Genomic DNA, 208568 nt, shown 5'->3' with positions numbered 1-208568 from the left:
GGAGGCTGTCCCCAGCTGGGATTTTGGGAGGGGCTTTTTCACACTTCTGTTTTAAGTTCATGTAGAAGCATAAGGCAAAAACAAAGGAGCCTCCTCCATATACATTCTGCGGATATTTACATCAGAAATCCCAAAAATAAAGCAGACCAGAAGCAAAGCTGTATAGCACAGTTTTTGGTAAAAACAGGGACAAATAACTTTGTGCTAAGGCTATACTTGGTCTTCAACCAACATGCTGGGAGATGTACTCTTTTTTTCGGAGTAGATAAGGTCAGGACAAAAGCTAAAATTTATTTTATTTCATTTCCATATAAAGTTAATACAAATCTAACTTTTTTTACCACCCTCTACTCATGCATTTTTTCCTGTTAATCATAATAAATATGCTATATAATAACTTTTGGATGCTACATGTTACATTCAATCTTAGGGTTTCTGATTTCATGAGAGCTAGGTTTCATTAAACAAAATAATTTTTCTTTGCTTAGCAATCTTTTTTTTCCTTGTATCTTCAGTATACAAAGTCAGACATTAATACACAGGAAAAAACAATGTCAAATGTTTTTAAAATAAGCTTCTTGGTTATTTTAGCTGCATTTAAACCTTTAACCCATAACTCTGAAGTGACATTTGCTACAATCATTAGAAAAATTCCTATTACTGCTATTGGGTGTAAGTCTCAGTAAAGTTAAGTCAGAATTAAGAAAGTCTTCCTGGAGAAGCCTGGTCCCAGTGACTTCATGGACACAACCATATTTTTATTTTGGCATCGATATAGAAATGGTTTACCATTTTTCTACTTGTTTGTTTACTTCTCTAGTCTAGCACTGTGGGATTTTCTGATGGCTTCCCATCCAGATGCTAAGTCGGTGTGATCCAGCTTAACATTTTGAGATCCGCCATCTGCTGGAGGTCTTTGCTGGGCTTATTTTGAACTAAGGAATAGTTATAATCAATCGGTAAGGGTGTGAAGTGGAAAATCCACAGGAATATTACACACCTTCTAATGTGAACACACCTAGAACTGTCAGCAAGCAGGTTGGTTTGGATTTGTACTCTGTTGCTCGCCCTGTGAGTACATAGTCATCTTTTTTTTCCCTTCAGTGAAAATAGATGTGACTCAACAATAGTTGAGATACCTTCCCTAGAATACAATGTGCACAGGAGAAATAGATGGTGTACAATTCCTTGAAGGGTTATTCAGTTGGCTGACTTCTCTTAGGAGGAATTTTCTTTCTTTCTTTGGGTAGTGCTGTTTTGTTTTCAAGGCACACAATCTAAAAAACATTAATGTTATTTTTGGAATTCACCCAGAGCTGGTGCATTAAAGTAATTTGTTTTCCAGAAATGTACCATTTCTTCCCACATGTATGGTTGTGAATGAAAGAAAATATTTGGTTCCAAAGCAGTTGGGTTTCCACTTCCCTGTCCCTTGCTCTATTAATGAAAAACCAGAATGATTGGTTTCTTATTGAGAATGAATTACGATGTTCATTTTGCATGGAAGATTTGTGGTAAAATGGTGGGGATTCTCACTGCTTGCTTTCTCAGTATGCAGATCTCCACCTTATCTCCTGCAAAGAGCTTATTTCTAGATTTTGGAGTTGATCATGTGCCTACGTAGTTCTTGCTCTGATTTCTACCTGTTCTTATGCTCTCTTAGTAAGATCCTTTGCATTTTGTGTCAATATTTCCTTATCCAAAAGTTCTGCTCACACTGTACTTAAGTGGAATTATTTGTGTGCATGTACACCTTTAATGGATCTTTATATGAGAAAGAAGAGCAAGGGCTGAGTGAGGCATCAAGCAGGCTTGATTCTGGAGATCCAAGCCTAAGCACAGAGTGGAATCAACACAACTCCAGATTCTACAACCTGACATTCTGGCAAATGATCTAACTACCAAACTTGTAAGAACATCGTTCCTGCCATACAACAGCAAAAAGGGATAGGAGTATCAGTTTGTTTGGAAGAGCATTTTAGAATTAGTGGTTGACTTAGGGGTATTGCTTCTGAGTGGTCCTGTTCCTGAAACTAGGTAAAATGAGCAGCCAGTTTGGTGGTGTGGTTAAGGCATTAGGCTAGAAACCAGGAAACTGTGAGTTCTAGTGCCAACTTGGGCATGAAGCCAGCTGGGTGACCTTGGGCCAGTGTGATGGACTGGAATGGTGGGAGGGTGTGAACTGACTGAGCCTGGGAACTGGTTTTCATTCTGGGAAGATTCTTGTAAATGGGTTGTAGCTAATAAACCTAGCTGGATTGATTCTGTATGGTCTCCTGGAGTTCCTTGGGCTAGGCCTTACATCAATCTTCCCAGAATCAAAACCAGTTCCCAGGCTCAGTCAGTTCACACCGATGGAATTTCTTAGGGAGGTGCCAGTCTCCTCCGCTTATCTCTTCCTCACCCCTCTGGAGATGAGAGCACATTCTTTACTCCCCTCCCACCATTCCAGTCCATCACATCCAGTCTCTCTCAGCCAAGAAAACTGTAGGGACATGTCCAGGCAGTTGCCAGGAGTCAAGATTGACTTGAAGGCACACACACATACAAAAAGAAAGCAAATAAAAACAAACCAAAAACCTCCTGGAATAGTTAGATCTTGTATTGGCTGTATTTGTGCCTCCCAGACTTACCTGAGTATCTGGAAATCTCCCTTATTTTTGCCTGGGCTGGATGATGGCTCCTCGTTCTTCATTAATATTGTGATTGCCAGCATTGTGAACTTTGAACCCTGCACTGGGCAATGATTACATCATGGTCTAATGATCCTGCGTCCCTCTTGTAAGATTGAACATGGTCTGCTTGCCTTCCCTGCAAACTCTTGGGAAGAGATAGTGTGTATGGAATAGAAAGGTGGCATGCTACAAACTCTTTGGCTGCAGTTAGCTGTCATACCCCATTTCTGTTCAACTGAGAGTAAAATGAGAACTTGGGGAAATGAGATGAAGGTGTCTGCACAATTAATCCAGATTACTAAAAGCTCAGCAGGCATGTCACTGTGGTTATGAAAAAGGATTCCCTGGCTGGTTTCCCTTTAGGCTCCTTCTTTGAACTAAGCTAGATAATCTGGACCCTTTGCTAGTTGCTCTGTGTATCTAGAAAGCCCACAGATCCATATCTCAAACTCTGTGACCTAAGAGGTATCTATTCAACATCCACAATACACTGGAGATCTTTCTGACATTGAAGCTGCTTGGGTTCTCATGAAGTAGTTGTTTTATTGTTCATGTGCAATATACAGCAATAAAATACAGCAGCAAATTGATATAATCACATATTAAAACCAATTTAAGATCACATCCAATTGCTGCAATGGTTAATTTTAAAAAGGTTCTTGTCTACCTTGAAGTTTACAAAGGATTTATAGGCCTTTGCCTGCCTCCAAGCACATTTTCTAGGGAAGAATAAACCCTAGCCAGGTATTTCTGGTTGATGTTTGTCCCACTGCAGCAAAATTCCCAAATAGTTTTTAATATTTTTATGCTTTAACAATTTATATATAAAATGTATTTCAGAGCTGTATATAACCTGAAGATGACAGGCAATATAAAAACTTCTTAAACCAATGTATTACGTTCACCGTGGCTGAACTGACTATAATTCCAATATTAAATTTCATGCTTTTCCAAGCCCAGGATCTAAACTTCTAAAAGTTCTGGGAGACTAGCATCATTTTTTAAAAAACCTGGGAAGAAAAGACCAGGACAAGACATCACAGCAGTATTTTAGTCCATTGACTAGTGATACAGCAATATATAGGATCACCTTAGATTGGAACTTGGCTGTCATCTGGCCTTGATTTTAAGAACATAAGACATGCCCTGCTAGGCTACACCAAAGGCCCATCTAGTCTATCATTCAGTTTCTTTCTTGGCCAACCTGATGCTTATGAGAACCAATAAGTAGGACACAACTTCCTGCTGCAGTTATTTCAAAGCAAAGCTGCAGGTATTCAAAGGCCTGCTATCTCTGAGCCAGGAGCAAGTATTTAGGCATCATGCTGACCCTTGAGATACCTACAGTGATGTGCTGATAAATTCGTAATAACTGGCTCTGCCAGATCGTTACTGTGCTGTTCCATGAACCAGCAAACAGCTGATTAGCGTGTTAGGAGTCATGGCTCAGCTGTGCTCCCAACTGGCTCTCAAAGTTCCAGAAAATTCAACAATTGGCTCTTATGAGCTGCTACCAGCCAGCTCCAGCATCCACTGGATTCCTTTGTGTACCTTCTTGCTGCTGTAGCTAATTAAGCCTCATTACCTACTGCTCTGCCCTTTCTGTTGCACGGCAGATCCCCAAGGGCTTAGATTTGAGCAGGTGAACTTCTGTACCTAGGATGCTGCCTTAAGAGCTGCTACACATGCTACATTGATCACATCAGCTCTACCAGTCTTCAGCTCCTAAACAGAATGCTTCTCCTTCCCTTGTTTGGTCTCTTATTTGCTACCAAGGCAAATCTGCACATTCTGCTTGGCCCATCACTAGCATGGGTCATTCACCCCTTCCCAAGTGCAGGCACAGATGACATCATCCATCTCCCACTCCCATCTCATTGCAGATGCACCCTCCCACCCGTGTGTTCCAGCTTCAGTTCAAACCTGCTGTTTTCTGGCCTGAGGTGTCTTAAGACCTTTGGAGCAGTTAGTCTCCAGCGTTTTGTTCCACTCTAATAGCAGCCCAGCTCTGAGTGGGTGCAGTGCTGGCAAGCCCTTCATCTGCAGAGGCTGGTCGCTGCCCTGGGCTCCCACTTCATCCTGGGTGCTATGTTCTCTGTTTTTCCGCACTTGTTTTTTGTAATCTTGGGGTTAATCCAACTATGAATTAACCACAAGATTAATGGGACTATTAAATCAGTGAACCATCTTCAAGGCTAGTAACTCATGCTCCATTCAACCTTTACATCTCCCAGTGGGCACCCTTTCAGTTTCTTCTCAGGCTGGGTGAAGCATGTTCCTCTTGCTGTCTTACCTCCTGCCTTCAGTACTGCGAAGCTTCCTTTCCTTTTCCTTCAATTTTTAAAACATCTTTAAATTGCAGTGTAGGAACGCTATTGCTTTGTTTCTATGAAGCTGAACTATCAGTTCTTCACTGCTACCTAGATTTTCACGGACCTACAGAAAAAAACAGGACTGAAAGAATAACTTATTCCCTATGGCTTTGACTATTGTAGCATCAGAGCGATGATGCTACAATAAAGGGAAAAAAGAAAGGATCTGCTTTTGTATCAAAGGAAATAACATGGGGAGAGGATCTGGTGGCATATATCTCGGAAAGCAAAGGAAAGTTATGGGAGTCAGTAAGAATGGAACAATCCCTAAAAGGAAAAGACAGGCTTGGTTAGACCAGTTCACACAGGAGCTAGCAAATGAGATTTATCTTCCCTGCTTAGATGGGAAGGGCAAGAAGCAAGGGAACAACCAATGGTCCTGAGTATAAGAATCTGCCAAATTCAAATCCCAATAAAAGAAATTCCCAGTTGAACCATGTGCTGGTTTCAAAACAGAAGAATTCTTTATTAAGAGCAGTCTACAGTTCTAAGTCATTGCCAAGACTAAAAGTCTGCGTGCACCAAAACCCTTTTTCTTTCCCCTTTCTCCAACCCCCCTTTTCCTCCCAGTCCATCCCTTTCTTGTTGATGATCTCAGCTCTTCCTGGGTCTCAAGCTGGTACGAGCTTGGTTGTCTCTGAGAACCCGATAACAGTCCACCTGCACTTAACGGTCCTCTCCCTCTCCCCCTTTTCCATAATGCCAGAAACGAAGCAAACAAGCCAATTAACTATTTAATTGATTGCAAGGCTTCTGACATTGAGGTGGCTATAGTCTGGACTGGGCCCTCTCCCCCGCAAGCCTTGTTACTAGCCCGCTGCAATCTAGGCTGGAATTTCTGAAGTTGGCTTAAGAAACAGCTAGGAGCAGCAACTTAGCCTGCAGTGTAAAACTGCCCCAAGACAATCTGTAAGTTACAATATTGCTATTGCCCTATTTCCAATCCCACCATGAACCTAGAGAAGAAGGGTATGAAGTTAGATTTTCCATGAATAAAAACCGCCTGCATAAATTTTTGCTGATACAGAACCCAACTGATTTAAAACCACAATTTAAAGGTGCTGGTGGACAGAATCACTGCTACCAGGAAACAGTTTGAAATGGTGTACTTTAACTGTAAAGAGTGTAACTTAAACCTGTGCAGTTTTTTATTCAAATCTCATCCCAAACAGTAATTCTTATTCCTCTGCCTTATTTGAATGGCGCTTCCTTCCCACACATAAAATCAACCACCATGGCTCAAACTCATATATCCCACTTAATAAAGTCTAATACTAATGCTGGTCTATAGTCATGCTAAGAATGCAGTTTTAGAATTTATTTGTTAGTTAGGGTCAGGTTAAAAAATAAGCTTCCATATTCAATACATTTAGAAATTTTGGTTTCTAGGTCTGTAGCAAAAACAGAAGTGGCTGAAACCCTGGAAAAAAAGTGAAGCTGGGAAATAACGGATATATGATCAATTAAACTAAAAAAAAAAAGTAGAATAATGACATAAGCATGTGTCATCGTGACTGTATATGACTGCTCAATTATTGTGATAGAACATAGCTATTCTGTGAGCTGTCTGGATCTGATCTCTGTGTAACATTCTGTGAATGAGTCAAAGTACCTGTGCAATAAATGCCTTATCTGGAAAGTTTCATTTCTCAGCCCTTCAACTTTCCCCAACTCCAACACCCTGATTTTACAACCTGTCCGGCTGTCCACAACCTGGCTCTGAGTAGAAAGAGATTATCAGCTATGAAAATGTCCTGTTGTTTAGCCAAACCCTCTCACGCATAGGGCCTTTCCCACTGCTGAGTTAATGTGCAATCCACCCATCCCTGAGTCAGCTAAAACTTAGAGGGCTTCCCACATTGCCAGTACCTATCCTGCCTCCCTTGTGGTTTGTTCCAAGTGACTACTGAACATTTCTATACTGATTTGGAGTCTATAATGGCAAAGCAATGTGTTGAGTCCTCCAGTTTGGCTGCCGTCTCTCTTTGTGGCATCACCAGCTGGTGGGAAAAGATCCACCCATCTTGGTACTGCAGCAAGAATGGGGTGGGATGGACAGCAGGAGTTTGTCCATTATCTCTAAGTTCCTTCCTGTGGCCTCATCTTGTTCTGTTATAACCCCAACACCACTTCTTCTTTTAAAAAAAAAAGCAGAAAGAGCAGAATCACAAAGTGTGCTGAGTCACAAGTTACTTAAGACCTCTCACTCTCTCCTTTTCATTTTCTTTCTTGATATAAGTGACAAATACTGACTTCCAGATTCCACCATGTTCTTTTTGGGAAGCAGTGGGGTGCACATCCCAACATTCCAGTGTCATACCATTTCACACTGTTGTGCTATTTCTTTGTTATATTATTTCACTGTTTCATGTTTTCAGTTTTGTGCTAAAGCAATAAGGATAAGTGAGTAGGGGAATCTCTGTGTTCAAAAGTAGCATGTAATGGACAGAAGACCCATGGTGAAGGACAAGGGAAGCCCAAATGATAAAAGCAGCATCACATCACACTGCTGTAGTGCAAACTCTGCTCCATTTGTACATAAGTATGTTGTGACCCTGCATGTGTGTTCAAAAGAGCCAAACCTTGTGTAACATTTTGATGAGAGCTTTTGATCCTGTAGAAGTGTCTAGTAATGGAAACAGCATCAGAAGAGAGCTATCCATTACAGATTGTTAGAAGTGGAAAGGATCAAGGCAGGCATCTAGTCTAGGCTGGTCCATGGAACACCTGCAATTCAAGGGTATTGAAAGCCTGGCAGATGGCAACACAGTTTCTACTAAAACACCAATGCTCACTCAGTGGACAAATACTTTTATTCTACAGCCAAACAGTTCCTACAATTGAAACCTGCTTACCTGAAATACCCACTTATTAGGTCTCCTCTAACACGATAGGAGACAAGTTTGCTCGATTTTCTGAATAAGAACCCTTCAAATAAATGAAACACACTATCATGTCTCCTCTTAGTAGTCTTTTCTCCAGGCTAAGGTGAAGATTAATGAGCTGAACTCCTGGTAGGTACACAGAAACATCCATGTAGTTTTGTAGGCAGCAGTGCCAAGTGGTCTGCTATTGCTTTCTATTCAAGGAGTAGGCCTAGCTATCAAACAAATTATGTGGATCATATGACACACTATGTCAATAAGATTGGTTACTGGAACAGTATGCCAAGTGGCTCTTTGATAGATGGCTTTACTGTGGTGAAATGTACTGTCCAAATTTTGAGTGGCCATAATTTCTGGTAAGCATGAAGCAGCACTTGAAAATATCAGCTTGCTAACTAGACATGGTGGCCCTTCTGGATTTGTATGGCATACTGAGCTCTAAGAAAGCACAGATTGTGGTTAAAGAAAGCCATGTGGGAAGGGATACAATGGTAGCCTGGGTCATCTCACTGTGTATCCCAGTTGCCTTAATATGTCATATGAACACTTAATACGTCACATGTGTTGAGAACACATGCTCAAAATCATAGCTTTCTAGAGGGCAGGGAAAATGATGAAATAGGTTGCAATGTAAATTTTGCCCCTTGCAGTAGGTACTTCTGGGCAATGTTGCAATTCGGAGGGCAGAGCTTGCATGTTTTTTCACTTTGGCATTATCATGGTTAGCCTATGATCAGAACTGTAATAGCAAATAAGTTAAGAACTGGGTCTTAAAGGGATACATTTGAGGCCGAACCTTGCAGTCTGTATTCTGGTTCCAGGAACTGTCTTTAGGTGCCACAAACTGTTCCTATAGGCACAGTTGGGACCAAATCGAATTAAGCTTAAATTATCCTTATCTTTCCTTGGGGAAATTCAGAAAATAGATTAAAGGAATAAATTCCAGCCTTGTGTTCAGAGTTTATGAGATCCAGCTACAGTGATTTATGAACCACCATCAGAAGAAAGAAAACACTATCATCATCTTTAGTTTGCATAGATAAATAAAATACTTTGGAACTCTTCTTGCATGTTTCTATTCTTGCTACAGTAATACCGTCTAGAGTTCTGATAGACGTAAAAACACACTGCACACCTATTTAATTTCTGCCGATGAACACTAGAATGTGAATTTAAATTTCCTGAACCAAGGAAGAGGTCAGCCTGAAAAGAAGAAAGCCTTGTTACATTTTTTCGTTGGCCTGCTGATGTCCTAGACGACTCCTGAACTGGTCCAGGAACTTGCAATGAAGTTGACAGCTGGTATGCAATCCATCCAGGATTGCTCACAGCCAGCTTGACTGTTAGTCTAAAATAATTTTCCTACCACTGCCCAGAATCCAAAGCATGACACCTCCCCGATTGTGTAACAATAGCTTCAGGAATGACAGTTGCACACTCTATGGACACGTTCACATGAAACTTCAGTTTAGCAGTTGGTTCTGTTGTTCATAGTTTCTTCGGTTTTTAAAGTTTGGGTTTTTTTTTTTAATCATATCTTGTATATAGTTATTCTGAGGTACCTCTGCAGTTATGGTAGCATCACAAATTTCATCTGTGATTATGTCTGTTTTAAGAACTATTTAATATCTATTTTGTGCTTTTTTAAAAAAGAACACACCACAGATCTCATTCATGTTGGTCCTTGTAGACGGCCACCATTTGTAGGAAGTGCCCAACATATATTTAGTTGCTGTTAGAATTAGAAGTGTTTATTCCTTCAAAAAACAGTCTAATCACTATCTGCTTTTATTCATTTCCTCCAACTTTGCCATCTGTTCTATGGCTCCCCGCTGGAAAACAGGATAAGAACCAGGCCAAGTTGATGAGTCATTGTTTTGTGCACTACTGCAAAGATCTTTACACCTTCATTAGCTCATGAACCACATTTCTGGATTTCCCATTTATAAGTGCAAGAGCAATATATGTGAAAAATATATGTACCTTGGCCATGGTGATTGGGAATTCTGAGAGTAGTAGTTCTGGAAATACCAGTTTGGGAAAAGTTGCTATAGTCTTCCAACGTAAGAGAAATCATGTTAGTCCAATGGAAATCATGACCTCTGGCTCAAAGAATGATACGGGCAAAGATAGTAGGTCCTACCTGGACATATGCAAAGCTTCTTCATTCCCTAATTGTAAACAAAGTATAGTTGGAAGGGAAACAATGTGCAGAGCTTCGTCCTGTTGGCCCAGGTCCTGGCAATTTAAAAATAGCTTGACACACAGAAACTGAACAGATGAGAAGATGAGATTACTATCTCAGGCACAAAGCCGTGAGATAGAAGGTCCCTGGTTATATGCCTTAAACTGGGTAATTTAAAGGTTCAGCCTGTCTTGTAAAACCAGAAACTTAGTTGATTTGGGTTTGGAACCTGTGCTGACTAGGTTACTTACGCTAACCCAGCCAGCACAGGTTTTGTGAACCCAAAGGAAAACGTAACAATCCCTTCTAGCCTTTGGAAACAGAGACACCTAAGGGGAAAAATAAAGCAAAAAGATAGGAAGGGGTGGAGGGGCTAAACCTCTACCCTTGGGCAATGATCTACATGTAATGGGAGGCAAGAAAGTAACGCCTGTGCACTTGTGAATCCTTCTCAATGGCATAGCATAGCATGCAAACACATCTGGAACCTGGGTACATAGATCATGTTCAGCCATTGGTTAACCATGACCTGTTGAATCAATCATTATTATTTAGGTTCAGATCAGATGCTAAAATATAAAGTACATTTTAAAAACCACAAGTGGCTGGATCAACATAATATGCTAAGCCATATGATTGTATCATATGTATTAACATACCCTCACGTTTCTTGCAACTTTGTTGTTGTGTTGCCCTCTTGTGATTATTTTATGGCTATTTTTTAAAAAATAATATTTTATTGAAATTTTAAAGTTACAAAGTTAAAAGTTAGAAATGAAAAAGAAAATTGAAAATACAAATTATAAAGAAAACGAAAAGTGAGATAAAGTAAAAGAAAAAAGATATGAAAAATAGATAACTTCCAATCTATCTCTGGTCTTAGGAATAGTGAGACTATCATAAGTGCTAGTTTTTAATACATTAAGTAGGAGTAATTCTTTGTCAAAACATATCCCATTACATTTATAATCTAATCTTCAAATCCCCATGTAAGCTTCACCCCACCTGCATTTTGCAAATAGTCCATCAATGGTTTCCATTCTTTAAGGTAATAGTTATTTGAGCTTTCTTTTAATAAGCAAGTCAGTTTATCATTTTCTGCCATTTCCATCAATTTTAACAACCATTCTTGTATTGTTGGTAGTGTCTGGGTTTTCCAAAATTGTGCATGAAGAAGTCTTGCTGCGGTAATCATGTATTGAGTAATTCTAATAAGATGTTTTCCTATTTGAAAATCCATTATCCCCAACAGGAATAGTTCTGGTTTAAATGGAATCTGTATTTGTAGTATGCTCTGCATCAAGGTTTGTATTTGAATCGAGAATTTCTTTGCAATTTTACATGTCCACCACATATGGTAAAACGACCCTTCTTGTTGGTTACATTTCCAACAAACGTTGGAAATTGTCCCATACATCTTTGATAGTCTTTGGGGTGTCATATATCATTGATACAACATTTTATAAAAATTTTCTTTCAAATTATAACATAAAGTAAATTTTAATCCTTTAGACCACATATTTTCCCATTGCTGCATATGTATATTATGTCCAATATTTTTTGCCCATTTAATCATGCATTCTTTAACTTGTTCTTCAACCATTTCTTCTCTCAACAATAATTTATACATTTTTGCTATTAAGTGTTCATCTGTTTCACATAATTGAATTTCAAATTCCGATTTATTCTGTTCAAATCCAAATTCTTTTTTATCAATTTTAAAAAGTTCTTTATATTGCATATAAGAAAGCCATTGAAAAGTATATCCTTCTAAAACCAATTGCTCTTTTGATTTGATTTTATATTCTCCTTGTTCTTTTTCTAATAAGTCTTTGTATCTCATCCATTTATTTTTATCTCTTGTTTCAGTTCTATAAAAAGCTTCTTGTATAGAGGTCCACATCGGCATCTTAGGGCATAAAAGTGGTCTGCATTTAGTCCAAACTTTTAATAGAGATCTTCTGATATAGTGGTTTTTGAAGTCCACATTAACTTTAACTTTATCATACCACAAATATCCATGCCATCCAAATCTCAATTATAACCTTCTAAGTTTAATAATTTTTCATTTCTCAAGGTAATCCATTCTTTAAGCCATACTAAACAGCAAGCTACATAGTACAATTTCAAATCAGGAAGACCCAAACCACCTCTTTCTTTCACATCTTGTAAAACTTTATATTTTATTCTTGATTTTTTTCCCTTGCCATATAATCTTATAATCCAATAGCAAAGCTTTCTTCCAAGTTCTCTAACAACACAGCAGTTATAATCCCAGCTATAGAAAGCTGTCTCTTATTGTTCCCAAATATAGATAATAAAATATATAAGCAATTCTCAGTTCTCAAGCTTTTAAGTTCAACATGAAGAAAAGGGAAAACTCAGCTATAAAAATCCAACAGCAGATTCGTAGTCCAATATACGTTTATAAGCCAAAACAAAAAACAAAAAAAGGGAAAAAAAGAAAAAATTATAATTCCATAAAAAAGGCAAACCATTAACAATTTATAAAATCCTCTATTTAAAATCCATAAAACATTTCCATATCGTAGCAAAGTTCATTTGTCAGTTTCCACCCATTACATTCCATGACAGAGAATAAAAAAGTAACTCACCAGCATCTGAAAGTGTAGTCCAGAGATAGATCTTAGATATTAATAAAACAAAAAAAGAAAAAAAAAAGTAATCCAAAGAGGAGGAGAGTAGAGGAAAAAAACCCCCTTCCTCTTCTAAAGTGATCTAAGATACTGGACTGCAGCGCTGATGTCTCTCGTTCATGAGGCTCTCTGCATTTGTAAAGCACGATGTTTCCCAGCCACCTTCGCTGTTCTACTCACCAGCTTTCCCATGGTGGAGACCAGGAAAGTCAGGAGGAACAGCGTCCGGGTCTCTCGTGGTTAATCTTCCGGACTCCTCCTATCCAGGGGAGTATTTTGGTGGTCTTCTCTCCTCTAGACCCACCACTGATCAAATGCAGCTCGGGCGCCCCCGGAGCTCCGAGAAACGCATCAGTGCGCTGTCCTGTCTGGGTGGAAGTGATTTTGCGGCTATTTTTCTATTTGTTTTGATTTTTTTATATATATATTTTGCTGTTTTTATGTTATTCTATGGTGAACTACCAGAGTCAGCTGGAGTCGGGCAGCATCCAAATTGAAAGAAAGAAAGAAAGAAAGAAAGAAAGAAAGAAAGAAAGAAAGAAAGAAAGAAAGAAAGAAAGAAAGAAAGAAAGAAAGAAAGAAAAAATAAATAAAAGAAAAAGAACATTTATACTCTATCCTTTCTAATTCATTCTTTGAGGGATCCAGTAAAATTGGAATATAATCTTTTGATGAACTAATTTCAACCTCAAGTCCAAAGAAACAAATTTAACTTTTTTTGAAGACTTGCATGTTCCATTATTGGGTATTCCAACTCTTTATTCCGTATGTCATAAAGGTCAGTAATTTCAACTGTAAAGACATTTTAAATTTTCCAGTATAATTTCAAAGTGATTTAAAAGAAACAATTCCATAAAAAAATGATAGTATCTCAGGCATCTTTGAGGCATATAAAGTAATTTTTTAAAAAATATATTATTAAAAATAAAGTCAATTTTTGAGTAATCAAAGCATGCTTAAGTAGGAACTCTTAAGTAGGAGTTCATTAAGTAATGAACTTAGTCCGAGCCTACAAGGCTAGAGTTCTTGGCAGATATGGCAGGAAAAATATGGGAAAGATTTCGGTCAGTCTGAATAAGAGCATTAGGCATTCACCCTAGCAAAACAGTTCAAGATTATGTGGATGGCATTTAAAAAAAAACACTAATTTATGTTTACTTCTTGTGCTTACTTGCTTATTTGGTGAAATGATCTCAGAGTAGACAATTAGCACAATAACAGATGAAATTCAGCACTGATAAATCATAAATCATGTATCAGAAAAATAAATCCAAGGGGGTCTTCCTTTCATCCACTTAAGAAGCAGCTGAAGAAAAGTAGAAGCTGGGGTATTATGCTTTTAAAATTTGGTATAATATTTCTCTACTTTGAATCTACATAATCAATAGATGGTTTAAAGTGAATTGCTGTATTTTTCCGTCAATAAGACGCCCCCGTGTACAAGACAACCCCCACTTTTCCAACCCAAAATTAAGAAATCAATATTTTAAAGATAGTGCAGAACACATTTTTATTTAGTAATTAGTTAACATTTACCTGATACACTCGGTGGGAGGAGGTCCAAACCTTCTCCCTGCAGCTCTATTTCCAGGCTCTTTTGCATAACTGATTACATTCAATCACGAGTGAAACTGCCGATAGCTTGTCTCTGCAAACAGACTTCCTCTAATTGGTTTGTTCAGCAACAGCTGACATCAGTTACATAAGGCTCGTGATTGGAGGAAGTCTGTTTGCAGAGACAGTATGGGCAGTTTCACTCGTGATTGGAGGCTCGTGATTGGAGGAAGCCTGTTTGCAGAGACAATATGGGCAGTTTCACTCATGATTGGAGGAAGCCTGTTTGCAGAGTCAAGCTATTTCACTCATGATTGGAGGCTAGAAATAGGAGGAAGCCTGTTTGCAGAGACAAAGTATGGGCAGTTTTGCCACCGCGCGGTTCTCTCCTCAGCTGACTTCCTTGAATAAGACGCCCTTCAATTTTTAGCGTAAGGATTTTAGAAAAAAGTATCGTCTTATAGTCAGAAAAATACGGTACATCTTTTAAGAACATGTGTACATATATAAGATACTGCCCTTCCTACCACTAATCTCTTGAGGTAATAGGAACTGTAGTATAGGAACTGGATTTATACAAAAGAAAAGTTCCAGAAAAAAGGTGATAGGCCCCGTAACAGCATGTAGTCTTACATGGCCTCCATATCCTGAAAGCAAGGAGGGGATCGGTGGGGTAGAGGTGGAATTGAGAGGAAAATAGTACTGTACATTGCTTATTGGAACATTAAAAACTAGGATTTATTTAACAGAAAGAGGAAAAAGGAAATTAAAAAAAGAAAAAGAAAGTTCAGATTAAACTATTTAGGACCAGGCCCTAAGGAATGGAGTCCAATAATTTATTGATTCACAGGTCTTAGAGGTCTTATTTCTAGCTATAAAGTCCTGGATTTATAGGATGTTACTGTACGTTTTGTGGAATTATTTAGATATTGTAGTTCTAATTAAAGACACTTTGCCAGTGTAAATGGTTGCAAATTACATTTTAATCTATCTCATAGAGCAGTGTTGTCCAAACCTGGGCACCTAAAATGAGTGGACTTCAACTCCCAGAATTCCCCAGCCAGCATGGCTGGCTGGGGAATTCTGGGAGTTGAAGTCCACTCATCTTAAAGTGCCCAAGTTTGGACAACACTGTCATAGAGGCTATGTAAGTACACATTACTCAGAAGGGGCTACAATGCACAGGGGTACATTCTGCTCAAAACCAGCCCTCCCCCCCATCCTGATAAATTATCTTTCCAACTGCTGGTTATGCCAAATAAAAAATGCCAACATATTTAATTATAAAAATATCAAACTATATGCAACGGTGCACATGCAGATAAGAATCCATATGCTTTTGCACATTAAATTCAATTTTATATAACAAGGTCACTTTGCAAAACCTGGAAATCTTTGGTATTTTAATATAATTTTGGAATTGTTCTTTTAACCTGGACAGGAGAGCTGATCAAATTTACAACTCATTAAATCACGGATCCCTCTATCTTTTTTCTTTCTTCTCTAATTTCAGATAATTATAACTTTTTATATCACGCACAGGAGACAGATAAGGGTATATGTCGATGTGTATTGTATGTGTGTTTGTTCTGTAGATAATGCAGTGCAAACAGTAGTGAGAATATTGATATGTTGAAATCTACGAACAGCTAAGGGAATGGCGCTCTACAAATCATAATTATACATAGGTCTTTGCTATTATGGGCAGTCCAGGGATCCATACTTTCAGACTGAAATCTGAGGCCTATAATGCTGCAACAGATCTATATACATGTCGGGTGGGTCAACATTTTGCTAAAGAATTCACGTATATCACCGTAATGGGAAATAAAGGGGTTAATTAAAGAAATGGCATTAAAATAATTCCAGGTTGCAAAAAACTGGAGTTGCTTCAGAACATCTTATGGAGCAGACATAAACAGCGTCATATTCTGTTTTGTTTCTTTTTAAATTCCATAAAGAATTTGAATGACTTTGGGTACATGATAGCAAAATGCACAGTGTGCTGTGCTGCTTGATAACCTGTATGAAAAAGCTTTTGTTCCTTTAAAATATATACTAGATTAAAACATCTAAAAGAAAGAGAAACAGATGAAGAAATTCAAATATCTCCCTTCTATAAAGGGTCTCACCTCTGTGGCTCTTTCATTTTTGTATAAATCTATACCCTTTCAATTAATACCCCAGAACTGTACAAAAGTACAAAGAAACTTGCTTGAATCTAGTCCGGTGCTTTTATGAGTTCATTTCATTAATATGTTAACTGCCTTATTCCACCTGCTGTCCCTCTGCAAAGTTTTCCTAGACCAAGATTAACATATTTTAATACCACACTTAGTATTCTCGTGCAGCGTAAATCAAATGCTACTGCTATTTGCTTTTGCTATCAATCTCTCTCAAAGTATGACTATTTCTACAGCTTTTCAGAAGCAGATGGTAGTACCCCCTTCTCTTTGTATTGCTCTGCAAATACTCCTCTGCCAACTTATAATATTATTTGCTTGCGTCTCTGCAGTGATTGTTCTGGAAGAATAAAAATGAAGCAGAAGATGCACAGAATAGAGTACAGTATATTTCTTAAATCTTTCTCTCAGTATCATGAAGGTCAAACGCAAAACATCTCTATGAAACACACTTCCATGAGTAGTAGAAATTGATTTTAAAAACCTCAAATAAAAATAACAGGCGTGTAACCAATGAGCTTTAATTCATGCAGTTATAATTCGAACTAGTGGAATCATAGGAGGCAATACTTTGTGGATCATTAGCACCATTAAAAAACGCTGTAGATTGCCATTAATATTACTTGCAACAAATGACTCAACCAGTTCAAGTTCTTATGAATTTCTGGAAATCACAATCTTAACTGAATTCCTTCCCAATTCCATAACACAGACTTATATAATGGATTCTACAAAATAATAGAACATACTGGTAGTCCTTGACTTACGACCATTAGTTTAGCAACCATTCAAAGTTACGATGGCGCTGAAAAAAGTACCTTATGACCAGTCCTCACACGACTTTATCATCTTTTTTTTTTTTTGGTAAGCTTACAGTTTCCGAAGCCAAGAGCTGTATGTACCAGGGATTAGAGATCCATCTTCAGAGGAAGAAAATCAATGAATAGATCAGCCGCCATAACTGGATTAGCAAAAGTGGCCTTTGGAAATCCCCCAACAGAATTTGATAAAGTTTGAAGAGTCCTGGGGGACACTGAACAACCAAAGGAGACTCAATGTTTCTGGTCCCCTTTCACTCCTTGAGAGCTGAGTTAGATAGATTCCCCTCCACTGCAATGCAAAGGGATGGAAAAAGTTTAAGCAGCGAAGAAAAGAAAAAGCCAGCGATTCAGTTTTATCTCTGTTCACCTGTAAGCTTTTGCGTTGTTCTTTCTACCCTGCCAGTCTGCAACCAAGCAAGCCCTTAGGGCATATTGGAGAGCTCTGACTTTGGAGCCTTCCAACAGAGTGATAGGATTGCTCTGCCTGAACGTTTTCCCTGGCAAAGAGAAAAGACTTGACCTTCCCATCAAGGGCTCTTTTTTCAATAAGCATCACCTTCAGATCCTTCTGAAATTAATTGCCTGACTGCTATGCTAAAAAACAAGTGTTCTCTGGAAAATTGAGGGCATCCACGCAACTGAGAATAGTTGGTCCTTCTAGAATAATCTCATTCATTCATGCAGTCACTGAACTATACAAGGCAATTATGTTATATGTTTGAAAACCCACCTCTTGTTCCAATCGCTCCAAGCATTCTCAGTAAGCTGCTTACTCAGGGAAGCAGTTTGTTTAAAACATTGAAACTAAGCCTAGGTATACATATGCAAACCTTACCCTGAAACAGGGGATTGAACCCTGGGAAACACCACATATTTCTTCTGGCAGGAACAAATATAACTTTTCAGACTGAAAAAAATAAAAGACGGAAGGCACTTGAAAAACAAAAAAACAAAAAATTCTTTACCATTTATTTATTTATTTATTTACCTTCTCAGAAACAACCCAGTGGATCTACAAAAGATGTAACCAATCCCTAGAAAATGCCTAGTTACTGGGATAGCTACAGGAGAGTTTGAGGGTATAGACCAGTGTTGTCCAAACTTGGCCACTTTAAGATGAGTGGACTTCAACTCCCAGAATTCCCTAGCCAGCATGGCTGGCTGGGGAATTCTGGGAGTTGAAGTCCACTCATCTTAAAGTGGCCAAGTTTGGACAACACTGGTATAGACCATCTACAATCTGGCAGTTTAATGTCACTCTAGAATCAGGACTTCATGTGTACATGCGTATATTTTGTCATGTAACAACAGCAATAAGAACGTTGTGTTTCAGAATGGCTGTTTTTGTCTTCTGAGGCCTCTGTTGACTCTAAGCCTCATCATGAAGTTTGAATCACTCAATTACTATTTTTCAGCCTAAATTACTATTTTTCAGCCTAAAATATCTCTCAAGACTATTGTGGAAATGGAGGGGAGAGTGACAATGAAATGTCACCTTGAGCACCTTGAAGGAAATGGAGGATATCCATTTTTTTTTAAAAAAAAGGTTGTTCATCTGCTGGCTCTCAAAAATGGATTGTTTGCTTACAATGGCTTGATTTATACACTAAAAAAAACCTTTGTGTTAATGCCAGGTTGATGCACAACATTAAGCCATAAATCATGAACTGACAAAGAGCAATGGGTGGCAAATTTTTTGAGATGTGAATTACAGAATCAAAATATACCCACAACTGATATATAGACCTTTTTCTAATAAAGTAACTACAGAAAAGGGTTGGCTATTTCTCTGAGCAACGGCAAGGAAGGAAGCTGATGAAGGGTTTTCCCTTCTCTCTGGAACTTCCCCGAAAGCAACATCTGATAACGGAGAAGAAAAGAAAGCAATCCAACTCTCACCCCAAACTGCCAAAGTTGTGGGCTGAACAGCGATAACCATCATTAAGATTTGGTTCATTTGTGCATACTAAAGTCAGGCCTTGCCCAATTGGCTCCTAAGCTAAATATAAAATTAGGCAGCCTCAGCTACGGACTGGGGATGAGAGGAAGACTGTGTCATGAGAACCCGCTCTTAATAAGCAATTGCAATGCATCTTCAAGCTGCAACTTAGGAAGATGAGTGGATGGCCACTCAGTAATGGACCCACATCTTTAAAAATCTGTCCAGAGACCATTACAACAGCTCATAACAAAACACTCATACCAAATTTTGGTTTGAAGGGGTGACATTTCAACGGTATCTTTTAGAGAGCAAAGAGGCATGTTTAAAACTGAGGGTACTTTAAAATTCTATAGCACAAGTGCAGAGGAGCACAAAGCAACCGTGTTAAGATAAGTAGATCTAAAATTAGAGTTAATCATCTGTCAATTATGGGAGATGTAGATTTCCTTATAAGTCTACTGTATAGCTATATAATTTCTCCTCAAAGCCACTACAACTTTTCTTTTGCGAAGTGTGGTATTTAGAAAACAATAGTCACTAGTGGGAAGAATGCTTTTCGCTCTCCCCTCATCAGTTGCTTTTTCTTTTCAACTCCAAGGAACAATCTTTCGGATGAAATGATCGCATTGCCCCTGAGTTATAGGCATACGTTTCTGCTGCAAACACAGATATGGACCCTGAACTGATGGAAATGAAAGGGGGGATGCAGTGGGGATAGAAAGCTTTTAATTAGGTGCCCTTTTCCCATTTAATCATGCTAAGGCATGATCAGGTTTATTTGGTTTTGGCTTTGCATCATGGGTGAACCGCCTGATGTGATTTGTTTATAATTTGCTTGTACAAACCCAGCCAATTCTGGAGTATTCAATAAATTGTTATTTAAATGAACCTTGCTTGTTTTAGCACCATATGTAAACACAGCCTTCTCTCTGAAGAAACCTCTGCTCTGTTAGTTTTGTTTTGTAAAGGAGCTGTCCTGTTAGGCTTTGATGTTGCATACTGGAAGCACAACCGATACCTTCTAATCCAGTCTTGGCGTTTTTTCAGGGCCCAAAAAAAGTCACACCCTTCTCTTCCTCACTTGGCCTTGCTTGGCTCCCCCTCTCCTTCACTCTGAGCCCATCTGCACATCCTCCTAACTCTGGCGTAATGAAGGCCCGCTGTTCCCTGAGAGCAAGAACGCATGTCATATCATCCTTGACTTGCCCCAGCCCCCATGAAGGCAACCTCCACCCATTTTTACATGGCAGAAGTGGTGTTTTCTTCCTTCTGCTGGCATAGGCCGTGCTGTGTGGTCCATCTGCTGCACTTTACTTCATTGTTGGCAAGGTCTTGGCTCCAACTGGCTCATGCGCATTATGGTGGGAAGACACCCTCCCTTCCAGTGATTGGTTGCTACCTTTCATGGTGATTTCATTTTGGGCTCCTTGCCCTATTCTAAAGGGATCATCCCACAAGAAGCTAGCACCTTCCTTCCTTTTGGTGGAATGGTGGATCAGTGAACAGCTGGACCTTTGTTCTTTTCCTTTTTAACTGGTCCAATGGTGGAACACTGAACAGCTGGGCCTCCCTTCCCTTCCCTTCCCTTCCCTTCCCTTCCCTTCCCTTCCCTTCCCTTCCCTTCCCTTCCCTTCCCTTCCCTTCCCTTCCCTTCCCTTCCCTTCCCTCCCTCTCTCCCTCCCTCCCTTCCTTCCCTCTTTCTCTAGCATACCTTGAATTAATCAACCACTTCTAGGTTTATGTGAGAAAAATCTTCAAAATAATGGCAGCCATGTACATTGCAGGCATATCTCCCAGAAATCTGCTCCAGAAAATGAGCAAATGTCTTTTGCCAGCTTTAAAGCATGTTGCCTATGGCCAAAGATGGTTGATTCCAGAATTTTGCAAACTTGGTGTAAGAACAAGATTTATCCTATCCTAGCATGTGTTCTCAGAGCCAGCTATACAAATGCATTTTTTGTTAAGTAAACAGCAGTTGAGAGAAAATCTGGGCAACTTTGGCATCATACCAAATGGAAAAGATCTTTTTCTCTTCCTTCTGTGGTTCTGTTTCTGAAACTACTATATGCTTTGAAGGGAGGTTTCCACAGACATCAACAGGAACTTCCTTTGAAATGGATTTCAAACAGCAGCTTCAGACAGGAAAGCACTTCCTATCCCATCCTGCATGATTTCACAGGGTTTCACTTTGTTTTCATGTCATCAGATATACTTTTGCTTTCATTTCAACAATATTTAAATTCACATTTATTTTATTTCCGTCCAATGCCAGCAGAAAATAACATTTAAAACTGCACTATTATGAATTCTTCCCAACATAACACCGCCGTGTATACAAACAACAAGCTAAAAGATTAAATTGATAGCTTGGAACTCAGTGATATTTCATACACCCTGCCATTACTTATCTCTGTAGATTTTTTAAGAAGTGGAAAAATGGTATGGGAAGACAGACTATGCTGGGCCTCCATTCGACCTTGGAACTCTTCTAAAACCCCTGTCCAATGGTACGACACATAGCCTAAAACCTCAGGAGTATATGAGGCCCAGAAAATCTCAGCGCCCCTTCAGAAGTTGCCACTGAATTATAACATTTTGTTGGCCCAGCCCAACACTGGGTTCGTTTTCACCTGGCGCGATGAGCCAATAAATCACGCAGAGTTGAGGAAAGTGGATTCCAGCACGTTATTTCTGCTCAGAAGCAAAGAGGTACACTCGGGACCCAAGTCCAAATCAAGAGCCCTTCATGAATCCAAAACCATATTTTATACAGTTTAAACAAGGAAGTAATAAGCTGATTGGCACACGTCTTAGACATGCACACAAAAGCATGATAGTCCAGTGGGGGGGACGTTAGCATATGAGGTTTCCACCTCTGGGTGTGCTTTTTAGCATGCTAATGATAAACTTTTTTTCACCTCTGGACCCTTGCCCAAACACCTCTAACCGCAGCTAGAGCTGAACACCATGTCTCCTTTCTTTATTCCAGTAATGGGCTCACTTACAAAACTTCTTTAGCAAGGTGTCAGGGCAACAACCTGCCAGCTAGTCTATGTATAGAGTGTTTGCGGTCAGCCTATGAAGCCTTTGTGGTCAATGTTTTTAGCCTCTGCTAGCAAGTTAAGGAAGTGCTGATTCTTAACAACCAAAAGCCCAATCACAGTGATGACAGTGGAATAACTCTAGCTGAAGCTCATTCATGGCTTACAAAAGCCTCTAACAGTTTGTTAATAAATTGATTCAGGTGCTCCTCAATTTGATAGGACAGAAGAGGAAGACTATGAAATACATTGCAAGAGATCAAATGAATTTTATATAATTAATACAATTTGATTATGTGTAAATGAAATGAAATTAGATTCTGCCTTCCTCATCCACTGCTTTGGCTTCTTGGCCAGCTCCTCAAAGGCTGAATGTGGCTGCCAAAAGTTTTTAGGAAGCAACCAGACTTGACTGGCACTAGCATTATGTATGCTGCCATCCTGGGCAAGATTTTCTCATGGTTTTTCTATGTAGCCTTTTCAAATGTCTATCTTCCAAACACATCGGCACTGCAACTCTTCAAACGTTGGGGACTGAAGTCCAAACAATAAGGCTGGAGAAAGTTGCCACAGATGTCGTGTCCACTGTAACAGATAGGTTTCAAGTTACCCTTTAAAATTTATCATGGACAATGGCAAATACAATCAAGATAGGAGAAGGATGTTAAACAATATGGACTTTATGGGAAATTAACAGAATTGGATGAGATATTGATAGGGAAAGATGAGAAAATGATTAAAAATCTATATGACTATTTATTAACATTTAAGATGGCGGAAGAACAAGTTAAAGGAACTATGATTGCATGTGCAAAGAATTTTGGACACTCGATAGATTTGGAAAAATGGGAGAATTTATGGGAGAAAAACTATACTTTGACAATGTCAACAGCATACAAAGAGAATCTTTATAAAATGTTTTATAGATGGCATTTCCCCCCTTCAAGATTAGGAAAGATGTTTAAGAATAAATCTACTAAATGTTGGAAGTGTCATCAAGAATTAGGATCCTATTATCATATGTGGTGGACCTGCTCAGAAGCTGAAAAATATTGGATGAAAATACGTGAATGGCTAGAAATAATGACACTTCAATACATAGAAATGAAGCCAGAGATATTCCTTTTAGGAATGATACCAGAAAATTATAGTAAAGAAGATATACTGTATATTTGATCATCCATGTTTTGACTGCAGCTAGAATTGCATTTGCTCAGAATTGGAAAGGGGAAAAGATACCGAATGATGAAAATATAATGAAGATATTAGACTGTGCAGAAATGAATAGGTTGACACTGGAGATTAGAGATAAGGAAGATACTGAATACTATAAAATATGGCAGGTATTTTATGCCTGACTAGAGAATAAATATGAAAAAGAGTAATAGAAAAAGTTAAGGAGTTTAATTAGATAATATGTGATGTTTTACTTTTATTGATGATACATATGTATTTGGATATATTGGTAATATGATAATATGATTATGCACATTTGTATTTGTAATCCGTTTTGACTCGCTGCTCGATGTTTGATAAGATTGTTTTTAAGAATAAAAAAATTAATTAAAAAAAATTATCATGGAAACAGCCCTTCTTTCTCTTGTTATAGCGTGTTCCTCTTTTCTTCTTGGATATATCTCAATAGAACTAAATATCAACCTCTTGTTAGCTAAGGTGCATAGCTGCTATAACCTTTTTTTCCCATCTGCACAGCTACTGTGTAAATAGGAACTTGGGTGTTCCCACCAACTAAAAATCACCTGTTCTGTTCAGTTGCACAGTGTTACTAAGGATAATATGGCTGTACATCTTTGTCAATATCTATCAAGGAGCTCTTTGTATACATATATCCTGGAACGCAGTCAAGAGCTATTTCAATGAGAACTAGTCCATCTTCATGCTTCATGCTATAACTAAATACATAGTGCAGAAAGTAAAATGCAATTTTATTATGGTCAGAAGAATGATCTGTAAAATAGCTAATCTTGGTGTCCCATGTTTTGGTACAGGCGTAAGCCTTTACTTGTCAAAGTCAGGCTTGATCCGTTCCTCACAATCTACTTAGTAAAGTGAGTGGTTTGCTTACACAGGTGTTGCAGCGAGCCACAACATTTCCAAAGGAGGAAACTATAACTAGGGCTGCCAACCTTTGATTTCCAAAATCATGAATTTGGATAGAACTTACAGATGCATTTAGGATAGGCAGGTAAGCAGGCAGAATTTTAGTGGCACTGGAGCAAAGAGCAAAAGCTTTCTGTTTGCTGCTATGATGGGCATTCAACAGACAACTTGATACGGAGTGCTTATATTTCTGTGTTGATTGAAGAAGGGAAGTGGATATGAGAGCAACTCCCACAGTGCTGGAACAATTCTCACACTTACAGTTATTCACATTCCATACTGTTCTGTCATTATCTGGTCACTTGCCTCAACTACTGAATATGCAAAAAAATTACTCAGCCTTTCATGCCAGTAAGCAGAATATGAGATGGGAAATTTCCATTGAAATCAACAATGCAGTATCTCAGGAGATGGTTTCAAACATCCCGGCCAGTTCACACTTTACATAAAACCAAATACAAACAAAGAAACCACATGGGCCCTAGTGTTATATGTTTTCCCACATTATCCAGCCATACTTGATATCACTTCAGCAAACAGCTAGATCAGGGGTGTCTCCAGGATATGGTCAAAATTTGGACCTAAAGAACAAGTGGAACTTCATTTGCACCATCGTGGCTACCATCTTTTTTGACTACTCCATGTGGACACCTCTAGACTAGATGATACTATGAAGACAGTACAACCTACTGGTGGGGAAATAGCCTTAATGGTTGACAGCCATTCATACAAATTTGTTCATAGGACACACTTAAGCAATAGCTAAGTGCCAAACAAGATGATACAATAAAATATATCCGCTAATTTGTTGGTTCCCTATCTCCTTGAAGTGTGGCTTGTATCCCCATAGCACTTGTAGCAGTTGGCCACATGGCACTTCCTGTGCCGGGTGGGGAAGTCTCATGCTTTTCTATGTGTAGATGATGAAAAGTAAAAGTAGAGCAACAGTAAAAGTAGAGCGACAGAGACTTCTGTACCTTACTTCATTTTCCCAGAGGACTAAGGGCTATTTAATCAAAGCCGAGGTTCAACTGCAAAGTCATGATTCAAATTGTGTTTACAACTTTCCCTTTTAACTACAATTTCGTGTTTTTTGGGTTCAGATGTTACACTTAGCCCCACCACAATATATTTTAGGATGCTTTGCAAAAATTAGTATTTTTTGGATAACATACTACCAGCATGCTCATTAGATTGCCAGTGGGCTTCCGGGTGCAGTTCAAGGTGCTGATTATCACCCATAAAGCCCTTCATGGTCCTGGATATTTGTGGGGCCGTTTGTCTCCAGTTACTTCTGCCTATCTGGTAAGATATGACAGAGTTGGCATGCTCTTGAGCCTATCACTTAAGCATCACTCTCCTTGTGGGACCAAGGAGATATGCCTTCTCTGTCACCATGCTGCTCTTTGGAACATCATTCTCCCCAAGATCCAGAGAGGCCATGAAAACCTGGCTATTGCTCCAGGTACTGGGTCAGGAGGTAATGGGAATCCATTATAATTGTTTGAATGAATGGACACATTCATGGCACAATATGTTTTAATTTTTAAAAATTTATTATTGTTGTGGTTGATTGCAAATCATCCAGATGTTTAGACTAGATTGGGCATTTTTATCCACCTATCAAGTCCTTCCCAAGGACCTGGGATAGGCAGATGTTGTTGTTTGATGGTGCTAAAGGTATTGTAGGATATAAGCTGTTTCAAGTAAAGCTGCCTGTTGCAATTGACTGATGGTGATTTTATCAATGCCAATGGTCTTCAAGTGGTACTCCAGATGTTTTGGGATTGCACCCAAGGTGCTGCTGCTGCTGCTGCTGATGATTATTATTATTAATCATTTAACCACCCTGAGCTGCACAGTAAGTTGGCAGCTATATAAATGGATACACTGAACAAAAATAAATAAAATAAATCCACAAAAATGGCAACATCACAGTTAGTGTTTTGTTTCGTCTTTTTAAAAAACCCGAACAAATACTGTACATGAAGAGAGAAAATGACCAGAACCAGCAGCTGATTCCAACCATTTTGCCCAGCTGCAGATGAAGTCATGACTAAAGCAGGTAACCCTTCCCTAATTAATTTGCAACTTTCATTCTAAGCAGGAAAACTTTGAAACAGCCGCAAGCAGAATAAGATGGGGTTGTTTCCTCTTCACCATGAGCTTTGCCACAGGCTAATTCTTTGGTGCTAGAGGTTTTGGGTTTTTTCCGTGCCCCATGTTGTAGATTTGCTGCTTGCGCCAAGGGCATCATAGGCTTCTCTACAGGGGTTTGAAAGACTCTGTGGCAGGTACAACTATTAGAGCAGGGTTCCTCAACCTTGGCCACTTGAAGATGTGTGGACTTCAACTCCCAGAATTCCCTAGCCAGCCATGCTGGCTGGGGAATTCTGGGAGTTGAAGTCCACACATCTTCAAGTCACCAAGGTTGAGGAACCCTGTATTAGAGGATATGCCCCAACCAGAGAGTGAGGTTTTAAAGCTCTAGAGCCACTGGAACTATTTCAGACATGAACAAGATCACTCCAGGTTTTGAAAGAGGCCTGTTTGATGTTCTCGGATTCCATATCCTTCGGAGCCTCTCACTAAACACAGAGTTTATTCTAACATGCAGCTGGACACATTTTGTGCAGCTGTCATAAAACTGTGCAGTAGGAACTAGAGTTTTGTGCAGCTGAAAATATGGGGTTAGGCAAGGAATAGCTGTAGAAATATCTGAGGGAAAAAACCCTAAAGAAACAGAAAATTAGTATTGATTCTTTTCCATTTTTATGACTTTATCTTAATAATATATTATTGGGACCGGTCACTTGACAAGGCAAATTCATTTATTAACTGCTTGAATTGTATGAATGCACTAGATATATGACAATTATATAACAGTAAGGAAAATAGATCTCGATTATCGTCTCATGGGCCATGCTTTCTCTCGCATTATGTGGAACACTTCAAAATTTTCTTTGTTTCCAGATGGCTGGATCATTACTTTCTAGAAATAGGTGGGAGAAGCACTGGTGCATACAGTCCTCTGAGAAAGTTTCTTTAAACCACAACTGTCCCCTTGCTTTGCTGTTTCTTTGGTCCTGTGGTCTCCTTTAGTTATACACATGAGAACTAATACCCTAGGATTCCATTCAGTGAGTGGTGTCATACTGCAATAGTTATATACAGTGGTACCTCGGGTTATGAATTTAATCCGTTCCGTGACTCTGGTCGCAACCCGATTTGTTCGCAACCCGAAGCAAATTTTCCCATAAGGTTCAATGTAATTACCGTTAATCCGTTCCGGCGTCTGCGGACCACGCGTCAAGGGCGGAAAAACGGCCGCGGACCACGCGGCAGGGCAGAAAAACGGCCGCGGACTGCATGGCAGGGCGGAAAAACGGCCGCGGACCACACAGCAGGGCGGAAAAATGGCCGCGGACCATGTGGCACGGGCGGAAAATGGCCACGGACTACGTGGCACAGGCAGAAAAATGGCCACGGACCACGTGGCACAGGCGGAAAATGGCCACAGACCACGTGGCATGGTGGAAAATGGCCACGGATCCGGTTCGTACCCCAAGGCGGAGTTCGCAAACCGAGGTAAATTTTTGCGGCCGGAGCTGGTCGCAACCCAAAAAGTTCGTAAGCAGAGGCGTTCGTAACCCGAGGTACCACTGTACTGTAGATATTTATATTCTGACTCAGTTAGGATTCTGTTTCTCCTTATGGATTTAAACATGTTCCTTGGGCTAGTGAAATATTCAGTTTCAGTGCTATGAGCCTTAGATGCTAAGAGATGCACCAGGAGTGTTGACACATGTCTGTATTCATTTGATAGCAGAAAACAATGAACCCGATGAGAAGATGTTATCTTGCAAACTTCACTGATACTGTCAAGCTGAAGTTTCTCCTTATATTCCAGTGACAGTTCTGTGAGATGAATATCTGTTCCAAACACCTGGAGTACTTCTTCCTGATTTACTGAAGCGTGAGAAGTGGCAAAAGGATTTATAATCAGCAGCAGTATCAGCTTCAAAGGGCCAATTCAAGAACCAAACAAGAAAGTCAACAACTTCATTACAGACAATATCAACATCTCTCCTGTCAGATATACATTGGTGCTATTCTTTGGGTCAGTTCATTTACTTTTTGCTAACTGAGTTCCTTTCAGCATCACTATTCTACCTGGCTGGGTAACAGATTCATTTCTGAAAGTATTGATCGCTCACTGGGAAGGACTTCACATCACCATCCATGAAAAAAAAAGTCCCATAATGTTGAATGGCTTTCTAAGCATTCTATGCACAGACATTTGATGCAATAGTATATTGAGTGAACTGAGAGATGTGTATTCATGCTCTGGGTGTATAACATTTACAGAAGCTGTGGATGATGGAGAAGTGTCATAATGCAGTTTTTTAATATTGATCTGAAAACAGCTTTGCGGTGAGCAAAAGTCAAGCAATGAACAGTGCCAATGTGCAAATTATCTACAGTAGGTACTGCCTTTCACAATCCCTAGGACCTCTACCAGCTAATTATAAACTAGATCCATTAACATTGCATACAATTTATGGAGCATCTTTAATTACTAACAAGATAATGTTACAGAAATTAACGAATGCCCTTAGTTCGGTCAGGGCTTATTCGAAGCTTTTTCCAGAAATACATGTGAAGGTGGTGCTGTCCTTATTCCATATACAATCTGGAATAATGTTTCCTAATTGAAAAGAAAAAGAAAAGCATAACACAGAGAAGTTAAAAGAACATAAGGAGAAAAGGACAGAGACTGAAGAGAATAGAAAAGAAAGTTAGCAAATTTTAAGAAAAGGAAGTAAAAACAAGATGTCTTTTAAAGAATGAATCTCCTTCTCTAAATTAGATGTGAGGACTGAGAGTCCCTTTCAACAAAAAGCACAACTGAAGGGGTGGTTATAATTTATGCTCTTTAGAATATATTTATGTTGTATCACAAGGTGTATTCAGCAAAGTAAGTTCGTGGTTCTGGTTGGAATTATAGGTTCTAAGATGTCACCGAAATGAATATGAATGCTTCAGAAGCCACACCTTTTACTTAACCTAAAGGGAGAAAATGGTAGATAGGAGGCAGGGGAATACAAACAATTGAACAGACTTTATTGGAGGAATAAAATGGGTAAGATATACATTCTGCTGCCTAACAGATAATCATTGGCAATGCTCTCTGGAAATGTACAAACGATCAAATATATTCATTGAACCTTTACTGTGTCTTTGGTCCAATATTTCTGGAGGGCAGCATGTTGGAAAGTCTGTTTTAGGCTATTTAGAGATATATCATTGGCTGAGTTACTGTCAAACAGAGTCTCTGCCTGCTTTTGTATCTTATAATTATTTCAGATGGTCAGAGACTGATCTCTGACATTCTAATCTGATCCAAGGGCTAGGATTTGACTTAAATTAGATTGACCCAGTGCATGGTGGCTAGGTTGCAACTCAGAAATCCTACTTTTATTGGTTTTCCTTGATGATCTAGGAGAAGTGGCTCCCAGCCCTTCTACTTTTGAGGTCTCATCACTCAATCTTCTTGGAAATAGCACACGTTTACTTAAAATATTTAAATCCCAATCTCATGCTAGATACCTTGAATAGTCCTACAACCAAAGAATAAGAAAAAGAATAGAACTCTAATCTAGCAAACCATGGTAACTTTTCCATCTCTTATGGGAAAACATGAAATCTCAAAACAGCAATGCCAAATTCTCCAAAAGAAGATCTTTTCTCACTGAAGAAGGGCTAGCAATCAAAGAGCAGACTGAATTTCCTCCATGGAAGAAGATGATATTTTTCAGTGTTAAAATCATACGGTCCCAACCTCTTCCTTCACCTGGGAATTTAGAGGCGGTGCAGTCTAGTGGTGAAGGCATTGGACTTGGAGCAGGGAGACTCAGCTGTAGAAGCTCCCTGGTGACTTTGGAACAGTCCCTTTCTCTCTCAGCCCAACCTATCTCACAGGGTTGCTGTTGGGTTGAGCAGCAGGACGAGAAGGGACTACATACTGTATGTTGCCTTGAGCTCCTAAAGGAAAGATGGGATATACATCTAATAAATAAATAATTTTTAAAAACCCTGCAACCTAGATAATTAGCTGATACTGAGGGTAAAACTAGTTTCCACCTTATAATCATTTACTTGGAAACACTTTCATTTCCCCCATCTCCCCCCCCCCCTCCTATAGCGACAGTGAAAGAGCTTCCTGGTAGAAACAATCTGGTAGCTTGCCAAATGCCCGCTGGGTATGTTTGTATCATCTCCTTAGCTTTTATTCATACACACTCTGTTAGCAGATATGGAAACCTTGGAGCTGAAGAAGGCACTCTGCCTGATTCACCTGGCAGGTGTGGCATTCAGTTCCACCTTGTGTGAATCAACATGGATGTTGCAATTTTAACTGACAGAAGATCTGCTCTCTGTACAGAATGCTGGGAACTGCCAAGCCTTTGAAGAATGCGTAGACAAATATTTATTAGTAATTTGGCTAGCAACGAGCACATCAGCCAAGAAGAGGGAGGGCTTGTCTTAAATACAGTGTGTGCAAATAGTATGCAGGAGGAGGGAAGAAAACCAGCTGCTTATGGAATCATTATCTTTTCATACCAGTTCCACGCAGAGCAAAAATGACAAGCACAGCCATGTAGGTCATGAACATATAGCAGAGTTTACATAGCGCTTTGTTTGCGGGTAATTCTGTCATGAGCACATCATTTGTTTCAGGAGCTGAAGCTGAAAGGCATAAAAAGGGGAGGTGGCAGGGGGCAACGAACCCCTAATTCAAACATCTCATCCATAGCAATCAGACCCTGTAAGAAAAGGGCAAAGAGTTCCCCTTCTTCAGCTTTGCAGAATGAAACAGCTGGATCTCTTTTCTGACTTGGAGGGTTGGATGGGGACTGTTGATTGGGAAAAATCAAAATAACAAAACTATTTTACAGCAGAGATGGAGCACATAGAGTGCCTCCCTCTTCCACTCCCACATAAGGGCAACTTGGTACCAGAGGCAGAGAACCCTTTTTTTTTGTGAAGCTCCAGACTTGCTACTGTAAGTTGCATCCCTAATATCAGAATTGGCCCAAATTATATAATGTAAGTGTGAGAGGGTATTTAGACTTACAGGTGCTGTCAAATCTTATCATTGCTTTTCTAACAGGATCACAGAACGTCTTGTACTGGCCCAAATTTTGCACTATGACTGAGGAGGGCAACGTTCAAATCTCTGCTCAGCCATGGAGCTTACTGGGGGACTTTGGCTCGGTTGGTTTAGCCTGCTTCACAGGATTGTTGGGAAAAGAAGTTGTGTAGAAGACTGTGGCAAAAGGCCTCTGGAGGAAAAAAAAAGGATGACTTTTACCACCATATTCTAAATATCAAGACAAAACAAGTATTTTTTTATTTCCCCTATGTCTACCAGCTGGAACAATCTGCTCAGGTAGGAGCATGACCACTGTGGAACACAGCCCTTAGCCTCCAAACTTGCAGATGATCCAGAAGCTACCATAGTCAATAGAATTAAGCAACACTGAGAGATCCAATAGGATTAGGAAGGATACGTTCCTCTTATTTGAGTCTTGATGAAGGTCATCTACTAGAGCAACCCATGCTACTTCCATCTCACACCCATGCCTGGATCCCAACTACATAATCTATTTCTTCTAACATCCTTTGTAGCTGAATCCACACCACCCTCTCAATAACCTTCCCTAACTCTGGATTGACAGATGGCATCTTCAGAAGAAGGCACACTACCATCTCTGTCAAAGGCATTAATCCTTCCTCAAAGAGGCATTAACACTCTCCCAAATCCAGCTGCACATACCACCTAGTTGCTTGAAGGAGCAGGAGGGACATGAATCCAGGCCACAGGGGGCAAAGCTACAAACACTGTATCAACTTCTTTGGGTTCCACAAGTTCAAAAAATCCCCTAATCACAATGCAAGATATTGCTTCTTTAATTGGTTCTGCCCAAGTGGTGTCCAGACCTGAACAAATGTGAGGACTTTATCCACAAAGAAACCAACAAAAACATCTGCACTGCTTTTAGGCATTTTGTCCCATCTATCCTTTCTAAAAGGGCCTGGGTAAACAGGACCACTGGCCAGGAAACTGCAGACATGATAATGGTGCAGAATAGTCGTTTCACTGCTTTTATCACCCCTGGGTAAGCTGGGTAAAGATGGGCATGTACCAGTGCTGAGTTATATTCGCTTTTGCCTTTATGCCATTATCATTCCAGGCATATTTGCATTGCTTCATCTTCTATAGCTATCAGGGAGACAGGCAGGATCAGTGACTGAGAAGATGCCTTACAGGATCAATCTTGTTCATCTCTCGCCATCTCCGTATTCCAGAGACCAACCATGTACAAGCTGTCACACAAATCCTTAAGCATTCTCTGAAAATCCTTGGGATCCATGAGGCATGTGAGGCAGACCATCTTAATGAGTCCTCCACATTTATAGAGATCCATTCCTCTGTTCTGCAGCTTCATCTGAAAGTGATCCCGTTGCAGAAGACAGATGTTAACCCAGCCAACATCCATATTACATCTGCTCCAAAGCAGAAACCAGATCTAACATCTCAAGAATAACTCTTCTCTCTAATGGTAACAGAACTGAGAACTATATATAGTGATGATCTGGTCTCAAAAATTTCTTTTTTTTAATAAAAACAGTGGCACATACAGAGATATTTTCCCCAAATCTTTGAATAACTCTCATTAATGTATGTATAAGCATTCTTTTCCTATCTCTTTGTTTTGGCTTTTTTTTATGGTAAGTTTTACTTAATTAAAAAAAGATGTTAAAAAAAATCAAAAACTTACATATTCAGATTTACTGGACTCCATTTGCATTTATATAGGAAAGGCTTGAGTAAATGGTTATATTGTTGGAGATACAATGAAATTCATGCTTCATTTAAAGACATGTTTCTACAGTGTCCAACAATTGTTTCATTTGGGAAAGAAGTTATTACACGCATTAACTTGGCTCTGAGATTCAATATTTTCAGATGTTCACATTCTTTTGAAGTTTATTCCTATCACATGGATGTTGACAAAGAAAATGGATTTTCTATACCCTATTTACAGCTAAAAGGCTTATTGTTCAGCATTGGAAAAATAAATATATGGCCCCAAAGATTCAGAGGTCAGCAGAATTGTTGTTACCAGCAATTTACAAATTTATCAATATAGTTTAGCTATGGACAGTTAAAATGACTTATGCTTCCACTCATTTAAATGTTTATTATATAACTTTTATATATGTATGTGTATCTGTGATATATGCACTGTATATTTTTGTTCATTTTTTTAGCCTTATTTTTCTTTATAATGTTGTATTTTCCTTTTTTAAAAAAATTATATTTATTTATTGTTTTAATGTGTTGTGAGCCACCCAGAGTCCCCCATTGGGGGGAGATGGGCGGGGAACAAATTTCATAAATAAATAAATAAATACTCAGTTAATAAAATAAACAAGAGCAACAACAGCCAAACAGTGGCACATACGTGGAAGATGAAGGACAAATAAATCTTTTCTTCTGATTCTTGTCCAGAAACTCCTTTCAAGCTTCTAACACTTAAGCAGGCATGGGATACTGCCATCCAGCTGGGATCCGAGCTCCAGGTAGCAACTTTATAGTGCAGTCACATGCCTGATGAGGAGGTAAGGTAAGGAAAGTTTTCTCTTTCCCCAAAACATCAGCAACATCTGCATATTTTCCAGCAAGGAAGGAGGTTCAAGTAGCCATGTGGGCCAAAGAGAAGAAAAAGAGTCCAATGTCTGTAAATCGTGCTTTTGAGATTTTGTTTTCAGTGATTATCAGGGTTATGTGTCTGAAGCCAGTCTATCTCCAAGACAGTAGGGATGTACAAGGAAGCACTCAAGTACAGTTGCAGGAATTCTTTGTGGTCTTTATTCTCAGTTGCAGAGAGGTTGTAGCTTGCAGGATAGGACCTGACTTGAGCAGTCTACCATGAAACATCTCCACTCACGTAGGCAAGCCAACTGTCCCACAAAAGCCTCTGTGATGATATTAGTAGTCGCCCCAGAATAGATTGGATTTCCAACCCTGTGCAGGTGAGAAGATTAATTGGGATTATAAACTGCAGTTGCCTGGTGTCTATAGAGTTCATGGGAGTGGGGCCTGTAAAGTTTCCTGAAGTCAAGGCTTTGGAGCAAGTTGGGCATTTACTCATGAGCTAGCTTAAATTTCTATCAATGTGACATTTCCCAGCCAAATCAGGACAAGAAATAGGTAAGTGCCTAAGGATGTCTCAGTAAAAACACAATAATCTGAGGTATTGACTTCTTTGTTTCTCTGCTGCAGACAAAGATCTCTGCATTGCCCCTATTTGCATGGGCTCCACCCCATTAGTGTCCAATTGGAGAATGGGGAGAATTCTGTTATTCCCTTAATGCCTCAACATGTCCAGCCTGCCATCAATCACCATGCAATGTTGAACTAAGGTCTCTGGTAGATCCTATTCATCACTTCATTGGAAAGGTCTTCCCAAAAGTGGTTGAGCAGGGCAAAATCATTTCAGCACACATCCCTGGCATATAACTGAAAGTCTGCTATATATATGTACTTTGGACCCTCCTTGCCACAATTTACAAATTTCCCCATTAGTGGTCACTCTTCTTGTGAAATCACTGAAGGCTGCTCAAAAGGTCTGCATAAAATCTCCATAGTTCTGTAGGATGACATCATTGTTCTCAGTGAGTGGAACTGCCTGCCTGGCTACTCTTTTTTTCAAAAGGCTGAGAATGAACGCCACGTTGGTCTGATCCATAGGAATCTCGGCTAGCTTGTTCTTTATCAACAATTCACACTGGTAGTGAAGGTTAGGAATTGCATTTTCAAGGGGATTTGCACTGACCCAGATCAGATCATAACTATAACTTTGTAAATATCACATTAAACAAGAGTCATATGAAGTACACTTTTGTAAGGAAAGGACCTATTACTTGGGTATAATGGGAGGTAAGGCAATAATTGTCATCCTTATTGAGAAAAATGGTACTTAGGGCAGAGCTAATCCTTGATCCAGACCAAGATTTCAGAATGCCCCAGGGCAAAGAAAGGAAGGTATTGGCCAGAATTCTGAAGTGCTGTCATTTAAACCCTTTCCTTAACAATCTAATTAATCAGAACTCAGAGAGACTAGTTTCAGTGCTCATTCATTTCCAGTTTGGTTGGTTGAACAGAGTTCTGACAGTCGCTAACCAAATGACTGGTGAAGCAGAAGGGAAAAAAGAAGTACAATTTTAACACCAGAAAATACAACTTTAACACCTAGCACCATCTAACTCATCAGGTGATGACAACCTGAAGACAATATCATGGGGACATGGCTGAATAAAGCAGTTACTAGGGCATGTTTATACCATGTTTAGATGCAAGTGGGGAAAGGCTCTGTGACTGCATGGAAGGAAGACCTACAAATAAACTACATCTTCTAAACTTGGTGTGAATCCAGATTCTAACTTCCAAGGGTCCTAGACTTCTGAACTCAATATGCCAATCCTAATTCATTGTACAAATGCATTCCTTTGATCCTTTATCTGTACTTCACAAACAGTGGGAAACACGAACCCAGAGATTATGCTAAATCCTGATTTAGTTCACTGTGTCACTGGTCAGTCTTGGTACCAACTCCAGCTATGCCCATCAAATCTATTTGCACGAGACTAGCAAAGAATGAACATGGATGCCCAATGTGTTTTCCAGAAATTTGTGGCACTCAAGTATTACATCTTATTCTTGCAAAATGCAAATACATCCTTCTGTGGTCTCAATTCATCTTATATTAAATGTCAGTTATTTAAGCTCCAAGCTGATAATACCTGAACCAAATATAAACGGCCTTATCATTAGATTGGAATGTGTGCTCACAAAAATCAAATTTCCCAAACTTTATTTTTGTAACTAAAGCACATGCAATTATTACATGGAAATATTTAGATATTGATGCTAAGCTTATATTCCAGCTTGATGGACATTCTCACTTCTTCTAACAGTTTCAAATTGAAGATCCTGATACTCAAACATTTTCCACTGAACTAAAAATATTCTGTAGCATTGCAAACTTAATAGATATTTCCCACCTAGAATTTCACAGCAGAGGGCAGTTCAATGAACCCAAATTTTCTCCTGGCATATCTCCTAATTATCACCAGGGATTCTTTCCCAAGGACATGCTGTTCTGTTCTATTTTGATTTTTACACCAAAGCTGTCACCATGGTATCTCCACTTCCTGACGACTTATCTATCCTTCTTGGTAACAAGTTCTTCTTCTTCATCGCCAACAAGTAAAACAATGGGCCAGAACACATGGCCAAAGAACAGAGCCAAATGGAGAGAGCTACTCACAACACTCTTATCTACTTAAAATTGTTTTCGACCCCATTAAAGATCCAGTGTGCATCCATTGTGGCAAAGAGCCTCTGTGTGAGTGAGAGCCACTGTGGTGTAGCAGTTAAGGCATTGGGCTACAAGTGGAAAGACCCAGGTCCTAGGCTACTCTCAGCCTCAGCAGTCCCTGGATAACTATGGGCCAGTCACATTCGCTCTCAGCCCAGCATACCCCACAGTGTCGTGGTTCTGGAGAAAAATAGGAAGATGGAGGACTACATATGCCACTTTGAGCTTCTGTTACAGAAGGTGGGATATAAATCAAATAAATAAAAAGTCTTGATTAAGTGCCTGATTTGCCTAAATATTGGTTTTAAATCAGATGCTTCAGAAATGCATAGGGCTGATTGCTTTGAGCAGTGAAAAGCTGACATTATCTGGCCAGATAAGCTCTGTGTTGGATGCAGAGCTGTGAATACTTAGAATGAATGGGTTTTCAAAATTCTGTGGCTAATTTTGACATTAATATAAACTCAGGCTTGAGACTTTCTACTTCCTTTTCCCTCTCTAGCCTAGCAGCAAAGAAGAGGCATAAAATATTTCTATTTTTGATTAACCACAGGTCACTTTATACAAATTCAAAATAACCTTTGGTTAAACTGAACATCCCTATTCTGTAGTATCACTTCGAAAAATTTTTTTGAAGGAATTAATGAACTGTCGGCTGATGAACCTTTGGAAACATTATTATCCCATAAAGAAGGATTAGGAAAGTAGCAATTCAAATTTAGGGGAGTGTTGAGGATAGGGAGTGTAAATAGGCCAAGGGAGGTAAGGCACGCACACTGTGCTTGCTTAATGACTTGCTTAATGCATGTGTGCAATTTCATACATTAAAGTCACACCCATTATATAAGTCCAGAAAAAGCAAGATGCATCTCAAACTTACCTGAAACTTTATCTAAAGGAGATCCTAAGGAGAAATCTTATTCCTGAAGATGGACACCAATTCCTATAAGTTCATATATCTTTTTTTTCCCTGTAATTATTAGTTAATCCTATTACATCTGTATTTGCTCTCTTTGGGAGTGAAAGATCTCCCCCTCTTTATCCGAACAAGAATATCCTGAGAAATATTAAGCTGGGAGATAAGTAATTTTTAAAATGTTTTGAATAAATTAAAGGCTGAAGTACAAAGAACCTGAACTCCTGAGACCAGCTGCTCCTCCCTGACTTTGGCCTGCATGTAGTCCTGCGCGATGGACAGACTTCACTATGCCAGGAGAGGTGACTATATTAAATTCTAAATGAATCTGTTTTCAATAAATGAACGCAGGTAGGATTGATAAGCTACAGATGCTGCAATGTAGGAACAAATGTCTTTCCCACAAAATCTCTGGATATACAAGTCTGCAATGATTAGACCCTTGAAAAAGGGGAAACAGAGCTAATGAGGTCCCCAAAAGTAATTGCATCTGCAGCCCTAAAATACTTTATTTGTCTTGGTGGAATGGATTTATAGCAGTGATCACAAATTTACTCAAGAACTCAGGAAGATGATTATTTGTCTGTTTGTTTGTTTGTTTGTTTATTTAAAAGATTTGTATGGCTGCCCATCTTAAACACAATTCTGGGTGCCTCACAACAAGAAATGATAAGAAAAACATTGCTTTTTATGTTAAAGGTTATTAGGTCATTTTGCCAAGAAGGAGAAGAAGAGGAGGAGGAGAAAGAGGAGGAGGCTCTGACAACTTTAGAAATTAAACACTTCTGAAACTCCTGGCTGCAGAAATGCAGATTGTTCGGCACAAATGAGGGTGTGATGTCCAGCATAAGAGATATTGTGCCCTTGATAAAATAGATTTCCCCTTGGTTTTATGGCAGCTCGCTCCATAAGTAAAAAAGAAAGATTAACCAAAACCATCTCCCCCACCCATGTTATAGGCATCCTACCTGTAACCCCAGAGCATACTACATATGTAAAGGACATCCAATAGTAATGAGATGACTTCAGAGCAATAAAGCATGTTTGTATTGGAGCTAAAGCAACATTTTTCATAAATTTTCATGGATTAATCAACTATATCGGATAAATTACACCATAAATAAATGTGTAAGAAATTCTGACATAATAAGTATGTTAATCTTTAAAGTGCCAAATAGTGCATTATTATCTTCAGCATAAAAAAATATTCAGGTGAACCTATTAAAACATACTCAGTTCTAAACAAAAGGGAGCATAATATTTAAATGCTTGGAAATCCAGCCATTCTACATTTAGAGAATCTATCAACTCACCATTTGCCGGTTGGTTTTCAGTTAGGAGTACTGAACAGCCATCCCTTTGTAAACCAGGTTTCTTGTTAATGACTCGGGAACAATGAATGTTTTCTCCATGGGAACTAATGGATGGAAGATATCTGGTGATGTCTCTTTATGCCACAACCACCAGAGCTTAGAGAAGGTTACACCAGCCCTTCCTCCTAGTTCGTTAGAAGGAAGATATGTGCATATGAAAAAGCAAAATGGGGCCATGGAAGGGAGGCTGAGTAGAGAATCCAGACAGATTTGTTTGCAATTTCCACATCATAATAAATGTGATTTGGATGTGATTTGTTCGGCTCTGGCTTAGTACATTGTATTTACAAACCCTAGTGTGTGTGTGTGTGTGTGTAGGTCAGGGTGTACAATTTCAGGTCACAATCCCTAGAAGTTATGGATGCAATCAGAGGCATCTGCAGGAGGGGCAAGTGGGGGGGGGGGGCAGACTGACTAAAGCAGTGGTGTGCAGCATGATGTGAGTTCCTCCCTGTTGGTCCGAGTATCATAACAATACATGTATATATGAAAGTTAAACAGAGAGCCAGTTTGGACTAGTGGTTAAGGTTTCAGGCTAGAAACCAGGAAACCGTGAGTTCTAGTCCCACCTTAGGCATGAAAACCGGCCAGTTGTTCTCAACCCAACCCACCTCACAGGGTTGTTGTGGGGAAAATAGGAGGAGGAAAGAGTATTAGGTATGTTAGCCATCTTGAGTTATTTATAAAAATAATAAAGGTGGATAAAAAAATCAACCCAAACCTTGAAACACTCCAAAAATAGCCATAAAACTGTCATTTTTAAAGGGATAGAAGGGGGAAAAATTAACAACACAGAGAATAATCCCATAAATAGTACTGAATTTTAACTTGATGTATATAAAAATTGCACAAAATCAGGTTTCAATTTTTTCCACATCTCATTTTCTTCTTTGTCCAAGTCCCACTTTATTGGAGAATGTCCACTGTATTACTCAAAGGCCAAGTATGATCCTTAGCCTAAAAATAAGTTATGCTGCACTGGTTCAGTGTAAGGTGTGAACCCAGATATTTGCTATTTACAACAGATGTTGTCTTAACACAACATATAGTCCAGCCAAGGTGTGCTTATGTGCATGGCTTCAGGACTTGCTTGGCTGCATCTGGTGTAAACCACTGTGGGAAGCCACTTGTCCAGTAATCCAAGGTGAGAAGATCCTGAAAACCAAGGACACCCCGAGTTTGCAAGGAGGTCACCATCTGGACAGCAGCCAATCTCTTGAGTGATAGCTGTCCAGCTGTAACTTCCTGCCACTTTTTCACAGTTAAGAAATGTATCTCAGCGAGATTTGGAGCCAGACCTTCACCCCTTTTCTCTCTCTAGTTCACTCCCGTTGTGTATCTATGCATAATTTTTTATGAGGAAAACAGAAACAGTGTGTCTGGAACAGCCCCATTTACCCGTTGCTCTCATGTCTCTTTAAATTAACCCTCTCTTCTGGACTCAGACAAAACAGGATATAGTTAAGTTACCCAATAACAAGCTTGCATACTCATCTTTCTCACACTTAGCTCCACGTTCCAGCAAATGGGGAAGCAAACGGCCCATAAAAGCCCTGGCCAGATCTGCAGAATTTTTAGGCAACATAAGTTTTATTACAATTTCAAGGATGCAGCAGCTGAGCCCTTGAAGACTGCTGAGATGTCATGAGAACATAGTAATCCAGAGCTGATTTCAAACCAGCAAGAAGTCCTTTTGTGGGAACGCCTCCAAAATTTGAGGGCTTTGTTGAATGCAAGCAAAAATTAACTTTGTTCTGCCTCTTCCTCTGCCCTACAACATGGTGAAAGAGTTTTGTGATAACCTATTTGTTAGACTATTGCAAAATCAGGTAATTCGCTACAACGGTAACCACTGAAACAGAGGTCTATTTAATCATTTATGTTCTTTCAAAATTAAGTCTAATATTTCACAGCAAGCTACTATGTTAATTGGGCAGCCACTACCATCTTTTTTCCTTTTCACAGAATGCCTAGGAGGCCTAAGTGAGATCCAGAAACACTCTTGGAAATAAACAGGCTGATGGCCCGGCTTTGTTTCATAGCGGGCTAACTCATCCATGTCATTTTTTTATGTCTGATGGGACAAGGAGTCTGGTGGATGGCAAGAGAGAAGCTGTAAAAACAGCTCTGTTGGAGGGCACCAGATTACCTGCTTCTGAGCCAAAGCTTTTGCAGTATGAAGTTTTTAAATTCAAGCCTTGCTCAAAATCCCTTAATGAATCTGAAGTGGTACCTGTTTTACATATTCATGCATTTCTATATATTTATATGTAGATAAAAGGAAATAAAAAATAGACGAAGCAAATTTAACGAAAGTTAAAATACCTAAAAGTTAAAATACCTAAAAAGTAGAAAAAAGTAAAGAAAGTAATAATAATTTTAAAAAAGGGGGGAAAAAGATTGATTTCTATCTCCCCATTTTTATACAGTTGCTAATTTGCAATATTTGTTAGCATTCAGGTCCCCTTTAAAGCCAGATTGTAGGTTTTTATATTTGCCATGTTGTGTGATGTGTTGTAGGTATGGGAACCATTCTTGCTTAAATTTACAGTTAATTTTCTAGTGTGTGTATATGTGTGTGTACATGTACACACACACACACACACACATACTGTTAGTTTTGTCACCAGTGCATATTCTCCAAGTTTAAGGTCCCAATCAAATATTGTTGGGATTGTGATTTTCCTTCTAGTGTTGAGCAAAGTTAGTGAGTCACTCAGAGTTGTTTAAGATGGGCGGCTATATAAATCTTTTAAATAAATAAATAATGTTTATTCTTGATGCTGTAAGCATATGTATCTCATTAAATTATGATATTTCTTGTTAATTTTTTCTGAGATTATACCTAATAAGAACAGTTGTGGTTTCATTTCAAATTTAAATTCCAACATTTTCTGTATTATACTATGTATGTCTTTCCAATACTTCTGAGTTCTTTTACATGTCCACCACATGTGATAAAACGTTCCTTCTGCATCTTGGCATTTCCAGCATTTATTACTGTATGATTTGTCCATCTTAAATATTATTGATGGAGTTGTGTACCATCTATAAAACATTTTGTACCAATTTTCCTCTAAGTTACAACTTGGTGTAAATTTTATAGCTTTAGTCCATACGTCTTCCTGTTGTTGGATGGTAACTGTTTCTTTGAAATTTTGCATCCATTTTGCAATACAGTTTTTGGTTTGTTCTGCCTTTGTATCATATCTAAGTAAGAATACTCATGCACTTCTAAAATCCTGAGAATATAGACCAAGATGCCTACTGATATCCTATTCCTATCCCTACTTTATAGATTTTTTTAAAAAATGGTACATATTCAAAGACTTGAGAGATATATTGAGGAAAGACCTGTGATGACTAAAATGAGAGATGGGCTGCCAAATGTGTGTCTCACTGTCTATCATAAGAGTGTGGTTTCAGGGGCTGGTTCACTTCAAAGAGCCAGGCCTTGAGGTATGATTAAAGAAGGGGCCTGTCATCTGAGAGGCTCCATATTTTACTCCATTTTCCAGGTTCTTACGTGACCTCAAACGAGACCAACTTTCTATATTCTGCCTTTCCTGTGACGGGAACTTAATAGCAACATTCATCAAAACGCAGCATTTAATTAATTACCTGGTGATGGGAGAATTAGAAATATTAATAGATACCACTATTGGGGAAAAAATGAAAGACAACAGACATTGTTCCAAAATATTATATACCAGCCACCAAAATGAACAAACATTAGGGTACAGCAAGGATGAGCCAGTTTGGAGTAGTGGTTAAGGCACCAGGCTAGAAACCAGGAGGCTGTGAGTTCTAGTCCTGCCTTAGGCATGAAGCCAGCTGGATGACCTTGGGCCAGTCATTCTCTCTCAGCTCTAGGAAGGAGGCAGTGGCAAACCACTTCTGAAATCTTGTCAAGAAAACTGCAAGGACTTGTCCAAGCGGTCGTCAGGAGTCAACACTGACTTGAAGGCACCAAAAACAAAGAGAGAAAAGGAGATAGGCATATCACAGGTTACATGTGGTTCTCAAATCATATTTCTGCAGCCACCAGAGACTCCAAAATTTGCATTCCTGAAGTTCAGGGACAAAGAGCTAAACAATGGAGGTGCAACTGACTGTTTATTTTTACACAATGCCCCAATCTCCCCTTAAATGCATGAAAAAAACTAGGTCTTCTGACCCCACCCCACCTAGTGCAATCTCCCCCAAAGTGTGACCCCTGGCCACCAAAGAGTTGTGTGGTGCCTATCCCTTTGAGTCGAGATTGTGCAACCACACCTTACACTTGCACTCCTCCCAAATAGTTGCTTTTCATAGGAAAAAACCGCTTCAGAAGGAATAATCTGGTGTTGTACAGGAAAGATGCAGGGGAGAGGACGATATGTATGCATTACTTTGCCTGCCAAATGAATTTCACACTAGGTGGTTTCTGTTTGTTTGTTATTTATAATATATACCTTTATTCTTGCTTGTTTAAGAGGTCTGCAATTAGCAATAGGTACATTCAAGTTTTATTTTATTTTTTTAAATCCCTGTTACAATACAATGGGGAGGGGAGAGATAAGACCACATGCTACAGTTTCTAAAGTATGTACATTTTCCCTTTGTTAACAGAGGTATAGATGATAGATAGAGAGATAGAGATAGAGACAGACAGACAGACAGACAGATAGATAGATATTGGAGAATTGCTCAGTTTTACACAGGTTCCACCCAGGAGTTTCTGCGGGGACAGGGTAAGGGGGTACAGTGGTAAAAAAAAAAAAAAAAGTCAAAATGACAGCCAACCTTATGCAATTGAAGTCCTCTGCATACATCACTCCTGACCCCACCCCAACAGTAAAAACATACATTTGTATTACTTTGAGACCAGTAAAATATGTATATCTCAACCCAGCATGATACTTCATTAATCATGAAAAACATTAATACCCAATACTTCCTGATCATTCATTTATTCAACAAAGGCTATAGTAGTTTAATCTTATTTGCCTCCATATTAGAAGTTGTCTTGTCCTTTTATTGCTGGCACTAAATGCCTATGTTGGCTGTGTAACACAAGCTAATTCATAATGCGTATCACAATAAGAGAACACTAAAGCAGATTTGGACACTCATGTTTGTGGGCACCTCCATATGTCGTGCTTCTGTAGCTGTTCTCCCAATAATTCTGAAATATCATCCCTGTTTGGTATGTGAACTTATTTTCAGCTTATTTCCACGTTCCTTTTCTTATATGTCTCATTCCTGGAAACCCTTGCCTCACTCTGCCTCATGATTCGTGGGCTGGAATTGGGCTATTAGGTATCACAAAGTGATAGCCTTTCAGCATCCCTTTCCCCCAACGGTGGTGTTTTTGCTTTTTTTCATAGACAATCATATAAATAAACACCACATGAAATAAGTTAATCTGGACAAAAGCATTCTTAGAAATAAAAGTGACACTGCGAATGCCAATTTCCCATTTAATTTGTTCCTTTAAATAAAAGCATCATAAATAACTTTAAAGGATGAGACAGGGCATCTGCTGTGTTAGCACGGCTGGTGCCTAAACAACATATTCCCAATGCAAATACCAGCTTCCAGTGGTGCAACACTTTATTGCACAGAAGGATTGTGATCAAGTTTCTAGTTATGAATTTGGAGAGGGGAGATTGTACTACACAATTTAAAGAGAACGTGAACAACACAAACTTAAAAATAAATCTATCCGTGATGCTGGTTTATTGGGTTTATTACAAGCATTCTATCATGTGGATTGTGGGCTTGGCTATAAAGCATTTCTTCCACAATTCTGCTGATTATAGTTTTAGAAAGCCTTATTCAGCACTACCAAAAGCATTTCCAATTAGATTTTATTACAAAAAAGCAGGTCAGATGAAAAGACCTCTGTAAGCCCCCATTTCTTTCCTAAATATAGATTTGTTTAAAAATGAAGTAAGATAGCCTGGAACTCAAAAAATGAAGTACAAAGAGAAAAAAGGAATAAAAAAATATGAGAACAGCCTGATCTTAAAGATTTTTGTTCAGAAATAGTCTCTTTGAGTTCACAGAATCTACTCCCAACAAGCATGCCCAGGATTGCAGATTAAGAAAATAATCCTATATCAATTTATTTAGGGAAGTCTATCCAATCAAAGCATCTTCCAAACATGTAGAATTCCAGAATTCTTAGCAATTGCCATGTTGCCTGAGGAATTCTGTGACTTAAATTCCACACATCTGGAAGAGATCCAAGTTGGAGAAGGCTATATTAGGGATAACTTCCATACCAAAATTGTGGAGTTTACTTCTCACTAAATATAAAATTGAGCATTAACTAAAACTGAAAATAGACTAGTTGAGCTTCAGCAAATACAGTAGTTCCAAAGAAGAACTGGATCCGAAAATATCCCACACACTATCAGCGTGATAATTATTGATGCTTACTGTATTATTCATAAACACAATCAAAGATGGGAATTTGTGGCTCTCCAAAACTACAGCATACTTCACCATTGGCTAGTGTCTGAAACTACTAGAGGCTGTAGTACAACAAACTCCAGAGAGCCACAAGTTCTCCACTTTTGATATATGGAACATGATCATAATTGTTGAGCAGTAAATTCTACTGAATTCATCAAGACTTATTCTAAGTAGATAACTGTACTATCAGCCTTTTTCATTCATAACTAATAGAACATTCTACCATTTTTTAAAATAAAAAATTAATAAGGCAATCCAAGAAGGAAAATTAAATTAAATGACAATAGAGGACAGTTTAATTTTTAAGGGAAAATATGGTTATACATTTATTGAAAGCTGATAAATTATTCTAGCATATAATATGGTATATGTGTGTCTTTAAAATTGCATTAAGCATTGTAGAAGTACACTCAAAACTGAGTAAGCCACAACAGATTTCTACTAACTATTAAGTATTAATTCTCTTTGTAGTGTCCATAAGATCAATGCAACATCTCAGGAATTTCTTATAAAAATTAGCTGTTGCTAATAGTCAAATGATAACTTTAGTTTATGCCATGAACTACATATTGAATAAAAAGTTTTTCAAAATAGGCTGGACCCGAAGAAGAAGTGAAAAGGGAATGAACAATCAGCAATATTTGAGACTATTGTGTTATATTCATGTTCAGTAAAAGAAAGGAAACAAAAATATGTCTTGTTTATGAAGGATAGAATATTAAAAAGTGAAATAATGCATAAAATAAATCCCTAAAAAGTTGTCGGGCAAATAAACTGATGAGCCAAATAACAGCCACTGTAGATGTACATGCTTAAAAACAATTTCGAAATTGTGGAAACCTGAACACAGCACTTCTACTGTTGGTTGAACCAGCCAATATATTTGTGGCTGTTACATTAAATCAACGCCTATGTTTGAGTAAAGTCCAAGATTGACTCTTATGTTTGGATTGGCTTCTGTGGTGGCAACCTCTTTGATAATGACCTTGCTGCTCCAGGCCCAGGAAGTCAACAATCTTGGACAAAAAGCCTCTGTAGGAAACACACAGATGCCTGATTCTGCATGGAAACAGTTTTCCACTAGTAGAAAAGCAAATAAGCAAACCTTTTTCCATCTCTTTCACCACCTGCTTGGCCCAAGTGGTCATCTTCTCTTCTTCCACTCACTGGATCTGCAATCTTCAGCAGAACATCAAAATCACACACTTTCCCCCATTATTATTTTATTTGAATTAATTTGGAGGGCTACAGGAATCATTTGGTATGCCATTGGACACAGCAGGTATAAAAATATCTTATGATCTGAGAAAGTTAAAAGTGCAAGAAAGGGGGAAAAAAGGTAAAAGAAAAGTAGAAAAGAAAGAAAAAAGATACAAAGAAGTAGCTTCCAATCTTCTTTACAGCAGATATAAGTGCAATTATAATTTTACCTCTTACTCTATGGTTACAATATAACTCTCTTCTTTCCATAATCTATCCTGTCTATTCATCAGAACCATAAATCATAAGTTCATTTTTTTCTGTTTTATACAAAAAGTCTATAAGGGGTTTCCAGTCAGCAATAAATGTAGATATTGTTTTTTCTCTGATCAAAGAAGTCAATTTAGCCACCTAAGCAAGTTCCATCACCTTCACCAACCATTCCTCCTTTAGTGGATAGTGCTGAATCTCTCCATTTTTGGGCATACAATAATCTCGTTGCAGTTATCATTGTACAAAAACAAAGTTCCATGACTTTTTTACAATATGGCACATCTAACATAATGATTTTTAAAATCTGCATTAACCTTGACTTTATTGTACTGCAAATATCCATGCCACCCAAATCTCACATTGTGTCTTTCTAACTCCAAAAGCCTCCTATTTCTCAGCAACACCCACTCTTTTATCCATACCAAACAGCAAGCTGCAGAATACAATTTCAAATCAGGTAGACCCAATCCTCCTCTTTCCTTTGCATCTTCTAAACCTTATATTTAACTCTTGCTTTTTTCTCTTGCAATGTAAGTTTAGATATATCCTTCTGCTACTATTTAAATGGTGCATCAGTTGTCAAAACAGGTATTGTCTGAAACAAAAACATCATTCTAGGCAAGACATTAATTTTTCTCACAGAAATATCTCCCCAGCAATGACAGTTGTAATTTCTCCCATCTTAACCTATCTTTTTAAACTTCATTCCATGCTATTTTATTAAACATAGTTATTTTGAAAGAACATACAATTCATATTTGTCATAGTGATACCCAGATATTTTACCTTCTCCTCAATCTTAAAACGCTTTTATTCATTAATTCTGTTTGATCCTCTATTTTCATATTTTTTGTTAACATCTTCATCTTCTGTTTATTAATCTTGAAACCTGCTAATGTACCAAGTTCTTTTAATTTGCCTATTAATGTTTCAATTCCCTTTAAAGGATCTTCCAGGACCAACACCAAGTCATCTGCAAAAGCCTTTAATTTATAAGTTTCTTTTTAAATCTTTACTCCCACAATCTTCTCATCTCATTTGTCTCTATTTTATCTCTACTGAGTATTTTAAGAACTAAAATAAACCAGAGAGGAGACATTGGGCATCCCTGACTTGTTCCTTTTTGTATCTCACAGGGTTTTGTTAGATCTCCATTAACAATTTGTGCTTTCTCTGAACTATAGATCGATCTTACCCATATCATAAAGTTCTCTCCAAAATTCATATCTTTCAAAACCTTGAATTGTTGTTGTTGTTGTTTAGTCGTTAAGTCGTGTCCGACTCTTCGTGACCCCATGAACCATATTGCGCCAGGCCTTCCTGTCCTTCACTGCCTCCCTGAGTTTGCTCAGTTTCATGCTCAAAACCTTGAATAAGAAAGCCCAATTCAAATTAGCAAAGGCCTTCTCTGCATTTAAGAAGATCAATGCGGCTTGTTTTTCATTATGTTGCTCCAAATATTCCAAAATTTCCTACACATTTCTAACATTGTCCTTTAACTATCTTTTAGGTAAAAACCCACATTGATCCTCATGAATAAATTCTTTCAACATTATTTTCAGTCTATCAGTTAGAATGGTTGTGAACAACTTGTAGTCATTATTCAATAATGATATCAGCCTATAGTTTCTTGTTAAAGTCAGATCTTGTCCCTCTTTGGGTATTAATGCTATACTGGCCTCTTTCCAACTCTCTGGCAGCTTTCCTTTCAGTAGGATAGAGTTCACTGTGTTTTTTAAAGGTTGTAAAAGTTCATCCTCAAAATGCTTATAATAAGAACCTGATAATCCATCTGGTCTAGACACCTTTCCTAGTTTAATCTTTTTTATGGCTTCAGAAACTTTCCTTATTGTTATAGGTCCATTCATAATTTGTCTCTGTTCTTCTGTAATCCTTGGTAAATTTTGTTTCTTTAGATATTCATCTATTTTTTCTAGAGAGATATCACTTCCTTTATATAAATTGGAATAATATTGATGAAGTGCTTTTTGTATGGCCACATTGTCCATTAATATAATACAGGTAGTCCCCAGTTTAAGAATGAGTTCCGTTCCCAAGGTCTGTCCTTAAGTTGAATTTGTATGTAAGCCAGGACAGTATTATTGTATAATACTGTATAAGTAGTATTGTGTAATTAACTCAAAACATTGTGTATTTTACTCAAATCATTGTGTATTTATAATAATAAATGTGATGCATAAATAAATAAATTTAACTCGAATTTTGCTACAATGCTCTCTGTTCTTAACTATGGGTCATCCTTAAACTGGGCGTTCTTAACCTGGGGAGTACTTGTATCTCCCTCTTGTAATTTCAGTATCATTCTCTTTTCTTTTTCTTTTTGTAATTTATATGCTAGGCATTTCCCTGGTTTATTTGCAAACTCAAATTTTTTTTTGCTTTACATAATTCATTTTTATTTCCATTTCTCTTACTGTTAACATAGGTAATTGTCAAATTAACAACATTGCTAATTTGTTCAGAAATACTTATCTTCTCTGGACATTTCTTTAATTCTTCTTTTCTCTTTATTTCATCCAAAATAGCTTATTGGCTTTCTTTTCTTTTTTAAGTTCACTATTATGTTGTATAAAATAACCTCTAATAAAAGCTTTACTTGCATCCCAAACCATTCTTAAATCAGTACCTAAATTATTTTCAAACAATTCTTCTAATTTCTTTTTACCATCTTCCACTATTGTTTCTTTCTGTAGCAACATTTCATAGAACTGAATTATTCTTCAAGCATTATGGATTGGGACAGTAAAACTTGTTTTACCAGATTAATCCTTCAATATATTATTCTGAGATGCTTTGTAAGTACCATTATCTTTCCTATGTTATGATTGTAATACTGGTACAAAAGCCTTTAAGGCAGCTTTTGTTCAACTACTGTACCCAATGGAATAATATGAAATGTTGCATAAGAATATATTCTAGTGCATAAGCATTTATCATCTTAAAGCATCATAAGGGGTAAGTATGAATGACTCATTTTCAAGATTGTGTGTATGTGTGTACGGATATTCTCTATCTTTGGGCATATGGAACAGCTGTAATTTGTACATTGCACCTGCTTTGGGGTGCCCTTACTGTACTATTGATACCATGGGGACAGTTTAATACAAAGAATCTGATTTAACTATTTTTGGTTACCATATCTCCACTGAAGATATGCTGCCAATGGTCCTTTTCTCCAGGCCTCCCTCCCCCTCCCAAAATCAGCAAGCACATTAAGCCCATAATCCTGTACATATCGCACTGAATCTCACTGAACACAGTATGGTTTTTACCTTAATGCATATGAATAAGCTGGTGCTTGGGGCTTTCTGTGATTAGCAGTCCTTTTGGACAGATTGCTTGAACAAGGGAAGCTACGCCATATTTTGTAATTGGGCAGAGCAATTATTTTCTGGGGATTTTGGCAGCATAACTGGAGGGCACCCAAAGGCCACGATGTGGTCTGAGGGCCATGTGTAGTCTGGGGACTGCAGAATCCCCATTCCTGTAGCTTCACTGCAAGCTTTGGGGAAGTCAGTGAGACTTTCTTTAAGGAAACACATATTACAAGGCACTCTCAGAGTAACTTTGACTGCAATTCCAGTCACATTTACTGGGGGAAAAAATTGGTTGAGTTCACTGGCACAGTTATAAGTAAATATTTATAAGACTGCACTGTTAACTGTTTTTTTTTATTGCCTCCCTTCCTAAACTAGAATTACAGGAAAGAGAACAAAATAAGGGTGGAACTGAAGGATACTTCAATGCATCCCTTCCATTTCCTCACTGATGGTTCTGACCCACAATCTTACTCTTTTTAATGCTCCCATCAAGATCTGGCCAACCTTATTTGGGTTCAAAAGCTAAGCAGGATTAAGCCTGGTTAGTACTTGAATGGGAGGCTACCAGGCTGTAGGCTAGATTGGAAAGTCTACAAATATCCCAGAAGCATTTTCATCTCGTTGCCAGGAAAGCTGCAGGTCCGTGTTCAGGTCCATGAAGTCACCAGCAATCAAACTTGACTTGAAGGATAGTTTGTGTTTATCTCTAGGAAGAAGAATGTCAGAGCCATTACTATTAAAGGGCAAAACCCTAGGAAAAATTAATGCTGTCAGACAAGGATCGTAAACATGATCTATTGTTGCTGATGAAGAATAACTCACCCTCTTCACATACAGTGAATTGCTTTTAAAAATTATAATTTTATTGAATAATGCTGCCACAGCTGTTCTTACTCATCCCTTTTTGTTTTATCCTTTGTGTGTGACAGATTCCTTTTCTTAAAAATGCACGCATTTAAGACCATCTGTTGTGAGTAGACGGTATAGTGACTAGAGAAGGCTTGGATGCAGGCATATGCAGAAAGTGCCTAGAAAATAATAAATAGGAGAAGGGGTTGAAAATAAAGCTGTGATGGAGACTCCAAATGTAGGGGGCATACAAAACTATTGCAGGCGCCCTTTGTGGGCAAGGGGTTAGAGAAATTGAAAATATAACTATGACTCCTTTTGGTTACTAATTAGAATTTATTTTCATATACCCATGAGTGATGGTTGCGCTGGATCCAGATGACGGGGTAAATGTCACTCTGTGGCTAAAGAACCACATGTGATGGGGAGAATAAGATGCACAAGTACATTAAATGGATTTTTAGCTTAAGAGCTATAGGAGCACAGCCATTGTGGGTGGGTTTACTTATCACATTAGCATAATCAAGTTTGTTTGGCTGTAGCTTAGCATGTTGTTCAAATTCATCCCATTGTGGTTTATTCAGAGCACCATGGTTAAGCAAACCATAGGTTGGCATGATGTGTAGATCCAGTCCTACCCATCACATGGACCCCATCTTTGTAGCTCTTCTTTTAATAGCGGTCGATCTGCGGTGGTACGCTCTATGTCAAGGGTGAGCAAGTACCCTGCATCTGTAAAGCCACCCTTTCTTCCCTCTCGCGCCTCATCCCTATTTAAATCTTAATCAGTTTATCCACTCCATGCATCTGATGAACTAAGCTACATTTCACAAGAGCTTATGCCTTTCTATAAAAATTGTTAGTCTGAAAGGAGTAAGCCTGGAAATAAGCATATTATAGTTTTAAAATAGCAAGGACAACCTTCAAAACTCCCCCCAAATAACACTCTCGCTTTATCCACTGTGCAATCGTTTATTCCCCCCACCCCATATTAAGCGGGGCCCTTGGCTGTGAAAAAGTTGAAAAGCTTTAGCCAACCAATTCCCACATAGCAGACCTCTACAAAAGACAAACTGTGATAGCAGGCAGGATGAGGAAGCTTCTACAGACATGAAATGCCTCAAAGCTGTGATTCACAAACTTTCAAATCCCATCAATAATCACTCTGTCAAAGAACCTGAGTCCTGGTAGAAACAAATATCCCATTTATTCCAAGAACGTTTACATCTTCACAAGCATTTTGTTACTATATTTATCATTATGGTAAATTTTAAAGATTTACTGTGCTTCCCCAATAGGTAACTTCAGAGTCTCAATGTGGTCCCACCCTTACTCCATTTATAATATACATTTATAATATATTAACAAAGACAGGTAGTCCTCACTTAACAACCATTCGTTCAGCAACAGTTCAAAATTACGATGGCACTGAAAAAATGGACTTATGACCCGTGCCTGAAGATACGGCCATTCCAGTGCCCCTGCGGTCAAATGATCAACATTTGGGGGCTTGGCAGCCCGCCCACAGATGTAACATGACTAGGAGCAGGGCTGAAAATATTCAACCATTTTTTGAGTGGTTGAATGGTGTCAGAAGTTAAGATTCTATAAACTTTTATCATATCATATCATAAAAATAATTAAATATTGCCACACAGATCTATTTGGAAGATTCTTCTGCATCTGATTTCATGAAAGTCTGTCTGACAGCAAAAATAAATTGTCCAACGTTACAGCCATACTGGACTTCATAAAGAAGAAAACTATTGGCTTAATGTTAATATTGGCAATAGTTGTATTCTGCTATTTCCTAATTGCAAATTTGTTTTTAAAACCTTGCTATCATAATATTTAGGAAGCCATTAATGTAGGTCTTGCTATAGATGTTGGGGGAAAGGGGCTATTTTTAGCTCCCCTCTATTATAAGCATCTGCACCTGTATTTTTTTCAGTAGCAGGGACAGGTGGTCTCTTGGAGCCATATGCACCAGAGTGGAAACTGTTTATATTTAAACTAAGACTGTAAGTATTGTGCTGCAGAGCTGAATGCTTTATGGTCAGAAGCATCCAAGTATGGTGACAGAAGAAAAATGAATTATGACAAGCAAAATCAGCCTGGCCAGGAACAAATAAAAGAGGCCAACAGAGATGTCAGTTTGTTTTAGAGATAGGTCTAATGCATTATATAATGTTTAACGAAACTGACTAAGTATTGAGATACCAAACAGAGCAAACCTACTTGCCTTTTCAAAGAGTTCTGACATCTCTGAAGCTCTTGACTTGTGGAAGCTCTTTGCTGGACTGAGGCTGACCACCTGGAAGTGAGGGAGAACTGGTCTTTCTTTTCCTTTTTGTTTGCGTGTCTGTTATTAATGTTGAATGTGTTTCTTTCAATTTTCAACTGGTGGAAGGGAAATTACTTATCTATAAATCCCCCCCAATAACCATGTTGGAGATGTAATTGAGATCTAGGAGACTTGAACTTCCCCCATCCCTCCTGCCACGCTTCTCATCTTTTATTTCAGGCATCCGAAAATAGAACTTTCCATGCCCATGGGCTTGGAATGGAGGATCCAAAGCTCTGTTTCTTTAAAAAATAGAATCTTCTCTCAAAAATATTCTGTGGCCTTGAAATGCAATCCAGGGTCCATAGGTTTGCATCCAAAGTTGCAAGTTGAGCTAGGATCACACACTATTTATTTATTTATTTATTTATTAAAAAGACTTCTATGCTGTACTACTATACTACTGTAAGTGGCTTATGGCATAACATACAATATGTATAATGTAATAATAAGAGATAAAAAAGTAGCAAAATTATCAGAGATTATGCTAAGGAAGTCTTTGTTTAACCAACATTTATTGAATAAGCTACAATTGACTGGATATATATAACAACTGGGTATATATAACAAATTAAACCATAAAGTATGGCTTACAAGTCATAATGACTGGATTCATACAACATGCTGAAACAAAGCCAAACAGAACATCTGATTGCTTAGTGAATAATTCAGAACAAGTGGTGAATGATTGTCCTACCAAACATTAGTCATAGTATTCCTTGATTGTTTTGAGGTTTAGAGTACATCCTGCACTCAGCCACTCTGATCTGCAAATTATGCTATGTATTTTGATGTGGTGTGATGAAAAGGGAGATGCCAGGTGTGCAAGCTGGCTTTAGAAAAGGCCGAGAACAAAAGACATTATTGCTAATGCACGCTGGATAATTCAGAAAGTTTAAAAAATCCAAAAAGAAATTAATATGTACTTCATTGATTAGGGAAAAGCTTTTTATTGTGTCAACCATGTCAAGCTATGGAATGTTCTTAGAAAAATGGGAATTCCAGGACATCTCATTGTCCTCATATGAAACCTATACACAAGTCAGGAAGTATAATGAGATGTGAGAATGACCTTGGGAGATGCGGGGCGGGGGGGGGGGGGGAGAGGAGAGATGCTGCCTAGGGAATGATCAGATAAAAGGGGGAGGAGGCTGCAGCTGCATAATAGGCAGAGTAAGGAACTTAGAAAGGACCCGCCCTAACTGATCAGGCAGTAAATAGGGATGGGGGCAGATCTGTACTTTCAGACTTACAAGATTTTGTTAATGTAGTCTAATAATAAAGTAGAAGTAGCTCATCTGGTCATGTTTCCTGTCAGTTTCCCTGGAAGGGTTGACAGGAAGCCACAGGATGGACAGAACTTGGTGAGAAAGACTGGCAAAAGAGCGAATCAAGGCTGTATGCTTTCCCCTTATTTATTCAACCTATATGCTGAATATATGTGGTTGACAAGTGACATTGATAACACTCAATCAGTCAGTGCTGTGTGAACCCAACAAATTCTGATTTATTCAATAAATGATAGTTAAGGAAACTATCACTTAGCTGATTGTGAACCCAGCCAGTGTTTTACAGATTTTTTTTATAAGAAGAATTCAATAGCTTATAATAACATTAGCAATGACATTAAATAAAATGATTTAGTGGTGTACTATTTCCTGTTTATGGATTTTGAAAATTTTAGCAGCCTGCATTTTTGCTTTAATATAGATCAATTCTGTGTTAATTATTTTATAAAAATAAACACCCCGATACCCACTGGCTGCCAACCTAAAACAGTGGGGAAAACCTTCCATTTATAAAAAGCCATAAAATAGAAAATCCCCCTGTTGGCCAAGGACACTAGAAAATTGTGCTCTGAACCATAAATATATTCCACAAAATAGCCTTTTGCACATTGTCAGGCCAAGCCTGCTTTGGAGGAGGAGGAGGAAGAAGAGGAAGAGGAAGAGGAAGAAGAAATAACACACTGTGAAATAGCAAACAAGTGTCACCATATTTTTAGCATTCTTCTGATGTTTTTTCAAATAATATGTACAGTAAGAGCCTAAATATTAAAGCAAACCTACTTTCTTCTGTTTTCTTGCTGATTTCTAAATGAATCTCATGTTTGCAAGTCTTTATGCATTTTAGAAACAAGAGCAAGAGCATGTTGTGCGCGTGCACACACACACATATTGTTCATTACATGCTCCAATAGGAAACAATTGATAGAATTCTCATGCCTATTAATAATGTTTGGTTCAGCTATCTGCAGGTGGTGCATTGGAAGAAAATCTTTGCTATGACCATAGAACTTCCATTTTATTTTTGATCTGAAGTTTTTAGCATATGTTTTATTGCAAAGATTTTATCGGTTCCCAAGAATGCACTTAGCTTGTTTATATTTACATCTCACTTTTCTTGAACTTGCTGAATTTATCACAAAAGTATTCAAATAATATAATCATACCAATAGAACACAACCCTAAGATAATGTACCAGCCATCAGAGTTTTAAATTCTTATTGAAACAAAAAAATCTTTACTACATGCCAAATTAGATATGGAATTCAAATCTGGAATGAGAGATAAATATGTTTATAATACCATTGCTTATTTAATAAGCAAAAAGTTCCCTTTTTTAAACAGATACCATTGAGAGAAGAATATATAAACAGGAAGTTATGTATATGGAGCAACAGGAAAAGGAGTTACAAACTCAAAAGTGCTCTTTCTTGTCCTTTCAAAATAGTTTATACCTCATAATGAAGTCAGCTACAAATCTGGTCTTAGCTTCTTTTTGCAAAAATAAGCCTATGATTTTAAAGTAATATCTGGCTATGTTTTTCATTTCCCCCAAATAAATAGGCTTTGGATTAAAACATCCACAGCTGTCCAGAACCTGAACAATACTTTAATGAGCAGGACATTCTAGTCTTCACATATAATTGGGACCGATGATCAAAGGTAAGTGTGAAATACAGCAGTTAGCAAAATTAAGTAAATTGAATAGTGAATTGCCAGCTGACGAGAGGGAAGGAGGGAAGGAGGGAAGGAGGGAAGGAAGGAGACTTGACTTGCTCCTGTGTTTCAGCAGAGGACTTGATGGGCAAGACATTGGCTGTTTAGCCTGTTCATGATAACAGAGCAATTGCTATAGATATAATTACCATCAAAAGAACAGCACCTGATTCCATCAGTAAATGAGGCATCATACTCAGCCATTCGGTCGAACCAAGAACAGGAAATGTATGAACTCGTCCATATTTTTATGGGCTTAATCCATAACCCCATGAAGTAGGGAGTGGATGAACTCATCTGTATTTTCCCAAAGTTAAGTCTAAAAGCAATTTTTAGAATTTGAACCTGACGCTTCTAAGAAGAAACCCAGGTAATTCTGAGAACTGCAGCACTACAGCAACTAAAGGAATGGTGGGTGTTTCAACATGTTTGATGACTACAAAACGTTTTCTCTTTATTGTCCTCAGTTGGGTACTAATGGAAAGCTGTACAAAGTCCCCATTGTAATATCTCCCAACTGTTTTCTCACGGATGGAAATACAGAGGCTTGCACCTGCAAATCAGTTGTATTCTTTTACTTATTTGATTTATAGATGGACCTTCCCCAGGATTTGTTTTAGTCTCCCCCTTCAGTCATCCTAGAGGGCTGATTTTAAACAAAATCAACAGTATTACATTGTCCATGCAGTTAGGTATGGCTGAATGCATGCACTAGATTTTTTTAGAATGCAGCTTTTATCCCCATTTAAGCCACAGCTATTCTGTCATCATTAAAACATTTCCCAGGTTGTACTAAATAATTTTATGTAAGCTACTTTGTTGCTGACAGAAATCCTAAACTCACCTATTCCATGGCAAAATTTTGCTATTTAGTGACACAGATGTGCCATGAGAAGGTCACCATGACAAGACAGAATAACCACTTACAGGTCGCCTTGCTTACATTTGAACATTGTTGAATGCTTTATCAGGTTTTATTTATTGAACTGGATTTCTGGTCAATGGCCATATTATTGTTTTGCTTTGATTTGTCATTACAACTTCTCCCATCTGGGTGAATTACGGCCATCTGCAGAGGAATGGCAAAGCTTGCACGATGATATCATCACACAGACGCCACGGTTTTTGTACTTGCGTTGAATGCCAAGACGAGGACGCACACAAGGATGTGACAGCGGCATTTGCGTGATGCTGTCATCCAGGTTTGATGCCGAAGCTGCTGCATAGAACTTCGCATTTTCAGACCAGATCTGCGGGAGAGGTTTATTGAAATACTCTGGAGACTTCTCAGCCAACAACGGGCTTGCTTGTTTGCTGTTTCTTCTCATTTCAGTGTCGTCTTCAAAACGGGGGTCTCAGCTTTTTAATTTCTAGAATTAAACCCCCAGGATTCTTACACCTTTATTATGGTAATTGACAAAGGCGACCTCTCCTTCAGGAAAGTTAACATAGAATAAATCAGTGTTCCTCAACCTTGGCCATTTGGAGATGTGTGGACTTCAACTCCCAGAATTCCCCAGCCAGCATGGGGGAATCTCCAAATGGCCAAGGTTGAGGAACACTGGCTTAACAGCGAGAAGCCACACCCCCCGCAAACTCTTTAAGGAAAAGGGAAACCCTTCATGGAGGCGGGGAAAACGCTCCGGTAACGTCACACGCTGCGTTCGATGACAGGAGGAGGCGGGCCGGGCCCAGCGCGGGCGGAGTCAAGAGCTGGGCTCCGCATTTCGTCTTGCCCTGGGGGGGGCGGTACATTTCCTGGCTGCCTCCCCCGCGGCCGCGCGTTGGTCTCGCTCTCCCCGGAGAGCCCTGCGGAGGGAGGTACGCGCGACGTCCCGCGGGAGCCCCGGCAGGTAAGGCTAGAGGCGGGGCGGGGGGATTCCCAAGGACGGGAGAGTGGGGCAGTGGGCGGGCAGATGCCGACGGGAGCGGGCCGCGGCTTCCGCGGGGTTTGGAAGTCAGTGGGGGGATCTCTTCGCCCAGCTCCGGAGCTGAGTCGGAGCGCGGACAGCTGCCTTCTCCACCCCCCCCCCGCTTGCTATTCCCACTCTGGGGCGCGCAAGCCCCCAGGAGGCTCTTTCTGTATTCCCCCACGCGGTGCCAAGCTGGTTTGGGTCCTCCTTCTTTCCCAGCCGCGGTCCTGTTCCTGCTCCCGGTTGTTGTTTTCAAGCGCTTCGCCTTCCTTTGTAACTCTTCTGCAGCATGCACCTGTAAGCTTTTCCCCAACGGTGCCTCCTTTCATCCAGCGCACCCCCACCCCCACCAACCCTGGCAGGGCATGCCACTGTGCATGAACAGAGAGCAAACCCCATCCCATTGTAGCACTGAAGATGTTGCCTAGCTGGGTAACGAAACGTTTGCAAGAAAACAACCAAGCTCAGAGAACCCAAGGCCTCCACAGAGATCCTTTCGTCTCCTTTCCCAGCACTCTGGTGGGCGATGAATATAGGCTTAGGTGGAAGGCTTCTGGAGAATGCCCAGTATGAAGGTAGAATTAGCATGGGAAATAAACAGTTAATGTAGGGTAAACATTGCTCGGTTTACAAACAACTTGTATCCTGAATGTTAGAGAAATGCTTAAGGATGTGTAAAGTTAAGGGAGAGAGCCAGTTTGGGGTAGTGGTTAAGGCACCAGGCTAGAAACCAGGAGGCTGTGAGTTCTAATCCTGCCTTAGGCACAAATCCAGCTGGGTGACCTTGGGCCAGCCACTCCCACTCAGTCCTAGGAAGGAGGCAATGGCAAACCACTTCCAAAATCTTGCCAAGAAAACTGCAGGGACCTGTTCACGCAGTTGCCAGGAATCAGCACTGATTCGAAGGCACCAAATAAATAAAAAATAAAAGTTAAGTGTACATTCATTGTCTATCTATTTCAGAATAAAGATCTGTCGTCTTTGTAACACATCTCTGTCTACCTAGATCCATCACTATGATGTTCCTGGAAATTATAGAGAATGTATGGCATACTCCAGCAGAATACCTTTTAAAAATCCTACTGCTATTTTCTGCCAGTTGTACTAAACATTTGAAAGTTACGCAGTTTCTTAACAGTGGTTGCACTTGTTAAACTTCAGATATGTCTTTACCTAGAAGACAAAATTTTCTTGCTTCTTAATGGAGAGACAAAATGGCCTATAATTGCCTAGAACCCCTTAAAGGGATTTTCAGCAATCTTCTCATCTTCTCTGCTGTAAATATCTTGTACAAGCCAATCAGCTGTTCTTGTGGGATGCTTAAATTTAGAAAAATGCTTAAAATTAGAGACTAGTCTGATTCACTTTGTTTACTTGACAATAAACTCCACTAGTAAATTTAGGGGAACATAGTCCCTGGAACTAAGCAGAGCACTGCAAATGAATTATTTAGGATGTTGTACTTAATAAGCCTTATATATGCCTAAGTTTTTCCCCAAATAGTATTTTTTAATCTTTTTAACCTTAGAGCACTGTGTATTCCCAATTTCAAAAATGCTGCTTGGACACATTAATAATAACTGTAACTTTCTCAGTAAGAACTGTTAATTAATGATCATTCCTTTCCAAGATGGTGGTCCATTTAGTTTCAGTAATATGACAAAATTCCTGAAAGAGGGCTGAAAGGATGCTCTGTGCTTGCTTACTGAGAATTTCCAGCGGAATCATACATCATATGAATATCTCAGTAGAACTATTATAGATTCTGGCAAGATGACCTCTTCTGTGATTAACCCATCAACATTAAAGCATGGTGTGTGAAAATACAGTTTATTGATTAAATCTGCCTGCAGGACATGGAATGCTGTAACATAGTTTATTTAATTTTGGCTTAATGTGAATTTGTACTAAGATTTTATAGCTGAATGGTGAAACATTTAAATCCAAAATGGATAAACCTCCATTATAGTAGAGGAAAACCACTTTTTAATAATGTAATACTGTGAGCTCTAAAATTGTATGGTAAATATTCAAGAGCACAAATGCCGTATTTTATGGTATTAATATTTATAAGATAACATATTTTTAAAGAGCTTAGAGTAGCTTGCAAAGTTATCCTCACAATGATTTGTCAGATCCTTCTAGCAGCAGTCAGGAAGTGAACATCAGAAATAAGTGCAGCTCCAGTTAGTAAGTATTATTAGGAAAAACAAAATCGAGGTGACAGCACAAGAATTCTGACCAGGACTTTGCTTTCAAATGTGAACTCTAAATATAGGTACTTCAATGCTGTTAAGCTTCTTGTTCATTTGTTTTCTCCCGTATTTATGCTATGGGAGAAAGAAGCCTGTCTCTTTTGAGAAGATGGGCCAACATATGTCTAGATATTGTTTACATAACGGCTGCCACCCTCTTTCACACTTTCTGGCAAACTTTCTGATCTTGGTTTGCTCTGCTGTCTGAAGCTGGCCTGATTGGAAATAGTCCTAGATCCCTGTTTGCAGAGTGCTACAGGGCTCTCCCCTCTCCTTTTTAGCGTATATGTGAAGCTGCTGGGAGAGGTTATCTATTGGCACAGGGCATGGTATCAGTGTGTACATTTCTGCCCCTGGCCATTCAAGTAAAGTTGTTATTCTGTCCTAGTGCCTGGAGGCTGTGAGGGTCTGGATGGGGGAAAACAGGTTGGTCTCAACCATTCCAAGACCAAGTGCCTTTGGGGTTTGGGTCCTGAACTGGAGGGATTTCACCCTTGACTCTGAGTGGGGTTGCAGGGCCCTGCTTAGATTCACTGTGCAATTTCTGGGTCCTCCTGAGCAAACAGTAGTTGCCGGAAGAGCAACTGGCAACTGTGGTAAGGGAGGACTTGGCATAACTTCATGTTGTGTGCCATTTGTGTCTATTCCTGAACTGGGAGGCCCTGTTCAGGGTTACTCATGCCTTAATCACTTCACAATTGGATTAGAGGTAGTTCTCGATTAATGACCATTCGTTCAGCAACCGTTCAAAGTTATGGCTGTGCTGAATGAATAGTAGTTATTCCCAGCCCCGAAGTTATGGCCGTTGCAGCTGCCCGCAGTCACATGAACAAAATTCAGGCACTTGGCAGCCTACCTGCACTTCAGGGGCACTTCAGCTCCCCCCACCTGCCTATCCCCCCTGCACTCTGCCGCCTCTGCTGGCCCTACTGCCCTGTGCTCCACTGGCCGTGCTGCCTTGGGTTCCACTGGCCTTCCAAAGCCTTGCGAGAAAGCTGCATGTGATTTGGACGAGGGCACGTGAGATTTGGACAAAGGCGTGCACGCCCTTAGGAAGAAGGCCTGGCACAGCCAGCAGCTGCCTCACGAAAGGCCAGGCTGGGTGTGCCTTGTTAGCAGCAGGGGGAAGATGGTAAAGATCAGCTGGGGGCGACAGGGCCAGCAGGGTGGCACAGCCAGCAAAGTGTAGAGCAGCAGAGCTAGCAGAGGGAGGAGAGTACAGGGCAACCAAAAGGGCAGAGATGGAGAGAGAGATAGGCAGGTGGAAGAAGTCGAAGAGGAAGTAGTCCTTACCTTACCAAGGCTTGGGGTTGTGAGGGACCGAGCTGGGAATGGCTTGAATCAGGGTAGGTCCTCTACTAACAACCGGGTGGGATTCGGTTAACAATAGCAACCGGGACTGCCAGGATTGCTGTTACTAAGTGATACAGTCATGTGATGTTGCGCTTTATGACTGTATCATTTAGTGATGGAAATTCCGATCCCAATTACCATAGTTAACTGAGGACTACCTGCATTGCAATGCACTCTACATGGAGCTGCCCTTGAAGACCTTCTGGAAGCTTCAATTGGTCCAGAATGCAATGGTGCAGGTACTTATGGTTCTTTCTCCAGGCCTTTGGGTCAGGTTGAGTAGAGGCCCAGTTGGGTGAGTTGCAATATATCTTAGTCTGGTTGCAAGTTTATTATTTTAGTTGGGTTTTATGTGTTGTGTTGTTCTCTTTATGTTGCATTTGTTCTTGATGTTTTTTCTTGTACACTGCCCAGAGTCACACCATTTGAGTTGGGCAGCCAGATAAATGTTATAAATATATAAATGTTTTACTTATAGTTAATACCAGATGTGGCTGAGCATGTCATGAAAATACTCTCACTGATACAATTTATACATTTTGTTAAGCCATAATGTGGTTTGTTTTGGTTTGCTCAGTGTTTTGAGTGTCTTCAGCCAACTATGGGTTATTCAGTAAACTGCAGTTAAACCTTGACTTAGTACAGTATGGTTGCATCATAGAACTTTGCTGTGGATGTTAACCATGGATTTTATAGCATGTTCTAGGTGGAAAATGTAAGTTAGGTAAATGTGTTCCAGATTATGTGTTGATGTTTATATAGAAACAGTATAATTGCAGAAGAGCATTCTTCTTACATTGTGATGTTCTAACTCTGCATTGGACAGAGTCTGCATTGGTTGTACTGGTGCATAACCTGAGAGGGATGTGAATGGTGGTCCTCTTAAATCTCTCAGTGGCACATCAACTATGGTATCCTTTTGGGCCAGCAGGGGTTGGGAGATGAGGACACTGTTTTACAGTGGTTTCTTTCAGAGGATGGAAATGTTGTTGTTTAGTCGTTAAGTCGTGTCCGACTCTTCGTGACCCCATGAACCATATTGCGCCAGGCCTTCCTGTCCTTCACTGCCTCCCTGAGTTGGCTCAGTTTCATGCTCATTGCTTCAGTGATGCTATCTAACCATCTCATCCTCTGCCGTCCTCTTCTCCTTTTGCCTTCAATCTTTCCCAGCATCAGGGTTTTTTCCAAAGAGTCCTCTCTTCGCATTAGGTGACCAAAGTATCTGAGCTTGAGCTTCATTATCAATCCTTCCAATGAGCAGTCAGGGTTGAAGGATGGAAATGGATAGAAGCAAAGTCAGACATGCACCCATAGCTAACAAATACATGCAGTGCTTTTTGCTCATCCTCATCCCACACATCTTCAGCACATACTTAGAAATGCTAACAACTTCTTAACATGTTCTTGTGGGACATGGGGTAAAAAAGAATTAAGATGGCAGTCATGCTCATGCAATCAACGCCCTACTCCCTTTTTATTATGCACAACATGTAAAAAAGGGGCAAGGCTTCAGTTGTACATGTGGGATAGCCATTTTGACTTTCTCGATCCCCCTGTAGAAGTCCCTGATGCTTGGAGAAGTCAGTCATCAGTTTGGGGTGAGGTAGCATAGAGATCAGTTTGGATCATGCTAGTGATGCTGTAGAAATCCTAATCTGGTACCTGTAAGGATTTAGATGGGGAAAAAACAAACTGAAGTTGAATTGCAGCAAAACTGAGTTACTGTTTGTCCTGAAACCATCTGGCTCTCTCTGTGTTCCAGTGATAACTCTGCTTGGGAAGGAGCAGATCCCTGATTTAGTGGTCCTCTCAGACTGATGACTACTGCTAAATAAGAGGTGGAAGCTGTGGTTAGAGCAGCCTTTTGTCTGCTTTGACTGGTACATCAGTTGTCCCTATTCCTGGAGGAAGAGCTATGGCAACAGTGACTCATGCCCTTGTCTTTTCCCAGTTTGATTACTGCAATGAGGCTGCCTTTGAAAACTACTAAGAAGCTATAGTTGGTCCAAAATGCAACTTCTTACATAGCGGTGGGTGAGAGGTCCTGTTCTCATATAACGCCAATGCTTTGGGCATTGGCTCATAATAGACTTCCAGGTACAATTCAGAGTGCCGATTTTGACCTGTAAAGCTCTACGTTGCTTGTCTCCTGGATAGCTTAAAAGTGAATCCAGGTCTGTCTACTTCAACAGGATGCTCCCCATCTAGTGTGCAGATCTCATGTTGGGATCTTGATGTGTTCTCAATGTGAGATCTGGGGAAACCAAGATCACCTGGTTTCTCAGCATGGGATCTATCCTATGGAAAACATGACTCCATCACTTCTGATCTTTAGAAAAAAACTTAAAAACAGCTTTTTGGAACCACACGAAGTTAAGAACTGCCATCAGTATGCTTATTACTACCGTTATATTTTATCATAATTTATGAAAGGGTTTGCCATTTTTCAGGATTATTTTTGCTGTATTGCTGTTATATTTATTTTGATTTTTATTGTACAGTGCAATGAGCCCATGTGGAAGATGGTGGCATATGCAAGAAAAAGAAAAACTTATTCTTAACAACAACTTTATCAGTTTGTAAGGGATTAACTGAAATTAAATAAATCAATTTCAGGTTAACAAATACTACTTTTAAATTTTAGGTTTTCCTTTAAAGTGGGGAAATTCTGAGTACAGAAATTATTCTTTTTTATGTGTTTCATTAAAATAGTGGTTCTTAACTTTTTTTTTTTTTTTTTTGCTGATAGTACCCAAAGCTCCTATACCATATTCTGTGGCATCCTTGTACCATTTTCCACTAGTGTGGTTACTTTAGGAGTACATACAATGGAATCTATAAGGGCTCAAGGCTAAGGAAAGTGTTTGCTTTCAATAAACTGTGCTGCAAATAAATCAACGTCTTTTGTCATTAGTGAGTTTGTTGATGAGATTTACACAGACTTTTGATCTTAGGTGGTGTAATGGACAAACGCTCTTTCATTTCTTTGACCATTTGTAATCTATCCCTTTTTGCAATATTTATGTTCATAGCATCCTTGCTTGCACAGTTAAGATAGTGAAAACTACATGAGGATTGCCAGAGGCCCCCCCCTGCCCTTTTTAACAATCTGAGGGTATTCATTCTTCACCTATATCCAGGATTTTAAAAAGTCTCTTCCATATGCTTTAATTACAAATGTTGATTGTTGGGTAGGTCCACTAATTCCCTCTTTTCTGTGAGACTAAGCTGGGATTGATTTGATGTTGCTTCAAGAAAGGGGGTTTTCAACTAGTCATAGTTTTCAATGGATATATCTGGAACAAAGTAGTAACTATAATGCCATCTGGTTTTCACAAGATTGACAGCTCTTTTCCAGGCAGGCAATATACGCCTTCTTGTTTCAGGCAGGATCTTCCTGAGGAGAGATGCTTCATAACTTCTCCCTTTCCAGGTGGAAGAACTTTTCTTCTTTTGGAAACTGCGGGAGGTTCTTTAGCAGTTACAGATAAGATCTGGTTAGAAGGGTTTAATTTAAGGTAAAACTTTTGTGGCACCTCTGGGCAACCTTTTCACCACAGTACCCTGGTTGAGAATCACTGTGTTAAACCAAAGCAATAACAATAAAAAATGTTTGCTTGTTATTATTTGTTATAGTCAGATCAGACAGTAGCATAGAAGGGAGCAAAATGTATGTTAGAATGAAATTATATAGAATTAAAATGGCAAGAATTGTATCGGTTGACTGCAATTATTACAGTATGCACTGTCATATTCAAATCAGATACTATCGCCTTTTTATGCACTTTTTGTAGAATGTAAGCATATTATTGGGGATCCTATTATCCTGCTCTAATAAGAGAAAAACAATTGTTTGAATTTCCTTGCTGCTTCTTCCAGAACTTGGAAGAACGGTGGTTATTTGTGGGAGCGCCTCTCCCCAAGGTACCTACCCATCCCGCTAGGTCATATAGGATGGGTGCATTCCAGGTCCCCGCCCTTAAATGCTGTCATCTGATGGGACCTTGGAGGCACACCTTCCCCATTCTTTGCAGTAGCCTCCCACCTGTGATTCAAGGGGTTTTAGCCTTCTTGAAGGCCATGAAGACCTGACTCTTCCTCCAAGCATCCAGCTAGGATGGGGGTTGAGTCAAGAGGCTAATTGTGTGGTTGGTCAAGTGCCTGGTGGAAAGGTTTTGTTTTTATTCTTGTTTTTACTGGGTGTTGTGAGCACCTAGGATCATGATATGGGATAGGGGCCCATATAAGTTCAATGAATGAATGAATGAATGAATGAATGAATGAATGAATGAATGCAGGCATGCAGATATAAAGCCCATAACACTTTAAAGTAGCTTTATCTTTTCCTGGGCTCAACAGCCCTCTGCCATTGCTGTGTGGTCTCAGGAAAAAGGCTTTAAAGTATTGCAGACAGATGTGATGTTTGTGCTCCTGTGCGCCCCCCCCCCCCCACTTTTGGGGGACTGAATCAGAAACATTGAACAACCCTGTTATTTATCTCTTAAGAATTTCATTATACTGCAAACAGTGAAATAGTACCGTATAGTGGTCAATTTCACTTGACCACCAGAACAGAGGCATTTTAAGGCTGGAATATTGCAAAATCTGCGTTCCAATAATATTGATGGTAGGACATTGCAGTAGGCCAAAAAGAATAATAATAAATAAATAACCACTCTTCTTGATGCTTACTTTCTGTCTAAATAGCAGGTTGGGTTATAAGCTTTATTGATGCACAGAAGCATCAAAAATAGCTAAGCTCATACAATGCAAACCAAATTACCAAGATCTGTTTCATCTTTTGGTGTTACATAAATATCAACAAACCGTGTAGTCTGAATTAGCAATAAACATGATAATACTAATAATAATCACAAATAATAATTGGGAGTCCTAGGTTCTGAAATAAAGCTGAGTTCTAAAGTTAGCAAAGAAGTTGTTAGTTTAAAAGATAAAGATAAAAGACTAACTCTACCTAATAGGCACATTGCTAGCCACAGGATCTAGGACAGCGTTTCTCGACCTCAGCAACTTGAAGATGTGTGGCTGGGGAATTCTGGGAACCGAAGTCCACACATCTTCAAGTTGCTGAGGTCGAGAAACTCTGCTCTAGGAGGATACCAGTGGAAGGTAGGGGCCCATGTATGTATGTATTTGGGTAGATGTGAAGGCTCATATCAATATCATTTTGGTTTGCATGGTCATATGTATGGAAAAGGCTGCTATGGCTACCATTATCTTATTTTACCCAGAATGTTTTTGGAGGGCCCTTTTATGTCTCAGAGGCATTCTGAGAAATTAAGCATGGCTGCTACTGATTTTGCTTATAATATTCTGTCTAGTACTGAGGTGCCTGCAGCAGGTGTAAGCAATCATTTTTTTAATAAGTAGATTTACTGTCAGACTTTGATTTTATTATTTATCAGGTTTAGGCAGAAAATGGCATAATGGATTTGGTATATTAATTACTTTCCTTTCCCAATCAATAATTGGATTTTAAGCGTACTGGATTGGTCCACCTTCATGAAATTATAAATAAATGCTGAGCTGTTTGTATAAGAGGAGAATAAATAATGCGTAACGAATTCATCATTGTTTTTAAAGGTATATAAACCTCAAAATGTTCAACTTCAAGCAGAGATCTACTTGTTCAAACGTTTCTCTAGATATTTTACTCTTTCGTCTTATTGTTACAGCTTTACTCCTTTATAGTCTAATTGCATTTGTGCCAAACAGCTCCAAGTAATAGTAAGTTAGCTTTTTAAATACTGTAGTAGAATTTGTGGGAGGAATCTTTCTAATAAATAATGATCATGAATTAACTTCCTTTCTTTAGATACTGACAAGTTAGTTGCACTGGCAATGGTAACTTGATTCAGTTTTCCTCCATAGAAATACAGGTAGTTTTCATTTAGCAACTGCTTCATTTAGTGACCATTCTCAGTTACGATGGTGATAAAAAAGTAACTTTATGACCAATCCTTGCATTTACGACCTTCACAGGTCTGTAAAGCAAAGGAAAGCTGAAATAAGATCATAAGCACAGTCATGGTTTCACTTAGAGACCGTTTTGCTTAATGACCAAGTTGGTCCCAGTTGTGGTTGCTAAACGAGGACTATCTATACAGGATTTCAAGGGTTGATGTGGAATAAATTCTCTTTTGTGACTGACATTGAAATTGAAATGGAAAACAAAACTGGTTTTAAGGATGGGCCTCACTGAGAATTATTTTGTCTAAATAACATTTTTGTTGTTGTTGTTGGTAATGGGAACCTCTGTAGCTTGTTCCAAAATGGAAAAGTAAATCATGGGAAACATTTGGTGGACTGCAGCCAATACATTTCAGTTGAGGTCAGTTTATACAGTCAGCAGTGATGGTAATGCATTTTACGATAATATGATGAGCCTTGCCTTGTTACTGTTTCATGCACGTGACTTGAATGATGATACCTGCACCTGACAATTATATCACCTGAAGAAAAATAAAATATGGGGCATATGTAAGAGACCCAATTCCTTGTTTGATGACTGCAGTGTTTTAATTATAATATCCTGAATTATTGTTAGAATCTAGAGCTTGTTAATCATTTATAATTTTAGGTATTGTGTTTGGTACTTATCTTGTTCTTTTACAGAATGGATATTTATTGGAATTGGTGTCCTCTCAAAGCCATAACAGACACTAATCAGACTAAGATGATAAGCTCTTCTAGGTGAGAAGACAGTAAACATTTTGACTTCTGCTTAGTCCTGAGATGGTTGAATCTAGATGCTAAGTCTATGCCAGTCTTGCTCCCCTGAAGCTCTCAAAATCTGTTAACAAATCCCAGCATAATCCACATAGCCACTCTGTCAGAGGTAAGAGTGGTTTTCCAGCATAAGGAAAAGGTGCAAGACTTGGCAAGGCTGGTCTACTGACATACTGCCCAAGCCGATGTTGCCTGTGACAGCAGCGTGGGCCTTTATGGCAAGAGGTGAAGTTTTCTCTTTCAAACTAAGCCAGCTTGGCTTTTGTTCCCAGACAAATGGAATTCCCAGTAGGTTGGAATTCATATGATGGCATTTTAGCCTGAGTTTGGTTAAAGAAATTACCCATTTGCAAAATGTTATCTTCTTCCAGAAATCAAGTTCAGATTTATAGCACAAGTATGGTATTGACTTCCTTTGTTGAAAATTGACCTGTGTGGAAAGATTGTTGTATCACTGGCCAGGAATCTAAAAAGAGATTAGCATTTCTATGGATAGTGATGCCATTATTAAATTTAATGGGTAAACAAAAGTAAGGCTGTAGATTGTCCATAGGTTAAGAGATTAGTTACAGCTTTTGAGTGGTGGGAAGACCTCTGCCAGCTGTCTTCTTAAAACAACCCACTGTTAGTTGTGTCCGAAGAATTCTACACACTTTGGTCTTAAGCAAAAATGCATGGTCAGCAGAACTGTTTTTTAATCAGAAATCTGAAGTGTTATTCATAATGTTTACCCCAAGAATCCAATAAATTTGAGGCTTGCTTCTAAACTTGGAGCTGCAAGAAAGGTAGCATGAGGCTTCCCCATTCCTTGAGGCTTCAGTGAGCCTGATTTTTGTTTGGATGTGAGGCGAAGCATTGCTGTCTCCCCTCCCTATGAGCCCTTGGTCTGGCTCGAGTCCACTTGAGTGAGAACAAGGTATGGGTGGCTTGTCTTGTGCTTATGCTCTCTGGCTGCTCCAAATGTTTAGAACAGAAGAGACAAAACAACTCTCGCTTTCTGTTCCTGAACTGAGCTCGGAGCTAGATGAGGAAGCAAGAAATTGCAGAGATCCAAACTTGTAAGGGACACTTGAAGTAGAAAAGTGTGATCGCAAATCATCATCAGGCTATGCAACCATGGTGTTGCTCCAACAAAATCAGTTATGAGATGCTTCTAGTGTCCGAAGAAAGCGCTACCACCAGCTAGACCAGTGTTTCTCAACCTTGGCAACTTTAAGATGTGTGAACTTCAACTCCCAGAATTCCCCAGCCAACATGGGTGGCTGGGGAATTCTGAGAGTTGAAGTTCACACATCTTACAGCTGTTAAGGTTGAGAAACACTGAGCTAGACAATGCTGAGATGTTGAAGGAGGATACAGTACAAAGTAGTAAGATTAATACATCCTTCCCTACAACTGAATGACTAAGACCAGCACTGGCTACCGCTAATAACCATAACTAGCCTCCTTCCCTTTACATCTAAAAGGAGGGACATGAAGGACATGAAGTTCTCTGCATATGAAATGATTCCTGCATCTTTACTGTCTCAGGACACTGAATACAAAGATGCTCTCTTGTTCCCTCTACTTTCTCCAATGTCTAACAGCTCACTGGTGTCTATATGCACCAGCTTTGACCTTTGAAATTGCTGCTGGGAGATAGGGACTTCCGTATTTCCCATATGTTCTAAGAGAAAACTGTTGCAGAAGCTGCTTTGATCTTCTTCCACATTATATGTTTTTGATTGTGATCTCTGAGGTTGAACCAACCAAGTTCCTCGTAGAAAGTGCAGTACAGCAGCATGGGGTTTGCTACAAAATTGTTTAACAGCTACTAAGTGGGAATGAATCCCCTTTTGTTGTCTGTCTCTTTAGTAATTGGTGGTGCAGTCTTTCCTTTGCGTGTTTACTTTTAGAGGGACCTGTTTCGGTAATGGCCATAACTCACAGCGTCAGCATCAGTTCACAAACATGGGCTCTTCTCACCTGCTTTCCTCCTCGCCTTTTTCATTATCAATCTGGTTTTTGCTAGGATTGATAGATTTTACCATGGCCTGCTTTGAGTAATTTTACTAGTGCTAAGCTTTCATAATTTGGTAACCAGAATATATCCTTTTAGAGGGGCTGGCTTGCAATTAACTGTTCAGGGACTTCAGATGTAATACTCCAAGTGGCTTAACCATAGCTGAGAAATGAAGAATAAGATTCTTGATTGCAATCTTTCATTCGCAAGGCTTTCTTAATGAGTTGTGACAACTGTTACACAACAAAACATTTCCGGAGGTTGAGAATGCCATAAAGCTGAGCCTGTAATTGTCCAATTAAAATCTCGACGCTCTGATCTGAATGGAGAATGGTCTTTTTTTTGAGCTTGCATTCACACAGTTTGTCAGGGTGGACTTCAAAAGCAATATGGACTTCAGTATTATTGGAAGTCTTAGGAAATAATCTTATAAAGTGCAACACTGCTTGCCAAGTAGCTGTTCTAAAGAGGCCAGAAGTGCATGACAGATTGTCCGATCTCTGATGAAGCAGTAAAAATTGGAAAGCGGTAGAGGCTTATGGAAAAAATGCTGCCTATGAATAAAATGTTTTGAGTGAAACTGCTTTTAAAAATAGTTCATGACTGACTGACCAAGCTCATGCTTAAGAAACAGTAAAAAAACAAAAAACTGGTTCCTCCTTTACTGCAAAATAATACTTTTGAAACGTTGTTTTTAATCTATCATAAGCATCATCCCATATATGAATTTGTTTTTCAAGGCCCTGCTGCTTTGTATCCCTTCGATCAAGCTAGGGAAACTGAGAAGCTGGTGGACATGGAAGAAGAGAAATAGATGTTGAAAGCTGGTTCTGTTGCTTAACTTTTTCCTTCTCTGGTCTCTCATTTTGTTTCCTTCTGACAATTTTTGAAGTTTTGCCCAGTATTAAGTTTTTGAAGGGCATAGCTTTTTCTGCATCTCAGATATTCCCACTATTTCCGTTTCCTGACATTCCACAAATTCCTCTTCTTCTAACTATTGTAACCATTTCATCCATTGACCTGGGTCATACAGCATGCTAAGCTGGGCATAATATGGTTTCTTTGGTTTATAATAAATGCTTTATATTCAGTTGCCCATGAATTTAAAGAAAGCATGAATTTGCATAGTGTGTACATCCAGCTAGTATCAATTTCAATTTTAGTTGAAATATTTTACTTGGTCATAAGTCTTTCCTTTATTGCTTCCTTGATTTTCTGTTGTGGGCAATTGACTAGGGGTAGCATCCTATGATTGAGTTTTCTGATTTATATTAAGAAGTTCAAGCAGATTTGTTTAATTATACAGAGAGAGTGAATAATCTGTTAACTAGATCCAGGGAGACCCAGATTCAAGTCTAGGACTATGAGACAAGGAATACAAAAATCTGGATAACCACTAGACCACAGCAAAAAATTAGAGCTTTCTGTCTTTCTTTGCTGTCATCTAAAGTCATTTATTTATATATTTTATTTTGAAAAATTATATAGCCTCTCATCTTAAGTATATAACCCTGTTCATCTATATTTTTGCAGCCCAGGTCTATAGCCTAAATCATATTCATCCTCAACCATGGAAATTCACTGGATGACTTTGGGCCAGTCACTCTCTCAGCCTGACATACCTCATAGGATTGTTGTTGTAGAGAAAACTTAGAGGAGGGAATGCTTTATATCCTAGAAGAAGGGGGAAATAGAAATTCCACCATTTATTATTTTATTCATTAGATTTATATCAGGAACTTAATATTTTAAATGTACATGCTATGCTTAACTCACCATTAGATAAGAATTTGAGAATTCCTTATACAGGTAGTCCTTGATTTATGACCACAGTAGGGACCGGAAAATTCATCGTTAAGCGGTGCAGTCGTTAAGCAAGACATCATGTGACTGCACCCAATTTTATGACATTTTTGCAGCAGTCGTTAAGTGTATCACACAGTCGTTAAGTGAATCATGTGGTTCCCCGTTGATTTTGCTTGTCGGAAGCCAGCTGGGAAGATCACAAATGGCAATCACATAACCCTGGGACACTGCAACCGTGGTAAATATATGCCGGTTGCCAAGCGCCTGAACTTTGATCATGTGACTGCAGTGATTCTGCAATGGTCTAAAGTGCAAGGACTGGTTGTAAGTCACTTTTTTCAGCACCATCATAACTTCAAAGGGTTGTTAAATGAATGGTTGTAAGTCAAGGACTACCGGTAACCTTGCGTTCTCTCTTCCCATCCTCCTTAGACTAATTCCTTTCCCTATTTCATCTTTAACTGTAGTATAACAGTACATTTATAGCAAGATTGTAATTCATGGTCAGATTGAAAAATAATTTGGGATAAAGATGGAAGATTTTGGAAGCCCCAATTAACTTTAATTAGCCTACATTAGCTAATTAATACATCTAATTAATTATAATATTAGTCTGATTATTCCAACTGTGTTAATTATAGTTAACATTGAAAGGGTGTGTTGGGAATTGGGAATAGTGATTATGTATTGTGCAGTCCAACCTTACCTTCTGCTCTAACCCTAGTTATGTTTGCACTGATGGGTTGGGGTGATGGATTTATTTTCTTTTGGAAATGATGGCAAAACCTCTTGGGTTCTGTAAAAGGAGTCTTCATGCCACAAATCATTAAAGTTATTTTGCAGATTTCTGTACAAAAAGTTGTGGTGTTAGAGAGCTAGCACCTAAAGAACAAGATGGAACAAACAGCCTCAGCATAAATGCGCTCACATGTGGAAATCATTCTTATAGCAGTTGTTTCCATTTTTGCAGTTCCCACAGGTACCTCTGAAATAGATTGTTGTCTGTGCTTAGGGATGATGTTTCCATTTTAAAGAGTTCATGTTTAAATACCATTTAGATCAGTAGCCAGCTTTCCACTTTTCTTTCTCTAATAATCTGGCCAATAAACTGATTTTGTTGGCTTGGAAATAGGAGCTTTTATAAAAAGAACATCTTAATTACTGATGAATCCTCTACAGAATATTAGGCAAAGTTACTATTTTTACACTCTCTAGAGAGGACAACCAAACTAAACTGGCACTTTTCTTACTCCTACAAATTTTCTTACTTAAACCATTCAGTATATTTCCCTTTGTATACTATGCAAAACAAAATGTGCTTGGGGAGTCAATAGAAGCTTTTGGGTAGTGCTTGATAGCGTTACCTGTGTATCTCTAGGTCTCTTAATCTTGGACGAGAAGAATTCAGGGTAGTGTCCTATTTTGTTACTTTTGCTATTTGTAGATAGCCTGGTATCTAGACTATTATTTCCATAATCATTGGTCGCTGTCTATCTTCGTTAGGGTTTACACAAATTGTAGTCCTAGTCATCTGGAGGAGAGACTAGCCCTAACTTACGTGATTGTGGTAGTTGGGTTATGATGCAAAGGCTAGGTTGAGTTTGACTTTCTGATCCCATAACAGATGTTTCAGTGAGTACTTTCACAATATAAGCTAATGCAGCTTTCCATAATCTGGTGCCCTCTAGATATTTTGGACTGCAAATCTTTTTGATTGGATTAGTTTTATTGTTAGATTACATGGGGATCTCCCTTCGTTTTATTCCTCATACCAGCAACCCTTTTTTAAAGGAGAGTGCATGACCCAGAATCACCTGGTGAGTTCCTGTGGCTGAAAGTAGACTTGAAACAAGATCTGCTTCACCGCTATAGCTTCTCGGGATATTCTGGCTGGGACTGACTAGACGTGTGGTCTAAGATGTCTAGAGAGCATCAGGATGCATTTTAGGTTGCCGGGAACCAAACCAGAGTCTCCAAGACTGAGGTGATGCGTAGTCTTCCTTTTAAGCCCATTAGCGTAGGCCCAGCCTGGAATTTTGCGCAGTCAACCAGAAGAATCTCGCTTTTCTCCAGCTATCTCCCATTGGCCTGCTGGCACGTCGTCTTGTTCCTTTTCTCTCAGTTTATCATCTACCAAAGGGTGCTGTTCTGATGCTTTCGTTCTTATGGTTTTCTTTATGTTTCTTCCTCAGAATGTTGCGCTTCCGTCTCCTCCCTGCCCTGGCGGGCTTAGCAGCCACTTCCAGGTGCCATTTTGGCATGGCTCGTTATCCTCAAAGTCGGCGTAGGCTTATGATGGTAGCTTTCGTAGGGACAGCAGCTGTAACAACAAGTACTGGACTTCTTTGGAAAAGGTGAGTGCCTTGAAACTACCGTCATTGCCTTCCTTTGGTTTGTTAAAGCAAAACAGCAGACAGGTTAGGTAGATAAATAAATAAATACCCCAGAAATACTGTAATTTGCGGTAGGAAAAAAATGCAACAGCGCAATGGAGTTGACAGTTTTATAATCCCATTGGAGATTAAAGAGGCAGCTGACTGAATTTGGGCTATGTTCCTCATCCCTAGTGATTCGTCACTACCCAAGTTAGCTACTGTTTGCTGTTGAGAGGTAAAGCATTTTTCAGCATTATAGCTGTTTTATGAAGGGCAATCCAAGAGTTCTGTACTATATATAGTGTGGCACTGATGGTTGTGGTGACAAATTAGTCTACAGTGCTAGCGTAATATTGCTTCCTTGCATCTCATTTCTTTTTAAATAGGTTGGCAAACCTCCGAAAAATGCAGTGGATATATGTGGATCATTTTAATAGCATCTATATTGTCATATAGCATTTTAGAATCACTTGGCAGAAGCACACTGAACAGACCTGTGTTTTAAAGTCTCTTACTTGTCATGTGGACAAATGATTTATAGGCTGGGACCGCATAACATGCTTACCTTGGATACTGAAAACCCATTTTCTGGGGTTTGTAGAGTATATTGAATCATAAGATAATCCACGGACTAGGAATTCACAGCGCATTAAGACACGTAAAATGAACCAAAATTAAAATAAGATCTGCAATTGCTGTGTGTTTATATGACATGGTTAAATGTAAGTTTAAGATAATCTGGGCAAATATTAAATTAAAATTAAATAAAATTAAATAAAAATTAAGATATCTAGGCAAAAAAAGGGGGGACACGGTGGCGCAGCGGCTTAATGACGCTGAAAGTTGCTGGCCAGAAATGGTCGACACTTCATCGGTTCGAGTCCAGCTTTCGCATAGCAAAGTGAGCTCCTGTTTCCTCCCCAGCTCCTGTCAACCCAACAGATCGAAAACTTACGTGAGTAGATAAATGGGTACTCTCACCCCGGTGGGAGGAAAAATGCTGGCAGCGCTTGCACGGGAGACGGGAGCAGTTGCCGGTAACACAGAAGCCGCGCACGCCCAAAAAAGGCGCGAAGCAATGGAAACCCCGCCTCCTGCGCTCGCCAGCTCGGCTCTGCTCTAGGAAGGAGGCTCTGGCAAACCACTTCCGAAACACCTTGCCTTGAAAACTGCAGGGACTCGTCCAGGCAGTTGCCGCAGAATCAGTCATGATTGAGTGCAGATTAAAAAAAAAAAAAAAAAAAGGCAAATTCAACCATTACATTGTTTTGATCTATTTATAAAGGAACCCTTCCAGAACATGGCTGGACAAGAACATGTTTTTTAATTACTTTTTTGTTATTATTATTGCCTTGTTGTGCTTTGCTTTGCCCTTGTTTACCTTGAACTGTGGCTGTTATTCTGCTACATGTCTACTCAGAAATAAGTCTTGTTGAATTCAGTGGGATTTAATCCTAAATAAGAATGCTTAGGGTTGCCTCTTCAAGTGATTTGGGGCTTGGGTTCTAGAGGAAGGGAATTCTGTAGATTGACAGCCAGTCCAAGTACCTACCGTATTTTTCCGTCAATAAGACACCCCCATGTACAAGACGCCCCCCACTTTTCCAACCCAAAATTAAGAAACAATATTTTAAAGATAATGCAGAATACATTTTTATTTAGTAATTAGGTAACATTTACCTGATACACTCAGTGGGAGGAGGTCCAAACCGTCTCTCTGCAGCTCTATTTCCATGCTCTTTTGCATAACTGATGACATTCAGTCACGAGTGAAACTGCCAATAGCTTGAAACTGTCTCTGCAAACAGACTTCCTCCAATCACGAGCCTTATGTAACTGACATCAGCTGATGCTGAACAAACCAATTAGAGGAAGTCTGTTTGCAGAGACAATATGGGCAGTTTCACTCGTGATTGGAGGCTCGTGATTGGAGGAAGCCTGTTTGCAGAGTCAAGCTATTTCACTTGTGATTGGAGGCTAGTAATAGGAGGAAGCCTCTTTGCAGAGACAAAGTATGGGCAGTTTTGCAACTGCACGGTTCTCTCCTTGGCTTACTTCCTTGAATAAGACGCCCTTCAATTTTTAGCGCAAGGATTTTAGAAAAAAGTATCGTCTTATAGTCGGAAAAATATGGTACTTGTCCCACTTTAGCATGCAAGAAGAAACACGGGTCAATCATGAAAGTCATGATGGAACACAGAGACTGAAGTTCACTTCAAAAGCACTGGACTTTTTTAAAAAACAGAATTCATAAGTATTTATTTATATACTTGAAGGTAAAATCAGAAATATCTCTAGGTTATTAAACTTCCAGGGAGGAGCCTTTTAATGGGAAACACTAGCCAAGTGGAATTTTGTATAAATAATCTAACAGGGATTATTGACCCGCTACAAACATGATATAACACAATGCTTGGTAGTTCCCCTCCCCCCCCATTAATTAGGCAAATACACTTTCATGGGTTTATGAATGCTTGCTGTGCTGCAGAGCTACAATTGTGTGGGGGCAGCAAGATAGTTCTTCTTTGAAGCTTTTCTTGCATCATACTGTGCCTTTGATATGTGACACTAATAAAGAGTGTGTGGTTTCCAGTATTCTGTCTAACCTTATATAGTCTATTTCTAGAGCCGTTCCTCTTAATGAAGAGTTCAGTGAGAAGCACCATTATAGTAAATTTGATCATCCCTCTGTTTATGCCCAAAGATGAATGGGATTTGTGCTGCAGTTCAAATAGCTTCTTAAGGAAAATGCTCCTAAGTGCACTCAGAGTATTTACACCTAAGTTGCTCCCTCAGAATATTTGTGCCTTGTGTCATGGGTCTTTGAATGGCATACTGAAAGATATTCCCCCAAAAGTAGTGGGTAGGGCGATGTCCAATTGTTCTTCAATTTTATTTCCATTAAAATTTAATATATTTAATGTGATTCCTTGCCAGTAATATATTGAATAATTTCCCCCATCTATCATATTAAAGAGTACAACTTGGTAATAATTTTGCTCTAACCTGAAGGCAAAGGATAATGTATTAAAACTAGCTTTCCTCAGCCTAATGTCCTAATGCGTTGGGCTCTTCTGTTAGCATGACCAGGCTATGGAAGGATGGTATGAAAAGTCACTTAGGGCAAAATTGCTGCACCTATTTCAAATGCTTCTCTGGCTAGCAGGAAGACCATTCTCCACTATTAACCTGACAGAAATATGTTGATTATATCTCTGTGCTTAGCCAATTTAGACAGAAGATTTCTAATTCATACTGGCTGAAATGGAAATTGTCTTTTCTTAACGAAAAATGCATCTTCTGGGAGAGAACCTCACAGGGTGCCCTTGGGCATTCACAGTGGCAATAGAAGTAATTGATTTTTAGGAGAATGAAATAAATCCAAGCCTGCTATTATCTCCATAATAAGAGAGTGAGATGGGAACAATTACAATTTCAGCTGAGAGCAAATGTTTGTAAATGTGAGTTGGGGCTCCTGAACATGTATGAATGATAAGAGATCAGCCTTGCATCTATCTTCTTTATTTCTACAGCGTATTTATCTTTGCCTCTAGAGTCCAATACTGATCTTGTTTGCCAGTCTTTCCCCATCTCTTCCATTACTGGGTAGGAACACATGAAAGAAGAGAACTCACCAAAGCTGAGGTTTAGCTGGTTTTCAAGCAATGGCCAAGTTACGCTCACTCTCAGTTACGTGACCTAGTTCTTCTGCAGCTGTAATACTATGGCTGGATTTCATGTTAAACTGGAAATCCACAATGTGAGTGAACAAGCTGCTTACATTTCTCCTTTTTCACCAAGGAAACAACCCGGGAGGGATAATTCTGCATTAGTTTGAACCCTGGATTAGAGGATTAAGTATTTGTAAACAAGTCAGAACTCATACACCAGTTTGAAGTCACCCTCCTGTGTCCAGACATAATGCAGAATTCTCCTTTCCTGGGTGGTTTATTCAGTGTTAACAAAGTGAAAAATCATCTGGTTGCTCTTATGGTGGTTTATGAAATCAAGATTCCTGGTTTAACATAATACCCAAATGTTAGTTTTTACTTCTCTAGGCTCCCCATTAAAGGTAATGAGCATATTGCTTGGCAGAGTAACATTCTTCTTGCCTGTTGTATATGTCTTATGTAACAACATTTTCAGGACACATATAGTCATCTTACATATTTAAAATGGCATTATTGTGGACACATATTGTATATCCCTTAGAAAGTGAAGAGATTTTCCTCCCTGTTTGTTGCTTAATACTAGAACTTGGGGTCATCCAATGAAAATGAATTTTGTGATATTTAAGACTAAGGAATTATGACATACAGGTAGTCCTTGCTTACCGATTGCCTTGTTTAGCGACTGTTTGAAGTTACAATGGTTGGAAAAAAACAGCTTTGTGACCAATCCTCACATTTACGACCAAGTATCCTTAGCAGCCACTCAGACCATGCTAAGCCAGTCATGATTTGCTTAACCACATTTGCTGAATATCCAAAATTGACTTAGATCATACTTTACTCTAAGCCATAAAACATGGGTTATAAGACACAGTGTCTGGGTTCAGGCAACATACAGTACTAAGTTAAAACCAAATGGTTATGTCGGCTTAGTGTAACATATAACCCTAACCATTACTTCCAGTTTCAGGGGCAGTTTGGCTCTTCATGGTGGGGAAACATGAGTGGGGGCATGCTGTTGTACTTATGGCTGTTTGTGGGATTCTCATAGACAAAGCATCTGTTTGGCAGCTGGTAGAATGGAATGCTAGATTGGTGTGAATTTGCTGCTGCTGCTGCTGCTGCTGCTGCTGCTGCTGCTGCTGCTGCTGCTGCTACTGTTAACATCTCATACTTACACTTTTAAGCAATTCCTCAGAAATGGCTAATCTGTCTAACTTCAAGTATGTATGCTGATCACTTAGTGAATCTAGATGGCTTCAGTGGGATTATGGGAGCTAAAGTCCAACACATTTATAAGGCAACACATTGGAGAATGCTTGTCCACCATCATTTCTCTTCCCTATTACTGAAACAGCCTTTCCCAGTTTGATGTGTTCCAGAGGTCCAGATTTAAAGCTGTCAGAATGCTCAACCAGCATGTTCATTGTGGAGTGGGAATTCTGGGGTTTGCCACAAAACATCTAGGAGGCAGTAGCTGGGAAGGTGGTTCTAAAACTAAAAGTTTTACTAGTTGGGGAGAGTGGTTCTAAAGGTTCTGGCCTGTCACTGTGTCTGAGCCAAGGACTGCTTAAAAGCCTGTCTTACAGCATTTGAAGATTGCTGTGTAAATCGTACTCTTGCCCATCCAGAAGTATTTTCATTAAACTTGGCAGCTTCCAAATGCTTTTGATGGTCACCTTTTTATTGGTAATGCTGTCTTCTAACTGTAGGGTCACAGTGTGCTCCTTCTTTTGGACCCTCTCTGGACTTTCAGGGGGTAGTATGTTGAACTGAAGACAGCTCTGTGAAAGCAGAACTGACGACCACAGCACAGGCAAAGGAACCAGTGAGTAGACCAGTCCCTTGGAACCACTCAGGATAAGGAGAGGACAAGAAATTGCCCACATATGCTTTGGACAACTGCTCTTTGCGAAGACACAGCAAGACAGTGGTTTTCTACGGGTTGGTTTATTTGATCAAGATTAAAACAAGATATGTTGTTACTTCTGGCAACCCTTTATGGACTTTCTGCTGACCCCAGGACTTAAAAGATGATGTTTTATGGATTTGTTTATAGATAAGAGTTGGGATATAGGACAAAGAGATAAATATTTGTAACCTTAGTGGAGTCACTAAATTTGTTCATACTTGTGATGAAGGTTGATAGTTACTTCTTTATATATTTTCTCTTTTTTCATTATATTCTTTTTCTTTTCATCTTTTTTCTTGTACTTTTTCCTTTTTCCTATTCTCTTTTTTAAAGTTTAGTTTGTATTAGAATTTACTATTAGAATCAAAATTCTTAATAAAAAGTGGGTGGGTGGGTGGGTGGGTGGGTGGGTGGATGGATGGATGGATGGATGGATGGATGGATGGATAGATAGATAGATAGATAGATAGATAGATAGATAGATAGATAGATAGATAGATAAAATTTTTGGACCTTTCCTGTATTAGCATCCTGAGGCTTTGCTCAGATGTTTATGGCCTTGTAACTAGGGCAAACTGCTGGTAGATTCTACAGGATTCTACAGGGGGTGGGGAGGAGGTCCTAAATAAAGAGAAGTAGGATATTTGTTGGAGGAAAAAGCTGTTCTTCAAGCTGCAGTGTTAGGTTCTTCCTGTAGAAAAGGTTTCAGTGAGCTTTAAAGTACATGTGAAAAAGCATAACGTACTCTTTATATCTGTTGGGTAACTGAGAGTAAGGTATTTACATCAGGAATTAAAACTAATCACAGTGGGTGGCAAAACGTCTTGGAATCATACGTGTTGCTAGTGGGAAGAATTCTATTGGATATGGTTGAATGTTTATGGGTGTGTGTGTTTCAGTGATGGCAATTATCCTGTATGTTTCAGCATAATTGGTGTTGTATTATTAGAATGATTTATGCTTTCAGGTATGGTAATTGTACTGTGCCAGTTGCTGTACCTAAAGCGAAAAACCACTGCAAACAATTCCAAGATAAAAATGTTCATATGCATGTATTAGGTACAAATGAATTTTCTTTGAACTTCTTAACTGTCCCTTTTAATGCTGGGGATTGCTGTTTTCTAGAGCAGCTTGAGCACCCTCTGGCGGATGACGTTAGTCATAGCTTCTGAAGTACAGTGTTTCCGTTGCAATCTAGTCAGCAGCTACAATTTGGCTAATAAGTCTAATTAGATGTGCTTCCCTGGAACAGCAGAACTGCTGAACAAGTCCGTCTGAAATCAACCTTGAAATTGAGTTACAAAAGGCATTCGATCTCTATTTTGGTTTCTGTTTCTCAGCCCATCCACTTGCTCCTCTTCATTCCAGCCTCATTTTTTTTTTATCTAAGGAAGCTACGGTTATCTTTTTAATCAAAGAAAAATATTCATTGTCCTAAATAACCACAGATGCTTTATTGCGAATCAACTAGCATTTGTCCCTTGAATTCTCTTGTGGAAAATACTACCTAGCTAAACTATATGTTTTTAGTTGTCAACAGAGGATGACAGTAGAGTGACTGGAAGGATCAGAATGCAGATCGAACAAAGCACAGCAGATATGCAGTGGCCACCATGGACAGGTGAATCCTATTGAGTTGCATTGATTTTAATAAATCCAAATGCTTATCAGCAGAGTCGGATTGACAATTAATCTTGGAGCACCCAGTTCTCAACTATTTTGCAGGTGGCTGGCATTCCTTTCATCTTTGTCACCTGTCACACTGGTGTAGGGCCTCCCAGAAACAGGCGAACGTATTCTTTTGCTGCTTTTATTACCTTTCTGTTATGCGGGTGCAGTTAACTATGGTGTTTTTGGATAATACCCCATGCATTGCTTTTATCAGTTTGTCTCACAAAACTCTAACTTTCTTTGTGACATAAGCAGAACCATAAAAAAGGGGCATCAAATCCAGGAATGGGTTCACAGATCCATAATCAGTTCCACCGTTTGTGTCCTCCTTCCTACAGTTAATAGAATTGCTCTGTGGCATATATACGGTCATGAGAGGTTAATTGTGTATGCAGAGTAATTCAGGAAACCCTGCCACACCTTATTAATAATGACATTACATTTGCAAATGCTCTGTGTGCCAAATTAGGGCAGAGGACTTTTAGTCAACAAGCTGAACTGCCCTTCCATTAATCTCATCTTTACTACCTTCTAACTAATTTCTCCTCCTGAGTCATTTCACTGCCCCTTTGCCTTTGACATTTTACTGGACCATTTTCCATCCAAGTCTTTGTGTCAGTATCCAAAAAAATGCATAATGGATTTTTGAGAGCTAGGGTTGCCTTTCACCAGTGTTGCTTCAATTTGCAGAGATGGATAAAAATTCTAGTAAGAATCATGTTCTAACACTTCGTGATTAGCTTGCGTGCAGCTTATTTAATCCAGTCTGTCTCTACTGTGAAATGTCATATTTTATTTGTGTAGACCTGGCCCTGAACAATTTTTCTCCCATCTTTAGCATAGTCACAATAAATCACTGACTGAATCTACTATTGGCCAGCTATTTACTTCCTCCTCCTTGAGCTAATTACAGTATTCCTTGTTATGTTTTTGTCAGTTCATACATTTTGTTGCATAGATATTATAGTTCTTCAGAATGCTTGAAAATATGTTCACTAGTTACAATCTTGATTGGTTTTATCACTTTTTTTTTCTCCTGTTAGTAGATTTTATGAACAGCTAAGATGTATCTTTTAATATATATGGCATTAATTTTCTAGGTATTACATACCAGATGTCCAGATTGGGGAAGGCTAGGGTAATCTGAAAGTTGATTGGGGAAGGGTAGTCTAATCTGAGAACTGAAAGGATTGTTGAAATGTAGTTTGAATTAAATATTGAAATATTGCCATTTTGTACTCTCAGTCGTTTACCAAGATCTCATGTTTAGGTCTTTCTCAACCATATTGACTTGAATTATTTTAACTGGAGACACCGTAGATAGAATTTAGGATATTTTGAATGTGTAGAATTCTCTACTGCTGAACTGTAGGCCCTGTAAAGGGAAGAGGGAATGGCCTTGAAGAACAGAAAGAAGAGCCACTACCAAGGCAGTAGTCAGATAAAAGGGACCAGACCTGGGCCCAGAAAATAATGTGAGAAAACGTCCCAGCCAACCCTCTTCCTAGTTCACAAGAAGATAAAAGGAGGGAGGGGGAAACACATTCAGACTTGCAAGATTCTGTAGCTTTATAGCTATAATTTTACAATAAATGTAGTCCTGACCTACATGGCGTTGGCTCTTTAGTCTAGGCTACCTTGAAGGGCTGACAGCCCCTCCGTATCAGATCAGATAAAACATGCTACTATTTCCACCCAGTCCCATACATACATACATTCATAAATAGACCAAAATAATTGAGGTGGGTGGAAACATTTGTTCATTTTATTACCTATTATTTATTTATTTATTTATTGAAATTTATTTACCACCCAACTCCAGTGGACTCTGGGCAGTGTACAAAACTAAAAAAACCCCATAAAAACAGTGAGAAACATTAAATCAATAGGCAGCCCAGCCTAAAATACTCTGCTAACAAATCCACAAAACAAAACAGGGACTATTAAACAACGACAAATATCAACCCAGGCCTGGGACCACAGCCAGGTTTTCAGAGCTTTCCGGAATCCCAGGAGAGAGGGCACCCTCCCTATCTCTGGGGGGATGCTGTTCCAAGGAGCGGGGGCCGCAACAGAGAAGGCAGGCTTCCTTGGTCCCACAAGATGGCAACATTTAATGGAGGGGACCTGGAGTGCACCAACTCTGCTGGAACACACTGGGTGGGCAGAAACCTGTAATCTACTGTTATTTGTATGTGCGAAGTTTTGCACAGTTATATTAACAGTAATCGTGCTGAGATGTGACACTGTAGGGTGGTAAACCATTTTCATCTTGGAGAAATGAATGCGCTTTGAAATAAGTGGAGAGGAAATTGCTTTTAGTCAAACAAGCTTGCATTTACTGTCTTTCTATAACATCGGTTAGTTTATAGATGTTTAAGGCAATGATACATTTACATAATTTAATATATTTATTTATGATTAGAATTATATCCCACCTTCATTTTATATAAACTCAAGTAGGGGTACATAATGCTCCCTCCTCCTGTTTTCCCCGCAACAACAATCCTGTGAGGTGGTTGGGCTGGGAGAGACTGCCTGACACAAAGTCACCTTAGCTTTCATACCTAAGGGAGGACTACAACTCATAGTCTCCTGATTTCTAGTCCAGCCCCTACATTGGTTCCTATTATGTTAAAACAAACATGTTCTACTGGGAGGGCTTTCACCCCTCCAAATAATTACTAAGGAGATATGTGGTTTTGTCTTACAACTTAAAAGTAAATTAAGGATATAATGGAAGAAAGGGGGGAAGTTCCTGTTGCGATACTTGAAAGTCAGCTGGGTTTTAAGCTTGCTACCTTGTTTTGGGAAAGGATTGCTATAGGCAAGACACACAGCCTTATTTCTTTTTCTTCCTTGCTGTCTAGCTTACAGTACAGTTAACCTCTTACCTGAGATGGCAGAGGACCTCTGGTCAAGCTGTCTTCTATGCCTGATTAACTGTGACTTGATGTGACCTGAGCCTCTTGCCTATCTTCTGTTTGTCTTACCTCCTGCTTAGGGCAAGCTACCCTCTTCTGGCATTATGACAAACAGCAGTAGTTTCCTTGCCTTTGAGTGGGGACTACTAATAATCACCCCCTACGCATGAATGGAGAGCCAGTTTGGTCTTGAGGTTCAGGCATCGGGCTAGAAATCAGGAGACCATGAGTTTAGTCCTACCTTAGGCACAAAGCCAACTGGGTGACCTTGGGCCAGTCCTTCTCTCTCAGTCCTAGGAGGCAGGCAATGACAAACCACTTCCTCTGGGATGTCTAATAGACTTGAAAAAGAATATTTTATTGAATTAGTCTTAAGATTATGTAGTACTAATTTAACATTCTTTAAAACCTGAGCCCATGATTTAGAAAAGCAGGATATTCCAACTCATCATTTCAAGTTACCTGTAAGTTTCCCATATCTATCTATAACTTTTCAATAGTAAATAAAAATTGACATAATATTTCAAAACTCATTTCTAATGATATTGATAATTTAGGATTCCTGCTGTCATTTTTATGATATGCTAAGTCCTTGTATTTTAATGTTTGCAATGCCAATAAAGGTTTGAAAATAATGAAAATAAAGAAAATAAAGATAATTTAGGAGCATCAGATGCCACTAATGCAGATACCACTAAGGCATAGCGCTGGAAGTGTTATAAAAGTCTCTCTTTATGTCCCTCCATGTGAAAGGTAAGAGCATTTAGGGGCAGAGGTAGCAGACAAAGTCAAAACTTGCTTATTCAGTATTAAATTGGAGTTTGGGTGTTACATGTGAGTCATTCTAGTGTATTCAGACTTAGAGTTGGGGTATTACAGTAGCTCCTTAGATTTAAGGATAAGTTTTAATTTTGGATCACAATGTTTGATTTTAGGGGCACTGAGTAGAATTGCTCAAACATAAATAAATAGAGCACTACAAGTATTTATTAATTGCTAAATATTTGTTCAGCTCTTTGCTTACAGAGAAATCCTTCTAATGGGTCACTGACTTCTCAATCTCATGGAAAGGTATGCTGAGTTATCACTTGGACTAGAAAACTCTTTGCACAGCAGGTTTCTTAGGTCTTCCTAGAACAAATTAGGGAGAGAAAAATCACAATATAAAGTATTTCAGTGCAGTATAAAAGAGTTTAAATCCATGAAAGTAAAAACATTGCAGTTTAAATGGAGATCCTAATTTAAATTCTCTAAAATGCATGCTTCAAAATTGCTATCTGGCACACCTGTTTTTTTATCCTAATGCTGCAAATTTTAATAACTCCAGGGCTCTGTCATTCTATGATGCTGTGTTGTTGCTCTTGCTGTTGCTGTTGCTGTTGCTGCTGCTTTATTTATTTAATAAAACAGTGCAAAGAGGAAAAATTAACAAAAGGAGAAAAGAAAGATACAAGAACAAGAACAAAAAATATATAAGGGCTTCTCGTGTATCTGTGTGCATGTACTATGTATTAAGCTTTACACACAGTTTCAATAAAGAATCACCATATGTCACTGTAATCTTCCATATATAATTTATCTCTATTAGCACCTTGTTTATAAGTCTCAAATAACAACACCAGGTCTTCAGTCCATTGAAATCTGAGCTCACACATTTATCTCTGCAATGTTAAAAGACTGTACTCTTAGCGGTAAGAAGGGCACAGAGAATCAATTTCTGTTGTCCAGTTGCAAATTCCATATAATAGGTATATATAATTCAAAAAGAGTATAAACATCCCAAAATACTATGTCTTGTCCAAAATCAGATTAATATATGCAATTACTTCTTCCCAGAACATAATAGCTTTAAAACATTGCAAAAATATGTGTTTTAATGAAGTGTTATTCTCCTTACATCTCTAATAACATCATTCTTTTTCTATACAAATACTCCATTATGTTCTGAAATATTACAAATGATCCATGAAGTCTGAAATATTATTTTTGTTGAATGAACTGAAATCTAAAATCTATTGTAATTTTTGATATTAAGGTTAAAACAATTTTAGGCAAAATGGGGATATCCAGTTCCTTATTTCATTCAGTCTTTAAAGTGCATATCAAACTGATTTTGACTATAATCGTGGGCTTTTTTTCTCTTGTTAAATTTAATAACTATTCACTTCAAATGAATTAAGTGGTTCTGAAGCTGAAAATGCCACTTGTCCGAATCAGAATGTCAGTAAATGTTGTAGCTGTGAATACTACTGTTGGGTGGCAATGGACAATGGTATTTATCTAGTAACATAGAAAATGATTAAAACTCATCATTATCATCCAGTGGTTGATCTAAAGTAAAAATCCAAGCATCCAGCCAAATCTTCCATATTTTAAAATATATTTTAAGGTCTGAATTACCTACAGGGTGAATTTGGCATGAGAAGAATGATCAAAATGCAATTTTGCAGAAATAATATATCACAATTTTCCCAATACCCATTCACAGAGGAGTTAGATAGGGAAGTATCCTAGTTTTCTCCTTGCTCAGCTTATACATGAGTTTCTTGGCAAAGAAACTTTCAGATCCAAGCTTTCAAACCAGAACAGCAGATATAAGTGTCCCAATCTCGTTTATACAGTTGATGCAGTCATTATTTCAAGAACTCCATGCACTTCCTAGCTTAGTGTGCTATTGCAGGGCAATTCAGTTTGTAATAAACTTCCAGAAGACTAACATAATGGTCTTTGCTAAAGCATACAAGAAACTTCAATGTAATAGAAGAGCAGGAGATTGAGCAAAAAAGACTTTAAATATTTAGGTGTGGTCCTTCAAAAGTCAGGTCAGAGAATACAGGTAGTCCTCGTTTAATTATGCTAATTAGGACTGGAAACTCCATTGTTAAGTGATGCGGTCATAAGTCAAAAAACCATGTAGCTGCTTCCGGCAGTCCTGGTTGCTGTTGTTAAACGAGGGTCGCACTGGTTGTTAAGTGATGACCTCACATGACTGCGATTTCCAACTTCTTGCCTGCTTCTCCATTGACTTTGTTTGTGGGAAGCTGGCAGGGAAGGTCACAATCGCGATTACGTGACTCTGGGGATGGTACAATGGCCCTAAGTATGAGGTCTCGTTGTAACTACCACTCTTTCAGCACCATTGTAAGTTCAAACAGTTGCTGAATGAGCAGTTGTTAAAAAAGGACCACCTGTATACTTGTTGACTCTGTGGGTCTTGTGGGGTCAAAGAAGTTCTTCAGCTATTCTAAATTTTTTTGACACAAAAGGCAAACATGTATCTCTGCAGCTCTAAAGCTATTTAGAATGAAATCCTTGGCTCAGTTGCTTTATGGATCCCAGTTAGGCCCTTACCCAAATTATAGGTTGATGGAAATTTTATATAAGTTTATAAAAGCAGTGCTTCAAGCTCCAAAGTGTGTAACTAAGGTAATTCTGAGCCTAGATAGTGGTCATATGAGAATTGAGGTAAGAGCCCTGGTATTAATTTTCAATTATTGGCTTAAATGCCTTTATTCCCAGTTGGGTTGGCTCCATTTCTTTTATCCAATAAATTCTAGTCCTCTTGGATGCAAGTAATTTTTAGGGGGGGAAAATCATCATGTGGCCTCTTCCTTGATTTCCTCCATTTTATCCAATTCACTCGAACTAAGAGAATTACCAGCAAAAGGCTCTTAGTCATTGAATGCCAAAATGTGCAAGGCCTATTCCAAAATTACATAAACTATAAATGCAGTTTAATCACCCTAGCTAATTATACCCATTCAATGATTCCCCCATTTCAACAAAAGTTTTTCTTCAGATCTAGATTCAATAGGTTGTCTTTTGTACTTTTAGATGGGAGATTTAATACAGTTACTACAGCTAGTTGAGCTTGCCCTTGTCTTGATGGCTCAGTTGAATCCGTTCTCCATGGTGTCATCATTACATTGCTGTTTCTGTCGTGATACCTGAAGAATTTATTCTTTTCTTTGTTATGTGCTCTTGGCCAGTCTGAAGAATTTTATGTTAATTTCCTCCTATTGGATAAGAAAGGCCTTATTACACATAATGTGGCAAAGTTTAGCCCAGCAGCTGTGACTGCGTACAAAGAACCGATTTCTGGTCTACATGAGTAACATGGTCATATTGCTCCATCAATGCCTGGTCATGCATGACTGAACTATTCTAACTTATTAATATTTTGGATTATTAGACTTTACAGCACAGTTTATTTCTATATTGCTGATTTACTGCACTATAGATTCAGTATCTAGTTTAAAGCTTCCTGTACAATTAAATGTATGGGGGTTTTTTCCCCCTTACCTAATTTTAATATTTAGTTTTAGTGTTAGTGTTAAAAGAGTACAGTGCTGCCTTATTTTATTTCTGCCTAAGTATGTTAGGTAGGAATGTTGTTGTTGGAGAAGACTCTTCAGAATACCATGGATAGCCAAGAAAGCAAACAAATGGATCATAGAAGAAATCAACCCAGTGTTCTCACTTGAGACACAAATGACCAGGCTTATATTGTTGTATATGGCACATCAAATCATACAAAGACTCAGCTTCTTTGAGAAGTCTGTAATGCTGGGAAAGGTGGAAAGAAAGAGAAGAGGATGACCAGCAGGGTGGTCTTGATTACAGGAATGATGGATGCACCATTGGAAGACCTGAAGGGCCAAGTTGACAGATCATCCTGGAGAAGGTCTCTCTGTGTGTTCATTAAGAATTGACACTGACTTGATGGCAAACAATCAATCTTGATCCATTTATGTTGTACTTTAAGGAAGACTAAGATAATGTAGGTATTGCTCAGCATTCCAAAGCACAATATTAACGATTCTAACACATTATATAAATGTGGAGTAGCTTGGTTCTCTTTATTTTACAGTGGGAGATCTAAGGTGGACTTTGGTACAGAAGATCAGCTACACTAAGCTTTATGCAGGAGAAGTGGAACCATGATTTGATTTTGTTTTTATAGTACCCTGTATACATATCCATATACCACTTCATTGTTGTTCTTTAAATTCTCACTTCTTTCATAATCAGCATTTAAATTATCACAAGTTTCTTCTGTTTCGCTGCACCAATTTAACAAAGCTTCCTCTCTGTACTCAAGTGTAGGTCCATTGCAGTCCTAGCCATATCTACTCAGAAGTAAAACCTATTGTGTTGGTGAGAGTTACGCCCAAGAAACTCAAGATAAGATTGTAACAATGTAGCTTCAGTTTGATTATACTTTCCTGGGATTTAATAGAATTTGTTTCCAAAACGTTGCATAGAATTTCATTGTGAATCTGGTTTTCCTATGCCAGTGTTGTCCAAACTTGGCCACTTTAAGATGAGCGGACTTCAACTCCCAGAATTCCCCAGCCAGCATGGCTGGCTGGGGAATTCTGGGAGTTGAAGTCCGCTCATCTTAAAGTGGCCAAGTTTGGACAACACTGTCCTATGCTATTTCACTCAGTAACCAGGGAACTAATAGCAGTGGTATTCAGCAGAAGCTTCAGCCATTTTAAAGATGCATGCGATGTGTTGTTGTTTTATCATTATCTGCATAAGTCAATTTGCATTCATAATAATGACTTTGTGTTTTAAAGATCATTGGCAGCATTTCTGAGTGATTTTGTACTTCCCTTGGGTTTCCAACTTTATTTGAATACATTAGTACTTTCAAGTCTATCACATTGAATAGCTGTCAAAGGCTGATCAGGAGTTAGCAAAAACAGAACTGTGCCTTATTTCCCTTTCTTCTTCCTTTTAAGGATATTCCCCACTTTTTTGGTTCTTCTGTCTTAAATTAATGTAGAACTTAAATTTATGTACCTTTCCAATGAGAGGGATGATACTTCTAAAAAGACTGAACTTGAACCCCTGTTTCTGGATGACTTTGTTCTTTATGACTTCCTTGTGATCCTTCAGACTCAAAGTATATTATCCACTTATTACATTGTAATAGTAATTCTATATGTGTTTATACATGTCACTGTTGCCAATTTTTCCAGTGGAATAGGAATTCACCCAATTCTGATCATTTTATAAATGCCTTAAAAATAGTTGATTTCACATCAGAACTGAAAAGTTCTAAAAACGCGTGTCCTTGACTTTCCCTTTCAACTTTCTTTTTTATCGATTACCTTATTCTTTTAAGATTTTTCTCAAGTCAAGTGTGTTGGATTTGTCAATTCTCTGGTAAATGTCTAATTTGAAAAAAGAAATTCTGGAAAAACAGTTTGGTAGCACTGTAGATTCCAACTGACTCCATAAATTTGATTCTCCAACATATTCTGGGTACTTGCTAAATTTATCCCAGAATTGTTTCCCTTTCGTTTGCTTCTGTGGTCAACTATGCTGAAACATTTTTATCACTAGGGTGAAAGGATGTCCCCAATATTTATTTCTGAGTCTGAATATCATCACTCACAGGAGTTTTGTGGAGATACCTTTTTTTTTTTTTAATTAGCTAGTTTGATTCTGTACTCTTGATTGAAAGTTGTACCTCTCAGCATTCCTGTTTTTGTTCTCTCTATTGTTAGTATGTAGAAAATTATATTCCATTGGTTATGTCCTCTATATTTATTGTATGTCCTCTAAAATCAAGCACCTCATTTTCTCCATTGGCTTCCAACATCAGCCTATAAACAGATGTCCATGATGGTCTTTTCAAAATACCATTTGCATATGCTTTTTCATCTATTGTATTTTGCTCGGCGGTTGTTATTGCCCAGATACAGTCAATCTTCAATTAGAAACATTTTTATTCTTATCCCCTCAAGATGATTTATTCCTAAAACAAATTGTCTATTATCATGTTTTTTCCAAGAATAGTTGGATATTTTTTTTTTATTGTAGTCAAGAGTCTAAGGCTCAAAGGTCAGGTCAAAACTCTGTTGCTAGTTTTGATATTAAATGCTAGAATTACGTCCTCATTTTAGTTTAGTTACAGACTGTATCTTTTTACACATCAGGATTGTCTTAAAAAGCTCCTTATTAATTAAAGGATCCAGATCCCTCCTCCTTTCATCACAGTTTATCCATATACTGAGATTCCTTGGCTCCGCCTTTGCCATTTTGAACTTCCTGTCTGGAATCTCATTTCTCCCAATCACTGGTGTTCACTTGCCCCACAAATATCAATTCCTATCCAAATATTATCATCCCATTTGGATTAAATATAACTCCCACTATTTGCACCCAGAAAGAGATAGGTTCTATCCATCTGTTGGGTCTTACACATGCATCACAAATGTAACTTCTGTTTTTATAATGATCAAATTGTCTGCTACATAAGCCTGCAACTGGTGATCTAGTTTTGTCACAAAAAGAATATAAGCTTATCATGCAAAAGAAAAGGTCCTCTGGCAACGTTTTATTTTCAATATGTCTTCAATTAATGTTACTCTGTGTTAGAATTCTTATGTTCAGTAATCCAAAATGTAATGTTATACTTAATTTCATTGGGAAAGACTGTGTAATTTTCTGCTTATATTGTTGTGCTTTAATTTTGAACTGTCCATTGGCAATATAGATAGGTATAAATATTTGATTTCAATGATTTGGATCAAATCATCAAATCAGATGCATTTGAATATAATTTTCTGAAGCTGCTGCTTCTAATCGGTTTGAAAATTAAATTGACATGACTTGGCACATTAAATTGAAGAATTAATTTGACTCAGTTATCCAAATTATTAGACTGATTTACATCTGATTTGCATGCCCTAATAGAGTTACACATTTGTTGTTATGGATATGTAAGATCAAGTAGTGATGGTAATAAAAATTACAGTGGGACAACAAAAAATTATTATGTGCCGTGACTATGGCTTTGTAGTTTATAGACAAGTTGTATCAATTTATTAACATTAGTCCTTGCAGTACAGGTTCTCCAGATTCATAGAAAAAGGAGTGCAATTTATTTCATCTTTGTTGAGAATGAAAATAAATCAAAGGAGAGAGGCTAAAAGAGTTATTTGTTGTGAGCACTGCCATTTTATGTTTCCTTTTCTTGTTGAAAAACTTGTATTATTTTTACAGTGGATGAACTTTAACATACTACATAAGAAGGATTTTATGACACATATATTTTTCTGTGGAAAAAAGTGGTGTCAATAAAATCAAAGGTGGGATTCAAATGTGGTTTTAGTAATCCAAGGAAGAAGAGAAGGAACACATTTTTGTATTCCTGTTGTGTTCATTTGACATAGCTGAATTCAAGAAATAGCTAGATAGATTCTACATTTCCCTAAAATATATTTTTTTCTCTTCCCATTGTACAATGCACAGTGTACGGTGTTCAAAACACACCTAATTTTTTTTCTAACCAAGTATATGTTACACCACCCAGAGTCATGCTCTGTGAGATAGGCAGCTATATAAATATGATAAATAAATAAATATTATATCACAACTCTGGAAAATGGAGGTAAAAGAATCCAGCATATCCGGGAACTGAATTCATCATTCTTGAAGGGGGGAAGCATTGACCTCTGTGCGGGAACCATGTGATGAAATTTGCGTGGCAAGGCCAACTCCACTCCTTCTGTGCTTGCATGCAACATGGTGACACATATGACCTCCTGATGCATGTATTGTCATTTGGCATCATAGAGGTTAGGAATAGATGCCAACAGTAGAATGCCCATAGTGCTGACAGTTGTTAAATACATGTTCAATCAGTGATACATCTTCTCTAAAACTTGCTCTGTTACTTTTGGAGATTCACTGATGATCAAGAAAATATTAACCAAAATAATGATTAACCTACACTTTGGTGTATAAACTGGGTTTGCTTATCAATTCTGCCAAGTTATCTTAAGATTATAGTCACAACTTTTGTTCATGTACTTAAACGTTTAGAATGAACTATTCAAATTATACATGCAGGTATTGTTGTATTAAGCTGTACGATGCTGTTTTTGCAGCAAACCTCCGTGCTGCATTTTGTTAAACAATCAGTGACCTTTACTCAGTGATTACCCTTGGACATTGTTCATCGATTGGCAACACACAGCTTCCATGCTTTATCTTTCCTTCCATTCAGTACTTGCTTCATTATGGAATCCCTTGCTTGAATTAAGCCCAAATTGTGCATTACATACGAACTGAGGAATTTTGATGTAATTCAAACCAGGATTTCTGTTATTGCCTTTGAAAGAAGTTCTTCACAATACACAGGAGCATGGACAAAGCACCTTTCTTGGAATAATTAAAGCAGCTGCATCTTTTTCCAGACTCATTCAACTGCTTCGTAAATGCAGAAACTCAGCTACTTATAAATGCTTCATAAACAATTGGAAGCCGCTTACAAAGCAGCTGTGCAAGCTTCTGAAAAGGCATAGAAATTTGGCTATAGGTAATAAACCTGAGCCAAGCATTTGGAATAGGCCCTTTGCAGAGTTTATATACGTGGATGAAGCATCTCTCCAGAGTGTTGAAACAGCCATGTCCTTTGAAAGCCGACCTTGTGCTTGGCACCAGCAAAGCATATGCATGTAGAGAGAGCTGGGAATAGTGGTGTGAACCTGGCAACTACAGTACTGTTTTAACACTTCGGAAAGAGGTGTTTTCTCTGATGCTTTGTAAATCACCTCTTTAGAATAGTTTGCACAGTCCTGGTAAATATCAAGATTGAGGTCATTCATTTCTCTGAAGTATTTTCTTATGGCTATTTTAGATAATCAGAAGAACTTTCCTTCCTGTTTTTATTTCAGAGCACATGCAGAAGCATCATCATCTGTAAATCATGACATGCACACAACGGCTGAGAAGATGAGAAGCAGAGAAGTAGTGAATGAAGGGAGTGATGATAGGAAAGTCATAGAGTCAGACAATGTTCCTCAGGCAGAAGGAAAGAAGAAGAAGCAGCGTTCTGGATTTCGGGACCGTAAGGTATGTCTTTATGAAACTTTGTTGTTGTTTAGTCGTTAAGTCGTGTCTGACTCTTCGTGACCCCATGAACCATATTGCGCCAGGCCTTCCTGTCCTTCACTGCCTCCCTGAGTTTGCTCAGTTTCATGCTCATTGCTTCAGTGATGCTATCTAACCATCTCATCCTCTGCCGTCCTCTTCTCCTTTTGCCTTCAATCTTTCCCAGCATCAGGGTCTTCTCCAAAGAGATCTCTCTTCGCATTAGGTGGCCAAAATATCTGAGCTTGAGCTTCATTATCGATCCTTCCAATGAGCAATCAGGGTTGATTTCCTTTAAGATTGACTGGTTTGACCTCCTAGCAGTCCAGGGGACTCTCAAGAGTCTTCTCCAGCACCACAGTTCAAAGGCATCAATTCTTCGGCGCTCGGCCTTTTTTATGGTCCAGCTCTCACAGCCATACATTACTACTGGAAAAACCATAGCTTTGACTATGCGGATCTTTGTCGGCAAGGTGACGTCTCTGCTTTTTAATATGCTATCTAGGCTTGCCATAGCTTTCCTCCCAAGGAGCAAGCGTCTTTTAATTTCATGGCTGCAGTCTCCGTCTGCGGTGATCTTGGAGCCCAAATAAATGAAGTCTGTTACTGCTTCCATTTCTACCCCTTCTATTTGCCAGGAATTGATGGGTCCAGATGCCATGATCTTAGTTTTTTTAATGTTGAGTTTCAAGCCAGCTTTTGCACTCTCCTCTTTCACCCTCATCAAGAGGCTCTTTAGTTCTTCTTCACTTTCTGCCATTAGGGTGGTATCGTCCGCATATCTCAGGTTGTTGATGATTCTCCCTGCAATCTTAATTCCGGCTTGTGATTCTTCCAGCCTGGCATTTTTCATGATGTACTCTGCATATAGGTTAAATAAGCAGGGTGACAGTATACAGCCTTGTCGTACACCTTTCCCTATTTTGAACCAGTCGGTTGTTCCATGACCGGTTCTAACTGTTGCTTCTTGGCCCGCATACAGATTTCTCAGGAGACAGGTAAGGTGGTCTGGTATTCCCATCTTTTTAAGAATTTGCCACAGTTTGTTGTGATCCACACAATCAAAGGCTTTTGCATAGTCAATGAAGCAGAAGTAGATATTTTTCTGGAACTCTCGTGCTTTCTCCATGATCCAGCGAATGTTGGCGATTTGATCTCTAGTTCCTCTGCCTCTTCGAAACCCAGCTTGTACATCCGGTAGTTCTCGGTTCATGTATTGCTGAAGCCTAGCTTGTAGGATTTTGAGCATAACCTTGCTAGCATGTGAAATGAGTGCAATTGTGCGATAGTTTGAGCATTCTTTGGCGTTGCCCTTCTTTGGAATTGGAACGTAAACTGACCTTTTCCAATCCCGTGGCCACTGTTGCGTTTTCCAAACTTGCTGGCATATTGAGTGCAGCACTTTAACACCATCATCTTTTAGTATTTTAAATAACTCAGCTGGAATACTGTCATCTCCACTAGCTTTGTTGTTAGCAATGCTTCCTAAGGCCCACTTGACTTCACTCTCTAGGATGTCTGGCTCAAGGTCAGTGATCACACCAGCGTGGACATCAGGGACATTAAGATCTTTCTTGTATAGTTCTTCTGTGTATTCTTGCCACCTCTTCTTAATCTCTTCTGCTTCTGTTAGGTCCCTGCCTTTTTTGTCCTTTATCATGCCCATCTTTGCACTAAACGTTCCTTTCATATCTCCAATTTTCTTGTAGAGATCTCTAGTCTTCCCCATTCTATTGTTTTCCTCAATTTCTTTGCATTGTTCATTTAAGAAGGCCTTCTTATCTCTCCTGGCTATTCTCTGGAAATCTGCATTCAGTTGCTTATATCTTTCCCTTTCACCCTTGCTTTTCGCATTCCTTCTTTCCACAGCTATTTGTAAAGCCTCATCAGACAGCCATTTTGCTTTCTTGCATTTCTTTTTCTTTGGGATGGTTTTAGTTGCTGCCTCCTGTACAATGTTACGGACCTCCGTCCATAGTTCTTCAGGCACTCTGTCTACCAAATCTAATCCTCTAAATCTATTCATCACCTTCACTGTGTACTCACAAGGAATATGATCTAAGTCATACCTGAGTGGTCTAGTGGTTTTCCCTACATTCTTCAATTTAAGCCTAAATTTTGCAGTAAGAAGCTCATGATCTGAGCCACAGTCAGCTCCTGGTCTTGTTTTTGCTGTCTGTATAGAGCTTCTCCATCTTTGGCTGCAAAGTATATAATCAATCTGGTTTCGGTATTGACCATCTGGTGATGTCCATGTGTAGAGTCGTCTCTTGTGTTGTTGGAAAAGAGTGTTTGCTATGACTAGCTTGTTCTCTTGACAGAACTCTATTAGCCTTTGCCCTGCTTCATTTTGTACTCCAAGGCCAAATTTGCCTGTTATTCCGATTACTCCTTGACTTCCTACTTTAGCATTCCAATCCCCTATGATGAAAAGGACATCTTTTTTTGGTGCTAGTTCTAGAAGGTGTTGTAGGTCTTCATAGAAGCGATCAACTTCAGCTTCTTCACCATCAGTGGTTGGGGCATAGACTTGGATGACTGTGATATTGAATGGTTTGCCTTGGATACGCACTGAGATCATTCTGTCGTTTTTGAGGTTGTACCCCATTACTGCCTTTCCCACTCTCTTATTCACTATGAGTGCAACTCCATTTCTTCTAAGGGTTTCTTGCCCACAGTAGTAGATATAATGGTCACCCGAATTAAATTCACCCATTCCCGTCCATTTCAGTTCGCTGATTCCCAAGATGTCGACATTCAATCTTGTCATCTCATGTTTGACCACATCCAGCTTGCCTTGGTTCATAGATCTTACATTCCAGGTACCTATACAATATTGTTCTTTACAGCATCGGACCTTCTTTTCGCTTCCAGATACATCCACAGCTGAACGTCCTTTCGGCTTTGGCCCAGCCGCTTCACTCTTTCTGGAGCTACTTGGAAATGCCCTCCGCTCTTCCCCAGTAGCATATTGGACACCTTCCGACCTGAGGGGCTCATCTTCCGGCGTCATATCTTTTAGCCTTTTAACATTGTCCATGGGGTTTTCTTGGCAAGGATACTGGAGTGGGTTGCCATTTCCTTCTCCAGTGGACCACATTTTGTCAGAACTCTCTGTCATGACCTGTCCGTCTTGGGTGGCCCTGCACGGTATAGCTCATGGCTTCACTGAGTTACGCAAGCCCCTTCGCCACGACAAGGCAGTGATCCATGAAGGGGTTTATGAAACTACATTTATTTAAATTAGTGGTAAAGCGCAACCTTTTGATAGGTAATCCCACAAATATTTTTGAGGATGACAAGGAATGGATGGTTTAAGCAAGGATGCAAATCAGATGGAGCCATTCATACATGTGGATGGGTCTTGGATTTTCTATTTTTTCCTGAGTTTAGATGGGAGTAATTTTACAGAATTGTAGAACCCTAGTTTTGATAGGTATCATTTAGGCAATGAAGTCTAAATGCTTCAGTAAATAGGCATTCCTAGTCACCTTTATATCAGTCTCAAGTTTCAGTCCTGCCCCTTCTTAGAAGGGAGGAAGCTTGTGTTGAAGGTGGAAGAATTGGGAGTGTATATAGTTTTGCCATCAGCCCTATCAGTTGAGAGCCATGACATAAGAAGAGAAAACAGGATCCTGGAAGTCTACAACTGACCTTTCTGTCTATTTGTTCCCATTGGAATGATTGTCTCTAGATACGTGTGAATGTATATATTCCTTTTAGAGGTACAAAATCAGTTTTGTCTGTAATTTTGAAATAATCACCTCTTCTGTATTCTGTGTTCCTCCACGTGAGTCTAAATATTACTTTGATATATACAGGGCTTTCTTTGAGTCTTTAGATGCAATTTTGAAAGATACATACCCTTATGCTGCTGATATTTTAAGAGATTATTTTTATGCAAGAACCAGCAACAAGGTCTTCACTAATAATATGGAGGTGGATATGGATGATGGTTTCTTCCCCCAAGAAAATCTAGAGATGCCAAAAGCAATCATAATGGCATCACGTAGACTACTTTTTCGAAGTGTAACTATACTTTTTAATAAATTTAATTACATGGTTGTCAGTGGTATATGTCTAGATTATATTAATGAAGATTTTACCTATTATTCAGTACATGGGGCTAGTCAAGTTAATTACTGCTGGCTCTCAGATTTATGGTTGAACATCACTAAAGATTTTTTAATTCTCCTAATGGAGACAGTGGTCATCAACCAATTTTATTATTATTGAGTCATTTTGTTCAATCATTTCAAAATCAAATTATTCCATTTCAGCAGTATATGTCCCCTGTGGAAAATAAACATCCCTGGAATGACTAATTAGTTATATAGGTAGTCATCAGTTAAAGACCACTCATTTAGCGACCCATTCAAAGTTATAATGGGGCTGAATGAGTGGTGGTTACAACTGATCCTCAAAGTTCTGGCTTCCCAGCACCTCAGCAGTCATGTGATTGTGATCTGGGTGCTTGGCAACCAACTCACACTTATGATGGTTGCAGCGTGCTGCGGTCATGTGATCGTCATTTGTGACCAGCTTTCCTGCCAGCTTCGCACAAGCAAGGTCAATGGGGAAATTGGCAGGGAAGGTCGCAAGTTGCTTGGATGAATCTCCCCCACCCACGCACCCTCCCCCAGCCCCTCTACACTTGCGGCACACCTCACTGGCCACCTGCAGACCGTTGCGCACCCTCCCCAAGCCTTGCTGCACTCATGCCACGCTGCACTTGCGCCATGCCTCCCCCACCACCCACATACCCTCATGCATCCTCCCTGAGCCTCTCTGTGCTTGCGCTGCGCCTCTTTGGCCATTCACACACCCTCACACACCCTCTCCCACCTGGCAGCAGCCACCCAAAGCCCCGCTGTGCTCGTGTCGCATTTCCCCAGCCACTCGAGCACCTTCCTCGGCCAGTCGTGCACCCTCTCCCACCCGACAGCAACCACCCCAAGCCCTGCCACACTCATGTCATGCCTCCCCACCACTCGTGCACCCTCGCACACCCTCCTTGAGCCTTGCTGCGCTTGCACTGCACCTCTCTGGCAACCGGCGCGCCCCTTGCTCCCTCTCCCACCTGCCAGCAGCCACTTACCTGCCTGCTGGCCTGCTTGCAAGCCACCTGGGACTTGCAACTTAGTGCCAGCTTCCTCACTGACTTGGTTGTTAGAAGTTTAATGACCCACGATCCTCACTTAACGAAGGTAATAAGGACTGCAGGGACTGGCATCGCTGAGCGATGTGGTCATGTGATGTCACGCTTTACAACCGTATTGCTTAGCGACAGAAATTCTGGTCCCAGTTGCGGTCATAATTTGAGTGCTACCTGTAATTGCTTTATCCCTTTTAAATATCTAAGTTCTTTAATGTTTTAAAAGTGCAGATACAGTACTTAATGCTGATTGTAATACATCTTTAATATTAGAAGTTCTTAGGTCATTAATATAGAGTTTTAATCCATATTTAAGTGATCTATCCACAATAGAAGAATTATTTATAGTCTGGGAATCCAAAGTTTCACAGTCCAGAGCTCTGGATAGTCTTGAATAAATAGAAAATAAAGATCATCCCAGAATAGATGTTACATTGTCAGGTAGCTCGGGGAGCGTCATCAAGGGCCAGCCACCCCCTGGATTGGGTGAAATTCTTATTGCCCCAAGCAAGTTAAAAGTTATAAGTTTTATAAATTAGTTTCAGCAATTGAATTAAAAGTCAAATTATGTAAAATAATCAGTGCTGGTTTTGTACATGCACCGTCCTTGCCAGTAGAGAGGGTCAGACATTCTTCACAAGGGACAGATGCTTGCTCAGTCACACAGGCACAGAGAGATACCCCAAGCCCTCTCTTGACTAGAAAGAGAAGTTTGAGTCCTTTTAAAACAAAAGTAGAAGCTACTGGACAGAGGCAGGAAAAAAAAAACATGAGGCAGACCGTCTCTCCCAAAATCTGGAATCTCCAGGAAACTGAGAAATCCAAGTAAACTGGAGCAGAGGGAAAATCTGTTTAAAGAGTCTTCTGCAGAATTAAGTTAAAAACATTTAGCCAGAATTCTGTGGTAGGTTATTGGTTTGTTTTTCAGTGTGGTTTTTCTATGGTGTTACAGTATTTGTGTTTATTTCTCTGCATAAATATGACATTGATTGGTTAAACCTCACCCTGCATCCATTGTTTTCATGCTGTGTACATGTAGTTATAATATTTCTTATGATTGGTAACAACAACTCGGAATCTTTTCTGAGTTTCTGGCTGGAAATGAACCATTTGTAGCAGACCATTTTCAGCATTGGGTTTGCTTTTGTAATTCTCTTTTAAGTTATAGTCCCTGATTGAAACTGCTGTATCGTGTACCTGTACTGATTATTTGAACTTTAAGGTTTAAAATGGGTTTTGTATTTTATCTCTCCTTTTAAATAAATTTGATTTTATTTGTCTCTTGTGAGTTCAGTCTGTCTCTAGGAGGGGGAAGAAGGATTTGATATGTATGGTCACATAACTGGACACTATATATCCAGGAGCTGGCGCTATAAAACATTATTTCCATTGTTCAATTTTAAACATTTTAATTGCTACTAAGGCACCACAGGTTGTGAGGGCTCTATGTCTAACTTGCTGGAATTAAAGGCTAGGTGTGATGTCCCCTGGAAGATAGGTGGTGGCAGCTATCAGTGCATTTGCGCTAAGGGAGAAGGCAGGGCCAAGGTGCATAGACACAATGGACTTTCGAGAGTATTGTAAGTGATGTTTCCCAGAACCAATAGATATGCCACTTTAATTCTGTCTTTAATACAGGAGATTTAGCTAAGGAAATAGGTATCTCCTATAACTTCGACATTATGTTCAAACGGTTTTCCATTACAGAAAATGAGATCGTGGATATTCTTATCACATTACTCTTGGGAAGGCCACAGGGGAAGGTGAATTATATGCTGAAGTATATAAAATAAACCCAGACTACTGGGTGCCAATTTGGTGTAAAATCTTTGGTTATATAAATTTGACTGGCCATAGACCTACTAGATAGAATTTAAGCATGCTGGTAGCAATCTTTAAAAAAGAGGTATATGCTATTGCCGCATATTAGTTTGGTATATTAGTTTGATAAATAATATATTTTCAGCAAAGCAGGGAGAATTTAGGCATAGTTACTCTGCTATAGATAACTGTTTTATTTTAAATCATCGAAGTCATAAATATGCACAAATCAGGAAAGACAGATGTCTCTGTTTATTCATCTTAGACCAGTATTTAATACAATTGGTAGATAACATTTCCGAAGGAAGTTACTTGTACAAACACCAGTCTTCATTTTCTGTATCTTGTCCATGTCTTCAATTCCCATGGACCAAATTCAGATGAGGCTTACTCATCATGATGCCCTCTGTAAACTAATACCATTCAACAGGGAACTGAAATAAAATCGCATATTGGCTCTTTCCTTTTTAATGACTTTATTAGTGATTTAGTTCAGGAATTAAATGATGTGTGTTTCTTTCTTCCCTCTCTTTGAGGAAGAAATACAGTAATTCACTTTTACTTCTATGCAGATGATACAGTTTTATTATCTTATGGAAAGATCAGCCATAAGATCTTGTGAATCAGTGAGATGTTTACTGACAGAATAACAATTTTGATTAATTTTTTGATGTTTACTTAAAAAAAAAAAAAGATTATGTTCAAAGATGGGGAGAATGACATCAATGAAATAGTGAATACTTTCCTCGTCTCGCTGCACTGGAATTTTATTTAAAGCTTCAGGGTCATGAATTCTGATATGAAAGAGCTAAGACCAAACAAATTAATTGTTTTTAGTTTTGTTTTTAAATTCATAATTGGCGGTAATCCAAACTACAACCCCAAATATTGTTAAAATATTAAATGGGACTGAAATTTGAAGAAATTTTTGCTTAATTAAATAGAATTTTGAGAATAATGTACTATTTATTTTTTTGAGGGTGAAAACATGGACTTTCCCATTCCTGCTGCAAAAGCAAAACACTTGAGTTCTTGAGGAATGACTAAACTGTAGCTTAACCATTTGGATTTTCGAATGCATCGTACAGATTCAGAAGCCAGTCCTGCATAAATATATTATTTGCATAAGCTATTGAACTTAATTATGATGACTATATTTTGCTTCAGAACATATGAGTACTTCCCCTAAGGAAGAGAGCATGTGTTATAACTTTGTCTATTTCTTTCCTCTCAGAGCTGATAGGAAAGCAAAGGCTTTAGCTAAAATAAGGTTCTCATTCCAAATACATTTGGAGGAACCAGGCTGAAAAAAGCTTGTAGCTGCACCTTCTTTTTACAAAAAGTTGTAGTTCCAAGCTTGCAAAAGAAGGTGCAGGATGACATTTTACTTATTTGTACCCCTTTTTTAATTTACCATTTTGCAGTAAAATTATGGCGAACACCAGTTTCTCCTCTTCTTATTGAAGTAATCGGCCAAAGAAAGGTGTATTTAATTGGATATTTTTTGTACTATTCCATAACATCAGTAGTTAGTTCTGTGTTACAATAGATCTTCCTGTGGTTCTGTTGTATAAAAACCTGTGGTGTTTAGAGACTGGTGTGTCACATTTAATCTCCATATATCTGAGTTCAAGTTCTGTTTAGCTATGAAGTTCACTAAGTGATTTTGTACCAGTCCAGGGTTATCCACAGGATGTGGCCAAAAATGTCAAGATGGCATCTGTGATGGTGCAGTTGACGTTCTACCTGGTTTTTATATGTGTCACACACATGACACATATAACAAGTCAGAGCTTTAATCACACTATCATGACTGCCATCTTGACTTTTTTTATCATACCCTGCAGACACCCCTGTACTAATCACAAATCACTGTTGCATATTACACTTCACCATAAAATGCTGAAGTAGATAATGCACAACATTTGACCAGTGTACAGCCTCTGATTCCATCTTTCAATTTTCTGAGAGACACGGCTTCCAAATTGCAATAATGACACTATGACTTGTAATACACAACATTAAAGTAAATAACCCCTCAAATCAGGGTGACCTCTTGGACTAACCAAGTAGCTTGCTTGGAACAATACAAAGGTGACTTCCCACTGGCTATTTCTAGGATGTTGTTTGACTTCCCAGTTCACCCTCCAACCCTGGTGACCCTTATCCAAGTATTAACCTATTCTAAACCTGCCTAATTTTGTGTCGTTAACCAAGATCATTACCACCTGCTGACTCAGATAAGTTAGCTTAGTCAGTTAACTGGATCTAGTCCACTTGGACAATATGCTTCACTGTAATCAAATCAGAGATGGCTGATTCAGAATCCTAATTTTTCTGGATAATCACAGAATACCAGCACAGCCTATTTATGGCTAAGTGCAATGTGTGAACTAATCTATTTCCATTCTGCCTGACTTTGCTTAAGTTTCATGAGAAGCCTCATGTACATAGCCTTGGGTTCTTTGAAACACGGGGTTGAATAATATGCAATTCAAGACAGGAAGAAGGTACTTACATTTGTGCATTATGAATTGAACTATAATAGCAGCTAATTCTACAAATAGTCTGTAGAATTATATAGAAGTGACATTTGATCATGAAAATGTTGTGTCAGCATTTTTCTCTTTTCGGAATGTAACCAGGCATAAACCCATGCTTAATTAAGACAAAACAGATGGATGTAGAGATATTAGTGGATTTGTTTGACCATAACAGCAGTTTATTATAAATGCAAAGTGAAGCTGACATAAGCTGAACATTCAGGTCATTTTCCTTACTATGTGCCTTAATTTGAATTCCACCAAACTGGGTTGGTGAAAAGAAGTCTTATGGGATCCCAGTTAGGTTTTTGTTACGTACTCTTCAGAAAATAATGCTTTCACTACTACTAATCTGATATCTTTAAAGTTATGTGCATATCATGAAGAATGCAGATATTTTTAAAATAGTTACTTGGACCAGTTAAGAGCTCTCTAATTAAGAGTGGAAGCTAGGAGGTTTCTAAAGCTGCTTTAGGAAAATGCTGTTTTAAATTGAATGACTGGGCACAGTTAAAAGAGATCTGACTTGCCTCTTATTCCAAACATCGAAGTCATCAAGCTGAGGAAGTAGATAGACGTCTCATCTCAAGTAGGCCCTGAAGGCAATTATTTATGGTCTCTTGCTTAATGGATGGCTGTTCCTTGCTGCTTTGTTGTATGATTGGCAAACTTGGTGATCTCCTGAATGGCCTAGCATTGCTGTAATAGTTTCTTATACTATGTGAACCACGTGTTCCTCTTTTCAGAGAGATGCATTACATTCTTAGGATCTAGCAATATAAATCCATCATAACTCAATGCTTGCTAGTTAACTTTAAGTATAGCAATTTCATAAAATATAAACTTTTTTCCCCTGCTGTCTTTTAGTCTGGGATTTGATGCTCCTCAAGGGTTTGATAGAGATGGAAATGATAAAAAATACAAAGGAAAGCTAAGCATGACAGTTTTAGTGTGAAGAAAGCAGGGTTTAATAGTAACTCAGTCCTTGTATTTATCGTTTTCTATATGTGCTCCTCTCACTTCTGAGCCCCATTTAAGATGTTGGTGCTTATTTGAGGGACCACCTCGCAAGGCCTTACAGACATCGTTCTGTCACTGGGCCTGGGGGTCAGAAGGTGTGGCTGAGCCCATACAATGGTTGTATTGATTTGTCATCAATGAGCTTGTTTTTTACCCCGGCTGCGGTTTATACATGTGTTGTCATTTCTTGTTTTTTATGTTTTATGCTTTGTTGTTTTTGAAATATTGTTAGCTGCCCGGAATCATGAACTTGAGATGGGCGGCCACATAAATTAATTGATTGATTGATTGATTACATAAATACATATGTATCCTTTCATCTTTTTCTTTAGAAGGTAGTTATGTAAGTCTCCTATATGAAAGCTGAACATCTTTCTTTTCAGACTCAGAAGTAGAATCTGTCTTACACATTCTGTTAAAATGTCCATTGTATACCCAATGGCAATCAGGTTTAATGTTCCCAGTTGTTAATAACTCTAACTGGTATTGTGACCAGGAGGCTGTTACCCTTCTCCTGGGTGACCACTCGTCAGAAATCTCTAAGAAGGTTGCCAAATATTTATCAATAGTTATAGCTGTTAGAATTACAAAAGGAAGGGGGACGCGGTGGCGCAGCGGCTTAATGACGCTGAAAGTTGCCGGCCAGAAATGGTCGACGCTTCAGCGGTTCGAGTCCAGCCTTCGCGTTAACAGGGTGAGCTCCTGTTTCCTCCCCAGTTCCTGTCAACCCAACAGTTCAAAAACTCACGTGAGTAGATAAATGGGTACTCTCACTCCGGTGGGAGGAAAAATGCTGGTGGCGCCTTGCAAAAAAGGAGTCGGGAGCAGTTGCCGGTAAGTGCAAAAAACTGCGCACGCCCAAAAAGGGTGCGAAGCAACGGAAACCCCGCCTCCTGCGCTCACCAGCTGGGCTCTGCTCTAGGAAGGAGGCTCTGGCAAACCACTTCCGAAACATTTGCCTTGAAAACTGCAAGGACTCATCCAAGCAGTCACTGCAGAGTTGGTAACGACTGAGCGCAGATAAAAAAAAAAAAATAGCTGTTAGAAACTGTCTGGTTCCTCTTCCATGCTATTAAATGTTAGCCGCTAAATGCTTTAGGATTTTCTTGCAATTTCTAAAATTTTCTCTTATATTTATTGTATCATATGCTGGTCTTTTATTGCGTTTGGTCTTGGACCATGAATACATTTTGATTCATTGATTGAAATGAGGCAGGGGAATTAATCTGTGGTCATATTTTCTTTCTGGAAAGGCTTCTCCCACAAAGCAGGACTCATTTAATGGTGCTGGCTTGTTGTCTGTTCTGTTGTTTTTATGCCTTAATTTGTTTTTATTTTTTCAGAATGTTCCACTATTTCAACACTGAAACATATTTTGGCATATTTTGGCTTTTATGCCTCTTGCATTTTCCCCAGAGGTTAGATTCATAATATTTCTAGATAAATATATTTTATAACTCAGCCTGGGCCTTGGTATAGAATCACATATTTGCATCAAAACAGCACTTTTTAAAAAAATGGCTAGGCTTTTTGAATTCAAAGAAAGTTCATATTCTACTTTTTTTTTTAGGTGATGGAATATGAAAACAGAATCCGAGCTTACTCCACTCCAGATAAAATCTTTCGATACTTTGCCACATTGAAAATAATCAATGAGCATGGCGATTCAGAAGTATTTATGACCCCACAAGATTTTGTGCGATCTATAACACCGAATGAAAAGCAACCAGAAAGTAAGTGGCCGTGAATACAATGATGGAAAGTAGATGCTGCTAGGCAGACCAGAAATCTTGGTTATTTCCATCTTTGTAAAAGCTAATTGATTTACTTAGATTGATTTCCTTAGTTGTACGACTTAATACCAGTTACCATTTTTCAGTCTTGGTTTCTTTACCTCCCATCTTGTTTTTAATGTTCTCCAGCACATGGTTTTTAAAAATTATTGAGATAATCTTAAGAATGGACTAAAACAGCTGTATAAACACTTTTATTGCTGCCAAGATCTAGCCAACATATTGTAAAAATAATGTGGGTAACTGGCATTGAGGTTTTTTTTCAGGTACATTACTTTTTGTGAGCATGAAGCTTTATAACAGCCTTCTCCGACTTGGTTTCTGCCATATTTGTTAGACTGTCATTCCCAGTCTACCTAGTTTTGTGGTAGGGAGCTGTAGGATTATGTGAGATATTCATACATACATCATTCTGAATCAGTCCACTGCGGGATGAAGGTCTTCATTGAAGGTCATAGACTGTAACTACCAGGGTGGTACAGTGCAGCACAATATCATATCATATGAACCAATATTGCATTTTGAGCACCCCATTTCCAAAAAATTAGTTTCTTCCTGAAAGGAAGATGACCAATAGACATGAAATAATAATTGTAATAGTTGTATGAATTGCTGAATTTATTGTAACTTTAAATCTATAGCAATGTGGTATATAGATTCCGAAATGATCATTTAATGACATTTATAGACTGCTGATCTCATTTCCTGTCTTAAACTATTCAATATTTAATTTAATATATTCTTACACATGCTTATCAGTAATTATTATAGGCTTGCTATTTTTGTAAAGAATATATTAACTGCTCTGAAGAAACACTTAGGGCTACTGGCATCAAAATATTTTGAAGAAATTGCCATTCTATGCTTTATGGCTAATAGCATTTATTTCTACTAACTGATCTAAAGTATATATTCCAGCAAAGGTTTGAATTCCCCCTTCCCACTTAAATTAGTTTATGGAGTTGTCAAGCACACACCATGTTTCACTAGTAGCTAATACAGGAGGGGCAAATTCCATACTTTCCAAAGACAGGTTTCTAGTTGACAAAACATTCCATTCATTGAGCTAAGAAAGAAGAGATAACATTAAGGTATAAATCCTAAATCCAACAAATTAAAACCTCTTTCTCTGACTGACAATGGAAGTATCCCCAATAAAAAAATAAAAGGGAGAATTTCCCCAAGTAAACCTCAGAAGCAGTTCATTAAATTTCTGAAAAAAATATCTCAGAATCATGTAGGAATGCTATTTACGCTCTAAATTGCCTATGGCAAATTTTACCCCAGTTTCGATTTCAGTTTAAACAAGGGCCATCTATCCAAATCTGTTGCTATGTCTACTTTAAATGTGGTTTCATCAGCTTAACTCAGGATACGTTATTGCCTCCAAATGTTATCACATCGTTCACACATACACACTTAGTAACTCCCAAAGAGATTTTTGCTAATTTAAGCAAATTAATATTATACTCAGAAAGTGTCAGAAACCATAAATTAATGTTATTAAGATTGGGATTTATCAGTAAATAACAATATGTGGTCTATAGATAAGACTACAGTGGTTTCCATGCTTCTTCTTCGAAGGTAAGGGAAAGTAGTTATTCAGAGGTATTTTCATTAAGCAAAACGTTTTGTAACCTCTTAGTGGCAACTACTGTTTACCTTTCTATGAGAAAAGAAGGATACAGGTTTTCTGTGAAGACCAGCCTTTCTGAAGCTTTGATTCCATCCAGGTGTGTGGAACTACAGCTATTTCCAGCTGCATGGTTAACAGTTATGGTAGTTGCATGATGACAAGTGTGCAACTGAGACAGGCATGTAGAAGATAACATGGTGAACCAAGAAAAAAAGGCATATCTAGGTATGGGTGATACTGTTAGGAGGAGGAGGAGTAATTAAAGACAAAGGCTTTATTATACAAACCTGTAAATACATGACCAGTTATAAAATTAAGCTACTATACAGTAAGATTATTTTCCTGCATTTTTCATGTTTGATTCGATGCTTAAAGCTTAAGTGATGCATTTTCTAACTGTCAAAATGTCATTTTCAAGATACAGAATACTATATAAACTTGCTTGTTTTTTCCCCCAGACTTAGGCCTTGATCAGTTTGTGGTGAAACGCTATGACGGGAAGGTGAGATTTCTAAACTTTTGGGTGCATGTTAATTGTATTTTTAACAATGGGGGGGAGGGGGGAGGGGGGAGGGCGAAAGAGAAAAGGGGTGCTTATTTTTTTCCATTCCGTGTATAAAATAAGCAAAAGCCTTTTGTTTTTGAAGCAGACAATATTCTTTTTTATGGCTCACTACAATGAGTGCAACTACATCTAAATTCTAAGGAGCTTCTCTGCCTGACTCTTATAACACTGAGACACTAGAAGCAGCATCTTGCTTCAAAATTTAAAAAATGGCTTGCTCTTCTACTATTTGTGCTGTGTGATTGCAGCAAAATTGCTATTCCAGTTTCCCTTCCAGCATAAGTTCACCTACGTGAATTTTCATGAATTTATTTCTTCCTGTCTCAGAGAAACAGAATATGTAAAATGGCCCTCATTTTTCACTTGAAAGTGGAAATAGGAAGGTGGGCTCTTTGCTACCATATTCCTGTGCTCTCACTAGGTATCAACATCCTAATTCACTGTAGTCCTCTTTCACATATGTGTTGGTCAAACCAGAAAAAAAAAACCAAGTAAAAAAAAAAGTGGAGCAAAACTTCAACTTAGTAATTTTTCCTTTAATTCATCTTCCTAGGTTCTTATCTCTCTGAGTAACACTCTCAGATAAAAGTCAATTTGTGTACTCTCTTCTCTTCTCTTCTCTTCTCTTCTCTTCTCTTCTCTTCTCTTCTCTTCTCTTCTCTTCTCTTCTTTTACTTTTTCTTTATTACTTTTATTTTTCCTTTTTTTTTGTTTCTTTTGACTTTGCTTTCTTTTACTTTCTACTGGCTAATCTGTCATTGCGATAAACCACAGTGTTTCTCTCGGCGTTTTAAGAGCTGGCTTTTTGAACCTTGCTGTTCTTCCCCTTCTTTCTCTGAGGCAGGCTTCCCTGCTTCTTCCAGAGATGGGTTAGCATTCCCACCAGCCTGCCTAGAGATGTAGGAAAGAAGTCTAACGTGCAGCTGCATGGGCCAGAACAGGTCCCTTGTCTCTCCTCCATATCACTCTGCTGCCTGTGCAAGTGGGATGCTCTTCTGCCTCTTTCATCAGCACATCTGCACGGGCAGAAGGAATAATTTAAGTTGGCATTGGTGACAGATTCAAAGGCATTCAGTTGAAGCCCCTGCTGCCAGATATTATCAGAGGAGTTCAAGTGATTCTGGAGTACAAGCTTATTAATATGCTTATGGGTTATTCTGGTGTGTGATTAAGAAATGCTGCGGCATTTAATATTTAATGCCAGTCTCTGAACAATCAACTTAAGTGTTGTTGAGAAGGAAGTATAATTTAAAGCTTGATATCAAAATACTGTTTTATTTAATTTTTAAAATGTGTACGCTGCCCTTCAAAACAGTTTTCTCCAAAATGCTCCAATATAAGACTTACAACATTTGGCCGTATATAGCCTTGTTCACATTGCTCTAATGTGTAGTAAGCAAATATCCTGAAAATAACTACTTTCGTTTGCCTTTTTCCGAAATAATGCATTAGGTTATTAGATCTTCATTATTTTATGGACCCTTGGGTCACCCAGTTTATTCTTTCATCATAAAAGAACAAATGTCTAACTTTAGTTAATTTGAATTGGAGCTGCAAGGCAATTTTAAATATTTTTGGATTTTCATGAGAGTTGTCTTTGGGAGCTCTGTGGGCATCACAGAAAATTCATTGGGTCAAGAACTTAACCCGAAAGGTTTTGTGCTAAAAAAAACGAACAAACGGGTTTTTCAGAAACTTACGTATGGTCAGTTCTTTTGCTGACTTTATCTCCTTCACATTACTTTCAGGTTACTTTGTTGTTCTTAGTTTAACAGAAGAGCTTCTCTTGGTATGCATTGCAGGGGATGGAAGACTTAAATTAGCAATATACTGTGCACAGCTTTAATTGTGAATGCTGTATGCATATTTATATAAATCTCTGCTTTTCCCTTCAAAATCTACAATTATTTGAAAAGATTTTGACAGATGGTGCCCTGCTTTGATGTAGCTTGTCAGGAAAAGTAGTTATTTGTATAAGCATGCCTGTGCCTTTTACAACACCCAGAAGGTTTGATATTAGCATTCTAGTAGATTTGTTCTCCAGATAACCTGGCCAGCTGCCAATGATATATTGGAATCTCAGGTTTACCATGAAGTCAGCCATTAATTTTAAGTGCAATGGTTAATCGGGTTAATTTGCAATTCTGTACTGGGGTTATTATCAGAGAAAATAGGTTCCCCAGGACCATCTGTTTCTCCAGCCTAGTTCCTGCGGTGTTTTAACATACAGCTTCCTTTACCCTGATAACATTAATGGATGACACCAGGCTGGAGAAGAAGATGCTACTGGAGGAGTTATCTTCCTCGATTGGTAACTTTGTGCTATTAGGAAAAGCCATTGCCCTTTTCTTACAAAGGTTGCTTTATATCTACAAACTGGAGATGTGAGGGCAATCTGGCTGCAACATCTGTCAACCCATTGATCGCCAGGGTTGACTTAACTGATCTGGTTGGCTAGGTGGGTGTCCCCTTCCTGCCTCTCTACTCCATGGACGTTATTCTTGAAGCTTCACACTCAGTGGAAGAGGACAGCCATCCCAGATAGAAGAATGTATGGATCTTTGGTCAAGGGTGAATCTATGAACTGGTTGTTTTTTTCTACTTCTTGCCTCTGTTGAAGCTTTATGGCTTATTGATTTTGTTGGCATAAACTGGAATTATTTTACTAGTCTATTTTCTTCTTTTCTCCCTTCAGTTCTTTATATTGTAGCAGGCAACTCATAAATGTCACTGATTTTATTTCCCCTCCCCTTTATTTGTTGCTTCTAAGGAGTTCAGCAGTCCCTTGTTCCTGAAATGTTAACTTATTATTGTTTTCATTGTGTGGTTCCGGCTGTTATGATGTACTTGATATTTTTAATTGGTTTATTTTTCCTATTATTGTAACCAAACCTTTGCTCATTTTCTTCCTTTTCTTCCTAACCTTTACCCCTCTTCTCAGGATTTTTGGCAGGTATTGACTTGTCAGCATGTGCTTTAACTGGTTTGTGCTTCAGATCCCATATCCACCTCCTTTTAAAAGGGACAGTATATATTTCTCTTTTTTCCCCATTACCTTAAAAAGAAGTTTTCTTCACTTGGATTGTGTTATTTCTTTCTTTTTTTTTTAATTTTAAAATATGTACATTAAAAACTTTTTGAATAGAAAAAAAGTATAAAGAAGAATTCATTGCTAAGCTGTTTCAATACAGGTTCCCCCCCCCCCCAATTTAGGTAAAGTAATTAGATCCCATTTCATTACCAGTCTTAACATTTTCCTGGATGCATTTTATGAACATTTTCTGTTCTTTGACCAAATGAAACAATCCTCTTGATTTAAGGAAAAGGACATACTTGAACATGGTTGTGTTCAACACAGTACTGGAACGTAAACCCAATTTATATGATCAGTTTCCTTGAGATAGCTACTTCGGCACATTTGAGGTCTTTTTTCTTCTTTTTTCATTTTTCACAATTTTTTCACAATTTTTACTGAGAAATAAGCCCTTTGAATTAAAAAAAGATTGGCATCCAAGCAGACGTGCATAGAAATCCACTGCTGATTTTTAAATTGCCTTTCAGGATCGTTTATCCTCCCAGCATAAATTGGGGGGGGGGGTTTCCTCAGTAAATTATGAAGTAGTTAATAATGGGCTTCAGAGAAGAGATGTCTACAGGCCCTGCTGGAGGTGACATTAAAAGCTGTTTTGCTGTTAACGTCGTCTTTTAAAATTGCAGATAGCATCAGAAAAGCTTGACAATTTGGAAGTGCTTCTAATGCAGAATAAATGATCTCCTCTGCTTTCTGGACCTGCAAGTGGGAGATTTCCTCCCAGTGCAAATACCAGCTTCAGAAGAGAGGTTTTTCTTCAGCAGGCATTTGAACATCCTGCTTTGCTAAGAACATGGCATAAATCCCAGCTACTTTAACCTGGACGCTCTTATTTTCAAGTTGTGCCTAGTTTTTCAAAGACATAAAGGGAAGTTTTCTCCACTCGCTACAGCCTGTTTTAGTTTTCAGATGCCTGCATCCTACAAGAGTAGTCCATCCAGCCCAATTGGTGTAGCTGTGGTATATCTCTGAATGCAAGTAGTGAGCATTTCTGAAAGAGTTAACCATCTTTAATGACCTTCAGAATGCATGCTTTAGCTTCTTCTCGTGATTATAACTGGAAGATATTAAGGAAATTAGGGAAAGAAAAGCAGGATAATGACAGAAATACATTTCTAATGAAATGCTAGAAAGCTCTTTAGCTTTTACCTTTGCTAATGTTTACGGCTGGAGTGTGCCTCTAATAGCTTTGAGCATTTCCCAGTGTGAGGCGTCATAATTCCAAATTGCACTCTGAGTTCTTTCCATTGACAAATGTGTCTGTGAAAGATTTTCCCGGGGAGGCCTTCTTTATAACATGAAACATTACATCCTAAGCAAATAGGGCAACTTATAACAAGGGAGATCTTCACTTCTTTGGCATCTGTACTGACAAGTATTGAATTTGAAGCTTCACTTAGGGCCCGGAGAAAGACTTGCCCTGAAGCATTCTTCACTTGTTTGCCCATGTATCATTTGTGATTCATTTTAGAATACTGGTAAACTTGATTCTCTTTTCTGAGACAAAGTTTTTGGTTTTCTTTTAAAGAACGGTTAAGCTTTTTTTCACCATTGGTAAATCTGAAGCCATGGCATAGCTTTATACTGGATGCAAACCTACTATGCAAATGTAGTGTAGTGTTGGCAGAAAACTACTGCAACAGCTTTATTAAGTAAGGGCCATATTATAGTCTATCAAATGCCTATTTTTTTCCCCCTGGAATCTTACTTAGGTTAACATCAACCTGTGAAATGGGTAAATCCATACATTTTTATCAAATCTCCTGGAATTGGATTCAGGATGGTTGCCTCAGTATTAAACATTCTGAGTAACCCCCCTTTTCCTCAGTCTTTTGGGAAAATGGGGAAAAAACCATTCCAAATATATGCAGGCAATGGTATGAAAATAGGCATATATGAAAAGCAGAGTCAGATAAACTATTGGCAAATTGTTAATAAAATCAGCATGGTGATATATACGACTTGAAGCATTTTGAATGATTAAAACAATTATTCATTCCCTGTGGTCCTGCTGGCCTGGCTGTGAGGGTTGGGAATGAGGAGCGCTGTTTTTCAGTGATTCTTTTCCTTCCTGAGAGCCCGGTTCCAGTTGGTGATAGTGGGTGGAGAGAGCCTGAACACTCTATTATGACATGCCACAAAGTTTGGCTCTTTTCTCCTTCTGTTTAATTTCTACATGAAGTTGTTGGGAGAGGTCATCTGCCATCATGGAGATATTGCATATGCAATATGCTGATAATACCCAGTTATATATATCCACTGTGGGCTGGGGAGGAAATGATGCCAGAGGCTGTTAGGGTCTGGATGTAGAGAAACAGGCTTAAACTGAATCCTGTCAAGTTAGAATAGCTGTGGATTCAAAGCTGACTGAGTATAAACACTGCCCATCTATGACTCTGGAAGTCTAGATGAGACAGACTGGCCCACAACCTGGAGTTCTCCTAGAGTCATAGTCCTTGCTTAAACAGCAGGTGAAGGCTATGACCAGGAGGGCCTTTGCACAATTAAATCTTGTGTGCCAGTTGCAGCCTTTCTGGATCAGAGGTTTTACTTAGAGTCATTCATACTCTTGTCACTTCACAGATGAATTATTGCAGTGTCCTCTAGATGGGGCTGCACTTGAAGACCATCTAGAAACTTCAGCTGATGTATCATTCAGTGGCCTGGGTAGTTATGGGCACATTGAGGTTGCCTGTATAATATCACTACTTCAAAAGTTGCATTGGGAACCAGTTACCTTCCAGGCGCAATTCAAGATGTGGTTGTCATTTTTGAAGCCCTACATGGTTCGTGGCTCAGGACCTTGATATATCCATGACAACCAGCCTTCTCCCTATTGAAAAGGGCTCATCACTGAGGAAATGCCATCTTGAGGGACCTCAGGCTTGATCCTTCTTGTTGATGGCTCCCGCCTTTGAAACAATTTACCTCTCCCCTGAGTCTTTGGTATATTCTTTACAGAATCATGCAAAGCCCAAGTGGTGTAACAGTTTGATTGTAACTGTATTATTTGACTAATATAAGACCATTTTATCTTATATTAATACTACAAGCCAGTCTGAATCTCTGGAAATGGAGAGGCATTTAAATAAAACAAACAAATAAACAAGCATGAATAGGACAGTCAAGACCTAATGTCTACATACATATTACACACGGTCAGCTTAATTTTAACATTCTTTGTTTCTCTGTGGCTAAGTTTGTTATCTCAAATGTAGCCTATTTGTCTAGTGTATTATGTGAACTCCTCAAATGATCAATTCTGTAACCAAATTACTGTCCAGTGTAGTCTATGAAGCCATGTAATAGATTAATTCAGTAACCAAGTTAAGATTAGTAAAAATCAGAAGATACGGTAGGTGATTGAAGAGATATACATGTTCTTCCTTGCCTAGTAAATGCTGTTGTTGTCTTCTTTTGCTGGACACACTTCTTCAGTCATACCCTGTTCCTTGGCTGATTGTGTGTATCCCAGAACCCCCAAGAAAACCTTTGATACATGTGGTGCAGTCTGACATGTCAGTTTGTTTTTCTTATGAGTTAGTGCACCTATAGCAGTCTGGCAAAATATATCCAGTCGCATCTCTTCAAAAATGGAACAGAGCACTGAAGGCAAATTACATCTATGTTATCAATAAATCATTGCCTCTCTCACACTTTTTTTTGTGTGCTATTTTTGTTGCATAAAGATACAATGATTTTGGAAGGATCCACTGGGTAGTCTTCTCTGAGTTGCAAAATTCTGTATTGCACCTAGAGCGTACAATGAAAGAATAAATACATGATTTGAAGAGATAAATATGGACAGTTTCTGAATATTAAAGATCCACCAGTAATGAGGAATATCAAATATATTCTGTCCTTTTTAAAGAGGCTTTTTCCTTCTTGCTTTCTTTAGAAGGGCTCATCCCTTGCTTGCTGGGCTCCTGCTGCCTGTAGAGGGGTCTTGGGATATTGTTGGCTTGTTTTCCTCTGGACAGTAGAATGCTAGTCTTCTAAGTCTTGCATTTCAGGTGCAGCTTTTTTTTTGATGGTGATGGTTACTTAATTTGTTGCTGGTAAAGGGATCCATGATCCATGCGCATTTCTCTTTCTAGCCTCTGAAAACCACCAAGAATACAAGTCCTGCTTGATACATCATGAGGTCAATTTTACAGTGGAAGATTGCATACGTTTCTTTAAAAAAAAATAATAATAACAGTTCTCATTTTTCTTCTGGGAATAAACATTTTTCCTTGGCTTAAATTATAAAATTTGCACTATGAACATTTTTGTGGGATTTTTCTGATTTTCTCAGTTTACTGTACAAAGAAATTGTAAAGCAATTTCCCCACTGAGGCTGCAGTATTTCATATAAATGTTCATCGCTATACATTTTTAAAAAGTCTTACTTGGATAAAATTAATTTTACTGCTAATGTAAAGCATGTCAATCTATATTCTGTGTCCTCCCTCCCCCCTGTTATAATTCAGTGGTGGACCCCACTAGTTCTGTTCTCTGAAATAAGCCTGATTACTTTTAATGGGACTTTCTCAGATAAGTGTCTATAGGTCTGCAATCTGAACTTAACACACATACTTTGATCATATGCGTAAAATTAGGACAGGGAAAAAATAGGCAATATTTTCATTAGACTTTTCAAGCCAATTTTAACAGCAGAGATTTTCTCATGGATTTGTTGACACCACAAAACATATTCAGGCAGTCTACTAAAGAGTCAAGAAGTTATCAACTGAGCTCCCTAATTCCTATTAGAAGTAACAAAGATTCCATCCTTTTTTGAGAATTTCGGGCTGAGATTCTCAAGACCCTTTTTGTCTCCTACAGTGTCTGGAAAATCAACTTTAATAAAACGTTGATCAGTGCCCATAAATATGCTTACTTGCATAGACAAATTTAAATCATGTTATTCTAAAATGTGTAGCTACAAGCTTAAGCAACAACGGTTCAAATATCACATCATGGTAGTAAGGAACCCAAGGAGATTTCAGAGGTGTGCATCTCTTGTCCATCTGTCAGAACTAAGTGACATTAAAATATATTTGTATGAAAGCCTGTTAGATAACAGCTTGCACAGTTTGAAAATTATTGGAAACTGTGCATTGGACTTCATATGAACACAATAACTTCTCTGTTATTCATTAAAGCAGTCTGTTTCAAGCTTCCGTGCAAACCTGAAAAAATTGCGTTGCTGCTTTAAGGAGTTGTCTCATTAAAGTTAATATGACCCTTAAGGCAGACAGAACTTTTTTTTCAGATTTGCCAAGAAGCCTTTAATGAACAGGGGAGAGGTGTGACAGTACAGGTCCAAGGCACTTTTTCCAAATTTATTATTTTTTTTATGTATGAGCAACTTTAATAGCTATGCTTCAAGCTGGAATGAAGCATTTGCCAAATAGAAAGTTGAGATCGATGCTGCAGTCTCTTCAGTATTCTTGTTATAAAACCTGGAATATTTCTTCCCTGTAAAGATTTCCATCCTAGCTAATCCTGTTTTTACTTTGTAATACATAATTCTTTTTGCCTTAAAACATTTCTAACGTACCTCCAACTCCAGTATATATTAACTCAGAAGCAATTCTCACTGGGATGAATTGGTGAAAGTTTATTTACGTCCAGATAAGTGTATAATAGCCATATGCTGCCAATTAAAAGGAAATTACTTGAATTTCTGTGTATATTACCCAGTTAGCAAACCTAAAAGTGGTTAATGGGGATTGAAAGAGAATGACATTACAACAAATACAGTACACAGAATCTTAAGCATTCATTTTTTTTTCTAATGATTGTTCAGTTACTGTAATCCCAAATAAGGCAGATCATCTAAATTGTTAAGATCTCATTGTTCTAAATATCTAAATTGTTAAGATGTATGCAGTTCTTGCACTCATGATATACAGTACATATTTAGTTTTCATGGAGAAAATAATGCAATGATTGCTTAAGATTATCAACTTTTTTTTGAAAAAAGTATTGAAGTGTAAACATTAATGGCATGGAAAATGTCACTGAACATTCACTGCTTTTCTTCATGATTTAAGACAAATGGCCAGTTTATAGTCATTTTCCAGTACTAGTGTTCCCTGAGGTATACAGGCATTGCTTATTAGGTTTTTGACATTATTATATGAAAAATAATATAACATGGGGGATTAACCGTGTTCTCAAAAATAATGCTAGTAACTCTGAATAAGATGATCATCTGCTTATAGTTTTGGTGTGCTCGTATTGGCAATCTGCATTCATATTTAGTCCAAACTAGATTTGCAAAACTGGAAGAAGTAGATGGAGTTGCAGTTTTCTCTAGTTCCTTCTAGCTCCTAGTACCATTTACCACACTGCTGTGGTAGGTAACAGGGATCAACTAGACTAGCTTTTCAGGGGCAGAACAAAGCATTGCAGGACAATCAGAAGATGTTAATCCTTTTCTTCTATAGAAACTCTCCATAGGATCCCAGGTCCCTCTTGAAAGGAAGGACCCTCCCCTTTCTTCCCTCCCTCCCTCCCTCTCTTCAAGAGACTGGATCCCAACTAGCGTGGGCAGAGTTGTGTCCACATTTTCTCTAAACCAGGAATTAAAAAATAATATAGTTTCTAAATTAATGTAATTTATTTCCTCCAGTTCAAATATGTGTGCTCAAAAAAAAAAAAATGTCTGGAGACACAGATAAAAATGCAAAATCTGCTTGTTAAATGCGCACTGACTAAGGGTACGTTGGAATGGGCAATGTTGTGATTATTAATAATGTGCTATTTCAATTTCTGAAATTGAAATTGTGGTACTAGTAAATAAAGGGCTATACATAATGATTTGGCTTTTTTTATATATATAATTGGTGTTTCATAATTCATATATCTCAAAGCCTATTACTAATAACTCTGCTTTCAGTAAGCCTTTGGAGACTTATGTGCTTGGCTCTGTTAAAGCGATGACCGAGCTGTCCATAAATTGCTAGGTTAAAAGTGGCAATCCTACTTTATCTGCAGCTTTAAAATCTTCAGGCCTTTTCTTCGTTGATACAGAGGACACTTATGCAGCCATATGTATAAATGTACTTTGTGATAATATACAGTACATACCTTATGCCTTACAACAATCAGATGTTACTGTATAAGCTTCCTTTTGGAATATATGAATACTGAAACCTGGAGTGCCATTGCATGCCAATGTCAAGAGCAGGTGGTCTTTGTCCTCCCCATGTCTTGGACTTCAGTGTCATCAGCCACAGTGAGCACTGCAAATGCTGGGGATTCTGGAAGTTGTACTGGAAACATCTGGAGGACACCAGGCTAGGTTCTTGTTGTTTCTTTAAGAAGAATTTAAGTAGAAAAGTACAGCCATTGGGTGATGGTCATTTCCCTTTTTAGTAAAGATTTCATTCTGATCATGATAGAAACTAGAATATTGACTTCATCAGCCTTGTCAGCAAGCCTGATCTTATTGTTCCTTGCATTTGAGACCACGCTTAGAGTTTTGCTGTTTTAACAATGCATTTGCTACCTCATCATTGGCAAGAATCTGGATAAGGACTCCTGCTTGAAAATGAGTTACATTCTTCATATTTTGCCTTTTTGATTACAGTTCAAAAATATACCTTTGCTGCTTTTTTTATTTGCCATGGCTGTAATGCTACATTACCATAATATCTTGGAAAGTTAACATTTTAAGTATTGTCTTAAATAATTCGTTATGAAAACAAGTACTCAGAATCACATTTGTCACCACTTTGAGAATTAGGTTTCTTGTGTTCTGTCTTAGAGTAATTGTTCTCTTTTCCTGCCTGGACTATGCACAGCAGCCTCTTCAAGAAGTATTGCTTTTTATTGCTCATTTAGCTGAAGGTCTAAATCACTGTTTCCCAATATCCAGATGTGTGGATTTGGAATCCCAGAATTCTACAACCAGTATGGTCATTGATGAGAATTCTGGGAGTTGAAATTCACACACCTGGAAGTTGCCAGGTTTGGGAAATACCGGTCTAAATCCATCTGACAGAAATTGAATTGTTCACATCTTTGACTATATATGCATTACAATAGAAGAGAATATATGCATTATTATATAATATGCAATATTATATATGTGTTATTCTTACATGTTGGTATATACTATTCAGTTGCACTATGTTTACTTCTTCATGCTTGTCCTATATGAGTAAAGTAGATTTCGCTATTCTAGGAATATTATTTTAAATTCTAATTTAATGCATTAAATTGAATTACTTAATGTGATAATGAGCTTCAGGCAATACTGAACAGACTCTGCTGATTCTGGGAAATATAAAACTTTTCAGTATGTTAAATTGCCTTTTTTTAAGTAATAGTCATGACATTTTTGCAGTAATGCTTCCATTTGTATAAATGGAAACTTTATAAAAGAAAATATTTAATTTGACAACAAGTAGGAATAATTTGGAATCCAGGTGCAAAAAGGGCTTATAATATGCGGGTTGAACAGAATGTACTGACTATTAGTCATTCTAATGGTAATGGATAATCATTAAGAGAAGCCTAATCTACTTAGCATTAACTACATGTCATTTACTACTACTACTGTTTATATAACACCTGCATGTTTGCTTTTTAAATACCTTGCATTTGATTCAAGAGTAATAATGCATTGTGCTGGAACAATAGTTGAGGAAAAATGGTGTTGAGATTCATAAAACTCACTCTTACATAAAGAGAAACTTGCTTTTAATAGAATGTGTTTGAATTACTGACATGCCTGTAGAATTAATGTATTTCACGCAACTGCATAAAGGAATAGGTGTCAGAAGCTCATTCATTATGATATGATCCATAACACAAATGAGTATATTCTATTGTGATCACATTTAAATATGAATTATATTATTGTTATTACCTCTAATGTAAAGAAAGATACAGAATGCCATAAGAAAATTCTAAATAATAACTAGGGATAAATATTGTTTTGGCCTAATGTTCTACAAACAGAATGCCTTTAAATGTGTTTAAAATCTTAATTAAATTTCTGCGTCTCTAAACCTGCAATCTTAACATATTTCAGTAGGAATCAATTTCATTTCAGTGGGACTTTCTTTACAGTTAGGGCTGCATGCTAAGAGATACTAAAATGACAAGAGATAGGAGTAGCAACAGTATGATTCCATAATCCTGAAATTATAATAAACATCACAGTTCTGATTGTAGGCACAGTTTTCATCATCTTACAGAGTGATAACTCTGAATATTTTCCCAGATATTGTCAACTGTATGTATAAATGTTGGCCGTACTACATTGTTATTTAGCTTGATCTTTTGGATTTTGTCAGAATAAATATAATGATTTAATACTGATGGCAAGATACAAGATCATTTTGCAGGAAAAGCGCTTAATGCTACTTCTCAGATGCATTCTCAGCTCCCTAAAATGTTTTCACTAAGAATGTTTCTGATTCTTGTTATGAGTTCTCCCTTGTTATTTTGGTAGTTGTATGTAGCTAGAATTATCATGAAAGAGTTTGAGGATCATCATTCCTTCAGTATTATTACTTTATTTCATTATGGCTTTATCTCCAGTTCAGGTACTTCAGACAGAAATAGGATGGTAGCATCAGAAGGCATCTGAATCTCAGTCACAGTTTCTAATCAATGCTTTCTCTACATTCCTTAAGACAGTTATTGCTTTGATTTTTTCTTGCTCTTCAAATGCAACTGATGATGTCAATGTGCTTTAAGTGTCATTGCTTAACAAATTGTCTTTCCTTTATCTCATATATGATGGGATCCTCGCTAGACAGAGGTAACAGATAGGGAACAGTTGTATAACTGGACCCTGGTGTGTTGTTGATGGTGTCTTTTGATCCCTAATATCGCTCTTAAATTTGTGCTTCTGATTTATGTGCTTCTGTGCTTGCATGTCTCCATATACATTAACCACAACTCACTTGACCCTTTTTAATATTTCTCTTTCCTCTGTGTGTGTGTGTGTGTGTGCTTGTATTGTAAAATATGTCTTCTAAGACTTCTGAAAACATTAACTGCTTTAAAATTATTACTCAGCCTCTCTAACCCAATTTTTGCATCTTTCTTTGGCCTTTAAAACTTCAGAAGGCAAAATGGCTTAATAGCTTCCAGATTACTAATTAAATATACTAATTCTATGGATAGAATGGGAAAGAGAAATCATTGCCGTGAGAATCAGAAAGGTCTGTCCGCATTACAATTACCATAAATAAAATGCCTTTATTTCACTGTATTGATGATAAACTGTGGCCTCTTAACTATGATACTGAGATTAGGTTTGGCCTTCTATCTTTATTTGCACTGGAGTATCATTTCCCCCATCCTGGTGTTAAAAGGAGTTTTACATTATGTATGCCTTGCCAGAAATCATAGCTAGGAGAAATTCTTTAAATCATGGTCTGCAAATGTTCAAAGCTAATTAAGTTTACAGTTTTAGAAAAGACACGGTAATATTAATTCTGGTTTCCTGCAGTGTTCATAGAGTGCAAAACTGCTAAAATTCAAGTGCTGTAACCTGCTTCCTATTTCTTAATCAAATTAAGAGATGGGCAGTATTATATCTATGCACAGAAGTATAAAGGTTCTCCAAACCAACCATCAGTAAATTCTTTCTGATCACTGTGAATTAAAAATGGTAAGATAGAACCTTTAATATACCTAGTACTAGGCTAGTAGGAAACAACCAGGGATATCTTGATTTGTCTGGGATTGAAAATGTTAACAGCAAGATCCTAGCTTGCTCACTTAGAAATCCCTGTATTCAAAGGGGTTTGGTCCCAAATAAGTGTGCACAGGACTGAAATTTATGTAAAATTTAGGTAGAAGAGAACTTGATTTTCATGTTTTAATCCTGAAAAGCCCACCTGACAGATTTAAAGGCTGGAAAGGTATCTGGATGGTAATAGAAGGGATTTAGAAAGTGACTAATGGCAATAATTATTGGGTCTGTTATTAATTAAGTATATTTTTCTTCTCTTGGGATTGTGGTATTGGTCATCTTTTAAAATAGAGAATCTCCCAGGAACGTGAGAAATTTGCAGATGAAGACAGCATCTTTTATGCACTTGGAGAATGTGGCTTGATTTCCTTTTCTGACTATATCTTCCTCACTACAGTCCTATCGAGTAAGTATATGTTTTTGTTCCACGCTGTTTCCATTTTAATTTTTTCTAAGCAAAACAACATTTGACTGTATACTTTGCTTGCTTTTTAATTATCTTAACCCCCTCCCCAAACTTCAATACAGTACATAGCAAATAATGCTGTGCCATATAATGCAATATAAGATTATACCCTGCAGCTTGAGATTGAGCTGGAGTGCTGTTGGTGGTGTCCCCGATGCCTGTTCCCACAATCTACATGCTCTCATACAAAATATAGCTATATGATGGTTAATAGCTGGCTGCTTATCCAGAAGTAAAAGGGTGAGAGAAATTCATCTGTATGCCTGGAAAGTTTATTGCAAGTATATAGAATTCATATACATATGCATTTTTTGATTATTCCTGAATCCCAAATGCAGAGATGTTTCTCATGGGTGATCTTAGTAAATCTGCCTTCTAGTAGAACAGATACGAGGAGCCTAAACTGAGCTAAAGAGAACAGTTAAGTATCAAGATATTTATTTATTTATTCATTTATTTATATTTCAAATTTGCCACCGCCCATCTCACTGCAGAGTGGCTCTGGGTGGTTTACAGTAAAAACAGAATAAACAATTAAAATGATAAATATTAATTAATTAATTAATTCAAATATACTACAGTAACAAACTTCCTATATAATACTTCCAAGAGGTAAACTCAGGGAGCATCTTCAAGGCACCACCCAGGATGGGTTGTATCGTTCCTCGCCCCACGCAAGTTGGCAGAGCCAAGTCTTCAATTCCCTCCGGAAAATTGGGAGGGTAGGGGCCCGCCTCACCTCTGGGGGGAGAGTATTCCATAGGGTGGGGGCAACGGCAGAGAAGGCTGTCCTTCTAGGACCTGCCAGTCAATGGTCAAGGTATTAGCTGACTTCTGACTCTAATAATGTTAGGGACTAGGATTATTTATTTGGATGTTCACTGTTCAGGACTCACTAGTTAAAAAACACTCTGGCTTGATTGTGGCCTATGGATAGGAAAAAATTCTGAGGAGAGATCATTCAGTAAGTCAGCAATTTATCCATCTGGGTCCTCTTCCAGACTAAATAAAATTGCTCCAGAATTTTTAAAGGAGCAAAACTCACTGTAAAGACATTAAGCTTTGTCAGTGTGATGGAATGGAATTATGAAGGCCACACTCAGGGAGGGAAACATCCTCTTTCGTCTCCTGAGGGGCGAGGAAGAGATAAGAGGATGAGGCTGGCACCTCCCTGAGGAATTCACTCTGTTTTCACTGGCTGACTGTGGGAACTAAGTTTCAGTCTGGGAAGATTCTTGCTAGAGGTCGTAGCTAATAAACATTGTTGAACTGAATCTGCATGGTCTCCTGGAGTTCCTTGGGCTAGGCCTGACAGTCAGTAATTAAAGATTGCTAGTTAAGTATGGGGGGACGCGGTGGCGCAGCGGTTTAATGACGCTGAAAGTTGCCGACCAGAAATGGTCGACGCTTCAGTGGTTCGAGTCCAGCCTTCGCGTTAAACAGGGTGAGCTCCTGTTTCCTCCCCAGTTCCTGTCAACCCAACAGTTCGAAAACTTACGTGAGTAGATAAATGGGTACTCTCACTCCGGTGGGAGGAAAAATGCTGGCGGCGCCTTGCAAAAAAGGAGTTGGGAGCAGTTGCCGATAAGTGCGAAAAACCGCGCGCGCCCGAAAAGGGCGCGAAGCAACGGAAACCCCGCCTCCTGCGCTCGCCAGCTGGGCTCTGCCCTAGGAAGGAGGCTCTGGCAAACCACTTCCGAAAAACAGTTGCCTTGAAAACTGCAAGGACTCGTCCAAGCAGTCACTGCAGGGTCAGCAATGACTGAGCGCAGACAAAAAAAAAAAAAAAAAAGTTAAGTATGAATCTCCACTTTGGATAGGCAAGCCTTCTGGTGGCATTAGGGATACATATAAGAATCTGTACGTGCCCTCAGGAATTTTCTAGAGGGGGAATAATTGGGGCATAGTCTTAACTGGGCTCCACTTAAAAATTAACTTAGTTTGATTGCAGCAGGCAAAAAACAGCTCAGTTAGGAGGAGAAAAAGATTAAACACCTGCAGAAATTCTCTATGCTGTCTGTATTGCATATTCAGTTTGGGCTCTCTTTTTGCCTAATGCAAAACTGCCCCCAGATAAAGTGTTTGACTCATTCAATTAATCGTCCTGGATGTTCCAGTTACTCAATCTGAGAATTTTGGCAAACATGAAAATATTTTTTCTTCTTGATTGACATATCTGATACCACTTCTTGATTTTATAAATTTTAGTTTTGTGTTTTAATGATAATTTAATTATTGATTTGTATCTTGTTGACATTTAATTTCTGTAAGCCACCTAGAATTCAACTGATTGGGTTAGGTCAGACCTGCACAACATATAGTCCACATGCTGCGTGTAGCTCGCTAAGCAGCCTTGGGCAGCCTGCCAGTGTTTTTTAAAAAGTGATAAATTCACCACCACTGCCCTATTTTATATTTTATTTTCCCCTCTAGGAGGGGAGTTGTGGAGGCTTGGGTTAGATACATTTTACAAATTAAATAAATAAAAGATGATTATCGGTAGAGTACTAAGCAAGGGTCAGTGCATATCTGTGCACAGTGCAGAAATCAGTGAGGCTGATCGGTGTCTTTGAAAAAAAATCACTGCCACATTACATCAAGTAGCATTCACAGACTTTTTCAATCTATCTTAGGAAGGTACTATTAAGGTAAACATGGAAGACCAAAGGGGCCAATAAAACAGTCCTACTTAACCACTTTCTTGGTTGGGATCCAAGCCATGAGCTATGAGCCAGTCATTAGGAATATGGACTGTTTTGTCAATAAAAATAAAAACGGGATATCAAGATTAGATAGCACCATTCTGTGATTGTTGTAATAAGTGCAGCTGAAATATGGTCATTTCCAGGGGCTTGCCAGTTTTCAGCTGAATTATCCAATCTCTGAAACCAAAACGCAGGCACTGATGTAGAGGGCCAATATGAAAGTTAGGAGATTTCCAGACATATTGTAAAGCATTCAAAAATGACACCCACATAGGATGGACTTGCACTTGGACAGTCTGCTACAACAGGGTTGAGTCCATTGATTTAATAGGTTATTTTAATTGTCGCCAAGTGGCCTTTAAGATTTTGTTCTTTCTTCAAATGGGCTTTATGATTTTTTTCTTTTTCCTTTCCAATAAATCTTGTATAGAGGTTATCAGTGGGATGAACTTACAGGATTCACCAGTTGCGATAAAATCATTTTTGGCCTCTCTGTGCTTTTGACTGAATCAGCTTTTAGAGCAGTCTCTTTGGTAGGGCAACCCTCCCTCCCTCCCTCCCTTTCTCTTTCTCTCCATACTTAGAAATAATGTCCTCCAGGTACTAGTTCTGTGGATGTGCTCATTCCATTTGATCCCAGCAAATCCAGTCTTGATGAGCATGACTGTGTTTGTTTTCTTGCCTGACTTTATCCTCTCTTTATGAAACCGACTCCAAGTGACTCTGTTACAGGTTAAGTAGATATAGTTCTGTGTTCCTGCTTTGTATTCAGATTTCAGTTTACTTAATGCCTATTGTCTTTGCTAGGCATTTGTTTCCCCTTTTCTTAACGCTGTTATTCCTTGTGGAGTCCTTGAGGTTCTCTGAGCTTGGTTCTTTCCTTGCAAACGTTTCATTACCTGGCTAGGTAACATCTAAATAAAGTAACATCAGTTCAACCCTGAGCTACACATATTCACCTCTATTGATTATTCCTTATTCTCTACCTATTGTTGTTCTGACTTTTTGTTCTTTGTGTCTGGCTTATGTCCCTGATATTGTATTTTATTTTATTTTATTGTGCTTTATTGTGCTTTATTGTATTTTATGCTATGTCCCATTGTTATGATCTATGGTTACAATAAACCTATTTACTTACATACTAGTTTGTCAGACTTCATGTGAGACACAGTTGTAAACCTAGCTCTCCAGACTGTTATCCTCTGATCTGGAATAGACTTACTCGGCAGAAGGCTCTGGGACTTCTAGCTTTGACTCTTCATTGCAAATGCAACAGAAGATCTGCCTACTGAAGTATACAGCAATCTATGGTCCAGTGTTTAAATTCCAAGCTTTCTCCTCGCACCTTTCTGAGTTGACAGATACTTGGCCATTCTCTTCAAGGTTGTAGGAGCCACATGGGATTTGTTGACATAATAATCCTAGCTAGTCCGGGAATTGCCAGTCCCTGCCATGCCAGCTTCATTCTTAACCCCTAATACTTGCAAGCAGTATCCATTTGTTTTAACCCTTCCAGTGAACCAAGTCTCCTAAAAGAACAAGGTATCAAATTTACTTGAATAGTCAGTAAAAAATCTTTCAAAGTTTTCCTCATCAGCAATATTCCGTGAAATCAGGGAGATTGCACAGTACAGGCTAACTTCTTAAAAAGCAGAGGGTAGCATCACAGTTATTTTTGTTGTCTTGATTTGTCCAGGCAATCTGATGAATTTTGTCTAAGGAGTCTTTTACCAGCGGTGGATAAGAATTATAATGAACAGAGTATCCATCTGCCAGTTTCAGCTAGCACCACAGAATTGTCTGTGGGCTCATTAGCGGTGTCTGGTGGTATTTTTCCTAAAGGATTTTCTGCTGCTCGAGGTTGATAATCAAATAAGTTTCTAAAGGCACCACTGATTTATATCTATCCATTTTTTCCCTTTAAATGCAACTGAGCACTGGGGGGTCATATTGAGGATGTGTCAGCAATTAAGTTGGAGCAGTCAACTTCTTGAGTGGAAGTTTCTGCTTATGGATCCCAAGTTGTTTTCAGACATAAATTTGGCAGAAGAGGTGTAGCTTCATCTTTGCCAGATGGTAAAATTTAATGTAATTTAATACAGTATTCCAATTTCAAGGTTGCCTAACTCTACAATGACTCTGGGTAGCTTGCAATGAAGTAAAATTTAAAAAATAACAGATATTAAAAAAAAGAGAGAACTGACTGGAAGATCAGCCCATAGCAGGAAAAACCAAAAAATGCCTAAACCAAAAAACCAAAAGGGCTCAAAACGTCAGTCCTTTATACATGGGAGAAGATCTTCAGTTGTTTGATTGCCAGAATCAGTGGAGGAAGAGAGAAAGCAACTGGAGTTGGGCAGCCAATAAATTTAAAGTGGTGGTGATGATGATGATGATGATGATGACGACAATACAAAGACCTGCAAATAGAAATAGAATGATTGTGGCAAAAGAAAGCAAAGATAGTACCAATAGTTATAGGCGCCTTGGGTGCAATCACAAAACATCTGGAGTACCACTTAAAGACGATTGGCATTGACAAAATCACCATCAATCAATTGCAAAAGGCAGCTTTACCTGGAACAGCTTACATCCTGTGACAATACCTTTAACACCATCAAACAACAACTTCTGCCTATCCCAGGTCCTTGGGAAGGACTCAATAGGTGGATAAAAATGCCAAATCCAATCTAAACATCTGGCTGACTGTGCAACCAACAATAATGTTGTATTGTATGCATATATAATAATACTTATACTGTATAAAACACTTATATTGTATAATGTATAATAATACATTGACAACAACTGTGAGCATTATCAAATCACAAAAACATTATTATTGTTGGTCGCGCAGTCAGCCAGATGTTTAGACTGGATTTGGCATTTTTATCCACCTTTCAAGTCCTTCCCAAGGACCTGGGATAGGCAGACATCAAACAACATCATTGCTTCATTCTTTAGATGGTTCTTTGGGTGCCATTTGTGGTTGATGTATATCAGAATTTAACAAGCTGTTTTCTTCTTTCTCTTGGAAACATTCCTGCTTTATTAATTTTGGATTTGGTTTCAGTTCTCTGTCAGTTCTGTTCTTATAGAAAGAGCAGCACTAGTTCTGTCTGGTTGAGTGTATTCTCTCTTGTTTTCCTAACTGGTCCTAAGTCACTTGACTGTACAGATTCTGCATTTGGTCCCTGTGGGAGAGGAAAAGAAATGTGTGTACCATTAAACATTCTGTCTGGATTTGGACTCTCACAAAACTTGTATGGGAATTAAAATTCAGAGCACATGGAGGCATTAGTTCCATATACGCTAAATATTGTATGTATCAAACCTATATTTTGCTACTCCTTCTCTTCTTGCTAATCTTTTTAACTCTGTATTCTGCCTTGGCCTCTTCAATAATCACAAGACACATCATGAAACTCTTTTAGGTGCTTAAGAAACTTCCTCAGTACCTGAACAAGATTCAAGTCAGGCCATGATCCATGTAACTTCATATCTACAGTGACTACTGGGGATCACTATAGTTTCAAACAGAATCCTGCCGAATCTTACACTGAGATGTGGAGAACTGAATCTGGAGTGGTTGAGAGGCGATGAGTTTGCTCTGTCATTGAATTGGGGCCTTTCTGGCCAGTGTAGCTGTTTGCCGCATAAAGGCTAACTTTCCAAGTTTGCCGGGGAGGGGGGTGTAAGGCTTAGTTGAAGCCTTTTATTTCTCCCTTCCCAGTTGCTGATCAAGCAAGTAGAATTTGTGATACCCAAAGGTATTGGGAAGGTGAGTTCAGAAGACAACATGGGCATTGCTGGTCATCTATATTCACTATAAAAAACAATTGTATATGTAGCTGAGAGAATTGACAGTCTTTTACAGACACACATCCATACACAGAGAGTAATAATCTCTCTGCAGAAATTTTTTGCTTTGAAATAACCAAGTTAGCCAGGTGAATAGTCTCTTGGCAAGAAAAAAAAATACTAAAAATACAAAATGTTCTTTCCCACTTTCTGCTGTGTTTGGCGCACATATATTATTAGCTCTCATTTTCAGAGTAGCGTTACTGAAAGAAGCTGAGGTATCAGAACAGCCGTAGCCATATTAACTTTCCTTGTGACTAGAAGAATAGAGAGAGGAAAATGGTTGTTTGTCCAGCAAAATTCTTGCTGTGGAATTAAGAATTTAAAGATGATGTGCAGCATACCAAGTCCGTTTATATCTTTACAAGAATGAGTTTATCTTTTCTATGGGTTTTTTAAATACTTTTATGATGCTCCATAATGAATTCAGCAGCCTCAAGCCATTTGAGGGTTCCACTGCCCTTTGCAGTTTTGTGATTATAAAATCTTAGTGATTAGCTGAGCTTCTGATGTCGTAGAATCTTCATAAACATCTGTCTGATTAGACTGAATGTGTTGCCTAATACAAAAGTTCTGCAATTAAGATATGGACACAACTCAGAATGAAACCCCCTTTGAATTAGGTTGTAGACATCCTGTTACATGCCATTTAAATGAGAAAATATGCAGGGCAATGGAGTGTGAAGAAAGTGGAAGAAAGAGATGCTAGAAGGATTAGACTTTTTTATACTTTACCAAATGATTAAGTACTCTGTGCAGTAGCCCATAGAATGGGTAATCCAAATTTCTTATTAGCATGCAGGATTGAAGCACAACTAGCACACAATGGAATATTTGAGTTCCTTCTTGCGTTAACATCTTCAGAACTTATTGGGCTGAAACGTGAAATAGCTAGAAATATGAAGTAGGACAGGATCTATCTATGAAGAATGTTGCTAATACATATTTATTAAAATGTGTTGGGTGTAAGCTATCCTCCTCAGTCATCTTCTAAGTTGGTAAGAGTCAACAGTATGGAGGTTTTGCAATGTGATATGCAAATTCTTCATGATCGTATGCTTAGGCAACTAATCTATTCTATATTTAATCAAAGTTATTTGATTAAAGTTACTTGCACTTATAGCCAGTAATATCAGAAAAGCGTAATTGCTAGTAGCATTCTCACCCCCCATGCCTAGAGTTGAGAAAGTTAGAAAGTGGTAGAAGATTATGTTCTATTCTGTGCAGCAGAAGGATATAGTCTGCCCTGTCCAAGCCTGCATTGCTAAGTACTGAATTGCAAGTGGATATCTGGGATCCAGGCCAGCTCTCTTATTTTTGCTTAATTTAAATCCCAATACAATTGATTCTTCATTGGAACTTGTTATTTTTATCCCTGACATGTTCTTCTTGCAGATAGCTCCTATCTGTTTGCTTGATGATTTTTTATTGTTCGGTATTGTTATTTTATATCTGTTTGCTGTGTTGATGCTAAATTAGCCAGTTATTCCAGGTGTAGATGTTTGGCTTTTGAGAGAGGCATACAAAGCTTTCAGTGTGCCCACATGCTACCTGAACCATGGACTTAGCATGAAGTTTGAATCCATACCTCCTCTTTATTCTTTGACTCTTATTCATTGGTTCTGATTTGTGATAGCCTATTTGTTTTCTCCCTCCAATAAAGTAATCTGTTGCTGCTTTTAATGAACTTAACCATGAAGGACAAGAATAGAATTACCTTTATTAGAAAATTGAATACTAATAAGCTATTTGTATGTAATCATAATTGCAACTATTAATTTAGCTATATAAACAAATACAGCTGAAGGAGCCCACACTTTAAGAGTGCAACCATTTCAAGAATAAGGAAGATGACCTTGATGTAGATATGCAGGAACTGTAACCTAGGCAAAGGGGGCTGAAGCATTTTTAAGTCCAAAATAGCTAGATAATATTCGGAAGCAGCTCAGACAGATGGCTCCCTAGTTTGCTATAGTCAGTCTCAATAAAAGTAATTTTATCCTTCTTTTGGAGTTGATTTCCTGGTCTGATCCATTTAATGGGGCGGACAGATGGATATTTACTTGAGTGTAAGAACTTAATGGTTGTTCCCCCTGAGTAGGTTGCCCTGTGAGGGATTTCTGTTCTACTTGCCTAATGGAATCTTCTATGGTGACAGAACATTTGTGACCATAAGTAGTGGTAAAGTCCCATTGTAAGCAACATGGAAGCGGCAGCCTATCATAGTTATATTTAAATTCAAGTTTCATCGGTCGAGATCTGTACCTGTAGCTAATATGAAGAAAGGAAAAAGAAATGTCCCAACACAGATATTCAGTGCAATCTTTGTCTCTCCTTTGTGCTTCAGAATATCATCCCATCTCCTTCCATTGTCTACCCCCCGCCCGTGACTTATATTTTTGAAAATTGCAATAGGCCTTCTCTAAATGAGTATCCAGTGTAATCTCTAGAGAATGGTTTTCAAACATTTGTCTAGTCAGCCCAAGAAAATGGGTTCTAATTATTCCTTTTGTTATTACTGCAGTGTTTATCAGCTGACCAGGGCTTAAATAAAATCATATCCCTTTTACAAGCAAGGAACTGTTTGCATACTGCATAGAAAATGAAGTCTGCCACTATATTTTATTTATAAGTAATTTACTGCTCTCAAGCAGTCTGTTTTCCTAATCCGCTCTCTCTGTCTCTGTCTCTCTCTCTCTCTCTGTCTCTCTCTCTCTGTGTATGTGTGTGTATATATATTTTTCCAAAAGAGATGATATAACATTTTAAATTGTATCAGTACTTCCAGTCTTCTGTTAAAATACTAGAGCAAAGCAGCTTGGAGGACTCTGCACTGATCTTCATCTGTTCCCCAATTTGAATTTTTATCAGCATTGTTTGAATTTCCCTAATGGGGAGGCACAAGGTTAAGGGAAATGAGGCAACATTCCTTTTCTTTTTCTTTTTGTCTCCTGAAAAATGAGTTGGAAGAAATCGCATTTGGGCAGCATCTTGGAAACATGGCTCTGAAAAACAGAGTAAAAATCTTCTGTTAGTTGTTTATTTAAAAAAAATTATCCCAATTTTCTATTTTGAAAGTACTTTCTTATTAATCACTTTTATTAAGAATATCAACAAATTTATTTTATTTGTTGTTGTTGCTTTTTTTTATGCCACCTGGCAGCTTACAAAGTAAAAAAACAACCAATGTTGTGTAATGGTTAAGGTGCTAGACTAGGATCAGGGAGACCCAGGTTCTACTCCTCACTTAGGTACAGAAACCAGCTGGGTGTCTCTGGGTTATTCACGTTCTATGCACCCTAGACTAGGAAGTTAAAAAACATCTATCAACCCACACTGGACCAGCATGGTAGATAACCTTCAGTGAAGGAACTTTCATCCTGAAGAATCTGTTGCAGATTCTTAGTCCTATGTTACATAGATATGCAAGAAACCATACAACTATTGCTTGTAAGAACACATATGACCTATTAGCCCTAGCAGCCTTTTTCCCTTCTACCCACCATTGAATAAGTTCTTGTCATTTCCTCCTGTACCTTTGTTCAGTTATATATGTTCAGTGGATATTTCTCTTAATCTGATTGTGTGATGCTATTTGACCATTGGCTATAGTTCTGTGTGAGTTAAAGAATATGGTGCAACGCCTTCTTTGAGGATGCACACCAACAGATATTAGCTTGAATGGTAGCGAATTGGATTTTATTTTTGTACTCAAACAAATCTGGACTTGTATAGTTTAATCTCTTTCATGGGTAGAAGAACAGACTGAGCTTCTAGGTGTGAGCCAAGATGAACTTCTTTGCTATTAATTCAGAGACAATCCCATAAGAGCCAATCCAATCCTTAAATTATTTATACTGAGGGAGAACTATGCTATGGGGATTTGAGTGGGAGAAGAAGAATAAAGTCTTAACTTCTACTTGATTATGTGCCATCAAGTCATTTTTGTCTTCTAGCGATCACATAGATAGATTTTCTCCATGATGATCTATCCTGTTCTTTCAAGTCTCCCAATAGTGTACTCATCGCCACTGTAACTGAGTCTACCCACCTTCCTGCTGGTCGTCCTCCTCTTCTCTTTTCTTCCCCCTTTCCCAGCATCAGAGCCTTTTCCAGAGAGCTGGGTCTTCACACAGTGTGTCCAAAGCAGGATCATTTGAGCCTGATCATTTGTGCCTCGAGGGAAAACTCTGTGTTGAAATCTTACTTACACAGATTCATCTACTACCCTATTTACAGAGCTCTATGCCTGCTTAAAATTGGAAGAAAAAAAATGAGATTATCTTCATACCTGATTTAGTTTTAGTTGGAGCAAAATAAACCATTCTATGAGCATCTTTTTATGTATGTCAGTCATTGGCATATGATCATATGCTACAAATTAGAATCTCTTTCTTATAGGAGTAATAGCTTTGGCTGAACTGAAAACTCTCTTTTCCTCTATAGCTTCAAAAATTAGCCACAGAGAGATTTCAGTAACATCTGTCATCCATTGTTTAATATTTATTGGCAATATGCTTCATACTACAGAAGCAGAACGGTTTGTCAAATCACTGGCTGGGATAGTTGGAGATTTGAGACTGAAAGTAATTGTGGGTTAGGAGCAATCATACTGTATAGAATTTGGCTGAGGGAGAATGTTACCTTGATAATGCCATCCTGAGAGATTTGCAAAACAAATCTAGAATAGCAGTTTCTTCTACAGCAATACAAATCCTTCTGCATTCATCGTTTTTAGCCATATTCAGCAATGATGAGCCTTATCAAATGAAAATGTTGGAGGTTATAGTCCCATCCTTCTGAAGGTTGCCAAGTTGACAAGCTATTGTACATCAATCAGTGATATGTTTACTATGGAAATTGTAGTCCTTGGGTTTTCAGATTCTTTTTCCCCAGACCTTTATTGGTCAGCCAATAGTGTAATGTTGAAAAAGAAGGCCTGTACATTCATCTATACATTATCTGTCTTTTGCAGTTTGAAGAGATAAGTTTATATTCTTCATTGATGTCCCTTTGAATACTCAAATCATTTCATGTCTCCTTATTTTTAAAAAAATCTACATTTCAGTTTATAACATTGTGCTTATAATTTACTTGAATATATGCCTTGAAATGTATATAGTGATAATATATAGATATATAATCTTCAAAGCATAATTATGAGCGGGGGGTTGATCAAACTCAGGATGGCCAAAATATTCTCCAAGTCATAGTTAAACAATGGCTATGGAGAAGTATCATGGACAGCAGGACTAAAGCTGCTGAATTTAACCAGAATATATCCAGTGTATTAGAGGCATAATTGTCTTCTACACTTCTGGAGAAGAGGATCCTGTGGAATTTAAGGTAGTTCCAGATGACCAGTTTTCCATCGTTCAAGTCTTAATTTCAGTTTTGAAATGGAACTGGACTTGAACAGGCTTTTCTCATTATTAAAGTTACCAAAATGCTAGGGGGTACCTCTGTACTACAAGTCTGTAGGGTTTCCTGACAACTGGACATCAGTCAGAATCTGTCCTTCCTGACAAATAAGTGAGCAAAGGTGTCTTAGTCAATTTGTGCTCAGCTGTTGGCTAGTAATTAAGTGCCTGGTTCCATCTCCTCAATTTTATACTGGGGGGGCAGCCCTTTTTCTCCCTCCCACCCACCCCTTTGTTAAAGCATAACAACCTCAAGTTTCTTATCTGATTGCTGTGGTGTGATAATCCTGTGAGGCTTCTAACAAATCCCTAGCATGCTTTTCCCCTCATACTCTGACTCCTTTACTAAGTCCTGCTGCCCTGCCACCTGAGCTAGAAGAATGGCTGCTTGAACCTCTCAGGTAAAGACAGCTTGGAGGATTTCTGATGCTTCTGCAGCAATTAACATGGCTTGCAAATGGAAGTTTCCATAGCACCAAGTCTCTCAAGTGCAGCAGAATAAAGCCAGGATCAAGCACAATTGGAAATGGCTGACCATAGTATTGACAGATTGAAGCATGGCACTTATGGAAATAGCTTGGTTGCAACATCTGGAAACGCCTTTGGTATTCTTGTTTACTGGTGTGGTTTAAATTATAATATGGAATTAAGGATGCCAACAAAATGTTTATCAGATTCAAATTTTTAAAATTAATAGAGCGTTGGATGATTTTTTTTCTTTCTTTTTTTTTTTAATATTTTTTTATTTTTACAACAAACACAAAACATACATGGACAAACAAAACCATAAAAAGGCATAAAAAAAAGAGCATCTTCCATTTTATAGCGTGTGTCAACCAGTTACCAACTCGTTGGTGCCCCTTTCATAATCTTAAATTCTCATATCATCTATTCAAAATATACTTGTATACTTATCAATTAACAATTATTAATCATTCATAGCTAATCTATAAAATCATTTATTACAAGAAATTTTAACTTTCAATAGGATTAGTAATACATTTTCATCTATCGATTATATATGTATATATATAATAATTAATATCAAATTTCTATTATAAAGTTTCCTAATCCATTACATTACTATATTTTCTCATCCAATCATTAATAAAAACAAGTTACTTATCTTCTTACTCTAATTTCAAATCTCAGTTTAACTCATCTCTGCACATTTCATAATTTTCAATAACTTCCTCCTGCATAAGTAATTTTTAATTTTTCCAATTCTTAAAAGTTACAGTTCTAACCAGTATCAGTTACAATATCAGTTACAGTTCTAACCGAGTTACAGTTCTAACCAGATTCTTCACTACATATTTCAACAAAAAAATCTCTAGTTTAAAATCTATATGTTACTATATTCAACCATATGTAAATGTCTAATCTCTTAAAACATTTAGAATCAAATACAATTTTTAACTATATATCTCAGATTTATACTTTATTCCAGCGCTTGCATAATTTTGAGTTCACCCTTTTCATTCAATATCCCAAAATATCTAGCTGTTTATTCCTTTTTCTATATTATTAGATAAGAGAAAGCAATAATAAATGTCCTTTCAAACATTCTGCTTTTTGAAGCTTCTGTCAGTTCCATCATTGTTGTATTCCCCTCGTTTTTCTTTAAACATCTGAAGTAGTTTCTTTCAATATTGTTTTACTTCTTCTTTTTGTGCATTCTTTTAGTACGATTTTCCATTATAATCTTGTATAATCTTTTTCTCACCCTCAGTGCCAAGAACAAGTCTGTCCCTCTTCATTTATCAGTTGATTAACCCTTTTAATTCTCAGTTTATAAGCCTCACAATAATTCTGTTTAATGTTTCTGATTTCTTGTACTATTTCTTCCTTTTCCATTGATCCCGTTTTATGTTTAATTAAGTCCATTTTAGCTTTAGTATCTTTTTTCTTTTTTTTTTTTTTGCGGGAATTTCTGCAGCTCTTCTTCCAGTTTTTTATAGTCATCCTCAATAGTTTAAAGATCTTTTTCTGCATTGTGTTTCTCGTATAGTTTATTATCTTAATAAACCTTCATTGAGTCAAAGGATTCTTTATCTTTGTTCTTGCCAAAAATAAAAAATAAAAATAAAAAAAACAAGAAGAGAAAAAAAAAAAAGAAGAGGAGGGAAAAGACTAAGTCTCTTTAAAAAAAATCCAACTGAGGGGGGAATGGAGAGCAAAGCAGAGCTTCTAGCAGAAAGAAGAGCTACTGCCACTAATCAGGGCTCTTGTGACTAGCTCAAACTTTCCATCTTGATATTTTCAAAATCGCTTTCAACTCCACTTTCTTGTTTATAGTTACGGATGGCACCTGTATAAACATGCACATCCCACTATCTTTTTAGAAAGCACAGGGTCCTTGAGCATGTGTCACAATAGAAGAAAAAAAGCACTATGTTGAGCCTCTAGATGGTAGTGTAACTTTCTTTCATTTACTTTCTCTTAACTCCACTTTCCCCATTTCAAAATCAAAAAGTATAAATTTCTTACAACAATAAAGAAATCTTAGTCAAAAAAAAAGGCTTAAGATAAAGAGTTATTGAGTATTAAAAAGAAAAAGCCAATCCAGTTAAAAATATATTTTTTTAAGAAAAAAACATCTTGCCAATTCCACTAAAAAGGGAAAGTTGAAAAGAAAAAAAAATTTCCCCCCTTTTTTTATAAGGCTCGATCTCGCCGCTTAATCCACTTTTCTTCACTTTTAAAAATCTCTTTAAGTTACTTAAGGTGTTCTCTAAGAATAGTTAAATAGTAAAAGTCCATCTCACCCAGTTGACACCCTTCTCTTCCTTCTTCCTTTGGAGCTGCCCCGGCTTTCGCAGCCATTTTGGCTGGCTCTCCTCCGCCGGCTTCAAGAGCTTCTCCCCGGATCAATCTGGGACTTGCGGCGTCCCTGAGATCCGCGGGACGTGCCCTTTGCGATCGCCATCTCTACGGGACGGCTTAGGTCCATCGGGACCGTCCAGGGGAGGAGATATCGGCTGCCATCCTGGGAGCCCAGGATCGCCCGCCGTATCGCCGCGACGCCAGCTCCGCCCCCCGATGATTTTTTTTCTTATTGGGGTTAATATGCTGTTGAAATGCTCCTACTTCAGTTCTACTAGGTTATGTCCTAAACATACTATTAAATCATTCTTGAAAGTGGTGGGATATATTTCTAAGTACTCATGCATAGACTTTCACCCGTCATTAATCTCTACTTTCAGTTTTAGTAAAAATTGAATAAAATCTAGAATCTATATGCACATTAATCTATTTTTATTATGATTTGAATATAATTATTTCAAATTACTATAAACTGTCCTGGATATGGAAAGGAATACACACACACACAATTAAATATATCTAAATAAAATTGAACTATTTTGTAGATTTCTAATATACTTCCTTTTTACCAAAACTAATGCCACTTTGAAGAACACATAATCCGCAATAAATTGCATTAGTTGAACATCAAATAATTACTGTGCAGGGATGATGCTAAATCATTGGCTGGAAGACATCAGTTTTTCAAACCTTAACTGGGTGATAATGATTAAGAAGTTAAAAAAGAAAGTTCAGACATTCTTTTAGGTAGAACCTGATTGCGTCTGGTAGTCTTTTCTTCCTACTTAGCCTGGTGTAAATTATGAGATTTGCCATTTCATTCATAAAATAGTAATCTTCACAATTACCTTTTGCATGATAATATGAATCAGAAGATATTCAAAGCCCCTGTTAAGGTGTGGCCAGTTACCAGTTACAATCGCTAAGATACCTGACACCCTTCAGATGCATGAAAATACAACCTCCATTATCCCAAGCAGTATGATATCAAGTTGAGGAAGACTGTACTAAATCAGAAGTAGCAACTAAGGCTGCAGAAATTATTTTTTAAGAAATATTTTTATCTCTGCAAAGCAGAGGAGTGCCATCAGGGATGTCATATTATCACTGGAGTAGTCAGGAATAATATTTCTGTCCTTTTGGGAGGCTGGGGTGGTGGTATAAAGAAACAAAATGGGTCCTTTCAGTCTTGTAGACATTAAATCTCCTTCCACCCCTGGCCAAGAGTTTAAGGCTTTAACCTCTGCCTCTCGTAATAATTTCAGTTCTTCTTAGGGGATGGTTAAGGCCGCAGTAATACTACCTAGCCACCTTTCCTCATCGCCTCTTTTTGTTACTGGCATGAGGACATCATTGTACCTTTGACATTGCTACTACAGAGGTCATAAAAAGTCTCAATCTTTTCACTACTCCAAAAAGACCATGCTGGCCGTGAATACTGAATATGTCAGAGTTGGGGAAATTGCAATACCCACTATGGTATATTTCATTCTTTTCCATCCATGAAACTTTCCACTAAAGATCTCTTCTTTCCATTGTTGCATGATATTTCCTTTTTCTCCCATGTACTTCTTCTCCTCTGGACATCTTTCATGCTATGAAAGTAGATCTCCCAGAGCTCCCTTGGGGAATTGCCTTCTTGATGCAGACTAAGGATATGGTAGTCAGTCCATTTCTATGGTAGTCAGTCCATTGAGAAGCCACACTTCTCAATAGAATTTGTATATTACTTAGGAATCATTGCATTTCATCTCATTAACTTCAAATCAAGAGAAAAATGTCTCCCTCCTCACTGCAAACATCAGGAGCAGTAAAGGATTTGGGTTCCTTCTTTGTTTTTCCTTGAAACATTCAAGAGTTTCCTGCTGTTCCACTTCCAGCCAAATAAGCACTTGCACTGTATCCCATGTGTCTTTGAGGTAGGCTTAACCTCGGTAGATTAAATTTGTAAATACTATGTTGGAAAAGATAGCATTTACAGATGTACATGATCTCAGTTTCTTTTCTTCAGCTACGTGCCTGGGATATGATCAGACTACAGATGAAGATGCACTTAGCTATTGCAGTAGGAAATACATGTCAGCTACCCAGTAATATTGGTAGTCAAGATTTCACTCAATTTTCAGCTACATAAATTTTTATATGTGACCTTCTAGAGATACTTGGCAAGAGCATTTTCCATATTTATTTATCTAATCTTCATGTTATGGAGACAGGGATAAATCTTCATTGCAATGAATTCTCACTGAAAATTGAATGTAGTCCTTCAAGCGTTAGCTTAGCTCTGCTATAACAGAATGCAGCAATATTGTTCAAGCAAGATACTTCATAGCTTATGGTTGTAGAGTCATGATACGAAAAGCATCCTTGCGCCTCCTAGATATGTTTGTCTGAGAGACAGTGTGTATGTATTTTTTTTTCCTAGTGTTTTTCCCGCAGGTGCAGGATCCACTTTTTTTGGATCAATTGAATGTTGATCCATTGGTTGCAACAGGAATTGACTGACTGGCTTGTCACCCGAGCCTGACCTCGGGGGGTGAGAGAGAGTGACTGGCCCAAAGTCACCCAGCCAGCTTTCATGCCTAAAGCAGGACTAGATCTCACCATCTCCCGGTTTCTAGCCTGGAGCCTTAACCACTACACCAAACTGGCCAACTGCAAACATATATTTGTAGCTGCTTTAAATTTAAACTGCCTTCACTGATTACTTATCCTGGATATCCTGCTCTTTCCTGCTTGTTGCACATTTAGAACACAGTGCAGTTTTCTCTTCTGTGGAAGGAGTACTGTTATTGCATGAATAAATATTTTAATGCTGGAAAACTCTAACAAGAGACAGAGCTGGAATCTGTTATTTTTCGGAGGTTGTACAAGATGTCCTTCTATATTCTTAACTCCCTTTGGGACGCATAGTATACTTTCCCCTAGTACCACATTAACTGTATTTGATTTAAACTGTTTTTTTCTTTTATTACGGAAACATTCAAGTCTTTCTGCCTACAGTGATCAGGATATTTACTCCCTCAGATTTTAATGGAAGTTTAGATTGTGGTTTTTACCAAAATGCTGTAAAATTGCCAGGAGCTACTGGTTGAACACCTCCTGATACCATCTCCATGTTTACCTTCATGCCTTGCTCAGCTTTGCCCACACCATACAGCCCCCATCGAATGCAAACATTGCCACTAGCGACCACAAGCAGCCACATTTCCCTAACAGTGCTCATTTACCCAATCGGGGGTGTCAGCTGCACTCACGTATTGCACAGAGCCATCCAGCTCCTTTGTATTGTGATCACATTATGTTTTGAACCTCTCCAAAATGTGGTGCTCATTGATTCCAGGCATGGCGGTTTGGCAACTGCACCCAGCAAAATGGAAAGGGACAGCTCTGGTCCTTCCAGAATGGTGGCAATTCCAAGAAGTGCCATCTGGGAGGAAACAATAATGGATGCAAGGCCTAGGGCAGTCCGTAAGATCCATCAGGGGCCTCACGAGACATATCAAGTTCCTAACTTTACCTATATAAAATGAGGAATGTAAAATCACAACCTTGTTGATGTGCTGCATACAAACCTGAAAAGTATATAAGGGGCTTTGGGGTTTAAAGCAAATAGTAATGCATCTCTTTCTGGACATTTCCACATCTCAAATGTATCTTAGTTTAATTGCCCTAGAAGCTCTGAGAACAGCAGTTCTGTAAGAAAAATATATTGTCTGTGTTTGGCAGGGAAAATCCTTTGAGAGTTCTCTGCGCTATCTCAAGCTATATTTCCTAGGATACTCTATGGAAGCTATGACAATTATCTAGTAATAGGATACTAGAAATGGAGCTAGTATTAAATATTTTGGAGAAAGCCATATATCTCTTATACCTTGTCTGTCTGTGCTTACTTCTACTGCATATGAATGAATATTCTACTGCATTTAGCATCTTTGAATTCTAACAGCGTCTGAAAATGCATTTTCCCACAGGGAGATATATTTCCTGTTCCTTTCCAATAAGAAAGAATTGCAAAAAAAGTGTATTATGCAGAATAGTTATAGTGATTAATTTTATATACAATGTATTAATTGGGGAGGAGAGAAAAAGAGAGAAAGTAGTATGATTAATAATATAATGAGGGATATTTAAGGAAAACATCTCAGTTCATTGAAATTCCGTTAGGGTTTAAGAGGCCTAATATTCCTGTTCTCTAGCACAAGATGAGAATGTTAAGACATTTGGAAGGAAGATAGCATTCTTAATTTAGTTCTTATTTCAGAATAGTATAAATTTGCTCAAATCCCACTTAGGTTTCTTTTCAATGAATGCTGGAAAATGTTATGAGGCTCAGGGGCTGTGCCCTAGGCAGTTCTCACATGTAGAGAATATGAAGAGCTTGCTGTAATGGAAGCATCAAAGTTTAGAGGCAAATGAGCTCAAGATTGTCCTCTTTTTATCGATGTGGGAAATGTATTGAACCTATTCTTTTCCTGTGTTCATGTTTCATGTACAATATTAATGAGACATGGGGGACTGGAAGTACAGTCACTTAAAACTGGAAATGAAAGAAAAAACTCAAAAGATGGACAGACTATTTAGGGCATTATTGTCCTTACTGTAAGTTGTACTTTGCCATTCTACTCTGTTCCTGAAGGTGGATGATGTCTAATTAACTTGAGGAAATGGTGGGATATTTTTGTGGATCCTCTCCTAGAAATTCTTGGTGTGCATTGTCGAATGTGCTGGAGGCAAACCAGGCTCACCACCTACATGGAATGGGTAGACAAAATAACACTTCACTCAAATGAAATCCCCATATTAAAACTCCTAGTGTAGATGCAAATAAACATTGGAACTATTGGCTGAGTTCATTTGACTCTAAACCAAAGACTCAGTGGGCAACAGTATATGAGAGGCAACAGTATATGAGAGTCAATGGAAATGCAAGTAATAGCTTCTGTTCAAAATTAAGTGGCAAACAGAATATTAGGCATTCTTTACATCTCAAGAAATGGGAGGAACTCTGTTGTAAAGCTTGCCACTCAGTAGGGTTCAACTGTGGAAGGAAAGGAGAGGGAACACATATTGGGGGCAAGGCCACTGGAAACAAATCTGCCTCTTGTATTCTATTAGCATTTCAAAAATGTTCAGTATCTCCATTTCATAAGATCTGAAAATATTGTTTGGCTTATGGAGGAAAGAGTGGGTAAATCTTTTACAGCTCCTTTATTAAGGCATTGAGGCATCAGAGAGAGCTGCTTCAGGCCTGGGCCTCTCACTTGAGAATCCCACTCCCCAAATGTAAGAACTCTCAATACATTTGTCTTATAGTTGTGGGTCTATTCATAGTCAAAAAATGATCAACATTTTTCAATATTCTCTGGCAAAAAGAGCTGTAATATGGATATTACAAAGATATTTCTTTGGTACGGTAACCATTGCAGCAACTAGACTTTAGTTAATATTCTTCTGAATGTTTGGAACAATAGGGAAGAGGAAGAAAGACCTATTAATTTTCCTAGTCTAAAGATCTCAGGATGAATAGGTTAGGGTGTGTGGTCTACCAATGTATTTTTAGAAGCTCGTATACTCTGTCCTTCATCTTCCTGTATCTTTTTAGTTATCTAAGGCTGCAATATTTAATAGGACGTAACTCCAGATGAAAACAATAGGATTTGATTTCAGGTAAACAGTACAGAAGTTGTCATTTGTCTGTTTTTCCACACAGAATCTTGTTGGGATTACATTGCAAATGGGTTAATTAAAACCTTTCATTGTCCCACTTTTTCCACCAAATTCTTCACACAAATTGATCGGCGTGCTTTCCTTTCATCTATCTGACAGTTAAATTCATGCTTAGATTTGGGACTTTTAATTTAGCAGCATAAGATCCTCCATTTCTCCTTAAGCTTCCTCTATCCTATTTCCTGGAAAGGACAGAAATTACATTGGATGTTTTGTACCGGGATCCATAAATAAAGTTATGAAATGTAATATGAACATACTGGAGAAAAATAGGCCTGCTGAGCTCCTAATTCCAAGAGGGGTAGTATATTTTTACAAGAAAATTACTAAAGAGGACTATTAAGATATACATATTAACAAAGCTGTAGAAACAATAACAAGAAAAAAAATCCACTCCAAGAAATATACTTGGGAAAACAAGTACACCTTTTTAAAAAGTTAAGCACTAACACCACTCTTAAATCATTTTTGCTGCTTTCTTATTACTTCATAATGTAATGTCTATAATATACTATTTTCCTTCTAGCTCCTCAGAGAAACTTTGAAATTGCTTTCAAGATGTTTGATCTAAATGGTGATGGAGAAGTGGATATGGAAGAATTTGAACAGGCAAGTTTTTTTTTTCTTTTTTCCCTGGAGCCGTATCTTGTAAGAAGATGAATTTGTGCAATTCTATGCTCTTAAGAGTGCATACATAATCCATGAGAGCATGTCTATGTGGTTTTGTCTCTATGTAAAGCAGTCTTCCTATACTTGATGCCTTTCAAGTGTGTTGGGCTACTTCTGGCCCTACTGGCTAGCCATCCCATTTCTTTATCTTTCTCCTCCCTACCCTTCATCTTCTCTTTCTTTTCCACCTAACCGTTGTTAGTGAGCTTGCTAAATTGTCATTGGGTTGTCATAGTATGGATTTTTTTGAAGGTGTTGCCCCTTTGGCCTTTCTAAAAGGCACACACAGCTCCAAGCGGACAACTAATGTCCTCTTGTTTCTCAGTGCTGTGTTCTGGGAGGTTCAGTACTGTCAAAACATATCTGTGTTTGCTACTAGAGGGAATGATTTTTCAACTACCAATACAATATCTAGCAAAGATTGCACCGCTTGAGTAATATGATATATTCCTAACAAAAATGCATATGTACTTTTCTAGTATAATTATGCAGCTCACAAACTTTAAGGTTTCCATAAACTGCTCTTCTATTGCAAAATGACTTAACGCTTTCAAACTCCAAATAATAAACTTAATAGTGAATGAGGAAGAGCCCCCAGGGGTAAAGCTACAAAGGGAGAGAAACATAAAAGCTTTTTCAGAAAAATAGGAAGTTAAACTGACTGCACAACAAGAAAAAAAAATACTACCAGAGGGAATAGATTCAAAGAAGGAGAAATAAATGTGCTGTTTACCATTTGTCTCAATTACCATGAAGTTATACTGACATGAAACCGTACCATATTTAATTATTATTTATACAGTTTTGTAATCCAGTGGGCTTTTGTTTATTTTGAGAAACTAACCAGTTGGAAATATTTTAAGAAGCTGAATTTAGTCTCTAAAATTCAAGCTACATTAATTTAATCTTGTTTTTTGCTTCTTTCCCTTTTTTTTTTAAAAAAAGCTAAACATAATTATGTTGTTAGTTCTGCCGCAAAGTGAGAGCTCTGTGGAGGCCATCTGAAGCCCATAAACGAAGAGTTTTAAAAACAGATTAAAGCAAAGCTCTACAATTGAGCTTGATTCCTGGTGACTAAAGAGTATTAACATGCCATCCTGCCACCAAATGAAGGTTCTGTGAGAATCATATGTAAGCACAAAACAAAGAAGTTTTAATAGATACTTGAAGAGCAGTATGTATCAGTTATCAAGTATTATTATCAATTATCAAGTATATTATCAAGTAACCGATACTTGAACATCAGTATATTACACCAAAATAACAACTCTTTTTGTTGTTCATTGTAGCCTGTTTAAAACTGTACAAAGCAACTGAGGGTCCTGACTCTCATAGATTGCTACAGCCAGTGTACAATTCACATTTTTCTGAGCCTTTATTTCTCTGGTGGTATGGTATAAATAATCCAGATGTCTTATTTGAAAGCCTGACTTGCAAAACTTCTCAAAAACTCTTTTGAACCATGAGAATCTGCATTTGTATCATTTTACATTTGGATCAACCTAACCGTAATACTATCTGTAGAATAATTAATATGTCTTATTAAAGGTGTTCAAATTCTGAAGTTCATCTTTGATAAATTTTGAATGAATTTTCTTAAAGATTCAGACAGCATTGTATATATAGTTTATAGCAACCTAAGTGAATAGCATGATCCTCAGTGTGTATATTTTTGTTCAAGCTTAGGATCTTAATTTTGCAGGTAGAGCTGTTTTACCTAATGTTTGATGAGCTCTGCCATTACAGCCTCCGATATGTCTTAAGCCCTGTCAGGCTCCAGCTGGCAGTCCATAAGTGAAGGAAGACAATAGTTTCCCTCCCTTACTCAACTCATGGTTTTATTATTTGTACCATTCATTGGATTTCTATCCTACCTTTCCTCCATGAGTTCAGACAAAGGCACTTCTGCCTCAAGATTTCCCCCAAACCTGTGAGATCTGTGAGCCTCCAGGGCTAAAAGTGGACAAGTACTTGGGTCTCCCAAGTCCTACTCCAACACCTCAACAACTATATAACGCAGGCTGTAAATCTAGATTTGTTTTTGGTTTGGCCATGACTACAAGTCAGGAGCCCTCTGACTTTAGCAGAAGGATAGCCTTTTCTGCTATGCCTTTCTGGATCAAGCGTGGAGTGCTTGATTTTGCCTTTTGCCAGTGCCAGCATTGGAAAAAGTCTCTTTCCAAGGTGCTTCCAAGATTCGATGCTCTCTTCTAAGGCTGGAATATTCTCTAACCTCAGAGGTGTCACACTCCATAAGTTAGTCACGCAGGAGGCTGAACTTCCCAAGAGACTCAGACAACACAGCTAGGAACTGCATTTTTATTATAATTCTGGAACCATTGCCATTACCAACAGTTGAGTTGCTGAGTGGCCTTGAAATTGGTACAGAATTTATACCGTCTTCTATTTAAAATCCAGCCCACTCTTTTCCCATGTTTTTCCTATATAACAAAATTTTTGCCTTTCTTTTCTCACTCTCTGTGGTTGGTGACCATTGCATGTTTTTATTTTCCGTTTTCCTACACTGAGAATCCCTTGCCACAAATGGAACCTTGACAAGAGGAGGAAAATGAGAAAATTCTGAAAACCCCAGAATGCTCCTTCCCAATATCAATGGTGTTTGGGCAAAGGTTAATAATCCATTTCAAATAGGGACAAGGGGAAACTCAGCAGTGCCTTTAAAAAGCATGTAATATTTTAAAATGGGAATTGCATAGTTTGCGTCTGAAAGCAGGCAACTATATGCTTTTTTATGATGGCTTTTTCCTGTACCTACTATATCAGTCCGTCCATTGAGGTGGTTGAGCTATATTACCTATCAAAATAAAATCTAATTTTGTAGGAGAAGGTGATATTCTGTGCCTGAAAATTAACTCCACAGCACTGGAACGTTAAAAACTGGCAGGCCCCTGAGCAATTTGGAAAATAACACTTTTCCTGGGATGAAAAGACTGCAGTCATTGTATCAGTGGAGAAGTTTCCATGTTGTTGTTGTTATTATTATTATTATTTATTAAATTTCTCACCCACCCATCTCCCCCTGATGGGGGAACTCTGGGCGACTCACAACAAACATTAAATACATAAAACATCAATTAAAACCATTACTAAAAAATGTTAGGGCAATAACTTTTCATTTCTCTGGATTCTAAGTTGTATCTGAATATCACATAATAAAAAGAAGCATCATGAATTCAGTTCCCTATTGGATGATGAATAACCTGTCCAGGAATATCGGCAGGATTTGAAATTTTGTTCCTTCTAGGGATTTATGCTAAATATTCCTTTGTTTTATCAAGTTATTAAATGCATTTCTTAGCTATCTTTCAAGATTGCAGTCTTTCAAAGGCAGCTTACAAAATACAACATACAATTGAATGTCAAATCATAAATCAATTTTAAATAATTTTACAATTGAAGCAGTTAAAGTAAGTCAAATCCAATATTTAAGCAGCAGTATATCTGTTTTTCAGGTATCCTTGTCCTCTTTGTCAGTACTCGATTACTTTCTCATTTTTTAAAAAAATTTGAATCTGTATTTAAATTAACATGCACAATGGAAAAGCAGCTGTGATATTTTCCTGCATTTCTAATTCTGTTTAGTGACTCAGTAATCATGCTGCTATTATCAGGGTTAGAAAGAGTTGCCAGGTTATGACTCTGATCTTTTTGATTGTGTGAAAATAACCTCATTCTTCATTTCTTCTGTTGTCTCACTGAAATCAATAATCTAGCAGCAAAGCTGCTTTTGGAGTATCCTCAGAAATGGTCAAATACAGCGAAAATGGTTTGTTTCTCTGTGTGCAATATGGTAAAAGTTGTAGTACTTTCTCTCCTCTCTTAATTCAGCTTTTTTTTTTTTTGCATTATCTTTCTCCATTGTAGCTTCTGTAGTCTTGATTGATGATTGATTATGTACCATCAAGTTCATAACTATTCTTAGTGACCATCTATATAGATTTTCTCCAAGATAATCTGACCCCAACCTGGCCCTTCAGGTCTTCCAACAGTTCAGCCATCACTCCTGTAATCTAGTCCATCCATCTGACTACTCATCCTCTTTTTCTCTTTCCTTCTACCTTTTCTAGCATTATAGAGTTCTCCAGAGAGCTAGGTCTTTGCATCCTGTGTTCAAAATATGATCGTTTGAGCCTGATAATTTGTACCTTGAGTGAGAACTCTGGATTGATTTGTTCTATGATCAGTTTGTTTGTTTTCTTGGCTCTTGTTAAGAGTCTTCAACAACAAAGTTCAAAAACATCTTTTTATCCTGCTTCTTTCAGCGTCCAGGTTTTATTTCCGTAGAGGGAAAACAATCGCATGATTCTGATTTCAGACAGAAACGCATCCCAGCATCTAAATATCTTTTCCAAGGCTTTGATTGCTACTCTAACAAGTGCTGGTCTGTGACGGCTGCTTCCTTTTCTGTTGAATGTTGATTCTGAAAGGCACAGGCTGACCACCACCTCAGTATCTTCTCTGCCGATTCTAAGACAGTTTGCGACACCCGTTGTCATTAATTTGATCTTCTTTATATTCAAACTTAGTCCCATTTTTTCACTGTGCTCCTTCAGTTTCATCACTAGAGCTTGCAGATCATTTGCATTTTCAGCTACCAGAGAGGCGTCATCAGCAAAGTTATTGTTTCTTCCTCCAATTTTAAAACTACACTCATTGTTTTCCAATCCAGCTTCCCTCAATATATATTCAACGGATAGGTTGAATAAATAAGGAGAGATTGTACACCTTTGTCTTACTCCTGTGCCATCCTAGAGCCAGTCTGTTTCTCCATGTTCCATCTAGGCTGTGGGCTTCCTGACCTATATACAGGTTTAGTGTGAGGACAATGAGAGGTTCTGTGCTTCCCATTTTACTGAATACATTCCACAGCTTGATATGATTGACACAATCAAAGGCTAATCAATGAAGCACATGCTGATGGGGCGGGGGATTCTTGGGCTTTCTGAATTACATGGAGTGCGTTGGCCATATTATCTCTTGTTCCTCAGCCTTTTCTAAAACCAGCTTGAATATCTGACACTGTTCTTAACCATGTAGTGCTCTAATCTGCGTTGGGTGATCCTAAGCATTTTTTTGCTAGCGTGTGAAATTAAAGACATTGCATGTTAGTTTGCACATTGTGGTTTTCTTGGTAAAATACTGAAGTCGTTTACAATTGCCTTCTCCCACACAGTATGAAATGATGCTTTTCCATTGTCACTGAAGCAATCATCTGTCTCCAGCATCTTCCTATATAGCTGCTGCACGATATAGGTGCCTTTTGCTTTTGCTGGGCAGCTGGGATGATCTTCATGACTTGGATGACCCTGCTGGGAATACATTCTGGCATTCTACGCTCATCCCCCCCCAGGAACACCCCCCTCCCTGCCACAATGAGGCAGCGCAGCAGGGTCCACGGGGGGCTGCAGCCAAAGGGTTCTATATGCCTTGAACTGGCAATGAATCTAATACACATCTGCTTTGGGAAGTATTAACTAGTGCTCTGGGCCAGTAGGACATTCTATAATATTACTGTTTTACAAGACTGCTTATTTTTTTCAAAGCAAATTGTAGACTAGTATGAGCTTACACATCTCTTTCCTTTTTTTTTTAACCTGACAAGGTTACATAGTTGGCAAGGGTCAGCTTTGAGTGACTTCTGTTGATCATTTTTTGACTATGAATAGACCCACAACTATAAGACAGATGTATTGAGAGTTCTTACATTTGGGGAGTGGGATTCTCAAGTGAGAGGCCCAGGCCTGAAGCAGCTCTCTCTGATACCTCAATGCCTTAATAAAGGAGCTGTAAAAGATTTACCCACTCTTTCCTCCATAAGCCAAACAATATTTTCAGATCTTATGAAATGGAGATACTGAACATTTTTGAAATGCTAATAGAATACAAGAGGCAGATTTGTTTCCAGTGGGCTTGCCCCCAATATGTGTAAAGAGAGGTCATCATACAATCGGGGTTGCTAGTTCCATGTAAAGTTCTGTCAAAATTCACATTCAAGCAAATACAGCAAGAACTCCGTTTCATACCTTGCCATTTAATGAGATCCATTTGGAGAAATATTGGGGTAGCTCAACATCCATAGCCCCGTCCACCTTAATCATGACTATATGGTCTTTCCAGCTGAACTTGCACACGACTACTATGAACTGCATATTTGTGAAGACTTGCACAGACGTGGTCTTTCTGGTCCTCTGTTGCAGTTCTTTGTTGGTTGGGATTGGTGGGAGTTGTAGTGCAGCAGTATCTGGAAGGCCAATGGTTCTCTATCCTGGCTTAAGAGCTAGGTAATACCAACTATATTACCTAGTCTAATTACATCCAGGTGAGTCTAAACCCTAAAATAAGGGTTGTTCCATATTTCAACCACCTATCTGGATTACTCTCTAGTGAACAAAGTAGCCTCTAAGAATTCAGAAATTTATTATTACACCATACGAGGGTTTAAAACTCAGCTAAAGTACACATTAAAATAAACAGTAGCTTCAGGCATTTGGGGAGATAATGAAGCTGCCATCTGCCTTGTTACAGCTGGGTATTCAACTTTTTCTATTGTAGGTTCAGAGCATCATTCGCTCCCAGACTAGCATGGGTATGCGTCACAGAGACCGTTCTACTACTGGGAATACCTTGAAGACTGGCTTCAATTCAGCATTGACAACATACTTTTTTGGAGCTGATTTGAAGGGGAAACTGACCATCTCCCACTTCTTGGAGTTCCAGCGCAAACTTCAGCATGATATTCTCAAACTTGAGGTTAGTATCTTGTAATGCAGAGAGATCTTGATTAACTCACTTTCCATTTGCTTAGAGATTTGCTATATTAATCTTTTTAGCTTTAATTACCAGGACACAGCTTACTTACACAGATGGTATAATCTGTGCCCCCAGAAGGTCTCATTCGTTTCCCCTCCCATGAGAGTCCAGATGCTTTTAGATTTCCTGAAATATCCCAGAAAGCCAGATGAATGGTTGGTAGATTCTGGGGCAATGGGCTAAAAAATAAAACCTATCATATTGCAATACAAAATATTTCTATTCTGCAGTGATGAATAATAACACACTCTTGCTTTTGTTTTCCAGCCTGATCTCAAATCTTACATGTGTCCCAAATTTTGCCCCCATGAGCTTAAATGCTATATATATATATATATATATATATATATATGTCAAATTTAATATGCACTTGATATGATAATCTCTCTTTTGTAGGACCAAAAAGAGCATACGCTAATCAGATTTCAAGGAATATATGACAGTTATAATTTAATGGTGTTTTGGTTAATTAAAATGGGCTGTCATATACAACTTAGCTTATAACTGTCTAAAATTAATCTTCTGCCTTTTGAAAAATATAATCAAGTATATCCTAGCTCAGCTTTAGTTGCTATTAAAGAAATTATATTATCATGAATTATATTTGTCAGGGAAAGAAGCATTTCCATATGTTAATAGAAGTTATCCATCAAACCATCTGGATATTTATTCTCCCCCCCCCCCCCCAGTAAATCTCCATTAGATCCCTGTCTTTTAACACTTTATAGAGAAAAACTAGAAACATTTATAAGCTGGAGTAATATTGGTATACTCACAAATAGGGCAAACCTGGTGTGGCAAAGAGCAATGAATTGATCCTAAGACCAACAGGTAATCAAATTCTTCTTAGTGTACTTTATTTAGTTTTAAGAGCTACTTAAGCATACTTTGAAACCAGCTAAACCAACCATGAAGATTCCCAGTTTCTTATAGCCAAATTAGATTGGAATAAAGTTTACATCTAGTATATTTGAACTAGTTTTCTTCCTTCTGGGTTTCTATTTGAAGGTGAATCCGCAAGATTTAATCCATTATTGATACTGTTAGGCATAAAATTTAAACATCAGATTTAAGATTTCTCTCTGAAGATCCTGTACATGACAACTAATGTTCATGGAAACATTAATTCATTCAAATTAGTGATGATTTTGGAGATAGAAACAATTCCAGTTTTATGTATTCCTAGATTTCTGGGATCAAAATACTGTACAATGTAAATTTATCTAGCATAGTGAATTAAGACTTGATCAGGAAATGTTGTCTGTAGCTTATACCTACTGACAGGTAAGATGGACTATTACAGTGAAAACCACAGTGTATCTCAAGTTACATATTGAATACTGTCCATGAATGCACCTTTATATCAAATAAAAACCATTCTATGAATGGGTTAGAAAACTGTCGTATAAGACATGTGAGTTTTTGTAACTGAAGTGTTTGTAACTGAAGTGCTTGTTTATAACTGAAACAAAATATAAAGCAAGAAAATTGCCTGAGTTGAAATAAATATACAAATTTATTATTTTTTGAGTTTGAGTTAACAAATAACTTGATTTGTATAATGTGAAAAGGTAACGTAGTGGTGAACTTAGATGGGATGGCCTTTCCCCCACAACAACATTTTCCCTTGTGAAGTAGATTGGGCTGAGAAAGAGTGACTAGTCCAAAGTTACCAAGCCACTTTCTACGTCCAAGGGAGGACTAGAACTCTTGGTCACCCATGTTCTAGTCCAGCCCCTTAACCAGACTGGCTTGCAGGTATGGCATGGTATAGGCAACTTATAATGGAGGGAGACATATCCATTAGCAGAGAATAATTATTTCCATTCAATCTAGAGTTTTTGTTCTCAGTTATTACCTTTGTTAAACGCTTCCTGTATTTTGTTTTTCTCTTCTAATTTGGAGACATCAACTTCCTCCATATATTCATCTGATAGCAAACTCACTTTTTTGTCACAGTGCAACAGCTGCTTTTCACAGGAGGAAAGAGTCATATGGATTGGTGGACTTTCCATTGATTTTTAAAGTGACAGTTGCCACAGCCATAACTTCCTCCACAAGCTTGTCTGATCTCTTGATTGGCAGCCAAGACTAGTTGAGGGACTTTTCATCAACAGTATCTATGTCATTCTGACAGAGAGCATGGGATCTTCTCATAGCATGCCCATATTTATGGGACAGTTGCTAATAAAATCTAAGCCCATGAATTCAGGTCCCCAAAGTATTTGTTTTTTTCTTACATCTTTCTAGTTTGAGAAATATTTTCCCTTTTGATGGATCTGCAAAAGAGGCTTGTAAGCAGAAATGGAAAAATGCTAGACTACTTCTAGAAACAGTTCCCGAACACCTGGCATCCATGAAGATCTTGCTGTCAGCGGGAAACATAGTGTCAACTCAGTTACTGCCCATTATTATTTTTAATAGCCTTTCAAATCAGGAGGAAGGTGCAGAGTGGGTAGAGATGACCTAGAGATTGTCATTTGCTTCTCCCTTCTCAAAACCAGCCCTCACCCAAACCCTAAGTAGGTCATGAAGTTTCACCATCTCTGCTACCATTCAGCCCACTCCTGGCCTTTTCTCATCACTTCTCACTGGGCTTCTAACGTGCTTTGTTTTTCTTCCAAAGGCTGCATTCCGTTCAAGTTCCTACCTGTTAGCAGCAAGGCTACAAACTGCCATTCTTGGGGCCAGGAGTCAAAACTGAATGGGACCGCACTTTTTTCTGTGTTCTTGACATTGCATTTTAAAATAATATTGTAGTTTTTGAACTGATCTGTACAGTTTGCATTGGTAATCTTAAAGAAAAGTCATCATGCTGAGAATTGGTGATAAGCTTGCAGCATTTCATTTCTGTAATGGATTTTATCTTTTAATGGTAGGGTGGATTTTCCTAGCCCTGCTTACTTATCTTACTGTATTTTATCTTGGCCTCTATACTGATAACTTTCTCTGTGTTTGACTATTAGCTGAAAGAACATTCACTTGCTTCTTTTGCATAACAGATGGTATGTTTTTCATATTAGGGTACTTCTTCATTCTCCCCTCCTTTTAATTTAAGTTTTGAGGTTACCAGTGGTGCTTTCAATTGCTAATTCCAGTGAAGTCTTACCTAGACAAAACTATTATTTCAAAAATGTCCTGTGTAACCCTTGCATAATTTTTTAAATTTTGTCTAAATACACGCAGAGAGAGAGATGCATGCCTAGAGTTTTCTTCTGATTAGTATAAGTTGAGTTTGCAAAAGAGAATATTTCGGTCATCTTGGGGATCCCTTTTGATAGGAAGTGCAATCCTATCTATACTTTTGTATCTCCTAGCTGCTCTTGACCTTATAAATCATAGTGTCTTTTTGGACTGGTTGTCAAGATTGAAGGTTGGAGATGTAGCTTTATAAGTGTCCTGGTTCTTCTTGATTAAACAATTCTAGAAAATCTGCTTGGTTTCTCAGAAACTGCTTGGGGGTTCTTGCTTGATTTGACAGTATGTTTCAGATGGATGTGGTTTAGTTTTTGAAAGAACAAGAATAGTTTAGATTGCCAGAAATTTGAAACTGTCGCAATGGAGTAGGCCTGTAAGTTAACAAAAGAATGTGAAAAAGTTATTGTTCAGTGGTAAAACCCATGTGTTGTTAAATTTAAGAACCTACAATATTATGGAACCTTCAATTAAAGAGACTTGGACAGCAGAGATGGGAATATCTTTGCTTGTAGGTATCTGTAGGAGCTTGCTGCTTTATTTATTTATTATTTTATTTTTTATTTTATTTTATTTTATTTTATTTTATTTTATTTTATTTTATTTATTTTCAGACTTGTATGCCGCCCATCTCCCCCAACGGGTGACTCTGGGCAGCTCACAATAATAAAAAAGAAGAAAAAACACAGGTCTCTCCAGACATGGATACAAACTATAAATAATTAAAAAACATATATTAAAAATGCCCTAAAAACCTCCTATGATTTTAGCCCTAAAAAACCTGTAAGATGCTGGGGGGGAGGGCCCTCTGGCCCCCAGGCCTTCTGGCAGAGCCAGGATTTGATCCCTTTCCTGAAGGCCATGAGGGAGGGGGCACACCGCACCTCCGGAGGCAGGATGTTCCATAGGGCGGGCGCTGCAGCAGAAAAGGCTCTCTGCCTAGACCCCACCAATCGAAATTCCTTGACTGGTGGGGTCTGCAACCTGCCCCTTTAGTGAGAAACCAGTTTTGCACCAAAGTTCTGCCCATGCTCTGTACATGGAATGTTGCACTGCACATAGAAAAGAGAATTGCACTGTGAGAGCATGATACTACTTTTGTTATCCTGCCCCCCCCCCTTGCACCCCCTCTCATTCCTGCAGATGCCACTCCGTTTGCATGACTCTTCATGGGTGCTGTCCATCAGACTCATCCTGGGCTCAAAAGAAAGTGATTGAACTCAATGTTCTTTGACTGAACTCAGCATTCTTTGTTAATTTCAAGGCTTCTGCAGCCTTTCTGTAGGTTAAATGGAAAGTGTAGGAGGCTCTGTGGCTACATTGTTTATGGACACTCTGGAAATGATGCAGCTCTTGGCTCTGTTGCAAGATGAAACTGTCCAAGGAAAGACAAGTATCAGGGAATTGACCCCATTCGGTAAGATTTCCAGAAGACGAAGGTTGTACAATAGAGAACAGGTTGACATCATACTCCATTCAGGGAATCATTTTTCCCAGGAGGACAGCTACAAATGTTTTATCATCATACAGTAAAATTACCCCTATAGTATTCTTATCACTTCTCTTTTAAAAGAATAATTTGGTATGATGATGAATACTTCTAAAATACTTTATCTGAAAAGTATAGTTTAACTTTTGGTGCACAGCTTGAAATATGGAGGGAAGAAAAGAGTGTTTTTCTGAGAAGTTAGTTTGGGAGTCTCCCTTTTACCACCAAAGCACATTAGGAAAAGTACTGTGGAAACCAGTGGTTTCTTAGTGTCACCAGAACATCTTTGCCCTGCTTGACTCCAGAAGTCTTAGCTGTTTTTGAGATTCATGAAGCACAACTGGCAGCTCAGTGCCTCTCCCAGCAACACTTTGCTTTGTTTACGATGTTTCTTCCCCCACGCCCCTTTTTGGCCTCCTCTTGCCATTTTATTGATGCTTTGGAATATAAAGTAAATTAAATGACAGTGTCAGAATGCAGTGTTGGATTTCGTCTCATACGTAGCATTCGGGCTGCTGGAAATTCTGTAGTTCTCATGTGAAATGGGAACTATTGGAGCAGAACTATTTTGTTTTAGAGTGTAGTTCTGCTTCAAACTGTGAAGAGCTTTCCCTGATTTTGCTATTTTATAATAATTGGAGCAGACAGAAGCTGTTCCCTAAATGCTGATGCTTATATATCCACACAGAATCCATCATTCTTAGTGTTTTGTCTGTACTGTTTCCCACCTCTTTCAAAACCTTTGACACCAGTTAAGTTTCCAGGGTTATTCTAAACCTATCTTTATAGTCAAATAAATAAATAAATAAATAAATAAATAAATAAATAAATAAATAAATAAATAAAGTCAAATAAAGACCTAGCCCTTACCTATGTCTCATTTTGTGAAAGAAAGTGATGCTTTCTTTCACAAAATGAGACATAGGTAAGGGCTAGGTCTTGCATTGGATGGCAGGCAATCCTGCCACCCAGCCAATAAGAGCAAAGGACAATGATTAGTTTTGTGCTCACAATTACTCAGTTTTAGCCATATTTGTGGTACTGGGATGGTAGTTCACTAGTTGGATGCTGGAAGACAAGGAAGTTCCAAACGTTATAGGAGAACAGCTGTATGGTAGCCAAAATTAGGAGAAGCCTGACGGCGATTTTTCTGAAGAACAAATTTTATTAAATTTTGAAAGCTTATCCCTTTTAATAAAATTGTTAGTATGAAAAGGTGATCTGTAATTAGGGTGAAAGCCAGTTAATTTTAACCAATAAAGGAAGCAATTTTAAAAAGGGAGGATGGGTTGGGTGTATTTGTACGTTATTGACAACGTTCATCCTCTCTTGTTTCATGTGCTTTTTTATAGTTTTCATAGTTTTTAATAATGACTGTTTTCATACAGATTTATTGCTTTTCTTATTTATTTAAGTGCTGTATGCTGCCCAGAGTCACTCTCTTGTGAGATGGGTGGCCGTACAAATATGACTGATGGGGGGGGAGAGAGACAGAGACAGAGACAATCAAGACCATCCAAATATTCAGTGGATGCAACATAAAGCAACCCAGTAATTATGGGCACACTGAGGTTGCCCATGTAACCCCACTCCCACAGGAGCTGCACCAGCTGCCAGTTAGCTTCTGGATACATTTCAAGGTGCTGCTTGTCACCTTTAAAACCCTCCATGACTCAGGACATGGTATGTCTGTGACTTGCTTTGTCTTGCCTTGACTTTGACCATCAAGAAAAATCTGGGAGAGAGAACTTGCTGAGAGTCCTGCCATCTCCAAGAACCCCAGGTTCAAGCCTTCTTCTGTTGAATGTTTGTTCTTTCATTATCATGCCTTTGAGTCAGTGTTGACTCCTGGCAACATTTCTCAGAAGTGGTTTGCCATTGCCTTCTTCTAAGTCTGAGAAAGAGTGATCCAAAGTCACCCAGCTGACTATGTACAAGGCAGAACTAGAACTTACAGCCTCCTGGTTTGTAACTTGGTGCCTTTAACCACTACATCAAACTGGCTTTCTCTGTTAAATATAGAGAACACTCTTTTTAAAAAAAATTTTAAAAACCCTCACTGAGACATAAGGCTTCAGTTACATAGCATGCTTCTGCAATCTTCCCCCCCCCCCCAATTTTGTTGACCTTGGCATGTGTTGATTGTTGAGTGTTTGATGGATCTCTGAAGTTTAAGAAACCTTGAATGCTGTCAGATTGAGTGACAAATTGCAGCCAGTTGAATAAGTTTGGATTAACTTGCAGGCTTGTTTAAGTGCCATAACACTATTCCAGAGAGGTTTTGACAGTGTGAAGGCAAAAATCTGAAGAGCAGGTTATCACACTAACATCAGCCTGTTTATTTCTGTATCATGTATCTTTATTGGCAGTTTTTGTTCCTTGAAAGGAGGAAGTCTGTGTGAATACCATTGAGAAACACTGATTAATTGAAGACCAACCAAGGTTAAATTGAACTGATCTGGATGTTATTAAAAAACAAAAGCATTTATAACTAGGTTTTACTTTTTTCCCCTTTTCATTTAAAATACTTAAAAGATTGGAGGAACTTTTTTTTCATTGCTCCAAAGTTTTTCTGTCTCTAAAAGATGGGAGAAAGAAATAATGACAATCTTGAAGAGCCATCTCATCTTTTGAACTAGTGTATTGAAAGGTTAATGAAGGTAAATTGTATGTATTAAGAAAAACATCCCCACAAAATATTATGAAACAATGTAATACATTTCTGTAAAAATTTTGTGGATGCATGTATAGGAATTCCATGTAAAATATACAGTATTCGAGGAAAAGCATTCATTTTAGGAGTATTAATCTTGCCCCAAAATGTAAGATTTAAAGACTGCCATCTGTTGAGATCCAAAGAGATTTCCTTTCCTTTTTCTTCATTTTTAGAGTGGTTATCTGCAAGACATGACATGGAATAAGAATCCCAAGACAGTTAAAGTATTTACTACAAATATATTCCCAGTGTTTGTGTTTTAACTGATAACATTAGTATTTTTTACTGTAACATATAGTATGTCTCTAACAAAATTTTATCTTGCAGTATTCTTCTAAGAATCTTAAGATGAGAGGATTCATAGCTCAGAAGAAATATTAATGCTCACCTTGGTGGTTCTTTTATGGCTTCCATTAAATATACAACATAATAATTACATTCCTGATGCATTAATATCAACTTTATACCTATATTGTATATTAAATGTATACTAATGTTGTAATTAAAAGTATAGGAGTGTTGACCATGGTGTTTAATATGGTTGGAATTCTTTCCTGATGCTTTTATCTGCTTCTATCTATTTCTGTTCTGTTGCTTTGATTTCACATGGAAGAGAACTTTTGAATAAACAGTATCGATATGAGCAGGTGAATCCATGTAGAGGTTCTTGGTTATTTCTCTCTTTCCCTTTTGTCTTCCAGTTTGAAAGGCATGACCCTGTAAATGGCCGAATCACAGAACGTCAGTTTGGCAGCATGCTGCTGGCTTATAGTGGAGTACAGTCCAAAAAATTGACTTTGATGCTGAAGCAACTCAAGAAGCATTTCCAGGATGGAGAGGTTAGTAACCTTTTGGGGCAGTGTGGTGGAAAGTGAACTGGGAAAGTTTATTTTAAAAAATTGTCTGTTTTATGAATGACAGTCATGGGAAGCTTAGTTCTATAGATTACTGTCATTTGGGTATACAATGCTAGAAGAAACTTTGACCCAGAAAAGTCCAAAGAAATTAAAGGTTAGAAACTCACACTTGTAGCAATATGCTCACCCGAGTGCCTTGACTACCAGTTTAACCAGGGGAAGATGTATAATTTACTTCGGTGGCCTTGAATTAATTGTCTATTGTGGCCAAGAAATTTGCTATTTAGATGAACTTATGCTAGGAAAAATATTAGGGAAACTGGATTCATAATGTTAAGAGGAAAAGAGATTAGAGGCACTGCAGGAATGAATACATGCCAAAAGACACACACACACCTTGAATAAACACGCTTGAATTAAAAAGACATCTTTTGTTTTGATTTTAGCAAAGCATTTGACAAATTACTTCAAAATAGTTTGATAAGCAAGCCACTTACAGGTTAGCTAGACAGAATAACAATTACATGGATACATAGCTGGCATCAAGCCATACTTAAAGTATGCTCATAAATTGTTATTCATCAAACTAGAGGGACATATTGAGAGTGAAGTATCTCAAGGTTCACAACTGAACCTTAAACTCTTTCAATATTTTTATTAATGATTTGGATAAAGGAGCAAAGGAAATACTGATCAAGTTTGCAGATAACATAAACTGGATGGGATAGTTAATATGATGAAAGACAGAAATAAAATTCAAAATGATTTTGACTGATAAATGAAAAGTTCTTCACTTAGGGAACAGAAATCAAAAGAACAGATGGAGGCTACCTGGCTTAGTAACAGTACCCGTGAAAAAGGTCTTGGAGTAGTAGTTGATTGCAAACTCATTGAATCAGGGGTGTCATGTAGCCTTAAAAAAGGCAAGTGGAATTTTAGATTATATCTACAGAAGCATTGCTTCCAATTCATGGGAAGTCATTGTTCCATTTTATTCTGCTTTGATCAGATACCACCTTGGCAATTCTGTCCAGTTCTGGGCATTTTTTAAGAAAAGTGCAGCATAGTAAGGTCAAGTTCCAAACAGCTGTTTTGAATTCAAAACAGATGCTTTTAACCACTGTGAATGTTTCAACCTCAAATCAGCCCAGTTTCAAGCTTAAAACATCTCTTTGAATTAAGCTGTTTCAAGAGAAAAACACTTCCAGAATAATTGAAATATCCCATTTCAAGCTTGAAAAGTTTTGAATTCAAAACATTTTCCACACTTCCAATTCAGAAGAACTGAATCTGGTTCAGAAAAGAGAAGCAAGGATGGTCAGAAGAACAGAAACTGAGTCTTATGAAGAGAGATAGAAGGAGCTGGATATGTTTAGCCTTGATAGGAGAAAACCAAAATACCTAAAAGGGTGCCACACAGAAGAAATCAGAACCTGTTCTTTACCAGATGCAGGACATTGAATATTTAAATTAAAGGAAAGCAGATTGTGGTTAGATATTAAATGGAATACTTCTTGGAGAAAACAGTTTTATTTTGTTTTTGTATACAACAACTGAAGACCTATTTATTTTACATACATTTTACATTCTTTCTACTGCTTTTTGCTTTGCTATACTAATGAGCTCCTGTTGGTAGATTTATTGATTTTAGTTTTATATTTAGTTTGGTATTCTAAATGTCTGTTTTTGTTTTCTGCCCTGAGAACATTTATTCTTCAGTAGCCATGGGAGTGAGTTGGGAATTGATCTGCAATTTTAGAAAAAAGAGGTGAGGGAGAGAAGGTATTAAGTATGGCAGAAGCTGAATCCATAAATAGTGTAGCTCTATGCATGTTTATTCAAAAGTAAGTCACACTGTGTTCAGGGGGACTTATTCCCAGGAAGAATAGGATTGTGATCTGAGTATTAAAATAAAGGTTCAGAATTAGTCCAAGATGCTTGTTTCAACAATTTTTGCTTCAAAGTGTCTTTTCGACATTGACTTGCCTGTGGATGGTACCCTGAGTTTCTGCCAAGGAATCTCTGCATATTGCAGAAGATTCTGTAATACCTTGTAGGACACCCACTCAGTTTATATTGACCCTTATCACCAATGAAAGCAAACTGAATTTGTATAAATTTCTCCTATAAGAAGAGACTGTTAGACAGCATCTTTCAGAGAAATGTGACCATCATCTTTTGAAAATCTCACTGAAGGAGCCTGGAGCTCTGTTTGAAAATCACCTAAGGCAACTCTTTCCTGTAGGTTAACACTACAGGTTAACCTGCATGTTATCTAATCACAGTGTGCTCTGAGGTATATATTTGCAAGAAAAGGTCTAAAGGTACAGTATATATTTGACAAGCAACCATGCCAAAGCTACATGTACAACAGGAAAGGGCAGAAATCAGATTCCTTCAGATTTAACCAAGTTTTATTTAAAATATCTTGGCCCATAGGTCCAGTTATCAAAATGACTGCCAGCACAAGCTGCATTTACTGGACAGTTATCAAGCAGTTTACAGATTATCGGATCAAGCTAGTAGACACTGAGTATGCCTGCAATATCTCCTTTCCAATATCCCTTAGCCTGAGTAGTTTTGCAATGAAATATTCAGGGCAAAAATTGCCTCTTTTAAACCAGAGCTAGCCAACTTGAATGCTTAAAAAAATCAGTTCTTCAGAAGGTCCATTTAGCTTCATAATGTCAATAAAAGTGTTCCTTTGATTCCTAGTAGTTTCCTGGAACTGTGTTTTATTAATAGCTTGTAAGAAAGATGGTCTTCTCTTGAGCAACACGTGTAAGTCATTGTTAGCATTGACAAGCTCTGTGTGCTTTAGCTGTGAAGGTAGTGTGGACTCATTCATTATCAGCTAATACCTGGAAGTCATCCTTGCTGTTAAATTTCTGTTTCTGGTTGTAAAGGAGTTTAGAGATGGCCTTGAGGAAGGTACGGAAGAACTGTTAAAGGAAAAGGAAGAAATGAGTTATTGGACAGTTGTTCAAGATTCAACAATGAAATAGCATTCCTGGAATCCCTGAGGTGTCTTTTTCTTGCACTGGCCCAGCTTGAAGGGCTGACATCAATTTTGAAAGCCAATCCAAGTTTCTCTGTCTCATCTTATACTAAACAAAATCAAGGTGCAATTATCTTGAGCTTCTTTCTCACATTTCCTTCACATATTGGGGGAATAATCTTGGGGCAGGTATGAAACAGCCATTAAGGGGGAGGAAAGGAACATGCCATTAAGAAGGAACTTGGAGAAGTGAATGGCTTCTCCAAGTTCCTTCTTAATGGCATGTTCTTTTCTTCCCCCTTAATAGCTGTTTCACACCTGCCCTAAGATCATCTCTAAATTCTTTGACACCAGTTAATCCGGATACCCTAAAAGTTATTGAAATTGTTCTATTTTCTCTGCTTGTTTATTTTTAAAATCAGAAATCTCCCCCCTCTGTATAACGTATTTCTCCTTAAGTGATACCTTAATACCGTATTCACATGTTTTGATTACAAAGCACAAAGGACAGAACTTCTTTCAGTTCTGATTTTTGGTTTGGTTTGGTTTTTTTGCCTTTTTTCCTGCTGCCCTGCATGTTGCGATATTAGTGCTACAATCGTAAGTTTGGCTGTTCAGTAACTGGCAAAGGACGTGAGCCAACCCCACAAACCTCTCTCCTAATTGTTTAAATAATATAGGGCCAAACCAGATTCCGCCTTAACTACATGTAAGGTTGCTTTGGTTTTTCAAATTAATATGAGGAATCCCATTTTTCGTGCAAATTACAGCACCTGTGGGCTTTTTCCCCCTAAAATGAATTGTTGTCAAGAAAATCTGATTTTCTTTGGAATCAAGGTTGGGCAGAAAGCTTCGTGCTTTTGTTCCTGTCTTGTAGTTCTCTGTTAAAATCCCTGCCCTACAGTTTACTATGTACTCTTTGAAAACACTGCGCACTGTTTCCACTTATTTCATTCAAGCACAGCTTTTATCCTGCATCCTCCCTGTGAGTCAAGGGCTCCAGGGCACTGATTCAAATATACCCAGAGTCATCTCCCTCCTGGGTCTTCATTAACCACCATACAAATAAAATAATTATAATTTAAATAATTTAAAATAATTATTTAAATAATGAATATCTTAATTAGCTGATTGCTCTGTTTGTCAGTTGGAACACTGACTGGGAGATGGCAGGAGAAATGGAACCTTTTTAAAACTTTTAATAAAATGTATGTATAAAAAAAGAGAAATGGAATCCACGTGTGAAAAAAGCAAAGCAGCGTGGCCTCGGCCCCTGCACACTGGTTAAGAGTCGAGCTCCATCACGCCTAGAAGGAAAGAAAGACGTTGAGAAACTTTTTCTAATTGGCATTGCACAGTTGACATGCTTGGTGACTTTTCACCATGTGAGGGAACGTGTGATGGAATGGTTTGATGAAGGCCGCGCTTGGGGAGATAAGCATTTCCTTGGAGAGATTGATGTCAGGTTCAGCCCAAAGAACTCCACGAGGCAGTACACATACAGTTCTATTGCGTTTATTAGCTTCCACCTCCAAGACAGAATCTCCCCAGACTGAATCTAAACTTCCCAAGCCAGCAAGCCAAAACACCGTGAATTCCTTAGGGTGGTGCCAGTCTCATCTTCTTAACCTTCCCACGCTCCTGCTGGGGGCTAAGGAAATCCTTATCTCCCCGAGCGCGGCCTTCACTAAACCATTCCATCACAGAAAGAGAATTCAACATTTGCATGTTGACAAGAAAACTTATACATCGCATAATATCCGAGACTGAATACAAGTCATTCAGTGCATGTAGTTTTGTACTGGAAGGTTGCTTTGTCAGTAATTGTTTGGAGCACAGCAGTGTTTATTTAAATGGATTTGAATATCTGTCTGTAGAGGGGATTCAAGAGTAGCAGTTTGTGTTCATATCACACAGCAAACATTTTACAACCTTTTCTTGAGAGCTACACTGAAACTAATTAAATGAGATAAGTCATCTATTACAGAAACTACTTGCTCACATTCAGACTTAGTCATTCCTACCTTTGCCTGGATTTTTTTTCTCCTTGAAAAAAAACAACAGTATTTCTTACCATTCAACTGCTCCAGAAAAATATGTGTACCAAATGTGTTTTGTGTTATGCCTAACTATTCCATTTTTACATACATTAATCTTGCAAGCAACATGCTGTAATATGGCACTTATATAGGGCAAATAGACTTTGGTTACAAATTGGGAAATTGGTTTTCTATTCTATCCAGCACAATCAAATAAGTCATTTAATGTTACTTCTGTTTGTATACTTCTGTATACTTCTTATACATTTGCTTTACATTACTTTCTGCCTATTTGCAATTTGTCATTTTCATTTTCAGGTAGTCTTATTTTAAAAGGACATATTTTGGCCAATATTCTTTTCCTAGGGCAGGTGGCAGGCATCCTTTACATTAAAAAAATGCATATTTTTGTAGATTTTCTTCCTAGAATAAGCACTTCTGTCAAATGATGTTTCAGTAGTATAATGTGGATTCTAGTATAGTAAGTGCATTCTGGTTCATGCAGGCTTAAAAAATGCAAATTCCATTAGTTGATGTAAAAATGTTTACCAAACAGAATATAATAGAATAAATTTCTCTTCTATTCCTAGTAGAAAAATAATAAATATAAATAGACAGAAAGTATAACTAATTAGCATCCAGCCATATTTTAGAAATAAGGAACAGCGGGTAAGAAACATACTAGTTCATAGTTCAATCTGTAAATGCTTTGACATACAATAAGTTGAAACAAAAAAAATCAGTTTTCTAGAGGAATAACCAAGTTCTTCAATTTCTATATGTCTCTCTGCCTCTACTGCTAAAAACAAGAGGGCATTCATATTGACCTGGTGAATTGGAAAAATTAGCTGACATTCAAGCTAAAGTGAAGCTGATTATGATCATTAGGGTGATGATGGTGATTACCTGAGAGAAATAGGTGGGATTCATATACTAGGAGAAGGTGGCTAAGTCACAAATGGATCGCAAGTATAAAATGGTCTGTGTGAATTTAGACATTGCAGCATCCTTGTTTTCTACTTGTCTTCTTCCTTTAAATATATATTTTTTCATCTTTGCTGCAGGGACTAACATTTGAGGAAGTGGAGAACTTTTTTACTTTCCTGAAAAACATAAATGATGTTGATACAGCTTTAAGTTTCTATCACATGGCTGGAGCATCTCTTGATAAAGGTAATGAACATTTTTCCACCTAATTTTTTTTTCAAGAGAAAATAAAAAAGCTTTCTTTTAAATAACTTTATCAGATATTTTAGAAAGTACATGTTTTGTGATATTTAGAGTCTTAAAAAAAACCTTCTGAAATCATTCTTAGCTTTATTATAAAACAGTTCAGCAATAGGACATTTACAATCTATGACCACATATCCATCTGATTCTGACCATTCCCAGGTAGTGATTGTTCACAATAAATAATATAAATGAACATTAAAACTCTCTGTCTACAGAAACAACATATCTGGGCATTCATAGACAACTTATATTGCTAATGTGCTAGTTTTCTGTATCCAGGGAATTTTGTATATATGGGATAACATTATAAACTTAGCTTAGAAAATGGATGGATGGACGGACGGACGGACGGACAGACAGACAGACAGACAGGCTCTTTTTATTGTACTCTTAATTGTTTGGTTTTAGCCAGTGTAAGTTTAAAATAATGCAATCTAGAAAGTGACTCAAGCATATTAATTGGCTGGTGATGAATACTCCAGAGCAGTGGTTTCTTAACCATAATCCAGGTTAAGAAAAATGCTTTAGGAAGAATCCTCTTAATTTAATTTCTAATGTTTTGATACTTGTCACTGTCTTGGTTCTACCCCCATCTTCAGCATCTCTGCTCAAATTGGCAAACAGGATCACTGCAATTGCATTCAGTTCTTGGTTATTTTGTGAACACTCCCTAAAGTATTCATTCCCTGGTGCTCTTTAAGTTAAGTTAAGGTGGACTGCATTTGAAAAGGATGTATACTTTCATCACAGCACTTGGTATTGAATATTTATTTATTTATTAGATTTATATCCCATCTTTTGTACACTAGCTCAAGGCAGTATTCATAACTCTCCATCCTCCTTTTTCCCCTACAACATCAACCCTATGAGATAGGATGGTGGTTGGCACAGAGACACTATGAGCTTCCATGGGTGAAGGTGGACTTGAACCTGGGTCTTCCCAATCCCAGTCCAACCCCTTAACCACACTGCCTATTGTCTGTCCTAATTTTGTGTTCTTTTCCAGTCAGCATCCTATACTGGCATACCAAATGCGCACAATGTTTGCAATGAACTTCATGCATTTGTGATATTGTATGAAGCTTGTTGTTATTCAGTTGTTAAGTCATGTCCGACTCTTCATGACCCCATGAACCATATCGCGCCAGGCCTTCTTGTCCTTCACTGCCTCCCTGAGTTTGCTCAGTTTCATGCTCATTGCTTCAGTGATGCTATCTAACCATCTCATCCTCTGCCGTCCTCTTCTCCTTTTGCCTTCAATCTTTCCCAGCATCAGAGTCTTTTCCAAAGAGTCCTCTCTTCGTGACCAAAGGTGACCAAAGTATCTGAGCTTGAGCTTCATTATCAATCCTTCCAATAAGCAGTCAGGGTTGATTTCCTTTAAGATTGACTGGTTTGACCTCCTAGCAGTCCAGGGGACTCTTAAGAGTCTTCTCCAGTACCACAGTTCAAAGGCATCAATTCTTCGGCGCTCAGCCTTGTTTATGGTCCAGCTCTCACAGCCATACATTACTACTGGAAAAACCATAGCTTTGACTGTGAGGATCTTTGTTGGCAAGGTGACATCTCTGCTTTTCAATATGCTATCTAGGTTTGCCATAGCTTTCCTCCCAAGGAGCAAGTGTCTCTTAATTTCATGGCTGCAGTCTCCGTCTGTGGTGATCTTGGAGCCCAAATAAATGAAGTCTGTTACTGCTTCCATTTCTACTCCTTCTATTTGCCAGGAATTGATGGGTCCAGATGCCATGATCTTAGTTTTTTTAACATTGAGTTTCAAGCCAGCTTTTGCACTCTCCTCTTTCACCCTCATCAAGAGGCCCTTTAGTTCTTCTTCACTTTCTGCCATTAGGGTGGTATCATCTGCATATCTGAGGTTGTTGATGTTTCTCCCTGCAATCTTAATTCCGGCTTGTGATTCTTCCAGCCTGGCATTTCTCATGATGTACTCTGCATATAGGTTAAATAAGCAGGGTGACAGTATACAGCCTTGTCGTACTCCTTTCCCTATTTTGAACCAATCGGTTGTTCCATGACCAGTTCTAACTGTTCCTTCTTGGCCTGCATACAGATTTCTCAGAAGACAGGTAAGATGGTCTGGTACCCCCATCTCTTTAAGAATTTGCCACAGTTTGTTGTGATCCACACAATCTAAGGCTTTTGCATAGTCAATGAAGCAGAAGTAGATGTTTTTCTGGAATTCTCGTGCTTTCTCCATGATCCAGCAAATTTGATCTCTAGTTCCTCTGCCTCTTCGAAACTCAGCTTGTACATCCAGTAGTTCTCGGTTCACGTACTGCTGAAGCCTAGCTTGTAGGATTTTGAGCATAACCTTGCTAGCATGTGAAATGAGTGCAATTGTGTGATCGTTAGATTGTATGAAGCACATTCATTTAATTTCAATGCACAGCCTTGTTTTTCTCTGTTATAGAATATGCTACAATTTTCCCAAAGTTGCTACAGATTTTCAGACAGTGAAAGGATATTTCACTGAATTATAAAGCAGGCACATTTTAAATAATATAAATATCATTTACATAATTCATGCTGATGCCATTATTGTTTTTTATGCTGTCCCAGTTCTGTGTGAATGTTCCATGTTGTTAATATATCATGGAAGGAATAATGGAAGACAACTGATTCTTTTGGACAGTGAATTTTGAGCATTCTAAGAAGGGACCTTCTAAGAAGTTAAGAAACACAATTTTAAACATGTGTGATCAGGTTTGGTTCGGTTTCACACTTCTGATTATAATTAATAATATTATGAGTTAGAAGGGGAAACATATCTGATTTTTTATAAGGGCTTATCTACATATTTCTCTAACTGTGGGTCAGACATCCTTTGTTAACTGTTCTTTAAGGACCCCTGCTGATATTGCTGCCTTCATCTCATTCCCGGTCCAGAGCAGAGGCCATCTAACTTCATATTTATTTGGCCTGATGTTAAAGTGGAGTTTTCCATCTTCTCCCTATACAAACCTTGCAATACACATAATTTTTGACACTTCAGAGGTGACTATGGTGATGATATCATGGTCAACAGCCCAGCTTCTGTTAGCTGCTTTCAGCTGCTCCAAGCACACACCCCTCCCCTCAGTCATTGGACACCACCCTCCCTGGCCCTATTTGCTTGTGCTGCTGGAATGACAGGATAATTGGCTTCCACCGTCATGTGCCCATGAAATGTCTGGTTGATGCTTTTCAGAGCATAAATCAGAGTTTGCACAGGCTTCTTATTAACCCCTGTTCACTGCTACGCCTCTTTCAAAGACGTATTCTAGAGAGAGGGCTAGACTTTTCCTTCATCTGTAAAACCGAAATAAGAATGCACTAGCTGCTGTGCCAAAAGTTGATTTCACTGGGGAAGACTCGGATTCTAGCAATAAGGGTGCTCACTGTTTTTGCCCTTATAAGAGCAGTAAGGTATGCTCTTACTGCTTTAAATCATTAGAGTCTCCTTCTTGCCTGCTTCACAAACTCACTGGTCACTTGCTGCCTGAACTCCAACTTGGGTATCACTTCCATTCCTGTGAGTGCAGATATCCCTGCTCAGAAACCCTGGCTGTTCTTACTTGCTGCCAGCACAACTCTCTGGACCATAACTCAGGAATGGGGTGGTCGCTGTTTCTGTCTCACAGCAGCAATATTACTACAAGATCACCATGAAGTTTGCTGTCTACCTCCATTCTGGTTGGGTGTAATGGGCAGAAGTAATGGTAAACACTGATTTTTGGAGATATTTTTTGCTACCCTGTCAAAAAGGGTGCCGGATACATGGTGATGTGAGAAGGAACTCAACTGCCATTCTTCTTGGGCGATCTTGTTTTGTCCCATACCGCAGACCTATCATTCTGAACTGCAGTTCTACTGCTTCCCCAAATAACAATATATGCATTTCAGAATAGCCTAAATGATAACCCATCATCCCAGAGCATCTCTGCACCAGAATTTATCACTTGGGAAACTTGAAAGGTGACCTACGATATTTACTTCCTTTTCAATATCACTGTTAACTCTCAACTTCACTATTTAATAGCTGCTGGTGGAGGAAGGGTGCCAGATCTCTGATTCACCCAGCTCTACCTCACCGTCACATTAAGGAAAGTGATGGTTGTATTCCCCACCTGACAATTGGGAATGGGAACACTGGTGGGAGGAGAAACGCAGCCACCAATTGCTACCCGTTACCTGTCCCACATTAAAACTATAAGGGCGGCAGAACTTGTTCTCCTTGTTATTGAGGCAGAATAGAAATTGGCTGTTAGGACAGAGCAAACTATTCTGACATAGTTTTGTGCCATCAAAAGCAGTTGTTGGATGAGCCCTCAGAGACACGGTCCCGTTGCCAGAACTTCCAAAAGGCTCTATAGACTCCACCATTCATTCACTTCTCTGCCAAAAGCACTAAAAGAAAATGCTTTCCATGCCTATGGGATTTATTCTCCTCACTTGAAGTCCACAGAAACTATTTTTCCCACTTCTTATATTAAATTTGTTCTCCTCCCCCAACCCCCCGAACAGCTTGGGGTTTGCATGTAGCATTCTGGGATTCCATAAAAGCAGTTTTCCATGAGAAAACAAAGATATCCAGGTGTATGCATGAACTGAAGAATCATTTGCAGGTTGTTTTTATATAAAGAGTTTTTTAAAAAGTAGTCTCCATTATGCCTTGCAAACTATTTCTATTTTTATTGCATTAAGTATCTATGTCAGAAATGCCCTATTTTACTTAAAGGTTCACATCAAACAAGCTGGATTGGTCATTTAAAAAAAAATTGCATTTTAATTACTAGTAACTATTCCATAAACAAGGCTTAGTATTTGTTAATGCATAGTTGTTAGATCAATGACATGAACACTGGTTTCTGAGCAAAGAAATTGTACAAAATGAACAGCTGTGCATGTGATAGAAAACCGAATATCCTCTGTTTCCTGTTTATCTTGTCTGAACTGGATTTGTTTAATATATCCCCCGGCCCCCCCGGACTACAGATAAGGAATTTGCCCATTTCCCTGAGATGAGGGGAAATCTGTTCTGGCTGAGATCTAGACAGCCATGAAACAGTAAAGGCATGAATTATTTCATGGTCCCGCAAGGGCTGCATCATGTCCAAAACTATTTTAGGGGAAAGTGCTAAGAATTTATTTCAGTGGACTCTAATGACCTGCATAGGAATCAAATTTTAGGATGCTTGCACTGAGGAGAGGCAAGAGTCTGGCCAGGTCTCCACCTGCATAAATAGTATGCTTTGTATTTTTAATGAAGCAGACGGGCTGCTGTGTTGTTTCATTACATCCCAGATCTTCTGTGATCTGATTCTGTTGTGTTAAAATATAGCCTCCTTCACTGCAGTTGAAGAATGGTTTCAGCTGCGAGGACTATTCAGCAAAATCTCAGCGTGCAGAACAGTCTCTGGAAATCGCTGAGAAAATATTTAAGAAATCTTATATTAGATCAAGCTACGTTGGCTCCTTCTAGTAGCAGCTCTCCAAGATCTCATCCTGAAGTCTTTCCTCAGTTCTGCTTACCCTAGATGCTTAACTGTAGATGTTGGACATCTATATAGGATCTTTGATGTGCAAAATTACATGCCCCATCTCTGAGATGTATCCTGTTGGATTTAAGTGGAACCTTCAAAGCCCTTTTACTCGGTACTTGTAGAAGCTCCTACAGTGCTCCCCAGGAATCATATGTTGCCATTAGACACAGAGAATTAGCATGAACTAGATAACTTAGAGAGATTGTGAAATGTTAAGCCTTAGGACAAGGAAGACAATTATCATCAGAAGCACAGGGCCTGCCTGGCTCATGAAATTTAGTTTAGCAGCTGTCAGAAGAGTTGAAAGCAATGATTATTTAAATCATTCTTGGCAGCAGCATATTCTCATTGATGAGAACCATCCTAGGTTGCGTTTCACATTTGCTGCTGATGCTGCTTCAGCCCCTGCTGATGAAGTCTTGCAATGAAAACAAAATTGTGCTATGCTACAACCCTATATGTATGATTATGTTGAAAAATTCAGTGCACATATTACACATTCAGCATGTAGCTTTCAACTGAGATCCATAATTGCCAAGCAATTACTCTATTTATTGGGTTTAGCTACTCTGATCTAGTCTCACTATGTATTTATTTACTGATATCTATACAAACATTTCTCTACTGCCCCACTTCATTTAACTCAAAAGTAACAAAATTAAAACCGCATAACAATTCCAAAGTAATACATTATAAAAGCAGCCCAGGTCCACCATCCTCACTAAAACCTTTTGAAACAATATCATCTTCATGGTCTTCTGAAAGGCAAGCAAGGTGGGAGCTTCATGTCCTTCGGAGGCAAGATGTTTCACAGCGTGGGGGCCACCACTGGTAAAGTGCATTTCTAGGCTCTCATTCCTTTTACCTCATGTTAGGTAGCTACTTATGAGTCATTTTTAAGGGCAACTCCATCTAAAATGCAGGGGGAAAATGTTGGTGTGTGGTGATGAAGGCATGAGTCACTCCACACCATCCTGCTCAAGAAAGTCCCACAAATGATTGAAATGGACTGGAATTGTACACTTTCAGCCCGAAGATCGTACTGTTCACTACTCAGGATATGAAAAACAAAGAAGAAACAGCACTGCTTACATGCACAGGAGAGAGATAGCAAAGACAGTACTTGGATACAAAGCAATAAATGAGTGAATAATACCAATTAAACTTTGCAGACAGCCCCTTAATATGATTTTGCTCCAGTCATTGATGCAGAAGAAAAAGAGGTTGATGAATCTTATGGTCATGTTTAATATAAAATCAGCAGAATATGCAAGCAAAATGTGCTGCTTGTGGTTGGAGACTGGAATGCCAAAGTTGGAAATAGTAAGGAGGAAAATGTAATTGGATTATGTGACCTAGGAAACCAAGATGAAGCAGAAGACTTATTGATTTCTGTCAGTCCAATGATTTCTTCATTGTTAACACATTTTTCAACAACCAGTGCAATACGGAAATCAAATTAACTATATTACTGGTAGAATGAGGTGAAAGAGGTCAATTATAACAGCAAAGAGGTGGCCAGGAGCTGACTGTGGATCAGTTCAGGGGGGTGGAGCCAACACAGCAGCCCAGCAACACACGTTTTTCCATGCTGCTGCCCTTTTCAATTTTATGTTATTTGTAAATAGTATGTTTTAGCTTTGTTTTGTTTCTTAATAGATATGAGTCTATCATTTATTATGTTATAGTCAAGCATATAATTTCCTTTTTGAATGTAATTGCCACACCGTTCCTTCATATGTGCTCCTGTAATCATCTCAGTTCAATTGATCCAGTCCCCGCCCCCACCCCATTTACTTACTTGTAAGGCATTCAATTTAGTATGCTTCAGTTCTGTTCTGACAATTTCACATTTTCCTTGCTTCGTACTTGTTACATTCCATGTTCCGATTATATGCGTCCTCTTAAAGTGAGGAACTTCTCTTAGCATTGGCATCATCAGTGACTATATGACCTTGTGTCTTTGGTCTGGCCATATCATCACCTCCAGATGTACTTATGAAAGTTCTGTGCTCCTCCCCAGTAATTTGAAGAAGGCTTTCTGACCTGGGGAATCTCATCAACTGGAACCCAAACTAATTTAACTGTTACACCTGCATCCATATAGTTTTACTGGCAACAATACAGAAGTGGTTTGCCATTGCCTTCTTCCAGGTTTGGAGTTCCTTCACCTAGGTGAGCATGGCTTTCACCATGCTCATAGAGCCAATCATCCATTATCCCTGTTGTAGATTACTCTCAGCTTCACCACTTCCTTTTCAGCCTTCCTACCATGGAGTTCATGTTCCCACTGGCATTACTTTCATAATCGTTATAGCTACTGAACTCTCCCACCATGCTGCTCCCAAGGATGATGTCTAAATTGCTTGTGCTCAATTACTATTTTAGAAACTGAGATAATCATTAGAGTTAGGATTATTATATATCATTCCTAACAGTGAACTTATTGCATGATCAGGATGTTTCTGAATATGGTTTCTCTGATGTGTTCCTACTTCTCCTCCCTTTTTTAAAAAAAAAAACGGTGTTGAACTGCCAAGATTAATTGCATTTTGAAGCAATACCTTAAACAGAAATTTTATTTTGTTTTGTGCTACTATTTGTGGAGACATGTACAAGAGGGAAGAAGCAATATGTCCCTGAATTGCTGAGAGCTTTTAGATGATTTGCTTTTGGCCAAATAAGATACTTTTTCTTATTTGGGATGCATTTCTTTAGTTCTCCAGTCCCTTGGCCAAAGCTTGGTTTCTGCTTAATCTTTGTTTCAGGTTCTGACCTCCCATAGTCCTAAACTCTGAATGTACAATTTTCCCTTGTTCATATTAAAGATTATGGAATTATTTGTTGTGTACAGAAGTTTCATTTTCAGAAGTGTTCTTCTCTTTTTGTCTAATTTTAACCATCCTAAAGGAATGTATGAGTTCCTAAAACCACTTGCAGTTTTTGCTGATAATATGTTAGATTTTGTCCTTCTGGGTTCAATTTTTTGCTCACATTTTGGCTGTTTCATAACTTTTGGGATGTGTCCCAAAAAAACAGAGTCCTGGATAAGACTATTTTTAGTGATTTTAGTGATTTTTAGTGACAACATTTTCAAGCTTTTCTGAATGAGCTCCTCTTAGTTATCTTGTAAATCAGTTAAACAAAACAAAAAACAATTAAGCTACTAAGTTTAATTATGTCAATATTTTTAGGGTCACTTCAATTCAGTGCTCGGCCGCAAGTTATGTTTACCTGGTAATTTCACTGTTATTATTGTGCGTGAACCAAGCTTCTGCTCTCAGTATGAAATACCAATTTCTCACATTTGAGATGATTTTGAAGCCTACTCCCTTTCCTAGCTTGAAATTTGAGGGTCAAATTATATGTTGCATACCTTCCTAAAGCATGCAAACGAGTGGGCTCTTAATCTCAATCGTAACCATGGAATGAAGAAAGTAAATCTTTCTCCTTATCCCTTTATTCTACCATGGCCTCTCACCCACCTGCTGTTTCTAGTAAATCGCAGCTCTGTGGGTGATATTCTGCATGAAAATAACCAATGCAGTGAGTTGAATTTACTGTGTCTTTTGCTGTGGACTGGGTTCCACTTGCAGCAAATATGCTCTTAAAGTATGTGCTAGAGCAGTGGTTTTCAAACTTGGCAACTTTCAAAATGTCTGGACTTGAACTCCCAGAATTCCCCAGCCAGCATGCTGGCTGGGGAATTCTGGGAGTTAAAGTCCACACATCTTAAAGTTGCTGAGGTTGAAAAACACTGTGCTAAATAATTGAATGTAATGAGACTCTTAACCTGCTGACCATCTTCATTTTTACATGCATATTAATTGAGAGTCACCTTGTTCTAACAAATTACCCAACCTGAATAATGGTGTGGGTGCTTAGAACTTGGCACAAATAGAGCTTGCTACAGCAAAGCAATTTAAAGCCTCTGCACTCTTTGCTGGACACCTACTTATTTACAATTAAGATAACTTTGCTAAAGCTAAGGAAAAGTGGGAAGATGTGTCTTCTAAGTGGTGCATCAGAGGATACTACAATTTGTTTTTAACTGGGACTGCAGTAGAGGAAGGGAGATTTTTAAAATCCTATCCAAACAGTACACAGGGCTCATACCTTCTTCCCCGGTTGCCTGTATTTTACTTTTAGGAAGCCAGCTTTGTGATTGCTAATCTCAGTATTAGCATCATGTGCCATAAAGATAAAGACATTCCCGTATTTGCCAAACATGTCCTTTTTACATATAAATCAATGGTAGTGAACTCTCTTTTGATATTAAAATGTACAAATGTGGGAGAAAAGCAGAACTTCTTACAGTTTCCTGGCCTTAGTGTGCTAAACCAATTGCTTTAAGCCTTTTCCTGTAATATAGCTCAGATATCAGTTCCTTTTGATCTACCTTGTTCATTTTGACCATTCTCCCTCTCCCCAAAAGAAAGTTTCACCCCTAAACTGATTTCTACCGGCTCAACAGCAAATGAGAAATCTGAATATGCCGATTTTGTAGAATGTTGAAACATACAGATATTTCACAGATTGGGTCACTGGGTTCTCAAAGCATACTTTACTAACTGCCCTTGGCAGGATGGCTTTTACAATTAATTAACAGCTAACCTATTTGGAATCAACCCAGACTAATGAGATTTCCTTCAAAGCTTTCAAGCAAGTTCGCCGTCCAATTAAGTTAACTCGAGGCATATCTTCAGAAGCACTAATATGCAGTTAGTCTGCTGCACTCTAAGCCAAGTTGTGCCCCTAGTTTCGGTCTTCCTTGATTTTTGTCAGACTGCCACTGCAAAATGCTTTCAGATCTGCTGACTCGACAATCCAAAGGCAGATATATGTGTTGCAAATCTAGAATCCTATACTGATTCTCCTTGTGACGGGGCAGTTAAATTCTTGCAAATTAATTGATTAGTTCAGTGTTGCAAATAGGTTAGTATGTGTCTTGGCTAGTATGCTAGTAACTGGGATTCCTGCTTTAAACATCACTAGATGGCACAGAGGGTAGAGTTTGATTTTTCTGTCATTATTTGTGTTACTTTGTGTTAAGCGCATGAGTTTGCAATTGAGTCACCATCCCTTACATTTCCATAGCTGGCAGCCAACATGTTTCACGTATGTAGGATTTTGAATTGCATGTGAAAAATTAGAGCAACCATCCTCAACCTGACATCTTCCAGATGTGTTGGGAGTACAACTCCCAGAATTCCCTAGCTAGCATGACTTCCAGCCGTGCTGTTTTCTAATCAGAGATCATGCTAACTCTCTCAGCCTTAGATTACAAAGTTGTTCAAGTACAATATAGTTGAGTCAGAATCAAGTAAGCCACATTTTCACTCCTCGGAAGATAGGCAGACATCTATGAGCACCCTAAAATATTATACTGTATATACGTCATTTCCAGAAATTGCTTGCCTTCTCCCACTTTCTTAACAAAGTATAAAAAATGTACTTGGAAAGTTACTTTGCAACTACTGTATGTATGTAACTATTTTATGTACATATATATGTATGTCAATGTTGTAAATGGAGGTTGAAATTCTGTGGTTGTACAGTTTCCTATGTAGACTAAATATCTGGCTACCAAATATAAATTTACAATAATGGTTAGAAAACCCTGTGATGTTGAACAGTTTAGATGCAGCACAGGAGAAGTGGGAACAATGTACTCATTAGTGCTGAAAATAGAAACCAGAATAAAATCATCAAGATGGGTCTGTGTGCCCATGCTTCTAAATGCTAGGGTCGGTGCTCTGGGTAGGCCAAGTATTTCCATTAATTGCTTATCACCTAAGGGAGCTATTGTCCATGAAGCTGAAGGAAGGAGCAGCCTTCTCTATACCACTAAAGAGACCTGGCCTTTTACTATGAAGAAACCTGTTGAGACACTAGCTTAGCATCCTTTCCAGTAGAGGTGTGTATGAGAGCAACTAATCAAGGAAATCACTGTGGAGCAAAAAGGGAATATAAGTAGGAGGGAAAATCCTCTGTAAGCACTTCTGAGGTTTTCTGTTGTGGTTTTATTATCAGGAAAAAGAAAATACTACTTGTAGTTGATTGATTAGCTCATTCACCATCCATTAACTTCCTGCAATAAATTAACTTAGTGCTGAGTTTGCTGTACTTTCCAAAAAATTAATTTGCTATATACAGTGGTGCTGAAAAGTCTGTGAACCGTTTTGAACTTCCAATATTTCTGCATAAATATGATCTAAAATGCGATCTGTTCTCCGCACAAGTCCTAAAATTAGATAAAGAGAACCCAATTAACACATGAGTCAAAAACATTATAGTTGTTCATTTATTTATTGAGGAAAATGATCCAAAGCTACATATTTGTGTGTGGCAGAAAGCACCACTGTATATGTAGCCAAGTCAGAGATGTAGCTATGTTTGGGGCAAACTTACTTATTCATTTTGTTTACTTATAAAATTTATATCCAGAATTTATATTATATTGTTTTAAAGAATAGCAAACTCTAGAATTCTAGCCATATTCAAACAGTTAATTTGATTATCATGAGTGCCATGACTACTGTCCTAAAGCTCACACACATTCTTTCTTTTGTCCTTTGGTTTCTATGCAAGGGAAGAAGGAAAACGTTCTGTTGCCTCTTAGCAATCTTCCTTGCTGGTTTTACCATTTTGTTTTCAGGCCAGGATCTCAAATGCTGGAATCCCACTTTAGGATCCTATAATGGATATGGGGAATGCTCCATGCTCTTAAAAGAAGAAGCAGTACATCCTTATTCCTCAACTGAGCCTTTGAGACTAAGCCACAATTTTGATTTTGCCCATTTCGTTTGTTCCACGTCCCTCAGAGCAGGGAGAAGGGAATTAATTAATTAACTAGGAAGCTTCCACAGCATAGAGTTGGAGAGGCCGTACATTCAAGTTATTATTCCTGAATACTGTTAATTGATTCCCTCATCCCTATAGTAAAGTGTATAATAAAGAAAGTATGGAAAAGAACAGCAGAGTCTCACTGCTCTGTCACATTTAATTGATTCCAGGCTGTGTGCTATAGAGCAAAGTTCTGAGTTCCTAGAATACATGTGTAACTCTCATAAATCTCCAGGTGCTGGTACAAATTATAACATATAGCCATTTCTTACCTAACTGGAATATGGTATTGCTTCATCTATGGAAATGATGAATTAAAAAGAATCCTACAAGGATTTATGTGTGTTAATTCACAACAGAATCCACTAGGATCATTTCCTGGGTAACCATTCCTCAAAGAGTTGGATTTGTGCAAGAAACACAGATGTCCTCCCACTGATCCAAGTGACATAGATAAAGGCTGTTGGAGAGTGTTGTGCTCTTAGGACCTAGCCATCTGGAACCAGCTGAAGCTATGCAATGCAGGCTTTCTGTATTTAATCTAGCAGCTTTTCTGAGTCCACCCTCTCTCTCTCCCTCCCACTTTCTCCACTACTGTGTCAAATGAACTGCAGTGAAACGCCCATCAGGAGAACAAACGGCTGCATCTAATATGATTGTCTTCAGCAGTGCAGTTGGATGAAAAATTACATGTTGGCTTCAGCATTTTTCATCCTTCCATTTAGCAAGTGCATTTAGTTTTAAAAGTGCTTGTTGCCTCATGTTGAAATTGGGGATTGGTGGATAGGGGGGTCGGGAAATCCTACCTTGGCTTTATTCATTGGAGAAAAATGATCAGAGTATGTTTGTGCTAAGCCTCTCATTTCCCACACCACATTGACATCTGACTTGCAGTGTGTTTTCACTGTTCTTTCAGATACCATGCAGCAGGTAGCTAAGACGGTGGCAAAGGTGGAGCTGTCAGACCATGTATGTGATGTAGTGTTTGCTCTTTTTGACTGTGATGGTGAGTATCCTTCATTTACCTGCAGTCTCTTTCTCATACGTATTGTGTTGCGACAATGGAAAGCCAGGTTCAAATCCCCTCTCAACTCCAAAGCTCACAAGGTGACCTTGGAGCACTCACCTTCATTCAGCCTCGCAGGCTTGACAAGCTGGCTGAGAGCACATCCTCATAGCCATGTTAGGTGTTTTTCTCCTGTTCTGTAAAGCACTGCCCCCTTAAGCCTAACTTTACCACACTTCAGAATTATGCCAGTCAATGTTGCTGCCCACACATGCTAGGGTGTGAGGTAGTTTCATAGATGAGTTCTCTGCTATCTATTCCCCTCCATCCAGCATCACCTCTGGCAGTAAATCAGCCACCAGTCATTCTCCCAGGATTGGTAGGTGCTCCCTGCCAGTATATCTACTGTCCTTTTTGGGTTCCATCAACCAATCATCTGGAATATTTTCTGATCAACCAGGTTTTTTTTAATCAACTTAGGCTCATCATTCATTTGGTCAACTGTTTTTTTTTGGGGGGGGGGTCAATTCTGGTTCATGATTCATTTATTTATTTATTGCCACAAGAAGGCCGATCTCGTCATCTCCTGGAAGGCCAAGAGGATGATATTCCCAAGGCAGACGTAGTCTGTATTTTGCAAAGCAGCTGTCAAGTTACATAGTGATTTGCTGCTGCTTCCTTTCCCCACTTCAGTGCTGAATTGCCTGTCTAGCAGCACTTGGCTGGATTGCTGTGGCTTCATCTCCATGTCTTCGGCCACTTGGCCAGCAGTCACCCAGCCTAGTAGCCTCCTTTGGGATTCCCATCTACAAGCCTGGCTGTCATTCCTTATGGAGCCAACCCATACAGCACCTCAGCCCAAACCCTAGTCTCCCTGTTCCTTCTGTGCTCAGCAATTACTTTCACCCCACCCCCCAATGTGACACCCCCTCCCCCCACCATCCAGGAATAGCTGACAGTTTCCTTGCTCAGGCTAATTTGCTCCACGATAAGAAGGATGCCCAGTGCAGTCCCTCTTTCCCTAAATTTAACAAGAACTCAGTCTCCATGTAAACTGTCCTGTATGATTTCCAAACCTCACCATGCGCAAAAATCAAAGCCATTGGTGCTCTTTGAGTGCTTGTTTTACTGTGTCCAAAAACCGTTGGCCTTAAAGTAAGTGGTCAGTCAAATAAGATTGGGTGAAATCTTCTATGTCAAAGAACACCGAACAGCCGTTGCTTTCTACATTCACGAAAAGCCTAGAACGGGAGCCTAATTAGTGCAGAGGATCAGAGAAACAGCTAGCTTTATTTTTGTTTACCATTGGGAAAATTGACCCTCTGCATCTGGTTATACGTGAGGTTGATGCTCCCTTCTTCAAAGGCAGGGGGAAAAAAAAGTAGCTGCACAAGATGGATGGCTGCTCTTTGTAGCAGCCACAGATGAAACAAGTATCCAGAGTCAGCAACTGGATAGGATAGGTGGTCCAACAGCAAGGCCTGCCAACCTCCAAAGGCTCTTCCTCCAATGATCTAGACCAGTGTTGTCCAAACTTGGCCACTTTAAGATGAGTGGACTTCAACTCCCAGAATTCCCCATGCTGGCTGGGGAATTCTGGGAGTTGAAGTCCACTCATCTTAAAGTGGCCAAGTTTGGACAACACTGGTCTAGAATGTCCACTGGAGGCTTTGTACTGCAGTACCAGGAAAAATGCTCCTTTCACTCCAGAATCTGGTTCAGCCTGCCTCCATAGTGGGCTAGCAGTGAGATGGAAGATGTTGTGAGGACATGTCCTCCATAAACAGTTGGTAGGCACCTTCCTGCTGAAACAAGTAGAATTGTGTTAGCCCTGTGGACAGGTAAGAACAGTGTGTTCTTTTTTAAGCTCCTTGAAGGAAACGTAGGGTATTCATGTAATTAAAAAAGGCTAATTTATCATGTTGACTAGTTTGTTTCTGAAAAAAGAAAAACATAGTATTAAAATGTGTTTCTATGTCACTAGCTATCAATACTCTTCATAATAAGCATTCCAAATAAAGTTGTTCTTAATATGCATGACAGTCTACCTTTGGTACCATGCCAGTTGTTTGTCAATGTGGAGAAAATCATTAAGACCCGCTGGGAGTTGGGCAGCATATAAATTTAATAAATTATTGTGGTCAGTTGCACAGTCAGCCAGATGTTTAGACTGGTTTTGGCATTTTTGTCCACCTATTGAGTCCTTCCCAAGGACCTAGGATAGGCAGATGTTTAATAATATTAAAGGTATCATTGCAGGTATAAGCTGTTCCAAGTAAAGCTGCCCTTTGCAATTGACTGGTGGTGATTTTGTCAATGCTGATGGTGTTCAAGTGATGGTCCAGATGTTTTGGAATTGCACCCAAGGGGTCTATTACTATTGGTACTATCTTTGCTTTCTTTTGCCACAGTCGTTCTACTCCTATTTGCAGGTCTTTGTATTTTGTGATTTTCTCCAGTTCTCTCTTTTCTATTCTGCTGTCTCCAGGAATTGTAATGTCCACTATCCAGACTTTTTTTGTCTTTCTTATCAACACTTGTTAAGTCTAGGGTGTTGTGTGGCAGGTGCTTGCCTGTTTGAATTCTAAAGTCCCAGAGCACTTTAGCTTCTTCATTTCCTATTACTTTGTCTATTTTGTGGTCCCACCAGTTCTTGCTTGCAGGCAAGTGGTATTTCTTGCATATATTCCAATGCACAATTGTTGCTACTTTGTCATGCCATTGTTTGTAGTCACTCTGTGTGATCTTCTTGCAGCAGCTCACTAGGTGATCCACTGTTTCTTCAGCTTCTTTGCAGAGGCAGTATTTGCTGTCTTCTCAATTCTGGCTTCATATGCATTTGTTCTTAAGGCTTGGTCTTGTGCAGCCAGAATTAGCCCCTCTGTCTCTTCTTCAACTTTCCTGCTCTTAGCCATTGTCAGGTCTTGTTGTTATCTGTCTTGTCTGCTATTTTTTTTACATACTGGCCATGTAATACTTTGCCTTGCCATGTCTCTTTTCTATTCTTCATTTGGTCTTTCTTGTAGGCCAGTTTGGTCTCTTCAGTATTCAGTAAGCCTTCATGGTATACTAGCTTCAGTGCATCTTCTTCACTGTCCTTCAGATATTTGTCTAATGCCCTTTTTCCTTCTTCAACTGTCTGATATAACATTCCATCCCCACCTATGCTCCTTGGTAAATAGAGTCTGTCAATGTTGCTCTGTGGATGGAGGGCATGATTCATTGTCATTACTTTTCTGGTCTTCCTATCCAGGACTTTTATTTCAGCTGGAGTCCAGTCCACTATTCCAGCTATATATCTAATGACTGGAATTGCCCAGGTATTAATCATCTTGATGGTATTTCCACCACTGAGTTTGGACTTTAAGATCTTCTTCACTTTCATGATGTATTCACTACTAACCTTTTTCTTGACTTCAGTGTGCTTGATGTTGTCAGCCTGAAGGATGCCCAGATATGTGTAGTGATCTTCCTCATCCAGACTCTTGATGTTGGGCATCTTGGTTCCTTCAGTTTTCACTATTTTTCCCCTGCTGAAGGTAAGGGTGGCACATTTGTCCAGTCCAGACTCCATTGAAATATCTTGGGTGTATATTCAGACAGTGTTGAGCAGTGATTCCATTTCAGATGGAGTTTTTCATACAGCTTCAGATCATCCATGTAAAGGAGGTGGGATAGCCTGGCAGCTGTTCTTGACATTTGATAGCCATGGCCTGACTTGTTCAGTATTGTTGACAGAGGAATCAATGCCATGACAAACAGTAGTGGTGATAGTGAGTCTCCTTGAAAGATTCCTCTCTTGATGTTAACCTCTCCCAGTCTATCACCACTGAGCAGCAACCGTGTCTTCCATTGTGCCATTGATCTTTGCACAACGTTTCTGATGTTTCTATTGACTCCTGTTATTTCTAGACACTTGATTATCCAGGCATGTGGCAGGGAGTTGAATGCCTTCTTGTAATCAATCCATGCTACATTCAAGTTCATCTTCCTTCTCTTACAGTTTTCCAAAATCATCTTGTCAATTAGGAACTGATCTTTTGTCCCTCTGCTGTTTGGGTGGTTTCCTTTCTGCTCAGGTGGAAAGAGCTTGTTTTCAACTAGATGCTGTTGGACTGCATCAGCTACAACACCAGTTAGCAATTTGAAAGTTGTTGGTAAGCAGGTAATTGGCCTGCAGTTGCCTTGTGCTGCCCCTTTTGTTGGATCTTTCATTATCAGGTAGGTTTTGCCAGATGTTAACCAATCTTCAATTTCACCTCCTTGCAGTATGTTGTTAAACTGCCTGGCAATGAGTGGGTGCAGACGAGTCAGATGTTTCAACCAAAAACCATGCAGTTAATCTTCACTTGGTGCTAACCAATTCTTGATCTTCCTTGCCCTTTTCTCCACCATTTCTGCTGTTATTACAGGTTCTTTCATTTCAGCTTCTTTTTTTCCCCCTTCTCCACCTCCTTTATCCAAGCTGCATTCTGGTTGTATTTCTTTGGATTGTCCCATAGCTGTGCCCAGTACTGCACTGTTTCTTCTTTGTCAGGTGTTGGCTGGTTTATTGCAGTCTCTCCATTGATGGATTGGTAGAAACGTTTCTGATTCAACTGAAATTGGAGATTCTGCCTGTAGGGTGCAATTCATACTTTGAATCTACTGATCTTCTTGGCTATGGCTGTTATTTTTTGCTTTATTATTTCCAGTGCTTCCTTGATCTTCCTTGTTTCTAGGTGATAGTTCTTGATCAGGTCTTCTTTGGTCTTCTTGGTCTTCAGCTTCTTTTCTTTCATCTGTTCTAGCTTGCTTGCATCTGATCTTAGCATGCTGATCTTATTTTCCAACCTGATCTTCCATTTTGGTGGTGCACTGTTTGGCTTTTTTTCTTGTGTGTTGATTTTGCATCCAAGATCTTCAGTTTAACTGCAGCTGTGCTGTACATCAGTTGATTTGTTTCTTGCAGTGAGCTGGTGCTTCTATTTGATATTACAGTATTGGCATCTTTTAATACCCGTGCTAGCTGGGGGGTTTTGTAACAAGCTTCAATGCAGGCAACCTTATTCTGTTGTTTTTGTGCTGTTCTAGACACTCAGTTGTTCTTTGTTTCAGTTCTCTTGCTTTGTTCTTTCTCAGGAGAAGGTAGAGGAGAGGGTGCCTGGTTCAGGAATGAAAACTAATAATGGTATTAATAATTATTATTATTATTATTATTATTATTATTATTATTATTAGACATTCATCCAAATTCCATACATTCTAGGGCCAGGGTAGGAGTTTGCAGCTTCAAATCACATGGATGCTTCTGATTTTTTGTGCAGTGCTGTGCAGTTTTGGGGTTTTTTTTTTCATCTCAAGCATTGTAACTTCTACCATATAAAATTGCTCTAACTCTTTCATAGTTCTGGTTGCTCTTTTTCTGCACTTTTTCAGCTCTGTAATATCAAGCTATAGTTCGTAGTTCTCTGGTATTGTTTGTAAATCCTACCTGGATCATAATGAAAGAAAAAAATGGTAACAGAAGTATAATTGCAACAGAGTAGTTTTACTGGTGGACTAGAAAACAAAGCTACTTGTTGGCAATCCAGCCAACTCAGAGTTATTTATTTGCAACATTTTTATTTTATTTTATTTTATTTATTTGCAACTAACTACAGGACAAATATGTCCCAACAACCTCTTCTTTTCTGCCATATCCCCAATGTTGTTGTTGTTTGTTTCATCTCTAGTTAATCTTTGAGGCATCTTTTAGTTATCCTAATCTGTTCCAGAGTTAAAATAGTGAGTTTCTCCTTAATCAGGTAGGAGGGGAATGAGCAACATGAAAAACGTTGTTTCAAACACCAAATGAACACATGTTTGGCTTTCTGCCAAGCTGTTCTGGGTGGGCTACGGTTCAGTGGAACTGAAAGCCAGAATATTTTGTTGTTCCTAGTTTTGGCTGAAACAGAATCCAAAGGAGGCTTACAGAGCAAGTAGGATGAGGTTGGGTCATTTCCCCCCCTCCCCTTTCTTCCCCTTCATGGCTAGTTTGCCAGCCCACCTGTAAATCTTGCCAGTACCTTCCTTTCCCTACCTCCCCTTATGCCATGCTTGAAGAACGTCAACAGCCGCAATGGCTTAAGGAGGAATGAAAAAGATGGCCAAAAGATGAGTTGGGAGCAGGCAGGCCACTTGGTTATGACAGTCTTAAAGCCAAAGCCGATAGCAGTGACTATCCAACTGGCTCGCCCATTCCTGATCTTCCCACCATATTCCTTTCCTTACTTCCCTTAGCCATTGCTGCCAGTGTCCTTGGCCTCAAGCCTAGCATATCCAACCAGTTCACTCCCCTGATTTTCCCAGCATATTCTTCCTCCTACTTCCACTTAGCCATCACCATCCTTGCCTGTGTCCCTGTTCTTCCCCTTACCTCCAGCACTTCTGATCAGAATAGATGTGTTTTGATACGGACACAGAGCACCTGGAACGAATTCATGATGTTAACTGGGGTCAAGCTCAATTCAAAAGAGATTTTACCTTACACTGCAACAAAAATTAGATGGAAAAAAGATATGTTTTATTTTTTAAAGATCAGTGATTGTTATGCTATAATAGCTGACCTCCCTATTAAGAGAAAACATATATCACTGTTCTATTCTGCTTGTGAGCTTCCTAAGAAGTCTGAACCAACAAGAGACCTCTTATGTTGTATTGCAGCTTGTCTACATTCTGAATCCAGATGTATTTCTTAAATTTTGTTGTGTATGTAAGTTAAGGTAAAGAACAGGGGACAGGGAGGCTGAATATCTTAATACAGGGACCATCCTTTGAAAAACAGAATTTAATCACTTGCAGTCAAAATGGAAACATATTTCCAAGCGTTAGCTTTCCTATGTAAATAGAGTAAGTTAAATATTATTACTGATTTGGGAAAAGAACAAAAGTGGGGTTAGTTTTAAACTAGTCTTCCCCAAGCTAGAGTCATTACCTTAGTTCTAATGGGAGTTCAGTATAGCTAGAAGGCATCAAGTTGGTGGACGTAAATTTAAGGGGTTGCTATAGAAGGTTGTAGTATTTGAAAAATCAGTCCTGAAGGACTCCATGTTAGTTAAACTTTATCTCCCTTCACATATTGAAGGAGCAAGGAACCATTTGCTGTAAAGAATAATTTGGAAAAGACAGGCTGCTTCTTAGCCAAGGCCAAATGCATTGGGATTAAAGTTGGCACAAATTGTTTTTATTTATTTATTTATTTATGCATGCATGCAATTTCTGTAGCCGCCCATCTCAATCCAAGTGACTCTTATTTTTCTTCTGATAAGAGGGGTGAGGAAAGCAAACAAAATTAACCCGGGATTTCCAAATCTTGACTGTAAAGTAGGCCACTGGATAACAGAGTTGATTAATAATTTGTTTTGTTGATAGCACTCCCTTCTGCCCTTCAATCTGCCTCATTAAATTATCTATACATAACACCTAACCAAAAAAAACACAATTCCCAGCCTTGCAGAACATTGGCATTATCTTATTTATTTATGAAAGGTGCAAGCCCTTTTAGTCTCAAGGACTCTAGACACACAGAATGACTTCTGCTGCACATGAAGTTACTTTACCTGGGCTACATCTGCATACATCCAGTTGAAGAAGAGGAGATGATAATTTCAGGAAGAATCCAAGGTTCCATTGCTTGAGTTTAATTCAAACTCCCAGTAATAGCTTCTTAAACGTTGAATTCATTTAAATTCTCAAAAGGCTGCTCACACTGAAATAAAACATTAACCTGTTTAGATAGCCAACTATATTCAATTTTACACAAATAAGGATGTTTCAAAAAATAATGGCCAAGTGGATTGCTGTTCTGTTTATTGAAAATTGCTGTTCCATTCAGAAATGCTGTTGCATATCAGTTTTTTTGTTTTGGGGTAGCATCCTTGTGATAGCATTCTTGTGATATGCCAAATAGTAATCTAGATCTAAGCAGAAAACTGCCCCCCCCAAAAAAAACGCAGACTCTCTTACTTATTTATTATCTGTTAATCCACCCAATGGCAAAAGAGTTCCTTGGATAGATTATAAACTTACTAAAAAAGAGTGAGAGCAATAAAACAGAAAAATACAAGGCAAGAAGTATAATAAAAAGGTAAGATTACACTTCCTAGTTAGGGAGTCTTGAAAATTTAATTCAGCTTGCATTCTGAAGTGAGACAACAGGATTTATATCTACTAAAGTAATATAAGGATCAGAACATTCTTTCCTATTTCATACTTCTCTGATTCTCTCAGATGCAGCCTTTGGCTTAAAACCAAATACTCGTGTTGTTTTTCCTCTTGAAATAAATTCTAATTTCAGAAGAGAAATTAAACTGATTTTGTGAATAAGCACGCTGACCCAAAATAAATGGATCTGTGCAACCTTATTCCTGTTACAGCTATGCTTATTGGAAGGTGAGGAACAGCATGTAGTTTGGGGTTAGGTTAGAAGTCTGGATGATGTCAGGGGGGCAGGACTTCAAAAAGTTTGAGTCCTGCCTGCAACATGCTTTTCTGATACATGCAGGAGAGTTTTCCTTTGTGTATCAGCCAAGCGCACAGAGTGATTTTCCTACCTGGCTGTCAGTACATGCACATGGGTGGTGGGGAGGCTGGAGGGGAGAGGTTGGGGGGGACTTTTTCTCTGTGCATTAATAGGCAAGGATATTGCTGCCCACATTTCTCTCCCTTACTTTTTCCTGAATAGAGAATAAAATTTCTCTGGGACAGTCACCCTGGAGTGATCCTTGCTGCTGGCAATCCAGATAGGACCCTGGCAAGCAAGGTTCTTACTTCCAAGGACAAGGGCCAGACTGTTTCCTATCCTTGGCTGAGCTGAATCCTTTCCAAACCCTTGTCTTATTTTGGCTAACATCCATCATACATTTGCCTCTGGTACCTTACTCAAGGAATTTTGCCTTCTTTCCCCCACTTTTTTCTCTCCCCCCATCCACAAATCTGTCCTTAATCCCATTTTGGGATGTCTTCCTAGTTGAATTCTCTTCCTTGGAGAACTCTCCTTCTGGCTATTCTGTGCCTAAATCATAACCTTGAAAGAATATAATTCAGAAATTAAAGGATGCGTCCGGCACTGACAACAGTGGAACATACATGGCTTATAGCATTCCAGGATTTTTCTGCTTCTAAACTTGTACTGGCAATAAAATGACAGATGCCTTTATAATCTGAATACATAATTTTAGGAAAACCAATAATGTTGTATCCAAGTGCTCATATTAAGGTTCATTAGTAGTGAATATTTTTTTAGCCCTACAATAACGTGTTGGATTCAGCTACACTAATCCATATTAGTGAATTCTAATTCTCCTGGGTTCCTGTTAATTTGATGGTGTGAATAAGGCCAAGGAAATAATTAGGCACCAGATTGGAGATACAGAATATAAAATGAGCTGAGCTACATGACAAAGATCGCTCAACCGCTGAGGGAAATAGAGAGGTTTGTACCTGCAGAATATTTGCATCGTCTGGTTTACTTCAGTTATAGATAGGCCTTTTCCAGAGCTTGCCTTAATGCTCTCCCTTCAGCCTTCTTGGAAAACAGATTCCAGAAACTCCCAATATTGCAGAGCCCATGTGGATTGGGTTTTTCCCAGGTTATACCTTTTATTCTGATTTAAGACAACTGCTCTTATGGTCTTTTGTGTCAATCCTGACTCCTGGTGACTAAAAGAAATGTGCAATTTATTTGCTCAGTGGATGGGTAAAAGACAATAAACTCTATTGCACATGAAAAGGGAGAAGCTATTTCAGAGTTGTGGTTTCTCAGCTACTAATTGTCATTTTTGTAAGAGCTCTGCTGAGATGACAAGACCACTACACCGGATACTGTCAGAAAGTCCCAAAACATCTATGTTTGATAGATTTATTAAGTTATAATTTTCAGTGGCCAAAAAAGAGCATTTTTTCCACCCAGAAAAGTCTGACTGGATCTGGATTGCAGAATTCTTGTCGTAAATGTGTCTTAGTTCATTTTACAGGTAGGTCACAATTAGTGCAAGTCTGAATAATGCGATATCCAATTTAGTGCAAATTAGAAATTGACCTTTAATGTGACCCAAAATTCAGTTCTTGTGAGGCTAGCACATGTGCAGTTGCCACTGGGATTTTAGACACTGCTAATCTTCATATGTGCAAAATGGAGAAAAGGAAGATTCCGTCAGAGGAAAACAGTACAAAAGGCTTGTTATTACATTAGAGCAGAAATTTGATGTAATTGAACAACATGAATGTGGTCATTAAAATAGGACGAGATGTTGGAATGCCTGAATCTACAGTAGAATTCTTTTTATTTTGCTTTCTATAACCCACTCTGACTTTGTTAAATTTTAAAGTATATTCTTTTTATTCTTTACTGTAATATTTCATTAGTATACGTATAAAAAGTTATGTTTAAAATTTTTCATTACCTATTTCCATCAAGCTGGAACCCATTACCTTATTTTCTGTAGAAATATCACTTTGAATAGTGTGAATTTGAATAACGCGACCATTTCGTGGGATTCATTAACCACATTGAGACCTACCTGTATCTCCCTTCCTTGTGCCATCAGCTCTTTCATTTGAGTGTGACAGAAAGAGAACATTCCCTTTTCTTCTCTTTAAATGCAGCATGAATGAAAGAACAGCAAGGAAAGTTGAAGTTAGTTACAGTATAAGTGTGTGTATACACACATACCTATCTTGTTAGCATGATTTCAATTACAATAAATTCAATCCGATCTGGAATGGCTTTCATTACTGAACAGAAGTGAGGAACTGTAATGTACTGCTTTATTACCCATTTTGAATTGCAAGCTTTCAAGAAGTGTGCTGAAAAATAACTTTCATGAAATAACCTCTTTCTCCACATTCTCATCAAGACACTACTTCAATTAAAGACCATGATTACATTCAGTTTCTTAATAATCAGTTCTTAATATTTAAAGGGCTAGAATATTATCTAGTCATGACAATGGGTCTTTGTACATTTGTTAGTTTTGTCTTCACCTGCATATATTAGACTCTATGAATAAGAGGTGTTTTTTTTTTAATCCTCCAAAAATCTCCCTTTTCTCATCCCACCCAGAGTTACGGTGAGCAAGAATAACCATAGCTGTGTAGCAACGAAAGATTGCTATCTCAATAAAGGAGCCATCAGAACCTGGAATACTGTGTTTTTGAACCACAAATGTGGGTAGTGAACAAAGACAATTAGAAAAACAGGAGAAGCTTTGCTTAAGATAGCCAAGAGTAGCAGATTTGGGCCGCAAGAGATTGTTGACTGTGCTTTCACTTAACAATTAACTCTGTTTTTTAAAAAAATCCTGGTGGGTTTTTTGGGGGGGGTGATGCTAGTGGGCACTACACCAGTACTCTAACTTATTTAGACATCACAAATGAAATTAGTGTTTCTTCTCAAGAGGGAAAATAATCATTTTTAAACTTTTTTTTTTTTTTTGGCTGCTGCAAAAGTGTCTGATTCGTCTGTTTACATTTCCCACCCTCTGAACTGGCCTTCCCTTTTCTTCCCTCAGGAAATGGAGAGCTGAGCAACAAAGAATTTGTGGCCATCATGAAGCAGAGGCTTATGAGGGGGTTGGAGAAACCCAAAGACATGGGCTTTACACGGCTCATGAGAGCCATGTGGAAATGTGCCCAGGAGACCGCCTGGGATTTTGCCATGCCCAAGCAATAACCACCAGAAGAAAAGAAGGCCTGGCTACAGCACCCACCTGGGCACAAATCCTGAATTCTCCTGCCCTTCCTGTGCATCGTGGTAGATGCTCTGTGATGGAAGGCCTCCTTCAGCAGAATGACTCTTCTTCATTGCTGCACTGAAAGACAACCCTTGGAAGGCAAAGACTGTTTAGCTGCATAGTTTACTTCAAAATATCTAAGCAGAAATTTGAGTCCACTCTGACCTTTACCTTGACAGTGGTTTGCTTACTGCCCTACAGCATTTTTCTGTTTTCCTTTAGGTTTTCCTTTTTTTGTCTCTGGAAGAAAACTAAACAAACCCCCTTGTTAATTAGTTTTGAATATTCCAGCCTCTTCCTGCATCTCCAGTAGAAAATGGCTGAGCAGGAATACTTCAGTGGACACTGTATAGAAGGGATTTGTTGGATCAAAAAAACTCATTAGAGTGAGTCAGCATTTCCTCTTATCCAGCACCCATAATCGATCGGAAGCATTTGAAAGACAGGGTGGGGTGAGGGGTCGTGATAAATAAATCCTGACATTCGTAAATCCTTGCAAAATGTCCAGATGTATACTCTTTTCTCAGATGTCTGTGAGTTTCAAGGGCAGAAGGCAGGTGGGAATGTTAATATGAGGGAATTTCTGCAACACGTCTCATTCTGCATAAACGGCTGCTTTGCCTCAGGCTTTGCATTGTGTATTATGGGTGAAACTGAAGAATATTGAGGAAGAGAATGTTTCTTGATTAATTTTTCTTTCTTTAAAAAAAACACACAGGTTAAACATAATGTTCTTCCCATTTCTCATTCCATAAGACTCTTGCCTTTGATGTTGATTCTTGCCAGTGTATGTGTTTCTGTCTGTAATTTTTCCCTAGCTTGTGAACTTATGATTTGTTCTTAAAGCTGCTTTTTACAGAACTTTGAGTGCTTCTAAAATATTATTCCAATTACAGTGGATCCCAACAACTCCCTGGGGGGAAAATGTTTCTATGGTGTCTTTCTCTTTTTAGGAAATTCTGTGGATTTAAGCAAGGCTGACCTTTCTCAGCAATTAGTCCATAACATTCTGTTGACCTTCTGCCAAATGGAAAAGGGATGGATGGAGAATTTGCAGTTGATGTCTTTTCTCAATATATTAACTAACAATCCTATTTCATTGGCACTTCAGAATGACTAGAAGCAATGAGCTTGCTTTTTATGTAAAGGGATACATATATTAGCATACCCATTATGCTATTCTTTTTCATTATGCAAAGCAAAGAAAATGGGTTAGAAATTGTAAGCCTAACAAATTGAGGCATTAGGTAAGAGAAAAGGAAATACATATCTGAATCGAATTTACACCAATACCATTCACTATACCTCTCAATACCTTTGTATCCTTGCAAACCATCCTTATTCCAACCCATCCATACACTGATTTATACAAAGACCTTTGTTCTTTAAACTTGTCCCCTCTTTCTTTTTGAGGATCTCATCAGCTGCACCCAATCGTAACTTCCTTGATACATTCATTTTTCCTTCATATATTTGTTCTGAAATCTGATCCTTATTCATTCTCTTTATGTGACTAAATCACCTCACCATACTCCTTTCACACCAGTTCTGTTTTGGACTTTGTCTGCATTCATTCAGCAGCCATTCATTCCTGGATCTATAATTTCTTGTTTGTACTCCAACGTGCTCTTATGCATAGTCATTGTTGTTTCTTTCAACAAACATTCCTTGGAACAGACCACATACTACCCACCATCTTCCTACCAGCACTTGTATGTCTCCAACATTTCTCCATTCATACTCCCACCCTTGGTCAACATTTCACCAAGCTACATAAATTTGCCTACTTGTTCTGCTTTTCACTAGTTATGTATAGTTTGCAGTGGTTTACCACCTTGATCTTGATCTATTAATTTTCATATAGACTGCTCCTCATGGCATCATACTATTTAACATTCACTATAAATCATACGGGGTCTCACCCATCAACACAATATTGCCTGCATTCACATTCATGCCCCTAACACCTCTACTGTCTGAACAACAATCCTTATACATGTATCCATAAATACATTAAACAACCATGGGGATATATTATTCTTAGTCCCTGCTCAGTTTTGAACCATTAGCTAAGCATTCCGTTTATTTCCACAAGTGCTTTGTTTCCATCATATTACTCCATTTAGCAAGCAACTTTCAACTTCAATTTAGGAAAACCATTCCATAATTCAAGTCTATTCGCTTTGTTGCTTGCTTCCTCTAAATCAACAAATGCACAAAAAGTGTTTTCATATTCATATGAGCTGCTGAAGAGCAAAGAATTAGTCTGCACACTCCTGCTTGGTATTTCCCAAATTTTACTCATTGATATTTCTCTACCTTTTCAGTCATAATTCTGCCAAAGCAGGAACCTAATCTCTTCCTGTAGTTTTTGCTGCCTCTCCAAAGGAACAATAACAGCATTCTTCCAATTGTCAGGCACAGACGGTCTTCACGCATGTTAAATAACTCACAAAGCCACCTCATATTATTCACATCCTGACTTGAACATTTCTCCAGTTACTTTGTCTATTCTGGCAGCCTCATATTTTTTTCAGCATTCTCGCTGCATTTATTACTCACTTTTCATCACTTTTTTCCCTGTGGACAGTAACATTTATAGCATTTGTTTCAATCCCACTCTTCAAGAAAATAATGCCAGTGATCATTCCCATAGAAATCTCTAAAATTCTCCTTCCAGCATCTCCTTCAATCGCATCTTAAATCTTTTAGCACTTTTATTTTTTAATTCCATTCATTCTATTTGAGACTCCTTTTTAAACTTTTTCACCCACTCACAAGATAGTTTTTTTATTTCCATCAAAATCATTCTGTGCTGTCTCTGCCTCTCTTAACCATGCCTTGCACTTTTTACTACATTCTTTGCAACTTTCTTTTCTGTACATATGCATTGTATATCAACATTGATGCTCATTTTTATAGCGATTCTGTTATATGCATTTTTCTCATCCGCAATCTTTTTCACTTCATGATCCCACCAATCCCTATCATTCTAAAAAACCTGCCTAGCATTTGTGTCTGTCTTCAAGTCTTAAACCCTCATCTGAACCTTGCAGAAGTGAAGATGTAGCCAGAATTCTGGAATAATGGGCTGCAAAGTAAATTTAAAGGCTGGCAATCAAGTTTTACTTTTTAAGGAAACAGAGTGTGCTGTTTCTTTTCTTCTTTTTTTTTAATGATAAATGCTGTTCAGTCACCTAAAAGTTTCTGCCCAGCATAATAACATGTCTGTCATTCTGATACCTGGCTGAAAGATCCCAAGGCCTGATAACTGCCTCTCTAGACATATGGAAAGTATTTCAACCTGTGTGCAACCCTTAGCTAAACAGCTGTATTGCAGCAGGCATCCTTGTCTTAGCAGTTATAAGAAAGCAATGTTCAAGATTTTAGCACAGTTGTTTGAAACTCTGAAGTATGCATGTTCATTTTTCCCCTAATAATTATGAGTTATTTAAATTGTGACATTACTATTTCAGGAGTAAAGATAATCAAGGTCCTATTATCTTGCACAGCAACCCTGAAATTCAGCTAGTGGTGCCTGTGCTTTCTCACTATAGTAAACATTGCATTCCGTGCCCTGATTTTTTTGGAGGGGGGAGAACCTTTCAGTTGAGCAAGCTTGCAGAAATTTCATGCTTTGAGGGAGGACATGACCTTTCAACTCAGTATGATAGAGATGTTGGAAAATGTTTATTCCACCCAACACCCCTGTATCACCACCACCCCCCCCAAAAAAACCCCATCTGTGGCAGGCAGATGGCTGGATGTAGAGATCAGAGGAAAGAAAAGCCAAGGCTATTCCTGCAGAAGTGAAGGGGGGAGAAGGAAATTTGGAGGAGGTTTAAATTTTATTTGACAACCCAGAAGTAAAACAGCTGGGGATGTGGTTTGCACATGCCCCTTGACATCACCAAATGTCAGCAGAGTAGCATTTCTGTCCAACATCTCCATAATTGGACTTGGGAATGAGGCTGAAGGAAAACAGGCGTCCTCCTTGCTTTTGCTATAGTTGGAAGTGTGAAGGGGTAGAGAGGATTGATCCTGATATGTGCTCAGGAACAATAGAGTGAGCAGAGCTTGATTTCTGAACCGCGCAAAGCACTTGCAATGCGCAGTGAAGTGCCCGCCCCAATCAGGCAGGTGCTCTTGCTGCTTCCAATTTTTCTTGGTTTCTTCTCAACTTCCATTGAGGCAGCCCTGAAGAAGCCCAGTCAGTTCCTGGCTGAGAATGTATATATTTCTGCTTTTAAGGCATCCATGGGATGTTTAATGTTAAGAGGTTTTTGGGGTTTTTTTAGAAGTAAGCCCCATTGAATATAGTTGAATTTATTTCTGAGTACCCACAGGATTTCAGGTAATGGAAAAGTTTTATGTACTTCCTAACAAATAAGCTTTGACTCAACAAATCAGTAACTTCTTAAAAGGACCATCTGCCAGTAAGACGGGGGCCTCGTGTGACTGTGTATCATTTTTTTACCCTTCTTTTTCTGGATGCATTTCAATACCATGCTGTTGAGAAATATATGGGACTCAGTCAGGAGGGTAATAGCATTAACTCTGTCCACCTCCATCAGTGCTGGTGCTCCATCTCCCTAAAAGAAATAGAAAGCTAGAGTTGATAGAAGTAATATTCTGTGGATACAGCTAGTAATTGGTTCCTATTGTTTTTCCTTTATATAAATATGGAACATGTATTCCAGCAAAGTGGGTCAGCTAGCGTAAGTTCTTAGTCAACAACCACCCACAGAGGTGATTTTTGCAGTTCCCTCCTGGAAAGTATAGAGCAGTCCAATGTCTGCTATGGTTAGCAGGGTGCCAAAATTATTCTGAGATGCCCACTTGGACGCTATTTCTTACTGGAATAATGTCCTTTCAAAAATCTGGATCTAAGAAGATCCTGGCAGTGTTAAATGACTCCATTTCTTCTGGAAGCATTAACTCCTCCTGGACTGGCTATGCATTTTGCATTTGATCCCAAAAGGGTGCTTCAGAGCCCAGAGGAGCACAAAAGTAACACCTGTCTGCAACTGTTCAAAGCAGCTGCATCTTTTCTTGAGAATTCATCCCTGCCAGAGGATTCTGGGGGGAAAAGACTGTTTGCTTTAAGGAGTTGCAAACCAGGCTGCAGCCCAAAGTACCATTTTGGAATCAAATCTGAAGCATTGCACAGTCCTATTACGATGTATTTATTTACAGAGAGAAGAAGCAGGAGTGAAAACACCAAGGGAATTTCAGTTCAGCAATGAAAAGTATTTTGTTTTGTCTTGGTACACTCATTCTTAAACAAGCAATACAGCTAACATTTATTAAAACTGTACTCAATAATACAGCAAAACATACTTACTGCAGATAATGTAATAAGGATAATAGTTACATTCTTCTGCTACAAATGGTTACAGACAAAAGGTATACAGAGCCTTTACTCGCAACTGAGTTGAACTGCTGTCCACCCATCCTTGAGAAGCAGAAAAGCAAATGCATGGCATTTCCTGCCTCCCCCCGCCCCCCCCCCCCCGATCCCTATCCTGACTCAAATGCTGAATGGTGCTGTCCTGGTTTTGTGTGTGTAGCGTGCGATAAGCAAAGTTGATTCTTCTGGCCTTGCCTTTCCCCCTTCAGTGGATCATCAGCCAACAGAAAAAAATTCCATCAACCTCAGCTCTGCAGCATGAATGGGGCAGATCTGGCTGCAGGATTCTGTCTATCACCTCTAAAGTCTTACCTATGTCCACTTTTCTACCTGGGCAACTGCCAGCATGTTGCAAGGCAGCGGAAACATAGAATGACAGGTAAATTCCTATGATTTAGGATAATGGAAATGATTAATAAATAATGAAAGGACTTACTGAATAAAACATAAACATTAACTGTTTAAAATACAGTCTAGCCGGCGTACTTTTATCAAATCCATGTACAGTGGTACCTCGGGATACAAACTTAATCCGTTCCGTGACTCTGGACATATCCCGAGTTGGTCGCAACCCGAAGCAAATTTCCCCATAAGGTTCAATGTAAATACGGTTAATCCGTTCCACCCTCCACCCAAATTTGGTCGCAACCCGAGGCAATTTCCCCATAAGGTTCAATGTAAAGTACAATCCGTTCTGAAACATATGCATTTTATTTTTACACCACAAAAACATGAAAAACAGTGCAACTGGCACAGCATGAAGAGGGAGAATGGGGTGGGGAGGCAGTTATTGGTTGGAGGGAGAGTCCCCTTCAGGGGTTTCCTCTCTTCTTTGCCTCTTAGCTGCAGGCTCAGTTCAGGGGAAAAACCTGTCTAAAGTCTGTTGTTTTTTCCTGTGCTGCATAACCCTCCGGAAATGAGAGAACACGTTATCGTTCATAAGATTCAGCACTCTGCTTGTCACAGTTCTGTTGGGGTGGTGCTTCTCAATGAAATCCTGGCACTCATTCCATTTCTCCATGATGGACTTTATCGCATCACAGCTCACCTCCTCCCCCTCCTCCTCTTCCTCAGTGGAATGCTCCTCGCCCAGCGCCTTCTGTTGGGTTAGGGTTAGGGTCAACAACAGCTTTTCCACCTCTTCCAGCACTGGTGTCCTCTGCCTCGTTAAGATCGACACTCCTTTTGCCACATCAGCTCCTCTGATGGCATCTTTATTCTTGAGCATAGTCGAGATGGTCGACTTCGCCATCTTGTACTCTGAGGCCAGATCAGTCACACGAATGCCACGATCTGCTTTTCTATAATTTCCTTCTTCAGCTCGATCGTCACTTTTCTCTTCAGAGCCTTACTCCCGCCAAGCCTGCTCTGCATTTTCTTTGGAGCCATGCTGACAAGCACACCAAAAACCTTCACAAAACACCGCAAAACACACCACAAGCCTCACCGAACATCTCCTTGTTACCGTGACCTCGCCCACAGGAAGCCGCGACCGCATGGCAGCAGGGAAAATGGCCGCGGATCCGGTTCGTAAGTCGAGGCGAGTTCGTATCCGGTACCACTGTAGAGCTAAAAGCTCAACTTCCCAAACCAGTGGAGACTGGAATGGGGTTTGGAAGGGATGATGTGTTCAGATGGTCCCCAAACACAATCAGTATGTACTTGGGATATTCACCTGAAAGACAAATCAACACAGATCATAAGGCTAGCGTACTTCAGTGGTTAAGTCTACAGACTATCAACCACAAGGAACAAAAAAACTTTGAGAGATCCTTTTGTAAGTCAAAATGCCACAGGAGGAACAGATAAAATAGACATAATACCACAAAGAATGAAAGGCCACACCTTTTGTCAGAAGAGCAAAAGACAGAGAACCAGGAACAGTTGACTTTGAAGGAAAAGAGGCACCTGAGAGATAGGGCAGGACATTAAGCTGGAAATAAGAGCCAATGCAAAGCAGGGTCACAGTATGACCTGCGACAGTCCTCAGGAGACTGGGTAAATACTGTTTGCAAAAGAGGTCAAAGTCAAGGCAAGAAAACAAACATAGCCATGTTCATCAGAACATGAATAATAAAACATCCTCCCCCGAACTCAGGGATTTCTAAGAGCTTGACAATGTACTGTGTTGCCTTGGCAGACAAAAAGGGATGCGGAGAGGTTTCCTAATAGCTCAAAATCTGTTCAAACAGATTATCTTCTATAAAACGCAAGAGAATAATCTCTATGACTGGGTAAGCAGCTTTTTTTAATATGGCCAGTATTTCCTCTGTGTTAGAGATGGACTTACTTTGCTTTTATCTCAGTCCTTTCAGAATTGTTCAGAGTGATATATGTAAGGTTCCCATCCCGTCCACAGAGGACAGTAACACAGTGATGACCAACATGAAACATTATTTTCCTAGAAACTGTTTGTTCTTATCTTTACACCACTTTTATTCATTTCAACCATTCGATACAAAGGCTGAAACAACTGCAGAACAATGGACGAGAAAAAGAAAGTGCAATAGAAGAGTTTTACCACTCTACAACTATCTGCATATTTTATCCCCTCAAAATCACAAAGAGTCTTTGCTCTCATTGCTGCAAAGACAGCTACTATCCTAGGAATAATTCTGTTCGCAGCTATGGTGTCCCAGACTGGAGTTCAACTCAAGATCATGTCAACAGTACCATTACCAGGCAATCCATAATGTGGTGACATTGAGACTATATTTTCTGCCATCCTTTCTCCCTATATATGCCTTTCATCGCAACTTTTTTTTTATTAGAGAAGAGTGTTACTGTGATGGAATGGTGTTATGAAGGCCACGCTCAGGGAGATAAGCGTTTCCTTAGCCCTCAACAGGAGCGTGGGAAGTTTAAGAAGATGAGACTGGCACCACCCTAAGGAATTCATGGTGTTGTGGCTTGCTGGCTTGGGAACTTAGGTTCAGTTTGGAGAGATTTCTGTCTTGAGGTGGAAGCTAATAAACACAACAGAACTCTATTTGCACTGTCTCGTGGAGTTCTTTGGGCTTAACCTGACAATTATAGCTTAAATGTAGGATTAGTGCATTGGTGAAGGGAAAATAGGAATCTAATTTTGCTTAACGTAAAACTGAAGGCTTCTAATGGACTTCCTAGCACCTACTAGTGGCTGAATTTTTTTTTGCAAAGAAAAATACTTCCTTCAGGTCACAGGGTTCTGGGTGTTATTTTTCATAACAAACATGCATATTAAGTGCCCATTAGCAATTAATATAAATCAAACCTAATCTCATCAAAGCATCCACACTTATTCTTCTTTAATTAATTTTCATTAAAGAAATTTTTACAGGATAAAAACAATACAAATTTAAAGAAAAAGGAAAGTAAAAGGAAAGAAAAGTAAAAGAGAAGTGATAAAGAAAAGAAAAACGTCAAGAAAGAAAGAAAAAGAAAAAAGATATGAAGTAGTGGTTTCCAATCTTCTTTACAGCAGTTGTAAATGCATTTATATTTTATCCTCACTAAGGTTACATCATGGCTCCCTTTTTTCCATATTCCACCCTTTCTAATCATCAAACCCATAAACCACAAGTTCATTTTTTTCCATTTTCAGCAAAAAGTCTATAAAGGGTTTCCAGTCACTGATGAACGTAGTTATTGTCTTTTCCCTAATCAAACAAGTCAATGTTGCCATCTCTGCAAATTCTGTCATATTCAGCAACCATTTCTCCATTGTAGGTATTTCAGAGTCTTTCCATCTTTGTGCATATAATAATCTCGCTGCAGTTACCATGTACAAAAATAACCTTCTATAAGTTTTTTCTAGTTGTCTGTCCATTAGTCCCAGCAAAAAAAGTTCTGGTTTCAGTTGAATATTAATCTTTAAAATTCTTCGTATCACTGTATGTACTTGAACCCAAAATGTTCTAGCTTTTTTACATGTCTACCAAGCATGATAAAATGACCCGTCATGTTTTCCACATTTATTCTAAAGTTAAAACACATTTATTCATTCATTCATTTGGTTATATCCCATCTTTCCTCTTGAAGTTCAAACTAGCATACATAGTATTCCCATTTTTTTCCTCCTCATTATCAGAACCAGACAGAAGAGAAACATGTGATGTGTTCTTCTTAATTCAATACAGGGAACAAATTGGGCCCCTCTTGATCAGTTCTATCTTGGTGAAGTCATATATTCCATTCTGGTGTCAGACATTCAGAGATTTCTCGGGTTCCACAGTCATGGTCCTGATTGTCAGGCTCCAGATGCTACTGTTGCAGCAATCATTTTTTAGGGTTTTCCCCCAGAGATACAACTCATCATCCTGCCAAGAGAACAACCACCCCTGTTATGATGGTTGGAGAGCTTCAGGATGGTTTGAGGCTGCCTGTTCATGCTGAGTCCTTCCTGCAGTTTCATTAGAGATAAATCACAGACAGGGTGGGGCAATCATTTGAGCAACCTCTGAATCACCTACAGTTGATTACAAAAAAAAGTCCAGCATTATATCAGTTACTGCCCAAAATGTTTAGGCCTTCAAGCCATCTCTCTGTGAATTTAATTTCACACACTTTCAAGCTTATCATGTTGACACAATGCTCTCATGCATTTAAGTAGTCTTTATAGATAAGTAATTGGAGACTCTGACTAGCATCTTGCAATTGATTTAGCATTTCCTTCTGCACCTCAAAAACAGATTGTCAGCCTATCTTCCCTTAACATTTAATTGCAGCTATTTCTTTGGAACATGAATCTGCAGACAGATACATACTTTTTTCCAAATCTGATCATGAAGGTGTTTTTCAATTTGTATCCTTATCAACTGTCACTGGTACCATCCTGGAATCTCTCAGTGGTTCTCACTTCTTTAACCCAGCATATTTCAGAAAGACTACATTACCTGCATCTTGAAGTTTCTTTCTCACCAATAAGCATTTTGAAGTTCCATTTGAACCAACTTACTCCCTTGCTGACCACCTTCTCCTTACGTCTCTTGGACAGAATTCTCTACTCTTTAGATAATCATCAAGCTTTGGCTTGTCATGCTGGCTGCTGGCTCAATTCAGTCTTAAAAGTTCTGATTGCTACTCCATTAGACATAACTATTGCAATGTTCAAGCTACAGCAGATGCATCTTATGAGTGAACAACACTGCCCAATTTGCTACTAATCCACATATATGAGGCACAGAGAATAGAAAGAAGGGGAGGTATTGCCTGTAAATATGCTCTTCAAGTGGTATCAGTCTTAGTAGGTAGTCCAGACCAGGAAATTGACTCCACAGGAAGGCTAAGACTACTTTTATTGAGATTGGGTATGATACCAGAATCTTGCAAGTTTGATTGAAGATCTCCCTTCTTATAGTTCAGCGAACTAGGGAAGCATCTGTCTGAGCTGCATCTGAATGTTATCTAGCTATTTTGGACCTAACAAATGCTTTCAGCCCCTTTTGCCTAGATTACAGTTCCTGCATATCTACATCAAGGTCATCTTCCTTACTCTTCAGGTGGTCACTTACACATTCATAGAGCCCACCAACCTACCTTCCCCTCTTCAGATGCCTATCATAATAGGTAGTCTTAGAAACCTTGGCTGTTGCTGTCTTAAGAATATTGAGGACAAAGGCAGGACCTGCTCCTAGCCAGAGGCTGCCCTACCTTGGACAGTTCTCTGTGATGCCTTTGAGCAAGAATGGAATCTATACATATGAATCTAGATGGCCATGAAGAATCACCACAGCCCAATTGCAAGTAAGCAATATGTCCTTTTCAGGAACAGATCTTGCTTTGCCAGGAGAAAAAGATCCTTCCTTCCTTACAAGAAGATAAGAGACCCTTTATTTGGACCAAAAAATGAAGTAAGATGGACATTGGGAGGAAGGAAACACACTAAAAATAATGGGTGAAGCTTATATCTTTGATATCTCTCTGTTGAATACATTTTGATCATCATTTTGCAGCAGAGGTTGGAATATTAACTACCTAATGTATTTTCTTGAAGTGTTTCTGGGCTATTTTCTAATGTAGTTCTGGGAAATGTTTATATTCAACAGCAGAGCAGTTTATTTATATTCAACTAATTTCTGTTATAGTTTCTGGACTATTTTCTAAAGGAATTCTAGGAAAGTTTATATCTTTCTAACCTTACTCCTATTATATACATAACAGCAGTAATGTTATTTTACAGGTGTTGGTTTAAAAATTAAGGACAATCCATCAGGCTACATTCATACATTTAAGGCACAGTTTAAATGTTATTGTTGAATGAATCACAATATGTGTAGTTAGAAAACATGAATAAAAGTAGCTGTGTTCAGACAGCCCAGTGAGGCATGAGCAAACAGACATTACGACATGATATGTGGGGTGAAACCAGATGAAATGCCTCGTAATTTTCCAGTCTCTTTTTTTAAGCCTATTTGAATATCTCCTCATTCATTGCTTGTATTTTAAACTTACAGTATTACTGACAGCATTCTGATATGGAGAAAGTAGGCAGTATTGTGGATAATATTACAGAGTTCCCAAAAGAGTTCTCAAGGCTTCATAGAATCATAGGGTTGTAAGGAATCTCTGATGTCATTTAGTTTAATGCTATGCTCGGTACCAAATCAACTAAAGTTTTATGACTCTCCAGCCTCATCTAGTGTTATCCTGTGAAGGAGAACAAACTATTTTGTAAGTCAGCCTATTCACTGGTTGACAGCTCAGGGAATTTCTCTTAATATCTATCCTAAATCTACTTTGTTCTACTTTCAAATCATTGGTTCTGGTCCTGCCCTCTAGGGCAACCAAGAACAAATCTACTGCCTCTTCCACGTGACAACCCTCTAAACATCTGGAGATTGCTCTCTTATCTCCCCTCAGTCTTCTTCTTCTTCAGGCTAAACATACAGTATCCCTTCCTGTAAGTGGTGGTCCACATAGAACTTGGTTTCAAGTCCCTTCACGATCTCAGTGGCCTTCCTCTGAACTTGTTCCAGTTTGTCAATATCCTTTTTAGATGATGTAGCCAAAACTTAGTATTTACTTTTTTCCAAACCTGAAAGTGCCTTTAAAATTTCAGGCCATCATAGAATTGTTTTTAGTTCTCTAGAACAGGAGTTTTCCAACTTTTCCAGGCTGTGGAACCTGTTAGTTAAAAATGTATATATCCCAGAACCTTTGCCCAAGAGCCAAGCTCTAGTGATAGAAAATCAGCTGTGTTTGAATTTTATTTTCTTTTGTTGCCCTTAGTCACTCACAGAACTCTATCCAGTTCTTGCAGAATCCTAAGGTTCTACAGAACAGAGTTTGATAAACCCTGCTCTAGAATTCAAAGCATATGTTGTAACGCTAAAATCTATGGGGCAAATGGCTGTAATCCTAATCAGTTATGCTGGTGACAAAATTGCTTTGTCAGTTACTTCAGGCTTCAAAAGGATTGCTGAGGGATAACAGTAACTGGATCTGTTTCATAATATCACCTATTCTAAAACATCACTTATTCCTGATACGGATGGAAGGTTTCTTGTGAAAAATGCCCACAGTTGTGTCAATATAATGTATGCATAATTAGGCAGATCTGCAATAGTTTCCCAAGGCTTAAATAAATGCTTCAGGCAAATGGGTGCAAGTGAAGCTGAAACATCACCATCCCCAAGAGAATATATGTGTGTATGTATTTATCTCTGTATAGAGATATCTATATTTTGCACATCAGAGCCATTCAGAATCAAAACTCTTTTTCTAATCTAGAGAGAGTATTGTTGGTTTAAAAAATGAACAAAAAATGGCAAGGGATACATCCTTCCTTAAGCCTTACTGTAGCAGATCTATTATAAGTCATAGTAGAAGTGAGGGAGCTCTAATTTCCAACAAGTATCAGGATTCTGCGATGCAGACAAAAATGCAGAGCCTGAGATTTTCAAGGGATTTACCCATGTTCATTACAGCAAAGACAGGTCTCAAGCCTACAGCATCCTATTGCTTTAGGATGTGGGCTCTGGAGTTTCTAGTTACTTTAAACAGGAGAAGGAGGTCTTACAAGACTAATGTTTGGATTCTGTTTGAATTATGCATTGAGTTTGAGCACTAAAAATGCTTCTTTTTCATGGCCCCCTGTGAAAGCTGCTTTAAAATAAACACATTCTTACCTATCATTTTAAATGTATAGAAGTTAAGTTCATTGCACGTCACAGACCTTTCAGCTGAGAGGCTTCTCATCTTAATTGTGTTATAATGTATTGCAGTAAGGCAGCTGTTGCCTTGTTCTATGAACTGGGCTTAGCTTTAAGGGCATAATAAATAAAACTACAACTGTTGCTCCTCCTATTCCTGTTACTACACTAAAGATTGCTCACTCCTGCCGTGATGGGCCTTGTCTATTCAAAAGCAAGCTCCAGTATCCTCTTTTTCTAGGAAAGCAGGGAAGTTGTAGCCTTAACATAAAAAACATACAACAGGGAAGTTGTAGCCTTAGACTTACTCCCAACTGGCAGGTCCTCTATATGTTTAAATTCACACAGCAACTTCTGAAAGAAAAGTACCATAACGGAGAGAAACAGGTGATCTGAACAAATAATTATCTTCACTTGCTATCTAAAATATTTCTCCCTAAGAGCTGGTGGTGCATTTATTGACTGATCGATTACATGCGATCAAGTTGGTGTCAGCTCTTAGCAACCAATTCAATAAGACTTTCTCCAGGATGATCTGTCCCTAACCTGGGTCTTCAGGTCTTCCAATGGAACACCCATCACTGCTGGGTGCATTTGCAGATCAGTCCAATAAAACCACTTTATTAGGCATCATAAAACACGTGTTCTTCATTTAAAAATGCAGTGGTATTTGGCCTGAGAATGATTTTGCTCAGTGTTACAGACAGCTTTTATAGTAAAACCATTCTCTAGAGAGCCATAGTTGTTGAAGAGGCCTACCTCCTGGCACATACCGGTATACACTGTGCATATAGAAGACTTCCTGACCACTCAATGCACCATGGGCATTCACTGGGGGGGGGGGGAAGGTGGCTTCTACAACCATGCCATGAAGCCCCACCCTTTTTTACATTTGTTGCATGTACTTAAAATGGTGGGGAGGGTTAAATTCCACAATTGCAACCTCCATCTTGACTTTTTTGACACTTCCCTGGGGACATCTCTCCAACACACTCTTCCAATGCTCCCAGGCATTTGCTAGAGAAATGATGGCATATCATATTAACCAAGTTCCTTAAGGGTAAAGCCCCAGTTGCAGCTGCTGTTGTAGCAAATGGCTTAAGTAAACACAGGTGCTCATTATATAAGAAGCTGAATCCTGGGCTACCAGCACAGCCTCCCCCAGTTAAGGTGGGCAGAACCAGCACAGAGCTGTGGACATTGCAGCTAAAGTGGGCAGAACCAGCTGCGGTCATCTTTCCACAGAGCTGCTGATCGGAAGCGGTCCTTGCAGTTATAAGACCACCTCTGCCATCTAGTGGCCAAATAGATTTTGCTAAAACCTTTGGAAGAATGGCTCTTCATTGATTACAGTGATCCTCAACCTTGACCACTTGAAGATGTGTGGACTTCAACTCCCAGAATTCCCTAGCCAGCATGGCTGGCTGGGGAATTCTGGGAGTTGAAGTCCACACATCTTCAAGTGGCCAAGATTGAGGAACCTTGATTTATTAGACTTCACATTCCTCCTTTTCTTCAAGACTTCAAGGTGGTGTGCATAGCCCTCCCACTATTCTTACACCACCATCCCTATAAAGTATGTAGGGCTGAGAAAGAGTAATAGACCCAAAATTACCCAGTGAGCTTCAGTGCCAGTGGATGGACCAGAACTTGAGTTTCCTTGCTCCAGGTCCACACTATACCATGCTTGCTCTTGTGGTTACAAGCAGGACAATGCTTTGCCTTGGAGTTGAAGGAGTGGCAGTTCTGGTCATTTTAACTGTAAGTGAATTACAGATCCCTGAGATCCCAATGAGATTTCCAAAAAAAAGAATGGGTGAAGAAAGTAGAACTGTGTCTGGTAATGTTTAACTATTATTCGTATTCTACATCTCCATGACAAATGTGACGCCCTTTGCACAGAACACCCTGCTTTCAGTTTATGTATCATAATTATTTTGTAGTGATTTTTTTTTTTTTGTACCTTCAACTCAGTCTTGACTCCTGGCAATTGCATGGACAAGGCCTTGCAGTTTTCTTGGCAAGGTTTTCAGAAGTGATTTGCCCTTGCCTGCTTCCTAGGGCTGAGAGAGAGGGACTGGCCCAAGATCATCCAGCTGGCTTCGTGCCCAAGGCAGGACTTGAACTCACGATCTCCTGGTTTCTAGCCTGGTGCCTTAACCACTACATCAAACTGGCTCTCATTTATGTGATGCTCATTTAGCTAACTTTAAAATGAAAAGTTCTGGTAGCTAGGCAGGGCTTGGGGGAGTAACCGGTCATCTTCTTCAAGTCAAGCCGGCCTCTTGGTGACTTCATGGACACATCCAGGCAGGGAGTATCTCCCAGGATGCTGGGATGGTGCTGGGCTTCCCTGCTGATTTCCCACCCAAGTACTAATCAGGCTCCAACCTGGTTAGATTTGGAGTCATCTGTAACACTAGAGTTTGAAACTATTGGATGTATAAGGGTTAATACCAACATGACCTAAACCGCAGGGCAAATTATGGCCTGCTACGCAAACAAACTCATTTGCTTCCCTCCCAGCAGGTTTCATCCCGTCTAGAATTATAAACAAATGCAGATCATTTTCTTTACCAGGTGTTCTGTCTGTATTACTGTTTCAAAAGCAACCCTCTCCAGTGTCTCTCTTGTGTATGAAAAGGCAATTTAGGAGTGTTGATTAAGCATGGCTCCTGCTGAGAAAGACTGAGGAGAGTGCCAAGAACAGAGAAATGAAGCAGGAGCCTGAGACAGCCAACACATTGCAACGGTGCTCTAAAGAGTGGAAGAGAATGAACCCTGAAAGGAATGGCTTCCACTCTCTAATACAATAATGGACATACTCAGGCCCTTTCAATCCTGATGAACTCCCATTCAACATCAGGGAGTTGTAAAGCAGTAATAGCTGGTGGGCTTCACATTCCCCACTTGGGATGCAGTGAGAACTAGGAGAACAAGAGCAAATGGAGGTGGTGGGGAAGCATTATGGAAGATGGGACTCATTTCTATTCCCATCTCCTTTCCTTCATTTTAAATTTAAATTTATGCTCTCATTAGTTTACACAAAGAAGTAACAAATCAATAGAAAAGAAAAGAAATGCCTAGAGCTGGCTAGAAGAGGGGAGAAACCTTGACCAACCTTTAGCATGATAGTCATGGGTGGGGTAAAAAAATAAAGATGGCAGCTGACATGGTACAACTGAAGCTCTGCCCTTTTTTGTGTGTGTCATTCCCACACTCACAACCACAAATAATGGCTGGGAGGCCATCCAAAAAGGAAGATGCCCCAAATGTCAAAACCTCAGTGCAATTTGTTTGGTGGTTTGCAGAAACCTCAACTCTCCCCAAGAAAATCACCTAT

General features: G+C 38.6%; 1 protein-coding gene across 1 annotated transcript; it reads left to right on the top strand.

The window, feature by feature from the left end:
- Positions 1 to 58316: 58316 nt before the first annotated feature.
- MICU1 (mitochondrial calcium uptake 1) lies at positions 58317 to 192544 on the top strand. The gene is made up of 12 exons (XM_088144382.1): positions 58317 to 58501; positions 74920 to 75081; positions 94976 to 95153; positions 107281 to 107443; positions 109598 to 109641; positions 123795 to 123909; positions 145038 to 145120; positions 151754 to 151951; positions 160113 to 160250; positions 166370 to 166478; positions 179841 to 179930; positions 191462 to 192544. The coding sequence occupies exons 2-12, from the start codon at positions 74921 to 74923 to the stop codon at positions 191620 to 191622; spliced, it is 1440 nt and encodes a 479-aa protein (XP_088000508.1). The 5' UTR covers positions 58317 to 58501; position 74920; the 3' UTR covers positions 191623 to 192544.
- The last annotated feature ends 16024 nt before the right edge of the window (positions 192545 to 208568 follow it).

The sequence above is a fragment of the Python bivittatus genome, unplaced genomic scaffold, assembly GCF_059951505.1.
Source record: "Python bivittatus isolate LINGU-HERP-01145 unplaced genomic scaffold, Pbiv_v1 ctg000400_np1212, whole genome shotgun sequence".
NCBI classification, from domain to species: Eukaryota; Metazoa; Chordata; class Lepidosauria; order Squamata; family Pythonidae; genus Python; species Python bivittatus.
The sequence above is the reverse complement of the archived record's forward strand: the minus strand, read 5'-3'. Positions and strand labels throughout refer to the sequence as shown.

Coding starts and splice junctions, on each gene's coding strand:
- MICU1 (XM_088144382.1), top strand. CDS start 74,921: ATGTTGCGCTTCCGTCTCCTCCCTGCCCTGGCGGGCTTAGCAGCCACT. Junction 145,121..151,753: donor ATATGGAAGAATTTGAACAG/GCAAGTTTTTTT, acceptor TTTCTATTGTAG/GTTCAGAGCATCATTCGCTC. Junction 166,479..179,840: donor TGGAGCATCTCTTGATAAAG/GTAATGAACATT, acceptor CTGTTCTTTCAG/ATACCATGCAGCAGGTAGCT.